Genomic DNA, 265,439 nt, shown 5'->3' with positions numbered 1-265,439 from the left:
CCCCGAGTCCGCCTGGCCTGGCCCTCGGTGCTGCTGCGCAGCACAGGCCGGGCATCCTACGGTGCGACCCCCTGGCCACGCTGCCGGGACCCCGGGGCTGACTCTGTCCCACCTCCCGGGGCCTGGCCCTCCTGCGCGTCTGTCGCGCCCTGTTCCAGTCTCGGCCGTGCACCAGCACGGGGGGGCAGGCTCGCCCAAGCCCCTAAATAACCCAGCGCCGAGTGCCTCCAAGCACCCAAATCCCTGCTCCGTGTTCGGGTCCCTGCGGCACGTGAGCTCCTGCCAGGCTGTCCGTGCAGGCCGGTGGTGGGCGCAGGGCACATCTGTTTCCTGGAGGTTTTGCAGGACAGGCCTGGTCTCGCCGGGCTGGGCCAGGAGGGAGCTTCGCTCGGACCGAGCCGCAGGGGCCGAGTTCAGCCGGCGTCCCCGGGGCTCGGCTCGTGCGCGGGGATCCCTGCCCCGTGCGGATGGCGCCGCACGTGCTGCTTCTGCCCCGCTCGACTGGCACGGCCCCGTCCCCGCTGCCCCTTCCCGGGCCGGCCCGGGGCCGGCGGCCGTGTGAGGGCGCGCGGCGCTGCGCGGCGGCTTGCTGTCAGCGCTGGCACGCACAAAGCGCGTCTCCTGCGCTGACGCAGCGCCTGCTTCCACCCGGGCAAAGGTCGGGGTGGCTTCGGGCGGCGCCGCCCTCCCGCCTGGGCACAGGGCAGGGGCCGGGGCCACGGGGCTTGCAGCACCCCCGGCCCAAGGGGAATGGCAGAGCCTGGCGTGGGGGACAAGAGCAGGCCACAGAGGGGAAGGGGACGTGGGGTTAATGGCGCGCCCGCGGGAAGGGGGGAGCCCAGCATGTGGGGGCGGGGGGGGCCGAGCGCACAGGGCAGACGAAGGCCTCCGGGAAAGGGGAGGATGAAGACCCTGCTATGGGGGGCGCCAGCCATGGCATGAAACGGGGGCTCCAGGCTCCCGGGCGGTGGGGATGGGCACGGGCCCCGGCGCCGACTACCCTTGGCCTTGGCGTCACGTGAGCCAGCGCCCGCGGGCCTGTGCCCTGCCTGGCCCTGGAGTCGCTGCCTGCCACCCTCACGCTGCGTCGGGCAGGGCCGGCTGCCCCAGGCGCCAGACTGCCTGCCTGGTGCTGCCCCGCACGGGGGGCCGCACAACCCCCGGACAGGCCGGACGAGGGGTCTCATTACACGCGCGTCCAGGCCTCTGCACCGCACCCAGGCCGCCGGCGGCCCCCCCGCAGCTGCTGGACACGCTGCCGGCGGTTGTCCCCACGGGGCTCGGCAGCCCGGGCGCAGCCTCTTGCGCTGGCAGCTAACCCCAGCGACTCTGGGGTCATCTCCAGGCAGGACTGTTCTGCAGGTGCTCGGGGCTGCGGGGTGGGGGGTCAGGAAGGCCGAGGCGGAGATGGGACTGGGACTAGCTTCCCAGATTGAGGACAATAAGAAGTCCTTTTTTAAATACGTTGGGGGTAAAAAGAAGGTCCCGGGTAATGTGGGGCCCTTGCAGGACGCATTGGGAAACGTGGTCGTCACACCAGACGGCAAAGCTAACATGTTTAATGATTTCTTTGCCTCTGTCTTCCTAAGTAGGGACCAACAGCCCCCTCCCTGCTGGGCCCCCCTCGGGCCCCGGGGGAGGCACACCCGGGCCACGGGTTAGCGAGGATTTAGTTAGGGAGCTTCTGGAGGGACTGGACGTATTCAAGTCAGCCGGCCCGGACGATCTCCACCCTAGAGTACTAAAGGAACTGGCCGAGGTCATTGCAAGTCCCCCGGCACGGCTTTACGAGCGCTCGTGGTGCTCTGGAGAGGTACCGGAGGACTGGAAGAGGGCCAACGTGGTCCCCATCTTCAAAAAAGGCAGGAAGGAGGACCTGGGAAACTATAGGCCGGTTAGTCTCACCTCGATCCTAGGCAAGTTGTTCGAAAAAATTATGCTGGCACATGTCCATGAGGGGCCAGCAGGGGACTGCATGCTTAGGGGCAACCAGCACGGGTTCATCAGTGGCAGGTCCTGTCAGACCAACCTGGTGACCTTCTACAATCAGATTACCACATCCTTAGATGCAGGGGGAGCAGTGGACATCGTCTTCCTGGACTTCCGGAAGGCATTCGACACCATCTCTCACCCCGTTCTCATTAAGAAACTGGGGGGCTGTGGTGTAGACACCCACACAGTCAAATGGGTCACCAACTGGTTGGAGGGCCGCACCCAGAGGGTGGTGGTGGATGGGTCCTTCTCAACTTGGAAGGACGTGGGCAGTGGGGTCCCCCAGGGCTCGGTCCTCGGGCCTGCACTGTTCAACATCTTCATCAGCGATTTGGACGAGGGGGTAAAAAGCATCTGTTCAAATTTGCTGATGACACTAAGATGTGGGGGGACGTGGGCACCCTGGAAGGATGCAACAGGCTACAATCAGACCTAGACAGGTTACAAGGGTGGGCGGACGAGAACAGGATGGGTTTCAACACGGACAAGTGCAAGGTGCTGCACCTGGGGAGGAAAAACCGGCACCATACCTACAGGTTGGGGAACTCCCCTCTTGTCAGCACGGAGGCGGGCAGGGATCTGGGGGTCATCATTGACTCCAAGATGAACACGGGCCGGCAGTGTGGGGACTCGGTCAGGAAGGCCAGCCGCACCTTGTCGTGCATCCACAGATGCATCTCGAGCAGGTCCAGGGAGGTGACCCTCCCCCTCTATGTGGCACTGGTCAGGCCGCAGCTGGAGCACTGCGTCCAGTTCTGGGCGCCGCACTTCAGGAGGGATGTGGCCAGCATGGAGAGGGTCCGGAGGAGGCCACTTGCATGATCAGGGGCAGCAGGGCAGGCCCTATGAGGAGAGGCGACGGGACCTGAACCTGTTCAGCCTCCACAAGAGAAGGCTGAGGGACCTAGTGGCCTGTTATAAACAGGGGATTGAAAAGCAGCCTCCAGCTCCCTGCCGGGGGGCTGCAAAGAGGACAGAGCTGGGCTGGTCTCAGTGGGGGCGGATGGCAGTGCAAGGAGCAATGGGCGCAGGCTGCAGCAAGGGAAGTTGAGGTTGGATATTAGGAAAAACTCTCTTGCTCTGAGGGCGGTGAAGCCCTGGGACAGGCTCCCCAGAGCGGTGGTGGTATCTCCATCCTGGGAGGTGTTTAAGCCCCGGATAGACAAAGCCCCGGCTGGGATGACGTAGCTGGGGCTGGTCCTGCTTGGAGCAGGGGCTTGGACCAGATGTGACCCCCCTAGGTCCCTTCCACCCTCGCTGTCTATGATCCTAAGGGCTCTGGACTCCTGCCCACACGGGCCAGGCCAGGTGGAGCTGGGCCGGGCCCTTCCAGACGCATGTCACAAGGAGCAGGCATGGCACCTGCGTGAAAGCCAAAGGTCCTCCCGCCCACAGGAGCCAGGGCCTCCACCCAGGGCTCACCCCCTCCTGCACCAGCCACAGGCTTTGGCCTCTCAGGCTGGGCCGACGTGCCCCACCAGGACGGAGGCACCGCATTGTCCAGCCCCGGCTGTGCCTAGCCAAAGCCATCGTGTGCGCTGCGCATGGTGCGGGTCAGCCGCAGGGGCAGCGGGGCAGGGAGCGCCAAGGACCGCATGTCCCGGTGCAGCTCGCGGGGCGTGGGCAGCTCTGTGCACAGCCTGCAGTGGGTGCGCGGCCCCCGGCAGTCGCATTAGCTGAAGCCCAGGTCCCTCCAGAGCTGAGCAGGGGTCCAAGGCCCTCGGCTCTGGCTGTGGGACGGCAACACCCGTCTGTCACTCCAGGCCTGCGCGCGGCTCACGCCAGGAGCGCCGAACGGCTCTCCCCTGCGCCCAGCCCGATGCCCGAGGTGCGGGGGCTGCGTGGGCAGGGGCTGTGCGTCTCCTGTGGGCGCTACTCAAGGGTGCACTGCAGCGGTGGGTCCTTGCTGCTTCCCCGCCAGCCCCCGCGGTTTCCCCGTGCTCCAGCACCCGGTGCCGGCGCTGCCGCAGGAGGAGCTCGCCCTGTGCCCCCCGGCTGCGCTCACCGCCGGGACAGTGCTGCGGGGTGCCCAGCCGGGTGAGGTGTCGCGCCTGCGGCAGCAGGGACCTCGATCCTCAGAGCACCGAGCAGCCCACACCCAGCGCCCGGCACAGCCGGGGCCACAACGTCCAGTGCAACGCACCCGGCCCCTGCCCACACCGGCTCGGCTCGGCTCTGGCCACCAGCGCTTGCGTGTCCCGTCCTCCCACGGAGCGGCGTGGCACGAGCTGCCCCTTCCCTGCGCCCTCCTGCCTGCCCGAGACAGGGGTCGCCTGTCTCACCCGGCCCCAACGCCTTCGCCGGCAGATGGGCACCGGGTGCAGCGGGGGGACGTGCTGTCCGGACAAGAGACGGCTGATGCAGGGATTGCAGAGGCGCACGCTGCAAAGGCTGGAGGCGGACGGGGCTCGCGTGTTCGGTGGCTGCAGGGGAAAGGGCAAGAAGTGGCAGCTAAATGGCAGTGAAGGAGGGTCTCACTGGCCCGAGGGGGTGCAGTACTGGCACAGACGCGGGGGCACGGCAGGGGCACTGCCTCAGCCGCCGCCACGTGCCCACGTAACTGCACCGAAGAGCAAGCGTGGCCCGAAGCCTGGAGCAAAGGCGTGGTGCAGAATCAGAGCCCAGCGCCCCCGGGAAGCCCCCGGCTGCAGGGTCCCCGCGGGTCTGAAGACGGGTGGTGCGGGGGCAGCGACGGCACTTGCTGCTCCCCTGCTGCCGAATTCCCAGCCCCGTGGGGAGACCCCAGGCCAGCTGGCAGAGGTGGCCCGGGGCTGGATCCTGTGGCGTGGGGGTGATGGAGACGGTGCGGCCCTGTCCTGGCTCACAGGTCTCATCCGGCCCATGCCATTCATTCAGCCCCGTCCGTGCCTTCCCGCTCCACTCTGCGTGTTCGTGGGGGGCGAGGCCCGGTGCCGAGAGCGGACACAAAGATGAGACCAGTTCTCAAAAACACAATGTTGAGGCATCCCGAGCGCCCGGCCCAGCGCCACCATGCAGGCAGACGGCACCGCAGGCACGGCACCAGGAGCGGGTTCGGGAGACGCTTGGCTCCGGGCTGGGAGCTCGGCTCGGAGGTGACTCAGGCGCAGGGAGCTGGCGCCTCCCATGTGCGCGGCCCCGTGGCTGCCACTCATGCAGCCAGAATGTCCTCCTCATCCCAGCTAATTACTGCCTTGGCGCAGGATTCCTCTCCGAAGGGCCTGGGCGTGTGTCGCGGCTTCCCAGAGGAAAGGCAAAGGAGGCGGGACAGGAATTGGGGGACCAAAACTGGCATGAGACTGTGTATAAATGGAGATGGGCACAGGGAGCATGAGGACCCAAATGTGGGAGCAGAGCGGAGAGGCCAAGGCGGCGCTCAGACCACCACATGCAGCTGGCACCAGCCCCAAACCAGACAGCACCGTCGAAGGTAGGTGTCCTCGGGGCTGCGCCGGGCTAGTGCAGCAGCAGGACCCAGCTCCGCCCCGCAGCCAGGCACAGTCCTGGGGCCGACCCCGTCTCCAGCGGCTTGGATCACGGATCCAGCATCCGCTCTGGTGTCGGTCAGCGACGCTGTGGGTCGCTCGCGGCCCCAGGAGCTGCTATGGGAAGGAGGGGATGATGAGGCCCACATCACCGCGGCTTGTGAAGTGGTTTAAGGACCAAGGAGGGGAGCGTGAGACACGGACCCCGGTGCCAGCGAGCAGTTTTGTCATCCCCGAGGGATTCCCGTCGTCTGCCCTGATGATGGCCAGCTCACCTCTCCAGGACCACGGTCCTGGGAGTGGTGGCTCTGGGTAACTCTCCAGCCAAAGGCGTGGGCCGATGGCCTTCTCTGGCCCGTTCAGCCCTCTGCAAAACGTGTTTCAAGCTCCTCCTGGCTTGCAGGGGCACAACAGGAAGCTGCCGGGGAGGTTTCAGGACGCCGTTCCAAATCACGCGCGGCGCGTGGGTGGAGGTGATGCTTCCCACCGGGCAGGTTCGCCGGGCTCTAGGCAGCAGGAACCGGCCCTACTGGGTATTTAAGTGTATCACACCTCACGCTCTGCGGCCCTCCGGCACCTCCAGCAGAGACAGGCAGGAGAAGACGCGAGCGCCAAACTTCAACTGCGGAGCGTCGGCAAGCCTCTGCAGCACCTCTGTCTGTCTCCGACTGGTTGCTTGGCTGCTTCCCAGCTGAGGGGCCTTCTGCCAGCTCCCAACTTCCTCGGGCATCGGAGTTAGGGATTACCAGCATCACAGAATCATAGTGTCATTGAAGTCGGGTCGGGATGGACCTTGTAGATCTTCAAGTCCGACCCCCCGCCTGGGCGGGAGAAAAGACTGGACTCAAATGACCCCAGCCAGGTAGGCATCAAGCCTCTTCTTAAAGCCCCCGAGGGTAGGAGCCAGCACCACTTCCCTTGGAAGTTGGTCCTAGATCCTAGCCGCCCTGACCGTGAAGTCGTTCTTGCGGATGTCTAATCTAAATGTACTCTCTAATAATTTGTGTCTGTTGTTCCTTGTCATGCCAGGGGGCGCGAGGGGAAACAGCGTCTCCCCCAAACCCTTCTGGTCCCCCCTAGTGAGTTTATAGACGGTCACCAGGTCCCCCCTCAGCCTTCTCTTGTGGAGGCTGAACAGGTTCAGGTCCCGTCGCCTCTCCTCGTCGGGCCTGCCCTGCTGCCCCCGACCATGCGAGTGGCCTCCTCTGGACCCTCTCCATGTTGGCCACATCCCTCCTGAAGTGTGGCGCCCAGAACGGGACGCAGTACTCCAGCCACGGCCTGACCAGTGCCGCGTGGAGGGGGAGGAGGATCACCTCCTTGGCCCTGCTTGAGATGCACCTGTGGATGCAGGACAAGGTCCGGTTAGCCCTGCCAACCGTGACCTCGCATCGTCGGCCCATGTTCACCTTGGAGTCAGTAATGACTCCAAGATCCCTTTCTGCCTCCGTGCTCTCGAGAAGGGAGTTTCCCAGCTTATAAGTGTGCTGCTGCTTACTACTGCCCAAGTGCAGCACCCTGCACTTGTCAGCGTTGAAACGCATCTTGTTTGTCAGCCCACCCCTGTAACCTATCCAGGTCTTGCTGCAGTCTTTCCCTCCCTACTAGCGTGCTCGCCTCACCCCACATTTTGGTGTCATCAGCGAATTTAAACAGGCTGCATTTCACCCCGTTGTCCAAATCACTGATGAAGAAACTGAACAGCGTGGGCCCAAGGATCAAGCCCTGGGGGACTCCGCTGCCCACTTCTCCCCAGGTCGAATATGACCCCTCCACCACCCCCCTCTGAGTGCGACCCTTGAGCCAATCTGCAATCCATCTGACTGTGGAGGCATCAATGTCAAAGTCGCCCAGTTTTTTAATGAGGATGGGGTGTCGCTTCTGTGCCTCCATCTTCGCTCTTGACCTCACACTTCTGACGACTCCAGCAGCCCGTTAGCGCACAACTCCAGGAGCACCCCTTGCGGAGGAGAGGTGGCTCTCGCGTCCCTCTGCCGTGAGTCTCTCCCGCTTGCTTTCCTACCCCCATTTCTGCAGCTCTTGTCACAAGTCTTTCAGGTGGTTTTACTTTTCTCTCGGGGAAACTTGCAGGGTCAGGGCCCCTCCACCATCCCAGCCAGGTGCCATCAGCCCCTCCTTGGGCCCCGGCGCTGCAGGACGGTGTCGAGCCGGATTAAAGTCCAGCCCGGAGTCAGAAGTGAGAGACAAGAGCTTGGTTGGGTTCCTAAGAGGAATAAAACATAAATGGGATTAATCAAACATGGATTTCGATTAAAAATCACGGCACACACGTATCCGCCGGCCCTCCCCAGGTAATGGTGGAAGGAGAGATGGGAAACAACTGAGACGCGGAAGCAGCGAGTCGCGGCGGAAAGGAAAGGCACGGGGCGGCATTCTTTCTCACTGACTCCAGGAGACTTTCCCTCTATTGTGTCTAAATCTCCTGGTTTTGGTGGTGCCCGGGGACAGCCAGTGTAACACACCCTGCCTGCCCGGCCCGTGCTCTTCGTGGTGCTGGTCCCAGCCCTCCGCTTCAGGGCAGACCCTGAAACCAGGCCTGGCCTGGGGGGAGAGGGCCCAGAAACTCGTCCGGGAAGGTCGTGCAGCCCCATCAGCCACGGGAGAGGTCCCCACTCTGCCCTGCACTTTCCAACCTCACGGCCGGCATCGCGAATCGAGTGGCCTGGAAAGACCTGCCCGAAGATCGGATTCGCAGGGCGAGTTGTCTCCCCTCGTGGCTCATCTTGGGGGTGTCACTTTACTGGAAAGGGACCGGCCTTCCTGAGCCCGCCAGGACACTCTGCATCTCAGACCGGTGTCCCCAGGGCCTCCGGGACGCAGCACTTTTTTGCTCTGAATTTCCAAACCTGGTTCCAGATCAGCAGGAACGCAGCCAGACGACAGACGCTGCCTCCACTTCCAGAGGCCTGTGGAGAGCCTGGCCCAGGGCCTGGACCCTTTACGCTTGCATCCGAGCATCATCTGCCCCCTGACATCTGTGGGTCTAGCCCAGGGGATGGGGAGCAGCAGTCACGTTGCTGCTTTTGCTGCTCAGGTGAATCAAAGGAGCAGGGCAAAAACTGCTAGTGATAATTGCAGGAAATTCCTTCTTATTAAATGGTAGGAATTAATTAGTGGCCCCTTTTTTTTTTCTTCTGGGAAGCTAAAGGGTTGTGTCAGCATCGCTGGGCTCTAATTGTTGGTTCCTCCTAAGGTTAAACACCCTCATTTAATGTAAATGGGGAGCGGGAATGAATAAGGATCTAGCTATGGTGCTGGTGTCCCAGGAAAGCTGTGATGATTCTGCGTGCGATCCCAAGTGGGATAATTGGCCCCTCTCTCTTGCCACGGGGCATGCAAGCTGCTCATGTGGACACATGGAGCAGGTTGAGTTTTACCTGCTTTTCCCTCTCGGTTTCCACGCTGGGTTTCTCTCCCCCAGACGTCCACAGCTGCATTGGCATGCAGACCTGAAGCATCGTTTCCCTCAAAACCTTGGCCTGGGGAAGCTGAGCGTCCAAGGGAGGAGTCTTCACTGCCCTGGTGCAGGTGCATTCAGGAGAGAGCGCCGTGCCTAGACAGGTGCTGGGTGCCTCCTTATCCTGCTGATCAGCAGTCCAGGGTCTCTCACCAGGACAGGCACGGGTGTTGTCTAGTAGCCCGGGGCTCTAGGAGCTCAATGGCCCTCTGTTTCCAAACTGCTTCATGCCTGTTGTTACATGCACACTTGTAATTTTTACCATGCTACGGGCCGTTTCATCAGAAGAAAGGTAGCGAGTCAAAAAGCAAGAGCGGGGCAGGCAGCAGGCCCCAGGCACCCACTCTGCGCTCACACAGAAGTAACTAAGTGGCTTGAACCGTGACAGAGGTTTCTGGCCAGCGCTGTGCCATTGGACCCAGTGCCTGACACGGCATAGCTGGGGTCATGGAAAGAAAGATCACATGCCACGAGGGACCTGGAGGCCCAGGAGGACCGTGCCAGAGGGACGGCTCTAGACTGGCCGATGTGGCCAAAGTGGCTATCCCCGGACTGCCCACGCACTGGGGATCCAAAACAAACACAGTCCAATGGGGCTTCTCTCGTGACGTGAATCCACGCGAGCACGGCGAAGCACGGACCTGGGCTCCAGCTTGTTTAGCAGCTGCTCGGTGCGACCTGTGCGAAGGAGATCCCCGCCGCAGCACGACTGGAAAAACATCTCCCTTCTGATGAGGACATGGGAAGAGGAGACAATGACGACAACTGGCCATTTATAGGTTATTTGCATAACTAAGCTGCCACTGTCGAGTACTGTATTTTTCTAAGCCCGTATGCACGAACACACCCAGACGGGCAGACTTGTCTTATCAGGCTGTCTCTGAGCATCGTCTCCTCGCTGCCCTTGACCAAGTTTCTTCTGGGACCAGACTTGCAGCTGCTTTACTCAACTTGAGCTGGGGAATGGTTTTAGCAAGATCAGGTGTGGACTCTCCACCCTTAGAGGTCTTTAAGCCCTGGCTAGACCAAGCCTTGGCTGGGAAGATGTGGTTGGGGCTGGTTCTGCCTTGAGCAGGGGGTTGCACTAGATGTGACCTCCTGAGGTCCCTTCCACCCTCATTTTCTATTCTTCTGTCTTCTTTCTGGTTTTGTGGTTAAATCTGAATTTGCTCAGCTATTGCAAGCATGGTTGCTCAGCTCTTTCCTCAGCAAAGCCCTGCCTTGTATGAGAGCAGTTTCCTTTATAATGTCCTGTGCTAAGAGCTCCCGTCACCACCTCCCAACCCAGGTCTTGACGCCGTGGCCCTTGTCGATAGTCACAGCAGCACAAGGACTAGTCCAGGCACTGGAAAAGGTCCTTGCAACCTTTGCTGGGGCTCGGTGCTCCCTCTGCCATTCCCTACAGTGAGATCAGCCTCGCAGGGGGCTGGGTGATGCTGGGCATTTGCGCAGGAAAGCTCAGTCCTTAGTGGAGGATCATGGCAAGGGCAAGTGGTGAGAAAGAGGGCAGCAAAGGTTTCCATCGTAGCCCGTGCCAGCAGCCCCGGCATGAGGCGCCCCACCAGAGACCAGCAGTGACCAGGGGCAGCCGGGGGACGGCACCTGTTGTCTGTCCCCAGGGCCGTGACTGCGGTCTGGACATCCCCAGTGTTTTGTATCCCCGTGAACGTGGAACTGAACAAGGACCCTTCTTGACATCAGCCCCGTCCCTCGGGCCCCGAGCTGGAACGCCTTGTGTCTGGTTTCCATCCCGTCTGCCATCCCGCCCAGCCCTGAGTCAGGGCACAGGGCAGAGGCTTGCCCAGGAGAGGTGCTTAGCTGGTAGCTGGTAGCTGGGTGCGTCTTGGTGTCCCGTGGTTTTGTTTTCCATGAGGACGGCTGTCCTTTCGTGCCTCATCCAGGCAGGACCGCAAGGGGAAGCACGATGTCTGGGTGCAAGGAAGAGAGCACTGAAGCCCAAAGCAGGCAGCCAAGTCACCAAGCTCGGGGTCTGCTGGTACTTCTGCTTCCCCTCCAGGGCATTCTCCAACGCCTCTCCCCGGGCTGGCTGCAGAACGTGTCACCGCTCCCGTACGACCGTCATCGCTTTTCATTTCCTCCTGAGACCCCAGCGAGGTCTTGCCTTAGCTCTTCCGTGTCGGCTTCAAATGGTTTGGCCTCCCCGTCATTCCTGAGTGTTTCCTCCTTGCTTGGTGGTTGTTCCTATTGCAAATAGCTCTCAGGTTTGTCTAGACCAGTGGGTCTTGACCTTTTTCCACCCAGGAAACCACTCACTCGACTCTGGGGAGCCCTTGGAATATGGCAGGTCATGGTTTTCCCTACAGGAAAATATTAACACAATGGAAAGGACTCGGAGGACGATGCTAGCAGTGCAGCAGACTGATTCTTCTGTGCATTAGCGCGTCATGGCAAAACCTGTGCTATTGCACGAATGCACAGTAGACTTAGTCTACTGCGCATTAGTGTCATGTAAAAGGCATGCGCTGCCGCTGCTGTGCAGTAGTGCTGGTTACTGCACATTTAGTTAGTATCTGTTATTACAGGTACTAAACCTAATGCATAGCCGCGGCAACACCAATGCATGTGTAGACATGCCCAGAACGACCAAAGCAGGGCAGAGGGCTTTTAACACCGCGGGCTGGTTTGAAGTCTCTGGGTGAACCCTGGTGAACCCTGTTTGCACACGTAAAGGTGCTAACACTGCCGGGCACCCCAGGGCACGCTGGCGGGGAATCACTGGTCTCCACCCTGAGTGCAGCTAGGAAACGCTCAGGCACCTTTGTGGGGAGGGGAACGTGGCTCCGGGTGGCCTCTGAGCAGACTCCTTTGCCGCCAGGACAAGCACTGGGGATCATTTTGGACCGTGTCTCTGGGCTTTTCTTCCGCAGGTGACGCAGACACCCTAGACAGGCTCCTGCTTTCTCTCGTTGCTTCTCCGGCCTCCTCCTGGTTAGAGGCGCCTTACGTTTCTCAAGCTGTTGCATTTGACGAGCTGTGACTTCTCTCCCTGTTGTTTCACCCACTCCGTGCGTGGCTGCTATCACTGGCAGATCTCCTGGGGCTGAGAGCGAGCTGCCCTGGCTTTTGTGTCTGTCTATCTCAGCACACCAGAAGTGATGGTTTTCAGCTGTGGACCTCGTTATCTTTTCTGCTGCCCAGTTGTTGTTGGTTTTGAGGGAGGGGGAGTTATTTTGTTTTATGGAAGTGCCTATACTGCGCCCAAGAACTGTCTCTTCCCCCAGGCTGCGAGGGCGGCGGAGCCCGAGAGCTCAGCTCAGCGCTGACTTCTGCCTCTGGCTTCCTGCTGCTCTGAGTCCAGCGGTCGCTGACCCCGGCATCTGGAGGCCGTTTCTGACAGGCACGTTTTGTCCTTGTTCTCCAAGCTGCATTTCCCCAGTTTCGTTCCCAGCAAACTAAGACCAGAGGATGATGCCGTATTGTCTCTCATACAACACGCCCCAAAATATGACTTGCATCATGTTTTTGAACGGTCTTATAAATGGTTTTTTTCCCCCAGAAAAAAATCTTCTTCCAAATGGCCAGTTGCACCTACTGGACTGCAGTGTGCTGGGCTCCCCAGGGTGGTCCAGGGTCCCCCATCTCATGTAGCCTCTGTGGTCCAGGATCCCTGGCCTGGGCAGCCCCCCGACCATCACCGATGCTGTTTCTCACCATCTATGTGATGCAGAATCAAAGGCAAAAGACTCCCAAATTGAACAAACTAGGATTAGGATCAGGATCCGGAGGCTGCACATAGAGCCGAGCCCCAGGTTTCTGGGTCCTGTGTGAACGCAGCGGAAGACAAGCGCCAGGCGGACGGCAGCACAGGGGAGCACAAGGGCCCCGGGCCTGACCAGCACGGCCGGCGGAGGTGCGGCGAGCCGATGGTGCTGCTCCTCGTGGTACCGCTGGGACATGCGCTCAGGGCACCTCCAGCAGCTTCCCAACCTGCTGCGCTTCGCCGCGCTTGGGCCATGGCTGCAGCACCCTCGCTAGCCCCTTCCCAACCACACTGTTGTCATGGTTTGACTTTGCAGCCAATTAACAGAACACGTGGCAATGCTTCGTCACGCCGGATTCATGTTGCCAGTCCCGCGGGCTGCGGTGAGAGTAACACCAAGTGCCGGGGCGTGCGACAGCCACCCCGTCTCCTCACACCGGTGCAGTGGGCTCTGGTCAGAACTGAGCCATTAACGCCCCGTTGTTCTTCCCCCCCAGGCCGGAGCTTATCTGGGAAAGCCGGCCAGCGCCCCCGCGGCCCCAGCCCCCATGGACTCCAGCAGCGAAGAAGCCGCCTACCTCAATCACCCAGAGGAGCCGCTCAGACCGGGATCTCTGTGCTCCAGGGGGGAGACCTATGCCGTTGACGTGGAAGATGGCAAAGGTACGTGGCTGGGAGGCCAGGCCTCCATTTAATTTGGGGACCAGGGATGTGGCATGACTGAGCCAACGGGCAGCTCAGTGGCAGGTGACATTCAGCATAGATCAGTGCGAAGTGATGCATGTGGGCAACCCCCCCAGCTGTCGCTGCATGATATCAGGCTCTGTAGGAGCTATTCCCGCATAGGAAAGAGCTGGGAGTTGATATACAAGATGGGTTAGCTTGCTTATTGAGTAGGTCATAAGTTTAAGTATGAGTAGTTCATAAGTTTATAAGTTCATAAGTTCAAATATATATGTAATACGGAACATAATTTTTAAGTAAGGAAACATAAGTGCTGATACAGAAGAAATCTCTTCCGGGGCCTAGACTGATTCAGCTGGAAAGAGGAAGGTGCCCTCATGATGACTTTGATCGCGAAAGATAAATATAACTAACAGAAAAACATGTTATATAACAATGAGTAACCTTATTGCACGTGCAGGTAACCATATATAGAGGAACATATAAATATGGAAGTTAAAAACCCCTTGGGGTAGCTCTCGGTCCTTAAGACGGGAGACTACCCTTCTGCAGAAGTAATAAATTTACTACTGGCACTCTTATGTCTCTTGACTTATATTATCACGGCTAGTGCCCACGACGCAAGACCAAGTTGTCCTTCAGTGTATGGGCAACTAACTCGATTTTGCTAACAGAGTCACTGCCGACCGTTCACTAAAAACATCAGCTCTGGCTCAGCTGCCATCCAGAAGGCAAGTGCAACATCAGTGGTTATTAGGAAGGGAATTGTGAACACAGCCCAAAGTATCACAGTGTCCTTTTATAAACCTACAGCCCCAAATACTGTGCCCAGGTCTCGTCCCCGCACCTCCAACAGGGGAGAGGAGACTAGAAACAGTCCAGAGAAGGGCAGCGAGGAGGATCAGCGCCATGGAGCAGGGCTAAAGAGGCCAGGCTAGTTCAGTTCAGAAAAGAGGTGCTTGCGAGAGGACAGGAGAAAGCTTTACAACTCACTAAATGGGGAAGAGACAGTCACCATGGTCTCACCACATACGAATGAGGGATCACAAAATGAAACTCCTAGATAGTCAGTTTAATATAAGGAAGTTCTCTGTCACCCAGCGGGTCGCTGAACCTGTCGGCACCAGATGTGGTGGAAGCTGAGAGTTTACAAAAGGTTTGGACAAGAGGAATTAGGAGCTATTGAGCGGGGGAGCGAGGGCCAGAGCCTCTGGGTCAGAGCTGCCCGGACCTGCGGTGCTGGAGGCTGCAGGGGGAGAGGAGCAAGGGAAACCCCGCTCAGACCCAGTCCCTCTCCCATCCAGCTCTGCTCTCTGCCCTCACGGGACACAGGGGACTGGGCAAGATGGACCAAGGGTCTGCCCAAGGAACGGCGGGTCTTACCTTCTCGTGAAAACCCCGGCGACTTTATATCCCTCGGGGGTCACCTGCAAGAGCAGAGCTGTTAGCAGCTGCTCTTCAACCTCCTGCGGCCGCTTGTTACCGTGATGCCCAGCGCACACTGTTCTGGGGCCAGGAAAGGTGAAGAGTCCAGTGTGGTCTGAGCCCCCGGCTGGATCCTCTTGCAGGCTGATGTCTGGTGTTTAACCAACAGCTACAAAAAACAGAGAGACAGACAAATGAACAGACAGACAGGCAGACAGATAGATAGATAGAGCACAAGTTTCATGGGCTTATCCCTATTCTCCCTGCGGTCTCTCTCTCTCTCTCTCCTTCTTTTGCATTCCAATTTCTGGACATCCTTTCACAGTGTCTGAGGACAAGAGCTTCAGCCCACAAAAGCTTGCACTATATCTATCTATCTACCTACCTACCTACTGAACCCCTAACATACAATAACATACAAGCCAGTGGGAATATCCAAGAGGAAATGTCAGAAATTGGCAAAGAGGTAAGCATTTAACTGCTGAAACAAGGTACAACTACTGAGAAAAAAAAAGCTGGCTTACAGAGCAAAGTGTAATTATTCTTTCTCCTCATGTTAATATATAAGTAGGAAAGCTTAAAATCCACCACAGGTATAGACAGATGTCTAAATGCCTTTTGAAAGCAAATGCCTCAGGACAACAGTCAATATTAAATGGGATAAATTTGGAACAAATCCCCAGATACCTCAAAAAGAGTTCAGCAACAACTTATCTACACAGTTATCCAGAAAAAGAGAGGGATCTGTGTAGGTTATGCACTCAAAACAAAGCTCGGACATCTGCCAGGGCAGGCCTGCCACTGGCCAGCAGAAGCAGGGGGTCAGTGATCAAGGGCCTGAGCCTCACGTGGCCAGTAACGTTAGACGTGACACGGCAAGGAGCAGTGGTTCACGCACTGTTTGGACCACCAGGCTCCAGTCAACCCCCAGAGCTTCGTCTTCAAGACGGAGGTGGACAGAGCCCGGTGCAGCGACAGACGTCCGGGCCGAGGGGAGAGGCTGGAGGAGCTCGGGGGATTGAGGCCGGAGCGGAGGAGATGGGGGTGGGGAGGCTTTGATCCCAGCACAAGAGGGGACCGAGGCGGGCTCTCCTCTGTGGGCTCGGGACAGGATTAGCAGTGGCCTCCGGCTGCAGCAGGGGGGACTGAGGCGGGAGAGGAGGGGAGCCCCGTCTCAGGGGCTTGAGCATGGGACAGGCCTAGAGAGGTGGGACCGTCTCCGTCCCCAGAGTTGGACGGACCCATGGCCGGTTTAGTCAGGGCTGGACCTGCCCTGAGCAGGGGCTGGGGCCCCTGCCAGCCCGACTCTGTAACGCCCTTCGGGCAGGCGGCAGGGCTGGGGGGACACAGGGCCCTGTGCTCACCACTGCTCCCCCCACAGCAGACGCCCTGACCGAGGACGACGTTTACTGCCGGTGCCTGTCCAAGACGCTGTGCTACACCTCCACGCCCGTCACCGTCGGCTTCTACGCGCCCTGCGGCCAGCGCCTGCAGTCCCTGCTGGACAAGATCACAGGTAGGCCGGGGGCCCGCCAGGCGCAGGGCCCGTCGGACCGGGCCCAGGGGCTCGCCCGCTCCTGGCCTGCCCAGGCTCAGCTGGGCGGGCACGGCCACGCACCCCTCCGCGCGCGCAGCCCCGGGGCTGGGAGGCCGGCAGCCGCTCCCTCCCTGCCTGCGCCCTAGCAGCTGAGCGCCAGGGTCACTCGGCCCCAAGTCCTACCCCTGCCCCGGGGGGTGCGGGCACGTCTCTCTGATGCCCAGCACAGCTCAGCCCACCGTGCCCAGGTCAGGCATTACCCAGCCCCCAACATGCCCCTTCTGGGGCTGCAATTCCTAGTTTTGGGGAAGAAGCAGGCAGTGCAGGGGGACTTTCAGGAAATGCAAACGAAACTGAAAGCATCACGATGCCCCTTTGCAAACCCTTGGTGCCCCAAATGCTGCACCAAGGGCTGGTCCCCGCACCTCTGCCAGGAGATGGAAAAACTGGAGAAGGTGCAGAGAGGGGCAGGGAGGAGGGTGAGCGCTGGGGGGCTTCCTTAGGAGGGGAGAGCAACGAGGCCAGGCCTGGTCAGTGCAGAGAAGAGACGCTTGAGGGGGGACAGGAGAAGGGTTTACAAAACACTAAATGGGAAGAGAAAGTGACAGGGTTTTATTCTGAACTCTCTCATGGGACAAGAGCGAGGGGCATGAAATGAAACCAATAGGTCGTTAGTTTAAAACTAAGAGAAGGAAGGGTGTTTCCCCTGAGCATGGGATAAAAGCAGGGAACTTGTGGGCACGAGATGTGGGGGAAGCCGCATGCCACCACATCCACCCAGGGCTGGGCCTGGGCTTGAAGCAAAGGGGCATCGGGTGCAGGGGAGCGCGGGGCACGGCCTCCGCACCAGCACGTGCTGGACCCTCAGTGGCTGCCGGGGAGAGAGGAGCAGGGGGAAAGCCCTGCTCAGGGCCGTCCCTCTGCTTTCCCGCGCCTGCGGGACCAGGAGACCGGGCACAACGCACCCAGGGTCTGCCCCAGTAAATGGCAGCTCTTACATCCCCTCGTCCCGCTCACGGCAAGGGCCAGGCGGGAGCCCAGGACCCCCCTGCACCCGGGCAGCAACCACCTTATTCTCTGCTTTTGTCCTCCCAGCCTCGCAAGGCAACAGTGGGGGCCATCTTCAAAAGGAAACTGCGGGGCCGGGGGTGCCTGGACTGTGGTGTGGCGATTAAAGTGGTGCTGGGCAATATGGCTCAAGCCCCCCGGGGGAAAGTGGGACCCAGGCAGGGTGCCCCCTTCCACAGGAAGTGCCCAACCACACAGCTCCTGGGGGTGGCACACGGGCCGTGGCCCAGCGCCTCCGGGCGTCGGTTGCTGGCACGTTACATCGGCGCGGCTTACACGCACGTCCGGGTGCCCCCACCTTGACGCTCAACAAGGCCAAGTGCAAAGTCCTGCGCTTAGGCGGAGCGATCCCCTGCGCCGGGGCAGGCGGGGGGGGATGGGCTGGGCTGCAGCTCTGCAGGAAAGGACCTGGGGGGACAGGGGACAGGAAGCTGAACAGGAGCCGGCAGCGTCCTGGGCTGCGCTGGTAGGAGCAGTGCCAGCACATGGAGGGCAGTGTTCAGCCCTGGGGAATCTGTCCAGTTTGGGGCCCAGTTTTGGCCCCCCACTATAGAAAGGATGCGCACAAATTGGTGAGTCCAGTGGAGGACAATGAAAATGGTTCAGGTGGTGAGACACGTGACTGTTGAGGACAGCATGTGTAGCCTGCAGAAGAGAAGAGTGAGCTGGGGTTTGAAAGCAGCCTTCACCTCCCTGCAGGGGGGCTGCAAAGGGGATGTCCCCAGTGGGGGCAAGTGACAGAACAAGGAGCAATGGGCTCAAGCTGCAGCAAGGGAAGTTGAGGTTAGAGAGCAGGAAAAGCTCTCTCATGAGGAGGGTGGTGAAGCACTGGGACAGGTGCCCCAGAGAGGATGTGGAGTCTCCATCTGCGTCTGAAGTTTTGGAGGTGTTTAAGACCCGTCTAGACAAAGCTCTGGCTGGGATTAATAGATCAGATTAATAGATTGTAAGGGGCTGGAAGGGAGCTTGGAAGAGCATCGGGTCCAGCCCCTGCACCAGGCAGGAAAGACAACTGGGGTCAGGTGACCCTGGCGAGGTGACCGTCCAGCCTCGTGAAGATTTCCAGGGTAGGCGACGACACCACCTCTGCAGGGAGCTTATTGCACAGCCTGGGCACCCAAGCTGTGAAGAAGTTTTTCCTAATGTTAAGCCTGAAATGGTCTTCCAGGAGTTTGTGACCATTGCTCCTGGTTTTCCCCAAGGGTGCCCAGGTGAACAGTTGTTCACCGAGCCCTTGATGTGCTCCCCCAGCGTAGCAGTGAGCTGCTACCAGGTCCCCTCTCAGACTTCTCTTCTTCAGGCTGAAGAGTCCCAGGATGGAGTTGGGGCCGGTCCTGCTTGGAGCAGGGGCTGGACTAGACGTGACCTCCTGACGTCCCTTCAGACCTCGTTGCCCGTGATTGTATGCATGTCCACAGGGTGCGCACACACAGTCCTGTTCCCACTTGTCCCGCATGTAGCGTGTGCTCAGTTCACACGCGCGGACCGATGCGGCCGTGCCGCAGGGCAGCGGAGTCGGGACCCGCAGAGGAAGGCCAAGAAGGCCGCTCCCGCGTCTTGGAAGCCACATTCAGGCTCCCAAAGGGAGGTCGACATCCACCCCCAGGCTGCAGGGCCAGGACACACCAGGCACTTTCCCCAAGCTGGACTGTACCCGAATACCCTGGCGGGGGGCACATGGGGCAGTCCCTGCAGGAGAGCCAGGGGGGTGCGTCCTACATCACTTCTGAAATTGGGCTGGGGCCCTTGAGGCATGGAGGGCTCTCACCCTCAGCAGTGAGTGTCTGCCATCAGTCCCCCTTCACCCGGTCCTGGCATGAAAGTGGCGGCTGGTCACGGCCCATCTTTCTCCTTCCTCCCCAGCCTGCATGAACGAGGAGAGCGCTCGGCGAGAGCAGGAGGAGCTGAGGAAATCCAACCAGAAGCCACGGTCGGCTCATGGCTGGGACCTGATCGTGCTCCTGTGGTACCTGATCTTCTACCGGCCCGTCATCACCGAGTACCACCTGCGGCGCAAGAACCTGCGCTCCATCTTCATACGCTTCAGCGCCTGGCAGTACGCCGGCAGTGACAAGCTGTGGGCAGGGCTGATCACCACCCTCTGCAGCAGCATCCGCAGCCATTTTGGCGCCCTGCCCTTGAGCTTCTACCAGGTGGTGGGGAGCAGGCCCCAGTTTGCCTCGGGCTTCAGCCAGAAGGAGTGGAACCTGAAGGGCCACACGTGCATGAAGCTGTGGGGCCTCCTCTTCTTCCTGGTGTCGGGGGTCAGCCTGTTCGCCGTGGCCGCCTTCATCCCGGGGATACGGGACAGCAACGTGCTGAAGTTGGTCGGCGGCTCCTTCGCCACGCTCTCCGGGTCCGGAGCCGTGCTGACCGCCTTCAACGTCATTAAAAACATGGTGGTCACCCAGACGCAGAGGATTGAGAGGCTGACGGACAGCCACAAGTTCAGCAGCCACCTGGGCTTCATGAGCAAGGTGAAGAGGGAAGTCGAGTCGCTCACCGGCTTCATGAACTTCATGGAGATCTTCGAGAGGCGGAGGCTGCGAATCGTGATGGAGATCACTTGCTTGGACACGTGCTGCCCGGAGAGGATCACCGGGGTCCTGAATGCCATGAACACCCTGCTCTCAGACACCAACGCGCCCTTCATCTTCATCCTGGTGGTGGACCCGAGCGTGATCGTGCCGTGCTTGGAGCAGACGTCCTCCATGAAGGGAATTGCGGACAACGGGTACCTCTTCCTGAACCGCACGGTGACCTTGCCATTCTCCATCCCGGTCATGGGCATCAAGTCCAAGCTGCAGTGCCTCCACAATGTCGTGCAGACGCGGGAAGACCTGATGTACCAAATCATCACGCGCAACATGGAGAGGGAAGTCAAGAAGGTGAGGTGGAGGGTGGAGATGGTGGACAGCGCCGAGCCCTCTGGCGAAATGGACCAGAGCCAGCTCGATGCGCAAGCCGTGAGGTACATCCACGAAGCCTTCCACTGCATGCACGATGACTCGGACTGCCTCCATCGCTACATCCCCAACAGCGTCACCCAGATGCGGCGGATTGTCAACACCATCCCTGTCACCCTGCGGCTCATGATGCACCACAGCATCACGCGGCACACCATCTCCGCCAGGTCCGTTGCCGCCTGGGTGGTCCTGGCCAACCAGTGGCCGTGCCGCTTGAGCTGGATGTTGCAGTGCATCGAGGACAAGGAGCAGCTCCAGCCCACAGAGGAGTTCAGGCATCAGTCCCTGTGGAGCGTCTTCACAGAGCACTGCGCCGAGCTGTACGCCATGCACAAGGACATCAAGAACATCCTGGACCTGGACGCGGACCCAGAGCTTTTCCAGAAGTTCCTCTCCAGCGATTTCCCCTTCACTGTGCAGCAGGCCGACACCTTCCTGAGGGACACCGTCAACCTGGACCACTCCATCAAGCACAAGCTGGCGCTCATCCGCGCGCTGAACACCCTGAACGTGGCCGTGAAGCAGCCAAGCTTAGCTCGATCCAGCTCTGTGTCCAGGGGCGTGCAGTGTTCTGCCACGCACCTGCAGCAGGCCCCGGATTCCAAGCAGGAACTGGATTCGAACCAGGCGGCTTAGGACGTGGGAAGATACGGAGAACTCGAGTGTCCCGGGACACTCCCGGCTGTGCCTCGTTGGCTGACGGCGGCGAACATCTATCTGCCTGGCGCCCGGGCCTCAGGGCCGTGGTGGCGCCCCCAGCCCCTGCGCGACAGCCGCACAGATCTTGCTTTTTAAAAGGGACCCGATCTGGCCTCTGCTTTCCTGCGGGCCCAGCTTGCTGGCCTGGCATTTTCCACAGCACCAAAGGCCTGGGGGGCCCGGCAGAGCTGCAGCTGGCTCTGAAGCCCGGTGCCCTGCTCGTGCGTAGCTTGACCCCGGTGCTCTAAGCGCTCGGGGCAGAGGACAGCAGCCCCCACGCTCGCTCCAGCTTGCGGAGCTGGGCGAGGGGCTGCTGCTGCACCCGCCTGCAAGCCCAGCAGCAATGTGGCGACGAGGGGCTAGGCTGGAAACAGGCGTGGCGCTGCCGCAGGGCCCCGCCGCCCGGCCGAGAGAGCTGGAGGCAGAGCTGGCCGAGCTCGGATTCCTAGCGCCGCACCCGGCCCTCCCCGGCTCTCCCGGCGGCCGCGAGGCCCGGCCCGGCCCGGCCCGGCCCGGAGGCGCAGCTCCCCCCGTCGCACCAGGCGCTCGGCCCCGGCCTTGCGGAGGGCGGAGCCGGCGCCGGATCCTCGCCCTCGGCCCGGCGAAGAGGGTGGCGGCTCGCCGGCCCCTCGCACCGCCGGGCCCTGCCGGCCTGGACGAGGCTGCCCCGTGGGCCCGCGCGTTGGCGGAGCGGCCGTGGCTCCCTGCGCGGGTCGTGCTGTAGCAGTCCCATGAAAGCACGGACTCGACGTCTCAGCGCCTGACCCGGCGGGGGGGCTGCGGTGTGCGAGGCCGTGCACTGCGGGCGTGCAGTGGGGGGCACTGCCCCGAGCCGGATCCCGCCCACGCCGCTCCCCGGGCCCGCGGGGGTTAATACCATCGAGTCCTGGAGCCGCGGCGGCCTAGAGCGGCCGGCAGAACTTCCGGTCCGCCCAGCCCGGGTCCGGCCGCTGCCGCCAGGCCCAGAGGCAGCGGTGAGTGGCGGCGGGGTGCGGGGCGGACTTCCCTCCCGTGCAATGCCGCCGGCCGCGCCCCGCCCGGGTCCCGCGGACAAGGCGGCAGGGAGGAGGCGGGACCGGCCCACCCCCCCCGCGCCTCCGCCTCTGCCCGGGGCCGGAGGCAGAGGCTGCCCCGGAGCAGCGCGGCTGACGGCGCCCCCGGCCTTGTTGTCCCTTCGCCGGCAGGTGCCGGGACCATGAGCGGGAGCGAGGAGGACGCGCCCCCGCCGGCGGGCTCCAAGGAGGCCGAGCCCGAGCCCGAGCCGCCCCCGGCCCGCCCCGGGAAGCCGGCGCCGGGCCGGGCCGAGGCGGGCAGCGCGTGCGGGGAGTGCGGGAAGGCGTTCGGGCGCAAGTCGCACCTGGCGCGGCACCAGCGCGCGCACCAGCGGCAGCGCCCGGCCGCCTGCGCGGACTGCGGCAAGCGCTTCGCCCGCAGCTCCACGCTGGCCGAGCACCGGCGCGTGCACACGGGCGAGAAGCCCTTCGCCTGCGCGGCCTGCGGCAAGCGCTTCGCCCAGAGCTCGCACCTGCTCACGCACCAGCGCATCCACACGGGCGAGAAGCCCTACGGCTGCGCCATCTGCGGCAAGCGCTTCCACCAGAACTCGCACCTGGTCACGCACCGCCGCACCCACACCGGCGAGAAGCCCTACCAGTGCCCCCAGTGCTGCGAGCGCTTCAGCCGCAGCTACACGCTGGCCCGGCACCAGCGCAGCCACACGGGCGAGCGCCCCTACGCCTGCCCGGACTGCGGCAAGGCCTTCGGCCTCAGCTCCACGCTGGCCAGCCACCGCCGCACCCACACCGGCGAGAAGCCCTACCGCTGCGCGCGCTGCGGCAAGAGCTTCACCCGCAGCTCCACGCTGGCGCAGCACCAGCGCACCCACGCCAGCGACAAGCTGTACACCTGCCCCTGCTGCAACAAGGTGGCCTGCGCCAGCCTCTTCTTCTGAGTGCAGCCGTTGCCAGCAGAGAGCAGCAGGAGGAAGGACCCCCTTCTGCTGGGAGAGCTGGTGTGCACTGGGGCTTTGCTGCCTGCCCCCACTTCCCCCGAGGCTCACGGGTCTGTCCGGGTGGAGGGGCCTGTGTGCTGCGCGCTGGGCGCGACCTGGCATAACCCACGTGGGAAGAGGACTTAGGAGCCGAGGGGCCGGGTTTGTGAAGGGCTGCGGGTGCTGAGCTTCTACTGCTGCCTGCCAGCACGAGCGAGATCCTAAATACTTTCAGTTGGCCACAGCCGAAGAGCAGCTTGGAGCCTGCAGCAGGCGCCCTGTATGGGCTGTGCTGCTCCGACGAGGGCCTGCAGGGCTGTGTTTGCTGTGGGCCCCTGGACCGCTGGGGCTGGGTTCCTCCGGTCCCGCAGGGCGTCTTCCCACCTGGGTGGCTGTAGCTGCAGCTCCGCCAGCACCAGTGTTGCTGCTGCAGGGCGCCTACAACAACACAGATGGAGCAGTGCACTGCTGCAGCTTCAGAGCCCAGGGCCCCACGCCTTGGAGCAGACCTGCCTGCGAAGGACTGAGCAGCTCCCACAGGAGGGGCTTCAGCTTGAGGCTTCCAGTGGTCACTGGGTTACATCAGAGGTGCTGAGCTGGGGTGTGGCACGGTGCATGCAGCCATCAGCGAGGGTCTGCGTGCCGGGAGTGTGACATCCTCTGTGCCCGCAGACGACAGACAGGCACCAGCTCAGCCGGGTGCTGGCCCTGGACAGACAGCAGCCAGGGAAACAGCACAGACCCTCCAGCCTTCCAGAGCAGCATGGCCACCGAGCTGGCGCTGCAGGGAGCAGCACAGCGACGAGCCGTGGGACCAGGTCTGCTGTGGGCTAGGACAGCCGGCCAAGGGGACCAGGTGTTGAGGAGCTCCCGAACTGCTGTAGCAGAATCCTGCCGAGGTTTTGCAGCGGGAGCTGGGAAAATGCCCTGCTAGAGCAGGAAGAGGTGCCTCCCACCTGCCCTCTGGGAAGGGGCAGCACATCCAGGAGGTGATGGGTGCCTAGGAGGACGGGCAAGGCTGGGGCCTCCATCCCTGATGAACAATAAATGAGTTAACATCTTGCTTGGTCGGTGATTAAGAAGGTACCCTCACCCCTCGTCAGCTCTTTGCAGCACGGTGGGGGCAGGGGTCATGGGCTCAGACACAGGGGCCGCCTTGTTGGTGTCTGGGCAGGGAGGGCATCATCGTCCTCCTTGAGGAACAGCAAACCCCATGTGGGCAGGCACTGGCTAAGCACCACAGTGCCTCAGTGCGGCAGGGGGACACCATGGCTGCTGGGCAGGGCAGACTGGCAGCTCCTGCAGTGCCATGGGCCTCTCCCCAGGCTGGACTGCCCCCATCCCCTCCTTTCTAGCTTTGCACCCACCTCTGCAGCTCTTGGGTTCCAGGAGGCAGCAGCAGCCTCCCCCAGTTCCTCTTGGTCTCAGCTCAGGAGCCCCCAGCCTCGTGCAGCTGTAGACTCGCATGGTGATGGCTGGAGACTGGGCCCCTCCGGGCTGTGGGTCAGCCCCAGCACAGATGCTCCCCTCAGGACTGTGCCCTGCAGCTGCTGGGCTCTGGGGGCTTCCTAGGAGCAGTGCTGGTGGCACCAGGGCATGGGGACCCCGCACTGGGCAGTGTTAGCCCAGCTGCACAGCTTCCCCATTGCACCAGAGAGACCAAGCAAGGCCCCATCATTACCATCCCTTCGCAGGGCCCAGAGCACATGGGCCAGCTCCAGCCCTAGACAGTCAGAGGATGGGGGAGACCCAGGTTCAGCTCTGCCCTCTACCTCCAGGTGTGGAACCTCCCTCCCAGGCTCCTAGGACAGCATCCAGACCCCCGCTGCCCTGGGGACACAGGCGTTAGCAGGGTCGGAGGTCTGGGATCATGGGCTTGCTCTGAGGGAAGCGTATAAAGCCCCTGGAGCAGGGAACGCTTCGCTGGTACGAGGCACCTGGGGCAGCAGGCCAGACAGTCCTGCCTGCTTCCCCCCAGCCCCTGATCCACGAAGGGCAGAGCAGAGCTGGAAGCATGGAGTGGAGACAGAGGCTAGAAACCCTTCAGGACCAGGCTGGCCTGAAGCCCAGGCCCCAGCACTGGAACAAAGCAGGGAAGAGTTTCCAAACTGGCTGGAAGAAGGTGGCTTCTGTGCAGAGCTCCCCGACTCCTGAGGGAGGGCTGGGCCCAACCTGGCCTGCCACAGCTCCCCTAGGCGCAGCCGCTCAGCTCGGCACGTGCACCAAGCTCCCCCGGGGCCGGCGGCAGAGGGAGACGCTGCCCAGAGCAGCTCCATGGATCTGGACGAGGCCCCTGCGCCAGGGCTGGGGCTGGTTCTAGCTGAGGGTACGGCTGGACACGGACCCTTGCGGAACATCCCCTTTGCCTTCCCCTGTCAGAGCCTGGGCATCCCCCCGCGCTGCTGTCCGCAGGACCCAGGGCTCACAGGGAGCAAGAGCAGGGCCGGGGGAAGTCAAGGGGTCCCAGCTGTGGAGGTAATGGAGCCAGGATCTGGCTCTGCCAACAGCCAGCTCCTGGGGCCTGGGGCTGCCACCCACCCGCACAGGAGATGAGGACAGAGGCTCCTCTGGGAAGTCCTCCCCAGGGCACAAAATGGCTGAGCTGGGGCAGCGCCAGCAGCCCATTTCCCCATTCACAACCTCAGCCTAACCAGGGGTCACCCCTGCTCATCCTCTGCACATGTGGACAGGGGCACCCACAAACTGCCATACATGTGCAGCCTCAAGGAAGGGAGGCAAGAAGCCTGCATCAGGCACCCCACAGGGACCCTCCGTGGATGGGGAAGAGGAAGTGGCCAGGGGCAGCTCAGACTAAATTAGGAAATCCTTTATTTCAAACCAAGAGTATTACAATAAGTCCATGAATGCGTAAAACACACGTACAAATCCTCTTGGGTTTGATAACAGAGCAGGTACTAGCCTGGACACGCCTTCCCAATCAACAGAAAAGGAATATATCAACTCATAATCCCCACGTGCCAGGAGACAGATGTCAACAGTCTGTTCAAGGCAGGTTACAATGGACACACATGGTCTGCCGGTACCTAAACCACCACCAGCGAGGCTCTGGGAGCATATCTGGGCAACCAGGCTTTGCCCCAGCGTAGGCAGGGGTAATGCGACTGCTCCCAGCTTGGCAGTGGGGCAGGATGAGGGTTATTCCCTACCAGCTCCTGGTCCCAGCTCCCCTCTCTGTCGTGCCACAGTTACTGACCTGCCACCCTCCACCCTGCGATCCCTGGTGCACTCCACCCTGGAGGACAGGTTATGGAAGTGCTGGTCCATAGTACAGTGCACCGTGGTGGCATGCAGGAAGACTGTATTCCCCTATTCTTCCTTAATGAAGAGGGTGGGGGTGGACACAAGACAGGCCCTAGCAAGCTCCTGGAGGTCTGTGCTGTCCTGGGTTAGTTTTCACCTGGGTTCTCACAGATTCAATGCAACGTGCCTTCCCCACTGAGACCCTGCAAAGATGGATGGAGCGTGGGACTCTCAAGAGTCCCAAGCTGAGGTGGCTGGTACCCCCGGGACCCCTGCAGAAAGCCCTCAGGCCCTACAGTGACTGGACCCCACATCCAGTGGTCTCACAGCTGGAGTTTGGAAGTGGAGCACCCCAAGAAAAAGGGGCTGATCTTCAGAGACCAGGCATGCTCCCGGCCCTTACTGCAGGCAAGGGCCATGATCTGACCAGGAAGGTAAGTGCCAGGTGGGGGGACTGATCCCTGGATGGAAGCCTCTTACAGCGACTCCCTGCAGGAAGAGGCCATGGGTTTCCCAAAGCCCTGCTTGGGTTCAAGCACTAGCCCAGGGACTGAAGAGGTGGTGCCAGACAAAGGCCAGGAACAGGCCCAGCAGCTGTCCCAGGGCCAGTGCTGCTGTTTCAGAGAGCCCGCAAGAGCTGAGATGCTGCTGTGATTTCAGGGTGGCCCCGAGATGACGTGGAAAACACGTCTCGCCCGTGCCCTCCAAGATGTTCTTGAGGTGACAGCAAGGAACATGCAGGCTGTTGCTAGTGCTGCCCCGGCACATCAAGCAGCATGGCTGGCAGCACCCAAGCTGCACCACGCACAGCCAAGCCCTTTTACAGCAGCTGCCTTCCACATGGCAATGAACCCAGAAGAGCGTTTAGCCCATCGTTCCATCTCAGCGCAGATGCTTAAGTCTCCCTGCCCCTGGCTGTGCGGCGATTCCCGTCTAGTCACCACAGAAGGATGTGACCATGTAGGGTCAAGGCTGGCAGCTGCCAGGAAGCAGAGAACTGCCTCCAGGACGTTCCCTAGACAAGAAAATGGATGACAAAGCAACACGAGGGAAGTTTGGATCCAGCTCCAAAGGTGTCCTACAAAAACAGACAAAGAGGCTGGTGTTATGTAGAAGTACAGATCAACTCCTATTACCCCTGAAGGGCAATGGCTGACGGCATGGCTTCATTCACAGACAGCCCAATCCTTGCTAGGTGACTGCTTCTCACTTGTGACCTGTATCGCATCTCCTGTGGGCAAGAGCATCTGCATCCAGCTGTCCAACGTCATTAACTGGGTCGGATGCTGGATGTTTTCAACTCAATGGACGCACCTGGTTTTCCACATGCAGGAAATGAGAGCCCCCAGCTGCTGGCTCCATACCGTCAGGTGCTCAGGCTGGTTTCAGAAATCCTGAGGAGTGTGGGTCTGAACTAGTCTGATGTCATGGCTGTGTCTTCGCTGTGCAGCTGTAGTAGTGTTCGTTCGAGGGCTGCGGCCTCCTCATTGGCAGGTTCAACTTGCCTCTGGGGTGGACATTTGACAGCAGCTGCCCTGCACCTGGGGACCTTGCCTTTCAGCCTCTCCTTTTCTTGGGACAGCAGCACAGACACTGGAAAGCCCAGCTCCATCTGCGAGGGCAGCACATACAGCATGCAGTCAAAGAGGTTTCTGCTGGAAGCGTTTGCCACAGTCCTTCTGAAGCAAGCTGGAGGCTGCCAGCACTGCCAGACCCTGGCTTCTCCCCCAGCAGGCACAGGTCAGGAGCAGCATAAGGAGGGGAGAGGGGCACAAATGTGTTCTAAGATGTTTAGGCCCTAGCCTGTCACCAAGAGCCTAGAGACTGGTCGAACAGCTGGTCCTTGTCAGCACCCCCAGTCGGGAAGTTCCGTGGGACCTGCGACATTCCCGCATCTCCCTTGTGCAAGTAATCCCTTGGTATGGACTTGCTTCTTGGAAGCAATGAGAAGGGTTTCCAAAGCCCCCGGGTGCTCTAGGAGCACTGTCCTGCTGCCAGGCACCAGGTGGGACGCTTCAGAAGTGCCCAAGTGACACAGTAGCAGGGGTCCTGTCCTCAGGTACTCTGATGCTCAGCCAGTTTGCTTTGCCGGGTTTTGTGCGTCAAAACGAGCAGCAGAAACCCAGGAAGGTTTTGAATAGGGCTCTTGTGGAAGCGGGGCTCAGACAGAGATTGTGCTATTGCACTCAAGCCCGCAGGCACCCCACCACGCTCCAAGTGCTCCTTGACACCTTTGCCTCCCCACAACAGCCAGAGACCTGCACAGGTACCACAAAAGGGCGTTGCTCCAGCTCTTGCAATAGCTCACGTCATCTTCTCCGCCACGGAGGCAGCAAACAACAGAGGCAGGTACCAAACAGATGGAGGAGTCTGCGATGAATGCAGCACTCATTTAATAGAAAAGTGTTAACAAAATACACAACAGAAAGGAATCATGATGAACGTTAGCAAACAAATCACCATCCTCCGTACGTAGTGTCAATGCAGCAAGCTCCCAATGTGATTCGGTTTCAGTGCATGAAGAGCTTGCGGTTCTGCCTCTCCAGCCTGGATTCCATGCAGTGAAGTGCCCTCACAGCTCCCTGATAGATTTATTGCACTTAAGAAAAAGAAGCTTAAGTTCTCCCCAGCAGCAGCCCTCGGCAGGCTACTCCTCCGGTCAGTTCACGTGTTAAATTACAGACTAGTACCGTTATCTCTGCCAGAGATCTCTTCACAGCAGGGTGCTGCCCCCAACAGAAACAGCGCTCCCCTGCTCTTAACTGGGGCAGGCTGCTGTTCCTCACGGATCCAAAACAAGGCAGGCAGGACCGATTCGATCCTGCTCAGGCCTCTTGCTAGCAAGTACAGCAGTGGTCCAATCCTGCATGACGCATGTCAGGCAGACTGTGTACGAACACGTCCTGCTACACAATAAAAAAAAATTACTGCATAATTATTTCCCTTCGGTGATTGTTCCTCTTGTATGTGCTGTGCTCTAGTGAAGCCCACTGCCTACCACCCGTGTCCCCTCAGAGCAGCTGGGCCCTCGCCGGCCCCTCTTCCTGGCAAGGGGAGCAGGAAGCACTCTCTGTTCATCTGGACCAAGACGCAACAAGGTGCTTCACATCCTGGCTTCCACCACAGCAGCGACTTCGGAGTGCCGGCCTGTCCAGCACCACATCCCATGGGACAGGACACGTTTCACACTCCCCCGTGCCAACATGTTTGTCCAGCAAGATCATGAGAGCCCTGGGACGTCTCGAGCCCCTCCCTGAGAAATTTAACCCCTTTTCCAAACAACCCAACTCCTTCCCTTGGCATGAAGAGTAAAGGAAAGGCACCTCTCTCAGTAAGTCTGCAACAAAACGGTCCGGCAGCCAGCCTACGGGATGGAGCACAGTCCAGCGGGCTTCAGCAGGAATTGAAACATATCCAAAAAGAAAGACTTTGGTCAAGGGGCAGGCGCGGTTCTCTGAAGTGAGGCTTTACAGAGTCAAAGGGATGGCTGACCAGCTAAGGGAAGTTACTTAGTCCCAAAAGTAACATTCTTGTTTATCTGTTACCTCAATTCTCCCCTGGAGCCTCCCCATGGCCAAGGGCATGCGGGTCAAAGCCCCACACAGAGGGAGGGCAGAAACTTGAATGAGGCAATCCCCGAATTCCTTTAGCGTGTCATGCTACAGCGGATCCAGCTGCTGCTCTGCCCTGGTGCCCCTGCTCCACAGTAGACTGCTGGGCGAGTCTTCAAAAAGGAGAGGACCGTGTCTTCTGGAGCACGTCCATCCCCATCCCCCTCCTGTTCACACTGACAGTTCTGTGCTATATGGCTTTGAAAAACCTTGCAGAAGGGCCCATTTACCTTTGTTTGAAGGTTTCACAGTCAGGAAGTTGAACTACTCTGCACCACAGTGACTCCTTTCCCACTGGTGATGCTCCTTGACGGTAACAACTCTGCCTATCGGTGTCACTGTCATCCAAAAATTCCAGCACAGGGGCAGGGAGCTTCCCGAAATGTAGGTCTGCAAGGGCATGCACACAGAGGAGCTGTGTCACTGTGGAGGTCTGCGCATGGCTTGCAAGGGAGAGGACTTTTGACGGTGTTTGATAGCAGAGCATTCCAGCCTAGGAGGAGTTCCAAAAAGGTGGTGGGTTGGACTAAGACAGCTGCTGTTGTCTACATTACATCCTGTTCAGTACTTTGCAAGCTCGTGATAAATACATATGGAAAGAGGGGCTTTAAAATAAATAACCATTATGGCTGCAAATGCAGCCCGTCTTGGACAGTCTGGTTAGCGATACCAGTTTCTCAACAGCTTGTCAGTGCCCTTCTTTTGGGGATGCTGTCGTGTGCAATGGTTCCCCTTTTGGGTTTCCATGTGAACCAGAGGACAGTTCTTGCAAGCCGTCCTTCTGAAACATGGGGCACTTTTAGTGTATGGAAAGCAAACCCAGGCCTGACCTACAAAGCACCGGGTTGCAAATCTCCCATCGGACCGAGGAAGCTATTCCTATCCGTTGCCCACTCGTGGGTCTCTCCCCTCTCAGGAACAGTGGTGATTCCAGAGGAACACAGACAGAAAAGCGCAGTGTCAGATAGTGTCAGAGAATGAAATCGTAGGTGCCACCGGCATCAAGTGCCACAGCTCACATTGGAGTCCAGCCAGGAAACTGCTCTTGGTCAGATTCTTATCTGCTCTCCTTCCCTTCCCAAATCACCCTGAAGGTCTCAGAGCCCTTCCTCACAGGAAAGATGGATCAAGAGTGCAGGAGAGTGTCTAGGGCAGGAAATATCACAATTGTTTGGAAAAAAATAACCTCTGTGCTGCAGAGCAAGGTTTTTCTTAATCACGTGGAGTGGGGAAGGAATAAAGCTACACAGGCATTTCCCAGGGCAATCTCAGCTCAATGCAGAACGACCCAGAGGATCTGCAAGAGAGGAGAAAACTGAGTCAGAATGAGAGCAATCCGGCATCACGTCCAGTAGCACCAACACTGCGTATTCCCCAGAACCGTGCCAACGGTCCCTGTGGACCGTGACCACAATGAAACAGTCAGCCCCAGAGGGAAGGGCCATGCCAACTCCCACAGTTACCAACCAGCTCACGCCCTGAGGCAAAAGGCTTCTTTTCCTTAGAGAATGTTCATCTTAACTGCACTCCACATCCAGGCATTGGACCAGCTACCGCTCTGCCCAAACCTTGCTCAGCTCACACAGGCTTCTTATCCCCCCTCAGTCACGTGCTTAACAGACAGCTGGCCAAGCAGACATTCCCCCCGCATCTGTCTGAGAACAGATGCACATGGACCTCTTGAGTATGGCTCCTCTTAGGAAACCTTCCTGAAGCAAAACCACAAGCAGCACCTAGATGCTATGTACCCTGCACTTGGTAACCTTTGTGCTTGGGTCTGAACACAGCAGCTGCTCAGTAACGTTGGCATCCAAAGCTCTGGAGAAAATGTCTACCCACTACTGAAGTACACTGCTCTGGTGAGTTCAGAGTGCAGCACATGCACGCGTCAGAGGCACCTAGGACACAGGGATCTCACGTGCTTCTGAGCACATGGGCACAAGCTTTAGACATGGAGCACGCTGTGCTTCAGAACAAAGCACTGCCACCGGCTTCACGTCCAGTCGCTCTGCACCCTCCCCCTCCCCACTGCCGAATCTGCCGCTGGCTTTCTTGCGTCCGGGGGCAAGGCCCCGCACAGTCGGATTTGCCTTGGGCTCCATACCCTGCTCGGACAGTCTTTGGGAAGGGGTTACTTTTATCTCGGCACATCTGAAAAGCCTCCCCACTTCCTCCAGGGGTCTGGACCCACTGCAGCCGTGCTGCCTGCTGATTTCAAAACCAAATGTTACGCGTGGAGTACTGATCTACGACCCACAGAACGGCTTGGGAAGAAGAGCTCTGCTGTTAGAAATGCCTCCAGACCCATACACATGTCTTACAGTGCATGTGCACGAGGGGGCAGTCTTGTCACATTATCACATATTGGTTTCTGTAGGGAAAATGCTTTGAGTGTGCACAAGGCTAGTGCCAGTCCAGTCCAGAGATGCTTGACACGGCACCAACCCAACACAGATACTGCAATGATCTTGGTGACCAGGAGTCTGTAGAGATCCTGGAGTGGGGAGGAGGAATCTCTTCACTTTGGTATGGCAACAACAGCTTGTGCAGACTCCAGCTTCCTTGCACCCTGCCCCAGGACTAAAAGCAAAGCCTCCTTACCTAAAGTGTCACAGTGGCTCCTGCCCGGTCTCCTGACTCGCTTCTAGGAGCAATTCCTCCAGCTCCTTCTCATTCTTGGAGCAGTTGAGTTCTGAAAACACACACAGGGAAAGTCAGTAACCAGTGGCCATAAGAACCATTTGCTGCAAGCTCTCCCCAGCTGTGCAAGGAAGAAAGCCTAGCAAGTTCCATGCCACACGCATTGAGACAGGGGCTCCCAGACTCAGTGTTCAAAGGTTACGTACAGTTACCGCCAATCACTACTGGAAATTTGGAAAGAGATTCTAGCCACCAGAGGATGGAGGATTTGAAGCCACCTTGCAGCCAGTCCTAGGGAGAAGAAACCCAGCCAGCGCCCATGTGAAGCTCCATCTAATGCATCTACTGAAGGTATTACAGGGTGCGTTTGCTTCAGCAGCATGGGACCCAACTTCCAGCCTGGTCTCCCTTACAACAAACCAGAGCTATCCATGGGCCAGCACTTGGAACAGGTACCATTCATCCAACAGGGCAGCAGAGCTCTTAGGCTCCCAGGTATTCGCACCAGCGTCTCCAGCATGGGGATTTCTACAGCCTGGATCTAGCTTGTTCCTTAGCCCTGGGTCAGGACGTCCGTTCGCAGCTGCTATCCCAAAGGACACCTTTTCCTCTGTGCACACGTGGCTCTCCCCCCACAACACCTCCTGAATCCAGCATCAGGGAAAGCTTCAACCCCAGGAAATCTGTACAGTGCTTCCAAAGGGACTTGGATCTGTGGGCCCAGCTCACTCCCAAGCCTCTCCTGCTTCTCCTCCAGGTTGGGCACGTTGCCTCTTCACCCAAGAATCAGACAGGTCAACTCCTGCCATGTGGCTGCTGGTGTGAGGAGGCCACATCATGCTCTTTGCCCAGGTCTTTAGCAGGGGTACCTGGAGGCTGGGACCTGGAGGGTGGAATGGGCTGGCCTGTTAGTCTCACATCATGTGGGCCATGAAAACAACTGAAATTCGATCCTTTCTGTACCTGGAGCCCCCAGCACCTTCTCTGGTCCGACGTGTGTGGGACGCAGCTGTCTTATGTCAAGTACTCAAGGTAAAGAACACACAGAAAGCCAACAGGGAGCTAAGCAACAAGACACTTGCAGGCAGCGAGGCCAGAGGGGCCAAGAGGCCATGTTTTTGTCACTGAAAAGGGTCACGTCACATCAGTTCATCTCAGACGGCCAACCTCCTTCCAGGGGACCTGCCTCATGCCTCTGCTAACTCGGGATGGGGAGTGCAGCCCACACTAGGACTCAACGAGGGGGTTAATACTCTTTAAAAACAAGGAAGAATTAGCAGCTTTTTAAGGGCAAAGAGACTTTTTGATTCCCTGGCTCAGCTCCTGCATAGCACCAGCCGGAGAAGGTCCCTTGGGCATCCAGCGCCACACTCCAGAGCCCACCAAGGCACAACAGTGACAAGGTGGCAGATCTGCATGCCAGTCACCAATGCGATGCTGTGGCAAGAAGGGCAAATGTCCTCCGGGGATGCACTGAGCAGCACGTCCTTCGCCAGACCTGAAGGTCACTCCTCCCTGTGGCTCTGTGCCAGGGACGCTGCAGTGGAGCACCGTGCCTAGCTGTGGGCACCGCACTGAGTAAACAAGCTACAAGGACTGTTTGCACAGCTTTCACCTGCTGAAAGGCCCAGAATTATTTCCTCAGGAGACAAACAGTTCCAAACATCTGTGGGTAACTCGCAAGCAGAAAAACTGACTTCCCCTCCCGCTATGCCGGTCATCCCAACAGGGAGCAGGAACAAGCCACATGAACATCAGCTGCCTGGTCACCTGATACGGAGCTGATAGTTTTACCAGTAAATGTTTGTCACTCCAACCATGCATCAAGTCCCCACAGATAAATGAATGCTTAAAACAATCTATCTGGTCAGCTACCCCACCCGTGGGACAGCCAGCTCAGCTGCCGAACAAACAAGCTCCCACTGTCTCCTCCAAAGCTGTCAGAAGGCAGGGCCGATGGGTACCTTGATCGACTAGCTAGATGAGATGCATATGGAGCACAAGCTCTCATGAACCCAAGTTCACTTCATCAGATGCTGCGAGAGGTCAGGCTAAAGGAACAATCACTGAAAACACGACGCTGCAGGTGACAGCAAGCGGCACCGTCTGTGAAGCTCACGCACCCTTACCCTGAAGCATACAAGCTACCAAGTTCAGCGTGTCTGCTCAGGACAGTGTTTCCATAACTGAGACAATGAGGTTTTTCACCAGAAGCATCTCATCTGACATGCATACAGTGAGTTTTGCTACTTCCCCTGGAGTCAGTATCTCCCATGCTGAACAAACCGTCTCCACCATCAGTGGAAGAGTCATCAGCAGACGAGTTATTACAGGAAAAAAAAAAGGAAAAAAAGCTTGAGCTCTCATCAGCTGGCTGCTCCCGGCCTTCTTAGCAATGCACTGGAAAAGGTGCATGTCCTTTTCGGTAGGTCAGAAATGGGGCGAGAGCACCATCTAGGAGATGCCCTTCCCTGGGCAGAGCTAACAAGCCCCTCCTGTTGCACAGCAAGGTGCGCACCGTAAAGCAAGCAGCAGCCGCATGGACGACCACACAGGACACTCAGCCACTGCTGCCCCAGGAGCGGCCAGCTCCACCCAGACCAGCATCAGGCTACTCCCATTGAGGTCTGGCCATATTAGCATGGGGGTAAGTGCTCTGGCCAGTCACTCTCACTGGTGACTTCCACACAGGATGTGGACGTGCTGTAGAGCTCCAAAAATAGTTCAGGGGCTGGGGCACAGGACTGATAAGGGAAGGCTGAGGGAACTGGGCTTACTGAGTCTGAAGAGAAGACTGAGAGGGGACTGGAGCCCTGGAGTCTGCCACTGCCCCCTAGGAGAGGCTTGTAACCCCGGCTGTTCCCCTGTCTTAGAGAACGAACTGCGAAAACAGGGGTCAGAGGGAACTCGCCTTTGCAGACCCCAGCTCAGCTCGCAGGACTGAAGAGCGCTCTTACCATGCTCCACGGCACAGCTCCCCATTTTTCCGTCGCCACCGGAGGATGCATCTGGTAGTGCATGAACAAACTCTGTCTTGAGCCCATTGGGAAGCAGGGTGTCCAGGACAGTGCTCTCGCACTGCCCAGGGGAGACCCGCTCTGAGCCAGCTCCAGAGCTTCCGCACAACACGGCATTTTCCAAGTTGGCTGCTAGCTTGGAAACTGTCCCATTTGCCTGCGAGTCCAAGAACTCAGTTTTTGCCAGCAGGATCTGGGCTATGGGCTTAGCAGGCTTCACCAGGTTCTCCTGGCTTGTAGTGTTCTCACCCAGCTTTTCTGGCAGACTTTCCACCCGTGTCACCACGAAGATCTTATGGCCTCGGCCTGGGCTGGAAACAGAAATCCTCCTCTCGTTCCCTTGAGACTGAGTGTGTGCTGGGGTCCCTGGGTTGCTCCCCACACCTTTGGGGTCACATGGCGTTTCTTCTGCAGTGTTTGAAGGGGGCACTCTGCCCCCTGAGCTAAGAGTTTCCTCAGTTTTCTCAGGAGAAAGTGGCGTTTGAGGTGAGTACGCTACGTAATCAGAACCCTTTGGGCTCTCTGGTTTACTAAGATCTTTAGTCACCAACCCAATCTCTACCTCCTCGTCTGTGTCAGAGTCCGAATACGTCACTCCATCTTTGTCGCTGTTTGCTGCCTCATCTGCATCCCCGTTCTCTTTGGACATCAACGTCTCCGCAACTTCTTCTCCCTCTTCCGGCGGGGGTGACGTGCTGTCAGACTGACAGTTGGGCACTAATCCCTCCTCGACAGGCTCAGTAACGGTAATCTCCGGCATAGAAGCAGATTGCTGCAATTTCTGTTCTTTCTCCTCTTTCTCTTTGGCCAGAATGAAGTTGCGCTTGCAGCCGTTCTGGATTTCAGCTAAGAGAGCCCTCTGGGTTTCAATAAAGCTCTTCACCTGTCAGGTAGAGAAAAACCACTGTTGAAACTGCAGCTGGTGGTAAAATGATGCATGCAGCAATATTCACACCTCTCCCCATGCAGGGCTTAGAATCCTTTGACCCCCTGGTTTGCTGCAAAATGTGCTCTAGTATCTATTTTTCTACCAATTTTATAGGCTTTCCAATTTGCAGAGAACAGCGAGAAACAGATACAGGTGAGAAAGTTCTGACTGCACTTGGACGGGTATCCAGGAAACTTCAGAGAGAGGGTCTACATCGGTTCTAAATCCTGTCTATTTGCTGCATGCAGTTGTAGATCGAGGGTCGGCAATCTACAGCTCACAGGCTGGATCCAAGCCCATGGAAGCCACTGGATCCAGCCTGCGGATGTAGGACTTTGACAGCAGTCACTTTCCCAATGGACCAGCTCTGGGAATCTTCTGGTGGGCATGAGGCACTGGGGATATTTTCACAAAGAACTGTTACAGGTATGGAGTTACTGTTTTGCTGCAGCACCTTTTCCAGCCTCCAGCAAAGGCAACAACAGCACCTGTTAAGAAGCACTGCCATGGGGAGCATCAGCCCAGAGGAAGCAATAATCTAAAGGTCAGTTAAGGGGACCTCATCAGGAGCCTAATGCTGGAGCGGATCTATGCCATACACTTCACCTTGCAGCCAGTTAGGCATGCAGCTTTCTTGGAAAGCAAAAACTACTGAGCTTGCAGGAAGCAAGACAAGAGCTCTTGCCCAAGCTCTCCCTCTGCATCACAAACCCTTGTGGCAGCTTAGGAGGAGAATCTCCTGGAGAGGTATGTGGGAAAGAAAGGATGGCAAGATCCTATCGCCAGCATCATGGCACAGTCTGCTGGAGGGCATGTCCATGTAGTATGAGGTGCCACAGGCTGCTCCCTTATGGTACAAGCTGAGTCAACAGCACCAGGAAGCGAGCCTGCATGCGGGAAACTGGAACAAGAATGCCTCAAGCAGTTAAGACGAGCTGCTGTCAGCACAGCAAGACTCCCATTAATGTGCCATGACACAGCAAGCTTGAAACTGGAAGGTTTCAAAAGCCACAGCCCCAAGGAATGGGCCAGAGGGCTGCTCTACCTTCTGCTGAGGCAGCCTGGCACAACCACCTCAGGCAGCACCTCTGCCCACCACCACTGGGCACAAGCTTGGGAAGCTCCTACTGGAGCACTGCAGTGCAAAGGGGGAGGACAGGGCAGGGCAACTTGTCTCAATTGTGCAGGGTCACTCACCGATTCTTTCTTTGGTTCCCTGTCCAAATCCAGCCTGAGCAGTGAGTGATTGACCTTGAGGGCCAAGGACAACGCCATCAGGCCTCCCGTTTTAATCTCATTCTCTCGCAGGTCTAGTCGAAGGAGCCGGGGACTCTCTGCGATGAATTCCGCTACTGCCACAGCACCTGCAGGGAACAAAAAGCCTCTGATCATCGAATCATAGAAATAGGGTCGGAAGGGACCTTGTAGATCTTCAAGTCCGACCCCCCGCCTGGGTGGGAGAAAAGACTGGACTCAAATGAGTCCAGCCAGGTAGTCATCAAGCCTCTTCTTAAAGATCCCCAGGGTAGGAGCCAGCACCACTTCCCTTGGAAGTTGGTTCCAGCTCCTAGCCGCCCTGTGAAGTAGTTCTTGCGGATGTCTAATCTAAATCTACTCTCTAATAATTTGTGTCCATTGTTCCTTGTCATGCCAGGGGGCATGAGGGGAAACAGTGCCTCCCCCAAACCCTTCTGGTCCCCCCTAGTGAGTTTGTAGACTGTCACCAGGTCCCCCCTCAACCTTCTCTTGTGAAGACTGAACAGGTTTAGGTCCCGCAGTCTTTCAATGTAGGGGCTGCCCTGTAGACCCCGGATCATGCGGGTGGCCCTCTGGACCCTTTCAATGTTGTCCACGTCCCTCCTGAAGTGGGGCGCACAGAACTGGACGCAGTCCTCCAGCTGTGGCCTGACCAGCGTCGCACAGAGGGGGAGGATCACCTCCCTGGCTCTACCTGAGATGCACCTGTGGATGCATGACAAGGTCCAGTTAGCCCTGCCAACCGTGACCTTGCATTGTTGGCCCATGTTCATGATGAGCCATGAAAGAAGAGAGCTCATAGCAAGCTCCCCCTGAACAATGGCAAAAACATGACTCTCTGTGTGTGGACCAAAGCGAAGGGCTCACAAGGTTGTCCAGGGAAGATCTGACACCAGGAGACTCTGCTCTATGCATATCAGCTCCGTTTGTCTTCAGTGTGACAAAGACACCTTGGACACCTTCTGCCCCCCACATAGCATTGTCTGCTCAGTGAGGGGATTTACTTTGCTCCCCGAGTATGTTCCAGTTCAGGTACTGCCCCTTTTGGCATCCATCACGCCGCCAGTGGATACCCCAGAGGGGTTTCTCCACTCCTTGCCCTAACACAAGCATGCTTTTATGCATTATTTTGTATGCGTTTATAAACACATTTTCTTAAATCAGAAATATCTGCATTTCAGATGTGGGCCAACATATTCCTAATATACATAAAACAGACATGGTGAAAGTGAGACATATAGAGAGAGAGACAATGTACAACTCACAAAGAACTTGCTCATTCTGTATACCTTTAGCCAAGTATTTGCAAATTTGCTGCTCCTCCTCCCCACCCCCACACCAGTTACCACATGCATGTTACAGTATGCAGGCGCTTAATAAGCAAGGAGATTGCAGATTCTTTGCAGTAGGGACCAGACCTTTGAGACCCCAACCCTAGACCCCAGCTCTGACCTGTCTGGGTAGGCCGATGGGATGATGCAGAGACCAGATTTCATCAAGGCTCTGCATAGGCATAAGGGTCCCTGTGGCTCCCGCCTGGCAGCAGGGTCCACATTGGGCATGAACATGCTTGCAGGCAGCCCCTGCAACAGGCTGTAACCAAAGCAAGCACCAGGGGAGGGGGAATGGGAAGCAGGAGCACAGCCAGCTATGGAAGGGGCTTGGGCTGTGTGCAGGGGCAGCACCTCTGGGGTTTTACATTCCTCACATTGCCAGACTGTTAAAACAAGAAATGAAAGAGAGAGAAGCTTGCAGGGCAGGGAGAGGGTCTGGGAGCACACAAGAGCCCAGGCTGACTAGTGGCGTCTGCTCTTTTCACGCTAGATGCAGTACCTCATGGTACTTCAGCCACTGAAATACCCTCTTGGAATATGGCCCCTCTCAACCAGTGGTGCTGACATACCACAGTCACCTCTCCTGTAGAAAGCCCAGGGATTACCAAGACATCCTGCAGGAGGAACCACAGCAAAGATTCCCTTGGACAGGCCAGGGTTGTGGGGTATAGAGGGGGCAGGAGAGACACCAAGTGCAAGGACTCCAAGTGGGAAAAGTCACAGCAATCCCAGATCAGCCGTTGTACAGGCAGGACGTCAGCCACTGACAATGAGCAAGGGGAGGTAGCTTCAGCTCTCCCACTGCAGATGGGGTGCTAAACATGGCTGTGGGCCACTCCAGCATGACCCTCCTCCCTGAAAACAAAGAGGCAGCAACAAATAGACTTTATTAACTACGGAAGAATTGGGCCGTTTGGCGAGGGAGAAGAAATGCTGTTCCTGGCTTAATCTTCACACCCTGCAGCCACAGGAGTGTTGCAGCAGGAATGCTGCTGCTGAGGCTGCAGCTGCCAGCAGCTTCACTGGATGTGTGGGATGCCATGAAGTTGGTGCAATGCAGAGGGGTTATTTGCTGGAACTAAGGGACAAATGAAAAACTTTCTTGTCATGGAGGAGGAGAAAAAGAATAGCCCATGGATTTCCCGTGTCAGCTGTCATTTCCTTCATGAAATACCCTGTGGGTTTTCCCAAATCTTAACTAAGAACAATGTTAAAATGTTCATACACAGCATAAGTATGGTAAAAGAGGACCTGTAAGTAAGGCTTCGCACCTCCAGTCCCACTTGCTGGGAGGTGTAGCCTAATCACTTGTCTTCTCCTCCTCTAAAATGGACATACTGGTGAAGATCCATGTCATGGACTCTCCTGTGAGGAATTGGTTTTAATATGTGTGCAGCACAGCTTCGAAACAACCTGCTAGATCAGTGTTAAGCACCTGAATTGAAGTCCTGGCTTGGTCTGTGGATAAAATGGTTTCAGAAGCAGCAATCACTTTAGCTGCAAGCAAGTGCCCTCTATAAAACGAACCCCCGTGCAGTTATAAAACCTGATGGGCTGAGAAAGCTGGGCCGAGGTCTCTTCCATAATCCGGCTGTCAGGGCAGTCACCACTGACATGCTTATCCAATTAGCACAGGGGAGCAAGATCACTGGTTGCCCAGAGTTTCATCGTTAGTAGGGTTGGAAGGGACCTGAGCAGATTATCAGGTTGAAAGGATTTCAGTGTAGAGGAGAGTTGGTAATGAAACACCACCACCTGCTGCAACAGCATTTGAGACCTGCAGATGGATAGCCCTAAAAGCAGCGTGCACTCAGTGTAACAAACACCTATTTTACCTTCGCACGTGAGTTTGGTGGATGCCAAACCCAGCCGGAGGACGGAGCGGTTCCCAATGAGTCCGTTCTTCAGATTGCGAACCCCTTCATTCCCAATAGGATTGTGACCGAGGTTCAGGGTCTCCAGGCTCTGCGTGTGGGGCTGCAGGCAAGACAGGAAGTGAAGCCAAACAGTATGTTATAGCAGCAGGAAGGCATGAGTGCGATACCTCTGCTGTGGAGCTGACTCTGGCAATCACAGCTACATCATGGAGATCGGGGGGGAGACCAATGTTGTGCTGAGCCTGGATCACCAGGTCTGATGGACACTAGCAGTTTAATCTCCCCTGCAGACTGAAGGGGGGCCCGGATCACTGACCTGGTGAAACCAACGTTGGGATGATCAAGTGTAAACGTGGCCCAGCTCCCAGCCCACTCCTTCAACCTGTCACACGCTGAATCACTACACTGCCAGCACCCCTCTGCTCCGTGTGAGCCCCCAGTCTGTCAGACCTTCTCCCTGCACAGTCTTGCCTGGAATAGCATATACTAAACTCCTGAGCAGCTCAGCCATGGCATAACTAGTGTGAGTGGCTGCCAGCCAGGCTGAGGCCAGAAGCCACAGCTTTCACCTTCCCAGCTTCAGGAAGTGGCTGCTAGCTTGTGGCTGGGGGCAAAAGCAAGCCTGCTCTGTAAGGAAGAGGCAGCGGGTCAGAGGGTGACAGGAGTAAGGGAAGGCAGCTGAAAGACAAGGATGAGCAAGGGAGAAAGTGAGAAACTGGAAGAAAATTCTAGTGAGTGAAAACTGGAGACTGGAAAACCCAGGAGTGAGAAGCCAGAGGCAGGAATCCAGACAGGGACTAGGGGGAGCAGAGCAGCAGCAGAGTCAGAGCAGGCAGCAAAAGGCATGCAGGAGGTAAAAGGGATCCTCTGCTTAGCAGACCCCAGCTCTCATCCCCGCCAGTTCTCATCCTTTTGCCAAAATGGGCTCTCTGCTCCACCTGGTGTCCCCGTCTGCCCATTGCTGAACTCCAGTTCCTTGATTTGGATACTGCAGAACCACCACCCAAGAGGTCTGGGTCCAGACACCAGGGAAAGCAAATGGGTCAGCTTATACCCACCTCCCTCCCACCCCAGCTCAGCTGCAGGCTGTTCTGCCAACAAGGCCATTCCAACACCATTAGTCCCACTCACCAGTGTCATCCCCAGATAAGCCATGCCAGTGTGGGTCAGCTGGTTATTCCACAAAACCAGCGTGATCAGACCGTTCCGCTGCTCCTTCAGCCCCTCACAGACGTATGCCAAACCTAGGGAACAAGCACCAATCAGCACTTGCAGACCAGTACCTCTGGAGTCACGGTGCCAGCAGCCTGATGCTGACAGACACCACAGGCTTGAACAGCACTTTTCTTGCCTCATCTAATCCAGTCTTTTGCTCAGGCTTCGATTGCTGCAGCAGGCAAGCAACACAAATGGAACTTCCCATGCTGCACAGCACCAAGGGGATATCACATTAACTGCTGCAGCAGGCAAGTGGTGCTCTCATTTGTTTCGGCGAGCAAAGTATCTGCAGGGGAAGATGCCCTTAACATCGTCACTGAATCAGGATTAAAATTTGCCTCTGTAAGAGCCAAATGCCCAGGCCTGAGCCATCCAAAGGATGGTTACATATTAAATGGCATGACTGTAAAGTAGCTTGGGCCAGGTCAGGGCAGAGCAAAATGTAAGCACAGGTATATTTCTGCTGGTGCTTTCTACATGTATGCAGGGATGTATTCATCAGGTCTGAAAAAGGAAGTTAGTTCAAGAAAAAGACTTGCCCCCCAAAATTCTTGCCTTTCACATAGCTGTTGTGGTTCAAGGATTCTCTCACTACCAGGAAAAACATGCACACACACGCACAAAACACGGGATAAAACAACATCTGCGTTAGTTACCCAAATGCTGTTTGCTATCTTGGAAAGGGTCGCAGGTCTCATTGAGAATAGCCAGATTCCAGTCAGGAAATTCAGAAAGCTATTTCAGCACCACTAAGTCACAGCTATTTCAAGTGCCCAGGGATGTGAAGAGGTAACTCAGCTGACCAAGAAGGGAACAAGTCCCCATATTACAGGCCTACACAGATGTTTTGCAACATCTTGGCTTTTGTATAATAGGGAAGTGACATTTCACCATCAGGCTAGCAGGTTCCTTAATGGGATCTAGGCAGCTCAAAAGCTCCCTTAAGCACTTGGAGAAGTTTACATGGCTCAGACGGCTACAATATCTTAAAAACACTTAAGCTGCTTTCAAAGACACTCTCATTTCAACTCTGAATTTGGAAGCATGCAGCTCCCATCTCCACTTTCCACTGGATGCCAGTGCTGGTGCTGCCTGCTACAGGTGAAGTACAGAAAAGGTTTTTCCACAAACCTGTCAAACCTGCCCTGTCTGAGGCCTCTTCTGCTGCTCAAAACCTCATACTAACTCCTGGCCTGTGGAAAGAGAAGACTGCACTTACTGAGATGTGATCTTGCCTAGCAGCTACAACTCTTTCTTTCTACTGACTAGTGCTGCTCAGGTCATAACACTGGGCATTACCTGCACTCCTGCATGTAGGATGTCTGAGGTCCCTTCCAACTGTAGGATTCTACCATAGTGAGCGCTGCCTTGACAGCAACTGCCTAAGGTTGCATCAGCCCTTGTCTTCCCCGGGCACATTTCACCTGGCTTCACTTCTCCATGGTTGTGCTCCGACTCAAGTGAGAGCTCAAACTAACTTTGTTTCATAGATTTCATAGACATCAGGGCTGGAAGGGACCTCAGGAGATCATCGAGTCCAGCCCCCTGCCCAAAGGGCAGGAAGTCAGCTGGGGTCATAGGATCCCAGCAAGATAAGCATCCAATTTACTCTTGAAGGTGTTCAATTAGGTGCTTGAACCACCTCCGCTGGCAGACTGTTCCAGACCTTGGGGGCTCGGACAGTAAAGAAATTCTTCCTTATGTCCAGCCTGAAACGGTCTTGCAGGAGTTTGTGACCGTTCGACCTCGTCATCCCTCGGGGTGCTCTGGTGAACAGACGTTCCCCCAGATCCTGGTGGTCACCCCTGATAAACTTATAGGTGGCCATCAGATCACTCCTGAGCCTGCGCTTTTCCAGGCTGAAGAGCCCCATGGCTCTCGGCCTGTTGTCATAAGATCTGTTTTCCTGACCTCTGATCATGCGCGTGGCTCTTCTCTGGACTCTCTCAAGCTTCTCCACATCTTTTTTGAATTGTGGAGCCCAAAACTGGACGCAGTACTCCAGCTGCGGCCTCACCAAGGCCGAGTACAAGGGGAGAATGACGTCCCGGGATTTGCTCGAGAAGCATCTATGGATGCAAGCCAGCGTTTTGGTCGCTTTATTAGCCGCAGCATCGCATTGGAGGCTCGTGTTCATCTTGTGGTCAATGATGACCCCCAAGTCTCTTTCTTCAGTAGTGCTATCCAACGTAGCACTGCCGAGCCTATAAGGGTGCTGCAGGTTTTTCCTCCCAAGGTGGAGAACCTTGCATTTTTCGGTGTTAAACACCATCAGGTTCTCGTCCGACCATTTGCTGAGCTTGCCCAGGTCAGCCTGGATCACCCGCCTATCTTCTGGCATGGATGCTTTGCCCCAAAGTTTGGTGTCATCGGTGAACTTGGCCAGTCCACTGCTGACTCCAGTGTCCACATCGTTAATGAAGATGTTGAACAGGATGGGTCCCAGGACAGAGCCTTGGGGGACCCCACTGGTTACAGGGCACCACGATGAGTGACTGCCATCAATCACAACCCTCTGGGTACAACCACGAAGCCAATTTCCCAGCCAGCGGATCGTGGTGGAGCCAAGGCCACAACTGGCCAGTTTGGCCAGGAGGTGATCATGGGATACCAGATCAAAAGCTTTTTTGAAGTCAAGATATATGACATCAATCTCTTCTCCCTTGTCCAGGTGATAGGTCACCTGGTCATAGAAGGAAATGAGATTGGTCAAACAAGACCTACCTGCAACAAACCCGTGCTGGCTATCCCTTAGGATGTTAGCCTGGGCCAGTCCCTCAAGGATGGCCTCCTTAATAAACTTTTCTAAGATCTTCCCCAGGATAGAAGTCAGGCTGATGGGCCTGTAGTTAGCCGGATCCACTCTCCTCCCCTTCTTGAAGATGGGCACCACATTGGCCTTCTTCCAGTCTTCGGGCACTACACCAGAGCGCCAGGAGTTTTCAAAGACCCGTGCCAGGGGCTGGGCTATGACGCTCGCCAGCTCCTTGAGTACCCTGGGGTGCAGGTTGTCAGGGCCAGCTGACTTGAAGGTATCCAGCTTCTCAAGGTGTTCCTTCACAAGGTCAGCATTCATGGAGGGTAGGGGATCCCCATCACCCGGATCTCCCCGTCCCATAGCAGGCATGGGCATCCCGTGTGACTGATGAAAGACCGACGCAAAGTACCTATTTAATAGGTTGGCTTTTTCCTGGGCGTCAGTTGCCAGTTGCCCCATCTGGTTTAGCAGGGGTCCAACATTGCCCTTGCTTTTCCTCCGGCTCCCCACATATCTGAAAAAGGACTTTTTGTTGTCCTTGATGCCTGAAGCTAGTTGGAGTTCAGTTGCAGCCTTGGCTTTCCTGGTTTGCTCCCTGCAGGACCGGACCAGCGCAGAATAATCTTCCTTGGAGGTGAGTCCCGTCCTCCATCCTTTGTAGGCTTTCCTTTTTAGCCGCAGGAGGTCTGCTAGGTCCCTGGAGAGCCAGGAGGGCTGCTGTGCCTTCTTGCTGCCTTTCCTCCGTGTTGGAATAGATTTAGCTTGTGCATTGAGGATCGCTTCCTTGAGAAGCAACCACTCTTCTTGAACTCCCATCTCCCTGGGGTCACGGTCCCTGAGGGCCTGACCGACTAGCCTCTTGAGCTTGTCAAAGTCGGCTTTTCTGAAGTCAAGGACTTCTGTGTTGCTGACTGACTTGCCAGCTTTACGGCGGATGGTGAAGGTGATCAGCTTGTGGTCGCTGTCACCCACCTTCCCATCGATCCCTAGGTCGCTGATTAGGTCGTCCCCCGTAGCCAGTACCAGGTCGAGCAGCGCTTTGCCTCTCGTTGGCCCATAGACTTCTTGAGTCAGGTAGAGGTCATCCATGCACGAGAGAAAGCTTTGCGACCGCTCGGATTTAGCTGAGTGATCTTCCCACGAGATGTCCGGGTAATTGAAGTCACCCATGACCACCAAGGTCCTGGAGCAAGCAGCCTCAGTCAGTTCCTGGGTGAACTCCTGGTCAAGCTCAGGACTTTGAGTGGGAGGTCTGTAGTAGACTCCCACCGTTGTGTCCCCTGTGCCGAATTCCCCACGAATTTTTACCCAGAGGGTCTCTAGCTGTCCATGCCGGTCGCCAACATCAGCTTGCAAGGACATGTAGCTTTCCATCACATAGAGAGCTACACCCCCGCCCCTTTTGTCAACACGATCCCTCCTGTACAGGGTATAGCCCTCTATACCCGTGGTCCAGTCATGGGTGGAGTGCCATCAGGTCTCCGTTATCCCGATGACATTGTATTTCTTTGCACTGAGCAGGAGGACGAGCTCGTCCTGCTTGTTGCCCAGGCTCCTGGCATTAGTGTACAGGCAGGCGAGTGTGCCCTTGGGGGCTCTTGCCTTGCCCACAGATTGTGCCAGGGCTGGGGCAGGGGTGGGCTCCCTTAAGTGCCTTGGCCCGCTGGCTTTGCAAGGGTCGCTCAGCGGGCCAGCAGTGGCAGTAGTCCCCCCATCCCCCAGCGGGCTTAGTTTAAAGCCCGGTGGAGCAGGTCAGCCAGCTTGGCTGAGAAGAGCCTCCTCCCCAGGGGAGAGAGGTGGAGGCCATCTCTTCCCAGCAGCTCGCTGCCTCTCTCTCTAAAGAGCGGGCTGTGGTCATGGAAGCCAAAGCCTTCCCGATGACACCAGCTCTGCAGTCTTTGGTTCACTGCGTGGATCCTCCTCTCCCTCCTCAGCCCATAGCCCGAGCCTGGGAGGATCGATGAAAACACCACTTGAGCTCCCAGACCCCTAAGCCCCGCTCCCAACTCCCTGTAGCGCCTCATGACCCGGCTGGGGGTGCTCCGAGCCGTGTCACTGGTGCCCACGTGAATAAGGAGCATGGGGTAGTGGTCCGTGGGCCGGAGGAGCTGCAGGATCCTCTCTGCAATGTCTCGGATGCGGGCCCCCGGGAAGCAGCAGACTTCCCGGGCTAAGGGGTCGGGGCGGCAGATTGCCCCCTCAGTGCCCCACAGGATGGAGTCTCCCACAACAAACACCTTCCTTACGCTTTGTCTTCGGGAGAGTGGGGGCAGTAGCTGCGGTCCAGCCTGGGCTGCCTGCGGGAGCCAGCAACTGAGCAGGCTCTGCTGGGGCTGCAAGAGTTGTGAACCTGTTGCTAAGCTCCGGCGGGGCAGGGGCCTTGGTGCGGCGAGCCTTGGGGCCCTTGACCCCCTTGGTCCATGCCCCTGACTGGGCAGAGCAGGAGGTCCCAGACTCCTCCTTTGTCCTGGAGGGAGACGGTGGTCTACCCTCCGGCTCCCGGGGAAGAAGCACCTGGCAGTAGGAGTCAATCTCCTGCTCACAGTCCCTGATGGCACATAGTCTCTGGACTGCAGCCTGGAGCTCCTCCAGCTGGCGTGCCAGAGACCCCAAAAGGGAGCAGACCCCGCATGGGGAGGTGGCCATGCTCCCAGGCCTCAGAAGCTGAAAAAGGGACAGACAGCCCCCGCAGCCAAGAGCCAGGGGCTCATCTGTGTGGAGCCCGGGACCATGGGCTCCGTCTGGGTGGCCGTCTCTGAGGTGCCCAATGGGGGGGGCCGCAGAGCCCGAGGGGACCCTCAGGGTGCGGCGCGTGCCCATCCGTGTCATGCCTCTGGTAGGCTGGCTACGGCTGGGGCTGGCTATGGCTGGGGGGTTCACAGGCAGGGTCTTGTGCCCTCCCACGCCCTCCCCTGGATGAACTCCGCGCTAACTCGAGCGCCTGTTTACACAGCCTGTTCGCGCGGCTCCGGTCGCATGGCTCTTTGTTAAAAGAGTTGAGGATTTAGACATTCCCTCTTTGGAGAGTGGGGTTAGAATGATGGCTGGGGAAAAACATTCAGACAGAGAGGAAGGAAGATTTAGTGTGCTTTTAAAGGACAGATATTTCAAGCCAGTTTGGAGCACGACATTGGAGCTGACAAGCTCTCACATCCTGCACGGAACTTCCGACGGAGCTCGTTCTCTGCAAAAAGTCTGAGAGGGGGAAGCAGAAAGACAAGGCTTCTGCACCTGAGTCCAGGATGTGGTTGTTCCGCAGGTCCAGTATCTGTATGTAGCAGTTAAACTTCAGCAGATTGCCAAGCTGAGCAGAATCCTGCAGACCATTCAGTTTGTTATCAGCCAGGTACAGCTCCCGAAGGTTCATGTTCATTTTCAGAGCCGTTGCTAAAAGATAAGAGAGGAGAAAAGAAAGCTTCAGCTAATGGAACTAAAGACCACATGGAGCAGGGGAGCTGTGCACGGAAACACGGAACGCCTGGGACAGCATGTAATGGGAGATGACAAGACTTGGAGCTTCATAAATTATTGCTGCAGGCCTGTTAGTTTCTATTGCTCCCAGCTGATAATTAATGCGTTCTGGATGGTGTGCAGGGCCATGCACTGCAGGTAAACAGTCCTAGAGCCCATTCTTAGCACCACACCATGTTCTGCAGTGTTTCTCCTGAAACACCAGGGTGTAATCAGGAGAACAATCAAGGCAGCACTGCGGACAGTGCGGGGAGGTAACCTCCAGGAAAGGAGCTCAAGCACTGGTTTGTAAATGCTTGAGGTTGGAAAGCAGCAGAGCTCCATGTCTGAAAGGCAGCCACTGATGCCAGAGCAGAGTAGAGCTGCAGCACACCAGCCCAGGCTCTGCTCAGGAGACACTGGACCTGGGACATACATCCCAGGATGCTTCTTGTAGCTTCCTGGAGGCAGGGAACCTGTACTCCACCCCTTATGCCCTCCCCCATTTCTGCACTTAGCAGGAGGGCTGTGCAGTCACACCCTTAACCAGGGCAATCCTGACACCACTAGAGATCCCCTGGCCAGCAGGGGTACTACAGGCAGGGAAAAGCTCAGTAGTTCACATCAAGATCACAGCTGTATGGCTATCCAGGGGCTATTTACCATGGGAGCTGCTGTCCAACCCATCAGATACACAAGAACACAGCTCTGATGCCAGCAGTTTTATGGGTAGTTACAGCAACTTACTACTGAGAGCAACTTACTACTGAGAGCCACCTCTTGACTTGCCCCCTCTGCGACTAACCCATGCTTGCTCTCAGTACAAAGTCTAGCTCCAGCCCATGACGGCTTGCTGCCCAAACAGCCACGGCTGCTCCAAGTGGCTTAATATTTTGTCAGGAGAGAGTCTGAGTACACCTCTGAATGCTCAGAACTGCAGGTATGTGGATGACTCCCATCCATCCCCTATCCTTTCCCTCCCCTCCTTCCACTGCTCACTTAAGCAAATCTGAAGAGAGCAGTGCTGTACCCCTTTCAACCAGGTCAGCATGCAGCACCATAAGACCTGCTAGTACGGTAAGTCTAAAACTTTTTCACAGATGTTTCAAGCCAGCTGGACAGTTGCAATGCTGCAGCCTGGCCTGTTTCACCCGGGAGAGCATAGCAATTGGATCCCTGCAGGGCAAACCTCCTCAGGGGGCCCTGCAAACTCTGCAACCTGACAGAGCTGTGCCCCCCACCCCTGAGGCTGCTAAGGATGGGAAAGACTCTACTGTACTTCCATGGAGGCAGAATTATGGCACCATGGCACACGGCACCCAGAGGCACAAGTGCAGCCTCCTAGAACATGTGGTCAGTCTAGGAGTAGGGCCGGGACCATGGCTCAAAACCTCTCTCTTCAGGCTATTCACCTAGTAACATGAGCGGGCGCCCAGACAGGCTGGCATTCTCCAAGTGCAACACAACCAGGCTGCTACTGATGCGTAGAGCACGAGCCACGAAGGGTGCCGAGTGATCCAGCAGAGGCGTGTTGCGAGCATCCAGGTACTGCAGGCAGTTAGTCTGGAAAAGGAAGGCAGAGGGGAGATGGTTGTTATTCAGCCACATCACAGAGCCACTGCATACCATCAAAGCAGACACATACTCCAAGAGAAAAATTCAACTGCAGATCAGCTTTGAAGACCCTTTGTCAACTTGCCTTGATCAACGAGCCTCAAGGTACGTCATAAACATTATTGAATGCTCACAGGAAAAGCAGCCAGGCATGCTGTTGTTTTAAAGCTGAGACCCTGGCATAGAGAAGACCAGGGACATTTCCCTCACGTTATTCATGTCTCATGGATCTTCTGGCCACAAGCTAAAATACATGGATAGGAACATTCCAAGGAGATGGGTCCAGACACTGCATCAGGAGCTGCCTAGGCAGGAAACAATGTGGGATGGGGATGGATTCTTCTCAGTTGCTTCCTGATACAAATGCATGGCAGTAGGGCAGGGGTGTCAAACTGATCTGGCCTTAGACAGTACATAACCCTTAGACAGTACCTGCGGCTCATGCCCTATCCATCAATACACTAATGCTCAGGGAATTTAAGAAATGCTGGGCCTGTGGTTTCTGGTGCAACCTTAATCCTGCTGTTGACCTGCGTGCATTCCACTGACCTTACACCGACACCATCACGCGCACAGGACCTCAGCCTCACTCCACAAAGGCTGGACGCACAGGGGGCAGAACTAAGGCAACAGTGAAGTCTGGCATCTCCCGATGTGAATGTTTGACTCTGCAACCTAATTAAAACTTCACAGGATTTTTAAAACTATATTAAGCTCAAAAACAAAAGTGTGAAAAGGGACAGATCTGTAAACAGTATTTCTGGCACAATTACCATGACACCTTTCACCAAGTCCTGATTTCACTTCAGTTGCATGGTAAAAAAAGTGACTGGGAAGAGGCAGCAGTGGCAGAACAACAATCTTTTGCAAAGTACCCTTCTATGAAAGCAGTCATCACATCAGAGCCCAAGTAATGGAGAGGACAGGTATCAGATACCAGTTAACCCTGTTTCCTGGAATTTGGATTTCCAAAGTCCTGATGTTTACCACAGGCACTCATTAGACCAAAACCACAGGCACAATGTGATTCTGCTGGGCTGTACCAGGAGAACTGTAGAAAGATTTGCCTCAATTCTACTTTCATCTTATTTTGCAAGCAGACTTCTACTTGCTCACGATACCATGTTACAGGAGTAGAAACAAGGTGGAGTCATAAATGTCAAAAGGAATTAGTGTCTGTAGAGTCCTCTGAAAGTGCAAAGCTCTAAGGTACCAAGTGCTGCTGTGATACTGTGGTGAGTGGGTAGTGAGATCCCTTGCACACCATAACAGAATGCTGCACAGAATATTCCTGCCGGTCTCCATTACTCAAAGAGCTGAAGGCTGTCGAGGAGCCCTGCTCCATGACAGAAACATGCATGTTATTTTGGTGAACACAAATACTTTGCTCAACGAGCATGGCACACATCATGCCTGTTACCTAACCTTGTACAGTACACCCAGGTAAGGTTAGCGTGGGATAGGCTTTTCACTACTCACTGCATCATCTTCACACAACAGCTCCATAAACATTGCTGTATATCAGTTACTCTGCTAAGAAAGATGTTTGGGTGGGGGGTGGGGAGCACTATTAATACTTCATGGGTTGTTTTGAACAAAGTCTTTGTCACCCGGCTTCAAGCTTTACAGGAATTTTAACGAGGAAAGATCACTTAGGGTGCACAGCTCCATAAACTTGAGAGCTCTGCTACACATTTCCTCCATGACTTTGAGGAAGCCATTTTAAATAGCTCGGCTAGAAAAACAAGGACACCCCTTCTTGGAGATTGCCTGTGTGCTAACAACTGACCAGAAAGGGAGGCACCCTGAGTTGGAATCAGGGTTAAGCTTTTGGGGTTAGAGTAGTTTTACCTGGGTTCAAAGGTTGCATCATGTGGTCACAATATTTTCCCTGAGGGCAGAGCTGGGGTTTTCCCAGACTAATCTCATTCAGTGCATCAGTGGACAGATATTAAAGGTATGCCCAGGTGACACAAAGGCTGCCGGAGCTGGCAGCTGGGCCAAGTCTTTCAAATCACAAGCCAGAGCCTTATTCATGATACAAATCTTCTGCCTTCCTCGCAACTCTGCAAATACCAGATGGGACTTCCCAGGAAAGCTCAACACCAGACCTGTAATGTTTTATGTGCATGCACTAGAAACTAGCAGGTCAACCAAGTTTCAATAGCACTGAAGTCTGGCACCACATTGACTTGTAGCTATGTGCATGGACCAGCAAATAATGATATGGTCTTGAGGGAGGTACTTCCCCACTTTACAGCCCATGTCAGCTGGTCCATTTTAACCATTCCGTTTGTCTGCTTCGATCCCACTGCAAGCGAGGCTGAACTGCTATAAAATGCAAGGCTGAATTAAATGGGGCGAATGACATAGACAAATTGATCTGGTTTATCTTCTGCTCATCACAGGATAGGCTAGAGAGATGAAGGAAAGAGCTGTTACACACCCAGATGGACAGCTGTAAGCCTCCTCTGCCTCTTCCAAAGTACCATAATGGTTTCCTCTCTTGACCCACTATGTTAGTCTCTAAGGACAATCTCCAAGCAATAAGTTAAAAAACAAATACTAAAAATACTCAAGAACTAACACCAACCTTTCTCATCATGTGTGCAGCTGCCTGCCAGCCTCGGGTGCCGATGTGTTTGTTAAACGAGATGTTGAGGTGCGTTGCTGACTCATAATACTCAATCATGTCAAACAACGCCGAGGCACCCTAGAAAACAAGAGGGAAGGGGGTGGAGAGAGAACAAGAAAAGTTCACATAGAGCTGGACTAGCACAGCAAAGCCAATACAGTAGCAAGGCCAGCAGACAAGTGCCAGCTTTTTATCTCCAGGAAGTGACCTGCCTAGAAATAGTTTCATAGTTGGTCAGGTCGGAAGGCACCTGAGCAGATCATTAAGTCCAACCCCCTGCCATGGCAGGAAAGAGTACTGGGGTCAAACAATCCCAGCAAGGTGTTCGTCTAGCCTCCTCTTAAAGACCCCCAGGGTAGGAGCCAGCACCACTTCTCTTGGAAGTCGGTTCCAGATCTTCGCCGCCCTGACCGTGAAGTCGTGCCTCCTGATGTCTAGTCTGAATCTCCCCTCTGCCAGCTTGTGACCGTTATTCCTGGTCACTCCTGGCGGTGCTCGGGGGAACGGGGACTCCCCCAGTGCCTGCTGGTCCCCCCTGACTAGTTTATAACAGGCCACGAGATCCCCCTCAGCCTTCTCCTGTGGGGGCTGAACAGGTTCAGGTCCCGCAGCCTGTCCTCATAGGGCCTGCCCTGCTGCCCCCGACCATGCGAGTGGCCTCCGCTGGACCCTCTCCATGCTGTCCACATCCCTCCTGAAGTGTGGCACCCAGAACTGGACGCAGTACTCCAGCTGCGGCCTGACCAGTGCCGCACAGAGGGAGAGGATCGCTTCCCTGGCCCTGCTCGAGATGCATCTGTGGATGTGTGACAAGGTGCAGTTGGCCTTCCTGTCTGCATCCCCACGCTGCCGGCCCATGTTTATTTTGGCATCAATAGTGATACCAAGATCCTTTTCTGCCTCTGCCCTGACAAGAAAGGAGTTCCCCAGCCTGTAGGTATGGTGCTGGTTCTTCTTCCCCAGATGCAGCACCTTGCACTTATCAGTGTTGATCCATTCAGTAAGCAGGCTTCATACTGACGGAGGCTTGGGAAGAGAATCTGCACCCCCCACCCCAAACGCACATAAGGGATTAATCCTGTGGTTAGGTCACTCTTCCCAGCTGTTCCTTTCTGAAAAGCAATGAGCAGCACTTGATTATTCCTCCAAAACCCTGGGGCACTTTTCTGCAGCTCCCCTGAAGCTCATGTGGATTATTCCAGCATGTTGGGGTCTGGGCCATCTGACACTGCTCCACTTCGTTTCCTTTTCCCCTCGGCCCCTGGGCAGGCTGCTCAGGGAAGCTCAAGACACTCTGACCCCTCAGCTGAGACTCAAATACAAGTCAGCAGCCTAGGTATGGACAAGAAGCCAGTGGAGCTCAATGCAAACATGAAATGACCCTGATGTACAGGCTCCGCAGTGGCTCTGGGTGGGATTGATGACAAAGCCAAATTTTCAGCGACTGCAGAGGGAAGAGGACCGAGCCCTGTGGATATTACATGGGACTGAAGAACAGAAGGGGCTGGGTCAGCTTCATCCAGAGAGATGGGGTTACTCCACCCAATTAATTAGAGGGATGTGGGGAAAAAGAGTGCTGTGTCCTGTTGAAAGTTACTCAAGTGACAGCGTCAGACGTGGAGCTCTTGTTTGTCCAGGGAACATGAACAGACCAGCAACAAATAGCACAGACATGCCATCTATCAGTCTTCTGCCGATGAGCCTGACCTCCAGAGGCAGCGCAGAGAGTTCCAACCCATCCACTTTGGAAACTCAGATGCAAGTGAACCGCTTAATGCGTTCTTCCGATTACAGATGAAACAAGTTCCTCAGTTTCATGGGGTACATATGGCACTCACTGTCACTACTTTCTCCTCCAAGAACTATGTGGGGACTCCAATAACGAGGTGTTATTCAGAAACTGGGCAGAGGTGTTTGGAATTAGAGCCTTGCTTAAACATGGGAGTTGCATCAGTTTCATTAAAAAGCTGATTTAAAATGGATTTAGTTAAAATTGTTACAAATCCTGCACTGATCTAACTGGATTACAGCAAGTGTAGCTACTTCAGCCAATTACCAGAATACAGTATCCTGGTATAAACCCACTGCAACACTGACAAATGAATAGCCCTCTCTGACATCCCACCTCCCAGAAGAAAAAACAGTGGCCAGGGTTCTCCTGCAGCTGTCTGCTGGCACAGATATATTGGCAATTCGTGTCAGAGCTATGAACCCCAACAGACAGAACCACGCCAGCAAATCCCCTGTAGTACTAACAGAGTTATGCCTGCAAAGCCACAGCTCAACCACGTAACTTGCTCACAGGGAGATCTTTGCTTGACTGGTACAAAACAGTTTCACTCAGTACAGCTGTTGTGTCCCCAGTAAGACAGCCTGACCAGCACAGAAAAACCCTCCCTCTATATCTGTGAAGGGCTGCAAGTATGGCCATAGCAAAGGGGGCAGAATGGCCTCAGCTGCAGTAGCCTGCAGTAGGATGTGGTTCTCTCTTTCACCTTGCCTCTTGACATCAGCTGCTGTTGCCTGGTTCCTTTCAGACTCAGTCCACAGCAGCTAAGAAGGGCAAGGAAAGACATACTTGGACGTCCATGTGCCGAAAGTTCTAGCCCACAAGAACACGTCTGAACCCTGACAAGTCAGCTACGGGCAAAGTCAACACCCTGTAGCAAGTTCTCACTTTACAAATGAGAAAGATTTCTAAGCCTCTGGACTTGCACTCAGAACTGAAGGTCAGATGGAGACCTTTTTCAAAATGGAACCCTTTTGAATCTGTAACCGGAGACATAAACTGCCTGCCCCAACAAACAAAAATTGAGTTCAATCACTCATCCATATCACACCAAGAGGCCAAAGGATCAACACCACCCACATATTTAAACTGGAAATGGAAAACATCTATGAGTTCATTTGGTCCATACTTAAGAAACAAGGCAGGAGGATTCCCTAGAGAGCTAGGTGGATTTTGCCTAGTTTCAGGATGATGAATACAAAGTTTCTAAGCATGTCATTTGGGAGCTCATGGCTTAACCAACCTCCATCAGAATGTCACCCAACATATAGCCTAAACTATATTAAGAAATCCACCATGGAGATAAAAGGCTGGTCACAGCTGAAGAAGGGATTCTAAGGAATCATTATGTACCAGCAAAAGCTTCTCAATGAGGTAAACATTGTTAATGACCCTCCTTTTGTCTTATGAGGAAATATACCAGAAACATAGTATGTCAACTAGCCTGAAAAACCAATCCGACCTGTCTACAGCATTCATATCATACACTGCAAGAAGTATTGGATGGTCATCTCATTTCTGTTCTTCCCATCCACAGGAAGTGTAATGGTACCAAGTGCAAGGTCATTTACACAAGCTAAAACCAAAAATTTCCTAGTCTTAACTGGGAACTAATCCATTTGAAAGAGAATAGTAGGAGAAAAACCTGGATATACCAGTTGATCACAGGTGAGTGTGAACTGCTAGCATGACACAGCCATGAAGAGAAAGACCAATGTAATCCTAGATTGCATCAGAAGTATTTTTAGTAGACAGGAAAGCATCACTGGTCCTAAGTATCTCAAGCATGAAGAAAAAAAAAACTCTAATAAAGATGATTTGCACTTCTAAAGACAATGAAATATTAACACTTACCCTTCCTTTAACTATAAGACTAAATTCTATCTTGGTAGCAGCTAACTTTGAAGATTTCTGGACATCTCCACTTTCCCATAGTCAGTCAGGCTTCACTGTGACCCGCAAGAAGAGCCACTTATAAAGTGAGAGGACCTACAATTAGTCCCCACCCCCTTAACTCCAAACATGACCCATGGTAACCTGGAAGCTTTGGGAGATTAGATACTAATGACTACAGAGAAGAGATGCAGAGGACTGACGTGGTAGTAAAGAATCAGCTCTGTTTTCAAGGGAACAAGGCTGAGATGGCAACTTGGCATCTGGGAGATTTCACTTGCCTCACTGTTTAAGAGGCAGGAGGTTGGCATGAACTTCAGGCACATCTGTACAGAAGAGTTGGGTGGAGTGATCACAGAGATAAGAAGCGGCCCAAAGCAGAAGTATACCGAAGTGGCCCAAAGCTGTACTCGATCTCCAATCTTTAAGAGCAAAATTACCAAATGGGTCAGTGGTGAAATAAGCTACTAAAAGCATAAGCCCAGGTCTTGACCTTAAAGGGTTACTGCAGCATGGTCCCACTGTACCAAAGCAGCTAAAGATGCATCCATCCTTCACTTACCCATTGGGACCTACAGGATAATTTTGCAGTGAGAGGCATCCCCTAATCACACCTAGATAACACGTCGATCATGAACAAAGAGCTTGTTCTGCAAGCTAACGCAGCACAAAAGTTCAGAATGAGAAATCTGAACTCAGCTTCCAGCCAGGAAAGAGCCTTCCGGACACCTTTGATCATCTGAAAAGAATGTTCATACCTATCCCTAATTCACAATGATTTGGGATCTTACTTTGAGCTCCACTTGAATCCTGGCCATCTGGACTCTGGAAGCATAGAGACAGCAAGAACAAGAAAATGTGTACGTGAGAACAAGAAAGGGGATAACACCAAGTGCAATATAATGTCAAGCGATGGTCTTAATTTGGATGTTCCCATCCAGCTGTTCACTAACCTGTGTGCACAAGAGCTCAGAACTGGACAACGCTGGACAACACAGAAAAAGCAGGCAGACTTCTCTCAGGCTTGGAGACAAAAGGCTATGATAAGTGAGGTAACGGGAACTGTAACTTACATCTTCATCCAAGTTTGTTTGCTCCAAATCAACAATTTTGAACTGGACCCGTTTGAAAATCTCTTCTAGCGCCTCGCAGGCTTTGTAGTCTAGTTTTTCTCCTGGAAAAAACAAACAAAAACAAAACCAAAGATTAGAAGAGCCAACAGTAAGCTTCTTGTAGACTGACATGTAACAGCACCAAAAATAATACAACTCTGAACTGTTGGGACACAGAAGGCAAGGAATGGTAGGAGAGACTAATCTTTCTCTTCCTTCATTTGGGATTAGCCAGCTGCTGTTTGTCCAGGTAAGACTTTAAAATAGTATTAAAAAGACTTTTTATTATAAACAAATGAAAAAACACACCTGGGACTAGAGAACTCTAAGGTGTTTTCCATTCCTCAACAGCATACGTTGCACGTACCAACCCCAAATTCTACAGATTACACAGATGTTGGGGAAAATGAACACAAGACGACTGCTTATGCTGGCTCATTAGCATAATGCAAAAACATTCATTTCTTGATTTTAGACCAAGTGCTGGTGACACCCCTGAGACATATTCAACAGTCAGTCAAAGGTATCAATGGAGGCCACACCATACAGACTGAACATGTAAATATTTCACAGAGATCATCCTCCACTAACAGGGACACAGAATTGACATGTTTGCCACTGCCAATGCCTAGGATCCTTTGGTCAGGTCATCATAAGCAAAGTAGCTCGGCAAAACCACATAATTTTATTAGTAATCCCATCATCTGATTCACTGCATTATGACCTGGCACACATGCAATGAGCAGCACAGCTCACATCCAAGTGTAGCAGCAAGGCCTCCCATTCATATTTTTAGTTTTGGATCCAATACAAACCAGGACGCGCAGCAGCGTAAGAGGAAGCCATCAACACCACAATTCACGCAATTTGAACAGGCAGAAAAAGCCAGAACTCCAATTACGGTTAAAAATGCACGTGGCCGAGTGCTTTAAAAATAGAAGTCTGAAGTCAGATTCCTAAAGCCATATTTAGATTCACAAAACCATGGCCTGATTACCGGAGTAGCTGAACATTTCCACACCACTGATATGCATATCAGAGTGGCGAGGAGTCTCATACACAAATCAGAGTCCCACTGTACCAGGTAAGGTACCACCCAAACTAAAGGGGGCTGACAAAAGATGACAAATGAATGTAGGCAGACCAGGGTACATTGTAAGACAGGCCACAATCTCAGGATAACAGCAGCCTGTTGTCTTTGCCTTCAAAAATCTGAACAGCAAGAATGGATTTGAAGGGAAGTGCATGAGCTCTGCAGAGGTGAACAGAAGCTCCTCCCTCCTGCGCAGAGGCAGCATGAGATACAACTCATGGGCATCTGCTTCTGCCCAGAACTGAGCTCTTTGACAGAGTGAGAAACAGCAGGCAGAGGGACCTTGAAATGCCTCAGAGAGGACAAGGAGCAGCTTATGTTTGAGTCTCACCTCTCTGAATGGAAACAGCGCTGAGCCTTCCAGAAGTCAAGTGAAAGGCACCTGCAAGATTTCAGTTTGACCAGAGGATCCAGGCCTGCTATGGATCTGAGCAACGAGCACGATAGTGGTGCTTGCATGCAGCAAATCAAGAAATTGAATAATGGAGGGGTGAGTAAGAGCCATGCTGTCCTTGAGCTGACAGCTAGACACATCTACAAACCACAGGGTCAGAAACAGGCCCAGAGTCCAATCTGGCTACACGCAGGCAGGTAAGTCTGCAAAATACCTGCACAGAGACAGGAACTGAATTGTGCTTGCAGGTTAGACTGTCCTTGTTGCAGTTACCAAATGAGGGGCTCTCTCTCCCGTGCTGATTGGTGAGGGGAAAAACCTCATCTTGTGTTCAAGTAAATACCGTAACTAAGGAGTCAAGAAGGGACTGGTTCTGGTTTGGGCAAGGACTATTTCAATGAAGTGCAAAGGCCAGACCCCAGGATGGAGCTGGCACAGAGAACACTAGACAGCAGTTGTAGACAGCACTTCTAGCAAGTATGGGGTAAAAAGGAGAAGGAAGCACTATTCAGGCGTTTTTGTTATTAGACAGAGGAGGCTAAAGCATGTGCATGCTATAAGGGTTGAGGAGAAAAGTAAAGAGGGGACTTGAGTGTTAGATCAGAAGAGAAGTGGAACAGAGTGACCTAGACAAGGGAAGGGTTGAAATGGAGCAGATAATTCCTCCTTTATACCCAAGAAGAAGAAAAATGCAAAAGAACATGGCTGGTTGAAAGGAGAAAGAAGCTCACATCATATTATGTCAGTCTTCTCCCAGAAGAAATCCTGCCAGATCCTGTGCAGGGAGAGACATTTCGGACTGGATTAAACAGCAGATAGAGCCACATACCAGAAAGATGGCAGAGAGGTAGTTCACCAGGTTAGCCTGAAGTCAGGCAGAATGTAGGACATGGGGGGGTGGGGACACACCTTGGAGACAAGCTGCTTTGGAGAGGCATGAACTTTTGGAGGCTATAGCCTACGGTGTCAGATGCTAAGATGGCAGAACTGAAAAGGGAGAACCACAGGTAGCAACGGAAATCAGTCTGGTCTTGGGACTTCTACCAAAGATGCTCTTCAGAGTGCAGGCAGGACCGGAAAAATTCAATGCTCGGGGAGGAGCCAGGGCTGTGAGATGGGAGAATAAACCCAGACAGAAGAGAAAGCAAAAGAAACATGGTGCAGGAGAGCAAAGTAGAGGAAAATCAACCACATCAAGGGGGGAGGGGGGAAGGGAGGGGAGAAGAGAGAAGCAGGGAGCAGACAAGAACCACTACCACCAGCAGACTGGAAGACACAGGAAGGCCAAGGGATACGTGTGGAACAAGAAACCAGGTTATAGTTGGGAGAGGAAGAAATTAAGGTCCCAGTAAGAAAGTCAGACAGCCTCATTTATACATTAGAAGATACTGGTTTAAACAAACACTGAGGGCTGAGTGGCAAAGCACTTATACGGGACATTAAAAAAGAAAAGAAGTCAAGACTACAATAGCTGCCTTGAGACCATTGCCTGGTAATTATACTTTATTCTCACAGCTTTTAAAATGACCGTATGGCCACACAGTTTTCAAACACTAATTTCCTATGCTCTTTGATGCAGGCATGGTCTATTCTAGAGCAGTGGTTTTCAACCTTCTTATCTGTAGACCCCCCAAAAAACTGAACTGTCAATGTGGGTGTTCACATACTTTTGACTGCTCACAGTCATCAACAGCCTGCAGACCCCCAGGGGTCCACGGACCACAGGTTGAAAGCCACAGTGCTAGAACACTGAGGATTCGGTGGAAAAGAAGCTCCACTTCAACCCGTATTAACAGAAGCTCAGGGCACTCTGGGGACACACTGAAAACTAATGTAGGAGTTTATAAAGCATGAATCATCTTCTACCTCCCACCCAGCCACATGCCTCGACTATCTAAACTCCAACCCTTGCTCCGGTTCCCAGTACCAAACGATATAGCCCCACCCCACAGCCAGGCAGGCTCTGCAGTGCTCGGCATTCTGGTGCATTTACAGAGCTCTCTCTAGTGATGACAAATTTCCTGGCAAGCTCTCTGGTGCATAAATCAGTATGCATTTCAGTTGTCTCTCCACCAGCCCTGTAAACACACATGGGAGGTTTTACCCCATTCAGCAAATGATTTGTGTTTCCAGTTCACAGAACTGCTGCCGTCAGTTGTTTAATGCAGTTTCTGAGGCTTCTGGCTTTACTGCCACTTCCTTATTTACATCTCCCTTGGGACCCATCCTCAAAACCACAGGCAGTGTCAACTAAAGGGTTCTGACTGTTTGCATAACCTGCAGCTGTGCAGACCAGCTGCCAACAAATCCTGGGAGCGGGGCAAGGGACAAGTCACATGGGGAGAGCTCTCCGTGACTTACACCTTCTGACCTAAAGGTAGCTCCGGCTCCCCCTGCTCTGCCTTGCCAGGCAGTCTGCTCCACTCTGATCAAAGACCCAGCAAGATCTTACTCACAACTTCGGTGTTTCTCCACCTGACTGCTTAGAGTGATGATTTTTCCATGTTGCATCTAATCAGTTCCAGTGTACCAGGAAACAGTCTGGGCTCGAGTCCGGCTGATCCTACTGATTTCAGTGACAAGCCTGAAAACTTTGGGGGTGGGAGAGGAACCAGGAAGACCCTAGCACTAGGTGAGCAGCAGTTTCGCTCCCTGCTGCGATAGTCTAGAACCAAAGGAATAGGTGATGTACAGCAGCAAACACCTCCAGCATGACAAATCTCCCCCAGCGCAGGCAATGCTAACACTGACAATGACTTATCTTCAGGATGGAAAGAAAGGAAAAGAAATAAAGACAGTGGGGAGCTGCGTGGCACAGAACTGTAGTGGAGGGCAAGGAAGGGGGTCAGGGAGCTTGTGAAGTAGGGCAAGAGACTATGTTAGAAGCCACAGAAGACTACAGAATCATAGATTCAATGAGTCGGAAGGAACCTAGACAGATCATCAAGTCCGACCCCCTGCCATGGGCAGGAAGGAGCACTGGGGGTGGCAGGGGTCATAAGACCCCAGCCAGGTGCCTGTCCAGTCTCCTCTTGAAGATCTCCAAGGAAGGTGAGAGCACCACCTCCCTGGGAAGCCTATTCCAGGCTCTGGCCATCCTTACCGTGAAGTCATTCTTCCTAATATCCAACCTAAACCTCTCCTCCCGCAGCTTGTGGCCATTGTTCCTGGTGACCCCAAGGGGGGCCCTGGGGAACAGACTTTCCCCAAGTCCCTGCTGCTGGCCCCTGATAAGGTTGTAGGCAGCCACAAGATCCCCCCTCAGTCTCCTCTTGCAGAGACTGAAGAGATTCAGGTCCCTCAGCCTCTCCTCATAGGGCTGGCCACGGAGACCCCCAACCATACGAGTGGCCTCCTCTGGACCCTCTCCAGGTTCTCCAAGTCCCTCCTGAAATGCGGCACCCAGAACTGGACACAGGACTCCAGCTGCGGCCTGACCAGCGCTGCGTAGAGGGGGAGCAAGACCTCTCTGGATCTGTTAGTGATGCCCCTGTTGATGCAGGACAGGGTGCGGTCGGCTTTGCCTATTGCTTCGTCGCACTGGCGACTCGACTTCATCCTGGAGTCAATCCTGACTCCAAGATCCCTCTCTGCCTCTGTGCTGCTGAGAGGGTCAGCTCCTAACCTATAACCATAATGCTGGTTTCCTCTCCTCAGGTGCAGTACCCTGCACTTGTCCTTGTTGAACCACATCCTGTTCAGATCGGCCCACTTCTCCAACCTATCCGGGTCTGCCTGGATGCGGTCCCTGCCTGCCGGTGTATTCACTTTACCCCCCAGCTTGGTGTCATCAGCAAACTTGAGCAGGATGCTCTCCACCCCCTCGTCCAGGTGGCTAATGAAGATGTTGAACAGCGCCGGCCCAAGGACCAAGCCCCGGGGGACTCCGCTGCCCACACCCCCCCAGGTCGACATTGACTCATCCACCACCACCCTCCGGGTGCGCCCTTGGAGCCAGTCTGCCACCCATGCGACTGCATTCGTCCATGCTGCAGCCCTGCAGCTTGCCCACCAGAATTGGGTGGGACACTGTGTCGAAGGCCTGCTGGAAGTCCAAGAAGACGGCATCGACTTCCTCCTTCCCATCTAAGCTCTTTGTTACCTGGTCACAGAAAGAGACCAGGTTGGTCAGGCAGGATCGGCCTGGCACGAACCCGTGCTGGTTACCCCTCAGCATCGCTTCCCCTGCAGGGATCTCACAAATGTGGCCCTTGATCATTTTTTCAAAGACTTTCCCCAGGACAGAAGTGAGGCTGACTGCCCTGTAGTTGCCAGGCTCTTCCTTCCTCCCCTTCTTGAAAATAGGGATGACATTGGCCCTTTTCCAGTCCTCAGGGACTTGGCCTGAGCACCAAGAGTCCTCGAACAGCTGTGCCAATGGCTCCGCAATGACACCAGCCAATTCTCTCAGCACCCGCAGGTGAAGGTCATCCGGGCCCGCCGACTTGGACACATCTAAGCCCTCCAGGTAATCCTTAACTAGAAGTTGGCTTGGCCCAGAGAAGCAGCAAGGTGTGCACCTCTCCAGCGGTATTTGTCACCTCAATGAGAAAAAGCCACAAAACATGTTCATTTAGCTAGGTTTCTCCCTAGGCAATGGTCTTGGATCCACTTGGCTTAAAGAGCTCAGGGATATGCCCTTCAATTTCTTCAGCCTAAATCTAGATGCATGGTTTCTGGCTGCATTGTATCAGTTATGGGCCCCATTCAAATGGCAGTCATGACTGTGCGCAGGAATTTTTAAACGAGCCTTAAGTGACTTAGGAAAACAAAAACATGGGATCTGATTCCCTGAGTCAGCAGATGCTTTGGAAACTACTTTTGACCTTGTGACATGCCATTCCCCAAGGCAGCTGCTCAGCTCCACAGCTGTCTGCTCACAGGTTGCAATGTTTCTTCCACTACCTAGACTTCTGCCAACGTGTCTTTGGTCTCACCCTTTGGTTCCAAGCGTCCAGCTTATGAACTTTTGTTCCCAATTGCACCTTATAAAGCTGTTGGGTAGATTTCCCTTGGGCACAAGGATAGTGAGGTCAGAGAGGGAGTGGGTGTTCTGTGAGCTTTTTTGGTCCTTTGTTTAATTATAAAGTTGAAATGAACAATTTTGTTATGCTCACAAGAGCTGCTGAAGAGAAACAAGACTCCTAACCCAGGACCCGCCATCTCCTGGCAAAAAAGCAAGAAAACCAAGAGCTTTGAGTTACTTTCATTTGAACAGTTTTATTGGGAACACACCTTTGTGTGCACACACACGAGTAAGGCTGTTATTCTGATAACCACACTAAAACCAAGAAGATCAATCCATCAACAGTGATCTTTGGACAATTAGATTTTTTCTCCTGACACTTTTGAATGGCAGATGTAAAAAGTGACCATAGAAACAGCATGATATCCATAAGAAAAATGCTAGTCTCAGCTTCTAGGAGCTGCATGTAGAACACAAGTGACAAGTGGGAAGAGCCTTCAAGAGCAGGTAGAGGTCAGGGCTGAATTAGCAGAAACAGACAATCACTACACAACTGCTGAATAATCAGCTCTTTACTCCTGATAGAGCTCCTGCCTTAGTAAATGGCTTCAGTATGTTCTTTCCTCACATAACTGCTTACTGAACTAAACTCCTGGAAAGAGGGCTGAGAACTGAGATAACAGGATTTGCTGCTACGTAATGGACAAGTTGTTCAGGTTAGTCACCTTCGCTGAATGTGAGCAGTATGAGGTGGGGTTGAATCAAGCTAGATGCAGAAGCACCCTGAGGGAACTTGAAGTCCAATGTTGACAGATGCAGATTATTGTATGACTTTTCCCTTTGCTAACAGCTCAGTAGACCACGAAGCACAGGAAAGGGACTGTACATTACCGCAGGAGCGGGAGCTCTGCCCAGCATGCCGCCAATCTGAGCGTACATGGAGTCATACAGGTGATGAGAAAGAGCCTTACCTTTGAGGTCCAAGCAGTCTATCCTGGGAGCCAGATCCTTAAGCTCCTGTTAAAAGAAACAGCATCAGGTTATACTCTGGAGTAAGTATGGTAACAGAGAAGCAGAAGGCCACAGCACTGTGCTAACACCCCTCCCAGGGATGTTAAGGGAGGTTAGGGGGGAGCAGAGCACATTTTTATGGCTGGGATTGGCCCAATGGAGCCACCATGTCAAAGACACTCATCTGGCAGAGTGGTCAGCCCCAGCAGGTATTGCAGGACAAGCACGGAAGGGTGGAAAGGGCAGGTCAGATCTGAGCCCCTCCCTCTACCTGCTATCTGTGAGGAGAGGAATTCTTTTCTCCTGCACCAGGGTCAAATCCCTGCCCTTAACCATGGGCAGCTTGAAGAAAACTTCCAAGAAGAAGGAGCCAGTCATAGAAGTAGCCAGGGTAGGTCCTGCCACAAGTGCATTCTAGCCCTGGCTATTCTCCTGTGTCTACTGGCAGCTCTGTGCAACCTCTTCCTCACTGGGGCTTTGCCCAACCTCACTGCACCCATCCTTACACTCCCATACCCATTTCTCTTGGGCCCAGCCCTCTCCTTGCCTATGCACTAATCCATTCCCAAACAAAGCCCCACTCAAAGCACTGAGAGAAAGAGCAGGAGTGGGGAAAGAGCTTTCACCACAACAGCAGCCCCTCAATCCCTTTTCACCTCACCCTTTGTCTGTTTGGTCCACTCATGCTGTAAATACTTGGGGGTGCGAGCAGAGGCACAGAGGGTACTGAGCAGTGTACCGAAACTGCAGTGCATAGACCCCCTTTCCTTAAAAACCCTAGAGTAGAGCCATACGGGACTAAGACAGAAGGCGGAGCAGAATTACTCTCTCCTTCAACTCTGATCACTGAAATCTGAAAGGGCAAAGGGCATGGGCCTGTGGCATCCCCTATTATGTTCTAAAGGCAGCGAGGCAGGTCTTTATAGATGGGCATATTCTCTCTGCATACCTCCAAGAATACGTGGCCAGTGAGGAAGAACTCCGGCTGCTTTGAAAAGGAGATGCAAGGGAAAGACGGATCAAGCCACAAAGCTTTTATCCAATTGCTCTGCTAACAGTGGATTTACACTCTTCTTTACGCAGGCAACAGTTATGGTAATGTGAACGGTTTTATTGCTCCAAAAATGTAGGGTCTGTATTTGACAGTGCTCAAATTAGTAAGGAGAATTATTCTGATGGATAATGATCAATGCAGATTGGAAAGTGGTTTCTTAGGTCACCCAAAGAAACTGTTGCAAATGGACATCAGTAAGATGGCTGCTTTGACTCTAGGCTTAAAAATACCAGGTGTAATTAAAGTGTAAAGACTTCTGAAGTTATTTCAAGAAGAACCTATAAGCACGAACCTTCAGCTCAGCATGCCTGGCCCACCGTACAAAGTGTAGTTCCACCTGGGTATCAGAATGCAGCATGCGAAGTAGATGCGTTTTAGAGAAAAACCCTAAACCAGAGTACATGCTGGGGCCCCTGGCAGACATTAATCGTGCAACAGGATTGGAGGAATTTTATCCCAGGTGCCAAAACCAATGCAGCCTACCACATCAGGACATGCGATTTTTGGGACCTGGGACAAGCTTGTTCAGACCCCATCATGTATCTGATGGGGCTCAAGGAACCCAGCACCAGGGAGCAGCTCCCTGACACCAGGTTCCCATGCATCCCTTCAAACTTGCCAGGCCCCAGGGAGCCCAGCATCAGAGAGAGGCTCCCAGGTGTCCTTTCAACTATTATGCTGCATGTTCAAATCAGAGTAGGATACAAGCCAGGCACAAAGACATTCCACATTCAGGGCAGACCATCTGTGGCTGGTTTGCCATTATTATCAGTTGATAAACTGGTTGAATGTGTGGCACGGTACAATTTATTGTGTTAATTGCACAATAAATATGATGTCTGCCCAGGGTCTAGAGCAAAGCTGCTCAACCCCCAGCCTGGGGGCCTGATTTGGCCCACAGAGCCATGTCATCCTGCCAGCAGGGCTCCCCGCAGTAGAAGGGGAGCAATAGCAGCATTAACTGCCACTCCCCTGCTGCCAACTTTCTGGACCCACAGGGAGCTCTGTAGGCTGGACAGCATGGCCCAGCACACTGGATCAGGCATGGGGCCCAATCCAGGTGCACAGGATCCAGGCATCATCCTTGCAGATCCAGCCCATGAACCACTCATTGGGGCCAAAAAGGTTCAGCACCACTGGTCTAGGGCACCTTGGAAAGAACAGTCTGTCTTTACAAAATGAAAGCCTGTGAAACAAGTCCCCTAAGCTCCCCCATATCCAGAAACACATGGGAGGTCCAAGTTGTCAGTCAATTGGCCAAGCAAACAAACAAAGAGAGAGTGAATTATTTTAAAGACAGCTGCACTTTTGCTGTTCAGAAAGACTGTTACCCTGTCAAGAGGGCAAGTCTCTTGGAAGGGTACCTTAAGAATCAGCTTTACCAAGAGACTGTGCAACCTCTGCACATCAACTCAGTAATTCATGAGCACAGAAAGTCTCAAATGAGTAATTGTTATTTTGTAAGCAGTCACATTCTCTCCTCTTCACACATGCCAGCGCAAGGAAGTTTCGAGAATAGAAAACTGATTTCAAAATACCTAAATATTTTGGTCTAGGACATAAATCTAACCTGGTCTTCTGTTTTGTGCAGTTTCCACAAGACAACGTAAGCCTAGCAGCCGCTTTTTGTGCAGTACTACTTAAGACCTTACATAAACTCCCCTCTGCACAAAACACTTCTGAGAACGCAAGCTGATGGGTTAGATCTGTTCTGCCCTGGAAAGGCTAGGACACTTCTGCAGCACTCCCCTGTGCAATCTCATTCCCTCAAGGGCAGCCTGTCATTTCCCTTGGCTCCCTGGCTTCTCACATCAGTTATTCAGTCAGGAATTCTCTCTGGGTATGGACTCTTCTCCTTATCCTTACAATGCCAAAAGTCTCAGAAGAAGTTTACCTGAATTTGCACTAGCCCAGCATTAAATGCAAACATCTAATCACTCTGCAGTTCACTCCCACAGTGATTGTACTGGACCATAATCAATTTTAGCATGAAAATGGTCTCCCTGAAGCCATGTTTGAAAACAACTCAAAAGAGGAACTTGCAGCAGAAAGTGACACAAAACTGTGCACGAGATGTTCAACACATCTTACTGACACTGAACACAAGGGGAGACTTGCTTGTGAGCACTGTGTAGGAAATAAAACACTACAAATGAAGAGGAAATATCCAGACTGTTAATATTTTATTAAATATGCACGACACTGTTCTCTGGGTATTATCACCTCACACCACTATTTCATCTGTTAGAAAACCTGCTCCTGTTGGCAGAAAGCAATGCTATTGTTTTGTTTTCTTTTTTCTCCCATTTGCCCGGCATGCAAAACACAGACGAGTTATTCCAGAAGTCTCAGCATAGCATATAAAGCAGATTTATATTTTTAGTTCTAGATGGACTGGAACTGACTTGTCTAATGTTTCTACATCACTTATAGAACCAGTAGCATTAAACTTGTGGGCTGCCCATGGAAAAAGATGCACTATACCTGTATCTGCTTCAGTAGTTTGGGTATCTGTTTGCAGTTTAATTTCTGACAGGCTTGTTTGTAGGCAGTGATAATTTCCTCAACAGTCACATTCTGAGCTGAAAAAAAATGTAAGGGGTAAAAATTCAGGCTACATTTACATTCGCCAAAAATTAATAAATAAATGTAATCAAACTCCTCTATAAGCTTCTACTATTTGACAGGCACATACATAGGCAATCTGAGCGTGAGGGTCACGTACAACAAACCAAATAGCGTCCTGCCTGGAGTCATCGCAAGTGGCAGCAATATGAAAATTGGACAGTTTGAGGCTGGCACAGGACAGGAATGTCACTTGCTATTTTACTGCCAAGTGTTTGATAATTGCATTAACTCCATACACCTGCCAAGTGCTGTCTCTGCACCATCTCGTTTGTTCATAAATCTGGTTTTCTATGAGGTTGTTTAAATATTTTAAATGATTAAAAAAAAAATAGAACAGAGTACAACCTAGTTCCTTCTAGCTCACACTGTCAGCAAAAGGTAGCTGGGTGGCAAAACTCTTGAAGGTAATAACAAGAAGAAAAAAAAAAGAAAAAAAGAAAGGAAATTCCTGAAGGCAGCTTAGTTAACAAAGATTTTTTAAATACTCCCAAGAGCAAAGCTAGCCTGATCCACTGGCAAGGACAATCCTCGTGGTCAGCTGCTGTGACCTGCAGAACAAAAGAACTTCGTGCAGTGGCCAAGGAACTTCGTGCAGTGACTGATGTACCTGGACAACAACCTGAACTGGAAGGAAAGCCCACCTTTGACCAAGACAGCCACCATTAAACAGAGGAAGCGAGAGAACCTGAGGCATCGGTAAGCAAGCTGCTCCCGTGGTCACTACCCCAGAGTTACATACCTTCATATGCTTTTCATTGTGAACGCAGCAGACTAGCTCCTCACCATCTCAAGTCTTCCACTTAAGGGGCCTTCTGCTATCAGAAATCTCTTTGAAGACAGCCTGGAAGTTGCCCCAACCTCTTCTTTGATAAGCTAAATCAGTGATTCTCAACCAGGGTGCCGCCAAACCAAGTTAAACCCAGAGACTTCTAATAGGAATTCATGGTGTTAAATGTTTTAGTCTTTGAGCTTTTTGCAATGAAATGCTGTATTATTTCTCTAGCCACAAAGAAGAGTTGACATTTTCTGAGGGATGCCTTGAGTCTAGAATGGCTGAGAACCACTCCTTAAGCTTGTTTTACAAGGCCACAAATCTCTCAGTTCTTTTCTGAACTCCCTTCAGGATTGCATCTCCTTTTTAAAGTGGGGACACCAGAGCCAGGCACAACAGCCTCTCACTACTGGCAGTGAGAAGGCATGTCATTGCTGTTGTCCTGCTCAGTATTTCACTATTAATAGATGCAGAAGCAATGCTGGCCCTTACTGAGATAGAATTCCCCATGTGCTGCTATCTACAGCCATCGAGAGTCATCTTCAGGGGGAACTGCTTTCTAGTGCCCATCTTATAAAGTACAGCAACCATCATCTTTGGTTTTGAGACCTAGCAGTGTGCCATGTTGAAATGTGCGTCTGAATGCACGCACCCTTACAAAAGGTGTCCTGTCAGAGATCTTCCCCCATTTTTACCATGCTCTATCAGCTGCACTTCAGCCATGTTTTTATCTTTCCTCATAGAGTGGTGATCAAAACATTGAACAGTGAAGCAAGATCATGCCAGACAAGCCTGGGGAACCCAATACCATTTTATCTATTTGTTGATTACCTCCATGTCAGTTATTCTGTCCCTCCATTTGCAATGCTACAGGTGGTTTACAATAAATTCATTGCGCTGCAAAGTCTCAACTGCCTGAGTAACTCACCTGCAAGAATAAGCAAATGCCACCTGCCATTTCTCTCTTAGAGAAAAATAGAGTTATTGGCCAGGTTTGTGTAGCAGAGTCATGGATTGCTTAGGCCATAATGAACTACTGGATGCACCCATTTAGTTCCCTTTGTAGTACAGGCCATTGAATTTTGCCCACATCTCTTCTATAACTGATCAGACAAAATCTGCAAGTGGACAATGAGAAGGTTAACGGTAAAGTTTCCAAGAAGAACATCATCTGCCTAGCCCAAAATGCTCTCGCCCCGGTCTCCAATAGTCAAAACAGCTCCCTCATATGTCCCGGGAATAGAACATCCCTAGAACTTGACAGAATTAATCTAATGATACCCAGTGGTGTGCACAAATCTTGCCGTCTCAGGTAACAACTTAATCACGGACAGCAGCAGCCAAACATGGAAATAAGGGACATCTTCCCGATGAAATGCTGCAGCAAGGCTCACCACAGTTTATGAACATAAATACTTACGGAATTACATAACTAGTAATGGCTGGTTAGGAGGATTCTTACTTGCCCTTATCTGCAAAGGATGCTTTTTAAGGGTCATTTCATGGGCAGGCAGCAATTATGGGCATATTATTAAACTGAAAGGGTAACCTAATAAGGCACCAAGAGCCGAGCAAAGCTATTTCACATACGTTCTCAAAACCCTGGGATTAAATGACAGCGTGGCTGAACACAGGCCCCAGCACGATTATTATAACGGACAAAAGATTCAGTTCTTAAAAACGCAGCAAATGTACGTCAGGTTTGGATGCACTAGGAGTTAGCAAACAAGAGCTTTGCATTAAAGAACAGTTATTTTGCATGGATCCAATTACAAGATATTAATCCACTGTGAATTACTAGGGCAAAAATGAACCTTGGCTATAAAAAGAGTAATTCCACCACCAATGCAATTATGAGAAAGCACCAGAAATCCCCAGTCACATCTGCCATGCGCATTCAAATACATTTCCCCAGAGCCCAAACAAGTCCTTTTAGAGCACTGTGATAACAGCAGTGCCATGGTACATTACACTTGTATCACTGCCCAAAACAAGCAGGGAGTTAAAGATATTCTGCAGCAGGAGAGCAAGACTAAAGCCTGAATGACAAACACATATCCAGAGAGCTCAGGATTCAGTTTCCCCCACAATGAGCTATTTATATTCCAAATTTCCATGACTTCGTGACTGAGCAAGAGTAGACTGCTACATGCACAGAGAGTACAGATGTTTGTAACAACGTCCAATCAGTGTTCACACAGGTTAAACCCATGTACTGTAAACATCACCCCTCTCCCCAGACTGCCGTTAGCACTGGTTTGGATTGCTCACTGCTGATGAAAGCCTCAGGCAGCTTGCTGGTTTTCATGTTACTTGTCTCCCAACCCTGAACAAGTCAAGGTGCCTTCACAGAGGACTGGCATTCTTGCACGCGATTCTGAGAGACATGCACACCCATACTTTCCAGACACATGTTAAAAACAAGTTATTTTATTCAAGCAGCGGAAAAAATCAGGTTTGGACTTCATTTTGGGTTAGATTTAAGTTGGTCAGAGTTCTTTGAAAGATCAGTTTCTAGTCTGAAGTAGTGCTTTCTTAGATGCGATGAAGGGCAAGGATTTTTGCGAATGAAGTCCTTTCCTGGACCTTCAGGCCAACTGCATGGTGGGATAGACCTAGACAAGCTACTGAATGCTAAACATTCTTCATAGGTCTGCAGAAAGAAGCAGGCGCAGCAATGAGTAATAACTCTGTGGAAGGCTGTGAAACTGGAGAACGGAAAAGTTCCCAGGGGTACCAGACAAGCAATTAACAGAAGGAAAGACAGCTTGACCAGTGGGAAATCACTCCAATGCTACCTTAAATAAGATGAAGGCGGCAAGGGTATCAAGCACTGGGTCTTGTGGTAGTTGGGGAACCGATCCCCCGTGAGGAATCTGGGTCCCAGGCTCAGTCCCCATTCTGCCAAGGCTTTTAGGGCAGGGGCGGGGGAGCAGCCTAGGGCTCCTTCCCACTCATCGAGACCCCAGCTTTTCAGGCTCTCACCTTCCCTTGTTCTCTGCAGCCTTGACTCCATGAATTGGCATCTAGTTTTGCTCCTCAGAGGGGCTTCACCTCCCGTTGGGGGTAGGGGGTGACTGAGGACAACCCAAAGTAGCGAGCAGCACAACAAGTCTCTTCAATGAAGTCATTTACTGGAACAAAGGCCACACTACCATAGGTTCTAGGTCCCTTTCAAAGGGGCTAGGCAGTTCCTCTGCCCCAATCTAGCCCATATAGCTCAAGCTCTGTTGAAGATCCTCAGCTGTTCCCTTTCCAGGCTGCCAAGCTCCCCCAAATTCCTCCACTTCAGTCCTCCAGGCTTTTTCCCCAGGACTTGACAGGCTACTTCCCCAGCCTGCTCTCCCATCGTCACGTTCTTCTCCTCTGGAGACTGCCTGGATACTGGGCATCTCACCTCTGTTGATATGTCAAAGCCATTCAAGACTGTTGGTGATAAAAATCTACCACCGCCCCCGCAGGCAGCCCTGCACTTACTCCTATGTTTTTTTGTGCACAGGCTAAGGAGGCAAACACTGTAATAACATGAACAGAGTTACCACAGAAATAGTGCAACAAAACCTGCAGTCTGTAACACTTCCAAAAAAATAAATAATAATAAAAAAAATAGACTTTAATAAACAAGTTAGGGTTCCTTTTGCCTTTTCCTTTCAAAGCCTTTAAGTTGAAGGGTTTACATGTTTTCCTGTGCAACCAGGCGTTTCCCCAGACTTCCTTTTTCTATAAACGAAAGCTGCGATTTCCATGTAATCACATGCTTGTGGAGCAGGGGCCTTAAGAAGAAAGGCTACTAAATATCATGACTCTCAATTATTTCCAGCTGGAATTAGCAACACCAGAATTTCCCAGACTGTTGGGGAACATGTCAACTTCCTGTGGTCTGTCTTACCCATCCACCGGAGCGCCCTGCTCCCAGAGCTGGGGTCTCTGAAGAGTCCTAAAGCAAAGGTGGGGGACTGCCACCAGTTTAAGAACAAGGAGAAGGACTTGGCAATAGGAGTCAGAGAGACTGCACAGAGTTGGGAGATAGAGGAGAAGAAGTTTGTTGGAATTACAAGCCTTCTTTGAGGCACAGGTGGAGTCATTTGGTGAACCGGGTTCATCTGTCCCACTACAACTGCCCGGGACTTCCCTCTCACACAGGTCTCTGCCTTTCCTACAACCTAGCAGGACAAGGGCAGGCTGGATACAGCTAGATTCCTGTATCACAGCTGAGGTCCTATCACTGTCCTGCAAAGTTCACCCACTCATGCCCACAAGTCCCGGGTCTCAAGAGCAGGAGCAGAACATGCATTTAGAGAGCTCTCCAAACCCGTTTTAAAGACTTCTCTACAGCTTAGTTACACTCGCTGCTGAGAAACTGCCTCTCATTTCATGACAGAATTTCTCTAATTAACTCTCCCTTCCCTCTGATAAAGTTTTGCTCCTCGAGCTCACCCCTGAATCATTTCTGCAGCCCTCCTCACAGCTCCCCGCATCCTTCCTGAGGTGCGGATCCCCGGACTGGATACAACGCTCCGCTTGTTATCTTCCATTGTATACATGGGTGAACCACAACCAGGGAGCCGAGGCACTCTGGGGTGCCACAAGATCTTTTGAAGGGTGCCTCGGGAAGCACCAGCAGATAAATGATGTGAAAGCAGATAAGGGCAGGTTCAGGCTCTCCATGCCTGGCTATTCTTCAGCTTCCACTGCCAGGCCCCTCTGCAAAGGCATAAGCACAGTAATACATTCACTGGTTTTTAAAATGGGGTGCTGCTCAATTCACACAAGCTATGGGGGCTGCCTTGAGTCTGACCAGGTATGCCTGGAGTCTAGGCATGTTGAGAATCACTGCAATACATCAACGACTGCACTAGCCACTTTTGCCACAGCACTGCACAGAGAGCTAAGAAGGGATTTACAGCCGATAACAAATCTTGGAGTCATTGCTTTCCAAGACCGCACCTTCCAGCCTGCGGGGATAAGCTGCACTCTTTCCAGACATGTTACCCGACAAATGCATTCTACTGGTTTGTGACTATGTAAGCATGCAATGCAGGTAGCCAGCAGTAACACTCTTCCTTTGCTATTTGCTCTCCCAAAGACATTAGAAGTTCCTAAATCACTGATTTAAAAAGATATATGTACTGAGGACTAAGAGCCAGTCCTTACAGGACTCCTCAGCAGCTACACTTGGAGAGCTTTCAAGATATCTGATTATTTGGGTAACTCCATACACTACAAGCATTTTAAATCAAAATGTCACATGGTACTAAAACTAATGGCTTGGAGAAACCCAAGTACCATAGTATCAGCACAGCTGTTTGTATCAAACAGACCAGTACCGCTATCAAAGAGGCGGCTGGACTTGTTTGACAACTTCCACCTTCCACCGTTCCATGTGGACTGGCATTGATTATACTTTTAGCCTTTCTGTGCTGATAAGAGTCCTGACTTAACGATTCCTTTATTTCACCTGGGACCCATGTCAGATTAGCCAGCCTACAGTGCTCCAAGTCATCCTGCTCTTGCATATGTTGCAATGTTGGCAGTCACCCAAGCTTTTGGAATTTTCCAGTTTTCCAAGATGTGTTAATTATTAGCATTTGTGGTTTGGATTGCTCCTCTGATAGTTTCTCTATGACTCTTGGGTAGAAGTGACCTAGGTCTGTTTCTTCAAAAAGGTTACAACAGATTCTGCCTTCCATCCTCCTTTGGTTACAGGTGGCAAATGTTCTATTTTGGCAATATCCTCACACGAAGGGAAGAGGAGGAATACAACCTCCAGCTTTGTTCCAAATGCCAAACAAAAACAGCTCCCAAATGTTTCCACTGATTCAACTCCCCTCCAGCAAATTCGCAACCATTGGAGATGCCAAGAGACAATGACTGAACTGTCCGTTTTGCAAGGTTGACACCCTCCCTAGCCAACTGCAAACTACCAGCAGTTTGTCCAGAAGGGGTAAAGCCCAGAAAGACTGAACAAAAGGATTATAATACTTCAAAAGTATTTCTTGCCTTGCAAGATGGAGGTAGTTGTTTGAGGAGACCAGATGAAGAGGGAGGTCTGAAGCAGTTAAGCCAGCTGAGGTAACATCAAGGTACTTGCACACAGCAGACTGCTTTACAATCCAGTTTTCGCAACATGTCTTGTCCCTGCTGTTGAACTAGATACTTCTATTTTAAGGACAGTCAGCTGCAAACTCCCAAGAAAAATAAATACAAGTACAAAATGCTAATGTCAACAGCATGTTGGTGGCTCACCACACTTAAAATATAGGAGAAAAAGTGTGTCAGGACAGCAGGGACGAGATTGGTATGCCATACTTTCTGGCTTCTGGAGGGCTAGGAGAAAACCCGCCAAGAATAAATAAAGTGAGAAGATTGTGTACTGTGAATAAGATGGGTGTGTGGAAGGTTTCAGTGGGATCTGAAATCAGAAGACGATACAATACGAAATGTAAAGGGATAAAATGAAGCAAGAAAAAGAGGGTGTCTTTTGCTGGCGTGAGCTGATCTACTGGCGCCAGCCAGCATGGGGCAGCTAGAATCTCCCTTGCTAGCCCAGTTGTAACGACTGATAAAGTACTTCTCATTCCAATTACTATGAAGGCACAGCCCTTAATAAGGATTGGATCAATGCTATCTATGTAATATAGAGATGGTATTGTTCCAGTATTTAAAACATTTGAGTAAAAGTAGCGGGGCAGATAACAAGCTTTTGTGACCCCAAGTTCACTTCATCAGAGGTTGTGAAAGAGCAGAGTACAAAGAGGAATTCGAATACAATAGGTAGGAAAGCGCCAGGGAGAGGGAGGGAGGGGAGGAAGGGGGCGGGGGAAATGCTGAGGGAGGTATGCAAGCAGAGAATGGAGGAATTGCAAAAGCCAACCCAGGTGTGAGATAAGAATCTGCAGTCCTGTTCAATCCACGCTCCGTACAGCCCACTTTGTGGCTATTTCTTGTTCTGCAATGTCCTGTTCAAACTAGTTTTTCAAAACTTTTCTGCTCAAGAAGAGCAATCCCAAGGTCAGCAATAGTCACCATGTGGAGCAGAACTGCAGCACGTGAATGCCCAATCTCCATCTGCAGATCACAGATGGGATGGAGGCAATCCCTCCCCATCTACTTTACTGGGAACCCCCTACAAACCTCACTTCTTGTACAGCCAAAAACCTGGCTCATACAAAGAGCAGCACTTCTGTACCAGTTGTAGAAGACTTGCTCCCAGTTCATCATCACTGCATCTTATTCCCTGTTGCCCATTTAACCTAAGTAGTTTCATATTTGATCCTTTTACCTCAAATTTTCAGACTATAGGATGTGCTTATACTGTTGCCTTCTGTGAATCTCCTAATGACACTGCAGCAGCCCTTTGTCTACCGAGGGGTGAAGCATAATCCAGGAGAGAACTAAGCAACTGCCTGCTACAAAACTGCTGGGATTTTAGCTTGTGTTTTCATTCCAGTTAACCAATGCTTTAAGAAATTAAAGACTATAGCACTGGGGTAGTGTTTCTTTTTCCTACAAAGCTAAGAGTTCATTCCAAGGCCAAGTCATTCATGTCTCTTCTGAGACCCAAATGTGCATCAAGGAGCTACTGAAGAAAATAAATGCATTTGTCTGAACAGCAAGTCTACTTGGGTTGGAGCTGTGGAAAACACTGCAAGAGTCTCTGAAGTACACGAGCAGCTTCTCTGTTATTTGAGGCAGAGCTACTTGGACAGAGCTCAGTCACCTGTTTAACCTTGGAGGGTTCACTCCTTCCCTTCCCTGCCAATGGCTACTCTCTAGATGTAAAACTGAAGGAGAGTTTATCTGCAGCAAAGCAGCCCAATGTCAATATTGACAAGTACATTTCCTGCTTGCATTCAGTCTTGTGGCTTAATGGCAAATATTTGCCACCATCATAACAATGATTCTACAGCTTTAAAGTTCTCAAAAACACTGGGAGCAAGGCACCGATTCAGTGACAAATAATCTCAGAAAGTCCTTACAGTTCTTCCAAGGGCTCCCAATTGCCATTAGTCAACTGTATGGTATTTGTGGCTCAGCAAGAACAGATTTCCCTTTTTCAAAGGTAAATTGAAACATAAGTGCACTGACACTACTCAACCTATGACCAGGACAGGGCTAGAAGTCTCTGTGCGAGGAAGGATGGAAAGCAAAAGATTCTTGAAACCAGCTGACAGAGGCATAGAATGAAACTAATCTAGACAAACTCACTCTGGAAGTCTAGTACTAGATATCACTAAGCATGATGCAATAATTACTGGACTAAAGCTTCCTAATGATCCCTTTTAATCTAGGAATGCCTTAAGTTATTAGCAAGATGCAATACAAACAAACTTACCGATTAGCATCAGTTAGCAGGAAAAGGCTCAGACCACTGAGCAAGTTGTTTTGCTTCTTGTTTTTAATATCAATATTAACATGTATAAAAAGGAGATGTCACATTTTAAGGTTTCTGAGGGTTTCTTTGTACCTTGGTGTAAACCAGAGTTAATTATGATTTTCTGCATCCAAGTCCCTTATAATTTAAGGCACCACACTCGGGGGTGGGGAGGGACATCCTTCCTGAAATGAAGAGCCCTTTTAGTCAACAAATTAAAAGCTCAAGTACAAATAGCAGGGAAGGAAAAACAAAACAAGCAAGTTGTCATTGCAAATATCTGTTAGGATTGGGGCGGGGCACTAAATAATAAGATGAAGCTACCAGGATTACTTCAGCAAGTCAAGTGGCATTTGATACGACAGTCAACACACACACACAACACACACACACACACACACACACACACACACACTGTTAATCCCTTTAAAAATGTTTTGCGCATTTGGGAAACCTGTTGTATCTTAGCATGTCCCTGGGTGCCAGGTCCATTGCCAGACACCACAAAGGCTTCTAGTGGCAGATTTCAAGTCCTACCTTGCAATGAACCTTAGCTCTAGCTCTCTAACATTAGCTTCCACACAATCTTGCCATGCCTCACTGCTAGAAGCAGGAGCCTTCTGTGAGCAGAAGAGTCTTCTGATCAAGATCCTCCCAGCCCAGGGGTGCTAGGAGCAACTTTTACCTTCCCATTAACAAGCAGCTGTTCTTCCGGAGATGCTTGTCAAAGCCCTAGACTCCACCAGCCCCTCAACCTCTTACCACTGTAGCACAAGAACAACTTTTGAAAAACAACTTTTCTATGGGAAGAAAAGAAGGGCACTAACTACTCATAAGCCAACTTAAAAAACAAGATTATCCTGCATTGCCATTTTTAGCTTATCTAGGTATCACCAAGCCCTCAATTGGTAATGAGATACTAAGGAGAAACACAGCACACCACCAAGCAGTTGGCTTCTCTTTGTAACCCTGGATGCGTCTACCTCCTCTCTCAAACTTCACAGGGCACATTGATTTCTGTTTCAAGGAAATGAACTGGCTCACAGGGACAAAGGAATCTGCCCACATCAACTAATTTGCAAGACCAAGGTCTACAGCAGTTTTCATTTCTCAGCCGCCTTCGGTTTTAAGTTATGTCAATACGCGGGAATTTAGAGTGCTGGAGAGAAAAACCCTGCTCCCCCCTCTTCCCCCCATTCAGTAACTCTAAACAGACTAAATCCAATCCCCATGTGTGGAGAGGCTTGAAAAGAATCAAGCGCATCATCACCTTTAACCTTTGATCTTCCTGTAACAAAAATCTGGCATAGACAGAACCAGAAAAGGAGCCAAGTACCTCACTCATATAAACCTTTCTTTAAGAGTTGCCTTTCTTTAAAAGGGAAACAAAAGATAATGGATGCAGTTGAATTAAAAGTCATATGGAGAGAGCAGGTGCCTGTGGTACTGCAAAGGAAAATAACTATGCAACACTGTCAGTGGAGCAAGACATTTAATTTTGGTCAGAACTAACAGAGCCAGCAGGCCAAACCCCAAGACATTCAGACACACAAAGATGCAGACGGGTACCTAGTCTGCCCAGGTGCTTTGGTAAAATCCCAGTAGATGCCCAATTCCATGAAGCCAAAGATAGCTGAAACTATAAGCCCATCTCATCTACTTATCACTTTAGGCAGGAAAGCATCTCTGAAGTCTGGCCCTAAGATCTTTCTAAATTCTTGCTAGCTCCCATATAGACTGCCCCTTCAGAGATCCTGGCATCCTGCCAATCCCCATTTCACAGCCCACGGTGCTTGCATTAGAAGCACACGCTTGATTACAGGCAGATTCAAGAGCCCACCTTGGCCCCTATTTGCCTCAGCTAGAGCTGATCAGGCTCCAGCCCAGGCAGGGCCAAGGTAAATTCGACTCCGAATGTGACTGACCTTCGCTGGACTAAAGACTGACTGCAGCAATCACTGCCAGTCTCCTGCTCCAGTGAAATTCAAGCATGCAGGCCAGACCTCGCTAAGCCCCAAGAAGAAAGTTGTCTTCACCATATTTCCTGCTGCTTTTAATGTATGAGAAGTTTCCAGTATTCAAACACGCTCTGGGAGCAAATGCAGCTGTCCCTGAAAGGACATGGCTGATCCTGTGACAAGCACATGGTGAAGGAGAGTTCCTTGCTGCCTGGGGAAGCTGCAGCTTGTTATACAGAAAGACGACAAACCACCCAGTCTGATTTGATGTCCAAAGACTCTGCATCAAGGAAAAGATGAAGAAATCTCAGGACAGGAAACTCTTTTTCTAGTTCTGTAGAGCAGTGGTTTGCAACCTTTTTCCATTTGTGGACCAAAAAAAAAGTTTGAATGGAGGTGCAGACCCCTTTGAACTGTAAGTGTGAGTGTTCACATACTTCTGATTGATCACAGAAGTCTTTTGTGGACCTCTTAGACATAGTCTGTGAACCCCTAGGGGCCTGCAGACCACAGGTTGAAAACCACTGGTTTAGAGTACTGCTCCCTGCCACGACCGATCCAGCAAATCCACCGGGTGACCACAACGGTTGAAATGATGGGAACACTAGAAAGCATGTTAGCAGGAAGTCTGCAATTCTGTTTTCCATGGGAAAGGGTAAATAAAAGCCAGATCAGGCAAGCATGTCACAAGCGGTCAGCAAGGAAAGATCAGGACTATGCTGCAGACTGCAAAAATCAAGCATTCAGAAGTAGGAAATGCCAGATCCGGGGTTGCCAGGGGAACTTTAGTTGTGCACCTGCAGGTGCCTCTCGTGTGCACCAAATGACGCAGGTGTTCTGTGGAAACAGTGTGCGATCAAGTAACTGTCCACCCTTGCAGTTCAGGTAGCTCATCCCCATGTGGTGAGGTTACGGAGGCACATTTCAGCTCCCCCCCCCCCGTCTCTTAATTCTTGAGGGCTTGAATCTACCATGTAAAAAGGTCTCTTTTTAAACTTTCTTTGAATGCAGTTTCTTAGGGTGTTGAAGGAACAAGAAGTTCAGCTGCATTATGTTCCACTGAAACAGCCGCTCTCCCTTTTCAGGATGTTGGAGGAGAGTTCATGATGGAGAACAACCATTGTCACTGCAGCACAACCCTCAACCACCTGAGCTCCAGGACTAGGCACCTCATCTGCCAAAAGGAGACAAGTGTCATCCCAGAAAGAGCTCATTCCTGGATCCGAGAACAAATGCGGGGGGGAAACTTACCCAGGAGGAGGAGATGGGGACGACTCCTGCCCCACATAGTATGCATTTGTGATGGAAACTGTGAAATGTAGCAATAACTGAGACACAGAAAACCCATCCTAGCTCTGCTGCCCATGTCATCCCATGGTACAGATAACCTGGAAGCTCCTGGTCCATTGCCTTTTTCAGCACTGGCATAAGCCTGACTTTAGAAGTCTTGCACGTGGTAGCAAGCAACCACAACCTTCCTAAGGAGCATAAGGAAAACAGCAACATTTGACAACTCAGAAAATCCCAGAAGGAAATTTTGTGGGGCTGAGGAAGTGCATTTTCCTAGCCTGAGGGATTCCAAGGGCCTGCTGCAAAACTGGAGCATCTCAAAAAATCATAACACAAAAGCTGTGCAGTGGACAGCACTGGGAAACTACAGCCGTCCTTGCACTTAAAAGTCCCTGTACACCTGTTGCAATGATAGTCAGGAGAGTTCTACCATGACACATCCTCTCTGGATCATAAAGTACATCCTGGAGTATTTTACTTTGTGTTGCAAACACTCAGTGGTTGGGAACATCTAGCAGAGGGAGATCAGCTTGCAGGAGCTGTACCTGGCCACTGGCCCAGAGAAGCTCAGCCACACAAAGCCTACTCTGAGGATCAACGCAAAAAATTTTGTTGAGTCTTAAACCTATGCAGTATTTCCTTTTAATTCTGGAAAGGTTCTTTTCTGGCAGGCTCGGTTAGGAAGGGTGTTTACAGAACTGGAAGAGCGTGTTTGGAAAGCCTTTAGAAAAAAAGATGCAAAGAAGAATGAAGTAGCTTGCATTTATTCAATGTGGCAGGCTCGCGTGTTTGCAACATACAAAAAAGATGGAGTTTTTCCCCAAATCCCTACTCCTACAAAGTCATTAGGCAAAGAAACCTCTCCCACACCTGGAATATCGTCACATGCAGTTTTGATCCTCCCCCTCTCCCACAACCACCACTTCAAAGGACACAGTAAAGTGGGAAAGGGGGGACTGAGAAGAGTGACAAGATAAGCAATGGCATACCCAGGAGAGACTAAATAAACTACTTTTCAGCTCAGAAAATGGGGAGAGATACTAGTGGTCTATAAAATCATGGATGGGATTGAGAAAGTAAAGAAGAATCCACTAGCTGCCATCTCTCACCTTGCTGAACAGAGGGGACATACAAGGACACACAAATGCAAACAAGCTCAGGCAAAAGGAAGTTTAAACAAACAAAGGAAGTTTTTCCACAGCCTGTAATTCACTCCTGAGACTCACCATCATAATGGCTGCAAACCAGGTCTTTCCCCAAACACCCTATCCTCCTCCAAAACCCTCCCTCCACACTTTGGAAAGTTGAGCAGAAGCAGGAGGATGGGCACCAGATAGTTACCACTGCGGGGGAGAAATGGCAGGTGTTACCTGCGTTTTACTTTATTGAGATGCGTTTTGGATTATTACTCTTTAACAAGGAAGAAATTCTCCAGCCCACGTACATGGCTTGGAAGCCTTGAGCGGCCCTGGTAGTCTTCTGGCCTTGAAATCTTGAGCCCTTTGGAGAACATCCAAACTCTGCCATTTGACAGCTGCTACAATCTAGCCTCGCTTCAGAGCCTCAGCCAGTCACCTGCATGGCTCTGGATGTGTTCTTCCCTGATGCTTCACAAGAGGGTGGAGGTGGGGGGTGAAGGGATATAAGGATTGCAGAGAGAAAGGAGACCTGAGGGGGTGGACTACTGCTCTGAAGCAGGACAGAGATGTCCTTGTCTGGCTGTCTCCGAGGAACCAGTCCGAGTGGAGGCTGGGAAGGAATTGCCCCCCCAGATTATCCTGGCAGCTGTTTTTGAGACTGGTCACTATCCTTGAGCAACACCAGGTATGCCTCACAACCCACATCTGGCCCACATCTGGGCACATCTTGCCTTTTCAGTCTCTTGATCATTTCAGCCCCTCCTGCATGCCACAGGCAGAGAACAATTTAGCCTCCCAAGGACCCAAATCCGAGATCATTAGGCCCAACAGAGCTGTGCCTTAGGGACACTAATCAGAGCAGCACAGGCCATTGGACTGGGGGATTTTGGGGTCCTTTCTGACCTTAAACTCTGTGGAACCTTACAGAGTCAGAGAATAACCAGGAATCAAAGCTGCAGAAAAGTGCTTGCACCAGGAGTTGTCTAAAAAAATGCAAAGCAGCCAGATGTTGAACATGCACATTTTGCTTCTCGTTTTGTTAAGGAAATTCGTAGCTTTCATTTACAAGTGCAAGTACAGCACAGACACGTCTCCAAGAAGTAATTCAGGTTTCCATAAAACCCAAGCTATAAAGTCAGAAGCCACAAACCACCCACCAATGTAGCAGAAGCAGCAAATCACACCCAGCCCATCACACACCCAGATGGAAGGGGAAGACACAATGTAGGAGCAGGTAGCCAGGAACAGGTCTCAGCCTGCCACAAGGAGCAAGCCATTCTGGGCACAGCATCTGCAAATTAATCCCAAGCTGCCAGATGGTTTCAACTTGGTTTTTATTTTAAAACACATATTTCTGGGTATCATTTTACAGGGAAACAGTCTGCCAACCAGGTCAATGGTTAAACATGAAACGGGAAAGCTACGTTTTGGAAGGCCATCCATTTTGTTTTCTGGAGGCTGTCAAACATATCAAATTCCAGGACTGCCTTAAACAATACTGAAGAGTTCCTTGCGCACTACACAAATTAAATGTATTCAGGAAAAAGTATTTTCAAATGCAGCCTGTACATGGAGCAAGCAACCTGTTATAATACTTCCCACACTCAGAGGAGCTAGGAGGAAGTCACTTATTCTGGACGGGGGTGCCCCACAAAGGACCACTGCTCAACAGCTTATTCCACTCAACTTTGAAGAGGCTTAAGCATAAAGGCACTGCCTTTCCACACAAGAGGAACAGCACTTCTCTAGGGAGGAAAAAGTTGCTTTATTCTCTGCAAAAACAAAAACAGGCAAGCCTATTAAAGACACTGGCTGGCAACTAACTGGTATCACTCCTTCTGTGCTAGTCCTGCTCCAGGCACTGCCTGGTGGTAGAAGGACAGATAAGGAGATGCAGAAGCCGACATGACTTTCTGGGATCAACAGTGAACTTTGGGCAAATACAACATTTGTCCCCACCCAAAAAGCCAGAAGCAGTGGCTCACATGGTCACAACTCCAGTTCTTTGCTTCCCTTTGGCCATCTTGCAAGACCAAATTTGTCTAGCAAATTGCACCAGCTCAAGGCAGAAATTCATTCTGAAAAAAGGAGAGAGAAAATACCTGATATCAAAGCAACAGGACAGGAAATGCCACAAAACCAGCTCTGCCAGCAAGGTGCTGGTGACTGGGGTGCACTCCAGAAGCAGTCAACCCTTCAAAGTCGTGTAACAAGGTGCACACAATACTGCAAGATAATCACCAGCAGCTCCACATCCTTCACTTGGGGACAGGAAAAAGGGGTTCAGAAAAGTGTGTCCCAAGACCAGCAGACTCCTGCCCGCATCAGAGCAGGTCACTGCATCATGTCTAAGTCTGCCCTGTCATGTCTTCAGATCCAGGCAGCATTCTTCACAACTGCTGCATGTGAGCAAGCCCAGCTACCAAACAGCAGGAAAGCCACAGCAATGCCAGCTCCAGCATGGACAGCACAGGGATCCTGGGCCAGCTTATCTACACCAAAGGTGCGCATTTTGCAAGTGCTGGTTTGGGAGATTCAATCAACTCCTGCCCCTCTGCCAGCTGCAAACCCATGGGCTCCCACGCCATTGCGTGAGGACATCTAAAAAAGTGTGTCCACACATGCAGCTGAGTCCTCAAAAAACATTCAGTCCAGATGAGCCGTGTGTCTCAGCATTACAAGCAACTGAAAGTAGAGTCTTATACAAAGGAAAAACCATTGAGTAATCTTAAATTAATTTGCATCACACCAAACATCTAGAAATGAGGGAGCTAGAAAGCTCCCAGACTTCTGAGAGATTTCCATGTGCTGCCTATGGAAGAATCTCCATCTCCAAGTTCTTAGACTACCTCATTAAATGCATCTTTGTTCCCAAGTCAACAGGGAGTAGACTTCAGCGCTATGTTTTTTTTAATAAAACAGAAGTGAAATACAGACTTCAGAGGCCAGAGTCAGTGGTAGAGACAACAGTGTTTAAACTAGACCTCCAGCTGCACAAGAGCAATCTTTCTAGGTCAAACCTGAATATGCCTGCTACAGAAAAAGTGGGTGGAAGAGAAGCTTTCCTGTAATTTGGCCTGACATCTATCCTAGGCAAATTAATGGAACAGTGATACCAAAGTCTATCAATAAACAATTAAAGGACAAAATAATTAATGCCAAGGTTTCATGGAAAATGATCTCTTTTGACAAGATTACATCTGGTTAGGAAAAGGTTACTGTGCTGACACAGTGCACTTGAGACAGAATCACATGACAGTGAGTAATGAATCTGTACGGTGAAAAAAAAAATCAATACCACAAAAAGGAAGATAAAGAGGGCTGATGAATCTCAGAGTGATATTTCTCCAGCAACAATTCCAGGACCAGTTTGTAGCTCAGCTCTGTTCATTTTTTTCTCCACCAATCTAACAGAAAAACCTCACTGATCAAGTCAATAGGTGACAAATTGACAGGGATCAGGCAACTAATATGCAATGATTCAGATCAAATCAAATAGTATGTATTGTAACACAGTCAAGTGCAAGGAAACACATCTAGGAAAAGGAGACAACATCCATGAAGAATGGGGGGCAATTGCTTGGTAAAAACCAACTGAAAAGGACTTTAAGAGCATTATAGATGACCAGCTGAACATGAACCCCCAGCACAATGTAGTCGCTACAACAATTAGTGCAGTCCTGTTTACACACCAAAATACTGAGCAGGAAAGAGGGTGATGACAGTATAGTTGCATACAGTACTGCAGTGCCTACTTCTGTTGTCCACGCTTCAGCAAGATGGTGAAGCAGTGGAGTTTCACAGAATGATCTGAGTCCTTACAATGAGAAACAAAAGGCACCCAGTCTATCAACTGATCAGAGAAGGTTAAGAGGCAACTCGATCGTGGTCTGTAAGTACCGCTGCAGTGAGAAACATGACATGGGGCTAAGGTAGAGTCACTCCCAAGTACAGCAAGGACTATTTGCTTAATGATTCTGTAGGACCCTCTTCAGAGTACGTGAGCATGAAGCACGAAACCTATATTAAAGAGTCTCTGGAGCTTGATGCACTGAGTATTATTGATGAAGTAGGCAGGCATACTGAGGCCGAGATGAACAAAATGGGTTAAACCTGGTATCTTTGGGAAGGGGTATTTATTTACTTGTTTATTTAGGAGCTCAGGTGCGACAGACTACAGCAGTAGTTCTCAACCTTTTTAGACTCATGGCACTCCTTGCTAGACTTAAGGCACCCCTCAGAAAATGCCAGCTCTTAGTTTTCACTCATTTTTCTGAGCGTAGAAAAGACACCAAAGCAATTCTTCTGTTGCATATAACTCAGAAAGACCACAGCAGATCAGAAAGGGACCCTATCACCATGCATTTTAAGGCAACTCTAGGCTGTTCCTGTGAATCATGTTTGTACACCCAGTGTTGACACTGTGTGGTGCCTTGTAGCAGCCTTAAAAGGATCTCAAGGCACCCTAGTATGCAGTGGCATCCTGGTTGAGCAACACTGGGCACAAAGTCACTGGTGAAGTCTTCCAGTTTGCATTACACTGGTGGTCCAGACAGATGTTCATACTGAGCCCAGATTAACCTTCATCAAGAAATAATGGCTCCACCATGCATTAGGAAATTAAAATAAAGTACAGAAACAGCCATATTACCAATGTAAAGAACAGAAACAAGGGGAAAAAAATAAAGAGCTAGCACCCCAGGGGAAACTCTTTGATTTTAAACCAGAAATCAGTTTTAAGGGTGTGTTCTCGTTTGGTTTACAGACCAGGCAAGTAAATAAAAAATTACTTTGCTCATTTTTCCTGGCACTGTAAGACTGATGTTACTCCACAGGGCAGAGTTGAAAGGTTCGAAGCAAAGTTTACAAGTGAAAAGTGTGTTTCCAACCAAAATAAAATTTAATTACTGCTTCATAATTGCATCTCCAGACCCCCTGAATGCCCTCCTCAGATATGACCTGGGAGGTTAGATAGGCATCTGGCTGCAGTCATCTGAACCCAGCACACTTTCCTGCCTATGCAGGGGGCCAGACTCAATGATCTATTGAAGTCCCTTTGACCCTGCCACCCCCAGTGCTCCTTCCTGCCCATGGCAGGGGGTCGGACTAGATGATCTGTCTAGGTCCCTTCCGACTCACTGATTCTACGAATCATCTGTGACCTGCCCCAACATCCATAAAAGAGCCAACTGTGACTTTAAAAGTGATCAGTTACAGAAGATAAAGATGCCACCCAGAGCTGGAGTCACACTGGAGATGCTTCTAGTGACATATGCACAAAAATCTGTTAAGTTAAAAACTTCAAAGCCCAGGGCCTGAGTCAGAAATACATCCTCAAGGCCATCTGTACCACCTTGACTCTGCTCCCTCTGGTACAACAGTATTTTCTAGCCTGCCCAATCACGTACTTGTTTGGCGCTCAATGAGGACACTGTTTAGGCATTAAAGCAGCTTTCAGTTTTTATCACCGTTAGCCACTGGTTGTGTGGCTGCTGCCTTGGTGTAATCTGGAGGAAAGTCTAGGCTGCAGGAGAACTGTCTGAAGGCAGAAAAAGATGTGCTAACTGAAGTGGCATCAGCTGTGGCCGAATGTGCCCAAGGACAGCGGATGTGCATTTCCAACACAGAAGCATGTCACCTGCTGTCGCTTCAGGACAACAGGTGCCAGGTCCTCCCAGGGCTTGAGGGACCATGAAGTAAACAGACATCTGCCACTAAACAGCAACACAAACAGATACAACTTGTCACAGCCACGGACATCTGTTTGCTTGGCCTTTGTGCCACCATAAAAATGTTTATGGCAGCACAGAGGCGAGGTCTGTGTCCACCCTTACTGGCAGAGGTATACACCCTATCATGCCCAACGGAGAGATGGCACTTGACAGTGCACTGTACTCTCCACCCCACCTCAAGCTGGGTGCCATACTGAGAATCACAAGTAGGGACCTCCGCAGGGGCACTGTGCTCAGGTTCCTACAGCTACTCCGTGGCAGAGACACAGAATCCAGTTCTTTGTGGGGTTCCGACGCACAGCCCAGGTTCCCCAACACCAGGGACCAACTGTGCCAGGCAGCCTTTGTCTGGGGAGACGACAAAGTAAAAGACAAGCCGATATAAGCAGGAAGGAATCTTATCGCACGGTCAGGCTGACAGGGACAGTCAGGGGTCTGGACTTCTTCCGTAGCTGGGGGGGTGTAGCCCTCTTTCTCGGATTACTCCAGGGTATTTTAGCAACCCTTGCAACAATAGAACATTGGCCACCATCGTCCCTTGGCTTTACCCATGACAGGTTGGGGGTGCTATGCCTTGTGGTTGTGCAACAGGGGCACCTGCATAGTTTTAATAATAGTTTAGAGAAATAGAGGATTTGCTTGGGATGGTTTGGATAGGGATGATTCTCCCTCAGGCAAGGGGCTGGACTAGACAACCTCTGCAGATCCCTTCCAGCCCTATTTTTGAGGCAGTGATATGTTTTCATATCATAAAACCCTCCTGGATAACACCTGATGGTGGGGCCACACTGCACAGACTAACCGGTCTACCCCTTCTTCTACATCTCATTCAACAACTGTCTCCCACCTGTGACCTCTTTCTTTCCACCTTTTTTCCCTTCCCCCCCCACAGTTAGTGTTCTCATTTCCTAAGATGTTAACTAAATGTCAGTAGCCTACACTCCCACAGAATTCAAATACACAAAAAAATACCTGAAGAATAGCAAGACAGGTACAGGCAATCTCACAACACCAGGAAAGGACTAGATTTAAAGCAGTGATTCTCAACCAAGGTGTCATGACATCCTGAGGTAACCCAGAGATTTCAAGCAGGAATCCTTATTGTTAAAAGCACTCTGACCTGTTGCAGTTTTCCAAGTATTTTGAAACAGAAAAATTGTTTTGTAATTTTTCCACAGTCAAAAAAATCAAGTGAAAATTAAGACCTGGCATTTCATAGAATCACAGAAAATGCAGGCTGGAAGGGACCTCCAGAGGTCACATCTAGTTCAACTGCCTGCTCCAAGCAGGACCAGCCCCAACTACATCATCCCAGCCAAGGCTTGGTCTACCCAGGTCTTAAAAACATCCAGAGATGGAGGATCCCACCACCTCTCTAGGTAGCCTGTTCCAGTGCTTCACTACCCTCCTCATGAGAAAGTTTTTCCTAATATCCAACCTCAACTTCCCTGGCTGCAACTTGAGCCCATTGCTCCTTATCCTGTCATGTGCCACCACAGAGAACAGGGTGGCACCCCTTTTCCAAGAGGCACTTTGATTCTAAAAAGGTTGAGAACCACTGATTGAAAGACCAAAAAAGCAGTTTCACATATCAGAATTGGAGGATCCAAAACAGAGTCAGGATGCTTATTCCGTATTTCCAAATTCCTACATCTCCAGGCATGTCAAAGCCCCCAAAGCAGGTAAACTTCCACAAGACTATGCACAAACAAACTGTTATGCACTTTGAAAGGGGAATCTGTGGCACTAGAACATAAGGTGTTTACTGTAATGATGGCATTATTTTGTTGAATTCAGCATGAAAATAAATGTTTGCATTTAAACTGACCTGAATCGTTAACTACCCTTCTGCTGCATCATAACATTGGACAAGACAGAGCTAGTTTAACTCAAAGTCTTCGTTTTGAACTATAAAGCACCAAATAATTTGTTCCTTAGCTACAAAGAAGGCCACCTCTACACATGCAATACAAACCAGATGTGATCAGCTAAGACAAATTAATTTTGGAAACAGAGGTGTGTGATCTGTCAAATTAGCACTGATCTTTATTTAGAGCAGAATACCAAGGAAATTATGAGCCCTGTGAAGCTGGGAATGAGCTAGCTTTCATCTCAGCTCTTCCAGCCAGGAGAATTACTGCACGGAAGTAAAATTAATAGGTTAGAACAAACAGCAGACAGAATGCAGGGAGTGGTTACCTGTAAATGATGCGGCACATCTACAGAAAAATGCATGCAAGAGTTCAGGTGCCAAATTAGTGATTACAACGATGAAGAACTTGCACCACATTCCACAGACATGGCATGAAACAAGCAATCCCTCCCAAGGACTGAAACACAAGAGTACACAAAAAGCAGTCATAAGACAGTAAAAGACGTGTTAGAGAACCTGGAAAAGACTGCCAGAGAGCAAGATATTGGAGGGGGTGGGAAAGGTTGACAGGAGACACCAGAGACCAAACCCTCTTGCTAACATGCTGCCTGCTAGAAAGGTCAGAAAAGATTAAGACCCAGTGGCCTGCTCTCACAAGGTACCTTCATTTGCTACTGTCATTTTCCTGCAGTAACCTAGAGGCACTTTGGCAGACACAACTTTTTGTACAAAACAGGTATTTTAATCAATTCCAATCATCTCTGTTCTCAAGGAGCTTATTTTAGACAAACTGGCATTTAAGAGAACATCTCCTGGGATAACCTTTAACCTTAGAGAACGTCTTAATAGCTGGGTTCAGAAAACAAGCCCAGCAGGTATTCTCAGGCAAAAAGAAAACAAAAAAGCCTGACAACTACTTGTTTCACTTCAAGAACACTTGACAGCTCTTTTAGCACAAGTCCATCTTCTCCCAACTTGGTTAAACCAGTACAACCCTCTCATATAAACACCTAAGGTGATAGCCTGGTATTCCCCAATAGTGCAGGGACAGTACAGAAGACACAGAGTAAATGCCTAAAACTACTCTTTTCAGTGGCCCTAGCCATATAGTTACAGAGCTTCCCTGTAAAGATCCCCAGCAGGAGGGAAAGAACTATTTTCCCCACTGTCTTGCTTAGAGAAGGTCATTATTGCCAGTGTAGTGGAAGAGTCTCATGGACAGTCCCTGTTTGGGCATCTACCTACCATTTTTCAGATGCATAAATTCACAGCTTGGGGTGGACACATTGGTGTTTATAAACAGAATAAAGTAAGGAAACAAAGGCTGGTTAACAGTCACACTGTTCTGGAAAGTACAAGTGTCTCTGATTATGCGCAAGAGGGATAGGGTCTGCCTGCATATCTACTAAATCAAACATCTCTCTGTTCTTGCTGATGTATCCAAGTTAAAACAAAAATGCTGTAATCCAACAAGCCACCCAGAAAGGGAAGTGTCATAGAGGCAGGGGAAATCTGCCCCATACAAACTCTGCACTATGCCTCAGATCAGAAGATCCTTTCACAGAATTCAGAATGTCATGAAAAGAATAAATTAAGAAAGTTTAAGTAAATTTGGTATCAAGTACTTATGGAGGGGGAAGGGAAGAAAATCAAAGACAGGAAAAGTCACTCTTGGAGGATAAGAATTTCTCAACATCGTTACTACTTAAAAACAGCTGCTCCTAGAAGACCAGGAGTGGAGGAAGCCGGAAAGACAAACATTAAAGATCCAGGAGATGTACAGATAAGCAAGTCACTCACTCAGCAATGAGCTAAAGCAACAAAAGATGACACGACACTTTTAAAACGGTAATGTAAGGGCGATGTAGCAAAGATGGTCCAGAGACAATGCCAGAGGCAAGGATCTCTTAGGTCAATTTCTTTTATTGGGTCAACTAGGTAGTTGGGATAGAATTAGACAAGCTTCTAAATACAAGACATTCTTCCTCAGGTCTGATCAGGAGCCAAATGCAGCATTAAACACTGCATTTACTTGTTTTTAACATAAGCCCCTGGCTCCCATTTAACAAGGGGAAAAAGCCCCTCTTCAAATCGAGTATGAGGGTGGTGGGGCAGGAGGCTGCCCTTACCCAGGGTTGGGGTCATAGATGCAGCTGCTGTCTCTCCCTCCCTCTGCACCCCCCCATCCTCTTGCCCCATTCCCCCCCCATCCTAACTTTAGCCTCTGCTCCCCTTACCCTTGTTCTGTGCCAGCAGGCTTCATCCACACCAGATCTACCTTTCAAATTAAATATTTCTCCCTACCCCAACATTTATCCCCTGGACATATTTCCAGCAGTATTCACACCCCTCAAGACTAAACAAACCCCTCTTCTCATAGGTAGCTTCATAAGGCCCAGTGGCCCACAGGACACAGCTCTCCTTGTCTATCGGCCCTTTTGTCTATTTCTTGCAGGTTCCCCACTTGCTCTCCACATCCTGTCTGAAAGGCGCATTTATCCAAGCAGAGCAGAGTGACAGCCCTTCCCTTCCAGGTTTTTTCTTTTAACTTGGGATGCAAATTCCTGAAAAAACTGATGCCATTGACTTAAAATAATTCAATGCCTTATTCACATTCAAATCTGCTAGCTCCTCAGTCCAGTCACCCTCCCTAGCCAATTCCTGCAGTTTCTGAAAGTTTGCTTTTCTGAACCCATGGCCCCTAGTTACAGACCTCTCTCTGTCCCTGCATCCATTTCAAATCAACTGAGTCACCTAATGAGAATCCAAAATCATTTTCTATAGCCAGATTTTCTATAAAATCCTCACCGTTTCCTAAAATTGCACTCTTGGCTCAGTGACCATTGGGTAAAGATGCCAGTCAGCTAGCTCATCCAAAATTACCTGGAAACACCACAGTGTTCAGTCATGTTACCAGGTGCCATGGGATCCTTTAGAACAAGCGTTAAAGCCACCAACTTGTCAAACATCATCCCACTTCTGCACAGTGGTCAGACTAGCCAGCTTGCATTTGCTAAGCCCAGCCCAACTTCAAGTTGAATCCTAATCAAAAAAGGGCTCTAGAGTTTCCCTCATGCTGTTCTTGTTTGCTCCCCACGCTTCCTCCCACTACTGAGAGAGGATTCACTGTCCTTCTAATGCTAAGTCCTATGATTTCTGACAGGAAATAGTTGGGACATTGGCCAATAAAGGCAGAGCCTCCCACACAGCAGTAACTCCAGAAGAACTGTCACTTTCATTACTCTCCAACGTCTGGAAGAGGCAGAGCTAAACCCTCCTAACAGGTAGCAAGGGTGGATCAAGATACACATCCCAGTTCAGACCTCCCTCGACTCTTCAGTTCAGTAAGGCTGTACAGGCAATGGGAAGAGATGAAAGGTGTAAGGAATGCACCTGTCAGCTGGATGCAGGAGTGGTGAGCAAATGCAAAGCCTCTATATTAACTCCTAACTCACTTCAGAGACTATAGCAGGGAAAGAGGCTCTGCACACTTATACATAATCACAGCAGGCTTGAGAGATACAAACCATCACATTCAGATCAGCAGGATTCCTTCCCTCCCTTGCATCCCAGCACTACAGGCCAGATCCAAGGAAGCACAGAGGCATAATACAGGTGCCTAAATCCAAACAAGCGACCCACCAAACCTCCGTCTAATCACTGATGCACCTATATTTTTGCCAGAAAGATTCTGCTACTGCATATACTCAGAAGTCCTGGCCTCTCAGCCAAGCAGATCGTTTCAGTACCTCTCTCATCTGCTTGGATTCACAAACTGTGTCCCCATGCCTAAGTCTCCGAAAGGATCAGACCCCCTAGGTATCCTCTGAACAGCTTAGCACCCACTGTGAGCACTGGTATTTAGGACATAGCACCCACTGTGAGCACTGGTATTTAGGACAAAACAAAGTGGCAGCAGAATCTCCTTTGCACGTAACAGCCTGAGGATTCGAGCAGTCCCCACGAAGTGGCAGCCCCTCGATAGAGACCCTCAACCCAACGGGAGGTCAAACTGCAGTGGAAAGCCTCTAACCTACAAGTTGCAGGGTACGCTGGGATGGGTCACGCTCCACCTCTCCTGACTGATGCTGCTCCGTGGTGCAGAATGGAATGCAGGATACCGAAAGCCAGCGGTGCAGCAAGGGGAGCATGATTCACCAGTAACAAGGGCACTACTCTGGGAGGAAGGAGTTCTGGGTTCCGGGCTGGCCCCTAAGACTCCTCACGCATTTCACCCTTGATTAAAGCATCCAACATTCCCTACTTGCTGTGCAGTCCTCGAGCCAGGCACCTAAGAGTCTGGTGCAGCAATACTCCGGATCGCTTTGTGAACCTGGCGCTCTGTGCCTGCAACACCCAGGGAGCTCATTTGCTCTGTTTCCAACCTGCCCCATGACTGCTAGGAGTTCAGCCAGCCAAAGACAACTTATCTGCCCTAAGTAGGTCTCTTGCACGATATGCTCTGACATAATTTTTAACTTAACTGTTAGTCCCTTCCTATCAGTACAGTGGCACCAGTGCAAGCATCATATCTTTAATCGCAGTGCTGCCCACCCAACCATGCCAGGACAAGAGCCGGGGAAATGAACAGCTGACCATTCCATATACATCCACCCCATGGCGCCGTTGTACTCTACCATAGTCTGTTTCCTGTTCACCGCTTTATTGAGCACAACAGAAATTAGCAGAAACAAAACCTTCATCTTAACATGACTCCCAGGAATGCAGTTATTATACAAAGTAAATTAAAAGGAACAGTCACTTAAAATGTACTGATTATTTTTGTTGTCAAAAAAATGTTAAGATCATTCCATTACTCCCCCCCCATTGCACTTCTTCATAATGATGCCTGCTGCTGCAGTAACTAAAAAAATTAAATATTTCATCTGTAAAATGTAAGCTTGTCACTCAAAAGGCAAGTTACCCATTTACATTTATGTAAATCCAGCAAGATTTATGAAATGCAAGAGATATCTTCAGGCCTGAAGTATCATTATCCCCTCCAAGAATCTGACCCAGTTTTCAAAAGCCAAGTAACACTTTTATTTACGGAAGAATAAGTTACAAGTCTTCAACATTTCGTCCATACCACGGCAGAAGAATACGAAGAACATCAATAAAATTACATATATGGTGAAAAAAAGTTTTAGGCCACTAGGAACCAATCCGACTCTTTGTTGTAAACACAACAGAGATTAGCAGAACTCAGTACTGTTAATACCACCCCTGTACGGGATGACCCGTCTCTGTCCCTCTCTCGTTAAATCTACATTTAGAAATGCTGACAGAATTTCTCTAAGCAGCACTCCTTGATGCACTTCCCTCACGGAGCATGCCCAGTAACAACAAGCACAGGACAACATACCTGAGCACATCAAAAACCAAGCAGTCCTATTTAGTTTGGGGAAATTAATTACAATTTCACAAGCACCAGGTTTATTAGCCAGAGGCTGTCAGTGTTCAACAACAGAGAAGGTAAAGAGTGTTTCAGAAAGACTTCTTTTTAAAAAGCAAAGCTAGGAAGAGAATGCAACTTCTTTGTAATTGGTTCAAAATGCCACCATTTCTAAGATGCAACACCCTGACCTTTTGCACCTCTGCTTCAAACAGCTTCCCTCAAAATCCATTCCCAGAACAAGGAGGTGAAGTTATCCTGGTCAGACAGTCTGACATTCCATTAACACCGAGCACATGCAGGAAGCAAACAGTAAGGGCACCGACTACACTGTGTACACCATCTAGTTGATAAAAATTATTTTAAAAAGTTAAAACCACGCAACACATTATTTGAAGGTAACATTAGCTTTACATGATTTCAAACTGCTTTACAGAACTGACTGTTCCGTTAGCAGTGACTGCTGGGTAAGCACACTGGCTTTTAATAACAGTAGCAGTTCTCTTTTTGTAGCACTGATGGGGTTCAATAATTATAAAGCTGGGAGGTCAATGAGGCGTTTGCTTTTCTGTAAATGAGCTAAGCAAAATAGAGAAAAACAGGACAAGAGAGAGAGACCAGCATGAGAGGTCTTAAGAACGGGGTTTTATTCTTACAAACCACCAGTTACAACAGAAGTTGTACAACTCTCCCCGGATGCAAGAATGCATCTTATAAAACATCCACCTCTGCTTAAAAGCTCAGCACACCACCAGCAAACACCAGCTCAGGGTTCACTTGGGACTGCTAAAGCCACACGACTGGGCACATCTGCACAAAGTCTGTGCGCAGCTCCACAAACCAACCCATCCGTTTTTCCACCAGCTAAAACAAGCCTCAAACTGCATCAGCCTGTGTAGGAATGAAGCACTTGCAACATTTTCTAGCAACCCGGGGAAATCTCCGGCTCTAACAAACAATTTGGGAAGTTTGTGCCCTGCTGTGCATTGAACCCAACAGCGGAGACAAGAGCAGCCTCCTATGGGGCTACAGCAGCCATGCACTTGAGCCGAGTTTGGCAGATTGGGACCGTACCGTGCCTCCAGGGGTCTTTGGGCTCCACAGCCCCCGACACAATGTCCTCGTCGCAAGGAAACGTCACCCGCTTCGCACCAGGCTTGAGTTTGCCATCCTCGGCGGGGGGAGAAGCCTGGGCCGGCTGGACCAGGTCCCCACCTGGGCTCTCCGCATCCAGAGAACAGTTCTGAGAGGGAAGAGATGTGGCTGGTCCTCACACAGGGGTGGAGGGGCTGGCACTGGAGCTCCCTCCTCACCCTTGGGGCACCCCCTGGCAGCAGCCACCTGAGGCAGGCCCTTCCCTGCACCCTGCAGGAACCCCTGAGCCTGTCCCAGAGCCCCCTGAGCCTCCAGGGGAACCCCAAAGCCTCCCTGACCCCATCCCAGAGCCCCACTGACCCCCCTCGGGGGAAACCCAGAGCCCCCGACCCCCTTGGGGAGCCCCAGAGCCTGTCACAGAGCCCCCCTGTCCCCGGGGCCCCGCACCGGCGCCTCGTCCTCCCCGGGCGGCAGTGGCAGCAGGTTGTCGCCGGGTCGCGCGGCCGCGGGCTCCTCGGGGCCCGTCGCGTCCCCCGGGGCCCGGTCCCCCTGCGCGGGGGGGCCCCGCGCGCCCTCCATGGCCGGCGCCGGCTGTGCGCGCTCAGGCGGGCCCGGGCGGCATGGCCGGGCCGGGGCCGGGGCCGGGTGTGGGACGGCACTCGGGGGTCGCGGCCCGTCCGCACCGGGCCCGGGAAGGCGCTGCAGCGAGTACGCCAGCGGCCTGCCCGTCCGCACCCGCACTTTCCACGCGGGCTCGCGCCGCCGCACGTCCCGCCGCACTACTGCCCGCGGCGCTCCGGGAGGACGGGCGTGGGTGGGAGGGAGGCCGGTAGGGGCGGGGCCCGTGCTCGGGGGCCGCGGGGAGTGGAGGCGGCCGGTGGCGAATCGGCGGCGACGGTTGCTCAGCCCTTGACGGCGGCAGTCGCCCGGCGCAGCAGCTGAGCGCTCCGGCACAGCACTTTCGCCGCGGAGGTGGGGGCTGCCTGCCGCCCTGCGGAGACGAAAGGAGCGGCTCCGCCACTTGACCGTACGGGGGCAGGCCCAAGGATGCCCCACAACAACGGGAACCCCCCCCAAAGAGGGGTGGGGGAGAAGGCACGAATTTGCTGCTGCGAACACGCGGCCTCACGCAAGCACACGTCACACACGCAGAAGCCGGGTGCCGGCGGGGCCCTTTAAGGAAGGGGGTGGGGTCTGTGCCTGGCGTTTTTCTGCGCATGCGTCGCGTGGCCTGGGGCGGCAGTTCCTGGTTGGGCGCCCACGTGGAGTCGCGGCTCCCGCGCGCGGTTCTTCGCCGGGGCCCGATCCCTTCCGGCTCCAAACAATGAACGTGCCCCTTTGTGTCCCTCGCCCCCGCGTGCTCCTCTCCGGGCGGAGCCGAAGGCACCAAAAGGTGCGCGTTGCTTAGTGTGACCCTCTGCATCCGGGTCGTTTTCATTTTGACTTCACACAAATCTAGCAGCCGAGATCAAAAAAAAAAAAAGGATCCGTGGGCCCAGTTTTGGTGACCATTGACGTGCGCTTGGGTTCACCAGGGTTCCCGCTGCGAGAGGCGCCCAAGCGGCAAAGCCTGCCCGGACCGGTCCCGCACCCCGCGGTGCAGGAGACCGCACAGCAGATGCGGCTCCAGAGGAAGGGACCAGGGGACGAATCGGGGTCGTAGACCATGTGGAGGGAAGGGGCCTCAGAGGTCACGTCTAGTCCAGCCCCTGCGCCAAGCAGGACCAGCTCCAGCTGCATGGTCCCAGACAAGGCTTCGTGGAGCCAGGCCTTAAACACCTCCAAGGATGGAGACTCCTCCGCCTCTCGAGTCCCAGTGAAGTGGGGCAGGAAGAGAAACTGGTCGCAGGACATGAAGGACAAGCCATGGTCTGGCTTGCTGCCGGCACTGCGATTACGGGAGGGAAGTGGCAGGAGCTGTGCAGTGCAGTAGGACAGTTAGGGGCAGCGTGAGAGAAAGTGCAGCCAGGGAAGTTGAGGATGGACATTAGGAAAAACTGTCACCAGGAGGGCGGTGAAGCAGTGGGACAGGCGCCCAGAGAGGTGGTGGAGTCTCCGTCCTTGGAGGTGTTTAAGATCTGGCTCAACAAAGCCTTGGCTGGGATGATGTAGTTGGGGCTGGTCCTGCTTGGAGCAGGGGTTGGACTAGATGTGACCTCCTGAGTCCCCCTCAACCTTCATTGTCTCTGCAGGAGGGGTTGTGCTGGAAAATTAAATAAAGCTTGCTGTCAGCTGACCAAGCTTGCTGTCAGCTGAGCACGGAGGGGAAAATATCTTGATGTCTTGTATGAAATGAGAGGTGTTGTCTCAGCCAAAGGCCTTGCTTTGAACTGAAAGATGGCCTGGATTGGCCTGGAACAGTACAGTTGCTAAAACTCCTCCCAAACTTGGAATCAGCTAAAGCTGCTCAAGCCAACAGGCCCAATACCCTTGAAGAAGACATTTCACTTGATGGTGTCTAAACGAACCGGACCGAGAGGGAGCAAACTAGGTGAATGCAGTAATGAGGGGAATCAATCACCCAGGAGGATCAGGAGTAACCCAAAGGAACCAAACGGGCAGAGCTAAAGGCTTTGCTCTGGGTGCGGAGCAAGGCTTTACTGGAACATGAGGTTTGACATGAGGGTAGGGGGTTACCGCTAGCTGTGGGGGCGTGTGGTGCAGCTCTGCGTGATCCGATCATGCTCTGACTCTTAAAAAGGTAAAATATATAAAATCCCTGGTTTGTGTAAGAGACTGGAATGAATGTATCCCTGCGTTAATCCCCCAAGCAGCAGTCGGACCAGCTGCCTGACCGCGATTAAAGCTATTTTGGTCACAAACTCTGCTCCTGCTCTGTGTTCCAGCTTCCTCAGTAAGGGGCTGTGCTGGCCACAGCAACAGGCTGAGCCAAAAATGGTCTCAGCTGGGCACTTTGGAAGTTGGGAAATGCAGAGACGAGTGCACCGCACATGAAACAATTGTCCGGCACCTGGCTGACTGGGTCCCATCGGGTATGAGCCATGAAGCTGCATCATAACACTGGAAAACACATTGGACCAGAACAAGGTGGGTTAACTTGATGTCCTGCGAAGCAGCACACCAAAAGCATGCATCTGGCGCACAGATCTGCCTTGACCTGGTGTGTTTTTGGTCTCGACCCACAAACACAGTCTGGAAACTGGAGAGCGGTTGCGTTATCGCGTCAACCGCAGCACCCATCCAGGGAGATGAATCCTGCTAAGAGCACTGCAAAAACCTCTGCCTGGCACCTGCGCCCTGCTAGCAAGCCAGCGAATCTGGTGCAGAAATTCCAGGCAGCTGGTCACAACCCCATAGTTTAGAGTGAATTAATTCAGTTTTGCACTGAAAACTGGGATTCATCCTGCTGGTTTTGATTAAAAATGATGGCATATCCTCCTCAAACTTACTGCACTTTGGGTAAAGAGAATGGATTAATAAAGAACTTAAATCAACAACAGATTTATATATAAGTTATAAGTAATTAAAAACTGGATACCTCAGGAAAGCTACCATGAGGTGGCTTTTTTCTCCCCTGAATAACCTTCATAATGGAATAATTCTGTTTTTTCAGCATTCCCAGTTAGTTCTACGACACACAAATCCACACACAGGTGCTGTTGAAGTGTTCAAGCCATCCTTGAGTTAAGCTGTAGCATTTACTGTGTCTTGCTGTGGCTTTGGACAGGGCTGGTTATGCTGCCTGCTATTGAGGTTCCCATTATAAGACCCTGATTTCAGTGATTTGTGTCTTTGTTGAACCGTAGCTGCTCAGGCTGTGATTTCCTGTGGAAAATTACAGCCTAAGTTAAAGCAGCTGTTTCTGAGAATGAACCTAGGGTGAAATAGGGTTTTTTGCCTGTTAAATAAAAAGCAGCGGTAATGGGGGTTTTGGAGAACTCCAGCACCTGCATTCCTGAGAGGAGGATCTTGAAAGCAGGGTGCACTTTGCCTCGGGGATGTGTTGTCTGCTGTCCCCGTCCAAACCTGCTCAGATTTGGCCGGGTTACGGGCCTGGAAGGATCGTAGCTGGCATGCGCTCAGTAGAGACTCGGTGGAATTCTCTTATGCTCAATGCATCCAAAATGCAGCTTTCCAGCTGCATAAGCAGCACGTCCAGCACCAAGGCCTGGCTTGTGATTTTATTACACGTGCAGCGTGCATGTGTAACACTCTACACAGCCATGGAGCATGTGCAGGAGTCTTGCACGTTGTTGGGTGTGCATGGGGCTGCATATGTGCAGACCTGAGCATGAGGACAGGCCTCTCAAGTGCTGCATTAACCTCTTGGCTGCTGGCACCAACACGGCAGGACTGGTAGCTGTGGCAAGAAGCCCAGCGGTCCAGATCTGCATTGCTAGCTCATTCTGAGTTGGACACCCCTGTCCTAGTGGTTTGGGCACGCACCCAGGAGCTGCAAGATGCAGGGTCTATATCAGCTCCTTGCTGCGTCTCTGACTTCAAGCACAGCCCTCGGACCGCCAGGCTCTTCTCCAGCCCACTTGAATCGGACCCACTTGGGGCCAGGAGGAAGCACACAAACGGAGTGGGGCATGGCTCAGGGAGAGACGGGCACATATTTGGGTTCTAGCTTAGACCCCTTTCCCCCCAAAGGGGCAGCCACTTCGGCACTGCTCTCCACTCATTTCATTCAGCGCAGGCAGGAGCCACAGAGGCCCACGAATGCTCCCTGCTGGCACCAGCCCGCGGCCGCAGAGGTGCTCCCAGAGATGTGCACGGCCCCACCTGCCTGGCGCCCGCTCCCGCGCTGCTTCCACGCTGGGTGCTGCTGGTGCAGCAAGGCTGGGGCAGGCGGTGTGGGGGCCTGTGCGCAGGGAGCCCCTTCTGCCTACAGCGGCTCCCTGCCCGCTCTAGTGGCACCCGCAGCCGTCCACCTCCATGTCCTCGTAGGTCTTCAGGACAAGACGTTGTGCTGGTCCGGGTAGAGCAGGGCCACAGGGCTGAGTGCGGTGGGGACGCAGCAGACCTGTGGCACGCTGGCGTTCACCGAGCTGAGCAGCGTCTGCACCGTGGCGTGGCTGGAGGAGGTCATGTGTGCAGCCAGGGGGAAGTGGCATGCCCTGTGGCAGTAGAAGGCATGGTAGCCGCTGGGAGCCACGATCCAGTTGTCCCACCCCATGTCCCTGAAGTCCACAAACGGGGTGCCTGTGGCACCGGGCCCGGCCTTTCTTGGTCTTTGGGCTCTTCCGCTTGCTCCTGCCTGCTCTCCCATCTCGGCCGGCGGCCTGACCTCTGCTCCGCTTGCCCCAGGCACTCAGGCTTGCTCCTCGGTCATGACTGTAGGGGACCAGCAAAGGCCGTTCTGGGGCCTCCCTGGGGGAGCGTCTTGCTCGGAGGTGCGGGTCCCACAGCGAGCTGCTGTTCCTGTGAACAGCCTCCAGCAGGAACCCGAGGTGGCACTTCCCCACTCGGACCGCAGCTGCGACGTCGAAGGACCAGCCGAGGTGGCAGAGCTGAGCCGCGATGCGGCACTCCAGCAGCCAGCGCTTGCCCCCAGCCACCTCGGAGGGGTCCAGCGCGTGACAGAGGTTGATGCGAGAGCCTCGGGCCCCCGTCTCCTGGCAGTAGAAACGCAGCTCCAGAGTCAGCAGCTCCTCGTCGTCGGGGAGGCCGGAGATGTTGAACAGGACGTAGGACCATCCTGCTGCTCCTCCATCCTCAGGGCCCCGCCGTTGCCCACCTGCACAAAGCACACAAGCAGCGTGGGCTGGAGGGGAGCTCGCAGCTGCACCCTGGGGCTGCATGCGTGACAGGGGAGGCCACATCCAGAGCGGGTGAGTCGCTCACGTGTGCCCCGGGAGAAACCCCTCAGCAGAAGCAGAGCAAGGGGGGAGCTGCTGCGGGCACCGGAGAGCCCACCCAGCCCCATGTGTCCAGGGAGCTTGCATCCCCTGAGCCCATTTCCTATCAGCAGTCGGGGCTGCAGCAGGTGAGCGTGGGGGGATCCCAGCGGGGCCGGCTTCCCTGGCTGCACGGCGCTGTCTCGACAGTGCAGCGTTGCCCCCCACTTAGCCCAATTTGCCAGCACCTGCTTGTGCTCTCCCCGCTCTCCCCTGGCTGCAGACTGGGCGAGCGCCTGTTGTAATCAGGGAATCGGGTTGGCAAGGACCCACCAGGTCACATCTGGTCCAGCCCCTGCTCAGGGCAGGATCAGCCCTGACTCAACCATCCCGGCCACCGGTCAGTGCAGCCTGGGCCCTGCTCCAGTGCTGGACCACCTCAGAGCCAGGACCTTCCTCCTCCTTTCCAGCCTGTTTCCTCTGCTGCAGCTTGAGGCCATTGCTCCTAGACCTGTCCCCTGCGGCCGTCTCCATCCCCTTTCCCATGGCCCTACAGGGATCTGAAGGCTGGGATCAAATCCCCCTTCCCTCTTCTCCCCTCCAGGCTCTTTCAGCCTTTCCTTGCAAGTCCTGCTTCCCAGACCCCCCAATCGCAAGCACTGCCATGCACTCAACTCTTTCCAGCCTGTCCAACTCCTTTGGGATGTGTGGGGCCCAGAACCAGATGCTTCCCCCCAGAGCTGAGCAGAGCAGGCCTCTCCCTGCACTCAGCAGACCCCGAAGGGCACTGGGAAGCCAAGCCAGGGCCTCACCCCCGTGCTGGAACGCGCGCACGGTGTCGGCCTTCCCCATGCGCCCCCCAGGAATGGGAGCCACCCACCACCCAGGGAGGGGGCTGCCCTTGAGCGGCGCTGGTGCAGGTCCAGCAGGTACTGGGGCACAGCCCGGGCGGGCCGCAGCTCAGGGCGGCCATCTGGTCCCAGGTGTCTCCCCCGAAATGCCTGCGGGTCCCAGGCAAGGGTGGGCAGTGGGACCATCTGGACAGCCGTGCTGGTGGCACCCAGAGAAGCCGTCTCGGGACCCGGGGTGCCCTCAGTCCCCAGCAGCACGGGGGGTGTCAGCAGAATCAGGAGGAGAAGCAGGCGAGCAGGCACCATCATGGAGCTGCAGGAGACAGAGATCAGCCTGGCTTGGGCGTGGGGGCGATGCGCTCCCTTTCCTGCCCCTGGATGCGGGCACCTCCTTGCAGTTCTCCCCGAGCCAGCTGCAGCAGCCGGGGCAGGAAGCAGCTGGTGAGACATTGAGCCCCTGCCAGGAGCTTCCCCTGACCCAGGCTGCTCTGCGCCACCCCGGGGGGCCTGGACACGCGCCGTGGTAGCGATGGGGTCGCCTGGCTTTGCAGCTACGTCACTGTCCCTGGCCTACAAGGATAAAGCAGGGCTGCTTTGCACTTGTTGGGCTGGCCAAAGACTGGGTGGGCGGTAGGAACAAAGCAGGGGAAACGCACACCAGGTTTCTCCTGGGACAGAGCCTTTTATCCTGGGATCCTACAAGCCCTTGTCCCACATGATGCATTGGTGCAGTGCCCAAGGTGATGCTATTTCTGAGGACAGCTGTGGTCAGTCTGACCCTGGTTGCAATGGCAGGAGCCCCAGGACTGAGACCAGGATGAGCTGGAGCCCCGGGTCACTGCATCCACTGCTGGTGCTGGGAATGGACACGGCCCTTCAGCGGCAGCCCTGGTCTCTGCTCCCTCTGCCACCAGCCCCAGGTGACTTGGATCTGCCGGGCAGCGCTCAGCCCCCAGCTGCAGCCCGGGCTCATCCCAGGTTCCCACCACCACAGGGGGCCTGAGGCCAGGACGGAGCCAGGAGCCTGCCCCACGCGGCAGCTTTGGCTCGTAGGATGCCCTGATGCAACAGGACCTACCTCCCCGGCTGCACAAGACTGACGGTGCTGGAGGGGAGGCCACGCAGGGACCCTGCCTCTGCCCGCAGCAGGGTCCCCAGAGGGGGCAGGACGTCACTGGAGGCGGAGGGGCCCTGTGCCACTGGCTGGGCGCAGAGCGAGCTCTGCCCCGGGCTTTCTCCAAGCTGCGGAGAGCAGTGGCCTGGGGACCAGGAGCTCCAGGGACCAGAGGGGAGGCAGGGGCGTGAAGGGGTGGGGGCAGGGACAGACTCCTAGGGGCAGCAGGGAGTCCAGGGGATGGGGCAGGGCAGAGGCCACAAGGCTGGGGGGGCAGGCGGGTGGGGTGCAGTGAGGGCTGCGCTGCCAGTCCCATGTCGTCCCCTGAGGAGCTGGGTGGCAAGGGCAGGTGCTTACCAGCAGCCTGGGGCCACAGGGCAGAGTCCCTGGCTTCCTCCAGTGATGCAGGGCAGAGCAGGCCCCTCCTTTGCAGGAGGGGGTCTCCGTCGCTGGGTGCCGGGGGCTGCCCCGAGGAGGCCCAGCCCTGCCACCCCGGCGCTGGGGACCCGCCTGCCTTGCGGCACCTCCCTGGGACACCAGCCGAAGCAGGATGTGAGGTCAGCAGACGCGTCCTGTGCCAGAACAAACAGCTCTTGCTCTGCCCCCTCTCCCCGCCGGGCTCCTGGTCACTGCCCAGGCAGCGGGGAGACCCCAAGTCCAGGGTCCTCTTCCAGGCACAGGGATCCCCCCCCCGCCCCCCGGCTGCGCTCAGGCAGCCCCATCTCTGTTCACCCCCCGGTGTAGGGTAAGAGTGGGCGCCGTCCCTTCTGCTGCCCCTTTCCAAAGAACCAGGCACTCCAGCTGCACCACCCTGAGCCCCAGACAAATTTGGGAGCAAAGCCCCTGGGAGATGGGGAGCAGCAAGGCAGGTCTTGGGGTCCAGGCTCCCATAATCCTCTGGGAAACACGGTCATGCTCCTTGGCATCTGCTGGGAAGGATGGACGTGGTCCCCGGGGAGGCATGGGGCCCTGCTGCAGCCACAGGCAGCCGGAGGCTTCGGGGCCGGACCCCCCCCCAACTATGGGGCCATTGGGCAGCAGGGCGGACATCCACAGGCCAGGCCAGCAGCCTGCCATGGGACTCGGTCTGCTGGCACTGCCACCGGCTATGGTGGTCAGCAAAGCCGTACAGTGCAGCACCGCACTCCTGGCCCAGCCCCACCAGGCACACGACTGTCCCACAGCCTCTCCGCTCTGCTCCCCACGTGCCAGGCCCCGCCGGGCTAGGGCCGCTCGCCTGCAGACAGCTGCACCACGGACCTCATCCCTGGGGATCGATGTTCTGCCTCTGGCCAGGGCAACTGCTGGGCAGGTGCCCAGGGCTGACTACCAGGCCCTGCCTGCCCTTGGCTCCAGCCCCGGAAGCAGCTGGAGAGAGCGGCTCTAAACAGCCCAGGCTGGGCCCTGCTCAGCTTATCTCAGCTGCACCCCAGGCCCGAAGTCTCCAGGAGGCTTGGCCGTCTGGCTTTGCCCCACAGCCCCTCTGGGCTGCCTGGGCAGCTGCCCTGGGCTTTCAAGCCCACCCAGAAGCCACTGCCCCTGAAGCAGTCCCTGGAGCAGGGACATCGAGGCAGGCAGCACAATGCCCTGGTGCCTGCAGTCCCTGGGCATTTCTGGGGCTGGGTCCCATCAACAGGAAGGGAGAGGAAGCTGGGGAAGAGGCTGCCAGCCTGTCTGGGGCTGCAGAGACCATGGCCCAGGGCTGTTTTCCTTGATAAGGAGCTGTCAGCATTGAGGCCCCTGCCGGCTCAGCCACTCCATCCAGCACTGGTCCCTGCCCCCACCGGGCACGGTGGAAAGTCCCCTCCGTGCTTATCTGGGATGGGCTTGTCAAGCCCGTTTTCCCTGCAGGACGGATCCTGCTGGAGCAGAGTTGGGAGAGCGGGGCTCTCTCTCAGGAAGCCGCCTGCAGGCAGCACACGCCCGTCCGGCCCCGCTCTGGCTGCGACCGACGTGAGCCAATCCTTCGAGGCCGGGAGCCCTGGCACCAAGCCTGCTTCTGCCCCATGCGGCCTGCAGCGAGGACACGCATGCTCAGAAGCAGCTCCCCCAGCCCAAGGGCAGGGCTGACCCTGGCTGGAAGCAGGGCCTTCGGCCAAGCCAGAGAGGGGCTGGCGCAGTCCACAGGGCAGACAGCTCACGGCAGGACCGAGCGCAGCGGCGAGCTGTAAACAGGGCTGGGAGGAAGCTGGTCGCCATCGCCGCTCTCGGGAATGTGCCGGCTTGCTCCCAACGCAGGCCTCCCCGCACGCTGGGCCAAGGCCAGCGTCTCCGAGGCACACTGGGCCGGCAGGTGGGACAGGCTGGGGGAGATGGAGTCGCTGGGTCACGGGCAGTAGGACTTCGCAGAGGACGTGGTGCATCGTCACGATTGCTCCATCAAGTTACAAAGAAAGCAGCTTTACTATAAGCTGGTAGCCAAGGGCTACGTTATGCATACTCTCCGAGCCGTGGGGCTGGAAGGGAGCTCCGGAGGTCACATCTAGTCCAACCCCTGCCTGAGGCAGGATCGGCCCCATCCAAACCAGCCCAGACAAACCATCATCTAAACTCTACATATGACCGTCAACCCCGACACAGCAGACATTGTCCTGGGAAGGCAGGGGAGCACGGCCGTCAACGCCCTGCTTCTATGAAGTGGTGTCAATACGCGCTGTGGGGACCCCAGGCCGAGGCCGAGGCCGTGCCCCGCAGCAAACCCCCGCAGTCCGAGCAGGGCGGAAATCCCTTCCTGCCCAGCGCACCAGTGGGCTAAGCCTGAGCGCAGGGGCAAGACCCTCCAGCCGGGACCCTGCGGGGTCGGTGGCAGCAGGAGCACTGGCGCAGCCCAGCCCCAGCCTGGGCTGCAGCAGCACCAGCGCCTCGGGGGACAGGGGGCTTAACACCCCTCCCCCCCGGCACCTGGGGCACAAGGATGGGGGGCAACCAGCACAGCCCAGCAGCCTGGGACACCCCGTGTGAGGGCGAAGGCATCGCTGTGCCCGACCTAGATCACATCAAGCCCGATCTGGTCGCACAGAGGGAGGGAGGGGGTGGAAAGCTGCAGTTTAGGCCGTTAAAGGCCCCCGTGGCCTGTGGGACGAGAGGCTGGTGGCCAGAGCGAGGGGCTCTCCCCGCTTCCTTCCCGGGGCAACGAGCCGGGCGCGGCGTCCGGGCGAAGGTCGGAACCCTGCGCGCGCGCGCCGCGCCGGCGCCCGGACCCGCTTCCCTGCCGGACCGGAACTCGGAAGTGGGAGCGGAAGTAGCGCCCAGGCGGGGCCACGTGGACAGGCCTAACTGTGCCGCCGCCCCGGTGCGGCCATGGCGGTGCCCGTGGGCGTGACCCGCCTGCCCCGGGGCCCAGACGGCGGCAGCCGCGGCTTCGACCCCAGCTCGGCGCGGTACCGGGCGCTGGGCCCCACGGCCCGGCCTGTGGCCGCGGGCGCGGAGCTGGAGCGGGAGCAGCGCGGCCGCGTGGCGCTGCGAGAGCGGTACCTGCGCAGCCTCCTGGCCATGGCCGGCCGCCCCGTCCGCTTCGCCCTGCACGAGCGCGTCGGCGTCTCCGCCCTGTTCGGCGCCGCCGACCGCGACATCCTCAACTTCCAGGTGTCGGAGCTGCAGACCCCGCTGGGCGTCCAGCGCGAGGCCCTGCTGCGCTGCGCCGACATCATCGCCTACAGCTTCGAGCTGCCCGCCCCGTCCAGCTGAGCCCGGCCCGGGCCAACAGCGGCGACGGCAGCCGCCGCCAGCTGGCAGGACTCCGGCCCGGCCCCAGCCTTTGGGGTTCAGTCACCGCCGAGGATGCGCTGGACCCCTGGACCTGCAGACGGCAGCTCGGTGACCGGCGGCTTTGCGGCAGGGGAGGGAGGGGGCAGCCGCCCCTGCCCCGGACACGCGTGGGAGGAGAGCAGTGCGCTGCCCCCTGCCCAGGCAAGACTGAGTCAATAAAATGGAAGTGCTCCTTCTGCCCTTGTGTGTGCCCCCTGTGCAGGTGGAGCAGCTGCCCGCCATCCCCAGGCAGCACATGAGCAGGTTACAGTGCTGGTGGGGGAGTGGGATTAACAAGTTGAGGTCATCTTGGACAGGTGTTGCCCTAGCAAGGCTGGCCCCTGTGCAGTCAGCTGTGGCTCACAGGCTGCTGGGGGCTTGTCCCACCTGGGGTCTCTCTTCCTCGGGGCAGGGGACATCAGTGAGTTCCCTGGTGCTGGCTCCCAGGAGCTGCTGCCCACTTGGTCTGCGAGGGCCTCAGGCCTGATCCTGATGCTGTGCCCTGCCCTGTGCACTCCGAGGGCAGGGCTGGCCCAGAGCTGCAGGCTCCTGCCCTTCTGCCCCCTTGGAACAAGGCAGGGCCCCCGGGGCTCCTCCAGTGTGGTTGAAGCAGTGCGTGATAACCATGTAGCTGTTGGGGCAGGGCCTGTCTCACCCCTGCTATTGCACCCAGTGAGTTGCTCTGTGTTCAGGGAGGCCTGGGCAGTGGGGGCCAGACCCCTCTAGCCCCAGCAGTCCTGCTCTCACCCTGCAACGCTTCAGCAGGAACAGGAGCTGGCAAACTGCTGCCTGCATCTTATTGGCTCCCTCGGTCCTCTCCTGCCCTTCCTCAGCCCCCCAACCCCATCCCTGACAGCTGCTGCCTCCTCCCCACTGCTGCATGGAGCTTCCTCCTCTGGCCCCAGCTCAGCCCCCGGTTGCCTTTGCTCATTATTAAACAGTCCCTTGCCATCCTCTTCACCCTACAGGCCACAGACTTATTCCCACAGCTCTTAGCCCCAAGTACGTAGTAGAAAGGATCAACTTCCTTACATCCCAGGTTGGTCCTTGCTTGTGTTTTATGGTTGCTTTCACATCTCCCATTAGCTGCCCCAGGACCACACCTCACTTCTGCCAGCAACAGGCACATTTTCTCTCTCTTCATCATTTCTGCCCCCTTTCCCAGAGAGGTACATGTTCCTCCTGGGCCTGGGTGACAGCACCCCTAGGGCCCCCTACCTCCCCAGGGCCCCCTAGTCATGCACCACTCCTCTGGGCCCCTGGAGAAACAAGCCAGACTCGCACCATGTTTCCACTTCCTCCCATTTATTCTGCACTTTGCAGCACAACCCAGGCCTCTCCCTCTTCTTGGCAGAGAGCATAGGAGAGCCAGGCTAGGGCCAAGGCCTGTGCTGCCCTTTCAGGTCACCCAGGACCACTGGTACTGTGCTGTGGGGGGGGGGGGGGGGAAGAGGGGAAGGGGCCAGGACCAGCACGTCTGGGGCCTAAGGAAGATCCAGAGTGGAGTGAACAGGCTCCGTCCCCTCAGCTGGAGCTCAGCGGGCACTAGGAGCAAGGCACCCAGTTATAGGCTACCATCCAGTCCAGGGGCCTGCACGGACCTTGACAGAGGCACAGGGCCAATAGGGCCAACGGCCTGAGGCTGAGAGCACAGACCAGGAAGCCTAGATTCTCACAGCAGCTCTATGTCCCAGGGCACAGCCAGGCCTGTGCAGAGGAAGGGGGTATGGGCTGGAGGGCAGCCAGGCTCACTGCCAGGAACAAGTGCAGGGCACAGCAAGGTGGAGGGAAGGCAGAACAGGCCTTGCCCCTCGGGTTGGGCAGCTCAGCTGGGGCACATAGCCCTTGGCTTTTCGGAGCTGCTTGCTTCTAGCCCCGTGGAACACCACAGGGTAGAAGCAAAGACCCTCTCGCCCACACCTGGAGGCCAAGGAGCTGCAGCTGCTGCCCATGCAGGCTCAGGCTGCTCACGGGACAGGAGGGTTCTGCTTCATTGAGGAATGGCATCTAGGAAGCAGGACGGTGACGCAGAGCTCCACCCAGCAGGACTGATGCTAGTGGCGGTAATGCGGACTGCGGGAACACGAGCGGGACCGGGACCGAGATCGAGACCGGGACCGCCTGTGGAGGAGGAAGAAGGGGAGGTTGGTGTAGTGGAAGACAGGTAAAAGCCAGGGGTCAGGCTGCGAGGAACATAGGAGCCCCAGGGGCCATGCACCCCCATGGGGCTCCCTGCGATGCATCCCATGGATGCAAAGCTCGCCTTGCCCCCCCTCTCCCCCCCGCTTTAGCAAGGAGCCAGGGGGGATGGGTGGTCTGGCCTATGCCACCAACTCCCAGCTCCAGAGTGGGGCAGAGCTCTGTGGGAGAAGATGCCTGGACCATTGCTGCATCCCAGGCCCAGCAAGGAGCAGCCCCTACCCCCCCAGGCCTGGTGCTGCCCAGGGGAAAGGAGGGGGGGCAAAAGACTGAACGTACCTCCTGGAGGAGCTGTATTCCCGACCTGCAAGGCAAAGGGCGTGGGTTACGAGGCAGAATGGGGGCCGGATGGGAGCCGACGAGGCAGCAGGCACTGCAGGGCAGCTGCATTGGAGGCTCAAAGGCGCCAGCCGGGCCCTTGAGGGTGGTGGCCAGGACTGTGTCTGGCCTGCAGAGCGGGAGCTGCACCTGGGCCAAGGTGGGCTAAGCAAAATACACCCCCCTTCTGGAGACCAGCACCCTCCCGGGAGCGCTGCAGCCAGGCAGGAGGGAACAGGCAGGGCCCAGGGGAGATGCCACAACATCCCTGCACGGCCCAGACCAGGGACAGGGACCAAGCCAAGTCCCCCCAGTACTCACTGTATCTTGGGGAGGGGGAGCGGCTCTGCCGGCTGTACTGCCTCTCCCATTCCTCCCGCTCCTTCTCCCGCCGCTCTCTCTCCCTGTGGGGAAACAATTAGCATCAGGTGGGCGCCTCTGCAGCCCCCACCCCACAAGGTCCCCAGGAAAGGAAGGGATGAGTTACTTCATCCGTATCTTCCGCGCCATGGCACGCAGCTCATCCTCTCGCTCCTGAAAAAAAGACCCATGCACCAGTCAGGCCCCAACCTTTGTCTGCCTACAGAGACAGCCCCTCCCCAGGGCACAGACCTCTTGCACTCCCTGCACTCTGGGTGCTGTCAGTCTGGAGACCCCCCCCCCCCCCCCCCTTCCCCAGAGCTCTGCAGCCTGGAGTCCGTGGCAGTCAGCTTCATCTGTGGCAAAATGGATCCGGATCAAACCTCCTGCCCAGGCAGGACACAGCCCACAGTGCGCAACAGCACTGTCAGAGGGTGCCAAGAAGGGGCAAGACAGTCCAAGCTGAGCACACGCTCCTGAGCTCCCCTTCCACACCCAACCCAGAGCAGCGAGCTAGTGACTGGGGAAACAGGCCCCACAGAGGCCAATGGCTCCCTGGGGGTGCTCCACAGCCTGAGCAGGCACTGGTCCGTACCTGCCTTTCATGCTCCTGCTGTAGCATCTTCTCCTGCGCTGCCTTCTTGTCAGCTTTAACTAGAGTGGGGAGAGAGCAAGAGCAGGGGTGAGGCAGGTGCAATGGGACAGATGAGGGAGGGGGTGAAGGGAGGACGATTACTCTGCTTACACTGCCTGTTAAGCGCCTTCTGCATACGGAGTTTCAGCTTCTCCTGGGGGGTCAGCTTGGGCTGCAAGGAAGCAAACGCGGAGGCCTTCAGGGCTGGGCTGGGCAGCACACACCAGACTCACCCGGCTGGGCAGTGCCCAGGATCCTCTTGGCAGCATCCCACACACCCAGCAGCCTCCTTGCTGTGGGGAACTTGCCCTTGCTCCCATGGGGGGGGGGCAGGGGGGATGGAGCCTGCCCTGCTGGAGTGCTCGCCCTGGCAGCTGCCATCAGCCCCCAGGAGGACAGGCCCAGCCCTCCATCTCCCTGAACCCTGGTGTCCAAGTCCTGGTCATTCCAGACACCATCCATCCGGGCTGGGAGTCAGCTCATGGGATGGGGCCAGCCCTGCCTACCGAGGGGGCCAGGTCATGAGCCCTGCTTCCTGCACTCAACCACAGCCGTGGGGCTGAGCGGGCACAGCCTGTGCACAGCTGGGGCTCAGGCGGTGGCCAAACTGGATGAAACAGGGCTCAGTCTGCACTCCCGGGGTCTCCCACCCGTGCATGCTGGCAAGCAGAGAAGGGCTGAGGGAGCCCAGGGAGGGGGCAAAAGAGACCCCAGCTGGCTGTGCTGGGCACTGTGCTCTGCTGCACCACTGCAGCTTCAGCCCCTCCTCGAGTGCTGCGGCTTGGCCTGCTCGGCTCGCCCAGCTACCAGTGAGGGGTGAAGTCTGCAAGGGGAGCAGAGCCTGGCACAGGCAGCACATGGCCAACAGCTGCTGTGTGGGGCAGCTCAGCCTCTGGCCCCAGCCCCGTGCCCACTCCACACTTCTTCCACCACTCAGACTCAGCATAGCCCAGCGGGGAGGCCAATCCAGATCCTCCCTCATGAAGGGCAGGGATTTGGCCCCTGGGAATGAAGGAGCAGAAGTGCGAAGACGCGAGGGTGGGAACTGATATTTCAGGGTGTGAAGGAGCCCAGCCCTTCAAGCAATGCTTCGAGCTGCTAGAGCATTTGGGAAGGCCCTCCGCCCCCACTGAACATTACCAAGCCTGGGCCATAAGCCTGACAAAGCCCAGCCTCCCCACCCATTAGAAAGGATGGCCCCAGGACCACGTAAGCGTAGCCTGTATCTGTGGCCGGCGGGGAGTCCCTGCCAGTCAGGGCTGAGCCATTTAGTAGTAAACAGCCCTCGTGCTCCAGGGGACCTGCCACCTGCCAGGGCCTTGAAATGCTCCGGCAGGAGCAGGGCACCCGGCAAGGCTGGGTTCAAGCCTGGCTGCTCTCTGCGATGGAGCCTAGCAGGCAGCTGAGCCCTGGCCCCATCTCACCCCCTTGGCAGCTCGGGGCAGCTCCTTGCTGCCCAAGGCAGGGCCTGGGAGAAGCAGTGCCCGGGGGCACTCAGGTCCACATTCCCCTTAACCCACGCCCCAGAGGCTGCAGGTCCCCGAGCAGGGCAGCTCCACCACCAGGGAGCAGCTGGTGGGTGGAGGCTGAGGTGTCAGACACAGACAGATAAAACGACTGAGCTGGTTTTCAGGCTAGGTAGACCCCTCCCAGCCACATGCAGCAGAGCCCTGCAGACAGTTCTGCGGGTGCCCCCGAAGGAAGCCCCCACCCCAGCGGCTGCTCAGAGCTGGGAGGAGGGGGGGGCCTATCTCCAGGCTCCTGCCTCCCCTCAGCAGTCACCCGACAGCCCAGCCTGGGACTGTCCCTGCCGGCCACCAGCACGGCCTGCTCCAAGCAGCCCCGCTACTGCCTGGGCTCAGCCCCCAGGTGCTGGAGCAGAGCCTGTGGCTCTGCGATTCTCTGGCCCGGGGCTGCCCGCTGGGCCACACCCTGCACCTCCTCGCTCCCCGCATCTGTTCGGCAGTGATGTGAGTTAAACAGGTGAGATTAAATTCTTACTGACTTTGGCAGCTCCTGTCTCTTTACCGGCAGCAGCGTCGGCCCTGGAGGGGAACAAGGACCTTGGTCAGCAGTCATGACATGGATCACAACCCCCCTTACCTGCCAGGGCCTTGCAGCCCCCCCACCACTTACTTTTTCAGCTTCTCCCCCACAGCTGGCGACGCTGCGGGCCGCAGCGGTTTTTCTCGTGGTGGAGACACCGACTTGCTGCGACTGCGCGAGTCACTGGGACTATGGCTGCTGCGGCTGCTGCTCCAGTGCCTGCCCATCCGGCTGCCCCGGCGATAGCGCTCCCCAGACCGGGAATGGCTCCTGCGGGCATGATGGGTTCAGCCTTACAGGATTCAGCTCCTGCCCCATGCCAGTGGGGACAGGCAGTGCCATCCAATCTGGGGTCCTCCCCAAACCCAGGGCAGTGCCATAGTTTTGCTTCCCTGCCTTGGTGGAGGGGCCCCTTGCTGCAACCTGCACCCCGTCACCCCACGGTGCTACCTGGACCGACGCCGGGAACTGTAGCGGCGTCCCCGGTCAGGGGAGTAGGACCGGGAGCGGCGGCGGCTGTCCCGCGAGCCCCCTCCAGAGTAACGCCGGCTGCGGCTGTGGCTGCGGCTGCGGGACCGCGAATAGCGCCGGCTGTGGGACCGGCCATAGCGGCTGGAGCGGTAGTGGCTCCCACGGCGTGAGCGGGAGCTGGAGCGCGAACTGGAGGAGGAGGTCGAGGATGGAGAGGATGAGGATGAGGATGAGCGCCTCCTGCAGGAGACAGAACACAGTGCGGGGTCAGCTCGGGCAGGTGGGTGACCTGGGGTCCTTCCTGCAGTGCACAGCAAGAGCCAGAGACTTGAACCAGCCTGGAAGGAGAAAGAAGTTAGCAAACATGTGGCACCAGTCACCCAGAGCCCTGTCCTGTCCACCTCCAGCTGGGAAGCGTACTCTGCGTCAGCCCTGCCTGCAGGCTCTTTGGGACTAGAAATCACGTCCGGCTGAACCGTGGCCCCAGGGATGCAGCACAGCTCCCCCCTACACCCACTCCCTGTGCTCAGAGCCATGAGGATTCAGGCTGCAGGGGCTTGGATTCTCTTGGGGAGCACGTGACACCACACCTCAGCCCCATGCGCTGCTCCATGCACCCCCGAGAGACCCCCCCACCCAGTTCACTCGCAAACCATATATGGAAGGCTGGAGACTGCCACTGCTCCCTGCCCTATTGGAAGGAAGCAGGCCTTGGGCCTCTGGCTGGCTAGGAGAGGATGTGGGTCTGGCTCCAGCCACATTCCCTCCAGTAAACTCCAACAGGGAAGCATCAAATTCAAGATCACAGCCCACACAAGGGAAGACCCAGGGAGAGCAAGTCTGGGTGGCCTCTCAGGGTCTGCGCTTTGCCTCCACCCAGCAAGTCAGGCCTGCAGGACCCCCACCAAGGACCAGAGCTGTCACCTCCCCATGCTGTGGCCCTGGGCCACAGGCATGCACAGGACGAGGGGCGCTGAAAAAGGACTCTTGGCCCCAGCTGTGCGGCAGCAGATGGGGCATCAGGTAGGGCGGCAAGGGCAGCCCCCAAGAGCTCCTGGCTCCTCCCTCAGGGCTGGGTGGAGAGGGGAAGGGCAGGGAGCGCAGGGCTGGAGGGAGGAGGGACAAGTGGAGGAGAGGATCCCTTTCCAGCTGCCAGATCTCATGTGGCATGAGAGCTCACCCTCCCAATGGGGCACAGCCCCTCTTTGCAGCTCCAGGACAGGCTGCTTCCCTGCTCCCCCACAATGTCCAATCTAGGACTGGGCCCAGCTTTCCAAGGGCCTCAGCTTCTTGCCTTGCTCAGGATCCTGGAGAGCCCCGCACTGGGCCCCCAGCACAGGCCTGGCCAGGCTGTGGCAGAGCAGACAGCAAGAGGGCAGCTGGAAAGGACTGAATGCCAAGAGCTCCCTGGGCCAGTGCCTGAGGGGGCAGGTGGTCTCGGCGATGGGCTGCGGCCCCGCTGGGTCTCGGTTAAGGTTGGGGGAAGCACACTGGGCGGGCGAGTTACCGACCGGGAGGAGGCGCTATGACCTGCCGCAGCGCCACCCGGCTGCGCTTGGCTGGCACGCTGTCTGCCGGGGGCGGCTGCCTTCCCGGGGGCACCACCGGCTTGCGCAGACGCCGCCTCCTCGTCGCTGCCCCCGAAGCTGGTGATGAATGTGATCTTTTCCTCCTGGCCCGGGGAGGGCGAGCGGGACCGGGAGCGGGACTCCGAGCTGGATTCCGAGGGTGACCTACAGGGAAAGGAAGGATCGAGGGTCTATTCGCTGTGGGGGTGGAACTCCAAGATGCCCCCGACTGACTGTATGTCGTGCAGATGCAGCTGCGCCCTGCCTAGGCTACATCCCAAAGGAACCCCAGTGGGGCCCCTTGGCACTGCCCTGCACCCTCCTGCCTGGGGAGCAGGAAATCACTCCTACCACCCGCCACCACTCACCGCTTGTAGGGGTCATAGGTGGGGCTGTCCCTCCGCGCATAGCTGCAAAGAGAAAGCACATCAGGGAACCTGTGGCACAGTGTCAGGCTGAAGGCCTCCCCTCAGAGGGAGGCTAAATGAGGGAGCATGTTCCTACCCTCCCTCTCCGTGGGAAAGTCCTCTCCCTTCGGCTTCCACATACACAGACCTGGACCCTCACAGCCCCTGCCTAAGTGCTGGCATCCCAGCCAAAGAATAAAGAGCAGAACTAAGAGAACAGCGAGGTACCAGGCTCCCAGACAAGACCAGAGGAAAAGGGGGAGCATCTCTGGGGCTCAGAGCAGACTCTACCCTGGGGGGACCCCTTTACCACACGCACTGGAAAAGATGCACGTGAGGGAGCGGGAGCTTCGAAAGCAAATGCGACACCTACCTATAAAACAGGCCCTGGCTCAGCTGAGCCCTTGGCCGCAGGATGCTTCCTGGGGCACAGAACACACCCCTGCCCAGGCCCCTGTGGCCAAGCTGCCCTGGCAGTCCACGTGACCAGAGCCAGTGGCATGAAGTAACCGTGTGCAGAACAAGGAGGCCCCTGGTTTGGGGCATGGAGGTGGCTGCCCCAGTGTTGCACAAGGGCTGCCCCAGGCAGTGCCAGGCCGTGGCTGCTCTCCAACAAGCCCAGGGCTGTTGCTAGGAGAGTGTTTCACCTTTACAGCCTCACCTGGGAGGGCTGATCTTCCTTCCCTTTAACCGCTTCTCTCGGAACTCCCTCCTCTGGCGGCGAGAACGACGGCCCTGGAAGGGAACAGCTCAGAGCTGAGCTGCCAGAAGGGAAAGGCTGCCAAGCCCTGTGCTCAGCCAGCAGGCAGAAGTCCATCTGCTCCAGCTCAGCACAGGCAAGCTGGGCGGGGGGGGGGGAGGCAGCCTGGCTACCCCAAACAGGTCTGCCCAAGCCCCCTTTCCACCGCACTGCTCACACTCCTGAGCAGGACCCCTCAGAGAGCTCTGGGACTCTGCAGACAACAGCATCTCTGGGCATGGGACATGCAGGGCTGGGGCTGTGGCCCACCCGAGACACCCCTAGCGCTCCCATACCGAGTACATAGCCTTCTCCTCCTCCAGGGCCTTGGCATGTTTGATGGCTTCTGCCTCCTCTTTGTCCTTGCGCAGCATCCTGCCAGGAATGGAGAGATGTTAAACAGGGCCAGTGACTGTAGAGTCTCCCCTGAGCGGTTCCGGCTGGGCTGGCTGATTCCTTGACCCAGGTCTGGAGACCAAATGCCTCCAACTCCCTGGCCCTGGACACTGTCTCCAGGCACCTGGCTTCTCAACAGGAGAATCCTGCTCTTGGTGGATCTCCCACCAGGGTCAAGCACTGGGTGCTGCCAGGACAAACAGTGCTCCAACCCAGCGCAGCCCCTACAGCAGCAGTGGGGTTTTGGCTGCATTCCAAATAGCTGGGGTAACACCAACCTCTCTATGCCAGGAAGGCCATGCTCCTTCCCCCCTCCCCCAAGAGATGGCACTTCCTATGTGAGGGGTACCTGCTAACCCAGCAAGACTGGCCAGTGGTACCATCCTCCCACCAACCCCAGCCTGTCCAGCCCTGAGCATCTGAACTCCCACAGGGCAGCAGTGACTTTACACCAGCCAGCACTGCTGGGGGCCAAGGAGAGGCCGACCGCCCTTCCCACTGGCCCTACCTGACGAAGTCCCCCTCAGCCATGCCATACGTGGTTGCCTGCTTGTTCAGGTCAGCCACCTGCTCTTGATTCAACTCGTCCACATCCACTTCCACATCTGCAAGCAGAGCATGGGGTCAGCACACGGTCACAGGCCCCACAAGAGGGCTGCCAGGCCATGCCATGCCAAGGGCAAAGGCATGTTGCCTGAAGGCTGCTGGCCATGCAGCAGGGGTTCGTCTCTGGCACTGAGCAGGTGACATGACACATAGGAGCCAGGAGCAGAGGTGAGCCCCCCTCCCTGAAACAGAGCAGCTTCAGCCACCAGGGCTGGGTGGAGCAACTGCAACAGGGCCCATGACTACTCCACTCCAGGGAAAGACAAGTCACAGGCAGAACTGAGACACTCCCCCGCCCACAAACTCCAATTAAAAGAGTAGGCCAGAGGCTCCCAGGGGCAGGCATACAAAGACAGTGTCCTGCAAGACAGCGCTCCCCCAGGCCTCCTCACATGCAACACAGGTGTCAGGAGCAACAGGAGCCAGGCCCAGCAGCTGGATGCCCACAGGCACAGAAGAAGCCTCCCCTGGCTAAATAGAACCCCAGGTAGGGCTGTTGAGCCGCACCAATGTCAGGGATGACCTCGTCTTCGTCTGTGTTGCTGTCCTCCTCCGAGTCCTCCTCATCCCCCCGCTTCTCCAGGGAGTTCTCTAGCTCAGCCACTGTGCTGTCCTCGTATGTGTAGCCAATAGAAGCCTTCTTCTCTGCCAGCCTGCAGAGACGCTGCCTGTTACCACGCGGAGCTGGGGCACAGCCAGCTGGTGCCGGGCACCCCCTTTTCTAGCTGCTCCATGCCTGCCATGATTGGGCGGCTGGAGGCCGGGGCTACCCCTGTCCTCCAAGAACTGGCAATGAACCCCTGTGCCACTCGCCACTGCCAAATCAGCAGAGAACTGTTCCAGAAGAACAGAGACGCCTCCTCCTCCCCCTCCAGCCTCAGCACAGCCCTGCTGATCCCAACCCATGTCCATGCTAGGACAGACCATCACAGCCACAGGGAAGCCCAGGGCTGGCCTGTCATGGAATTTTCCTCCCCTTCTCCACCCCTTGGTGTATCCCCATCCTGTGAGGCAGAGATTCCTTCCACTCATGCCCAACAAGGGCCTCCAAGAGCTGCCAGTGCTTGAGCAAGCACAGCTGTCACAGCCATAGGAGCATCCCAGGGCACAGAAAAACGGAGTCTTTAGGGAGGAAGCCAGGACAGGTCCAGCCTGGCCGGTGAGGGGATGGACCGCTCAGTGGTACTACTCCCTGGGGAAATTGCTTCTCCCTGAAGCAACAGATGTATTTCCAGTCTCAGAGCAGAAGCCTGACTGAGGTGGCCACACATGACCTGAGGGGCTCCCTTGGGGAACCCTCCGACAGAGCAGCCTGGCATCGTACCCAGGGCCTCCTCTGTCCCCAGCTCACACTCACTTCTTTTTCTCGTCTTCGTTGGGCTTCTGGAGTCCGCCGTAGAGTTCATCGATGTAGATCTGGTACAAGCACTGTTCCTCTGAGACTGAGGCACACACAGACAAGCACAGAAGTTACAGGCTGGCAGCCACGTGAAGGCCAGGGGAGGCCTGCAGGCTGCACCAGAGCTGGCCAGCAGGGAACAGGGGAGTCCTATAGAGGCAGCCCAGGGAGGTGCAGATGAACGCTGCTGTCCCCAGCTGGCACAGGAAACACACTCATCCCCTCAGCAGCCATCCAGCACAACCCTCCCTATCCCAGTCAAGGCCTGGAGCTGGGTGGGCCACAGAGACACTCACTCCTTCCCCATAGAGGGTCCAGGGCTCCGTCAGGAACCTCATCCCGCTGCTACCAGCTGCTGCTCTCCCTTGGGCTCAGAGACCTCCCTACCCTCCACTTACTGCCAGCGAAGTCGTTCTGCACCAGGCCACGGTAGCGTTCGTAGTTACATTTCCTCTCATCCGACTCCTGCTCGGGGGAGCTGGGGAGAGAACGCGCATGCTGGCACCAGGGGCCCCCAGCTGCACACAGGCTACTTCTGCAGCCACCAGCCCATACCCAGAGGGAGTCTGATGTCCCGGGCACTCTGGGACGCTGGAGCAGAAAGCAACCAAGGTGCTATCCATGGACATGACCATTCAGACACCTGTGGGCTGTCCCAGGCAGCTCTTACTCAATCCTACTGGGAACTCCAAGGCATGGGACCAGATCACCCTCAAGGGTCCTTCCAAATCACTGACTCCATGACTGTTTCCCAACAAGACCGAAGCTGTTGAAACCAACGCCTCACATACCCTGCCCCACCCCACCAGGCCTGAGGCATCACTGGGGCCCTGCAGGCTGGGCTGGACCTCTTCCAGATGCCAGGGAGCAGGCTCAGCTCCTGTTTGGCTCAAAAATCGCTCAACACTGTGACTGGGGGCCCTGGCTGGTGGAATTCCCTTATTAAAGCCTGTGGTGCTTGACCTCCAGCCCCTGGGCCAAATCCTGCCCCCAGGGCCGTGTTGCCCAGTGCACAGTGCTCCTTACAGATTTGGAGACTGAGGCAGGGAAGCAGTGGCAGCATTAACTGCTGCTCCTCTGTTGCCTAATTTCTGAAGCTTTGCAGGTGATGTTGGCAGTTCAGTGAGGCTGGCACCTGGGACCACTGCATAGAACAGCCCCCATGCCTCATCCAGCCTGGGCACAAGGGGACCAGAAGTTTAACCCCCACTGATTAAAGCAGTTCCTGGTCCCCTGTTGGTTTGGTACAGCTGGGAGAATGTCCATGGGAGGAAAAACAGTGCGCAAAGAGAAAGATGACTGGCCCCTTACCGAGCAAGCGCACCTTGCAGACTGACCCACAAGCCCAGCTCTGCCATGGGGTTGAGGGAAGTGTGGGGATGACAAGTGCACAGGGTGGGAGAAGAGGGGCAGCATGGAGCTGGCAAACCCACACCTGCAGGATTACGCTGCACTGCCCCGGATGCCCAACCCCTTGTGCCAGATTCAGAGCAGCTGCTCCAAGAGAAGGAAACCCCCTGAGCACAAGGGAGCCTCCTCTGTCCAGTCGGCTTCTGCAGACTTCGCACATGGGTGGCTCTAAGGGCTCCAGAGCCAGGGGAGCAGAGAACCTCAGTCCTCTCACCCCACAGGAGCACAACTCCCTGTGTGGCAAGGCACCGTGTCTGGGAACACCCCAAGATGCCTTTGGGGAGAATGTACCAGGGACTCCTGCCCAGTCCAAGTCAGGTTGGAGGAGGGGCAGGGGGGAAACCAGGGGACTGCAAAGATCTCTACCCAACTGCATACTGCAAACACAAGCACATGTGGGAGGGGGCAGCCAGGCCACCTAGGCCCCAAGCAAGTCTGCTGTAAGAACTCTTAGGAATTCTTCTTTCCCACAACACAGAGGTTGCCCTAAGGGAGCCAGCCCCGCACCACAGGGACACAAAGAACAGGGAACTCTGAAGCCTCATTGCCTCACGCAGGTGGTAACACAGCCGCTGGTCCCCACAGGCTGGGGGGAAGGGCAAGGAGGGGGCTTACATTGGGTTCAGCAGTGGGGGGGTGTACATGGGGATGTAATCCAGGTGAGCACGCACATCAAATCGGTCGATCATGTTGTTTGTGTCCCCCTGCCAAGGCATCCTGCAGGAAGAGAAAAAGAGTCAAGGTGGTTAGGACCTACAGCAGGCACAAGGGGCTAGGACACTACTTCTGCAGCTCCAGGGATACCAGCAGTGCTCCCAGTCCTTGGGCACCTGGGAGGAGGTTTCAGGAGCTGCCTGTGGGACACAGCACACAATGGAGCCCCACGTGCTCCTTGCCAGGGTCCACAGCTGAGCTCCTCCTGCCCAGAGCCTCGCCTTTCCTCCCCATACAACAAGCCACCAGAACACAAGGGCTCTCTCTCGTCACTGCCCAGCTGGAAGATGAGACGTGGACTGGTTTCGTAGGGCTGCAGGAGGAGAAGCCTGCAGCATGTGAGGTCCCCGCTCCTCACGCAGGGAATGGCCCAGATTTGATTCTATTTTTAAACTAAGCTGCGAGGAGGGAAAGTGTCCCCTATACCAGCAGGCCCCTGCACGCTGCTTCGAGCCACAAAACATCATGAAGGGAAAGGACCTAGAGCCAGGCAGCTGCACAAGGGAAGGCAGGGGGTGAGGGGAAGCTGCTGGACACGCTCTGCTTCTGGGGGGAAAAACCAGGCAGCACAGGCTCCGAGACAGCTCCACCCGGTGCGGGACCTGCCAGCGCTGTGCTGGCCATGGGGCAAAGCTACTCACATGTTGACAGGACTCTCCGCTGCCAAAGCAACCGCAGAATCCAAGTGCACCTTGCAGGCCCGGCCGTGAACTTGCAGGAACTGTGCTGGGTCCTTTTTCTGCAAGAGACACGCGGGTGTCACTCATCCTGCCCAGGGGGCGCCTCCAGGCGTGGGCCTGAAAAGCCTGGCAACGCTGCAGCTGGTCAGAGGATCTTGCCAGGTTGCCGCGGGCCCTCCTGCAGCACCCAGGGACCAGCCTGGCCACATCAGCACGGAGCTGCTCCAAACACCCAGGAACACATGCGGCACCGCGAGCACCCGCCTTTGGCTGAAGCAGGACACTTTGGCCCAGGGCTTCGCGCCAGAGGGAGGCAGCCCCAGACTAACCCCAAGATGCCTCCCCCCAGCCTGGTGCGTGCAGGGGACAGTGGGAGATGCTCACGATCTTCTCGTAGTACTCGCGCCGCCGCTCCGCACGCTTCTTGTAGTCCACCATCATCCCGCGCAGCTTGCGCTCGTGCTTCCGCGCCTCGTGCCACATCCTGCCAGTCCCGAGCTGCCGAAACACGCGGCCGCGGGCAATGAGTGCTCCGCCCGGGGACTCGGGGCCAGGCCGGGGCGATCTATGCGGGCAGCACCAGGGCCCCGCGGGCTGCAGGCAGCTCCGGGTGGGGGCGGGGGCGGTCACGGAGGGCCCCTAGGCCTCAGTGGAGGGCGTCGCCCCACCCCCGTAAGGGGCCGGACCCAAGCAGCGGGGCGGGGCCGGGGGGAGCCGGGGCAGGAAGCAGCGGCCCGACGCCCCCCGCCGGGCAGCAGCCCCGTACCCGCGGCGCCATTAATCACTCACCAGAAACCACCACGGTCAATGACCCGGAAGCGGAAGCGCGGGCACGCTGGCAAGGACCGAGGCGCGGCGCTGCCTCCCGATAGGCTGGAGCTTGTCACGCGGCGGCTGCCCGCTCAGCCAGTCCCCGGCCGCTCCAGGGGCGCCATAGCGGGGTCTGCGCGCCAGGAGGCGCCAAGCGAGGGCCACGGCCCGACTTGGGGGACCAGCCCGCCCCGCCCCTTCGTGGGGGAAGCGCCGTGACCGCCAAGGCGGCTTCCCGGGGGCAGGGGGCAGGGGGTGGCCCCTTCCTGGCCCGCCGGGGTCGTGTTCCTGGTGGGGAGATCTCGGCTTTCTGGGGAGACTCCTCTCCAGCTGGCTCCTGCAGCCGTGGGGCGAGCCTCGGGGGGCCCGGGCCCCCACGCAGGAGCCGGCCGAGCCCCGGGTGGGCCCAGCCGCCCACGGCTCTGGAGCTGACTTGGCTGTTGCGGCTCGGGACGCAAAGCACTGTCCTTAAACGCCAGCCCTGGCCCCGCTCCCGCTGGGGCGGACACGGGGCCCGAAGTGCAGGGCCCGCCCCCCCGCCCCCCCGTGCCTGCCGTGGCCCCCAGTCGGGGCTGCCTGGACCATTCAGCCGGCAACATGGACAAGCAGTTGCAGGAGTTTTATTCTTGCCCATCACAGCGCCCTGGGGCGGGAGGGAGAGGAGGGGTCTGCAGTGTCTTCCTCTTGCAGATCAGGAAACAAGGCACAAGGTGAAGTCCGACCGGGAGCAGGCTTTGGGGGTGGCCCCTCCTGGCACCTGGCTACTCTGGGCCTGCCGCAGGCTCCCTGCACGACCTATCCGGGACCAGCCCCTGCTGTGGGGGTGTTGCAGACGGCCTTTCGCCCGTAGAGAGGGGCTCCTGCACAGCCCCATAAATATAGTGCAAAGCATGAACCCGGTGGGAGCCGCCGGCCCCAGGTCCCGTGCCCCACTGCTGCACCCAGTCGGCGCTGCAGCCTGAGGCTGGGCTCCAACCAAAGGGCTGGGGCTGCCGGGACGGGGCCTTCACCCACCGCTGGCTGGGCGGGGGACGGCTGGGGTGTCACTCCCTCCCCTTCCCAGAGCTGAGCTCCCCTGCCCCACCGCAGCCCCCGCGGGGAGAACTTTCCCTTCCCTGCTCCGATGCCCAGACCATTCCCAGTCCATCCGCAGCCAGGCCAGAGCTGGGGCTCATCCACCCTCATGCGTCCCCCAGCTGCAGCTCCAGCTCCGCCCGCTCACAGGCCTCCTTGAACTGGCTGGGGAACATGTTGCTTCCCACAAGCCTGGCTGTGTCCCCTGCAGGGACCTCCCCGGGTACCAGAAATGGGGCCACGCTGCTGGCCAGGGGGCTGTACATGTCCGGCGGGAACTCGGGGTCCGGGCAGGCGGGCAAGTCTGTGACGGCGCAGGAGGGCAGGAGCACGTCCCGCAGGCTAGGGCAGCTGTAGTGGGGATAGTCCTGGGGCAGGCAGTACTCGAAGGCCTCGGGCATCGGCATGGGCTCCTCGGGGGCCAGGAGGGAGAACGCGTCCTCTGCAGCCAGAGCACAAAGACCCAGTCAGGCCGTGCCCCAGAGCAGAGCGGGACCGCGCAGCCGTGTCGCCGCAGAGGAGAGGGGTCCGGTGCCTGGCACAGCTGGCCAGGGGCTCCGGGCAGGCCCCACAGGGGCACCGCGTCCAATCCCAGACTGACCTGTGGCCTGGGGCGTGACGAAGTGGTCCATGTAGGCTGGCTTCTGCCTCCGCCTCTTGGCTTCGATCCCATGAGGGTCTAAAGGAGAGGGAAGAGGAAGCCTCAGAGCCCCTGGCCCCACGTGGGCAGGGAGCACCGCTCTGCAGAGGGAACCAGGTGGTGCAATGCCTCCACAGGGAGAGGAAAGCTGAGGGGACCCTGCTGGGTGCAGGGGAGGGTCCCAGCCTTCACCAGGCAGCCCAGAGCCCCAGTGGCACCCACCAGATCCAGACAGCTCCTCCAGCACGTCAGGCATCCCCCGCTTCCGCTTCACATTCACCCCATAGGCATCTGCGGAGAAGACGGAGCCGAGCAGGGTGTCAGCCAGACCCAGCCTGTCCCCCTGCCCACGTGCAGGAGGCTGCTACCTGCAGGGACTGCATGCTAACACCCTTGCACAGGGGCTCTGTGCCCCTCTCCCACTCTCAGGGCCGTGGCTGGGGTGCCGATCCCAGGCCGGGGGTTACCGTGGTCCTTGGGCAGGTAGGTGAAGGGGAAGGGCTCGCTGCAGACATTGTCAGTCAGGCGCTGCAGGAAGACAGCCACCTCCACAGGCTCAGGGATGTCCAGGTGCTGGTATGGGGGCGTCTTGAAGACGATGGCGACCTGACGGTGCACATCGGCCTGCGAGAAGTCAGCCTTGGCCTCCCAGGTATCCTTCTGGAAGATGACGGCGATGTCCTCTGCAGGGGGCGTGGGGTAAGAGGGCAACAGGGCCAGGCTGGGCAGGGGCACATAGAGCTCTGCGCCCCTCCCAGCAGATGTGGCTGGTCCGGCGCCCCCCAGGAACGGGTCCAGGCCCGGGCACCAGATACAGGCAGCTCAGACACCTCCTGTCTCTTCCCTGGTCCCAGCTGTAGCTGGGGCTCTGCAGTCCCCAACAACCTCACAGGCAGCTGGGGGACCCCCTTTTGCTCCCCAGACCCCACCACCCTCCTACCCCCAGCTCCAGGCCCCCTCAATTGATGGGCTCCCACCCCTCCTTTGTGCTGCAGCGGGAGCTGTCCCCTCCGCCAGGACCACCCACCCCCAGGCAGCGAGGCTGAGCTGTAGTCCCCCACTTACCTTTCTGGACCTTATCGCAGAGCAGGTACATCTCCTCCCCGCCCGCGCAGGGCCCGCACTCCTTGTTCATGCGGCAGATGCGCAGCTCGGATGTGTTGGTGGACTCTGTGTGCACCAACACAGGCTCAAGCAGAGGCAGCAGCCCGGCATGGGAGCCTGGCCTGAGGGAGCTGCCCCAGCTACACCAGGGCAGGTCTGTCCAAAGCCCGTGGCGAACCACGATCCCCCAGGTTGTGCTCCAGTGCGTGGGAGCACCTGTCTGCCATGAGCAGTGTGGGGGCCAGGACACACAGGAAAGCAGCTGCAAGCCAGGCGAGCAGATACTGCCTGCGCGTGGGACCCACACAACAAGCCGAGGCACCAGGCAGGCCACGGCCACAGCCCTCGGCCTGCCCAGCTGCCCTCCGGCCCCCACCCTGGCCACTTACTCTTGTCAAAGATGGGCTCAGAGAGCACAGGGCTGAGGTGCCGCGTCTGCCCGCTGGTGTCGCGATAGGAAGCCTGGAAGCAGATCCGCACCACATTCATGTCCACCTCCTGGTGATTCTTCAAGGAGCCAGCTATGGTGGGGAGATGCAGTGAGTGGGTTTGCTGAGTGAGGGCCCCCAGCCCAGGGTCTCCCCCCAACCTGGATGGCCCCACCGTGACTGCCCCTGCCCCCCTTCCAGCGGAGGGGAGGCCGTGGGGCCCTCCGGAGCCAGGGGACCTCCTCCCCTGCAAAGGAAAAAGCAATTCCGGACCAGGAGATTGAGACTGTCCAGCCCTGTGGTCCCAATCCGGACAGCTGCAAGCCCTGAGCTACGACCCAGCTGTGCCACCCACCCGCTCCACATCCTATCTCCAGAACCGGGTGCCCCAACACCCCCTGCAAATCCAGGGTGGGGCCAAGGCAGCAGAGGAGCTCTGGGATGCAGGGCAGGAAGGGGTCCTGGGCTGGGCTGCAGGTGCGTTCCCCATCCTCCACAGGTCACCCACCTTTGAAGGGGTCGATGCCCAGCTGCAGCTTCTTCTCGATGGCCCCCTCGATCTCCTTCTTCTTCACGCACTGGATGCCAAGATTGCTGAAGCTGCCAGGGCCAAGAGGGCATGGGCTGGAGGCTGGCTGAGCTCCGTCGTGCCGTTGAGATGCCCTCCTCCCCTGCCCTCAGCCCCGGAGGGGGCACCAGTGCATGGGGTGCTGCTACATGGCACCCAAGGGCCCATGCCAGCCCCAGCCCCGGCCCCTCTGGTCCAGCCACTGCTGAGCATGGTCCCCCTGGGGCTCCTCCTCGGAGCCCTCTGCCTCCTTCAGAGCTCTCCCAGGCCCGAGAGACATGGGGATGCCCAGTCCCCACCTTCTGCCTGGCCCCAGCTCCATGTCCTACAGCCATGGTAGGGCCACAGAGCCCCTTCACCTTCCCCACACGGCAGCCAGGTGAGAGGCCAGGTGGGAGGACACCCCCAGGCCCCCCGACCCTGTACCCATGGCTCTGCCCTGCCTGGACAGGCCTCTGCCTCCGCATGGGCCCCCTGGTTTGGTGTGTGCCCCTGGGCCGCAACCTAGGAGGGGCTGCTCTCCTCCCAGGGCCAGGACCGCGAACCGCCTCACTCTCCCACCCCAGCCCCTGGCAGCAGCAGCTCCTGGGAGGTGCTTGGCCCCAGCCAGCGGGACGGAGGCCAGGGGCACCGCAGCTCCGGCTCCTTCAGCAGACGGGCGCTGGGGTGCCAGGGGCTCCGATCTAGCCCAAGGGCAGGGAACAGCGAGGGAGAAGCCACAGCACTGGGGAATTGCTGTCAGGGCACGACTGTCCAAGGGCCCCAGATATTGAGCCTAGGCCCCCCACCCAGCACCAGGCCATGTGGAGGAGTCTTCGCATCCTAACCCCCAGGGCCGCGCGGCTGGTACCTGTGCTTGGGGTTGGTCTGGGGCTTGAGGGTGACCTCGCAGAGCCCATTGCTGCAGTCCTTGCCCACGAGGCCATGGGGGTGGATACGAAACGGCCAGTCCTTCCACACCAGACAGGCCGTCACCTTCACCTCTGGGATCTTCTGGCAGTTCAGCAGCTGGGGAGACACCAGAGGCTCACTGCAGGCGGTATGGGGTGGGGGTGTCTGGTACAGGGATAACAGGGAGAGAAACCAGGCCGACACCCTGGACAGGGGGCTCCCAGCCCCTCTCCCAGGGCAGGTCGGGTCCCCTGCAGCCAGGCCAGGCCAGGCCAAACAGCTCCAGCAGGGAGTCCAGTTCTCGTTGCACAAGAAAATGGAGCGCAGGGTCTGGAGGTGCCCCCACATTTGCCCCTGGCTGGGGGAGATGCGATGGTGCCTGGGTCCAGGGTCCTACCCCATCTTGGGGGGTGGGATGGGAGGAGGGGTAACCCAGGCATCCCTGTCTGGCTCTCCAGCAGGAGCTATTGGGCGGCAGGGGGTGAGAGCAGTGCCCTGCCCTCTCCTCACCTCGATGGCTGGCAGGGTCTTGCTGGCCTCGGTGCTGCTCTCGCCCAGGATGCTGCCGGCCGACCGGCCCTCACATTCATAGCGGAAGCGCATGCCCCGCTGCTTCGGCTGCTCTGTGATCACCAGCTTGGGCGGCTCCAGCATGTCCTCCAGCTGCTCCTTGGCCGTGGGCATGGACCAGTGATGTGGGGTGGGCACAGCGGTGGATGGGAGCGGCGTCCCCCGCGGCACCAGCCTCGGCGACAGCGTCAGGTTGCCCAGGCTCTGGGTGAGCTGGGGGTCCCGGGAGACAGGTGCCAGCAGGGGGGAGTCTCCAAAGGGCCCCAGAGCCCCTGGAAGCAAGCCGGACCCCAGAGGCTGTGGGTGGCGCGGCGATCCCGTGGGCACCATGGGGCTCGAGCCCCGGGGCACCAACTTGGCCGGGCCCTTGGGCACAGGCCTGGGCAGGAAGGACGGGGCGTCCGGCTGGAATCCATCCTCCTTCATCAGCTCCTCAATGATCTCTGTGGTGGGGGGGCACCATCAGGGCACAGCTGCAGAGGCTTGCCCGGGAGCAGCCAGGGGTTGGCACGAGTCACAGGTGGCATCGGGATATGGTGGCAGGAGCCCTCTGCCAGCCACAGCCATGCACAGGGCTGCCCACCCTGGCCTCTGAGCCCTGCCCTGCACGCACGGCCACAGTGCCCGCCTTCCTCCTGGCACGTGCCTGCTGCCAGGTACCAGGTGTGGGCAAAGCTGCCAGCCTGAGCTCCAGTGCCGCCCAGCGCCTGCAGCAGGGGAGCTGACCCAGGGACTCAGAGCCCCTGCCCCTCCCCACTCCTCCCCCTGCCAAGGCCGGGCACTATTCCCGCTGCACTGGGACCTCCAGCTGGCCTGGGCAGGGTGTGGGTGCTACAGACACCCCCGTGTGCAGGGTGCCAGGCACATGGGGAAGCCGAATCTCGGGGGGGGGGATCTTCCAGCACGGCTGCTGCAGCATGGGCATGCCCAGGGCACTGCTAGAGGTTGCCCTGGGCCCCACGCAACACTTCCCAGCAGGACGCTCCTGCCCTAGCGTAGACAAAGCCCTGTGGCAGCAGTCAGTAACCGCACGCCAGGGTCGCTGGCCCGAACTGCAGGTGAGGGCATACCCAGCCCAGGGGACCCAGGCTGAGCCGGACCAGGCTTCTGCTGCCAGGTGGATGTGGAAGGAGAAGGGGCAGAGGCTGGGCACAGCCTCGCTTCCCGGAGCGCCCAGCACAGGGTGCTGCCAGCACCTGCGGCAGCCAGAGAATGGCCTTTGCCCCGACACTTGGTGTCTGCCTAGGGCAGGGCTCCTCTGCCCCAGCCCAGCTCCCGCATCACGGTTCCAAGACGACAGGCCCGAAGGCAGAGGTGAAGCCGCACCGGGGGAGTCGCTCCTGCCCAGACCCCGGGCCCCTGCCGGGCCGGCAAGCTTCTCCGGTCTCCGTGGCCCTGCAGCAGCTGGCAGCACCTACGGGTCCCCTGGCCTGGGCTCTGGGAAGGCGGCGCGGGGGCTGGACCCCCCTGTCCCCATCACGCCAGCCAGCGGGTCCCAGCGGCTGCGACCGCCCCGGCAAGCCTGGGGCTGCACGTACCTGCTCCCGCCGCACCCCTGTGCCCAGAGGTCACTCACCTAAATCCTCTGCAGAAGAGAAAGGAGAGGCTGGCTCTAGTTCGGCGCAGGCGGCTGCTCTCCCTCCCCCTACCCAGGAGCCCAGCACCCGCCAGGACCCAGGGCTGGCACCAAGCTGCCCCCGCTCTGGGAGAGCTCCCGGCGGCGCAGGAAGCCCCCAGGATCCCTCCGCTGCGGGGGCCGGGGGGTGCCCCCGCCCCGGGCGCCGCCTGCCTCAGCCTCCCCTGCTGTGAAAGGGGGCCGCGCGGCGCGAAGCAGAGACCCCGGCCCGGCCCTCACCGTCCGCGTGCGACGCCTGCGCCATGGCCGGGCCGCGGTCCGGGGCGGCGGCTCCTGCGGAGACACGAGGCCCGTTAGCCCGCGCCAGCCCGCGCCCGCCGCCCAGCGGCCCCCGCGCCTCACCTGGCGGCAGAGGCCCCCGGTCCCGCCGCTGCTGCCGCCCACGGGGCTGCCGCATCGCTCCCGCGCCGCGCCGGGCCGGGCCGCGCCGCGCCGCGCCGGGCCGGGGCAGCGCGGAGGCGGCGGCGCTGGAAATCCCCGGCTCCGCCGCAGCTGCCATTGGCTGCGCCCCGCGCTGAGCTCATCGCCCGGCGGGGAAAGCCCCGCGCCCGGGGGGGCCGGAGGCTCCGGGCTGGAGCTCCTGAACGCCGGGGCCGGGGCGCGTACAGGCTGCGCCCTGGACCGACCCCAGGGCTGGAGGGCCTTGGGGCAGCTGCGCGGGTCCCTTGCCAGCGCAGCAAGACGGACCCAGTGCGGGAGACATCTCCCCAGGGCCGTGTCAGCAGCGCTGGGACCGCCTGGCAGCCCCCGCAGTGCCTGGGGCAGCAGACACCAGACGTGCGGCAGCAAGGGCAGCCTCACGCCCGCTGCAGCCCACGATACCCGTCCATCACGCGCAGGTGCTGGTGCAGGGGCAGGCCGTTCTCGCCTCGAGCTGGCACAGCGGAGAGCAGCGCTGGGCTGCCCCTGGCTCCGGTGCTGGGATCCCCTGCGGGGGTGAAGCCATTCTCAACCCCTGAGGCTCTGGGCTCTCAGTTCCCCTGTGCCTTGGGAAGAGGTGAGAACAGCACAGGACTAGAAGGCACAGCTGGTGCCTCAGCCCCAGGTGAAGCCAGAAGGGCCTGGGGATGAGGGCGGGTGGGCAGACGGGGAGCGGGTGCCACGAGGCAGTGCCCCAGCCTGAGTCAGCACGTGGAGTCCAGGGGACCTGGAAATATTGACTGGTAACCAGCCAAGGAGCCCCAGCCTCCACTTTCCCTGGCGTGGGAGAGGCGCACACAGGTTTTGCAGCAGAGAGCACGTGCCGCTCTCCAGGGAGGCTCAGAGAGGCTCTGAGAAGCATGGCCTGCCTCCTTCCCACCGGCAACCCGCTCTCCCCACCCAGCCCACGGAGTGGGGACCAACTTCCAGACTGGCTCGCCAGGCACAGGTGACCAGAAAATCAACTCCTAATGAGGAAGCTGGATCTGACACCCCCTTGGTGCAACCAGCTGCAGAGCCTTGCACCAGGCCCCTGCATCAGAGACCTTGTGTAATGCGCATGTCTGGAGGGCGGGCAAATGAATCCATTCCTTAATCTAATCCAAGTGCCAATTCAGTTCTGCATTTCACTGAGCAAAGCTCAGTAACTGTCTGCAAAGATCCATGGGCCACCCGACAGCCTTCCCCCCAGACCCATAGACCTGGGAGTCTAGATATTCCCCATATCCAGGTAGGCAAGTTACAGGCAAGTCCCGAGCCAGGAGGCCTGGGGATCGGATGCCCCCCGTCATGCTTGATCATAGCAGAAGGCCAAGAACCACTCAGTCAAATGACCTCAGACTGGCCTCCCCGTCCCATCTGGCAGCACCATTGTGCTGGGCTCCCAGAGCACGTACATGGCACAGCACAGCACTTTCCCCAGTCACTTCCTTGGGCAAAGGGGGCTGCATCTGACCTGCATCGGGACTAAGCGACCCCAGCCTGCCTCCCCGATGCAAGGCCGGGGAAGGCGGTAGCTGCAGGTAACTCAGAGGCATTTCTACTTGGGCAGAGCTGAGGGAATCAACCGACTTCATGGCCCATTATCCTCTCCTAATAGCTCTTTGTTCCACAGGTGTGAACCACTCTCTCCCTGTGAACAGTCCTGAGGTTTCACTATTCAAACTCTCCTTCCTTCTGCAGCACTGATGCCTGGTAGCCATTCCTGGAACTTCTCTCCCATGTTGCAGCCCTGCAGGCTGTTTTTAGTTCAAGCTGAAAATTTTAACTCAGAGGTAGTGTGATTAACCCCAGTCTAGAAATGACTGACAGTGAAGTACTGGAGATGATGTCAAGATGCTCAGGGAGACTAGATGTTGTTTTACAAATCTGGTAAGATTTAAACAAAACACCACTAATGTATAACTACCTATATATTAGTGGTGTTTCATTTAAATTATGGAAAAATTACGTTTGTTTTTGCTTTGATCTTAAACAGAATAATGCTGTGCTAGGTCCCTGGCACCTTAGTTAAGCATCTAGTTTTTCTTTAACTGGACACAAACGTGCGTCGCACCCCGTTTAAAATCCTACATCCACCCACACTGTGCACCAGAAAGCAACATGGCTCTTCTATGACGGCACCTGGTTTGGCAGGACAGCGAGCCGTGTGAGAGAAGGCCCTGTCTGAGTTGCTAGCCTGGCTGCAGAGCCTTGCAAGGCAGGGCAGTTTTCAGGAACATCTAAGTGGCTGCACCAAGAAAAAATGGTCTTCGAGCCACGAGCAAGCCTCGTCCTTAACCGCAGTGCTGCCCAGGCTGTGCGGGCTTGGCGCGGAACACGTGACACCAAAAATCTGGGTATTTCTGTAAACGTCAGCACTGAGCTCACTCTCCCTTTGTCCGCAGACCCTGGCACTACTTGGAGCTGGCCTCAGCCTGCCCAGGTGCGGAACGACCCGCGAGCTCGCCCAGGCCTGCCCTGCCCGGGACAGGGGCGCAGCCTCCCTGCGCTGGTGCTCGCAGGGGCTGGCAGCGCAGGCTGCGGACGCCACGGGCAGAGCCCGGCCCCTGATCCTATGTCGGGCTGGGTCGTGACACAGGCCCAGGACAGGGATGACGTCACGCGCCAGCCCCCGGGCGTCGCAACAGATCCTCCCACGCAGCGCAAGATGCGGCCTCGCAAGCCCCGCCCCTAAAACCCGCGACCGGAAATGACGTCCCCTTGCCCCGGAAGCGGGGCATCGCGCGGGCGGGGCATGGCGGGGGCAGTTCTCGCGAGAGCGGCTCGGGGCCTGGGTGCAGCAAGATGGCGGCGCCGGAGACGGAGGTGGCGGCAGGTCCCGGGTCCAGCCCGGAACAGGTAACGCCTCCCCTTCACCTCTGCCTCCCTCGGCCCGGCCCGGCCCGGCCTGGCCTGGCCCCGCCCCCGGATTACAGCGCGTCTCTTCCCTGTAGGTGACGAGTAACGGGACGGCCCCGGCCCCGGCCCCGGCTCCGGCTCCGCCGCAGCAGCCGCCGCCCGCGGCGCCCAACGCCTGGCAGGTCATCAAGGGCGTGCTCTTCCGGTGAGACTCGGCCCGGTCCTGCTCGGGCCCGCGCCCCGTGCCCCAGCCTATCCACTGCTCGGCGCTCGGCTCCCCGCCCTGTGCTGCCCTTCCCCATTCACTGCTCTGCGCCCTTGGCCCATCGACTCCTCCCCAGCCGCTTCTGCACTCCCCGCGGGCAAGCCCCTCTTCCACCTGGCACCCTCGGGACCTCGTCCGGCCAGAGCCGCAGGCACGTCCCTGGCACGGTTTAAGGCTGTCCTGGTACCTGCCCCTGCCCTGCCAGGCTGCAGCCGCTGTGCCCCCACTGCCCCTCGCCCATCTGTGTGCGTTCGCCCTGCCCGCGGCCCTTGTAAGCCACAGCACCTCTGGCTCGGTCTGCTCCTGGCCCAGCCACCATCTGCCTGCCTGGGAGGGAGTCTGTGGCCGCGAGGACCGTGGGGCCATTTTCTGTCCTCGCTCTGTTCACATTTCGGGGGAGTCTGGCCGGGCAGAATCCACTGGCTCCTCGCACTCCTGGGCCCGGTGGGCACTGTCCAGCTTGTCTGTGCTCGGTGCGCTCGTTACCAGCCTCGCCTCCCATCTTTGTTTTGTATCGTATTTGTCCACAGCCCTCACTGATGGGCCTTTAGTGCCCCCCTCCCCTTATTAAAGGGGCCTTCAGCCCTGGACATTGGCTCATGGTCTGGAATGGCCTAATCTTCTGCTCTGCCGTCTGTCCCATGCTCTTCACTGCTCTGCTCTTTGCCGTCTGCTTCCTGCCATGCTTGCTGCTTTGCTGTCTACTTCCCACCCCATCTCCCACTGTGCTGCCTGCCCCCTGTCTGCTGCATCTCCCCACATGAAGGCTGCCTGGGCTCCGTGGCACTGGCACTGTAGGTTTGCACCCCCATAACACAAGGAAAATCAGCAATTGGTTTCGGCAGCCTCAAAGAAGCGCACTTTCTGCAGGGAGCAAGTGACCTGCTCTCCTTCTAAGGAGCCGGTCACGTTTTCTCACAGCCTTAAGCAGCCGTGAAGAAGGTTCCAAAGTCTGTTGTGGAACAAAGTCCTCCAACCTTCCAGAGCCTCAGTGGGTAGAGCTGGTTGCAACCTGATTGGAGAAGGCTGGGGGCTGCTCCTTCCAGAGACTGCCCTGCCTCCAGCTGCAGGCAGCTGAGCCCAAATGTTCCTGTTGCAAAGAGATCATGAGCAGAGTTCCTGTCAAGTAGCAAGCGGAGAAAATCTGACTTAGCCAGGTCGTCCCCTGGAACAAATCTGTCTGAGAGAGCTCTACTGGGGTTGGAGCTGTAGTGGAGTCTGCCCGATTGCATCATGTGACACAGCAGTGTCAGATGGGATGTGTGTAGCAGTGCTGTCACAGATTGCTGTATGGTCTGCGGGTTGCAGACTGACTGTGAAGGGGGAAGTAGGAGGAGTTTGGGAGCACAGAGTGTAAAGGGAAAGAAATAAGTCCTGGAGGAATAGAAGCACTTGGGTCATGGAGGATCTCTTGTAGTTTGGGCTTGAGAATTCCCAGCCAAAGCAGAAGTCTCCTGAGTTAATGCAATTCCTGTTCAGGTCCTGAGGGGCAAATGCAAGTGTCCATTGGGCTTCTAAGCTGAGGTCAGTATCACAAGCCTGGAACTTAAGAGATGTTTCCAGGCTAAGCCCTTTTAAACTAGGCTTCAAGCAAAACGATATTTTTCTTTTTTTTTTAAGGACTGGGCTGAGTCCTCCCCTCTGGGCAGACTTCTGAATAAACCTCTTACTGCTGGACCAGCTCCCAGGCAGCCAGTTCCTTACACATGGATCTAGTTCCCTCTTTAGGTGCTCTATCGGTCACCGTGTGCTGGGCCTCATTGTGTTAGGCACCATAGTCTTTCTTGCTTCATATTTCCTAGGTCATTCAGAACAGAGTGAGCTTGAGAGGGCCAGAGCAGGGAAGGGGTGACACGTGGACCTCTTAGCTAGTAGCTGAAGACAAAAGAGCATTGTACAATCTCCACAAAGCCTAGGCAGAACTCTGCTGGCAGTGCCCCCCCTCCCTGGAGCATTCTGCCTTTGGCAGCCCAGCAGGTCCTTCCTTCCCCTCCAGGGGCAGGTTTGGACTCGGGGCTTGTTCTATGGATGAGGAGAGGATGTTTGGCTTTAGCCCAGACATTGGGTCCCTGGTAGAACCAGCTGAACTAGCATGGCCTGGGAGGATTCCCAGCTGTCGCAGGAGTTGAAGCCACCTCCAAAAGCTTTGTCTGTAGGGGTGTTGGTCACTGAGCCCTGTCAGCCTCGGCATCGCTCTAGCCCTCAAATGAGGAACTTCTTGAGCTCACTTGGTGACATGGGCTACGCTTGCCCCAGTCCTGCCTTTACCCTTGTGTACCTCATGAATGACTGATCATGACAGGGCCTCTTACATTCACGGTAGAAGAGCAGAGACCTGCCGCTTCTTTGATCTCCTCTGTGGGTCCTGAGGCAGCTTGAGCTTGGTAACACTTGCAAAAAGTCACCTTCAGTCTTCCAGAAGCACGTGAGTGGCCTCTGAGAACATGGCTAGGTATGCTCTAGTCCTCCCCTTGCTTTGTACTGCCTGGACAGGTTGGCAGCTTGTGGGAGAACCCAGTGGCTTGTCAAGGCATACCTGTTTCTGGCTGCTTCCCTCTGCATTGTGGCAATTGCCAGGGCCCTTGTGCCATGCCAGGACAATCCCTTGAGACCGTTTTGATCGCCAAGGTGGAGCAGACACTGCAGCTGCTGTTTTCTGCAGTGCACAAATCTTTCTTTGTGCTGTCTCGTCTAGCTCTTGAGCGTCACCTCTGTTCTTGGAGCCCCACAGCAGCGGTGTTGGAAGGAGTACAGGATAAGCAGGATTCTCAAGTTGAGATCACATCTTCGTTGGCCTGGCCTTGTCACTAGGTAGATGTTTGGGCCTGGAAGCTGGTTTAAGTGTCTGGTTTTGTGCCCAGAAGCTTGTGTAGCATCAGCCAACTCTGAAGTTGGTCCAGTTAAGGATATTGCCTCCCGTCATGGATCCGGCTGCCCATGCAGCTCTGTATCCAAGCCTTTTACCGGCCCAAGTCAGAATAAGCCACCTTCCCATCTGCCCTGCCGTCAAAGCCAAGTTCTTCCCTTTATGCTGGGGGTTCTTGCCTGCCTCCGGTGAACATTCCCCATCTTCCTGCCTGCAGGCCATCCAAAACAGCTCCCTTGGACAGGAGAGGGCTAGAGCATCTGAGCCCTTGGCCTGAGGAGAGCAAAGGGCCCGCCAAACTCATTCCCTCTGGAAAGAGTGGCACTGGGCTTGAGAAGTTTTTGTGTGGGCGAGAGGGCAAAAGAAAGGAGACCCACAGGAGAGCGAGGCTGGAAGGCAGATGAAAAGCCACTACTCAGTGGAAAGCATCTTGCCCAGGCAGTCACCTGTTGGGGCGGGGATGGATGGGTTGGGGACTGACTTGAGTTGTTCGGAAGAAGAGACCAGGCCTGGGACCTGTTATCTGCTGTCTGCAGCACTTCAGCATTTGCTCCATGTTGCTGGCCCGCTGGCGCTCGGTTCTGTACCAAGATGTTGGCCAGACAAGTTGCTTTGGTTGGCAAATGCTCTAGAAAGTTTCTGCCCGTGCATCTGCAAATGCTACAGCGTCGAGGCCCACAGCCAAGTGCCCCATCAGGAGCAAGCTCTGGCATGCCTGCCCATTGTTGAGCCTTGGAAGGATTAGAGCTGTGAATTTTCCATTCATTAATGCAAATGAGCTTGCAGAAGGGTCAATGGCAAGGACTTGGCACGGTACGCGGCCTGTAGCTCAGCTGTGTTGGTGGCGGAGCGGGCAAAGAGCAGCGTAACGTTGGCTTGGGAGGCACCAGTTCCCCTTGTGCATGTGAGCTTCAGGCTGCTATGGCTGGGTTGAAATAGAGAATTTTCTGGAAAGTTCTCACCCACAGCTGGCTGGGGTGTAGAGCAAATGCCCCTGTGAGGATCACCAGGACACCGTTGGCCTGAAGATCTCTCCCTGCATGCTGTGTGCTGTCTCGCAGCATGCGGTCGCTGAAGTGATTGAAGCAAGGTCAGAGACTGCTGTCCTGTGCATTGAGCTCCTCTCCCCCTTCAGGTGACAGCCCTTTGTCCGTTGCTCACCCAGAGCTGGAAATGCACAGTGCTGCAGTCACCTGGCTTGGGGGTAGGGGATGCTCCCTCCCATCCCTGATGGGGTTAGCCAATACCAAGTGCAGAATGGCAGAACTGGCAGCAGGTATTGGTGCCAGCTGGCGCTGGACCACGCATGCTGGATTTTGTCTGGGAAGAATCAAGAGCCTTTTCTGTCCCTGAACTGTAGGGAACAGGGAAACTGAATGCCCCACTCAGGTTTGGGGTGCCCCCTTTAAAGGGTCAGGTGCTGCCTGCACTCCGAACTGTGTGAAATGAGTGCGTTTGCAAGAGCCACGTGGAGCCCCTTCTGCTGTGACATGAGCGCAGTGGTACCATTTAGGCAGCTTTGGAAGAGCTGGCATTTGGGAAGGGAACCTTCCTTCCCATTCAGTAGCGAGCAGCACCACAGGCGGAGCCCCTACAGAAGGTGGCCTTTGGGGCATGATGATCCTATGGCTAGACACTTGAAAGCATCACAGTGCGGGGTGTGAAGACTGAGGCCACACAAACAGGCCCATGCGTACTTTATAGGCCACAGAACTTTCCTCCATGCTGAGCGTGAGAGCTTGGGCCCATCCTCCCAAGAGATATCTGATCTCAGGCTGAGGATGGGGGGAGAAGCAGGTCTGCTGCTTTTTTTTGTAGCATGATGGGAAGACTTAGTCACCCTTCCTATTAGGTATGGGTTAACTTCTAGGTTAGGATCTTCCTGGCTAAAGAAAAGCCAATAAAATGTTGGCATCATTAAAAAGGGAATTGAAAACCAAACAAAACATCATTGTGCCATTATACAGATCCATGGTTTGCCCACTTCTTGAGTACTGTGTGCAGGTTGAGTCCTTTACATGTCCAAAAGGATGTAGTAGGTTTGAGGGGTCCAGAGAAGGGCAACCAAAAAAATTGGGCAGGGAGCAGCTGTTGGACCAAGAGAGACCAAAAAGGCTCTCTCTGTTCAGTTTAGAAAGGAAAAGGGTGAGTGGGGGTGGAATAGAGGTCTATAAAATCATGAAGGGGACAGACCAAGTGAGCGGGGTGCCTTTGTCCACTGAGTCCCAGAACAGTAGAACCAAGGGGCTCCTGCTGAAATGAGAAGGTGATGGGTTTAAAACTACAAGAGAAAGGACTTCTATGCAGCACATGGTTAATATGTAGAACTCATGGCTTTGGGAGGGGGTGGAGGCAGAGAAGAGTTGGATTCAAAAAGGGATGGGATAAATTTAACGGGTGTTGAACAGAGATCTCCCCTGGCATCTCCAAGCCAAAAATGACAGGTGCCAAGGAGGGAATTGAGTAGGGGACAGATCACGCTGGAGATTCCCAGCTTAGTAATGGCCTGAGAGCTCATGGTGGCTAGAGGAATGGTGACCAGGGCATGTTGAAGGCAGCCCTCCAGAAAACAGATGCCCATGTCAAGACTCCAATGGGCCTGCAGTCTTGACCAAGCAGTTGCCAGCTTTGAGGTAAAGCAGCTTGCCCTTGAAGTGGAGAAGAGAGAGCAGAGGAAGGAAAAGGAGACAAGTCCTGGCCTGCGGCCTGTTCTCCCCCACTGAAAGACCTGCAACTTCTGTGGGTGGGTCTGTGGCTCAAGGATCAGACTCGTAAGACACCTCAAGACCCATCAATGAGCTGTGGCAGGGATTGGCCTCCAGTCAAGGGTGCTACCATTGTTGGCAATCCCTGATGGGGAGGAGACACTGGACTATGTGGCCCACTGTTCTGGCCCTCCTGTTCTTATGTTCTGGCTCCGGCTCTGCCCTGCACCAGCAGGCTCTCTGTGCTGTTCTAACCTGTGTGAGCCAAGCGGCAGGCTCTGTATCCTGCACTGATGTGATTATGGCACAGATATCAGCAACACGCTTGACTATAACACCCCCTGTGGCTTTTTCCAAGGGGGTATTATAGTCTTCCCTGTGGCACCTGTTGTGCCCTGTGACTGTGGCAGTAACATCAGTGTCATCGTCCTGCTCTTTTTGGTTGATGGGGGCTTGCTGCGTTAAGAACCCCTTCATAGTGGTGCTGAGAATCTGGCTGGCTGTCCCTGCCGTGTGCCCTTCCAGAACACAGAGGCTCAGCTGAGATCTTTGACAGCCTAGAGCAGGTTCTGTCACCCCTCACGTTTTGGGAGGGCATGAAGCAGTACTGAGGCACCTTAATCCTGTGACTGAAGTGGTGGCAGGCCATGCCGGGGCTTCCTGCTGGGGGTACCTTGCTATTCCCTGGCTACGGGGTCTGCTGAGTGTCTCTATGCCCCTGGTAAGAGTAAGGAAAAATCAGCTGTGGCTATGAGCACCAGCTAGGGGCAACAAGGGGGAGAGGGTTGCCAGGTGTCCCTATCCTTTGTCAGAGCCTCACTGGGGCTGAAGGGTTCTTCCTACCCACCTGGAGGACGCTCATGGAGGTGCCAGAGTTCCTATCCGTCTCTGGCCTCCTCCATACTCCGGTGCTGTGCCCGTGGCTGGCTCCAGGCATGCTTGCTTTTGTTTCCCGGCATAGGCCCTGATGGCCTGGCAGGAGTCCAGTAGGTGTGAACTGGTCTGTGTGGGCTGTAGCTCTTCCACACACAGGGTGGAAACCTGAGGAAGCCCAGGACTGAAAGCGAGAGGCCTGGGCGAGCCGGCCTGGGCTTCTTTGTCCTGGAGCCGCTGGCTGCGCAGGGAATACAGCGCTCTGAACAGGCCTCAGACTGCTTGGGTGGGGACTGTGCCTGGCTGAGGCTCCTGTGTTAACTCTGTCTCCTTCTACTCTTTTGTAGGATCTTTATCATTTGGGCCATCAGTAGCTGGTTCCGCCGTGGGCCGGCACCACAGGACCAGACAACCGCTGGGGGAGTGCCCCGGGCTCCCAGCCGCAACCTCTTCCCTAAGGACACTTTAATGGTAAGAGCTCAGGAGGTGTGCGTGGCTCTTTCTGAGCTATGATGCTCATCTCTGCTGCGAGTCAGGTACCTGCTGTGTGCCCAGGTGCCCCAGCACTCTGCCTCTGAAAGCTTGTTACCCAGGGGCCGGGGCACAGTGCTAGTACTCAGTCTTGAGGATGAGCCTATGCTGACCTGCCGAGACGCATTGGGCAAGTTGTGTTTGCCTTCTGTGCCCACAGTTTCCCTGGTGGTTGAACACGGTCCCCTCACCTCTGCACTTGGGCAGGACAATCTCTAGTCTGCTCTGTCCTTAGTCCCTCTGATGGGAGAGGCAGCGGGAGAACCCTGCTCATCCCTCAACTGCAGAATTCCCCCCTTCCCCTGGAACTTGTACCGTAGACTCCAGCTGTCATCTCTGTCCCCCTCCCCATGCTTGGAAAATCACCTTGCCAGCTGGAGCCAAGTCTGGCAGGGGCGGGTCCGTGCAGAGCTGGGCTGTGATGAGCCGTCTGGTAGCCCGGTGAATTCCAGAGGCAAAGGTGTGTGGGTGCATGCTGAACTCCTCCCTGTTCTGTGGCCCAGGGCCAATTCCCTTTGAGCTTTGGCCGGTGGTGCTGGGTAGGGAAGTGATTTTCTTTCTTCTTCTTAGTGGGCATCTCTTGCCTCCTGCTCCTCTCCTTTCCCTGTCCTGGCTTTTCCCTAGTGGCCTCTGTCCTTTGGACTGAGGGGTCTGATGGAGAGAACCTGGCAGTCACCTGCTCCCCTCTGTCCCAGCAAGATCAATGCCCTTGCCCTGCCTGGCTGCTGCCATGTTGTGCAGGATGCACTGGGTCCACTGCAGCTCCTGAGGGGAAGGTGGTTCTGGTGGGGAAGTGGCAGCAAGGGCCGATTGTACAATCTGCCCTTGCTGGGGTCCCGCTGAGCTGCCCGTGCAGAGGGAAGTGGGAAAGCGCCTTCCCCACTCACCGCACTCCTGTGGTTTGCGTGTGAGCTGCCTGAGAGTGCAACCAACCAGCCTAGGAGCTGCAGGATGCTTGTGGGTGCCAGGGCCCTGCCTGTCCAGCAGAAGCCCCAGAAGCTCTTGCCACATTTGTGATGTGGCCCCTGGACAAAAGCCCTCCCCTCCCTCCCCTCTTTTTAGGAAACTGAGGCATAAAGGAGCTGGCCATAGCCAGGAGCTGCATCCTGTACTTGCCTGTGTCCCCGTGTTCACCGCTTTCTGCAAAAGGACTGCGGTGTCTCAGCTCGCTGAGATGGAAAACCTGAATGGAGCGAGAGCTGCAGTAGCACTTGCTTCCTCTGCAGAGAGTCTGGGACATAGTGGAGTGGAGAGTCACTGCTGTTGTGCCTGTGGCAATTTGCAAGGTGGCATTCACCATTGGTGCTGCCTGGGCACTGCCTGCTCCCCTGTCTTGCTCTGCAGCTTTCCACGCAAGATGGAACCATCTGGTTTCCAGCCCAGGCTCCCTGCACTGTTCCATGGACTTGGGTGGCAGGGAGTCAGCACCAGACTGGGGGCTGGTGTGCAGTGTGGGAGTGGGGAGTGCTGCCCTGCAGGCTGCAGCACATGCAGCATCTGGCCCTTGGTGCCAGTAGGGGAGGGAAGTTGTCTTTGGTACCTCCCCCCATCCCCTGCCTCCTGGCTCGCAAGTAAGGGTGGTTGGAAGGCAAGGAGTCAGGCTGCCTGGCCAATCTCCAGGGGTGCCAAGGGTGAGCACCCATGGAGCTGTCTGCCTAGGGACGTATCCAGATGGGGCTTGGGCAGAGCTGCGGAACGGGGGCCCTGGCCCTGGGGTCCGGTTCTGTTGAGAGCTGCACTGCTTGGCTTGGTGCATGTGGGGAGTCACCGTGGTACAAGCCCCTAATGGCAGCAGTAGTGCAGGCCTCTGATCTCTCTAGACAGCCTGTGTCTGGGCAGACCTGTCTGGGACCAAAGGGCAGAGCTGAGGCCTTCTTCCCCAGCAGCAAGCATTTACCTGCTTTCCGTTCCCACAGCAAGGCAGTAGCAGGACTGGGCCAGCAGCACCACAGGTTCTCCCTTGGCTGCACTGTTTCTGTGGGATGAACTGAAGAGGGGCAAGGCAGGGTTGGCTTTGCCCTGAAGCCAGTGGGTCCGGCTCTATCTCTTGTGAGAGCAGGCCTAAGTGGGAAAGAGCTGCTTCCCAGAGCAGCATCCCCATACCCTTCCTTCCCAGCACTGAGCTGTCTGCCCTCCCCTCCCCCATAGGACCTCTACGTGTACATCTCCGAGCATGAGCACTTTACAGATTTCAATACCAGCTCTGCACTGTTCTGGGAGAAGCGGGATCTCGTCTACGGGGACTGGACCAGTGGTGAGAATGCGGACGGCTGCTACGAGCACTCAGCAGAGGTGGATGTTCCTGAGGTGTGTGCCTGCTGCCTCGGGCCACTGGGAGCCTGGGAATGGGGTCCTCCTCTCCCTTGAGCCCTGGGTTCATTGCTGTCTCCCTGCAGGGCTCTGGGATTTGGGTCTAGGGTGAGGCACTGCAGACTTCCCTTAGCCTCCCCCTCCCTGCAGCTAGCTCAGTTGTCCAGACGTGCTGCTGCCTGGTCCTTCCCCAGACAAAGGGCAGAGTTGATTGCATGGCCCAACCTGTGCCCAGCCCCATGGCATGGAAGCAGAGCTGCTGTGGTTGCCACGTGCTGTGCTACCCAGCTCTACCTCAGTGTGTGCGGGGGCGGCTCTGGCTCCGCATCGCTCCCTGTGCCGGCTCGTTCACGTTGGCCAGCATTCCATCTCATTCCCCTCAGCAAACTCTGGCTCCCTCCTGCCCCTTCTTGTCTCCTCTGGGTGTGCTTCTCCCTCCTTGCTCTTGGTTCTTTGCAGGTTACTGCTGCTACCTAGCAGGCACAGGGGTTAAATGGGATGACCTTCCCTCTGCCCCCTCCCCCAAGTGCAGCCCTGCCCTTGTGTCAGCACAGCCCATAGACCAGCAGCTCCCATGAGTCCTTGTGCTTAGTGTGAGGCCCTTGCTAAACCAGTCTGTTCAGCAGCTCCCTGCCTTCTCCAGACCCCTTGGAAAGCCCCATCACTCTGGGCAGGTGCCAGGGCTGTGCCTGGGGATTGCCGCGGCCTTTCTGGCTGGCTTTTCATTGCGTAAAAAATCATTGGCTTGGAACCATTGCAGGAGCCCCAGGCAACCGGTACAGCTGTGGACCCTGTTACTCCCAGGTTGGCCTCTCCTTTGCAATCCTTCCTGTTCAGAGCCTGGGCCTAGGCTACCAAAGCATCAGGCCCCAGGGGGTTACTCAAAATCAGTAGCTGAATAGTTTCAGACTCTTCATAGTCAGCTGGGACGTGGTCTTAGCTCTTCAGCTACCATCAGAGCTTGATGCTTTATTCTTAACTGTGTGGGGCCACAGGCTCCCTCCCTGCCCCCCCCCCCCAATTCCATAGTCAGATGCAGTCCCAGGTTGGGGAAGGCATTTATCCACTCAGAATGGATCCTGAGTGTTCATAAAGCAGTGGGTGCCTGCTTTTCGCATGTTGTACCCAGGGCTCATTTGAGGGCGTGTTGCGTGTGTGCAGCCCCCAGTGCTGTGCGGGTTGACCCTGGGGTGGGGCCAACCCCAGGTGCGCCCTGCCCTGCCCTGCCCTGCCCTGCTAGAAGCTGCTGGCCCTGGGTTTCTGGTACAGGGGCGATGTGCTGAGTGTCCCGCTGGCACGATTGCAGAGTGTGCAGCGGAATGGCTCCATCTACATCCACGTGTACTTCACCAAGAGCGGCTTCCACCCGGATCCCAGGCAGAAGAACCTGTACAGGCGGCTTGCCACCGTGCACACATCACGGAGTAAGGCGGCGTGGCGCGGGGCTTGAGCACAGCTGTGCAGGGGACTGGGTTCAGGGCAGGGATGGAGCTGCCCCTGGGCTCTGTCTGCAGGGCTGAGTTTTAAAGGGGTCACAGCCAAGTGGGGAGGAAGGGGGGTTTCCAGGAGGGTTAATCCCAGACCTGCTGCTCTGAGTAGCCAGGGCGTGGGTGGCTGCTGGCCCGGGCTGGCTGCCTCGGCTGCTTGTGCAGCTTGTAATGCAGGGGCAGCTCCCCGGTACCTCTGTGTTACTGCCTTTGTCTGCAAGTGTGGCCAAGTTGTGGGTGCCTCTGAGCCAAGGGTTCAGTGCTCCTTAGTGATCCCTGCTCCAAACAGATTGTTGGCTGTTGCAGCTGGAGCAGGGGGTTCAGTGCTTCAGCCTCTCTTCCCTCTTAACAATGAACTGAGTGGATCTCAGCACCTGGGGAAGTTCCAGCCTGTGGTGCCTGTGACGGAGGAGCAGCAGCAGCTTCCTCCCTGGGGAGCAGGTCTCAGTTGAGAGACACCACAATACAGAGCTCAAAACACAGCTGGCAGCAGCTCTGTTCTAGCCTGGTGTCTCCCAGGTCAGCGCCCCCTTACGCCCACGGGTGTCTTCCCTTCCAGTGATAAACAAGTACAAGCGACGGCGGTTCCAGAAGACCAAGAACCTGCTGACTGGAGAGACAGAAGCTGACCCGGAAATGATCAAGGTAAGCGGTGTCAGTGGGAGCCCATGCAGCCTGCCCTGGGGAGGGACATGGGTCTGCTCGCATTGCCACTGCCTCCACTCTGGTTGTGATCTTTAGGGGTTCAGAGGGGTAATGCTGCCCTGCAGTTTCTGCCGGTGTGTAAAGCATGTGGACAAGGACCTCTCAGAGGGGGTGTTGCAGGCTGGTGCCAGGCAGCATGAGACAATTGGCTGTTCCTACAGGAGTTCCCTGCCCTGTTGGAGGGTCCCATCCAGCTCAACTTGCCTTGGCTGGAGGCACCTCTAGGGAGTGACTGCTTGTATCTGAATCAAAGTCCCTGCATGTTCCATGTCTGTTCCTTCCCCTCCCTCATGTCCTGCGTGGCCCTGGGTGCCCTTGTTGTGGCATCCCACCTCCCTCAGGCCTGCTCTGCTGCTTCTCCCAGGGTGGGAGCTACCTTGTTTGATCCTGTGGCTTCCCAGCCATGAGGTGGCAGCTGTTCTGCATGCCTTGAGCTTGAGGAAGCTGGGCTGGAAGGGACCTCACAGGATCACGTTTCATCCAGCCTCCTGCTCAGGGCAGGATTGTTCCGGATTAAACCATCCCAACCGCATGCCTGTCCAACTTGTCCTCGAATGTGTCCGTTGCCTCTCTGGGCAGCCTATCCAAGTGCTGGACCTCCTCATAGTCAGAAAGTTCCTCTTCATCTCCAGCCTTAGTTTCCCCTGCTCTAGCTTGTGGCTGTTGCTCCTAGTCCTCTCCCCTGTGGCCACAAAGAAAAGCCCACGACCCTCCTCTCTGTCATCGCCCTTCAGGGCTTTGCTTGCTGCTAGAGTAGGAAGTCTCTGGTTGCTGAGTGGGGAACCGCGCTCTTGTTGCAGAGAGCTGAGGACTACGGCCCTGTGGAGGTGATCTCGCACTGGCACCCCAACCTCACGATCAACATTGTGGATGACCACACGCCGTGGGTGAAGGGCAGCGTGCCGCCTCCACTAGACCAGTGTAAGGAGTGGGCCACTTTGCCTTCCCTGCTCCCTCCTGCCACTTGGGGACCTGCTGGTCACCTGCCACCATGTTCCCCAATCCCTTTTGGGGCCCTGCTGGGTTGTGGCGGGGACATGGACATGGGAGGTGGGCATCCGCTGTATCCACTTCACTGGGCCCAGCTGTCACCTGAAGGACAGCAGGTCAAAGTCACCCCAGATGGTTGTCCCCACCCGGCAGCTTTTCGCGGGTCCCGTCCCATGGCCCTGCACCATGGCTGGACGCTGACAGCTGGTTTGAGGGGCGGCCCCATCTCACAGGTGCCAGGACCACACCTCCAGCCTGTGGTATAGGAGCAGGTGTTAGCATGGGGCTTGCGCGTGGCTCGGGTCCAAAGGCTTCCGGATGCGGTAGTGTAAGGCTGGGCCGCCATCACTGTCCTGTTCCAGGTCGACCTTGCGCAGAAACACAAGTGCCCCCGTCTGCCGGTCTCAGTGCCCCATCTGCCGGGCTCAGGCCAGTCTCCGCTCTCCCTTGTGGTTGCAGACGTGAAGTTCGATGCAGTCAGTGGCGACTACTACCCCATTCTCTACTTCAATGACTACTGGAACCTGCAGAAGGACTACTTCCCCATCAATGCATCGCTGCAGCGCCTGCCCTTCCGCCTCTCCTTCTGCCCTCTCTCTCTGTGGCGCTGGCAGCTCTACGCTGCCCAGAGCACCAAGTCCCCTTGGAACTTCCTGGGCGAGGACTTGTACGAGCAGTCAGACGAGGAGCAGGACTCCGTGAAGGTCAGGCACAGAGCTCGCCCCTGGCTTCCTGGGACAATGTGCCATGGCCTTCCCAGTACTGCGTGGGCACCTGCCCTCCAGCTGTACCCAGCGGCTGTGTCAGAAGTGCCATAGCACCAACGCTGCCCGGGGAAACTTGCCCATCCCCACCTTTCCCCTACACTTCTAAATGTCTCAGATGAGTCCTGCACAGGGAGGGGAGGGAAGGCCTGAGCAGATGTTATGAGCTGTACCAGTGTGAGGCCAGTGTCTCCTCTTGGTTTAGGGAGGTGCAGCAGGAGGCTTTGCAGCAGCCCAGGGTAAGTGCTGTTCCTTGTACTGATTGGGAAGCAAAGTGCAAGCTGCTGCCAGCTGCTGCCTCCCGGACAGTCAATCTAGGCACCTTCCCCTGTTGTCTGTGTCTCATCATCTTGCATGGCCTGGGTGGCTGTTTCTCTTGTTCTCCCCACACAGGCCACGCTTACCTCTCTGCTCTTCCCCAGGTCGCCCTCCTAGAGACCAACCCGTACCTGCTGGCCCTGACCATTGTCGTGTCCATTGTGCACAGCATATTTGAATTCCTCGCATTCAAGAATGGTGAGTGGAACTAAGCTGTGGGGTCCTGTGTCCCACGCCATCACTGAGTGCTGCGCCTGGGGCTGTCCTGGCCCTCACTGCCATTTAATGGCCTTGGGGGTCAAAACATGGCCTTGGGGGTCAGCCAGGTCTGACCGCTCACGTAGGTTCTTAAACAGAGTGCAGGACCTCCATCTAACCCAGGAGGTGCACAGCCCCACCGGGGGGACGCCTTGTTGGACCTAGTGCTGGCCACAGGTGATGATCTGGTGAGGGGGCTGTGGGTGCTCAACCACCTGGGCGACAGCGATCATCGCTTGCTGGGATTCACCATCCAGCGTAAGGTGGCAAAGGCATGCAGTAAGGCAGCGGCCCTAGATTTCAGGAGGGCAAACTTCAGTGAGCTAAGGAGGATAGTTGGGGATGCGCTGAGGTCCCAGAGGGGAGGGGAGCCGAGCCAGATGTCCAAGGAGAGTGGTCGCTCCTTAAGGAGGTGATCCTCCAAGCCCAAAGGAAGGTAATCCCAATGAGGATCAAAGGGAGCAGGAGAGCACACAAGCCTCCATGGCTCACCAAAAGCATCTGGGAATGTCGTCTTGCTAAAAAGGAGGCGTACACCCAATGGAAAGAAGGGGTCATCACCAGGGAGGACTATTCTGCAGTCGCTTGGGGATGTAGGGGGGCAGTTAGGAAGGCCGAGGCAGAGATGGAACTAGGACTAGCTTCCCAGATTAAGGACAATAAGAAGTCCTTTTTTAAATACATAGGGGACAAAAAGAAGGTCCCGGGTAATATGGGGCCCTTGCAGGACGCATTGGGAAATTTGGTCGTCACACCAGACAACAAAGCTAACATGTTTAACCATTTCTTTGCCTCTGTCTTCCTAAGTAGGGACCAGAACAGCCACCTCCCTGCTGGGCCCCCTTCGGGCCCCAGGGGAGGCACACCTGGGCCAAGGGTTAGCGAGGAATTAGTTAAGGAGCTTCTGGAGGGACTGGACGTATTCAAGTCAGCCGGTCCGGATGATCTCCACCCTAGAGTACTAAAGGAACTGGCTGAGATCATTGCAAGTCCCCTGGCACGGCTTTACAAGCACTTGTGGTGCTCTGGAGAGGTACCGGAGGACTGGAAGAGGGCCAACATGGTTCCCATCTTCAAAAAAGGGAGGAAGGAGGACCCAGAAAACTATAGGCTGGTTAGTCTTACCTCAATCCTAGGCAAGCTGTTTGAGAAAATTACCCTGGCACATGTCCATGAGGGGCCAGCAGGGGACTGCATGCTTAGGGGCAACCAGCACGGGTTCATCAGTGGCAGGTCCTGTCAGACCAACCTGGTGACCTTCTACAATCAGATTACCACATCCTTAGATGCAGGGGGAGCAGTGGACATCGTCTTCCTGGACTTCCGGAAGGCATTCGACACCATCTCTCACCCCGTTCTCATTAAGAAACTGGGGGACTGTGGTGTCGACGCCCACACAGTCAATTGGGTCGCCAACTGGCTGGAGGGCCGCACCCAGAGGGTGCTAGTGTATGCGTCCTTCTCAACCTGGAAGGACGTGGGCAGTGGGGTTCCCCAGGGCTCGGTCCTTGGGCCCGCATTGTTCAACAACTTCATCAGTGATTTGGATGAGGGGGTAAAAAGCACCCTGTTCAAATTTGCTGATGACGCTAAGTTGTGGGGGGATGTGGGCACACTAGAAAGAAGCATCAGGCTACAATCAGACCTAGACAGGTTACAAGGGTGGGTGGATGAGAATAGGATGGGATTCAACACAGACAAGTACAAGGTGGTGCACCTGGGGAGGAACAACCGGCACCATACCTACAGGTTAGGGAACTCCCCTCTTGTCAGCACGGAGGTGGAAAAGGATCTTGGAGTCATAATTGACTCCAAGATGAACATGGGCCGGCAGTGTGGGGACGCGGTCAGGAAGGCCAACCACACCTTGTCTTGCATCCACAGATGCATCTCGAGCAGGTCCAAAGAGGTGATCCTCCCCTCTATGCGGCACTGGTCAGGCCGCAGCTGGAGCACTGCGTCCAGGTCTGGGCGCCGCACTTCAGGAGGGATGTGGACAGCATGGAGAGGGTCCAGAGGAGGCCACTCGCATGATCGGGGGCAGCAGGGCAGGCCGTACGAGGAGAGGCGAGGGGACCTGAACCTGTTCAGCCTCCACAAGAGAAGGCTGAGGGGGGATCTCGTGGCCTGTTATAAACTAGTCAGGGGGGAGTCACTGTTCCCCTGAGCACCTCCAGGAGTGACCAGAAATAATGGTCACAAGCTGGCAGAGGGTAGGTTTAGGCTAGATATCAGGAAGTGCTACGTCACGGTCAGGGCGGCTAGGATCTGGAACCAACTTCCAAGAGAAGTGGTGCTGGCTCCTACCCCAGGGGTTTTTAAGAGGAGATTGGATGAACATCTTGCTGGGGAGTGCACAGGAGAGTGCACCTACCCATGCCTGGTTCTGATCTCTGCCTTTGCCTGGATGAGGTGCTCAGAGCCTGTGGGGCTGGCACAGGTGTTGAGGCCAGAGCTCATGACCTACAGGCCACCTGCCCAGCTCTCCAAGACTCCGGTCCTCCTCCCTTGTGTCCCCTCCATCTGCAGACGTGCCTGAGGAAGGGAACTACAGGTGTGGCTCAGGGGCTCACTGATTGCCAGCATTGCCTTAGCAAGCTCCCTGCCTCTTACAGGCCTGGGAATGCAGTCCCTGTAACCACATGGAAGTGCAGATGGGTCAAATATCCATAGCCTGAGTGAGCAAAGGGCTGAGTCAGCCCCTGTGGGCTGTAGGTGAGGGTCTCGGCAGGTGCTGTGTGTCCCTGATGGCTGGCAGAGCTGCTCTGCCTCGGGCAGCCTGGCTTCCTCCCCCTGCTGAGTACTGCACCTGCAGGCAAGGCAGCTCCTTGCTCTGTGCCTTGGAGCAGGCTGGAAGCAGGGCTGTGGCCCCCACAGGATCGGGACAGACTAAGCTGATCTCAAGGAGCTCTCTCCTTTGGTCTCAGACATCCAGTTCTGGAACAGCCGGCAGTCCCTGGAGGGGTTGTCCGTGCGGTCCGTGTTCTTTGGAGTGTTCCAGTCCCTCGTGGTTCTGCTCTACATCCTGGACAATGAGACCAACTTTGTGGTTCAAGTCAGCGTCTTCATAGGGCTCCTCATCGACCTCTGGAAGATCACCAAAGTCATGGATGTTCGGGTGAGGAGGGGGCTGGCCGCACCAGGCATCTGCAGTTCTCCATAAGTCAGGGGAGGGTCCTGTCTGCAGGTCTTTGAGGTGGGCAGAGCAGCCATGCTGCTCTAGCCTGGTTCCTGCCTTTCTGGGTGTGTGTGTTACCGGTCTCTTCCCTTCTCTGGGGTGCAGGATGGAGAGAAGGTAGGAGTTCCATGACCTGGAGTGAGAAGGTAGGGCCCTTGCTAATGTCTCCTGGCTGCTAATGTCTCCTCTGAGAGACTTGCTGCTTCCTGACATGTCTCTGGGTTGCAGCCAGGGGCTGTGGGTAGGAATCCTCCCTGCCCTGCTGCTGTCTCAGCTTTCTGCTTGAGGCCTGGCCTCTGGATGCAGTGCCGAGTCATGGCTGTTACCTCTGCTCCTGTGGGTGAGGGGTATTGCGACTGTCTGGGTGAAGATGAGCTGCCATTTGGTCTCAGATGTGGACATAGGCTTGTCCCTTTCCCCTATTCCTGAGGCTCTGCCTGGCCAAGCTCTGTGCAGTCGTGTCTGGACTCTGATCTCATCTGGGTCAGTCAGAGCTGTATCTGGACTCTGATCTGGTCTTGTGCATGTTTCCCAGCCTGAGGGGGTTGGGTCTCAACCCATCTCTGAGCCTTGTGGATCAGTTAGATCCAGCTACCTCGTCACACCCTCTACAGGCCCCCTCCTGGTCAGTGCAGACACAGCAGGTGAAAAGCAGAAGGCAGCGTTGGAGAGACCTGGCTGAGACCTCTGGGGCACGCAAGCGTGGCCTGTACTGGCAGCCTGGTGCTTCTTGCAGCCTCTGGCCTGGATGATGAGCAGAAAGCGGATAGCTGGGGTGTGTGTCCTGTCCTCCAGCCAGGCTGTCCTGGGACCCATCTCATGCTGCCCCCATACCTTGTGCTCCTTTCAAACAGCTGGATCGAGACAATAAAGTTGCAGGGGTCTTCCCACGCCTGACCTTCAAGGACAAGTCAACCTACATCGAATCATCCACCAAGGTCTACGATGATGTAAGTGGGCACCTGTTGAGGGGCCTGGCTGCATGTAGAGACTTCCCCAGGGTGGGGTAGCCGGGCTGGAGAGAGCTCTCTAGACTTGGGGACCTAGCCAGAGCCTGCATGGGGTCCCCTTGGCCCCAGAAGAGCATAGGGGCTGTGATTGCCTTCCCCTTGCCACTGCTCCTGGCCCACCAGCAGACTAGAGATGGGCCATGGGGCAGGACTTAGGTCCTGTAGCAAGTAGGCTGCATACACCAAGGGCTGTGAGATGGGGCTCCAGGCAGTGGTGTGCCTGCTTCTCTCCACTGCGCTGGTTCTTGGGTCTCTGGGCAGGGCATGTCCCTGCTCTCCTCTGTCCTTCCCCCTAGGCCTGGCTGCAGGTGGTGATGTAGGGAGTGTAGAGGCCTGGTTCTGGGTAGCTGCCGGCAGCCTGGCCCCCTGCTTCTGGCAGTCTCTGTAGAAACAGCCGAGCCCTGTGCTGCCTTTTGGGGTGGAAATGGGGGTGGCTCCACCAGCCAAAGAGCCTTGTCAATGGGGTACAGCCCCTGCCCTGCCTGTTCTGGAGCTTGGGCTCTCACTCACCCTGGGTAGCTGGGGAAAACAGAAGGGACAACACCAGGCTCCTGCCAGCCCCCATGTGGGACAGGTGCAGTGTCACTCTGGCTGGCTGGTGGGGGAGGAGGTGTGTCCAGCACACCAGGGCCTGAGGGACCAGGGTGCTGAATGCAGCCCCCCTTGTGCCAGGGAGGGTCCATGTGGTGGTGTGAGCCCCTGGAGCCTGTGCAGAACAGGGAGGACTAACCCCATGGTGCCCTTAGCCTTGCACAGGACCTTGCACTGCCCCTGCTGCTCACCGCCGCCCCTGTCTTGCCCCCAGATGGCATTCCGGTACCTCTCGTGGATCCTCTTCCCCCTGCTGGGTTGCTATGCTGTGTACAGCCTGCTGTACCTGGAGCACAAGGGCTGGTACTCGTGGGTGCTGAGCATGCTCTACGGCTTCCTCCTGACATTTGGTGAGTGGCAGCACTGTCGCCTCCACACCAGCTGCAGCTCCCTGCACCCCGGGAGCCTGCCAGCACCACGCAGGGTACCTGTCTGGTCAAGTTATCCCAGTCCAGAGCCTCTTCCCCTGAGATGGCCGCTCCCCAGTGCCTGGCGTTGCCTCCGAGGGCGGCCTCTTCCCGGCAGAGATGTGTTTGGGCCCGGTTACACCTCTGCTAGGGGTACATCCCTGCTGAGGCCGTGATCAGGGCAGGGTGAGGGTTAGGGTGAACGGTGCAGTGTCTCAGCCCTAGTCCGGGTGCTGTGTGTGGTGGGGCAGGGGACGCTGCCCGTACAGAGGGGGGCAGACAGTTCGGGGGAGCTGTGGGGCATAAGGCAGACCCTGTTGGTGGGTACCTGTGGATAGGACCAGGTCTTGGGACCCCCCCTGCCGGGATCTGAAGCAGACACCCACAATTGTCTTTGCTTCTTTGTGGCTGCCTAACCAAAGTGGGCATGTTGCCTATGACACAGCAGGACCTCCCAGGCCCTGGCCGTGGCCTGTGAGATGGGCAACAATGTTCCCAGGTTAGCAGGGCCAGGACTTGCCCCTGTCAGATGGGTGCGGTGCTCCCTGTGTAGCCACAGCCCCAACTCCCTCCCTGCTCCGTGTGGCTCCTGGCCCTCTGTCCTCTGTGCATGGCTGGGGAGTGGCTGTGACCCCCTGAGCTGCCTGAAGGCCTGCCCATCACTGCCTCCAGGCTCCCTGGCCTGTTTGCAGTGCCTACCCACCCCAGCTCGGGGACCCTGCAGTGTCTCTGTCTCCTGGTGGTTTGTCCCCATCTGACTGCTCAGACCAGCAGGGAGGGCTTCCCTGGGCTCAGGGAGAGCAGCTGTCTCCTGTTTGCCCCAGCTCCTGGGGGGGCTCCGTCTGGGCCCCTCTTCCCTGCCTCCTTGGAGGTTTCTTAGCTCTGAGCAAGCCTGTCTCCTCAGTGAGTTGGCACCCAATGCTCTCCCTGTGCCTGCTGCCAGATGTTGGCTGGGGGTTATGGCAGCTCTGGCCCAGGCACTCACCAGACCAGTGACAGGTCCAGTTTGGTAAGTGAATGTCTTTCCAGCACTGGCAAACCCCAGCTGTGAGTTGTAGTGTGCTGACTGGAACGACCTGGGCCAGCCATAGGCGATTGGTTGTTTTTCCAGTGCGTTAATGAAATGGCACCTGCATTTTCCCTCACATGTGCGGGTTGCCCTTACCCTCTGCACTGGTTGTGGGCAGCCCCTGACCTAACCCCCTCTCATCCCCAGGCTTCATCACGATGACGCCTCAGCTCTTCATCAACTACAAGCTGAAGTCCGTGGCCCACCTGCCCTGGCGGATGCTCACCTACAAAGCACTCAACACCTTCATCGATGACCTCTTTGCCTTTGTGATCAAAATGCCCATGATGTATAGGATAGGCTGCCTCCGAGATGGTAAGGGCCCCGCCTCAGCTCCCAAGCAGTGTGGGGGGGGGGGTGTTATGGCTGAGTCTCTGCCCCAGCACAAAGGGGTCATCGGCGGTGCTGTGCCCAGCAGTGCTGGAGAGGCCCAGACCTGTAGGGTAGCCCCCAGCTGGATGCTGGCACCTGTGGCACAGCCCTTCCTTCAGCTGGCTGTGACATCTCCCGGGAGCCCAGCAGTTGGGCCCCAGAGCTGGGCTGCGGGGCTCCCCCTGCTCCCGTGCTGGCCATGCCCAGCCAGGAGAGCTCTGCCTCCAGGTAGCCTCATGCCCACGTCCAGCCAGGACTGGCCGCCATCTCAGCAGCCCCCGCTCTCTCTGCTGTCTTCCCACAGATGTCGTCTTCTTCATTTACCTCTACCAGCGCTGGATCTACCGGGTGGATCTCTCGCGCGTCAACGAGTTTGGGATCAGCGGGGAGGAGCAGGTCTTGCAGACGCCACCAGCAGCTGCCCTGGCTGATGGGGCTGTCCCTGCGCTGCCTGCAGGGCCTGCCAGCAGCGCCCTGGATGCCCGGACGGAGGGGCCAGCCAACGGCACACTGGTAGTACCAGAGGAGGCAGGCGCAGGCTCCCCAGGGGAGAAAACGGCAGAAGACAAGAAGAAGGATTAACCTGCCTAACTTGATTTTTAAAAAGGCCCAAGTTGACCCTGTGGTGGGGACTGGACAGAGTGAAGGCGGCCGCAGCCTCCCTCAGCTCCAAAGCTTTTCTCTTGTCCCCAGTACGTGCTGGGGGAGGGGGCAGACGTCCCTGTGCTGTGCTGTGTCCGAGGGCGTGCCCCATGTCTGTATTTAACGTCAGCCCTATCCCGTAATCATTGTGAGCTCCATTCCATTGTGGCGGTGTGTAGGACGTTGTCAGGAGTTGCTCAGAGTCGTGTCTCTTCCATAACGAGAGCTGATCCCCTGCGAGGCCCCGTCTCCTCGTTACACTCTACTACGGACTCTTGATTTAATAAATTCATATGGGTGTTTAAGTTAAACTGCGCTCTCCTCCTTTGCCCAGCGGGTGGGCGTCCCCTCACTCACGCTGTGGCCCCTACTGACCCCTCTGACCTCCCCACAGGGCCCCTGCAGCTCCAGGTCTTGGGCTCTGGTGCCACTGGGGACCACTGCAGGGTGAGAACGTGGCTCTCCCTAGCTTGAGAGCCAGGACCTTCCTTTGTGTCTGCACCCCCGGAAGGCGTAGGGCCCTTCCTCCAGGGGCCCTGGGTTTGCCTGAGCTTCCTCCATCCCAGGGCTGGGGGGCATGGGCAGGACTACAGGAACACTGGTGTGACATCCCACTCCCCGGCCTCTGCTACGTGCTGTCCAGTGCACATCCTGGCCCTGACCTCGGGCACTGCGTCCCAGACTCTGGGTAAGCTGCTCCTGCCTCGTGTCCTTCCAACTGCCTCTAGCAGAGCCCTGTGGGCTGCCCTGATCCAGCTGGGTCCTGCAGCCGCTGGCTCCCACGCTGTAAGCAGGATCAGCCAAGCTCCAACACCCTGTGACTCATCCCAGCACCTCCCACAGCTTAGGCCAGGGGTGCATGGGGCTGCCTTTTCTGTGCCCTCTGCAGCTCTCTGCCCTCTAGGTGCTGGCAGGGTTAGAGGAGGCTGGGTCCTCGGTGGGGAGGTCTGTGCCCCCTGGCACCCTGGGGGGCTCAGGCCTGTTGTGGGTTGCTCCTGTACTCAGCTCCAGGGGGCTCAGACAGTAGGAAGCCAGCCTGGAGCTCATGCCCCTGCTCAGGGCTGAGCTCTGGGGGTGCTGCCGGCTGCTCCAGGCACCCAGTGGGGACAGCTGTCAGGACCCCCAAGCCCTGGGGGCTGGTGCCCGGGAGCTTGTGCTGTTCTTTCACTGGCTGCCTCTGTGTCCTCCCCAGGCCCAGCTCGTGCTTGGGCTGAGCCCCCTGGCATTACCCCAGGGCCTCCCTGCTCTGCAGGGCTAGACAAAGAGGCACTAAGGCATGGCCGTGCTGGTGAGCAGGCCGTGCCCTGAGGTCCTGGGGGCCCACTTCCTCTCGGGTGGTGTCTCCAAGGCTTTCTGCTGTCTGGATCAGACCCAAGCCAGCCCTGCGCTCACCCCACGGGGGTGTGGGGAGCTCCAGGCAGGGCCGCTGGGGTTGGGGGCTGGACAGGGCTGTGCTCAGTGCCAGGCAAGCGCCCCTTGGCTGGACGAGGGCACTGGTCACCGAGTGTGGGGCATTTACATGCTAGTGCATGTCCATGTGCACACGTGTGTTTACATGTGCATGCACATGCACCTGAGTGCTCACACGCAAGCGCGCACATTTATCCACGTGTGTGCGTGCACCTGCATGCAGAGGGCACCTTTACACACGTGCATGCGTGTATGCACTTGTCTGTGTGCGTGTTCGCATGCACCCCTGTGTGTGCCCGCGCACGCAGCCGTGCACGCACGTGTGCACACGCGTGTTCAAGCCCCGACGCGTGTGTGCCCACGTGTGCGCGCGGCGGCGGGCCGTGGGCGGGGTGGGTGCGGCTGCGCGCGCCCCGGCTCCCGGCCCCGCCCCCTCACGTGGCCGCGCGTTGTGTCCCCGCCCCCTCACGTGGCCGCGCACCCGCACGTGGCGTCGGGGCTGCCCCGCCCCCCCCGGCGGCGACCGCGCTGATTGGCCCGCGGCGCTGCCCGTCCGCGGGGGGTGGGGCCGCCCCGCTCTTTGTGCCCGTCCGCGGCGGGGGCAGGCTGCGGCGTCGGTAGGTTCCAGAGTGAACGGCTCGCGGGCCCGCGGGCCCGGGCAGGGCCGCCTTCCCCCCGCCGGAGCCCGAGCCCGGGGCCAGCAGCGCCGGGACGCGCGCGGGCGGCGGGAGCACGTGGCCGGGCAGGTGCCCGCCGGCGGCGGCTCCCCGGCCCGGCCGCTCCTCGTGCCCCCGCGCCGCCCCAGACAGCGATGCCCGCCGAGGAGCCGCCGCCAGCAGACGGGCCGGCCCGGCCGCGGGGTCGGGGCGCCCGGGCGGACGGGCCCGGCCCCGAGGGGCGCAGGGGGCTGCCCGAGAAGATGGGAGGCGGCGGCGACAGCGGGCGGAAGCCCCCGCGGGCCCCCCCGCCCGGCAGCGAGTCGGAGAAGGACTCGGGCTTCTCAGGTACGCGGGGCGGGGGCGCGGAGACCCCGGCTGTGCCCAGCAGAGCCCCCCGCCCTTGCCCTGAGCCCGGCGGGGGGGCCAGGGGCTGCTCCCAGCACGGGGCCACTGCAGACCCTCGCAGCCCTGCTCCTGTAGCCTCTCTGCTCTCCCGGCGTGGGCTGGGCCCTGCCAGCCTCCCCCTCGCTGCCATGCTGCCGGCCCACGCCCCTGGAGGAGAGCCTGGGGCGGGGGGCATCCTGTGCTCCCTGCAGCAGGTCCCAGGGCCGGCGTGTGGTGGCAGTGCGCAGCCCTGGGGGGGCAATGCCCAGGGATGTTTGTGCAGAGCAGAGTTGGGCTCGCCTGCCCGCCTGGTCCTGGGGCAGAGAGGCTCCGCTGGCGACGGGCCCTTGCACTGAGACAGCAGAGGGGCTGGTGGAGGGGGCCCTCTGCCCATAGTCCCCCAGCCCTGGAGTGGGTGCAGGGGCTGGGGCTGTGCCCTTCCCCAGGAAAGCTGCGGGGGGGGCTGCCCTGGTCATTCTGGGCACTCGGACCCAGAGCGGGGCTGGTCCCTGGTTCGTTGAGGCTGAGGGGTTGGTGAGACCAAGGTGAGCGCTGGCCGCTGTGCCTGAGGCTGTGAGCCCGGCTCCACTGGGGCCCCCGGGGCGGCACTGGGGAGGGGGCAGCCCAGGCTGGGCCTGTCCCCGGTGCCCGGCCGCACCCCTCACTGCCCCGCTCTGGTCCTGCAGATGCCAGCTCCGAGTACCTGAGCACGCTGGACCAGACCGACACGGAGGAGTCGGCTGCCCACTGCCTGCCCAAGCCTCCATGCCCGCGTGGGGCCCTGGGGCTCAGCCGCCCCTTCGCTAGCCTGGCCCCCATCTACGTCGTCAAGAACGTGATCCTCAAGCAGGTAGCCCCCTGCCTCGCGGCCCGGCACCTCCCTTGCTGCTCAGAGCCTGGGGCCCAGCTGCTCACTCTCCTCTCGCTCTTGCTTACAGCCGCTGGGAGGCTCGCCTGGCCCCCAGCTCCTGGCCTGGAGCCACCCCCTGCTGGATGCTGCGCAGAGCCAGGCCCGGCTCCTCTTCCTCCCCCAGTCCATGCCCGCAGCAGCCCTCAAGCCTCTGCGGCCCGGCCGGAAGCCACCAGCCAGGGACACCTACCTGCCCATCCTCAAAGCCTACCCCAAAATCGCCCCCCACCCAGGCCGTGGCCGGGAGAGCAAGACAGGGCCTGCGCTGGCACCCGCACCAGGGACCAGCAGCCCGAGCCAGAGCAAGACCAAGTGCTTCTGCCTGGAGGAGGCCTGGGTGCCACCCGCGCCTGACAGCAGCAGCCAGGAGCTGGCACCCTCAGCCGGCAACCCCCCAGCCCTGCCCCGGGACACGGTGACTTCCTCCACGGAGCCGGCGGGCAGCCTTGCTGCCGTGGACCCTGCCGAGAGGCGGATGCTGTCCCGTGCCTCCAAGAAACTGGGCCCAAGCCTGGGGAAGCAGCGGCGCTTCCACAACACGGTGGAGATCCTGCGTCGCTCAGGGCTCTTGGGCATCACGCTGCGGACCAAGGAGCTGCTGCGGCAGAACAGCAACACGCAGCGGGAGATCGCAGAGCTGCAGGAGCATGCACGCCTGCTGTGTCAGGCTGTGCAGGGCAACGACGCCCAGGCCTGGGCTCGGCTCCAGGATGCCATCAGCCTTTCGCCTGCCTACGGGGCCACGTGGGGCCAGGCGGCGCCCAGCTGCCCCGCTGCACGGGGGCCCGACTCCACGGCCGCTCCCACAGACTCACGCTGGGAGTGCCCGCCCAGCTCACCCCTGGGCCTGGCGCTGGCCCGGGACATGGTGCCTGCACCCCTGCCTTAACCTGTGGCCACACTCAGCAAATAAACCCGTTCCAACACCTGGTGTTCGTGGCTTCCCCCTGCAGGTGCCAGGCCTAACCCTGGAGGGGGGGGGGGGGGATATGAGGCTGTAGGGAGGGGGGCCCTGCTGCCAGGGTGGAGAGGGGGCAGGGAGCTGCTGCTGTGCCCTGGGGGGTGGGGGATGGACCTGGCCGCTGGCCTCACTAGGCCTCTAGCAGGTGGGGTAGGCCCAGGCCTCACTCTTCTGACCTGAGCAAGGGGCTGTTGCTGCACACGTGGGCGGGGCTTAGCTGCAGACGTCGCGCCACGTGGAGCCCTGCCGCAAGCCACGCCCCCTGCTGGGCTCCGGCTGTGCGCACCACCATGGAGACGGGGAGGACCGGCGGCTAGAGAGGCCTGGGAAGAGGGAGAACTGTGGTATCTCTAGCCTCTCACCATCACCGTGTTCTCGCGCCTGCGCAGAGCGGCCGCTGACGCGCCTGGCACCAGCGAATCCGGGGGCCGCCCCGTGCGCCGCAGACCGTAGTCGCGGCCTGAAGTGACTCCCCGCCGACGGGGCAGGCACGGTGAGCGAGAGAGGGTGACGCGCATGCGCGAGGGGCGGTGCTCCCACTTGCTGGGGCGGAGCCAATCGGTAGTGTGGGGGTGGGGCTCGCGCCCCCTGGTGGGACGGGGGGAAAGGCAAGGGTCATGGGGCAAACAGGAAGGACCTAGGTAAAGGTTATGGGGCAAGGGGCACAGGCCGTGGGGCCCTAGTGAGGTCATGGGGAAGGGTTGAGGGGCCCGGGCAAGGGTCGCAGGGCCGGGGGGTGGCTACCCCAGAAGCACCAGCTGCATTTGTGAGCTGCCCTGGGCTGGTACTAAGCAGTGGATCTTCCCGTCCCCAGGAGTAGAGCATGGAGCCGGGCCAGGCCCAGGGTGGCCGGAGGAAGTTTGTGGTACCAACGCCGGCGCAGGAGCCTGAGGCACCCCTGGTAGTGCTGGCCGGGCGAGGAGGGTCTGGGAGTCCTGGCTGGGGGCAGGCGCCAGGGCCTGGCCTGTGCTCACAGCTTTTGGGGCCTCCACCGCCCCGGGGTGTGCCTGTCTCCCGCCCCCGCCGGGGCAGATCCAGGGTTTCCCAAGGAGGGCGGGAGCGCTGCGGGGGCCAACGGGGATGAGCCTGCACACCACGGGGAAAGGAGGGGGCTCACCCACTTCAGGGACCTAGAGAAGTCCCCGGGGCTCGTGCTGTGCTTGGCCAGGCCCGCCGCACACGGTACCTCCTCTGCAGCCAGCTCCAGGCTGTGCTCCACCCTCCCCCCAACATGGTTGGCTCTCCCTGGGCCCTGTGCTCCCCTCATGTCTCTTCTCCCCCCAGGTGAGACCTTTCTTTAAGTCCTTTGCAGCAGCTCCATCCCCCACTGAGCCAGGGCCCCCCAGCCTGCCCAGGCCCTCGTCCTATGCAGACTATGTGGTGAAACAGGCGGCTACGGCCTCGGTCCCCAGGGCTGCCCCAGCCAGTGCCTTGGCATCCAAGCAAGGGGCTGCCCCAGAGCCACCCCCACCCGGCAAGGAGGCCAAGGCCCCCTCTCCCACTGCCACCCACAGCACGGAGGGGTCCGAGGGTGGACCTGGGCCTGGGGATGCGGCCCTGAGCCCCACGTTCAAGCCAGGAGTCAGAAGCAACAGCATCATTGTCAGACCCTGCCAGGTGACAGGGCAGGTGGGGGTGGGCAGGGTCCCCTCCCCCACTAGGCAGGGGTTCTCCTGCCCCTCCAAGCACGCCCACCATGGCTCTGATGCCTGCAGCCGTTCCCTCTGCAGCGGGGAAACCCTGTCCTGAAGTTTGTGCGCAATGTCCCCTGGGAGTTCGGCGACGTTGTCCCCGACTACGTGCTGGGCCCGAGCACGTGTGCGCTCTTCCTAAGGTGAGCCCGGGCTCTCGGCTCCATGCCCCCCTGCCAAGCACCGGCCGTGATTGGGCGCTGCCTGGGGCAGCCCCTTGGGCTGAGGGGCACCGCTCCAGTGCCAGCTGGGCAGAATGTCTCCAGCCCATGGGTAAGGCTGTGCCCACTGGAGCCCTGGTGCAGCCAGGCTGGCAGTGAATGGCTAGTTTGTTTTGGGGGAAGGGGTCAGGTCGGGGGGGCGGCCCGTTTGGGTAGGGATCAGGCTGGCACTGCAGCTGGCCTGTGCTGGCAGGGCAGGGGGAAGGCTGAGGTGGGTGCAGGGCTGGTTCTTTTGGGAGGGGGCAGGGAATTGGGCTGCCTAGAGGGACCTATGGCCTATGCTGACAGTGACCGGCTCCAGTGCTCTCTGTTCCACTCTCCTGGCCACAGCCTGCGGTACCACAACCTCAAACCGGACTACATCCACGAGCGGTTGCGGCGCCTGGGCCGGACCTTTGCCCTGCAAATCCTGCTGCTCCAAGTTGACGTGGTAAGGAACTGCAAGTGGCACCCCCCTCCTACTCCCCCCCCATGCTGCACCCCCAGGTCCTCCGTCCCCCAACATGCTGTCTCCTTGCTGTAGAAAGACCCGCATAAGGCCCTAAAGGAGCTAGCCAAGATCTGCATCCTGGCAGACTGCACCCTCGTTCTGGCCTGGAGGTAAGGGGCAAGTGTGGGGGCAGCCTGGGAATGTCCTGAGCTCCGAGCAGGAGGGGTTGGACAGGCAAGGTGTCACCACTGACAGTCACAGACACTTGTTGAGGAATCAGTCCTGCTGTGGTGGAGCCGGATCCCCAAGACTGGGGCTGCTGCACTCTGGGCTATGGGGACCTTGGGCCAGGCCCTGGCCAGGGGTCATTTGCCCTCCCTGAGCTCCCCCTGGTGCCCTCCCTCAGCCCTGAGGAGGCTGGGCGCTACCTGGAGACTTACAAGGCCTACGAGCAGAAGCCACCTGACTTGCTGATGGAGAAGATAGACCAGGACTTCCTCTCCCAGGTAAGGTAGTGGTGTGGCCTGGGCCTGGGGTCTGCAAGCTCCCCAGTGACGGTGCCCAGCTGACAGCTTTGTTCTGCTGCAGATGACGAACTGTCTCACCAGTGTCAAGTCGGTGAACAAGACAAACACACTGAGCCTCCTCTCTGCCTTTGGGGTGAGCTGGGGCCAGGTCTGCCAGGTGCAGGGGCCAGACCCGGGAGGGGGTCGTCTGTGGGGACCTGCCCCTTTCTGGCAACCCCGTTTGCCCCCAGTGCACATCCCTGGCAGAGCCAGGCCCCCCTGACTCTGCCTGCCCTTGCCTTCCAGTCCCTGGCCAGCATCACCCAGGCATCCCGGGAGGACCTGTCCCTGTGCCCGGGCGTTGGGCCTCAGAAGGTAGGAGCAAGCAAGGGTCCTTTCTGGGGCCCTCCTAGCACCTGCAGTCACCCGCTGGCAGACAGGCTGGCACTAGACACAGACCCTCTGGCTCAGCCTTCCCTGCCTGGCTGTCCCCTAGGCCAAGAGGCTCTTTGATGCCCTCCATGAGCCCTTCCTGAAGGTGCCCCGGCAGGCAGAGCCCTCCCTGCCCAGGGGTGTGGACAAGGAGTGACACCGGCCTGCTCCCGGACCAGGCTCCGAACGCTGCCTACAGGCCTGAAGTCAACCTGCTTGGCAATAAAGGTGGTTGGGCAGAGATGGACTGAGCCTGTCTGCTGGGGCATGGCAGGCAGAGGGCAGGGTGCTGCTGCCTAAGGTCAGCCCAGAGCCCTCCTTTCCCCAGGTTGTGCTAGGCACGAGACTGTGCCCCTTCCCTCCCAGCCAGGCCCTGTCAAGCTGGGCATGGGCTCCTGGTTCTCATCTCCCTCTCTGGGTACGGCTGGGTCGTCTGGAAGGACATATGGCTGTGGCTCAGGGCTCCCTTTCCAGGCCCCCACCCTCTGCCACCTCCTCACTGGGGCTGGGGGGGGACTCTGCCTGGGCATGGGCATAGAGCCACAAGCACCAGGCTCCTGCCCCTGCCTCATCCCTAGAGCTGCTCACAGCACCCAGCTTCCCTCCCGCCACTGCCATCACCCAGTGAAGGGGACCCTGCACCCCATGGAAACAAGTCCCACATGGACCCCTCCTGCCCTCCAAGGGCAGGTGAGCGAAGGACACGAGGCCTCCTGCCATGCACTGACTTTTATCACTAAAGGTCTGAGCAGAGCTGGGGCCCCCCCAGCACCAGGGTGGGGACTGCGGTGGCTATGATTGGGCTCTGCTCCAAGCAGCCATGGCTGGCGAGGCCTCCCCGGAGCATGGCAGGATGGGACAGCGCCGGAGACAGGCCCAGTTCTGGCTCGGGCAGGACGCCGTGCAGCTCTGGTTCCTAGGGGACGCCAGCATTCCTCTCCTGGAGGCGCCCATCTGCTGCAGCTGACCTGGTGCAGGGGCCACATTGCCTCATGGTGCCTCATCCTGCGGCACTTCATGTGCCCGCTTGTGCTTCCTCTTCTTCTTGTGGCTGAGGCTCGGCTCCTGCACAGGCTCCTGCTCCTGGGTGGGGGGTTTGGGGCTGGCACAGGCCCCTTTGCAGGGCCCCAGCTCCTCGGGGGTCTCCTGCATGTCCAGCAGCGCAAGGCTGCCTGCCAGCTCCTCTGCCACCTGCCGCCTCTTCTTCCTCTTCCTGGCCGGGCATGGCTCTGGCTCCACATATGCTTCTGCAGCCCTCACGGGGCCCTGTCCCTTTGGGCTGCCCCCGAAGGGCAGGAACCGCTGCTTCAGCCCGGCAGGGATCTGGGGGGCCGGCGGGGAAGGCACAGCCTGGGGGTGGGCCCCACTGCTGGGGTCCCTGAACTTCTCGTAGATGCTGAGGGTGCCGCAGAAGGGGGGAGCGCAGCAGAGATGGCCAGAGCAGGCCGAGGGCGCCAGCAGGCACATGCTGCCCGGCTCTCCCCGCGTGCCGCGGACACCGTAGAGCCGCCGGGACCCATCCAGCTTCCGCTTCAGCGTCTTCACCCCGGCCAGGACCACGGTGCAGCCGTCCAGGCTGCAGGAGGAAGGTGGCAGTGAGCCCCGGCGCTGGCCCCACCGGGCGCCTGGAGCCACCCTGACCTCCCCCAGCCCAGGGCAGCGCCCCCAGGGCTGCGAGAGGACCCTGCTCTCACCTGTCAGGGGTGAAGTCTGCCGGGGCGCGGATCAGCCACAGTTCCTTGGAAGGGGCTTGCAGCGCCTCCTGCGTGAGAGGGGCCTCGGGCACGCAGGGGCTGGCGGAGAAGTCGGCGGGGCACTGGAACCGGGGCAGGGCTGCGGGCAGAGCAGGCGGTCAGCGGCAGCCGGGAGCCCCCGCGCGCTGCGCGGACGCCACCCCTGCCCAGCACCAGCCTCTGAGGTGCGGAGGGATCTCCGGCTCAGCCCCCAGGATCAGAGCCCCCAGCCTGGGACAGGGTCTGGCCCTCGACCTGCCCCCCCGGGATCGGGACCCCCACAAACGGGGCGCCGCCCCCGCTCACCGCCCGCGCGCCCGAGCGACTTCATGGCGTGTCCCCACCGCACCCACGTGGCTGCGCGGCCTCCCCCGCCCGGCGCGACTCGTGGTAGGGTCCAGCTCTCTTCCGGGCTGCGCGCGCTGTCGCTCTTAAAGGGGACGCTCCGGCTTCTCTACCGACGGCAGTGTTTAAAGGGGCGGGCCTTCTCGGGCGTGGGAGGGGACTCCAAGAGTCCCATAAGAGTCGGCTGAGGAGCCCGCGGGGGGGCGCGGCTGGCCCGCCCGCCCGCCCCCACCCCCGGGCCAGGCCCCAGCCTGGGACTGGCCGCCCTCTGCGGCGCGCGGCTGTGGGCCCAGATCAGCGGCAGTGGCCCCTGGCGGGGGCTGCGGGCTTTTCCGGACCGGCCTGGCGAGCCCGGGGCCAGCTCCATGGCCCCGAGTGTCATCCGTGGCCTACCCCGCGTCTGCTCCCCCCGCCGCAGAGGGCCCCACTCAGGGGCTGGGCGGGACAACGAGGGAGGAGCTCCTGGGGCAAGGGCGCTCGGGGTGGGGTAGGGGGGGCCACGCGAGGCGCCCGGACGCGGGGTCCAGCCCCCGGCGAGGGGCCGGTGCCCGGGGGAGCGGACCCCGAGGCCCAGCGCCAGGCACGGCCCCGGCTCCGCTCCTGGTGCCGCCGAGGGCCGCTCCCAGGCCCGGGGCCCGGCGCGCGCACGTCCGGCAGGGCGCGGGCGCGAGCGCGCGCGGGGGGCGTGGCCGACTCCAGGCCCCGCCCCGTCCCACCTGCGGCTGCACCGACCTGCCCCTCGCCCGGCGCGGGCGGCCTCCCCGCTCCGCTCCCGGCGCCTTCCCGACGGCGCGGCGCCAGGTCAGTGCAGGTCGGGGCCGGGCCGGGGGCTCCGTCCTACCGGGGGGGTACCCGGGGTCCCCCGACTCCTCCCCTAACGTCCCCTCCGCCGGGGCTCGGGCTCGGGCTGTGCGTGGCGGCGGCAGCGGCCCCGACCCGGGCTCCGGCTGGGCCCTCACTCCCCCGTGCCCCCCTCCCTGCCAGGCCGTGCCAGGAATAGCCCGAGCCCAGACGAGGGCCGTGCTTCCAGGGCCGTAGAAGGTGCCGTTGCTGGCTGGGGGGCCGCTGACCCCTCCCGGGCCACAAGCGACAGCCCCGGACCCGTGGATTGTGTCAGCCCAGAGACTGCAGCAAATGCAGCATCGCCTGGCGTGAGAGTCCTGCTGGTATTCACTCTGGGCCCTAACGACGGTGCTTGGCTCTGTGCCTTCAGGCTGCCCGGCAGAGGGGTGTCAGCAGCTCGTAGCTGTGTGTGGAGGGCTGGGCAGGCCTGACGGGCTCCCAGCAGGCCCCCGTGGCAGGCGCACCCCCCGCCCCCAGGCCCACCCGTGGGAGGTCTCCATGGGCATGAGCCCGGGTGAGCATCCTGGGCCCAGCTGGCTCTCGCACAGCCGGGAGACCCCCATGGAGAGGGCCTGCAGCGCAGGGGCTCTGGGGCCATTGGCTTCGCCTCGCCCGACACTGCAGGGCCTTAGAGAGGTCCCCGGCATGGCGGGGGCCATGCCTGGGCGGTGGTGGAGCCCAGCCCTGCCCCACAGCTGTCCTACGAGAGCCGGCCCCCCCCACAGCCTGTGGGCTGGGTGGGTCCTGCCGCATTACCCAGCTCTCTGGAATTGGGCGTGGAGCGTCGGGAGAACAGGTTTCCTGGGTGGATGCCTGCAGCGTGAGTGTGCAGCATGCAGAGCTCAGGCCCCGCTCCTGCCCCAGCAGCACAGGGATCAGCCTGGAGCTGGCGTGGCCCTGCCCTGTGCCCACAACCCCTGCATGGGCCTGCCCCACAGCCTGGCACTCGGGGGTGTCAGCAGGGAGGAGCTGCATCACGTCCCCGCCGGTGCTGCCCCTCTATCCCACGGAGAGCGGGCGTGCAGGTGGCTCCCCCAGCTCTGTGTGTCATTTCCAGTCCCGGAGCTGCTCTGCGGAGAGGCTGGGGGCTGGTCTAGGGCTCCCCCTGAGCACAGCCTCCAGCTGGGGGATGAAGTTGTGCAGACAGCACCGGGGTCCTGAGTTGGGAGAGACCTGCGTACCCTGCTCTGGCCTCCATCCCAGCTCTGGGTGGGCAAGGGCCTGGAGCCAGGACTCCTGGGTTTCAGGGCAGGGGCTGGGATCCCACAGGCAGGATTTGGGGAGGGCCAGACAACAGGGTCCTGGGGTCTCTTCCAGCTGGGCCTGATGGGTCCCTGCCTCCCCTGGGCGATGGAGGCAGTCCCAGCGGGTGTGGGGGTGGACTGTGCTGGCCTGGTGCCTGTGTTGGGTTTCGCTCGGCCTCCCACGGGCAGGCGAAGCTGTCACCTGGCCAGGAGCACGGGCATGGCTGTGGCCCATGAGGGCAGGAGGCTGGGGGTGCAGCCCCCACATTACTCCGTGCAGCCGGGGGCCCTCCCCAGCTACTGGTGGGTGACGCAGGGCCAGGGAGGCATAACGTCCCTGAGGGCTGCCTGATGGACACTGGTACCAGTCCCACCTCTGGAGCATCCCTGAAAGCCCCTGCAGCAGGGACTCCACTGCCCCCCGACACCCAAATGCTGGGAAGGAAGTGCGGAAAGGGCTGTGTTTCAAACCCCGTCAGAGGGCTGTGGGGCACAGGGTCGGGTGCAATGGGACGGGCCATGCAGCAGGGTGCATGACTGCAGCACAGGGGTGTCTGCGCTGGCCCCAAGCTTCGGGGCCTGGGTGTCTGTGCATGGGGCAGGGCGGGGTGGCCCCGGTCATCCTCCAGAGGCATTGGCCGTGAGGTGGAGGTGGAGGCGGAGGCAGGCACAGGCAGGGAGACGGGTGTGATCTACCTGCACCAGACCGGGGTTGCTTCCCCAGCCCTGGGTGCCCCAGTCACCCCTGGCAAGTGGTTGGGCCTCGGGGCTGCTGCCTGAGTCTCCGTGCAGCTGTGGTCTCTGGCAGGCTCCGTGCCTGTGGGGAGGCCATGGCCTCACACTCGTAGCTCCCACATGGCCCCTGCCAGGCTCGCCCATGTAGCAGGACGAGGGTCAGGCAGCCCTGAGCTGCTGATGGCCCACGGGGCTTCTCCAGGCTTGGCACTGTGCTCTCATGGGCAGCAGGGTCGGGGTTGCAGTGCCAGTGAGCAAGGGCCTGTGCTGGGGTATCCCCACAGTGGGGATGGGGCTGAGCTGCGTGCAGTGCTAGGGCTGGCTCTCCCTGCAGTGTCCCATGGGAAAGCTCTTCTGCTCCTCCTCTGCTCCTGCATAACTCACGAGGGCCGAGGCTACAGGGCAGGACCGGTTCCCTCCTGCAACTGGCGATGCCTCCGGCACCTGGGTCCTGGCACCAAGGCAGTGGCCAGTTCTGGGGGTAGCACGATGCTCTGAGCCTGTGGCCCCAGCCCCTGTCACTGGCTCCATGATGCCCCGAGCCCACCACCCCAGCCCCCGCTGCTGGCTTCGTATCCCTCCCCAGCCCCATTCTGTGCCTGGGCCAAGCTCCAGGCAGTGGGTGGCTAGGGATGATCTGGTGCAGAGCCCTGGCTTAGCCCCACTGAGCCTGCAGCTTGGAGCTCCCAGCAGGGCCCAAGCCCCCCGGACCCGGCTGCTGGTCCTGAGCCCGTGGCCCAGACAAGCAGGGCTGGTCGTAGCAGGGCCCGGGCAGAGTGGCCTGCCCAGCTCTGGCTCTGCAGTTCCTTGCCTGTGCACACGCCCATATGCTGCCTGCCCTGAGCTGGGGCCATGATGCAGCCTGTGCGTGGTGCTGGGGCCAGGGTCACTCTGCCTGCCCTGGGCTGTGCCCCTACTGCCATGTGGCATCTGGGAGTGGCCAGGAGCCCATAGCTGTGCGCGCAGCTGCCTCGGGCAGAGGCGCGGAGGCCTTGTTGCCTGTAATTACTGTTGTCGTGCAACTACTGCACTGGGCAGAGCGGGGCGTGGTGGCCCAAGAGATTCTGGGGAGCCCAAGCTGGGTAACTGGGGGGTTCAGGGCTGGGCAACCCCTTCCCCTGCACTCCCCGAAGCCCTGCCCGAGCTGGGAGCACTGGTCTGGGCCTGCCCCAGGGCCAGGGCTGGCTGTGGGCATGTGGAGCCCGGCGCGTGGCTGAGGGAGGGAGGGAAGGTCAGTGGGCACATGTGGCCAGGTCCCTCCTGTGGCCGTGTTGCCCAAGAGCCTGAGTCAGTGGCTCCACCCGGGCAGGGCCGAGCCCAGCTGCACCCTGTTTATTAGGCAGAGAGCACATCGCCAAGTGCAGCACCCTTGGGCCAGGGCAGACTGACAGCTCACGGTGCTTATGGTGGTGCTGTCAGTCCCCAGGTCCCTGCACCCCTGTGGCTTGTGCCCAGCAGTGTGGAAGCCCCAGCGGCGTGCCCGCACCATGGCCAGTGACAACGTGCGCAGCGCCCGGGACCTACCAGCCCTCGGCTTCCAGTGTGAGTGGGGCTGGGGGCGGGTGGGGCTGTTATTGGGGTCCCCCAGGTGCCCTCTCCCCCCTCACTGCCCTGTGCTGCGGGGTGGCGGCACTGCCGGTGGAGCCTCCCTGCACAGGACAGAGCCCAGGTCCTGTTGCCTCCTCCCCCTGCAGCCCTCGGGGGACCCCAGGCACAGGTGGGGAGGGGCGTTCGGCAGTTCCATTGTAACAGGGGTCCCCGCCCCCATTCTGGGGCAACACGTGCCTGCCCCGTGCCCGCAAGGGACCACGTCTGAGCCCTGCAGGGGCAGCAGGGCTGAGAGACATTTGGGCTGGGCTGGGCTGGGCTGGGCATGGCACTCACGGTGCCGCCCTCCTGCCCAGCTCTAGCCATGAAGCACATCGACCTGAAGCAGATGGAGCTGGACTCGGCCGCAGCCAAGGTGGATGAGCTGTCCCGCCAGCTGCAGTCCCTGTGGCCGGACACCCCGGGGCAGGCCAAGGTACGGACCCTCCACACAGCCACCTGGTTTGCTCGCCTCGATGCCTCAGAAAGGCTGCCCACTGCCGGGCAGGGCACTCCCGTTTTTGTTTCCACTTCCTTTGATCACCCCGATGCTGCGTTTGCCTCTGCTGACAGCTGGGCACTGAGCTGGTGTCTTCACCCATGTGCCCGGTCTGCCTGAAGTGGCCACAGCTCGTGCGGAGCCTGTGGTCATGCAGGGATAGCCCAGGTGGGTTTTGCCCACGTGCATCCCTCCACACCAGGGGCTTCATTGCCCATTAGTTCAGACCCTGCTGCGGTTCCTCGCAGCCCAGTTGGTCTTTACCACGTGGCCTTCGCTGCTCTGGTCCTGCCTGGAGCAGGGGCCTGGGTTGGATGCAGCCCCCCAAGGTCCCCCCAGCCCCTTGCACTGCCCACAGGCCCCAGGCGGGTGCTGCAGGGGGCAACCCCTCCTCCCTGCTCATGCTAAGGCTGGGACTGGGGCACCCCCATGCCTGACCCCAGTGAGGGTGGGGGGCTGCAGGCTGGGTGCCCCCAGGATCCTACCCTGACACCCCCCCCCCGCATACACTGTCCCCAGACGGAGCAGCTCAGCACCAGCTCCCAGCGCCCACAGGACCCGCTGGGCAGGGCGGGGTCCCCATCACAGCCCTATGCCCGGAAGAGCACCTCGCTGGAGACCATTGATGCCTTTGCTGCTGGCTACAGCCCCCCAGGCGTGCTGGCTGCCAAGGGCCGCCCAGCCTCGCCCCGGACCTCTTTCTACCTGCCAGCCGAGCCGCCCGAGCGAGCCCAGTCGCCCCGGCCCAAGGTGCTGCCCGTGCCCTACGAGCCGCACACCCTGCCCAGCCCAGGGGGCTCTCCCCGGCTGCAGCGCCCCTACGAGTACCGGGCCTACTCCAGCTCCCCGGGCCGCGCTGGCTCCCCCCGCCCAGCCCCTGCCGACGCACAGATGTTCTTCCCAGACCGCACGCCACCCCCCCGGCTGGCCCTGCCACCCCCCTATGAGAGCCACAGCCTGTATCCCACCGTGGCTAGCGCCTTTGCTCCCTTCCGGGCACAAGGTAAAGGGCTGGGGGCTGGGGGCTGGGGGCTGGGCAGGCTGGGGCTGGGCCAAGGCGTCTGAGTGCCTCTGTCTCCGCAGATGACTTGGCCATCAGGCGAAGGCCCCAGAAGAGCTGGAATGAGTCTGACCTCGACGTGGCCTATGAGAAGAAGCCGTCGCGCTCGGGCAGCCATGACCGTAAGCGCCCAGGGATCGGGGGGGCGGGCTTGTTTCCACCCCTCCTGGAAGCTCCCCAGGGTGAGGGTCTGCTGTACACCTGAGGTGCCCCCGCCCTCTCACCCGTGTCTCCCTGCAGGAGGCGGTGACCTGGCTGCAGGCCCCAAGCCGGGAGTTGCAGGGCTGCAGCTGGCGCCCTGGAGGGAGTCCAGCCTGGATGGGGGCATGGGGCAGGGCAAGGTGGGTGCCGGACTGGGCAGGAAGGGGATGAGAAGTTGGGGCTGGACAAGGGTCGGGGTATGGGGCTGGGATCCCAGGGGGGCAGGCTGGGAGGGCCGCGGGGGCCAGGCCGAGCTGGGGGGTGCGGGGCTGGTGGGAGTGGGTGCTGACTTCACGTGGCCTTTGCCCCATCTGCAGGAGGGCCCCTTCGCCATGCACAGTGCCACACTGCCGCGTAACTACAAGGTGTCCCAACGCCGGGCCGACAGCTCCCTGCGCCGTCCACCCCCTGGCCACGCTGGTACCCTGCCCCGCAGCTGGCAGGTGGCCCAGCAGCCTGTGTCGCGCATTGCCATGCCTCCCCCCGGCCCGCAGGCTGGGCTCCCCCGGCGCCACAAGCCCCTGCCCCTCTCCATGATCTTCCGGCTGCAGAATGCCTTCTGGAAGTACGGGGCCACTGGCACCAAGGGGCTGTCGCCTGGCTCCCCGCCCTTCCCCCGCTCGCCCCTGAAGCAGCCCCAGCTCCAGCAGCCGCTCTCCCCACTGGTCCAGTCACCTCCGGCCCTGGCACCAGCAGGGGGTGAAGGTGAGTGCTGGGTCCCCAAGCAGTGGGCCGGATCCCCTGGGCAGGGCTGGCCCATGCTTCCCTGCTGGCTCCAGGGGTGGGGCAGGTGCACGTGCAGGCGCAGGCACTAAGACCCCGTCTCTAGCAGGGCAGGGGCTGCCGGCAGTCCCTGAAGCGCCAGGAGAGCCCGCGTGCACGGCTGCGGTGGGCAGTGAGGTGGAGCCAGAGCTGGAGACACTGCTGCAGGCTGGGGAGCCGGAGGAGGTGGCAGAGGTGCCACGGCCCCTGAGCCCCACGCGGCTGCAGCCCGTGCTGCCGCCTGAGGCCCAGACAGTGCCTGAGTTTGAGGAGGTGGCCCGGGTGCTGGCCGAGATGCCGCGGCCCCTCAAGCGGCGTGGCTCCATGGAGCAGAGCCCGGGCCCCGTGCTCCCGCCCACCCATAAGAAGCAATACCAGCAGATCATCAGCCGCCTCTTCCACCATCGCCCCCACCGTGAGGAGCCTGTGCCCAGCACCGTCGCGCCCCTGGAGCCCAGCACCGTGGTCCTGGCCACCCCCAGCCCCACGCTGACACAGCCAAGCCTGCCAGGGCCTGCATCCCTGCCCCTCCCAGCTGCTGCAGAGAGCCCCACGAGCCCGGTGAGTGCCGCCAAGGACGGGCTGTGCTGGGAGCCGCTGGAACTGCCCCTGCGCAGGCCTCCCCGCACAGCCTGAGCTCTGGGGCCAGGGTGGTGCCCTTTGACCCTGGGATCACCCCTCTGACTGCCTGGCCCCAGACCCCAATAGACCCCTGGGCCGTGCCCTCTGACCTCCTGCCCCGCAGGAGAAGCGCTCAGTGCTGCGCAAGCTCTCGTCTCCACGGCGCCGCTTGAAGCCACGCGTGCGCATGAATCCCCTGGTGCTGTTGCTGGATGCGGCGCTCACTGGTGAGCTGGGTGTGGTGCAGCAAGCCGTCAGCGAGGTGAGTCCTTGACCCCCAGCTCTCCTTTTGAGCCCGGGGGGGCAGAGGAAGCCCTGATCCAGCTGTGGGGGAGACCCAGGGGGCCGGGCTGGCACCCACTGCACTGTGCCCACAGCTGAACGATGCAAGCCAGCCCAACGATGAGGGCATCACAGCCCTGCACAACGCCATCTGTGGTGCCAACTATGACATCGTCGAGTTCCTCATCAACGCCGGCGCCAACGTCAACTCCCCGGACAGCCACGGGTGGTGAGCGCCTGTCCTGGGCCCCCACCCTATGGTGCAGCCCCCAGGTGTCCCCCCCAGCTGCACAGCCTGACCCACCCTGTGCCCAAAGTGTACCTACCCCCTCCCAGCCCCAGCATGGCCCCTCGCTGCTGCCCAAGCTGGGGACAGCTGGGCCAGGTCCCTGGCACTGCCCCCATGCCTGACCTCTGCCCCCAGGACGCCCCTGCACTGCGCTGCCTCCTGCAACGACACCGCTATCTGCATGGCACTGGTCAAGCACGGCGCTGCCATCTTTGCCACCACCTTCAGTGATGGCAGCATGGCCCTGGAGAAGTGCGACCCGTACCGCGAGGGCTACACCGAGTGCTTCAGCTACCTCGCCGGTGCGTGCAGTGCTGGGCGGGGGCGGGGGCCTGGCAATCGGGGCAGGGGCAGGGGCAGGGGCCCGTGCCCGTGCCCTGCAGCCGGCTGACGGATGCCCACCGCTGCAGAGGTGGAGCAGGGCATGGGGCTGTGCAACAGCGGTGTGGTCTACGCGCTCTGGGACTACAGCGCCGAGCTGGATGACGAGCTGTCCTTCCGCGAGGGCGAGGCAGTCACTGTGCTGCGGCAGGACAGCCCCGAGGAGCTCGACTGGTGGTGGGCCTCACTCTACGGCCACGAGGGCTACGTGCCCCGCAACTACTTCGGGGTGCGTCTGCCCATCCCCCCAGGGTGGCCCTGGGCTCACGCGGGCCTGCACTGGACATGGTGGGGACCTTGCAGTGGGGCGGGGGGAGCAGCTGCTGCTGCGGGGCAGGGGCCCAGGAGGAGTGGGAGCGGGGAGCCAGGGGCTGGGGAGCAGTGCTAGGGGGCACAGCAGGGTGCGGGGGGCAGGGGAGAGCGGCAGGTTGCTGTTGTGGGTGGGAGCTAGCCTTCAGGGGGGCAGAGCTGGGCCCCGGGGAGCCCAGGCTCAGCAGCGCTCCTCTCCCCACAGCTCTTCCCCAGGGTGCGGCCGCAGTGGAAAAAGGCCTGAGCCACCGGTGGGCCCAGCCCAGGACGCAGCGGGCACCGGGTCCAGCAGCTTCTGGCCGGCCGCGGCCCAGCTCCAGCCCCAGCCCCGGGCTGTGAACGAGAGGCGCCGGCAGAGTGCTGGCAGGCCGCGGAGGGGTCTCAGCTTTGCGGGGTGTTGCGAGCTTGGGGGCCCAGCCCTAGGGACCACACGGGAACGGGAGGGTGGGGCAGGGCAGCGGGAGCCCAGCCTAACGGAAGGGTCTCGGCCGTCCTCGTGCCTTTCTCTGCTGTATTAAAGAGCCGCGTGCTACCGGAGCCTGCCCGGGCTGGTTGTGTGCGCCGACGGGGCGGGACGGGGCGCGCGTGAGCCGGGCCGGCCCGGCCCCGAACGCCGCAGCGGCGATGTTTCCCGGCTCCGGTCCACGCGGGGCTGAGCCGGGCTCTGCCGGGGGCGGCCGCCGCTTTGGCCCCCAGCTCCGTCCAGCCGACGGGGCCCCGGCCCCTTAGCCCCGCCCCTCGCGGGCCTGCTCGGCGCTCGATTGCTCCGGCCCCCCCCGCCGGGCGCCCGCCCTCTCCGGCCAACCAAACTCGCGCCGCCCTACCCTGCTGCCCCGGCCCTGCCCCCGTCTCTCCCAGTGAGTGGCCGGCGCCTCTGGGCGGACCGAGGTGAGAACCGGCGAGGAGCCAATGGGGCGAGAGGGGGCGGGGCGCCGCCGGGCTGCGCGGGGCGCCGAGCCGGGAGCAACCATGAAGTTAGTGCGGCGGGCGCGGGGGCGCCGGGGGGCGGGGTCCTCGGGCTTGGTGGGCGCCCCTGAGCCCGGCCCGCCGCCCCCCGCAGGCTGAACGTGGAGGGGCTGCTGGTCCTGTTCCCCTACGACTACATCTATCCCGAGCAGTTTTCCTACATGCTGGAGCTGAAGCGCACGCTGGACGCCAAGGTGCGGGGCCGCTGCCTGCTCGGGGGCTCCTTGGTGCCGGGGCCGCGGGCGCTGCGGCCCTGCCCCCGCTGACCCTGTGCTCCCGCAGGGCCACGGCGTGCTGGAGATGCCCTCGGGCACCGGCAAGACCATCTCGCTCCTGTCGCTCATCCTGGCCTATCAGCGGGTGAGCGGGGCCGGACCGGGGGGCGGGGGATGGGGGATCCATTGGTCCCGGCCGCAGCCTGATCCCGCCCTCCGCAGGCACACCCGCTGGACGTGACCAAGCTGATCTACTGCTCACGGACGGTGCCCGAGATCGAGAAGGTGACGGCCGGGCTGGGGCTGGCGGCGGTGCGCAGGGGCATGGGGTGGTCCCGGGGGCGGGCTGCGCTCACTGTGCGGTGCCCGCGGCAGGTGATTGAGGAGCTGCGGAAGCTGCTGGATTTCTACGAGAAGCAGACAGGGGAGAAGCTGCCTTTCCTGGGCCTGGCGCTGAGCTCCAGGAAGAACCTGTGTGTCCACCCGGAGGTGATGCCACGAGGCGCTTGGTCTCGGCACGTGGCTGGCCGAGGGGTAGAGCCGGGGGCTGACCCCCCAGTCCCCATCCAGCCTCGGGTTCAGCGCTGAGCCCAGGTCCCTTTCCCGCACCCAGGTCATTCCCCCCTGTCCTTCAGTGGCAGCCCCAGGCGCGTGCAGGGAGCGGAGAATCGCACGCAGGCTGGGGCTGCACGACTTGGGGTAGTTGAGGCACCAGCAGAGTTGTGGGGGGGGGCAGGAGTGAGGGACACCGTGGGAGCTGGGGCACCCGGTGGCTATGGCGGGGCATAACGGGGCCTGCCGGCAGGTGAGCTTACTGCGCTTCGGGAAGGAAGTGGATGGCAAGTGCCTGAGCCTGACGGCGTCGTACGTGCGGGCACAGCATCAGCAGGACGCCACCACGCCCACCTGCCGCTTCTACGAGGTACGAGGCGCCCATGGTGAGCGGGCTGCGGGCCCACTCCCACACTTGTGCTGGGGGAGCTGCAGGATCGGGACCAGGCAGGGAGCTGCTGTGGGCCCTGGGCTGGAGGTGTAGTGGGGGAGCCCTGGGCTGGGTCAACAGGCTTCATTTTCCCCCAGGAGTTTGATACGCATGGGCGCCAGACACCGCTGCCCTACGGTGTCTACAACCTGGATGACCTCAAGGGCTACGGGCGGCAGAAGGGCTGGTGCCCCTACTTCCTTGCCCGCTACTCGGTACAGGAGGCCTCCTTCATCGCCATGTGGGGCAGAGTGGGAGGGAGGCAGGCTGGGGCCTGGGGTGGCAGCTGGTTCTTCCTGGCTGCTGGATCCAATCATGCCCCTCACGCAGGGCCTTCCTGGGGCTTGGAGGAGTGACCCTGAGCTGTCTGTTGCCACTCTCAGGATCAGGCCTATTTGTACCCAAGGTGGAGGCTCCTGGGCAGCCAGGCCCTGCCCTTGAAGGGAGGCCCTAGGTTGCCAGCCCAAGAGAGGGATTTTAGCTGACAATCTTTAAACTTTTTTTACTGCCAACCTGACTTTTACCAATGCACAACGCATGGATGTAGTTCTGCTGCATGGCTCTGCAGGCCCTTGACAAGGGCATGGTTCACCCATGGGGCTAGGCACCAACACTAGTAACAGGTTGGCCTGTCAGTAAAAGCACATGCAGATTAACAAGAGAGAAAGAAACTTTGGGATTGGCTGCCCCGTGCCTGCAGCCACGGTTATAGTGCTCCCCTCTCTGTTGGGTCCTTTGCTCCCTCTCACTCTTCTGCCCCCCACCCCAGCCCACATGGTGCTGCCCCAACAGTACCCCCATTGGCCCCTTCCCCCTCCGCCCCATAGCTGTTGACAGTTGGCAACGCAGGGGGGTACCAGGCTAGGCAGGGCCATGGGGCTGTGCTCTGGCCTGGTCTGCAGAGCCCTGGGAGCAGAGCTGGGCTGGCCTTCTCCATGTCTCCTCCCTGCAGAGCCTTGGGGGAGGGAGAGGAGAGGAGGGGAACCTTCCCTGGATATGTTAATCCTTGGTGCCCTGACACAGATCCTCCATGCCAACATCGTGGTGTACAGCTACCACTACCTGCTGGACCCCAAGATCGCTGACCTGGTCTCCAAGGAGCTGGCCAAGAAGTCTGTGGTCGTCTTTGATGAGGCTCATAACATCGGTATCTGGGGAGCAAGACTGGGCCAGCCCTGGCGGGGTTGGGGAGGGGAGGCTGCTTGCTAGATGGTGCCAGGTTGTTGCATGGTCATTGTGCACCCCCACCCCCACCCCCAGTTCCCAGACTCCCCTTTTCATCAACACCCAGGCAGAGGCTGAATCTCTGCTTCCTGCTCCAGAAACATGGCCTGAGACTCCAGGAGCTCCAAGCCAGCACTTAGCCCTTTGGGGCTTGCTGCCCTGCCCCAGGAGCCAGTGTTGGGCTGATATGGCTGCCCCCCCAACCAGTTTTTTCTTTACTGGCAGTCTGCGCTTTTTTTACTGACAGTGTCATTTTCTAACTGATATATTTCCTTGTCATCTTCTCTCCCCCCCCAATACACACATGGGGTTCTGTGGCAGCCTCTGGCCTAGTCGGGGGTCTCATTCCTCTTCTTCCCCAGCCCACCCACCTACATGCCTGCCTTCCCTACAGACAACGTTTGCATTGATTCCATGGGTGTGAACATCACGCGCCGCACGCTGGACCGGTGCCAAGCCAACATGACCACACTCCAGAGCACTATCCACAGGTGAGTGCCCCCTGGCCTCATGTCGCCCCCTCCCTTCCCAGCCCCTGGCCTGGCCAAGCCTCAGACTACCTCTGCTCCCCAGGATCAAGGAGACGGATGCACAGAAGCTGCGAGATGAGTACCGGCGCCTGGTGGAGGGGCTCAGGGAAGCCAGCATCGCCCGCGAGACTGACGTCTACCTGGCCAACCCTGTGCTGCCCGACGAGATTCTCCAGGGTGGGAGCTGCAGGGGTTGGGCTGAGGGGCCGGGAGGACACGGGCCCTGCACAGCCTGGCACAGCTGGAACTGACTGGGCATGGATCCGGCCTCACCCTGGGCTGGTTGAATCCTTGCCCTGGTTGTACAAGGAAAGGTGGTCACCCCCTGGGCCATGGGGAGGAGCTGCCAGAGGCCCGGCTCCCTCTCCCAGACTCACCCAGTGCTGCCCCCAGCAGAGGCGGTGCCTGGGACCATCCGGACAGCGGAGCACTTTGTGGGCTTCCTGCGGCGTCTCCTGGAGTACCTGAAGGCACGGCTGCGGGCACAGCATGTGGTGCAGGAGAGCCCCCCTGCTTTTCTCAAGGACATGCACGAAAAAGTCTGCATTGAGCGCAAGCCTCTCCGGTGAGATCCTAGCCCCTGGCCTATGGCCTCCCTGGCCCCCAGGGCCCTGCCTGGTGCTGGTGCAGCTTGGCCCTGCCTGTGTCCTGGAACAGGTCCCATGGCTGGGGGTGGGGGTCACCTGTCTCGGCTTCTCCCAGCCCAGCACCTGTGTAGAGGAGCATGTGCCAGCCCAGGGGTTCAACCGCAGCTCTGTCCCTGTGGGTAATGCAGGGGATCCCCGGGCCCTGTCCCCCTGCAGGTTCTGCGCGGAGCGGCTGCGCTCCCTGCTGCGCACCCTAGAGATCGTAGACATCGCCGACTTCTCGCCTCTCACGCTCATCACCAACTTCGCCACCCTTGTCAGCACCTACTCCAAGGGTACGAGCTCAGGTGCCTGCGCCCCCCCGCTATCCGGAGTCCGGGGTAGAGGTGAACGCTGAGCTGTCGTTCCCACCCACCAAATCACTGACACTGTTCTCAGGGCCTTGGTGGATTTTCTGCCTGGGGTGGTGCCCAGTGGCCCACAAGAGCCGTTCTGCCCCTGGAATGTGGACCCAGGAGCCAGCTAGCACCCCCACCAGCCTTGCACCTGTGACCCTGGGGGAGGAGCCACGTGTGCACCCCAGGCGGCCGATGACAGCTCTGAAGTCATAGGAGCTATAAATACAGCACAAATCCCCTAAGCCCAGCCCAGGGCCCCGATCCCATTAGCTCTAAGCGGCTTGGCCATGTGGTGAGGGCTGGTGCCTGCAGCCCAGGACCCCACGGGCAGCCTGGGCCTTATGTTCTCTTGCATGGCATCCACAGGGATTGGGGCCTGGCTTCCTGGCCCTGGCCCAGCCCTGGTCCACCCACCCACCCCATGCACCAGGGCCCTGTGGGGTGCAGGAGAATCTGCCCCGAAGTGCTCCTTGCTCCACCTGGGCTTATGCCCATATAGCTCAGCTCTTCTCTCCCTTCCCTCGTGCTGGCCATGTTGGGGTTCCCATCAGCCATGGAGCTGAGGGCTGCTGACCTGAGCCAACGAGCCCTTCCCTGGCAGCTGCTGGCCAAGGGGGGTGGGAGGCCATGAAGGAGCCCCAGGTGCGGGTGCCTTCATGGGCTGGCAGCTCAGGCCTGGGGGGAATGGGGCACAGGCCCCTGTCCCCTGCTGGCAGAGGGGGCTACAGCCCCTTGCCAGGCATCTGTGAGCCACAGAAATGCTCTTGGTGTGGCCAGGGCTGACGCCATCCCTGGGCTTCATCTCCCCTCCAGGCTTCACCATTCTTATTGAGCCCTTTGATGACCGGACACCTACCATCGCCAACCCTGTCTTGCACTTCAGGTGAGTGGGACCTGGGGTGCACAGGGGGCCCTGGCCTAGTGGTGCTCCCACCGCCACTGATATATGTCCTGTTCCCTCCAGCTGCATGGATGCCTCCATTGCCATCAAGCCCGTCTTTGAGCGCTTCCAGTCGGTCATCATCACCTCAGGGGTGAGTGGGAACCGTGGGCAGCTCCTGGGAGCAGAGCTCGCTGCTCAGCACCAGGGCCTGGGGCAGGCCTCTCTCCCCAAGGCAGGGGCAGGGCCTGGGAGGGGGTAGGCTGCAGGCCCCACCACTCAAGCCCAGCTGGCTTCCCTCAGACGCTGTCTCCACTGGACATCTACCCAAAGATCCTGGATTTCCGCCCTGTCACCATGGCCACCTTTACCATGACGCTGGCTAGGACCTGTCTCTGCCCCATGGTGAGTGCATGGGTGCTGCGGGTTGGAAGCTGGGCCATGGTTGCCCATTTGGGCCTTGCACTGGGGACCCACCCTGTGAACACCCTCCCTCCTGCCTATAGATCGTGGGGCGTGGCAACGACCAGGTGGCCATCAGCTCCAAGTTCGAGACCCGCGAGGACATCGGTAGGTTGGGGTGGGGCGGGCAAGACCTGCTGGGGGAGGAAGGAAGGTGCTCACTCCTGTCCCCTTAGCCTTCCTTGCCCTGCAGATTTGGGGTCTTGGGGCTGCGGGGCTGGCGTGGCCACCTGACAGGGTCCTGTTCCTGAGAACTTGTGGATGGGGCGCCCTGGGGATCCCTGCTGTAGGCCTACCCTGCCCTTGTTCATTACCTTTGGGGTTTCCAGAACTGGGGGGTTCAGTTCCTTGGCCACGGCCCTGATCCCACACATGCCTGCAGCCGTCATCCGCAACTATGGCAACCTGCTGCTGGAGCTATCAGCTATTGTGCCCGATGGCATTGTGGCCTTCTTCACTAGCTACCAATACATGGAGAACATCGTGGCCTCGTGGTACGAGCAGGTATGTGTGCATCGGCCAGGGGCTGCAGACCTTGAGCTCAGAAGCCCAGAGTCCAAGCTCAGTCCTCCCCATGGCCTCCCAGCAAGGGTGCCCTGTCCTGAGTGCCCTCACGGCTCCTGTGCCTCAACACCAGGCAGCACCAAGCCATGTCCCACTGTCCGCTTGGCTGTGTTTCTGGCACCCCCTGCCTGGGCTCACTTCTGAGTCTAAAGCCAACAGGTGACGGGTGGGATAGAGCTGTCCCTGCCCTGCTGCTGCCAGTGGCTCCTGCCAAGCCCCTCTCTGCCTCTTCCTCAACCCAGGGCATCCTAGAGAACATCCAGCGGAACAAGCTGATTTTCATTGAGACACAGGACGGGGCCGAGACCAGCATGGCACTGGAGAAGTACCAGGAGGTGGGTGTAGGGCCAGGGGTTCTTGTCCTGCCAGGCCAGCAGCCTGTGACCCCTCCCTCGTGCTGCTGAAGGGCCCGGGGGCTGCCCTGCAGCCATCTCTGGGGTGTGCTGGCGCATGGTTCCCTGAATGGCTGTGCCTTGGGCTGGCTCCACGTGGTGGGGCGGGGACCTTCTGGCTGTTGTGGGGGGCCCATGAGCTTGGCGTGATCCTATGTGTGTGCAGGCCTGCGAGAATGGGCGCGGGGCCATCCTGCTTTCTGTGGCCAGGGGCAAGGTGTCTGAGGGTATCGACTTCGGTGAGTCTCTGCGGAATATGGAGCACTCTCGGGCACCCGGATAGGGGGCACGCTGTCTGATGAGCCTGTGTTCAATGCAAGCTCGAAGAGGGGCAGTGGCAGTGTGCTGCATTTGGCAGCGTCCTTCAGCCCAGTCCTTGGCCCTCGGCCCTGCTCACGCCTTGGGGGCAGTGCCTGTCCCTAGACCTGCAGGGAGCAGCGGTATCCCCACCCCCACCCCCACCTCCGTGCCTGTGTAACCCCCACCATAGCTCTCCACTCCTAGCCTTTCCCAGCATGCACCAGGCTCAGGTTGGGGGACCAGTGTTAGGGGATAATCCTAGGGTGATGCTGACTGCCCACTCTGCTGGCAGTGCACCACTACGGCCGTGCCGTTGTCATGTTTGGGGTGCCCTACGTCTACACCCAGAGCCGCATCCTCAAGGTGAGCCCACTGGGTCTTGCCAACCTGCCCTGTCTGCTGGGGTATGGGGTGGGGGTGGCAGGCAGGCATGGCCATGGGGTGGGAGCAGCAGGGCCTGGGCATGGCCAGGACCCACCGGGCATGGGTCCATGCCCCCTCGTGCGGGGGGACCTCCCTTGTCCCCGTGCAATGTTCCCCGCACCCCGGCAGGCACGGCTGGAATACCTGCGGGACCAGTTCCAGATCCGGGAAAATGACTTTCTGACCTTCGATGCCATGCGGCACGCGGCCCAGTGTGTGGGCCGGGCCATCCGCGGCAAGACCGACTACGGCCTCATGGTCTTTGCCGACAAGGTACTATGGGTGGTGCATCTCGGGGAGGGGGGGGATGGATGGATGGACGTTCCCACCCTGCACAGCCTAGGGTCCAGAGGAGCCTAACGATGGCTCCCCTGGCACTCCCTGACTGCTTCGCCCCTGGCAGCGCTATGCCCGGGCTGACAAGCGGGGGAAGCTGCCACGCTGGATCCAGGAGCACATCACTGATGCCAACCTCAACCTAACAGTGGATGAGGCCGTGCAGGTGGCCAAGTACTTCCTGCGCCAGATGGCCCAGCCCTTTCATAAGGTTGGTCCTGCCCTCCCACCTGCTCCGGTCCCAGTGCCAGCCCCAGTCCCGCCTTTCACCCCCTCTCCCTGCCGCAGGAGGACCAGCTTGGCCTGTCCCTGCTGACACTGGAGCAGCTGCAGTCTGAGGAGACTCTGCGCCGTGTCGAGGAGATTGCGCATCAGGCCTGAGCCCTGCCAAGGCCCATGGGTGCCAGGTGCCCTGCAGGCAGGGCTGGTGCTTGGACTGGACTGGACGGGGGCAGTCTGGGCTGGCAATAAAGAGGTGGTTTGTACCTGGGCTGCTGCCTTGCTCTGTACCCTGCTGACGCCCTGCACACATAGACGCGAGACCAGCAGCCACCGATGCATTTATTGCGTGGCCGCGCTGGCCTTGCTAGGTGCTATAAATAGAATAAATACAGGACGGCTAGATGGACGGCTAGGCTGCAGCTGGTTAAGACAGCAGATGCTTTGTGCCCGGCTGGGGCAGGACCTTCCTGAGAGAGCGACTCTTGCTACAGTGGCTGGCATGGAGCAGCAGGGCCCGGTGCGGTTGGGGTGGCTGCAGCTGGGCCGGAGCCAGCGGGCCCAATGCAGATTCTGGATTCGGTTCCTTAGGTGGGTCCTAGCTGGCACTGGGCAGGGAGCTGCTGGGTGCAAGGGTTTGGGTGCTAGAGCTGAGCACCCGGCTCTCGGGCAGGCTGTGGCTGGTGGCCTGTAGGAAGGAGGGCATCAGGGCATGTTGTGGGGCACCAGTCTGTGCAAAGCTGGGGGGGCCAGCTAGGATGTGGGGGGTCACTCACCAGGAGGGACAGCACAGGGGCCGCTGGCCTCTCCCCAACATGCAGGACGCTCAGGGAGCTGGCACGTTTCAGCCTGGGGGAGAGCGGGACCGTGAGAGCAGTGCAAGGTGGCTATGGGGTCTCACCCCCCTCCCCCATAACAGACTGGGGCACAAACAAGTAGTGGGCAACTGTTGGTGAGGAGATTGGAGCACGGGGCCAGGGTTCGCCCAGGGCAGGGGCAGGCAGCGGGGCTGGAACTGAGGCTCACGCAGAGTTTGGGGGGGCAGGGCTCACCCAGGGTTGGGGGGGGCGCCCCGCGTGTTCTCGCCCCGGAGCCGGGAGACAAGCTTCTCGCTGCCGCGCCGGATGGACTCCCGCAGCTTGGAGAAGGAGCTGCTGCGCCGCAGGCTGCCGCCAGCCTGCAAGATACAGCTCAGCTGCTGGCCCCAGGGGGGCATTCAGCACCCCCGGCCCCCATCCCGGGCCCACACCTACCTGGCTGTGGGGCATGGTGCCACTCTGCGCTGCGGGGCCGCCACCTGGGGGGACGAGAGTGAGAGAGATCCTGGGGGGGGGGGGGGCCGCAGCCGAGCAAGGTGGTACCAGCCTAGCCCCGCAGGCTCACCATCCTGCACGGGCATCAGGTCCTGGTTGTGGCAGGTCAGGATCTCCTTGTACAGCTCCTCTGCCTCCCGGTACTTGCCCTGCTTCAGGTATGAGGAGGCCTGGGGCGGGGGCAAGACTGCCCCTTAATCCTCTGCGTGCCAGAGCAACCCCCTCCCCCCACCATTAACCCATCTGCACTGGTGCTACCCCCCCCCACCCCGCCCCAGCCCAGCCCAGTCACCAGGTTGTTCTTGGTCTTGGCCACGCTGGGGTCACGCGGGCCGAGTCGGGCCTGGTAGATGCGCAGGGCCCGGGCGTAGTACTGCTCCACTGCTGCGAACTTGCCCTGGTTCTGGCACAGCAGTGCCAGGTTGTTGAGCTGCTTGGCCACATCGGGGTGGTCGGTGCCCAGGACCTGCCGGGGGGAGAATCAGGCTCTGTCCTGCACAGCGCCGGGGGGGGGGAGGGGGGCACAGGTTGGCGGGCAGCACCTTCTCACGGATCTGCAGTGCCCGCTGGCACAGCGGCTCAGCCTCCTTGTACCGGCCGCGCTTGCCATACAGCACTGCCAGGTTGTTCAGCGTGGCGGCCACCTGCGGGGGAGAGGGGGCTCAGAGCCCAGCTCTATGCCCACCCCCCACCCCATCTGCTCAGCCCCATGCAGGGCGGGGGCAGGAGCCGGGGGGGGGGGTACTCCAGTCCCATGGGGAGCGGGCAGGGCCAAGGCACCTCCCCTTGGCACGCGCTGGTGCCCAGCCCTGACCCCTCTCCTTGGGGCTGGACTTGGGGCTGGGGGTCAGGCCCTGATGCCCCTCGCAGGGAACCCCTTCCCCTGCCCCGCTCACGGCCGGGTGCTCGGCGCCCAGGGTCTGCTCCCGGATGTCCAGCGCATCATTGAGCAGCTCCGTGGCCTCCTTGTACTTGTTCTGGTCCCTGGCAGACAGGCAGAGCTGTGTCCCAGGGCATGCTGGCTGGGGTCCCGCACGCCCAGGGGTGTCCAGTTGGGGGTCCCATATGCTAGCTGGGGGGGCCTCACCGGTAGACGAGGGCCAGGATGTTGAGCATGGTGGCCACATCAGGGTGGTTGTGGCCCGAGCTCTTCTCCAGGTCCTCCAGCGCCTGCTTGCAGAGAGGCACAGCCACCTCATAGCGACCCTGGGCTGCGTACTGGATCACCAGGTTGTGCAGCGTCCGCAGCCGTGCCGGAATCTCGTAACCACCTGGCTGGGCCGCGCTCCCCGCCACACCGTCTGGGGGGTGACAGGCATCAGCTGGAGGAAGTTGCTCCCCGCGCCCCCAGCCAATAGCCAAGGGTGGGGGTGGGGGTGGGGCTGGGGCTGGGGCAGGGTAGGTGGGGAGCCCTGCCCTGCCCCACCTCCCCCCAGCCCTGCCCCCACCCAGCTTGAGCCCCCGTGCCAGCCGCCCGCACGCACCCGGCCGCGTTTCCTCATCGCCTGTGAAGAGCCCGCTCAGCCCATCGTCCCGCTCCGGTGCCTCGTCCTTCTCCAGCTGGGGGCACAGTGGGGCCGTGAAGCAGCGGGGGCCTCCCCATGGACCTGCCCCAGCGGGCTGCCCTGTGCCCCTGAGCTCCGGCACCGGGACGGGGCGGCCAGGTCCCCACCTGCGTGGGGTTCGGGGCATGGGCGGGTCCCAGCGCTCTCACCAGCTCATCGCGGGCCTCGTACTGCTTGAGCTGGTTCAGGAACTCGAGGTGCCGCTTCTCCTCCTCCAGCTGGGCCACGGCCTCCTGGCTCTGCTGCAGGCGCTGCTGGGTGCCCGCCAGCTCCTCCCGCAGCCACTGGTTCTCCTGGCCCAGCCGCTTGGCCTGAGCCCGCAGCTTCTGCTTCTCCGCCTCCAGCGCCCCGACATGGGACGACAGCGCCAGCAGCAGCTGTGGGGACAGGGGTCAGTGGGGCCAGCCGTGCCCCTCCCCAGCTCTGACTCCCCTGAGCCCCCAGCTGGGGCTGGGGCACCACCAAGGCCCCCCAGCTCCTACCCCTGTGCCCTGGCAGCCCCACACCTGTGCCTCCCCAAGCCCCAGCTCGATGCCCTCCAGGGTCCTGCAGACGAGCTCGTGTTTCTCCTCCAGTAGCTCCAGGGCCCAGTCCCTGGCAGGCTCGGACTCCAGCTCCACCCCAGGTATGGCATCAGGGCCGCAGTGTAGGCTGCCCTGCAGCTGCAGCAGGATGGCACAGTTCTCGCTGCGCAGCGCTTCCAGCCCCTTCACCACCTGCCGCGTGCCGGCCACGATGTCGTCCGCTGTTGGCCGGCCCCCAGCATCCTCGCCCAGCCCTGCCACCACCGACATGGTGTCGCCTGCCTGCCCACCTGCTGAAGCAACACAGCCCTCAGCACCAGGCCGGGGTAGCAGGGCAGGGACACAGAGGCACTGGCAGGTCCCCGTGGATGGGCACGGGCAGGGCGTGGGAGCTCCAGGGCCCAGGCGGCACCAGACACAGCCCCAGCCAGAGGCACGGACGGGCCCCAGCCTGCCCTGCGCAGGGTGGAGCATGGGAACTGGTCCTGTCAGCTGGTGCCCAGGGAGCGCGTCTGCACTCGCCGGCCTGTGGCAGGAAGCCACCTTTGTTTCTCCCCAAAATCTCTGCTTGGTGACAATGTGGTTAGGATGGGCCCAGCACAGGAGACACACCTTTACCCTCTCTTTACATCCCTGAGGAGGGGGGGAACCTGCTCCCCCTGCCCACGTGACTGGCATCAGCCACCTGGGTGGGGGGCATCTACCTGGGGGGCTAGAGTCTGCCCGGCAACTAGGGACGTATTTCAAATTGGCTGGCCAACAGCCAACAGGAGCTGGCCTCCACTGGACCAGGTGAATGAGGTCACAGGGGCTATATAAGCTAGGACTGCCCAGGAGGAGGGGGCAGCAGCCCTGCGGGGGACTCAGAGGAGCGTGACCATCTGAAACCGCTCTCTCCCCCATAGCTCAGGAGCGAGGAACGGCCTGCCTCCAGAGGGGATCTCCACCAGCCTCGGGATGACGCTTGTGAGGAAGTGACTCGAGATCTGGGTAGATATCTAGCTGGCAGTAACTCAGATGTGTGATCAAAAGGCTCCTCAGCCACACTGTTTTGCTCAGTGGGATTTCTATGATATTGCTCTATCTTGTACCCCATTTTCACCCTACCCCTGCCTGTAATCAATACAGTTCTCCTTTGTGACTGGTATAGGAGAGTTACTGAGGGGTGGGTCTAAATTATGCCTAAGAGACCCCTTAGGTCTGCGGACTGAGGGAGAGTTTCCTTTTTGGCCCCCGACTTGGGGAAGTGCCCCAAGCGCCTGTACTGGGTCGAGCACCCGTAGGACTATTAGGCCTGTGTTTCCCCGAGGATGCAGGGCCGAGAGAGTCCCCTCTCGGGGTGCCCCAGGCTAGCGAGTGTGCTCCGGGAAGGGGTCGGCCGGACATGAGGCGCCCCGGGGAGGCGCTCGCAGCCTGGCAGGCGGATGGGCGCAGGGAGGTGGGCGGCTCAACGCAGGAGCGCCCCCTACTGGCCCATCACACATGGTGGTGACCGTGGGATACGACTACCCTGCTGTATTAGAGGCATAATTTGGGAAGAGGAATAGAGTCACTGAAATCCCTTGAGCAAACAATTTCTAATTCGGCACCGGGTTGACTGGATAGTGTAGATAGCCAGGATGGCAGATGAGTATGTCCAAATGACCATGCCCAAACTAAAAGAACTGGTGAAAGGGAGAGGCCTTCAAGTGAAGAAAGGGCTAAAGAAGAAAGAGCTGATTAAACTCCTGAGTGACAATGACTCAGCCACAGAGCCACCTTCACACACACCAACTCCTGAGCCTTCCCCAGAATCACATCCCCCCACGCCAACTCTGGAGCCCTCTGAGGGATCAGCCCCTACGGAGGAGCGCTGGAGGTGCCAGATGTGGCTAGAAGCTGAAGAGTGGCAGCGGGAACAAGAGAGCAAGTGCAAGGATGAGTTGGAGTTGAAAAGGATGGAGATGGAGGCCCAGCGTGAAGAGGATGACCACTGAGAGAGAGAGGGAGCACCAGCGCCAAGAGGCAGAGGCCAGGCGCAAGCACGACCTAGAAGTACTCCGTCTGCAGCCCAACGGGGGAGATGTGAGCCCTGTGTGAGCGCCTGGGGGACACCCCAAACCCAACTCCCCAGCCTTCTCTCGCTATTGAGTCGGAGACAGTCCTGACGTTTCCTCAGCATCTTCGAAAGGCAAGCCCGACGGCGGAAGGTGCCCGAGGGAGAGTTCATGATGCACACGGCTGCTCTGGTAGAAGGTGACATGGCGGTGGTCCTGAACAGCCTGCCCTTGGGTGCAGCTGATGACTATGATGCCTTTAAAAAGGCCGTGTCTTCAGGGTTCAAGTTAGGACTGGATTACTTCCATCTCATGGCACTGGACCAATTTTACTACTGCTGTCTGAGGGAGATTAAAACCCTAGTCAAGAATAGGGCCCCCAAAACCATCCATGAGGCCACTGAAATTGCAGATCAGCTGTTGCTAAATCGTAAGGGGCCAGACAAGAAGCCTCCCTACTCTGGGAAGGAACACAAAGGGGTCCAAAGAGCGGGGAAGGGAGGGCCAGGTCCAAAAGAGGAAAAGGGGCCATCCGAGACCGAGCGTAAGGAGGCCCTGAGTTGACCAAACCACCCAATTCGGAAAAGAGGGGGTGCTATAACTGCAGGGAGCCGGGCCACATCAAGCCCAACTGCCCAAAGCTAGGCAACAAACCCAAGCCTGTCAGACATGCAACAGCTGTAAGCAGTGAGGGGGAGACCCAAGCCTCTCCGAGGGGCGTGCCTGTTGCTACAGCATCACAAACCCAGGGGAGGTGATGGCCCCCCACAGGACCAAGATAACGGTCAATGGGAGAACCCTTATTGGGGAACTGGACACGGGGTCCAGCGTGACATTAATCAATGCCAGCCTTGTTTCACCTGCAGATATAATCCCAGGGAAGACCCTTACCATTCAAGGGCTGGGGTCTCCACCATCTGAGGTACAGGTAACCCGTCCACCCATCGAGTGGAGAGGCTGCGTGATGTGCATAGAAATGGGGGTGCTGGAAGGGGCTCCAGTCCCCATCCTGGTGGGACAGGATATCCTTGACCTAGAGCTCCTGCACCAGGAGGTGGACCAGGTCCTAGAGCTAGAGCCCTACCACATTAATGCGGTGACTTGTCTACAGAGCAGAAAGGCTAGAGGGGGAGGGTTAGAAACTCCCCAAGACACAGTCACACCATTGGCTGCAGTGGGAGAAGCCCCTGTGGAAGGTGATTGCACACCAGTCCCTGAGGGAACTAGCAATTCCAAGGGCAGGTTAAGTGACAGTCCCAGGGAGGAGTCTAGTCCGTCAGTGGCAGAGGGAGGCGAGACTCTCAGGGTGGAGTCCAAAGAAGTCTCTGAGGGGGAAGCTGCACTCCCTGCAGGAGCACCCAAACTGCCTGCTGACCAGGCGAGAGGAGTTCAAGCAGGAGGTTCTGGCGGACCCCAGCTTGGAGGACCTCCAGCAGATGGTTCAGGAGAAGAGACCGAGTTCACCCCAGAGAAGAGGGAACAGGTGGTCTGGGATAAAGGACTTCTCTATCGGTTGTGGGTACCAAAGAACCATGCCGAAACCTGGGAACCCCAACACCAGATGACAGTACCTCGTAAATACAGACAACGATTGCTTTCCATGGCTCATGATTTACCGTGTGCTGGTCACATGGGCAGGGACCAGACCCACCGGCGGCTGCAGGTGAACTTTTATTGGCCCAGAATTGCCCAGAATGTGACGGACTACTGCCGACCTTGCAAGACATGCCAGCAGACAGGCAAAAGTAAGGACAAGATCAAGGCCATTAAAGACTGGCTGCCTCCACAAACCAAGAAGCAAGTCAGAGCCTTCCTTGGCCTGGCTGGATATTACAGATGGTTTGTCTCAGGATTTGGAGCGATGGCAGCTCCCCTACGTGAGCTGACCAAGAAGGGCAGCCCTGATCCAGTGGTCCAGAAGCAGAGGCGCCAAGAAGCATTTGACACCCTAAAGGCTGGTCAAACCACTGATTTGACCATTTGACCTTAGTCAAACAACTGATCCTGAAGGCACCACTCCACGATAAACCCTTCTACATTGCCACAGATGCCTCCGACGCAGGACTAGGAGCTGTACTCTTACAAGAGCACCAAGAGACGCGGCCCCCCGTGGTGTACCTCAGCCGGAAGTTAATCCCTTGGGAGCAGAACCTGTCGTCTGTCGAGAAGGCGTGCTTGGCAATCGTCTGGGCACTGAACAAGCTGAGGCCCTATCTATGGGGGCAGCAGTTCACCGTCCTATCGGACCATGCCCCACTGCAGTGGTTGCAGACGACGCAAAACACCAATGTCAAGCTGCAGCGATGGGCCCGGCAGCTTCAGGAGTTCAACTTTGCCGTCGAACACATCAAGGGAAGCCAGAATGTGGTCGCAGATGCCCTGTCGCGAAAGGACTCTGGGTCGTGGGTCAGGTGGACTCAGACCCGCCTGAGAGAGCTCTGGCGGGGGAGTTCCTGAACGTGCTATCATGTTTTACATGTGTTGTTGTTAGGATCAGTATTATGTGTTGTGTAATTTCTCTTTAGGTGTGAAAGGCGACACTTCCAAACAAAGCACGCTTGTACCCATAGCTCTGTAAAGCTAGGGGTCTAAGCTTTTAAAGGAGGGGAGGGAGAAGTGTGGCAGGAAGCCACCTTTGTTTCTCCCCAAAATCTCTGTGCTGTGACAATGTGATGAGGATGGGCCCAGCAGAGGAGACACACCCTTACCCTCTCTCTTTAGGCAACCTGAGCTGGCTGCATTCCTGAGGGAGGGGGAAACCTGCTCCCTCTGCCTGTGTGACTGGCATCAGCCACCTGGGTGGGGGGCATCTACCTGGGGGGCTGGAGTCTGCCCGGCAACTAGGGACGTATTTCAAATTGGCTGGCCAACAGCCAACAGGAGCTGGCCTCCACTGGACCAGGTGAATGAGGTCACAGGGGCTATATAAGCTAGGACTGCCCAGGAGGAGGGGGCAGCAGCCCTGCGGGGGACTCAGAGGAGCGTGACCATCTGAAACCGCTCTCTCCCCCATAGCTCAGGAGCGAGGAACGGCCTGCCTCCAGAGGGGATCTCCACCAGCCTCGGGATGACGCTTGTGAGGAAGTGACTCGAGATCTGGGTAGATCTCTAGCTGGCAGTAACTCAGATGTGTGATCAAAAGGCTCCTCAGCCACACTGTTTTGCTCAGTGGGATTTCTATGATATTGCTCTATCTTGTACCCCATTTTCACCCTACCCCTGCCTGTAATCAATACAGTTCTCCTTTGTGACTGGTATAGGAGAGTTACTGAGGGGTGGGTCTAAATTATGCCTAAGAGACCCCTTAGGTCTGCGGACTGAGGGAGAGTTTCCTTTTTGGCCCCCGACTTGGGGAAGGGCCCCAAGCGCCTGTACTGGGTCGAGCACCCGTAGGACATTAGGCCTGTGTTTCCCCGAGGACACAGGGCCGAGACAGTCCCCTCTCAGGGTGGTGGCAGCACGTTGCCCCCAGGCTACCGTGTGCTCCGGGGAGGAGGTCGGCCGGATGCAAGGCGCCCCAGGGAGGCGCTCGGGGCGGGAAGGTGGTGGGCGCAGGGGGTGGGCGGCTCAACGCAGCAGTGCCCCCTGCTGGCCCGCCACACGGCCCACAGCACGCACGTGAGCACGCCACGCGTGCACGGCTGCAGGCGCGGAGCAAAGCGCCTGGGCCGGGGGCCCGAGGCACGGGGCCTGCGCAGGACCCAGCCAGGGCATCAGTGCACCCGCGCGCCTCCCCGCCGCAGCGCGGGGCCCACGACCCTGCCCGGCACCGCCGCACCGGCACGGACCTGCCCCGGGGCACAGCCCGAGCCTCGGCGCCCGCCCGGGACCAGCCACGACCCCCGCACGCACCTGCCGCGCCGCGCTACAGCATCCCCGCCGACCCGCTCACCTGCCGCCGGGGGCGGGCCCACAATGCACCGCGCCCCGCCCCCCGGGGCCGTCGTGGGCGGGGCACGCCTCGCCCGGCCCCGCCCCGGCCCTCCCGCGCCTGCATCGCCGTCGGCGGCGGCTCCTACGGCCGCCGGTGGCATCCCGGGGGCCCGATCCTGCCCCGCCCCCGGGTCTGCAGCCGCGGCCCGGGCCCTGCCCGGTGCCGCCGTTTCCCGCGGGCAGGCGCCTGGCAGCGGCCCCCGCCGGCCCGGGGAGGTGCCGCCGAGCCCCGCCGCGAGCCTGCGGGTATGCGGGCCGGCGGAAAACGCAGTCGGGCTCGCAGGAGAGCGAGCTCGTGTCTCTTCTCAGACCAGCTCCGCTTCTGCAGCAAAACCCGCTCCCGACCGGCGAGGGTCGGGGCACGAACCCGCCCGCGGGCCCGGGGCCGGGCGGGTGTGGAAGTCGCGCTTCGCCCCGTGCCACGGGGGAGCCGAGAGATGGAAAGCTCCTGGCGTGTGTTTGCTTGCACATATCTGTGTGGGTGCGTGTGTGTGTCTTCACAGGTGTGTGCCCCCACAAACACGCATACACGCGCACACGCAGCACTGCCTGCAGCCACCCCTAGGCCCTCCTGTGCCCCTGCAGGGAGCAGCCCCCCTCCCCAGGCCCTGCAGGGCCGGCAGCCCGAAAGCCCTTGCCGGACGCCCGGCTGCCCCCGCTGCGGGGCTCAGCCCCACTCCCGTGAGCCGGAGATGGCCCTGGGCTCCTCAGGGCCCTCGCCCCGCACGCGGCTGGGCTGGCTGTGGGCACAGGTGGCACAGCGGCTCCCGTGGGTCCAGCTGAGGAGAACGAGAACTGGGCCAGCGCTGACAGGCTATAATTACCGAGCACAGCGGTAATCACGGGCACCGGCTGGGGCTGCGGTAATTAGTGCTTGCTCCGTGCCTCCCGGGGCCTGCTCGGACCTTCAGGGTGGGAGAGCCAGTGGCGGGGAAGGGGGTCGGGGCAGCTGGGGGGAGACACCTCCTCCGAAGGGCCCAGGCCATGGCCCGACGCTGGAGCTGCTGTGGCCCAGCTGGGTGCAGGCAGGCACTGAGCGAGGGGTCGGGCGCCAGGATGGGCCCCTGGGCGCCAGGAGCCTGTCGGGGCCAGGCCGGCTGTGGGAAACCCGACCTGCCTGCCCAGCTGGCTCTAAAAATACCGTCTCCCCGCCCCGCCCCACCCCCCGCCGACCAGCCCAGCCTGCTGGGATTGAATTCTCATGATCCAGCGGATCGGCGCGGAGGTCATTGCACGGGGCACCCCTGCCAGGACTGCCTGGGGTGGGGGGTTCCCCTCAGCCCTGCGATGCCCCAGGGCCCAGCACAGCCGAGGGGCAGGGCGGAGGTATGTGGGCAGGTCACTCCACGCTCTTGCCATGTGCATATGCAGGCATGTGCCTGAAGAAATGCGGAGCCAACTTCCGCCATCGCGCTTGCCTCAGTTTCCCTGAGCAGACCGCATGGGAGGGGCACATGGTGAACACCCCCTGCCCTGGAAGTGGGGGGTGGGGGTGGTGACCCTCAATATGGGTCTCTTGAGGGCTGGTGTGGCAGGGGTGCAACATGGGTCGGGGTGCAGGCTGCTGTGACCTCCCCCACCCTCGCGTTTGGCAGGTGGGGAGTGGACAAAGGCCAAGAGCACCTGGGCCCTGGGGCATAGACTGACGGGGCCGCAGACCTTGGCCCACAATGCCCCCTCCCCCCGCCCCCGTGGTCCCTCTCGTTCCCCAGGGAGATCCTAGTTGGCTCCCGGTCAGGCGGGTCCTGCTATTTTGAGCCAGTGCCGGGCTGGTTTCGACTGCCGGACATGCTGCAGCCTATTCCTGGAGCTCAGCCCTTGCCCTGGGGCTGGAAGACCCCCAGACTAGCTTGCCCACAGCGGCCCCAAGCACTCCTGGAGGAGCATGGGCTAGCGCCTGCCAGGCTGCACTGTGGCTGCCCCAGGCTGGGGGGCTCTGACTTTCAGCAGGATGCCAGGTGTTCCCGTGCCCCCGCCAACATCCAGCAGGGTCTTGGCACCTCCGGGGGCCAGCAGGACCCAGCCCCAACCAGCTGGCTCCTGCCCTGCTGCTAATTTTGGCCCTGCCTGTGGCCACCTGCCTGTGCCGTGATATTTCCAGCCAAGCGCCTGCCCTTGTGATGCTCACGGCAAGGTGACCTCCAGGCAGGGGCGCCCAGCTGGGGACGCCTTGGGGCTGTGCCTGAGTCAGGGGCTGGCTGAGGTGGTGCCAGGTCCTGGCCAGGGGCAGGTGCCTGCTGTGTGCCCTTCCTGTGGGCACCTGGGACTGGGTGGGCAGGTGGCTGGGCTGGCAGTGCCCACATGCACCCTGCCTCACTCCAGCTCCCTGTTGGCTCTGGGGGCTGGAACAGGACTGGATCTTGCCCAGGGATCTGCTCGAGGGCCCCTGGGGCGGAGGGGGAGGCAGCAGGTGCAGGGACAGCAGCTGTGCAGAGGGGCGCAGGCCCTGCCTGTGAATGCTGGGCCGGGAGATTGGGTTTCAGCCCAGCCCTGCAGGCAGCTCTGGGGGGATCTCCCTGCTCAGGCAGGGGCTCCTGCCAGGCTGCACAGGCTGGGGGGGGGGTGCACATTTCCAGGGGCCTGCATGTAAGGCCTGGAGGGGCTGTGGCCCTGACATGCTGAGGACCTAAATCCTACTGCTCCCACCCCACCCAGGCACCCAGCTGTGTCCACAGGTGCCCCGTCTTGTGCACATCTGTAGGGCCCACGTGTGGAGTGCACAGGGGCTACATGCAGTGCGTGGCATGTCCCAGCACCCGGGAGAGTGAGAAGCCTTGGAGAAGAGCCACAGTATGTGCATGGGCGGGGGGGAGGGCGGTGCGGGCTGGCTGGGGCGATTGCTCAGAGGGGGGCACATGGGGGTCTTAGCAGTGCCCCTGGGACCAGCCCCTTCTGGGGAGCCCGCGGGGTCAGCTCAGCCCACCGCCCAGCCGTGGTGCCAGTGGCCGGAGCTCGGGTTACGCTGATGCGTCAAACTCTGGTGCTTGGCAGGGCCCCGAGCCTGCGCCCGTCCCACGCACCGGGCACTCTCCGGGCACGGCCTCAGCCCTGCACCCCCAGCAGAGAGCCCCTGCTGCCCCTGTCCTCTGCCTGCTCCAGTGCCCGCTGCGGCGGCGGCCCTTCACACTTCTCCCCCGAGCCCCACTCCCTGCCAGGGTCATTGTGCCTTTTGCACCCGGGAGGTGCCCAAGCCGCTGCTGCCCCAAGGGCACTGGGGATGTCCCGACACCAACCCGGGCCCAGCGCCCTGGCCGGGTCTCAGCACCCCACCAGGCTGATGCCCCCCACCAGACCCTGTGGGGTAGATGTGAGCTGGGCTCCAGGACTGCCCCCCCATAAATCATGGCGCCCTGCAGCTGCTGCCCCCTTCCTGCTCTGGGGTCGGACCCCTGGAAACGCGATCTCAGCTGCTCTGCTCTGGTGCCAGCGAGGGCCGGGACAGGCCGGGTTGCTTGGGTGGGGGCCAGGGCCCTGTGAGCCAGCACCGCATTGCTGCCTATATAAAGTGCTGGGCCGTCGGCCACGGGGCGAGAGGCGGGGGCTAGCTGGGGGCTGGGGGGGCGAGGGGGAGCAGCGTCACGTGCTCCCGTCCCAGCTAGGCCTCGCTCAGCGCCCCCAGGCTGGCACCGGCGGGCGGGGCTGGTGCCAGCACTGCCCCCCCCCGCACCCGGGCACGATCCCGGGGTTCCCATGGTGACTGTGGGGGCAGGTCGGGGCAGGGGCGCTGCCAACTGCGGTCAGCTTGGCCGCTGGGCAGGGCACAAGGGCCACCACCAAGCCCCGCTCACATGGGTCCAGGCAGCCCCGGGGCGGGGGCAAACCCTCCCCAGCCCCATCGCTGCCCCGCACGTCTCCCCTGACCCGAGGCAGCCCGGGGGGGGCGCGGGCCGGGCTGGGGCAGCGCAGCCCCCGCCCCCCCGCCGCCGGGTGCCCAATTGTGGCCGGGGCGCGCGCGGGCGCCAGCCAATGGGAGCGCGGCCCGCGGGATAAAGCGGTGCGGCGCGGGGCTGCCCCGGGTCACCTGCGCCGAGCCCGCGAGGATACCGCCGCGTCCCGTCCCGTCCCAGGTGCGGGGCGGGGGGCGGGTTGGGAGCTGGGTGCCGGGGGGCCGCAGCGCGGGGGACGGAGCCCCGTACCTAGGGCCGGGCGCGGGTCCCTCCCGGCACGGCCCCCGCCCCCGCCCCGGGATGCCGGGAGCGCGGCTCGGCCCCGCGGACGGGGCCTTTTGCGGGCAAAGCGCGGGTAGAAATAGCGCGGGCAGCTGCCGGGCGCGGCGCCGAGCCTGCCCCCCCGCGCCCGCCGTGCGCTCGAGCCCCGGGCGCCCCCGCCGGTGCCCCGCCCGGGCGCCGGGGCAGGAGCCCTGAGCGTTGGCGGCTGGAGGGCCCGGGCTGGCAGGGAGCGGAGCGGAGCAGCGCCCTGAGTACCGGTCCCCGCAGGCCGTGCCCGCCCGCCGCCGCCATGCCGTTCGGTAACACCCACAACAAGTTCAAGCTCAAGTACTCGGCCGAGGAGGAGTACCCCGACCTGACGAAGCACAACAACCACATGGCCAAGGCCCTGACCCTGGACATCTACAAGAAGCTGCGGGACAAGGAGACCCCCAGCGGCTTCACCCTCGACGACGTCATCCAGACCGGCGTCGACAACCCAGGTCCCCGGGCTGTGGGGGGCAGGGGGGCAAGGGCAGGGAGCTGGGGACCCCCCCAGCCTGGGGGTGACAAGGGCAAGTGCAGGGAGCTGGGACCAGGGACCCCCCCCCAACCTGGGGGTGATGGGGGCAAGGGCAGGGAGCTGGGGACCGCCACTAGCCTGGGGGTGACGGGGGCAAGGGCAGGGACTGGGGCTTCACTCCCCCACTCCCAGCCTGGGGGTGACAAGGGCAGGGAGCTGGGGACCCCCACTAGCCTGGGGGTGACAAGGGCAGGGAGCTGGGGACCCCCCCAGCCTGGGGGTGACAAGGGCAAGTGCAGGGAGCTGGGACCAGGGACCCCCCCCCAACCTGGGGGTGATGGGGGCAAGGGCAGGGAGCTGGGGACCGCCACTAGCCTGGGGGTGACGGGGGCAAGGGCAGGGACTGGGGCTTCACTCCCCCACTCCCAGCCTGGGGGTGACAAGGGCAGGGAGCTGGGGACCCCCCCAGCCTGGGGGTGGCAAGGGCAAGGGCAGGGAGCTGGGACCAGGGACCCCCCCCAACCTGGGGGTGATGGGGGCAAGGGCAGGGAGCTGGGGACCACCACTAGCCTGGGGGTGACGGGGGCAAGGGCAGGGACTGGGGCTTCACTCCCCCACTCCCAGCCTGGGGGTGACAAGGGCAGGGAGCTGGGGACCCCCACTAGCCTGGGGGTGACAAGGGCAGGGAGCTGGGGACCCCCCCAGCCTGGGGGTGGCAAGGGCAAGGGCAGGGAGCTGGGACCAGGGACCCCCCCCAACCTGGGGGTGATGGGGGCAAGGGCAGGGAGCTGGGGACCACCACTAGCCTGGGGGTGACGGGGGCAAGGGCAGGGACTGGGGCTTCACTCCCCCACTCCCAGCCTGGGGGTGACAAGGGCAGGGAGCTGGGGACCCCCACTAGCCTGGGGGTGACAAGGGCAGGGAGCTGGGGACCCCCCCAGCCTGGGGGTGGCAAGGGCAAGGGCAGGGAGCTGGGACCAGGGACCCCCCCCAACCTGGGGGTGATGGGGGCAAGGGCAGGGAGCTGGGGACCACCACTAGCCTGGGGGTGACGGGGGCAAGGGCAGGGACTGGGGCTTCACTCCCCCACTCCCAGCCTGGGGGTGACAAGGGCAGGGAGCTGGGGACCCCCACTAGCCTGGGGGTGACAAGGGCAGGGAGCTGGGGACCCCCCCAGCCTGGGGGTGACAAGGGCAGGGAGCTGGGACCAGGGACCCCCCCCAACCTGGGGGTGATGGGGGCAAGGGCAGGGAGCTGGGGACCCCCACTAGCCTGGGGGTGATGGGGGCAAGGGCAGGGAGTGGGGCTTCACTCCCCCACTCCCAGCCTGGTCTTACTCAGCGCCAAGCCCAGGACGCAGCTGCAGCGAGGCCTGTGGGATGCATTTGATGTGGTGTGACTCTGCCATGGGGCTGGGTGGCCTCAGTGTATGTGGACGGGGCAAGTGACCCCGACCCCGTTCCCCCACCCCCAGGGCACCCCTTCATCATGACCGTGGGCTGTGTGGCTGGGGATGAGGAGAGCTATGAAGTCTTCAAGGACCTGCTCGACCCCGTGATCCAGGACAGGCACGGCGGGTACAAGCCCACCGACAAGCACAAGACTGACCTCAACCATGAGAACCTCAAGGTGCCCGGCCGGGGCGGGGGCCGGCAGAGCTGGTGCCCCAGCCCGAGTGGGGAGGGCCCTGGCATGGCTTTTTTTGGGGGGGGGCACAAGGCAAGGGGCCCTAAGCTGCACTGACAGTTCCTCTGGCCTCCGCAGGGTGGGGATGACCTGGACCCCAACTACGTGGTGAGCAGCCGGGTGCGCACGGGCCGCAGCATCAGGGGCTACTCGCTGCCCCCCCACTGCAGCCGCGGGGAGCGCCGCGCCGTGGAGAAGCTCTCCCTCCACAGTGAGTGGGGGGTGTCACGGGGGAGCTCTCCATCAGCAGTGATTGGGGGGCAGGGCATGGGGCTGGTGGCCAGTCTCCATCCCCAGGAAGCTGGGAGCACCCCTGGACATGGGGCAGGGGCAGGGGCGTCTCCCTCAGTGCCTGGCAGGGTCAGGGTGCAGGGTGCCATAGGGTGCCCCTGACATGGTGTCTTACCCCAGCCCTGAACAGCTTGACCGGGGAGTTCAAGGGCAAGTACTACCCGCTGAAGGACATGACGGACCAGGAGCAACAGCAGCTCATCGACGACCACTTCCTCTTTGACAAGCCTGTGTCCCCCCTGCTGCTGGCCTCCGGCATGGCCCGCGACTGGCCCGATGCCCGCGGCATCTGGTGAGGCCCCTCGCAGGCTGGACGCTGGGGTCCCAGCCCCAGAGCTGGGGGCAAGTGGAGACTGCACCCTGGGCCCAGGGCTCCTGGGTTGTTTCTCTGCCCTTGGGAGTCTGTGGGCTGGAGCAGGAAGCCTGGGTCCTAGCCCCAAGGCTGAGGGAACCTGGCCAGGGTGCATGGGAGGGGACCGGTGCAGGGGTCCTGACAGCAGCCCCCCCTCCCCACCCCGCAGGCACAATGACAACAAGACCTTCCTGGTGTGGGTGAACGAGGAGGACCACCTGCGCGTCATCTCCATGCAGAAGGGTGGTAACATGAAGGACGTCTTCCGCCGCTTCTGTGTCGGGCTCCAGAAGGTGCGGGTCCAGATGTCTGGGCTTGTCCCCTGCCCAGGGAGCCCAGTGGGGGCTGGAGCAGGCGCCGGCCAGGGCCCCGGATGCCTGGGTTTTACTCCCACTCAGGGAGGCCAGTGTGGGCTGGCAAGGCGGGAGCAGGAGGGGCTGGGTCCTGGTGCTGACCCCCTCCCTGCCCCAGCAGATCGAGGAAGACTTCAAGAAGGCCGGGCACCCCTTCATGTGGAACGAACATCTGGGCTACGTGCTGACCTGTCCATCCAACTTGGGCACTGGCCTGCGTGGGGGCGTCCACGTCAAGCTGCCCCACCTCAGCAAGCACCCAAAGTTTGAGGAGATCCTCAAGCGCCTGCGCCTGCAGAAGCGCGGCACTGGTGGGCGCAGGGGTTGGGCACTGGTGGGCGGGGGGACAGAGCCGGGGGCTCAGCAGCTGTGGGGCCAGCATGACCAGGGGCTGCGGTGGCACTGACCCTTCCCCTCCCTCCCTCCCTCCCAGGTGGGGTGGACACAGAGGCGGTGGGCTCTGTGTATGACATCTCCAACGCAGACCGGCTGGGCTTCTCAGAGGTGGAGCAGGTGCAAATGGTGGTGGACGGTGTCAAGCTCATGGTGGAGATGGAGAAGAAGCTGGAGAAGAACCAGACCATTGACGACATGGTCCCAGCCCAGAAGTAGGCACCGTGCCCACCCTGGCACTGCCACTGCCCGCCCACGGGCCCAATAAAGCCATGATGGCCCCAGCACTGCCGCCTGCTGTCTGCACTTGGTGTGCCCCTCCCCAGCCCCAAGGTTTGGGGCACCAGGATGGGGGGGGTCCCTGCTACAGGCAGATGCCCCCCATACCTTTCATAACTTTGTCTTGGAAGGGACCTCAGTAGGTCATCGAGCCTGACCCCCCTGCCCTGGGCTAGAAAGATCACCCGGGTCAGATGACCCCAGCCAGGTGCTTGTCCAGTCTCCTCTCCAGGGTGGGGGAGCGTGCCCCCTCCCTTGACGCCTGTTCCAGAGCCTGGTCCCCCTGCCTGTGAAGAAGTTCTTCCTGATGTCTAATCGAAGACTCCAGGGCAGGGCCCAGGGCCCACAGGCTCGAGCTCCCCCAGGCAGAGGGCATGTGGCACGCAGGAGCTGTGGGGGCTGCTATAGTGCTCCCACCCCCACACCCAAGGTGACCTGTACCCCCGCCACTATATGACAACCTGAGCCCAGTGCTCCCAGGGTCTGTCAGCTGCCTCCATTTCCCCCCCAGTGTAGGGCTGGACCCCGCAGGGCTGGGGGGTGGGGGTCAGCCCAGGCCACATCACCTCACCCCTGCAGGAGCCCTGCCAGGCACCGCCCAGCCCGGGAGGCCTAGGAGCTGGACACCTAGGTTTCCCCGTGCTCCCTGCCCCCCCCCACCCCAAGCACAGCAAGGCAGGGACTCTCCTATGTTTATTGAGGGGGGGTACAGGCCGTCACGCCAGGGCCGCAATAACTTAAAAACGTCCCGGGGCTCAGAGCGGCGTGGGGAGGGGGGGGCTACAGGGACAGACTACACCTATGTACAGGGCCGCGCCGCCCAGGCAGACGGAGGAGGGGAGGGGATGCACTGGGTCCCCACGGACAGGGTGATTGGGGCCAGGGCATCCTCCCACCCCAGCTGAGACCCCGGTGCCCCTCCCTGGGGAAGGCAGGGCAAGGACTTCCACCCAGCCAGGTCCCCACCAAGCCCCCCAAGGCCCTGGCCAGAACACCCCAGCCTCCTACCCCCACCACCCCTGGAGGGCCAGCCCCCCGGGAGTGCAGCCCCTCCCCCAGCAGGGACTCGGCACCGGGGCCTGCTGGAGGCAGGGGGGGCCCTGCTAGCCCAGCGCAGCCCCAAGCAGGCCCATGGCACCAACTCAGCTCCCAGACCCCCTCCCCAGGCAGGACCCCCGCCCCAGCTTGCCTACCCCAAGCACCCCTCCACTGCACAGGGACCCCCAGCCCTGCCCCAGCCCCGGGTCGTCCCTGTGCCCCGACCATGAGGCCGTGGCCACCTGCCCCAGAAGCTGCCCTTCCAGCGCCCACCGAGGGAATGGCTCACTGCCTAGAGGCCCTAGGGCCTATGGAGGAAAGCTGGGCTGCCCCTCCAGCCCCCACGGCCCTGGGCCAGGAGGCAGGGTGTGGACTACGCCCAGCACAGGCCAGGGCCTAGCCTCGCGCCCAGGCCCAGGCGCTGGACCTGCTCTGGGGCTGCGGCCTGCAGAGGGGCCCTACGGTGGTCGGAGCCCGGCGCTGTGGGTGGGGAGGGTGGGCGGTGCTGGAGGCGCCTGGCGACGCGGTGACGTCCTAGCCCCATCCTGATGGGCCGGAGAGCCAGCGGCGCTGGGGATGTGCACAGGTCCCGGCTCTGGCACGGCGCTTCGAGGTGGGGACGATGGGAGTGCAGACCCTCGGCCTCTGCGGGCAGCTGGGCAAGGCGGGGGCGGCAGGCGTGGGGCAGGGCGCTGGTCACTGTCACACTCCTGGGACGTCGGAGCAGCCGGGGTTCTGCTTCCGCTTGATGCCCAGGTAGATGGCCACTGTGGGGGCACGGGCATCAGCATGGGGCCAGGGCCAAGCCCCCGCCCAGCTGTGCCTGGGTGTGGGGGCTGCCTGGTATGGCAGGGGGGTCTGTGGGAGACAGGCGAGGGGCCCTGGGGGAGTGAGGGGGTGGCAGGTGCTAAGAATGGGGGGGCAGTGGCATGTGTGGGAGGGTTAGAGACAGCCCAGAGGTGTACAGGGGGTGGAGGGGTAGCCTGGGGGGAGCCCATGTATCTGTGGGGGGTGGCAGAAACATGAAGGGGGCTGCAGGTGGCCCCAGGGGGCAGGGGCAGGCAGGTAGGGGCTGTGGGGAACTCTGGGGGCGGGGCAGAGACAGGTAACGGCTGCAGGGGACCCCGCGGGGGCACGTACCTTGTGAGCGCAGGTCTCCCGATTCCCTCAGGTTTGTCTGCGACCCTGTGGGGGGTGGCGGGGGGGCAGCGTCAGCACAGGGCCTGGTCAGCTCAGCTGAGCTCCCCCAGGCTCCCCCGGTAGGGCAGGGCAGGGCCCTGGGCTAGGTGCTACAGCCCTGTCCCAGCCCAGATGGCCGGGGGGGACATGGGGGGCTCAGCATTACCTGCAGAGACAGCCCCACTCCTGTCCCACGGTCGCGGGAGCAGGCATGGCCCCTGGGGCAGCCTCCCACTTCCCAGCTCCCGGCAGGCCAAGCTCAGCTGCCCACAGCACATGCCCCTGCGTGGCACGGCCTTCATCCCACCACATCCCCTAGACCCGAGCTGCGCAGTGCAGGACACCCCTTCTGCAACCCTGGGGGGCTGTGGAGGTGCAAGACCCAGAGGAAAGGGGCCGGGGGGCCACGGCACTCACTGATCTTGGCCCCTTGTGGCAGGGAGGTGCCCGAGACGCAGCGGTTGGAGTTCTGTCGCTTGGATGGGTCCAGCGTGACCCTGCGCGGGGGGCACACAGTGAGATGGCCAGAGCCAGACCCCACGGACCTGGTGCCCCCGCCCCCACTCAGCTTCTGCCCTCTCCCCACACTGCACCCCCGACTGGGAGACCCTGGGGCTGAAGCAGCGAGGATCCTACAGCGAGCTCCTGCCCCTGCAGCCCCCTGCCCCTCCCGCAGCGCCACAGCTGGGGGAAGCAGGACCACAGCTGCTGCCCCACCGCGTCCCAGGCACGCACCGGCGGGTGAGCTTGGAGGTGAGCTTGCTGAAGAGGTTGGAGGTGGCGCGGCTGCGGCTGTGGGGGGCAGGGGCGGCCTCATGGCTCAGCGTGGGTGACGTGGGTGGCCCATTTTGCACGGTGCCACGCCGGTCCCGCACCTGCCCCCCATGGAAGGTGCTGCGCACGCTGGAGCCCCGCGCCAGGCGCGCTCGCTCGGCTGACGAGGCTGCTGTGATGCTGTGGCTGGATGGCGAGGCCGGTGGCACCCGGGCACTCACGGAGCTGGAGAGGGTGAGGGCAGATCCTGCAGTGCTCCCCTGCCCCCCCCAGCCCGGGCAGTACAAGAGCCCAGGCCCGCAGGGATGAGAAGGGGTGAGAGGAGCTGCCAGCCCATGACAGCCACAGCAGGGCCCAGTGGCTCTGCGAAGCGCCAGGGGGGCAGGGGGGTCATCTCAGGCCAGGCCTGGTGCATCACAATGCTGCCTGCAGGCTGCAGCCCCATCGACTGAGTTGGGCATGGAAACTGGGCTGACAGCCAGCACCGGGGGCCGGGGGGCAAGCAGGCGAAATGAGATGCTCATTGCCCAAATGGCCCTTCCCCATCCTCTGTGGTGGCCTGGCTCTGTGATCCAGCCTCCCAGCCCAGAGGATGCCTGAGCCTGGTGTGGTCAGCCGCTGCCCCGTGGTACCTGTTCTCTTTGCCGTTCTGGAGCAGGGAGTGGCGGTCAGTGCCGGGGCGTTCGGTGCACACATACGTGTTTCTCCGTGTCATCACGCTCGATGGGATGTTGTTCTGCAAGGCACCGCACCTGTCTCCAGACCCCTGTACCCCACACCCTGGCACTGCACCGGGCCAAGCCAGGACCTTGGCCGACCCATACTGCGTCCCCATGCCCTGGAACTGCATCAAGGTGAGCCCAGTGTCCCGTACCCCCACTCTGGTGCCATGCCGGGCCGAACCAGGACTCCCCAAGCCTCCCCACACCTTGGCACTCCCCACCCACTCACTGTGGTGACAGCGCTGTCCTTGCGCCGGTCGGGGATCTCAGCCTTGTTGGGATTGTTGGCACTGCTCACCATGGGGCTGGAGGGGGGGATGCCGCGCCCGCTGCCCACCACGCTGCAGCTGGCCTTGCGTGGTGGCATGCGCTCCTCCTTCAGCTCTGCTTCGCCTGTGCTTGTGGGACTGCGCTTTGGGTGCGCTGGCACTGGCGATGGGCCACCTGCGGGGGGGGCACTTAACACCAGTGCCCAGCCCCACCCATGCCGCACCAGGTAGCCCCTGCGCCAGGGTGTCAGCCCGGCTCCACCCTGTCCAGCTCCCGCCCACCTGCAGGCACTCACAGAAGTCGCTGTGCCGTCGCTGGCGGTGGTAAGTGGAGGTGCTGCGCTGGCTCTTGCTGTGAGACGAGGCCTTACTGGAGCCATTGGAGACCTCGCTGGGTGCCCGCACCCTCGCCAGAGACAGGCTGCTGCCCGTGCGGGACTCGCCGCCCTCCACCTGTTGGTGCACAGGTACCGGTCACCCTGCCAGCCTGACCAGCTGCGTCCACCTCCAGCTGAGGCACCAGGCCTGAGCCCACAGCACCAGGTCCTGAAGCCTGACCCAGGGTGGGACAAACCCAGCGTGGCCCATGCCTGGGACAGAGCACGGTGCCCACGGTCCCCCGGCCCACGCAGACTCCAGCCCTCGCTCACCTCCGTCTTCCTGCCCAGCAGGAGGTAGGTGGCCGTGACCTCATTGTACTTCTGGCTGCTCAAGGACTCCTTGATCTCCTCGCGGGTATAACCCATGCCCACCATCACCTCTGGGAGACACGGCCTGTCACCACCAGTGACCTGCCCATGGGTCTGGACACAGCCCCCAATGCCAGCCCGGCCATGGGCAGAGTCCGAGAGTCACTCCCCATCACAGAGACCCCCTGTCCCCTGGGAACTGGGCACCTTGATACCCCTATGCCCACCCCCACCAAGAGACCCGCGGGCATGGTCCCGGCCATGGGCAGCTGGCACCAGTCAGAGCAGGGCAGGACACCCCATGGCCCCCGCCAGGCTCACCGATGCGCTTCGTGTCCCCAAAGTCCTCCTCTGGCTCCTTGTAGGGCTTCAGCTCGTCGCCCTCGTACCCGATGTTGATCCACTTGTCCTTCATGATTTGCTAAGAGCGGCAAGTGTGTTTGGGGTGCGACCCCTCAATGGGGCAGGCAGGGCACGTCCCCCAGCTCCAGGGCAGGCAAGGCACCCCCCGGGCAGGGCACAGCCCTCTGCGCCCCTGCAGGCAGAGCAAGGCCCCCAGCCCCTATCCCAAGCCAGCTGTTCCCAACGCCAGCGGCAGCAGCAAGGCTCCAGGGAGCGCAGGCCGGCAGGCGGAGCCACGTGGGGGTGCGGGGGGCTGCATGGCCTGTCTGGGCCCCAGACACCCAGTAATTATCCCCAGCGTTGATTACGCTAATTACAGTCATCGGGGAGATGGCGCCAGGCGGGGCCCCATGCAGCCGCCAGCCACTAACAAGAGCCCAGCTCTGGGGGGGCCGGCTGCCAGGGGGTGGGGGGAGGGTGCTACAGCCCCATGCTGGAGCAGGTGGGGGGCAGCCAGAGCCATGGGGTGGGGTGGGGGGTCTGGGTCACAGGGTCCACCAGAGCGGAGCTGAGGGGACAGCCTGGAGCCACATGGTCTTACCCTGTCCATGGCCACCGCACCCTTGGGGGCCCATCTGTGGCTGGCTCCGTGAAGCCCATCTGTGGCCAGTGCACCCCTGGGAGCCCGCTCATGGCCAGCTTGCCCCCCAGGGCCTGGCCGTGCCTCGCTCAGCCCTGGGGGCCCCGTTTGTGGAAGGCTTGCCCTGGGGGGCCTGTCCATGGCCCCTCTGCAGTCGCCTCACCTCTAGGGTGCAGCGCTTGGCCGGGTTCAGCACCAGGAAGCGTCGCAGGATGTTCTCGCAGTCTGTGGACATGTAGAAGGGCACCCGGTACTTGCCCCGCAGCACCCGCTCGCGCAGCTCCTGGGGGCGGGGGGAGGTCAGGCAAATGAACCCCCTCCCTCCGGCTCTGCCCCTGTGGCTGTGCCGGCCCTGGGGGTCACCCCCTCCCCTCCCACCCCCCGGCCCACCTTAAGGTTCTGGCCATCGAAAGGCAGGGAGCCCGAGACAAGGGTGTAGAGGATGACGCCAAGGCTCCAGATGTCGACCTCGGGGCCATCGTACTTCTTGCCCTGGAAGAGCTCAGGTGCGGCGTAGGGGGGGCTGCCGCAGAACGTGTCCAGCTTCGAGCCCAGCGTGAACTCGTTACTGAACCCAAAGTCAGCGATCTTTATGTTGGCATCCGCGTCCAGCAGCAGGTTCTCGGCCTGGGGGGCAGGAGCAGGGGCAGGATCAGGCCTGCCCAGGTGGGGGGCAGGATGGGCGAGGGGGCATTTGGACCCTGCTTCCCTAGGGAACCCCAGTGTCAGGCACGCCCAGGAGGGTCCGGGGGAGGGGGAGAAGGCATGAGGGCCAGCCTACCTGGGGGGCAGGGGGCCGGGGGCCGGGGCAGGGCCAGCGGGCTCAGTGCTGAGAGCCGGGGACAAGGAGCAGGGCTGTGCCTGGGTCTCACCTTCAGGTCCCGGTGGACGATGTTCTTCTGGTGGCAGTAGTGCACGGCCGAGACAATCTGCGAGGCAGCAGGGTGGGACGTGAGCTGGAGAGACCCTCCTGATGCCCCACAGCAGCCATGGGGCCAGCAGGCGATGCCCAAGCCATGGTTCCTGGGGTCCAGCCTGGGCCGGGGCAGCCTCACGATACCTTCCCACCACATGCGGGGGCTGGCACCCCACCCCCCCCAGCTGCCCGTGCTGGGGGTCCCATGCACCCCCCAGGCGGGCGCAGACCTGTCTGAACTTGGCCCGGGCCTCCTTCTCCTTCATCCGCCCGTGCGACACGAGGTAGTCGAAGACTTCACCTGAGGAGAGCAGCCATTACCGCAGGGGCCAGGCAGGCCATAACGGGGGCACGAGGGCAGCTACAGGGTCGAGATGGGGGGTCAGAGCCACGTGGGCCTTGCGGGGGGTCTCACCAGCACTAGCATACTCCATCACCAGGTAGAGCGTCTTCTCTGTCTCTATCACCTCAAACAGCTTCACTGCGGGGCACAGCAGTGGGTTAGCCCCCGCAGCCCCTTCCCGCCCTTGACACCCCAATCCCTGCCCTACCCTCCAGCCTCTTCCCCTGCCCCCCCAACCACATTCCCCCCAACCTTGCCCTGGTCCTCCCCACCCATGGGGGCCATGGCCCCCACTGCCCCAGTACTCAAGGCCCTGAGGGTGGGGGCTCCCACCCCGGGACATGGGGCAGCACCACACCTGCCCCCGCCACTCACCAATGTTGGGGTGGTTCAGGCCCTTCATGATCCGCACCTCCCGGAAGAGCTGTGGGGGAGATGGGGGCAGTCACCCACCAGCTGACTGCACTGCCTGGGTCCCTGGGCCGGTGGGGGTGGGGGCAGGACCCTGCCCACCCCCTCCACCCGGCCCTGCCTACTCCACTGCAGGCCCCAGGTCCCACTGTCTCCACCACCCACGGGGCCTCATCCTGGGAACCTAGAGCTAATTAGCAGCCCTTGGTCTCCATGTTCTCTGCAGCCGTTGTTACTGCTAATTAGAGATAGGGGGCAGCGGGGACAGGTGGGTCACAGGATGCAGAAGCAGCTGGCAGGGTGCCTGGGGCAGAGGCACAGGACAGGGGCCATGGCGGCACCGTGGGGTAGCTGGGGCGCCCCCCTACCGGGCACTGTGGGGCCCTAGGAGCTCCGCTGGGTCCTGGTGGCGGGGTCTGTGTCCCCGCTCTGGGGCCACCTGGGACCACCCCTCACCTTCTGCAGGCTTGTGGGGTTCAGCTGTGTCTTGTCGATGATTTTTATTGCAACCTGCAAGCCAAGAGGGTGCTGCTGAACACGGGCAAGGGGGGCAGCTGCCCTGTCCTGCAGCCCCATGCCCCCCGCCAGCCCATGCCCCTGCCAGGCCTCTGCCCCTCACCTCCCGGCCGGTGAGGATGTGCCGTGCCAGCTTGACCTTGGCAAAGTTGCCCTTGCCAATGGTCTTGAGCAGGCGGTAGTTGCCGATGTGTGGCTGCTCCTCGGGGCACGAGGCGATGGAGTTGCGGCAGCGGGCGCCCAGTGACCGGCTAGACCATGATGAGCCCTTCTCCGACCGGCTACTGCCCAGTGTGGAGAGCTGGTGGGGGGGAGGGTGTCAGCAGGACAGAGCCCCCACCCAGCACGGAGCCCTTGTGACCCCCAGCAGTTACCAGGACAGGACCCAGCCCGTGCCACCAGGACCTGCAGCAGCCTGGCGGCCCTAGGGCCCTCCCAGGTACCTGCGAGGGGCTGCTGGCCTGGAGTGCAGTCAGGACTGGACAGTGCCGTGAGGCTCCTTGGCAGCCCCAGGGCAAGCTCCTTTGGGCGCCAGTGCCTGCCCAGCTCCAGCCTGGGGGCACAGGGATCACTGGAGAAGCCAGAGCCAGGCTTCATGCTAGGGGGTACCGCAGCCACGGGCCCCTGCAGCAGGCCACACCCTCCCCTTCCAGAAACTGCACCAGCGAGCACCACGGGCCCCTGACCAGTGCCTGCCCCTGGCCCTGCGCCGGCCCGGCCTCCCTGCTCCCTGGCTAGAGCCTCCCAGGTCCCTGTGCCAGGAGGTGCCTTTGCTGTGGGTCCGGGTGCGCAGCCCAGTCCGGGGAGTGTGGAGAGGATGCAGGCCCAGTCTGCGTGTCCCATGGCTCCTAGCCCCCTGCCATCCTGTGCCCAGGCCCAGGCCCGGGCCCAGCCCAGGCAGGGCACAAGCCGGTCCCATGGAGCTCAAGACCGCTCCATACTGAGAGCGTGGGCAGTGCCTCAGGGCTCCATGAGGGCCGGTCCCTTGGCGCTCAGCCCCTCGGGCCACGATCACCCCTGCGGCAGTGCCGGCAGCCTCCCCCTATGGCCCGACTGAGGGGCACAGCAGCCATTTTGAGAGAGGGCAGCTCAGGCACAGCCCTGGCACGGTGCAGGCCCTGAAGGCCATGGCCACCGGGCACGTGTCAGCTCAGCTCGGCACCATGACCGGGGCACACAGGCCTGCTCTGGAGGGGAGCACGGGTGCAGGGCCACGTGGGCCAGCCTGTGTCTCGGAGCCATGCCCCCCATGGCCACGCCGAGCCCACCCTACTGCCCCCCTCCAGGCCTCCCACGAGCCCCTACCCCATGCAGGGCAGCAGCGTGTACGGGCTTTGCCGCTGGGACCCAGGCGTGTGGCCGGCAGGGCCCCGCTGGCAGGCGTGCTGGGTGAGGCTTCCTCCCGGGCTGGGTGGGGCTCGCGCCTCGCACAAGAGGCCAAAGACAGGCGGGCGAGACAGGCCAGGGCGGGTGCAGGCAGCTCCAGCATGCCCAGCCCATGAGGGAACCAGTCACCCAGAGCCGGACGAGACGGACTGCCAGGACACTTGGGTCCTGTCCCCAGCTCAGCCCCACAAGTCCTGGGAATGACCTTGAGGGTGATGCAGGGCCCCATGCCTCAGTTTCCCCCTGTGTCGGGGGGGCAGTTAACCCCGAGGCTGCTCGGTGCAGCAGGGCCAGAAGGAGCAAGGCCTTCTCTGCTCCTGCCAGCCCAAGGAGCCCCCACACTTCACCTCCCTGGGCAGGGCTGCCCCCGCTAAGGGCTGCCTGCTGCCAGTCTCTGCGCCTGGAGCTGCATGGGGAAGGGCAGCATCGATCTGCTCGGCCGCTCCATAGCAGCCCAGGTGCATTCTGGGAGCAGCCAGCTGAGGCCACGGAGCTGGGGCAAGGACATGGGGTGGACCGTCCGCGCCGCGCCCCCCCACCCCCCGCCGGCCCAGCGCTATACCAGGGCTGTGCAGTGCTGCCAGGGGAAAGCTTGGGCAGCCGGTGCCCCCCCATGGCTGTGAGTGTGCAGCGCCCCCCGCCCCCGCTTTGCCAGGGAACACCACCGCAGTTGCTAAGGAACCACCTTGCATTAGAAAGCCGCCCGGCCAGGGGCCAAGCCAAGCCGGAGATGCCGCCACGGGTGGCACGGGGGAACGGGGCCCCGCAGAGAGCAGCGTGGGGCCAGGCCGGGTACCGCATGGAGCTCAGGGCGGCAGGGACACTCTGTGTGCACAGCCTGCCTGGCTCCCCCTTTCCCCGTGTCAGTGTGTCTGCATGAGATGGAGACAGTGCAGGCACCTGCAGGGTGTGCAAATATGTGCGTGTGCACACATGCACACGTGCATGGGGCCTGGAGCTCAGTGCGTGTACACTTGGGGCCTGAAGCTCAGTGTGCATGGATGTGTGCATAACACACAGGGCCTGGAGCTCAGCATGTGTGGGTGTACATGGAGCTTAGATCTCAGCATACGTGTGTATGTGTGTGTACACATGGAGCCTGGAATTCAGTGTGCCTGCATGTGCACACGCAAGGCCTGGAGCTCAGCATGTGTACCTATGTGCATGCCTGTGTGTGTGCGTGTATGTCCACCGGCCCTAGAGCTCAGCATGCGTGTGTGTGAGAGCCTGGAGTTCAGCGTGCCTGCATGTGCACACGCAAGGCCTGGAGCTCTGCGTGCATGCGTGTGGAGCTCAGCATGTGTGTGTGTGTGTACATGGAGCCTTGAGCTCAGCATGCATGGGGCCTAGAGCTCCGTGTGCTTGTATGTACATGGGGCCTGGAGCTCAGCGTGCATGATGCATACGTGTGTGTGCGTGGATATGGGGCCTGGGACTCGGTGTGCCTGCATGGGAGCATGGGTGTACCTGCAGGGCCTGGAGCTCGCGTGCACGCTGTGACAGCCCGGGCCGGCACCTCCGCACACAGGGCCCGCCGCTCCCGCACTCAGCCTCGGTCCCCAGCGCCTCCCGGGGCCACGCGGCGCCCGCAGCCGGGGCGCGGGTGGGGGCAGGGCGGGCCGTGCGGTGCCTCCCCCCAGCACCGCAGCCCAAGCCGCCGCGCCCCCAGCCCCGTCATCCCCGGCCCGGCCCGGCCCGGCCCCGCGACGCCGCCGCACTCACCGCCTCCGCGTTGCGCTCGTTGCCGGGCGCCAGGGCCGTGCGCGAAGACATCGCGGCCCCGATCCGGGCGGCGGCGCCGGGCTGCGGGCGCGATGCGGGCTCAGGCGGCGGGCGGCATCCCCGGCCGCGGCCGCACAAAGAGGCACCGCCTCCTCCCGCCTCCCTCCCCTCCCCCTCGCCGGGCCGGGCCGGGCCGGTCGCGCCGCCCCGCGGGACCCGGGCGGGCGTCCTAGAGGGCCGCGCGCGGGGCCGGGTGGGGCCGGGGCCGGGGCCGGGGCAGCGGCGGGCACGGGGCGCCCATGGGCGGCGGCGGCGGCCGGGCAGGAACCGACGTCAGGGGCCGGGCCGGGCAGCTGCGGGCACCAGCGCCCCTTCCCCAGCCTCTTAAAGGCGCCGCCGCCGCCGCCGCGCGAGGCCCCCGGGTGCCGCCGGGCCGGGGCGGGGCGGGGCGGCGTGCACGGCTGTGGGGGTGGAGCCCTGCGCAGGGCGGCGGCGGACGGGAGGGGGGCTGCCCGGCTGGAGCGGGGCAGGTGGAGGTGTCGGGGGCGCTGCGGTGCCCAGCAGGGAAGAGGGCACGGGGGCACGGGGCGCTGCCGGCGGCCTCCGGGATGGGGCACGGAGCGCGGCAGAGGCTGGACGGGGCGGGTAGCGCAGGGCCGGGGGCGCTGCCCCGCCCGGAGGGGCCGGGGGGAGCCGGACGCTGCTCTCGGCTCAGCCCCCCGTGCTGCAGCCCCGCCCCGGGAGCAGCTCCGGCCTCCCCCCGCCCTGTCCCGGGCACCCGCAACCGGGGGGACTCAGCCCCGCGCTAGGGCACCTGCTGCTTGCCCCCGGGGAATGGCGGGGGGCGAGCAGGTGCGGGGTCGACGGGCCCCTCCCAGTAGCCGCCCCGGGCATGCGGGGTAAGGGGAGACCCGGGGGGTGCGGTGCTCGAGGGCTGCGGGACGGGGGACCTCACCCGCAAGCTGCGGGCGGGGCCGACCCCCGCCCCAGTGGCCAATCCGTGGCGGCGGCGGAGACCGGGCGCGGCCACGCGGCCCGTGATTGGCTGCGCGGCGGCATGGAGACAAGGGCCCGGCCCGGGGCGGGTCCGAGGCCGTGGCGCTCTCGCCATTGGCTGCCGTGGAGGCCAATCCGCAGCGACCGCCACTGGGCGGGGCGTGCTCGCCGCGTTAACCCTTGGCTGCCCGCGGCGTCGGGGCCGGGTGCGCGCACGGGGTACGCGTGGCGCGCACACATCACGCGTGCACACAGCAGCCCGGGCCTGCACACTCTGCACAGACGCGCGCGCCCGCAGCCCTGAACACGCGTGTGCGCCGGCGCGGGGCTGCCGGGTGCGAGCGCGACCGGCCCCGGCCCCGGCCCGGGCACACGGCCCGGCGCAGGGGCGTCCCCACGTTCCCGTCGGGCCCGGGGGAAGCCGGGCGCGAGGCGCCCCCCTGACGCCGCAGGCGGTGCGCCAGGCGCCTCCCGGCCCCGACGGGCCCGTGCCCGGGGCAAGACACCGCGGCTGCAGCCGGGCCGGGCCGGGGCTCCAGCAGCTGCCCCCCGGGAAGACCCCCTCCCCCACGAGCGGGCTCTGCCCCCTGTGCGGGGCCGGGGCCGGGGCCGGGGCCGGGGCGCTTCGAGCTCCAGCCCACAAGCGACAGATGAACCTGTCCCTGGCCCCGGTCCCGGTCCCGGTCCCGGCCCCGCCGAGCTGTTCCGGCGGCCGCGGCCCGGGCAGGCCCAGCTCCTGCGCCCGGGCTCTGGGCTGCGGCCCCCAGACGGGGCGGGGGGCCGGCGCCGTCAGTACTCTGCTGCTGCGGGGGTCTCCCCGGGCCCTCCCGGCACTGCCAGCCCCTGCCCCTGCCCTGCCTTTGGCCCCGCTGGCCCGGAACGCAGGGGTGGGGGCAGAGAGAGCGGTGCCCCCCCGCCATGACCTGCCGGCGTGGGAGGCTCCGGCCGGCGGGGAGGGGCTTCCTCCTCGGATATCCCCCTGGTCCCAGCTCCGCGGGGCGCAGAGCCGACGCGCGGGCCGACGGCGCGGGCATGGACTGACGCGTCCTGCGCAGCACGGTGAGGGGCGCCCCGCGGCGCGGCGCGAGGGGAGCCCCGGGGCACCGGCCCAGGCGTCCTGCCCTTGCTCTGCCCCAGCCGCCTCCCTACGCCCTGGCGAGAGACGCGGGCTCCCGCGCCCCGCTCCGACCCCTCGTTCCCCCTCGGGCAGCTCCGGGGATGCCGGGGCCGGGGGCTGCGGGCGGGAGAGCCCGAGGGGGCCAGGGGCTGACCCGCGCCGGGTCCGCCGCCTCCCATTACCCCCCGCACCGCGGGCCCTGTCCGGAAACCCCCTCCTCTGCACCCCCAGCCGGGACAACCCGGGAGTCGGGCTCCCACCACTGAACCCCACTCCCTTCCGCTGCCGGAAGAGGAGAGCGAGTCCGGATGGTCTCGCTTGAACCCCTGCCCCACCCCCCCTTCCATAGGGGCAGTTCGAGCTTGCACCCCCGCCGGGCTCCGCACGCGCCGATCCCGTCCGGAGCTTTGGGGAACCCCGTTGTCCCGGGCCCCGAGGAGCTCCTGCGCGGGTCCCCCCTCCCGCGCCCGGGGTAGGGGTAGGGGTGCGGGAGCAGGGCCTGCGGGCAGGACTTGGGTGGCACACACTGCGTACCCTTCCACAATCTTCCCGGAGCTTGGTCCCTCTGACGCTTCCTCAGTTTCCCAGCCGCCCGGACCCGGGCTCCCTGCTGCAACCCCCCCTCCCCCCAAGATGGTAATGTCTCCCCGATATGGGCCCTGGGGCTGGCGCAACACACTGAGGGCATCTGAGAGCCAGCAGGCCCCTTCCCCAGCAGGGGAGTGCGTGCACATGTGTGTGTATGCAGGTATGTTTATGCATGTCAGCACGTGAGTAAGGCTGTGTGGGTGCATGTAGGCATGTCTGTATGTGCCAGAGTGCATGCAAGTCTCCACGTGGGTGCATGTGTGTGGGCAGGGCGCAGCCATGTGCAGGCAGCCATGTGCCCGGTTCTCTGTTCATGCCTGTACACATCATGGATGTGTGGTGCAGAGGCTTGCATTCCTGGTGGTGCACTATTCATGGGTGCATGCACAAGATGCATGTACTTGTGTGCACACACTTCAGCACTCATGTGCATCATTCTTGGGCATATGTGTACATGTGCAGGTGTGTGCGCACAGTGTGTATGTGTATGTATACGTGTGCACGCATGCAGTGTGCACATGTGCACTTGCTGTGTATTTGTAGTGTGTGCAGTGTTCCTGCACGCAGCGTGCAGCATGTGCAATTGCACGTGTGTGTATGTGTGCTGTGTGTTTATCCATGCAGTGGACCTGTACGCAGAGTGCGGGGAGTGGGGGTGGGGGTGTAGCTCACCCCAGGGCTGTGTCCTCCTTGGTCCCCCATTCCCCCGCATGACACTGCCCCTGGGGCTTTGCTGGCCTGAGGGAGGCAATTGCACTCAAGACCACCGGGGGCGGGGGTTAGGGTTAGGAGCCTGTGGATTAGGAGCTTCTGGTCAGTGGGGTGGCCTTGCACACACACACACACAGACACTCACCCATACACATGTGTGCACACACACATATCCTGCAGACATGTCCATGTGTATGCAGACATGTATGCACATATACACAGGTATACACACATGCACATGAAAGCTTCACACACACACACACACATGCGTGCCCAGGCTGAGCAGCCTCCGTCCCCATGCCACCCATGTGCCTCGGGCTCGCACTAGTGTGAGGGGAAGTCTCAACTTCACCTTCTGGGGCTCTGTGGCCACCTGTGGGGAGCTGCCCCCTCACTCTGCTTTGGGCTGCAAACCATGGGAAGGGGGGAGTGGGCCTGAGACCTCATGGGCACACTTCCTCCCTCACTGGCACTCCTCCCTACTGCTTCTCGTCTCCCCTCCAGCGCAGCACAGGACTGCCAGACACCAGGGTTCCCTCCCTGCCTTGCTCAGGTGAGCAGCCACACCTCCCTCCGCCCCTCCCAAGCTGTGCCGGCAGCCCTGACTTGTGGCAGCTGGATCAGGCAGCACAGAGCTGCTCAGCCAGGGTGGGAGGACAGCACAGCCCTGACATGGCCCGAGCCAGCCCCCTCTCCGCCTGGGTACATGCACAGGTGCTCTGAGCACCAGGCCTGGGGGCACCAGGGACAGGCAGCTTGCACCAGTCTCTAGGGGCAGGGATGGGGCCTCCAGGCTCTCTCGGACCCTAACGCTGCCGCCCCATTCCCCTGCAGCTCCGGGCACGCAGTCATGCCAGTCCTGAAGAACCTCGCTAAGCTGAAGGTGCCTGTGGGAGGCGCTGAGGACCTGATCCTGCCCAGCACCAACCCCTTTGCACCTGGCTGCGAGGAGGAGGAGGCCATCACCAGGCTGCCCAACGGGGATGTCAGGGAACCGTGGTGCCGGCAGCGCCGGGCCACGCTGGAACGGCTGGTGGGACTCTCGCCCTTCCGCAAGAAGGGCCCCGAGCGCGGCTCCTTCCTGGGCCGCCTGCTGCTGGGGCCTGAGGCAGAGCCCAGCCCGCGGGTACCCGAGCGCCGGAAGCCACGGCGCCGCTCCGAGGACTTCACCTTGCTGCAGTGCCGCAAGCCCAGCCTTGGCGAGGCTGAGCGGGACAGCCCTGGTGACACCCTCCGGCGCATGGCCTTCCTCAAGCTCGGCCGTGGTGCCTGGCCCCGCCGCGCCTCGCTGGCCGACCAGCCCCGCCCGCCCAAGGCGCCCGAGCCAGGGCCCGTAGCCGAAGAGCTGGAGTCGGAGCCGGACTCCGAGCCGGTCGCCGAGGCCAAGGAGCCGCTGTCAGGTGAGCCAGGGACCGGGGTCTGGCCAGGTGTTGTTCCCTGACAGCGCTGTGGAGCCACAGGCCCTGAGGTAGCACCTAGCAGTCACAGGCAGGGCACCGGGGGCTCCTTCAGGGGATGCCAGTGGCTACCAGGACTTGGGGCCAGGAGTTGGGTCCTAGGACTCCAGGGCTATGACCCCAGGACAGCCCAGCTTTGACCCCGCTTCTTAGCACCCCAAAAAATAGCTGGGCCAGGTGGGCCTGAGCACCCTGGGGGCAGGGCAGGAGGCCACAGGTCCCAGATTGCAGCCTCCCCCCAGCCACCTGTGTCTGCCCAGAACTGCTTGCGCTTCTTGAGGCCTGCCAGTGCCCCTCACTCCTGACTTGAAGCCCTCAACCCCCTGCCCCCTCAGGCCTGCAATGCCCCTTACTCCTGGCCTGCAGGCCCCTGCCCCCCAGTCCCAGGGGGACCCAGGTAAGCCCTTGCCATGCCTCCCGTCCCTGCAGTGCTGGAGATCCTGGAGCTGATCCAGCGGCGGGACTTACTGGCGGCCGACACTCATATCCTGGAGCTGGAAGCAGAATGTGAGCGGGCGGAGGATGGTGGGCGCCAGGCCAAGGACGTGGAGCTGCTGTACGAGGCACTGCTGCGCCAGCTGTGGGCACTGCTGGCTGAGGCGCTGCAGGCACCGGGCCCCTATGTACCTCTGGCGCTGCTGGTGGGCGTCTTGGAGCAGGAGGAGATGGCTGACCAGCGCTGGCTGGTGTCGCGAGGGTCAGGGGGGCTGCGGCCACGGGCACTGCGGGAGCGCTGGGCCAAAGCGGTGGCACAGGCCGTGGGTGAGCGGCTGGGGCAATGCGCCAAGGATGCCCCTGAGGCCCTGCCTGCCCGGCTGGACCGGCTGGCGCAGTGTGCGGTGGGGGACCTGCGGGCCCTGCGCTGCTACCAGCTGGGCGTCTACCCCCCCGCCTACGGCGCCTTCGGCATCTACGCCCGCAGCTACCACCACGCCCTGGCCCAGCACCTGGCTGCCCTCGCCCGGCAGCCCCTCAGCATCGCTGACCTCTACGCGCTCCTTCAGTGGCACTGCAACACCTACCACCAGTGAGTGCCTGCCCAGGGCAGGATGGCAGGACATGGGATAGCATGGGGCAGCATGGGATAGCACAGGGCACCACAGCACAGCATGGTATGGTGCAGGGCAGGACATGGGATAGCACAGGACAGCTGGGCATCTCCAGCCCTGCTGCCCCTGCCCCTGCCCCTGCCCCTGCTGGGAGTCCCCAGCACCACAGGCCAAGGAGAGGAGGGGGAGTGGGGGCAGGGGTCTTGCCCAGGTTCAGGGCTTGGCTGGGAGTCCCTGGCTATGCGTGGGGTGGGAGCTGTGGCCAAACACCCCCCCCAGTGCATGTGTGCCCACAGGGTGGTGCTAGGCCAGCCGGACATTGCCCCCCTGCTCAGTGCTGAGGAGCTGGGGCCCCTCCTGCCCTTGGACACACAGCGCAGCCTGGAGGAGGCCTGTCTCTCTGCCGTGGAGGTACGGGGTCCTGGAGGGAGCAGGGATGTCACTACAGTAAAGGCGGGGCATAAGTGGTATAGAAGCCCTGAGATATGGGGGACTGTCCCAGGGGGCTTTTTGCGGGGGCAGGGGAGCCACAAGCCCTCTGCCCACCCCCTCATGTGGACCCCAGGCCAAGATCATGGCAGAGCTGGCACGGGAGCTGCAGGCGGATGAGGAGCAGTGGGGGCGCGAGCTGGGGAGCAAAGACGTCCGGGAGAGCCTGAGCAGCCGTGTGATTACGGTATGGGGATGTGTCCATGTTGCCCCCAGGTTGGATTCAGCCCTGCACCACCCCCCTGCTCCCCATGAGCCCCAGGCTGTGACTGCCCCACAAGCCCCAGCCCTCCCCAGTGGTCTGGGTCCCATTGCCCCCAGCCCACAGCCCCGGAACAGCTTTGGCTCTTGGGGCCCTAATCCCAGTCCTCACCCCCATCACTCTGGGTGCTGTGATTCCCGGTGCCACAGGGTCCAGATGGGTTGAGCCCCCCCAGGGCCTATCTGCCTGGCAGAGGCCCAGACCCCAGTGGCAGGGTCAAAGAGGGACCCCCTTCCCCAGCAGGTGCTGCAGACGCACGTGGATCGAGCTCCCCAGATCACACCCGAGTTTGGGGCACGGATGACGAGGGGCTGCCTGGCCAGTCTGGCCAGCTTCCTGCAGAGGTACGGGGTGGGGGTCCTTACGTGTCCCCAGGGGGTGGGGCGTGGGGGCTGGGCAGGAGGGAGATGCCTCACATGCTGGGCCAGGGCTGTGTCGCGGGGCTCCGGGGGGTGCAGGGAGCCTCCGGGGGGGGGGGATGCGTACAGGGAGCCCAAGGGGGTCCAAGCTGCCCTTCACCAGCACCTTGTCCCTGGTGCAGCTTCCAGAGGAAGGTGGAACGGTTCCACGCGGGGCAGGGTGAGGGCGGCCCCTCCCCGGATGCCTACCTGGACCGCACCATTGCCCTACTCAACTGCTGCCCCCCCTTCAGGTGAGCACAGACCCCCTGCCCCTGCCCCTGCCCTGGCTCAGCCCTGCTGGTGCTGATGGCCAGGAGCGCCCCGGGTCCCACAGGCCGGTCAGCTTCAGCACCTCCTTTAGGGCCTTTGTGGAGCAGCTGGGGCGCTGCCACCCGCCAGAGAGCGAAGACACCCGTGGCCAGGCCAGCGCCTGCTTGGACAGGGTGAGCCAGCTCTGCCAGCGGGCCCTGGCCCAGCGCCTCTTTGAGGACCTTAAGGTACCGGGGCTCCGGGGTGCTGGGGGGGGGGGGGAGGGCAGGGGCTCCCCGTGCTGACCCAGCCGCCCCTCAGCCCTACTTCAACAAGCTGATGAAGCGCAAGTGGCTGACAAGCTCGGAGGCCTTCGACACCATCATCGCTCTGTTCCGCGACTACGCCCAGCGGCTGCGCAGGATGCGGCCCGAGCCCTACCAGGTGGGTCTCATCTGCCCCCCCTCCAGCCCTGCTTCAGCTGGCGCCTTCTCCCAGCGCCCCCCACCCCCTGCTCGTGGCTCACGTGCCCTCCCCCCGCAATGCTGCACCAGGGACCTTGTGGGGGGGCGGGGGCAGGGAGCAGCCCCCCAGTTCCCACCTCCCAGCGTCACACAAGCCCCTGCCCCACCGCATGTGTGGGGCAAGGCCCAAGGGGGCTGTAAGGCCTCCAGCCCAGGGGCTGGAGCAGGGCAGGGCAGGGGCAGCCTGCTGACCCTCGCCCTCCCCAGGATCTGGTGGCCGAGCTGCACCGGCGGGTGCTGGTGGAGTACGTGCGGCCCCTGCTGCAGGTGCGCATCGTGTGCACCTCAGCCAAGATGCGTGCACGCCTGGCCGCCAAGCTGAGCGACGAGGCCCAGCAGCTGCAGGACCTCTTCAGCCGCCTGGTGAGTGTGGGCCGGGGGCTCCGGCCACTGCCCTGTGGGTGGGCACCGGGGCACCTGCCTCCTTGTGGGAATGACCCCTCCAGTGCCCCCTGCTCCCCCCAGGAGTCCACAGCATCGTGGCTGAACGCGGCTGTGCCCCACCTGGCCGACATCGTGGGGCTGGAGGACACGGCGTCTGTGCAGATGGAGGTTGGGCTGCTGGTGCGGGACTTCCCCGATGTGCGGTGAGTGTGGGGCGCGGCGGGGCGGGGTCTCCCTGGACTGTGGACCCGCAGGGGCCGAACACAGGGACGCAATTATCAGCTGCCTGCACCTCTGCTCCCTCCCAGCACGGGAAGGTCCCAGCCCCCACTGCCATGCGGGATCCTTGAGGGAGCGGGTCCTGGCCCAGGGGTCTCCCAAAGAGCCTGTTTCCCTAGGGGCAGCAGAGCCACAGACCCCGGCAGGGCCCCAGTGCTTGGGGGCTCCGGGTCATGTCAGCTGGGGCCAGGACCCCTGGCCTGGCGCATGTGTCCTGTGCCATCCCTTCTGGTCCAGGCCCGGCTCCTCCCAGCACGGCCTTCTCATCCCAGCCAGGCCTGGCACCCCAGGCCTCTGGTCGCTGCCCCACCATGGTGGTTGCGGGCAGGGCCCGTCAGTGCCGGACCCGCACCTGGCACGTGGTGGCCCTGGGAGCCGCCAGTCGGGGACAAACAAACAATAGATCGAAGGTGAAGTGGAAGCGGTGATTAGGGCCATTCCTGGACAGGCAGGGAGGGGCCCTGCCCTGCCCTGCCCTGCCCTGCCCGCAGCTCTGCCCTGGCGCAGGGGCAGGGGCCAGGAGCAGAGGCAGCTTCCAGGAGGGTCGTCCCAGGGTGGGGCAGGGCCAGCCTGGGATTAACTTGCCCCAGACCCGCACTCAGACTCCCTGGGGGCGCTGGGACCCATGATGCCCAGCTTGGATGCAAGCCCATTTGAGGCACCCCCTGCCCAGCCCCACAGTGACCACCCCAGGGGCTGGAGGTGGCACAAGTGGGGGAAGGGCTGTGGTGCCCAGTCCACCCCCCAGCGTCACATGTCCCAGCCCAGGAGAGACCCCTGGGTGGCTGTGCCACATGCCTGACCCAGATGCCACGTGCCCCGCACCTTCCCCTGCCCAGCACGTGGGTGCCCCATGCTCAGCCTCCCCCCTCACTTTGCTGGCCTGTGGCATGTGGCCCCTGCGCCCCCCAGCTTCTGCCCGCCAGGCGCTATAAATACCCAGCCCTGCGGGCGCCTGCGTCACCGGAGGAGCTGTGGCGTGCCGCGTCTCACACCCGCTCCCGGCCCCCTTCCTGCTGCCTCATCCGGCCTTGGAGAGCAGCAGGAAGCAGACCCGCACGGGCAGCCAGGGGCTGGGTAGGGGGCTTAGCTCCAGGCTCCGCCCCATGCTCAGGGGATTCCCCCCTGCCCTCCCCTCTGCTCCACCTTGCACGTGTATGTGCACGCACAGCTCGGGCTGTTCCCTCGCTGCCCCGCCAGGACAGGCCCCACGGTCGGGATGAGGCCCTGGGGACTGGGGAAATCCGCTCCTGTCCCACCGGGAAGAGAACCTGGAGCTGGGGGTGGTCTCTTCTGCTTGTGCCCTTGGCCCTGGGGATGCAGCCCGAGTGCTGTGGGGCCCAGCTGGCGCTGCCCTGCTCCAACTGGGCCCCAGGCAGCCCCCCTGCCCCCAGTCCCTTCCCGGCAGCAGGCGGGGAAAGGTCGGCCTGGCTCCGGGAAGCGCCCAAGGAAGGAAGCACTGCAACATGCCAGGCCAGCGTCCTCAATCTGCCCCAGCTCCAGGGGCCACCAAGGGGCCCGCAGGGCAGCCCTGGGGGTGCCGACACTGGGGGCCTGGCCTGGAGCATCATGGGCGCTGGCACAGGGTCTGAGGGGGCCTGATATGGCCCTGGCAAGGCAGCCACTGCCTGCAGGCTGGGTTGGGGGGCTGTCCCCCATGGGGCTTGGGGGCGCGGGCAGGGTCTCAGGGCCAGGGTCCCAGGTGCAGGGAGATGCCCTTGATGGGTCCCTTTCCTGCACAGGAGGAAGCACGTAGCGGCGCTGCTGGATGTGCGGGGCCTGCGGAGCCCGGCGTTGCGCCATGAGATCCTGGCCGTGCTGGAGGACGTAGAGAAGAGTGGGGCCACAGCACCCCCACCCCGCCGCCAGGCCTTCTTTGCCGAGATCCCGGCTGCCCGTGCCAGGCCCTGCCTGCGCCTTGCACCCACCCGCCTCGCTTGTCTGCCCAGCCTGCGCCGGCTGCGGCCCACTGCGCCCCACAGCCAGGCCTGAGCCGTGGGGCTGAGGCTGGGGCTCTGGCTGTGCCTGCTCCAGGCGACCCCCATGGCCCCCAAACCAGTCCCCAGAGCTAGGCGTGGGGGCATCGACAAGGCTCCCTGACCCAACCTCAGCCTCGCTGCTGGGGGGGGGGGGGCATACCTGGGGAGCAGCTTAGAGACCCCTGGTGTGGCTACTAAGCCTCTTGGAGGCGGGGGGTGGGGGTTGGGGGGGAGGAGGTTCTCCCCTATCCTGCACCCGTGTATGATAAGAAATAAATGCAGTAATTTAAAGCCGGCTCCTGGTGTCTTTTCTGGGCATAGCGTGGGTGGAGGGGGCACAGCCAATGCCCAGGAGGTGCCTAACCTGGTGGGGTCCTGCCTACAACCTTGCACGTACACATACACGTGGAGCCTCACACGCACACGCGCACATGGGTTCCAGCTGCGCACAAAGTACCCGCCTCTCCCACCTTGTCCTCAACCCCTTGGTGGGAGCTTGGTCCTGGGGGGGCCTGTCTTGGGATGGGGAAGGAAGGGGCTCAGAGGGTGCCTGGATCCTGACTCCTTGCCGGAAGAAGGCTCTGTGGGGCAAGTACCAGGCACAGCAAGGTCCAGATCCACTGCACTCAGCATCCTCAAGCCTGGCTCCCAGGCCTTCCTAATGCCCCTCACTTCCTAGTGCCCCTATGAGCCCATGTTGTGGGGCTGGGGCCCATACCCTCAGAGCCCCAGGACCCTCTGGCTTGGTTGGGGGCACTACATGAGGTCTGGGAGGGCAGGGGTGCTCCATAACCCTGCCTGCCCCTGACCAGGCCCTGCTTGTCCCCAGGTCCCCCTGGAGTCTGGCAGTCCGAGCCGCTGCAAAAACCTGCCGGTAACTGCCGGGGGGGGGACGACTGCTGGCTGTGCTCCGGCTATTATTCTGCTATCAACTGCGTTTACATGAGCAGGATGGATGGTCTCTGGCCCCCGCCCCGGGCGTCAATATTGCACCATGATGGATGTTCCTGCCTCTGGCCGGATCTCAATGACCTGGCAAGGGAGGGAGGGCAAGCGGGAGGGGAAGGAGGTGTCCAGCAGGCAGCACGTCTGAATGCAGCCCTGAGGCATGGGGGCAGGGAAATGGCAGTGGCAGGGAGTTCCTGCTGAAGCACCGGGGTCAGAGGGTAGGGTGTGTGGTGGGGGGTGTACTTGCTGGCAGGGAACAGGCAGGGGGTTGTGGGTTGGGAATGAGGGGCACTGGCTGGGCTGGTGGGGGCGGGGGGCTGCAGGTCGGGAGTGAGGGGCTCCAGGTGAGCTGTGGGTCAGGCCATCCTGGCACTGGGATGGGGTCGCGCACACCTGGGCCGTGTGGCCTGGGCTGCTGTCTGCAAGGCTGGACAAGGCTGTCCCCTCCTCCACACAGGGGATGCAGGACAGGGACACAGTCAGGACTGTATTGGGCACCCCCCTCTGCCCCCGTGCCCCCAGCACCACTCAGAGCCAGGCTGAGCCAGGACATGCTTGACCCCGTGGCTCTGGGGAGGAAAATGCAGCTGCTATAAATAGCCACCCTCGCACCCCACAGGACAGCTGGGGGCAGCAGGGCGGGGGGTCGGGAGGGGTTGCCCCAGGCTAGGATGGGGATGTGGAGCCTGGAGCTGCCCTGGGACCAGGCTTGATGGCGGCAGGACGGGGGGGCAGGGCCAGGCGCCCCCTTCCCAGGCCTTGGCAGGCGCTGGGGCCAGGGCAAGGGTCAGGGGATGTTTATCCTCTGGGAAGCGCCGGAAAAGCCGGGATCGGAGCTGCATTTCCTCCAAAACAACCCTCCAGTGCCTCTGCCAGCAGCAGGGGGGTGGGGGGGCGGGGCACGGTGGGCAGGAGACCACTGGCTGGGCCAGCCTGGCCCAGCCAGCAGGGGGCACTGCGGAGACCAGCGGCAGCTGCCCCCCAGCGCTACCAGTGCCCCTCACTCCTGACCTGCAGCACCCCGCCCCCCAGTGCCCCTGCATCCCCCTGCCCCCCGCCCTCCCTGCCAGATCTGCCCTCACTGGCACTGGTGCTCCTGAGCCACTGCACTCTCACTCCCCCCCAGCCCCACTGAACCCAGCTGACAGGCCTGTCGTGCCAGGTGCTGCACATGGACCCAGGGGGCCTTCTGCCAGGAGCTCCTGGCCCCATGGCCCAGGCCAGGCCCTGTCTCATGTCTGGGCCCACGGGGAAGGAGGCTCCTGGCTTGCTGACCTCAAGGGCTGGGGCCGGGCGGCTGTGGCGCCCTTGGAGCTATATTTACTCTGCCCCGCATGGCTGGGGCGGGCGCTGCGGCTGCCAGGGTGAATCAGCCCCGGCCGGGACTCCCGTGACGTCAAGCAGGATGAGGCAAACCTTCCTGCCCCGAGGAGCTGGGGGGAGAGGGGGGGCATGGGCAGGAAGCCCTCAAGGAAGCGTCTGGATGTGGGACCAGGAGCTGGGTGTGGTGGGACATGGGGCCTGGGAACCCAGGGCAGGCCCAGCCCCTCATTCCAGCCCTGCTGGTGTCCCTCACTCTGGACCCGCAGCCCCGCTCGCATTGCAGCAGGATCTGGCCCCAGCAGGGATCTGTGCTATGTGGCAAACTCCGCTGAGCCGCTGGCACTGGGGACATGATGGGAGAAGCGGGTACTAAGCATTCACTGCCCCTGATCTCCCCCCCAGCTTCCAGCATGGCTGGCACGGAGCCCCTTGGCTGCAGAGACAGGCACCCTGTGGGAGATTCAGACACCCCCTGCCCTGGGGCCCCAAAATGCTCCCCCGGCTCCGTTCAGGGCAGGTGCAGCTGCTCCGCACCTGAACTCCCCACTCTCCCTGGCTGTGACTGAGAGCACTGGGGTCCCACCCCCCGGGTCAAGCTGTCCTGCTTGGGGGGCAAGAGGGAGCATCCAGGGCTCAGGGGGGTGGGGGCGCTGGCTTCCAGACCTAGCCTGGGCAGTGGGGTGGGGGTAAGGCACCCAGCACCCTGGACAGGTGGGGCAGGCTGGGACCCCTCTCAAGCCACCCCAGTCTCCGCAGCCAGCACCACACTCTCCCCTCCAGGCTCAGCACAGACCAGGCCTGGCTGTGCCAAAGTGCCCTCGGTGGGTTTCCCAGGCAAAGAGAGCGGGGCACGGGGCCTGTTGCAGGGAGCTGATGGGGCCTGTGGTGGTATGGGGCCTGGAGCCAGGTGCACCTGGGGCCCCTCACACCAGTGCCAGGCCCTTCACACAGAGACGTGCACTTGTCCCCCCAGGGGGAATAAAGCCCCTGCACACCCACCCTGGGTTTGCCCTAGGGCACCCCCCCATCCTGTGCCGAGCAGCCCCACAAGGTGTAGTGGTGGCATTCGCTGGTGCCTGGCTGGGGTGGGGCAGGGCAGGGCAGGGCCTGGCCACCCCGGTACTGGTTTCCCCGGGGCCACCGGGCCCGACCCCTGGTGCTGTGTCAGGGCTGCTAATAGCTTTGCTCACAGGTGATGCCAGGTTTGTCTGGGCTGGTTTGCACAGGGCTGATCCTGCCTCAGGACCAGCCGTGCCGTCCAGAGCTCCCTTCCAGCCCTCCGGCTCAAGGGCCTCTCCTCTGGAGGCTGCTGCCTGTTCTGCAGTCAGGGCACGCGGCTGGCTCGGATCCAACTTGCAGTCCCCTGCCCCCCTCCAGCAGTGCTCCAGCCCAGCCAGGCCTCCCAAGGGCAGGGCTTTGCCTGCGTCCTCCTTGAACACAACCTGATGGATCTCAGCCCGTTTTTCCTGCCTATCCAGATCCTTTTGCTGTCTCCAGTGTGCCTGCATGACCACCCACCCCCAAGCCCAGGCCCCTGGGCTTTCTGCGTCTTTGCAACAGAGGAATCGCTCTTGGACTTTTTCCATCGTAAAGAACAAGTGCAAGTGCAGGGCTGGAATTAACCAGGGTGGCCTTGGGGATAATGAGGCTGAGGCCCGCAGCATTATTCCCTGGTGTTGGGAATGTGGGTTGTGTGCAACATGCTTATCTGGAGAGTGACCCTTAGGCCTGGAGCCCCGCAGGGGTGGGAAGACTGGGTGCACTGCTGCACTTGACCCCACTTGGACTCCTGCTTCATCCGCGCTTAAAACCAACAGCCGGGTTATGGCAGCAGCACTTCCATGGAGGCAGCAGGGAGGGAGTCATTTGACTCTGTGGCTCGTTATCATCTACCTGATCCTGTCTAAGTTTGTCATCCACAGGCGTTCAACTCCCTCCCTCCTTTTAAGTGGTCTGTAATGGTCCCACTGCTCCAGCTATCCTTGGGCCCGCCATGCTGCTGCTTGTCACTGCTCCTTGTCACATTGTGCCCATTTCATAGCCTGGCTGACTGCTTTTTCAAAGTAGCTAAAAACATGAGCTTGGGTGTGGAAACACCAACTCAGGGTGGAAGTCACCCCCACTGAAGCACTGGGGGGGTCCCATCTAGGTGCTCAGGAAGGCTGGGTTTTCTTTCATATGAAAGAGATGTATGTACACTTTTGTGATGCTGGGACAAACGAGACAACAGCTTTGGATTTGTTTGGCTTGTTTGCTGGGTTTTATATAAACCAGAGGATACAGCAAATGAAGCCACATTCCAATAAAGTTTTTTTCAAACTTAAACCAAATACAACAGCTCCTGGCCCCTACTTATTAATGGAGTGACTAGTTTCTTTTTAACTGGAGAAAAATCTGCTGCATTTTTTTTTGCAGGGCTACCCAGACCACCTGGACCCCACCTTTTCAAAATCCTAGACTCACCCATGGATCCCTGTCCTAGATGTTCAGCAAGATGAGCTGGAAAATGCCACTGAACAAAGGAAAAGCAGCACTGTATAAATAGCAAGAAGTGGCTCCAGAGCTAACAGGAAAAGGTCGAGCACTTGACGCAGCCGGCAACGGCAGGCTGGGGCTAGGAGAGGAAAAGGAAAGACGGGAGCCGGGATCTGCCAGCGGATAGTGTCTGGCCTGCAAGGCTGCCATCTCCTGGAGCCTGTGGGCACCTCAAGGATGCTTCTTAGTCAAGCTCAGCATTACCTGCCATATCTTTTTGTAAAGAACACACACCTGAATACAAGAAACCCCTTGCTTATGAAAGGCAGGAGGAAGTGGGACATAAAAAGGATTTTCCCAGTGTTATGGTTGCACAGAACAGGGCCAGACCCTCAGCTTCAGGTCACTCCATCTCCCTTTTCTGTTTAACTGAAGCTGAAACCCTAGCAGCTGCTAAAGACATTTCGCCAAGACCCCTGCCTTCCCCCCACACTGTCCACTGTCCTACAGGTCGGACTCTTTCCATGTTTGTTTTTGCTTCCCTTATTAATTATCCACAGTTTCCAGGCTCTGATCTCCTGTACTTTCTTGCACATCACATCCCAGTATAAACCCTCATTTTTGAAAAGCAAAAGAAAAGGGGTTTTTTTCCAGCAGTACAGCTGCAAACAGCAAAGCCAGGTTCTAAATGTCAGGTGGCTCCCCCACCCTTTCCTGCTTAAGGAAAGCTGAAACCCTGGCTGGTGCTGAAGGCTGGTCTCTGTGGGTGAACCTAGCCCTGTTGAAAAGAGCTAAATAAGCTCCAGGGCTATGAAGGAGGAGGAGGGAGACCAGTCAGAAACCTGGGGCTGAAAGGGAGCTCCACAGGTCACATCTAGTCCAACTCCTGCCTGAGGCAGGATCAGCTCTGGCCAAACCAGCCCAGACAAACCATCATCTAAACTCTACATATGACTATCAACCCTGATGCAGCACAGGCATGTCACCTGAACCTGCCACAGGGAAAGCAGGGGAACTGCAACAGCCAACATCCTGCTGCTATGAAGTATAACCTGGGCGGTACTCCAGGAGGTACCCCTCTCCAATTGAAGGGATCAGAGCAGGTGCACAAGCGCTGTGGGAGATGTGGGGACTCTCCTCCCCCTATAGAGCAGAGCTAGACCACCAATGGGGACTTAACCATATACCTTTTAATGAAAGAACAATACTGGGAACATAACCAGTATAAACCAGGGGGTATAGGGGACACTACAGTGCCCTGAGGGGGCAGGATTCAACAAAAGTTAGACACTTACAATCACAGACATATTCATCCAGTTGACAAAAGACAGGGTTAACCAAAGTGTAAAACACAAACAGCAGAACAAACAATACGGGTTGGAGGAGCCCTGACCGCCTGATGGAGGACTACCATGCTCTGGGGTGCGTGCTGAAGGAGATGGGCGCACAGGTGGTTTTCTCTTCTATCCTTCCAGTGAGTGGACGAGGCAGACGGCATGAAACGAACATCGCGGAGACCAACTGGCGGCTGCAGGAATGGTGCTTTGAGGTGGGCTTTAGCTTCCTCAACTACGACCGGCACATCACGACGAGAGACATGCTGGGGTGGGATGGGCTCCACCTTTCCCCTAAAGGTAAGCGTGTGTTCTCTTCTAGGTTGGCGGACCTCCTCCGGCGGGCTTTAAACTAGGCTTGTCAGGGGAAGGGGAAGATGAGGGTGGAGGATATATCAGACTGCCAGACCAAACAGCACCCACAACTACAGCCCAGCCCAGCCCGATGAGAGAAGCAATCAAACAGGTAAGAGAGAGGGGCCAGGGTAACGCTGGGACTAGGGGGTCAGCACACACACCTACAGGAGGCCTCAAATGCCTCTACACAAATGCTCGTAGTATGGGCAATAAGCAGGAGGAACTCACCCTCCTGCCGACTGACACCAGCCCGGACATAGTGGGGATCACGGAAACGGGGTGGGACGAAACGCATGATTGGGCGGTCAATGTCAAGGGCTGTAGGCTGTACAGGAGGGACAGGATAGGAAGGAGAGGTGGGGGCGTGGCGCTCTATATTAAGGAGGAATACACATCCTCGTTAATAAGCAAGGAGCCGGGGAGGGGCACTCTGAAGTGCTTTGGGTTAGAGTACAAGGCAGTCGAGGGGAAAGTGACTTAACGGTGGGGGTCTACTACAGACCTCCCAACCAGGGAGAAGAGCTTGACCAGGAATCCTTGGGTCAGCTCACAGAGGTGGTGAAGGCTAAGGATGTGGTAGTCATGGGGGACCTGAACTTCCCAGACATCTGCTGGGAAGAGCAGTCAGCCAGGTCTGAAAGCTCACATAGGTTCTTGGCCAGAGTGCAGGACCTCCATCTAACCCAGGAGTGCACAGCCCCACCGGGGGGACGCCTCGTTGGACCTGGTGCTGGCCACAGGTGACGACCTGGTAAGGGGGCTGTGGGGGCTCGACCCCCTGGGCGACAGCGATCATCGCCTGCTGGGAGTCACCATCCAGTGCAAGGTGGCAAAGGCCGGCAGTAAGACAGCGGCCCTGGATTTTAGGAGGGCAGACTTCAACGAGCTAAGGAGGATAGTTGGAGAAGCGCTGAGGTCCCGGGGGGGTGGGGAGCCAGGTGTCCAAGGAGAGTGGTCGCTCCTTAAGGAGACGATCCTCCAAGCCCAAAGGAAGGTAATCCCAACGAGGATCAAAGGGAGCAGGAGAGCACACAAGCCTCTGTGGCTCACCAAAAGAATCCGGGAAGGTCTCCTTGCTAAAAAGGAGGCTTACACCCAGTGGAAAGAAGGGGTCATCACCAGGGAGAGCTATTCTGTAGTTGCTCGGGGATGTAGGGGGGCAGTTAGGAAGGCCAAGGCAGAGATGGAACTGGGACTGGCTTCCCAGATCAAGGACAATAAGAAGTCTTTTTTTAAATACGTAGGGGGTAAAAAGAAGGTCCCGGGTAATGTGGGGCCCTTGCAGGATGATATGGGTAACGTGGTCGTCACACCAGACGGCAAAGCTAACATGTTTAACAATTTCTTTGCCTCCGTCTTCCTAAGTAGGGACCAAAACAGCCACCTACTTGCTGGGCCCCCCTCGGGCCCCACCCCTGGGCCACGGGTTAGCGAGGATTTAGTTAGGGAGCTTCTGGAGGGACTGGACGTATTCAAGTCAGCCGGCTCGGACGATCTCCACCCTAGAGTTCTAAAGGAACTGGCCAAGGTCATTGCAAGACCCCTGGCACGGCTTTACGAGCACTCGTGGTGCTCTGGTGAGGTACCGGAGGACTGGAAGAGCGCCAACGTGGTCCCCATCTTCAAAAAAGCAGGAAGGAAGACCCGGGAAACTATAGGCCGGTTAGTCTCACCTCGATCCTAGGCAAGCTGTTCGAAAAAATTATGCTGGCACACATCCAGGAGGGGCCAGCAGGGGACTGCATGCTTAGGGGCAACCAGCACGGGTTCATCAGTGGCAGGTCCTGTCAGACCAACCTGGTGGCCTTTTACGATCAGATTACCAGATCATTAGATGCAGGGGGAGCAGGGGACATCATCTTCCTGGACTTCCGGAAGGCTTTTGACACCGTCTCTCACCCCGTTCTCATTAAGAAACTGGGGGGCTGTGGTGTAGACACCCACACAGTCAAATGGGTCACCAACTGGTTGGAGGGCCGCACCCAGAGGGTGGTGGTGGATGGGTCCTTCTCAACTTGGAAGGACGTGGGCAGTGGGGTCCCCCAGGGCTCGGTCCTCGGGCCCGCACTGTTCAACATCTTCATCAGCGATTTGGACGAGGGGGTAAAAAGCACCCTGTTCAAATTTGCTGATGACACTAAGATGTGGGGGGACGTGGGCACCCTGGAAGGATGCAACAGGCTACAATCAGACCTAGACAGGTTACAAGGGTGGGCGGACGAGAACAGGATGGGTTTCAACACAGACAAGTGCAAGGTGATGCACCTCGGGAGGAACAACCGGCACCATACCTACAGGTTGGGGAACTCCCCTCTTGTCAGCACGGAGGCGGAAAGGGATCTGGGGGTCATCATTGACTCCAAGATGAACATGGGCCGGCAGTGTGGAGAGGCAGTCAGGAAGGCCAACTGCTCCTTGGCATGCATCCACAGATGCATCTCGAGCAGGTCCAAGGAGATGATCCTCCCCCTCTATGCAGCACTGGTCAGGCCGCAGCTGGAGCACTGCGTCCAGGTCTGGGCGCCGCACTTCAGAAGGAATGTCGACGGCATCGAGAGGGTCCGGAGGAGGCCACTCGTATGATCAGGGGACAGCAGGGCAGGCCCTATGAGGACAGGCTGCGGGACCTGAACCTGTTCAGCCTCCAAAAGAGAAGGCTGAGGGGGATCTTGTGGCCTGTTATAAACTAGTTGGAGGGGACCAGCAGGCATTGGGGAAGTCACTGTTTCCCCGAGCACCGCCAGGAGTGACCAGGAATAACGGTCACAAGCGGGCAGAGGGTAGGTTTAGGTTAGCTATCAGGAGGTGCTACTTCACAGTCAGGGCAGCTAGGGTCTGGAACCAGCTTCCAAGAGAAGTGGTGCTGGCCCCTACCCTGGGGGTGTTTAAGAGGAGGTTAGATGCACATCTTGCTGGGGTCATTTGACCCCAGTACTCTTTCCTGCCATGGCAGAGGGTCGGACTAGATGATCTGCTCAGGTCCCTTCTGACCCTACAAACTATGAAACTATGAAAAGGCACAAAATGCAAAATGTCAAATGACAAGGAATATAGGTCCTAGGTACCTGGAGGGGGAGAAAGGGGGAAAACAGAATGGTCCCTTTCTACTGCAAGAAGAACTTCTCCCCATTAGCTCACTCACCCCAAGTCACCCCACCTGGGACTTGAATTTGGATCTCCCACATGATAGGCAAAAACTCTACCACAATCACCAGTGCTGGTGCTGCTCCAGGCTGCAAGGGGTCTTGACCTTCCTGGAGCCCGGCCTCACAGCGAGCTGCCCAGCCTCTGCTTGGAGGAGCTGGACGCAGAGCTGGGAACCTCTCAGGTCGCTGCTCAGATCCTTGCTGGAGCAGGGGAGCCTCTCATGCCAGCTGCAGCCTCTCCCAGGGGATCCTGGAGCCCAGCAGGAGCCTCTGCTGCCAGCCACACGCTGCGCTGCTGAGGGTCCCACTGCTGCCTGCAGGTCCTGCTCCTTCAGGCTCTTCCGGGGCAACTGCTGCTGTCCCGCTGGCCCAGCTCTTGCCAGCTCTTCAAGACTCCTCCCTTGGGGTCTCTTGCTGGTCTCCAGTCCCTTTTATCCTTCTCCAGGTGACCCAAGGAGCCAATCAGGGGACATGGAGGGTGAGTCTCTGGGGCCTGATTGGTGACGGAATCCCAAGTCCTTCAATCATCTTTTGCCCTTTCAAAACCCCTGGGCCAGGTCACTGCCAGCCAGCCTGTCACAGATGTGTCGTCAATATACACTCCAGCGATCCTGGGTAGTGTCTATGCCCCTGCTACAGGAGAAGGCAGGCACCCCCCTCCCTCCAGTCCGGACCAGAGAGCAGATGTCGTTCCTGACTTTAAGTGCAGTGTCAGTCTGACCCTGTGCACAGGGGCAAAACCCCGAAGCCAGGACCCCCTGGATTTGAGTCCCAGCAGAAGCACTGGCACAGCTCAGCATGCCCAGGTCAAGGGCAGTGATTCCTCTATCCTGCACCAGGGAGGCCTCCCCTGCAGCCCTGGGTCCAGCTTCTATGAAATGTTGACAATACACATGTAAGAGACCCAGGCGGAGGCTGCGTCGCTGCTACAGAGGAAGGCAAACCCCCCAGTCCTCGCCAGTCTGAGCAGGGGGGAATCCCTTCCTGGCCTCAAACAGGGTGTTCATCTGACCCTGCAGCCAGGACCTGTGGGTTGGTGCCAGCAGGAGCATTGGCACAGCCTAGTCTACAGCTCCCCCGATCTGTCTGGGCACTGCTCCCCATCCCCAGCCTGGGCTGCAGCAGCACCCAGTGCCGGTGGGGGGGGGGGCGCAAAGCCCCATGACACATGGAGCAGAAAGTGGGGCAGGGGGGCAGGAGCCCCATGGTAGACCCTGGGTATGGCTGTGCCTAGGTCACCCCCGGGGCCGTCCAGCCCCGCCTAGACCCCTCCAGGGTGGGAGGCCACGGGTGCCCATCGTTAGCAGACTCGGGACGCGGCAGAGGCCTCGGGGATCACGTCCGGGCCCAGCCCCTGCCAAGCAGGCCAGGCCCCAGCCCAGGCTTTGTGTCGCGGGGCTTCAGCCCCTCAGAAGACGGAGATGCCACCGGCCCGTTCCTGGGCCTCGCCGCCCTCCTCGCAGACTGCATTCTACCATCAAGCCTCAACTTTCCCTGCTGCAGCCCCAGCCCATTGCTCCCGGTGCCCGCACGGAGAACAGGCCCCCGGCCGTGCGCGTCCTCTCCGCGGGGCGGGGCGCTGCACGGGGCCGGCCGCCAGGGGCGGGGCGGGGCGGGGCGGAGCCAGGGGCGGGGCGCCGGGCGCGGGCAGGCCCGCGGCGCCACGGGAGGCGGTGTCTGGGTCTTTAAGAGCCGGCCCCGCCGCCGGCGGCCGCTGACGGGCGGGCGGGCGGCGCCCAAGCGGGAGGCCGCCGGGGCACGGGCGGGGCCGCGCCCCCCCCATGGAGCCGGGCGCCCCCGCCCCCGCGGGGTCCCGCGCAGGTGAGAGCCAGGGACTGCTTGACATCACGGCAGTGCGGGCGCGGGCAGGTTGGGGGTGCCGAGGGCCCCTTGGCCCGGACACGGCCGGCCCGGGAGTCGGCTCGCTGGCCCCAGCGATGCTTCCCTGGCAGAGTTGGGGGAGAGACGCCCCGCGGTGCTCTGGAGAGGCTGGTCCGGGCGGCCCCAGCACAGCGGTGCCCGCACTCCGCCCCTGGCATTTCGGGCTTGTGGGCTGTGCCCAGCATGGCAGGGTGCTGGGTGGGCCCTGCCGCTTCGGCTCAGGTGGCGCCCTGCCTGTCTGCAGTGCCGCAGGACTGCTCCTGGGGCTGCCCACGCAGCTCCTCCGCCACTGTCTGGTGCTGGGCAGCCACTCCCCGGGGCTGGCTCTGGCTGCCCATCCGCAGCTTCCCCCGGTCTGCCTGGGCACTGCTTGCCCATTCATCCTCTGCAAGTAACAGGCGCTGCAGGCTTCCTGGGGCCCGGCCTTCCCTGGTGAGCAGCCGTGTGGAGGGGCTTCTGAAGGGGGAGGACTGAGGAGGCCAGGCCTGGTCAAGTGAGAAAGGAGAGGGGTTTACAAGGTGCTAACCTTCTCACCCAGGGCAGGATGAAAGGGGGATTTAGCCAGCTCCAGAAAGGGCCTGGGCTTCTTCTCAAAGGAAAGGGGCATCAGGAGCTATTGAGGGGGAGTGAGAGGCACAGCCTCTGAGCCAGAACATCCTGGACCTTCGGTGCTGGAGGCTGCAGGGGAAACCCTGCCCAGACCCACTCCCTTCCCCTTTCAGCCTCCCCTCCCTGTTGCGAGGACAGACCTGGAGTATGGCAGCTCATGCTCTGTGCTGCTGGGGAGCAGGCACGTCACCATCCTCTTGTCGTACAGGCCAGAGCGGGGTCCACGGGGCCGGGACGGAGAAGACGGCTGGGCCCAGAGGGTGGGCAGCCCCCGAAGGCGGAGCATGGCATCAGTGCCCCAAGTGCCAGAAGTGCTTCAAGCACGGCTCGTCCCTCCGCACCCACCGCTGCCTGCACACAGGGGAGAAGCCCCACGCGTGCCCGAACTGCGGGCGTTGCTTCCGCCATGGCTCGCACCTGACCACACACTGGCGCCTGCACACGGGCGAGAAGCCCCATGCCTGCCCGGACTGCGGGCGTCAGTTCTGCCACGGCTCGTCCCTGTCCACGCACCGGCGCCTGCACCGGGGGGAAGAAGCCCCACACGTGCCCAGACTGTGGCTGCTGCTTCCGGCAGAGCTCCCACCTCATCGCTCACCGGCGCCGGCACATGGGCGAACGCCCTTATAGCTGCCCTCACTGCGGGCGCTGCTTCGCCGGGCACTCGGCCTTCGCCACCCACCAGTGGATCCACACGGGCCAGAAGGCCCATGCCTGCCCAGACTGCGGGCGCCACTTCCGCCACAGCTCCTCGCTGGCCGCCACCGCCGCCTGCACACAGGCGAGAAGCCCCACGCCTGCCCAGACTGTGGGCGCTGCTTTCGCCAGGCCTCCCACCTCATTGCCCACCACCGCCTACACACTGCCCGTGGTCCCTTCCACTGTCCTGGCTGTGCGAAGGCTTTCCAGCATGGCACCCAGCTTCTGCGGCACTGCCGGAGGGTGAGCCAGCACCATGCTCCTGGACCCAGGCCCAACTCGGGCTAGAGGGGTGCAGCAGGGGTGCGGGTGGAACAGAGTTGCCCCTGCAGTGGTGCCAGGGTCACAGAGAAGCTGCCAGGGGCTGGTGCCCCTCCTGCCCCTACACATTGGCTCCCACACCACAGGACCCAAACCCACTGCCAGAGGAGTGCCCGGACTCCGTGAGGGGGTGGTTGCACCTGGGGAGGCAGAGGGGATGGGAATGTGGGACATTCTCCAGAGCTGTGGGCTACATGCCCTCCCTCAGCAAGCTCAGTCCCAGAGCCTGCTAGGTCACCCAACCCCCCCGCTGTGGTGTTGCTGGGCCCGGAGCCCTCCTGGCCCTGGTATGAGCTACCCACCAAGGGGCAGGGGCAGGGGCAGGTCACCCCATCGCTGCCTCCAGTAAGATTCATGCCCCTTCCCCCTCATGTTTGCCACCAGCCCCTTCTTGCCACCCTGGTCCCTGCCCCCCATGTGTGGACGCCCCATTTGGACACCCCACGTGTAGACATTGCAGAATGGGACCTGGTGTCATTGCAGGTGCCGATGATGTTTGCAGAGGTCGCCGTGGTGTTCACGACAGCTGAGTGGGCCCTGCTGGATGAGAGCCAGCGCGCGCTGTACAGGGAGACCACGCTGGAGACCTACCAGAACCTGGCCTCCCTGGGTAAGGGGCCAGCCCAGCCTCAGGGCAGGGATGAGAGTTGCTGGCCAGTCTGGGGTCTCTGGGCATGTCTCGGGTACTACCATCCTTAGGCAAGGCCAGTTCATGTCTAGAAAGTCTTGGGATCCCTGCACAGGGGTTGGGGCGGGGGACTCAATGGCTCGGCCCAGGGATCCAGTGCACAGTGCCCTGCATCAGGGCTGGATTCCCAGAGCGGTCAACATGGGATCAGGACAGGTGCTGTCTTTCTGGGCCCCCCAGGAGCAGCCATGGGGGACCCAGTCTGGCCTCCCCATCCTCTTCTCTCCCCTGAGCAGCCCATGGCTCCAGCCCCTGCTGAGCAGTGGGTGAAGTCCTGCTTCCTGCCATGCCACATCCTTGTGAGCGAGGGGTCCTGGCTCTCATTGCCCCCGGTGTCCCTGCAGCCCCCAGCAAGCTGAGGAGGGCAGAAGCAGGGGCTGGGGCTGCACTGGAGTGGGGTGGGGGGTGTCTGCAGGAATAACATAGGCCTCAGTGACTGACTCCATCACTCCTGGGGCTCTGCTGCGTCCCCTCCACACAGGGCCGGGGCAAGGGCAGGGCAGAGCTGGAGGGCCGTGGCCACCTGAGCTTTCCCTCCCCACCCTCTTGTATTTCCCTCTCTGCAGGGGTCCCTGTCCCCAAGCCCCATGTTGTCGCCTGCCTGGAGCATGGGGAAGAGCCTGTGTTGGTTGCTGCCCAGGGCCCTGGTCATGTGGAGGCCTCGGCAGGCACCTGCACAGGTGAGTGGCAGGCAGCACCAGGCCTTGGTGTGTCCTGCGAGGCATCTCAGGCCCTGCATGTCCTGGGCTGAGCTCTACTGCTGGAGTGGCAGCACACAGGTGGGGTGGGGGGCTGGGGCCAGGCTGTGTCCGCCCCAAAACATCTGCCTGAGGGGGCTGAACCTTGGCAGAGGCTCTGCCGGACCCCCAGTCACCTGGGCCCTGCCCTGTACACCCCCCCTCTGGGTGTTACAGGTGACCCCTGTCTCCCCATCCCAGGGACTGCCTCATGCCTGGATTCTTCAATACTCCCCACTGGTGATGGATGCCCCAGAAGGTGGGACATGGACCCCAAGGGCAGCCTGGGGGGGCGTTGGCCCTGCACCATCCCCAGTCATGTGCTAGCACAGACTGTTGCTGTGACTCCTAGTGCCATGCCAGAGTTGCCCCACAGCAGAGCTGCTGCCCCCAGCCCTGGAGCACCTGCCCCCCAGACCGGTGCCCTCTCCCCGCCTTCAGGCTGAGGGCAAGGGGCATGAGGGGCCAGTGCACCCCCAAACCTGTCAGCCTTCAGAGCTTAACAAGCAGCCTGTGCCTGTTGGGCTGGAGCTAGGCCTGGCCCAGACTCCAGCCCCGTCTGCCAGCCTGGGCCAGAGGTGCCTGGGGGAGCTGCTCTGGACCAAGCAACGTCTGTCACTGTCCAGCCCAAGCTCTGTCTCCTAGCGGCCAGGACAGTCTGGGGGGGCGGGGCTGGGCCCATGTGCACAGCCTAGGACAGGGGGGTGACAGGTTCTCTGGGCAGGAGACTTATGGGGCAGGGGAGGGGTCTCCAGGTGGGGAAGGCCTATGGACCCTACAGGGATGGCAGAGCCCAGTCAGGTAAGGGGGGTCAGGGGGAGTCTCCTTGACCATCACTGTCTTGCCCACATCCCCCTGCTGCACCCTGGGGACCCTTCCCACCCTGGAAGACAGGTGGGGCGGGGTGGGGGGGAGGCTGTGCCGCTGCCTACCCAGCACCAGCCCAAGCCGTGTAGAGCCAAGACCCATGGGTCTCTGGCTCCTGCCTCCCACCCAGGGCTTAGCCCCTGCCCCAATTTGTGACAGCCCCCTGCCCTGGTGCTTCCTCTGGGGTCTGAAAGCAGAGGGTGTGGGGGGGACCTGGAGGACCCCCCTCTCCCTCCCCCCGAGCCAGCCCACCAGGGAGGAGGGGGTCTGGCAGGGGCAGGAGATGCTAGAGCCTCACTGATCCTGGGAGCATGGGGGAAGCTGAATGAACGTGGGTGAGTTGGGGGCACAGATGGGGAAACTCTGGCACCGCGCTCACCCAGGCTGGGACGGAGCTAACCTGGGGCTTGGGCCAAGGCTCCTCTCACACTGGCTCCAGGCGGACGAGGGGGTTGGGGAAGAGCAGGGTCCAGACGGCCCTAATCTCCCTGCTTTAGTCAGTCTGGAAGGTGCAAGCCTCCCCCTGAGCCCCAGCCCCCAGATGGGGGAGGTCACAGGCTGGGCCACGGCTCCCCAGAGGGGGAGGGAGGTCTCACCCCATGTCTCCCTGCACTGACCCCCGCTACCAGTTTAACCCCGTGAGCACCAGGACACTGAGAGCAACCCCCCCGCCCCCAGCGCCCACGGACGTCAGAGGCGCAGAGTCCCTTCTGCCCTTGGACTAATCCCCCTCCCAGCCCGGCCTGGATTAGTGCCCGTAAGACCCGCTCTTCTCTGTCGGCCGCGGACACAACTCGCCTCTGCCCGCCCGCATCAGCCGCGGGGGGCCCCAGGGGCCCCCACCCCCAGGGCCCTGTCACAGGCTGCTCTTGCTCCGGGGACCCTATGGTTCCCCCCGGTGTCCCAACCCATCACCCCCAGGCCTGGCGCCTACAGGGGTACCCACGTCGCCCTGCCAGGGACCAGGACCCTCCCCGCTTCCTACCCCAGCTTCTTCCTCCTGCCCTGTCCCGGCCAGCGCCCGGCGGGGGGTGGAAGGGAAGAGGAAGCCAGGCGGAGGCAGCGGCGAACAAGACATTTATTGAGCCTCGCGTACAAGAGCTGGAAAAATAGATCCTCTGTTAATAAAAAGTGCAAGTTCAAAGCTGGTTTTTATTGGCCACTTTGCAGAGAAAAAATCAGCGCGGGATGCGGCGGCGGCGGCGGGCGGGGGGGAGCACAGGCCCGCCCCCCGACCCAGGACATGGTCACGCACAAATACAGCACAAGGGACATCGACATCATCATCATCATCATCATCATCATCAATACAAAACAGAACCAAAAAAAAAAAAAACCAACTTAAAAAAGGGAGGGGGATCAGACGCCCCAGCCCCGGGCGGGACACGCCGGACGGCGGCACAGAGAACACGCGTGGCTCACGCCTGGTCACGAGAGCACGGAGCGGCGCGGGGGTGCACACAAGCGGGGTCGGTGAGGCTGGGGGAGGGTAACATGGCTGGCCCCACATGGGGTGGGGGGCATGGGTGCCAGCAGGGATTGTGCAAAGTCTCAGTGCCACGGCAGCTGCGGGGCACGCGGGGGCCTCACCGCCACGGCAGGGCACCGGGGGGAGGCATCACTATGGCAGCAGGCTGCGGGGGGGGGGGGCTCAGCCCCATGAGGCCGGGAATGGGGACCCTGGCCTTGCTCACTCACAGCACGGGAGAGGCGGGGGCAGGACATGCTGGGTCAGGGGCTGGGCAGGTGGCGGGGGGCTGTTCACAGTATCGTGTCCCCCGCCAGTGCTGCAGCACAGCCCCGAGGGGAGGGGGCTCCAGGGGCGGGGGGCAGCAAGACGCACGCAGGCCCAGCCCCAGTCCAACGCCGCAGAACCGCTCCCCCCCCCCGGCCCAGCCCCCCAGCCCGCATCCTCCAGCCCACGGCAAACAGTGCCCCGAATACAATGTCAGTCAGGGAGGGGGCTCGGCGCCGGCGCGGGTCGGGGCTGGGGGGCAGTGCCTGGTGGTGCCCAGGCGGGCGGGGGGTAGTGCCCGTTGGTCCACGAGCGCCCGGGCAGGCACGGCATGGTGCCTTGGCAGCCCGGCCAGGCAGGGGGGCAGAGCCCACGGTCCGTGGCTGCCCAGATACGCAGGGGCAGGGCCCCGCAGGCCGCCTGTGCCCGGGAGGGAGCAGCCGGCAGCGCCCGCCAGGGCGGGGGGGGGGGGGCGGGGGCAGGGGCCGGGGCCGGGGCCAGCGCCCGCCCGCCCGGCCGGGGGGCCGCGTTTCACAACGCGAGGAGCGAGGGGGAATTCAAGGAGTCCGAGGACTGGTCGCTGCTGCTGTTCCGCTGGTGGCTGGCTCCACACGTGGCTCCCTCTGGGTAGGTGAACACAAACGAAGACGTATAGGACGGGTTAGCCGGGGCCAGGGCGCCAGGCAGCTCCCCGTGAGCAAAGCAACAGCTCGGGAAGGCTCCCTCGGGGCCGGGCGGGTACGGCAGGGGCGCCGGCCCGAACGGGTCCTCCTTAACGGGAGCGCCCAGGGAGCTCACCTCGGCGGCGGGGCCGGGGCCGGGCGGGGCGCTGAGCTCCGGCAGGTCCGCGAAGGGGATTTTGCAGCCCGGCTTGTGGGCCACCAGCACGAACTCCAAGCGCTCCTTCTCCTTCTGCAGCTCCGCGATCTCCGACTCCAGCTCCGCCTTCTCCTCCTCCAGCTGGTCCGTCTCCTGGGGGCAGAAACGCGGGTCAGAGGGGCCTGGCAGGGCGCAGCGCCCGCGCGGGAAGCTGAACGGGTCCCGGCCCTGGGGGACGGCCACTAGGCACCACGTGGCGGCCCTACCGCCCGGGGAGATGTCCCGGGCACAGAGGAGGTGGACGGCACGTGCCAGTGCTGCGGAGCGCCCCCGGGCACCACCTACATCCCTGTAACCCGTGGGACGCCCCCGGGCACCTCAGAACCAGGGTGCATCGCCAACCCCTCCCAGCGCCCGGGGCGCAGCAGGGGGGCCGTGTCACTCAGGCCACCTCCCAGCAGACTCTCTCCAGGGTGCGATGTCCACACGTCCCCCGTGCCCGGGCCGCGAGGTTTCTGGGGCACAGACGGTCGCGCGGGCCCCAGAAGAACCCCCCCATTCCTAAACCAGACGCCTCGTGCCCCCCGGACCGAGAGGCTCCGGAGGTGCCGCCCGCCCTCGAGTGCCCGCAGTCGCACTCACCGCCTGCAACCGGTCCGTCAGCTCCCGGCGCCGGTTCCGGCACTTGGCCGCCGCCAGCTTGTTTCTCTCGCGGCGCACGCGGCGCTTCTCCTCCTCCTCCGGTGTCAGCTGCAAGAGCCCAGGGGCCGGTCAGCTACAGGCGTCGGGGCACAGGCCTCCCCTCCCCGCCCGCATGCAGCCCCCCCAGCCCTGGAGACGTGCCAACGGGAACCCCCGGCCCATGCACCCCCCACTGCAGCAAGCCCCGGGCCGCAGGGCGGCAGCAGCTGGGAGGGCAGCGCAAGAGCTCGGGGCACCCCCACCCCTGCCCCGCGTGGCGGGCTGGGCTGCGGCATGCCGGGGCGTTGGGGACGTTAGGGGAAAGCCATGGAGTTAGTAACCTCGTTGCTGACGCCCCAGAGGAAGCCGGACAGAAGCAGAATGTCCCCAAAGTCCGCCCAGCTCACCGTTTCCTCTCGTGTCCGTCTGGGCCGAGCCCGGGAGGCGCGGGGCGGCGGTGGGGGCGCGGGGCCTCCGCTGTAGGCTCCGAGGCCCGGCGTGGAGTAGCTGGTCCCGGGTAGGTCATACGGGTCTACGGCAGGGGGCTGCGGAGGTGGCTGCGGGAGGGGCTGGCCCTGGGGCTGCGACTGGGCCATGGAGGAGATGAGCGTGGGCTGCACCAGCCACTGCAGATCCTGGCTTGTCGTGATGGCCGTGACCGTGGGCACGAAGGAGCCTGGCATCTCCCCGAGGCCGCTGCACTCCTGGAAGCAGGGACAAGGTCAGGGTACAGCTGAGGGACAGGGACCCAGCCAGGACCACCACCAGCTTCTGTGCAAGCAGAGCTGGGGCAATAGTGGACAGTCACGGCCCCCACGATCCCTCGTGCGGCGCTACTGGGGCAGGGAGACCGAGCGCCGGCCGCGACCCCCCCGGTAGCTGGGGCAGCTGCCTACCGACACATGGGGCCCAGCCCGTCCGGGTGAGTGCCAGCTCCGGGCCCCGAGCCAGAGGGGCAGTGGGGGCCAGACGGGCAGGCACGAGGCTTCTGGGGCACGGCGGGCAGGTACCACTGGCACCAGACCACCAGGCCAGCCGGGGCATCCCGGCCCCACCTCAGAGCCGCACTAGCCGGAAAGGGGCAGCTCGGAGCTGCGGGGGGCATCAGGGCAGGGCTTTCCCTGCCGCGGAGCCGCGAAGCCAAGGGGCCCCGACAGGCGCAGGGACTGCGTGGAGCGGCGGGCACCGAGTCCTGCTCCCCCCAGCCCCGGGGCCGGAGCGGGGCTAACGCTCGCGCAAGGGCCGCTGGGAGTCAGGACGCCTGGGTTCTGCCCCCAGCCCTGGACCGGGGGTAGTGGCGAGAGCTGCGAGCCCTGGGGATAGGACCGCGACGGCAGACCCGCAGCCTTGTTAGACCCGAGGCCGCTCGGAGGCGCCCGAGCCCTCAGTTTCCCGTCGGGGTTTGATTTCGGGAGACGCCGGCGAGGGGAGGGACCCCACTGGAAGGCTCGGGCCTTAGTGCGCGAGTCCTGCGGCGCTGCAGCAGCAGCGGGGTTGGTGGTGGGCAAGAAAATAATACCCTGATCACCACAATGGCTTGGTAATTGTCTCTGATATGTCCTCCATAGGAGGTCTATATTGAGCAGATTCTTTTTGGTATTGGGTGGTGGAACCGGAGCGTGCTCCATCCACTCCATGCATTGACCTGGTATTGCAGTACTTCCAGGACCGGTGCAAAAAAACAGGAAAAAAAAAAAAAAAGCCGCTCACGGCCGCCCCTGCCCGAGAACCGCCTCTCTGCGGGGCGCTGCAACCTGCCCCACAGGCGGAGCGAGAGGGGTGGGGGCTGCAGCCTGCCCCACGGGCGGCGCGGGCCAAGGGCGTAGCTGCTGCAGCCTGCCCCACGGGCGGGGAAGGGGGCGACGTGCAGCTGCCCGCGCGGGGGTCCCCGAGCTCGGTGATGGGGGCTGCTCCACGGGAAATCACGCAGCCCGCGCGGCCGGAGGGAGCGGGGCCTCGTCCTCCAATCACCGCGCGGGGGCGGGGCCGAGCGGCCCCCGCGTTCCAAAATAACCCGCGCGGATGGGGGGGGGGGGGGGGCGGAGGATTTCGAAGACGCGCCGTGCGTGCCCCACGTCATCACGGAGGGTTCCAGCGCGTCACGCGTTACGCACGACCCCGCCCCCCTCCGCGCTGCCGCGCTCCGACCCCCCCGCCCAGCTCGGCCAGGCGCGCGCGGCGCTGCGGGGGTCGTGCGGGCCGCCGGGGGGACCGCGCCCCCGCCCCGCCCCGCTCCGTTCACCCCGGGCCCACCTGCGAGGCGGCGGCGGCCGTGGGGCTGCCGAAGGAGTCCACCGAGGACAGGTACTGCGACTCGGCCGACGGCGACGAGCTGCAGCGGGACGCGGAGTCGTAGTCCCCGGGGAAGCCCTGATACATCTCCCGGGGCGCGGCGGGGAGCCGGGGGCCGCGCTGCGGGCGCCGGGAAGCCAAGGCGGGGGGCAGGTGGCGGCAGAGCCAGAGTCCGCGGGCGGCGGCGCCTCCGGGGCAGCGGGCGAGCGGCCCCGGCCCCGGCTGTAGGAGTCCCAGGCGTCCCGGGCCGGGCGTGCGGGCTAGCAGCGCTGCATCCCTCTGGGCGCGGGGGACAGCGGCGGGCCGGGGGCTGCTCCCGATCCCTCAAGTCTCCAGGGCCGCTCAGGGGCAGAGCGGGCGGCCGGTGCGTCCTCCAAGGGCTGCGGGGCAAAGTCCCGGCGGCGGCCGCGGGCCGAGGCGGCGCAGGCAGGGCGGCGGGGCCGGGCGCGGCGGGGGCGAGCAGACTCCCGGAACGCGACGCCAAGTGGCTCCGGCTGCGACGGGGACTCACAATCTTATGAATGAGCCACGCTCCGCCGCTGCCTATTTATCCCGGCGGGGCCCGCCCCCTCCTGACGTCACCAGAAGGAATCCGGGCAGAGTCCCCGAAACCGGGCTCCGGGGCCCTCCCGGGCCCCCCAACTCGGCCGGGTCCCGGGCACCGCCTCGCTGGGGCCCCCCCGGGGGGGCTGAGCCCCCTGCCCCGGGCCAAAGGGGCCAGCGGAGGGGGCAAGCGGAGGGGATCCCTAACCCCGCCCCACTGGAGTTCCTGTGACGCAATTAGCCATATATGGTCTTGTCTTTGCTTGTGTTTGTTTGGTATCCTAGCAATGACGTCAGAGGGAATCCCTCTAGCAGCCTAGGCTGCCGCAGCCGCCGCCGCCGCCGCTGCCGCTGCCCGGAGCTCGGGGCCGGGTTAAGAATAGCAGCGTTTAACTATGGCCCGGCTCGGCCCCCGCTGCGCCGGGCCCCGGGATGCCAGGGCCTCTCTCCGGCGCACACTTGCGGGGTGGCGGCTAGGGGCGCTGGGAGCCGGGACGCCTTACCTGGGGCTATAAGGGCTAGTGGTTAGAGGCGGAGGGGGGAGCTGCGAGCCAAGACGCCTCGGCTCTCTTCCCTGCCATTTGATGGGAGTAAGGATTAGTGGTCAGAGCAGGGAAAGGCGCTGCGATCCGGGACGCCCGGCGTCTGTCCTGACCTCGCCATGGGCTGTTTGGCCGAGGGACTCGGGACACCTGGGTTCCCCGCCCCCCAGCTCCACCCGGTGCTCACCCCACACCTAGCCACGGGGGGAGCCAGCCCCGGCCCCCTCCCCCGACAGCCTCCCGGGCAGCCACTCCCGGCCCGGCCCGGGGCTCAGCCCCGCAGCCCCATCAGCAGCCCCCCGGGGGCAGCCTGTTCCAGCCCAGCCCGGGGCTCCCCCCTCCTCCCTCAGCCGCAGCCTGGGCCTAGAGCCCCCTGGCTGGAGCCACCCTCCCTCATTCAAGCAGAGGGGAGCCAGGACTCCGGGGCTCTTGCGGTCACAGCCGGGGGTGGGGGCTGAGCCTGCTCCCTTTGGGGGCTGCGGGAGGGCGGGGGCACGGCGGGGAGCTGCAGTCCCCACCCTTGGGTGCCAGGCTGCGAGCACAGCCACCAGCGCAGCCTCGCCGGGGTCTCCGTCTGTCCGCCGCCCGCCACGGCAGCTGACCAGCCCGCGCTGTCTGGGGCTCTGGCCGCAGGCTTGGCCCTGGCCCTGGCCCTGGCCCGGCCCGTCTGTAACAGGATCCTCCCGGGCGGGATCCCCGGCTCCGGGGCAGGTTTCTAGGTCACTGGGTCCGCAGCCGCTGCCTCGGCCAGTTGCATCCCCGGGCTGGGCTGGAGCGGGGCTTCCCCGGCGCCTTCCCCACGGGGCAGCGAGGGAAGCCCCCTCGGCATCACCCCCTGCCCGCAGCGGCAGCTGCAGCAGCTGGGGGCGCTCCGGACGCCGGGTTCTCTCCCCAGAGCCCACCTGGGGCAGCCAGGGCTAGCGGGTGGAGCTGGGGGAGGCTCCGGGCAGGGCTCGCTGGAGGGCCGGGGGTGGGAAGTGGGGCGCAGGGGACAGGGCAGCTCCCCAGCCCAGGCGGGTGCGAGGGTCCTTTTCCACCCCCGCAGCCCGGCCCAGGCTCTCTCCGTCCCCCAGGCCCGGTTTCCCTTGGCTTAGGGTGCCGGCGCCCAGGCGGCAGAGCAGAGGTGCCGGGGGAGGGGGCTGGTGCAGGCCGGGTGTTTACATTCCCCGGGTACAGCTCATCCCCCCCCGGCCTGGCACCGCGGGGAGGTGCCCGCCTGGGGTGACAGTGCGGGCCGGGGGCGTGACGGGGCCGCCGTGACTCAGCCCTCGGCCCGGGGCAGCCGCGGGGGCAGCGCCCGGCCGGGCTGCGGCTCCCGTGTCTGGAGCTGCGGGGCTGGCGGGAGGGGGCAGGACCCAGGCGTTGTGGGCCGACCCCCACCGCGTGCACGAGACCCTGCTGCCCCCCAGAGCTGGGCGGGAACCCAGGCGTCCTGGCTCCCACCCACCTTGCTCTAACCATGACTCGCCGCTGCCCGCCAGGCGTCCCGCTCCATGATCCCGGCAGCAGGGGCGCCCGGCTGATGGGAGCGGGGACTAATGGTTAGAGCGGGGGAGCTCGGACGCCGGGTTCTCTGCACGGGCGAGACTGAGTCCCGCCTCACGGTGGCTGGGTCAGGCCGGCTGCGGCTGCGGCGGGAAGACCCGGGGGGGGGGGAATCCCCGTGGGTCTGAGACAGCACTGATGTCACCGCCCGCCGGGAACGGGGCGCTCGTGCCCGCCCGCTGACTCACCGGCCGCGCATGCCGCCGCCGGCCGCGGACCGGCAGCCGGGACGCCTGGGCTCTGTCTACAGGCACCTGATGGGACAAGGGCCTAGTGCTCAGAGCGCGGAGTAGGACGCCTGGCTTCTCTCCCCAGCCTGGGCTTGGTAGTGGGAACTAGTGGTTAGAGCTAGGAGCCGGGACGCCTGGGTCCCCTCCCCAGCCCTGGGGTGGGATTGGGGCTAGCGGTTAGAGCAGGGAGTCAGGGCGCCCGGATTCTCTCCCAGATGTGGAAGAGACTGGCGTCGGGTGAGTTACAGAAAGTGGGACTGGGCGCCCGCACGCCTGGTTCTTTCCTCAGCCCGAGTTTGGTAGTGGGGACTCCTGGTTAGAGCAGAGGCTTGGGAGCTGGGCTCTCTGTCCCCAGCCCTGGGGTTGCAGCGGGCTCCGGTGGTCAGAGCAGGGAGCTGTCTCCAGCCCTGGGGTGGGAGTGGGGGCTAATGGTTACAGCAGAGAGCTGGGGCGCGCGGGTTCTCTCCCAGACATGGAAGAGAGCTGGAGTCTGGTGAGTTATCGAAGGTGGAGAGAGGACCCCGGACGCCGGGATTCTTTGGCCAGCCCGAGCTTGGTAGTGAGGGCTAGTGGTTAGAGGAGGGACCTGGGAGCTGAGATGCCTGGGTTCTCTCTCCCCAGCCCTAGGGTTGCAGTGGGGTCCAGTGGTCAGAGCAGGGAGCTGAGAACCAAGACGCCTGTGGTCTGTCTCCAGCCCTGGGGTGGGGGTGGGGAGTAGCTGCCAGAGCAGGGGGCGGGGGCCAGGACACCGCAGTCAATCCCGCGCCTCTGCCCGGCGAGTTTGGTTTCGTGACTCTCCGCTTGGCCGCGGGAGGCGGCGTTGTGTGGCGATGAGGTCAGGGCCGGAGTCCCCCACGTCTGAGCACACGCGTGTTCCCTGGGTCTGCGCTCTCCGTGCCTCAATTTACCGCCGCGGGCGAGCTGCGGGGCGGGACTCATCCGGGGCAGGAGGACTTCTATCCCCGTTCGGTAGCACGGGGCGGGGCGCGGAGAGGCGCCAGGACAGCCAGCCCCAGGCGAGCAGACCGGGAGACGCACGGACAGACGGAGTCTGTCCCGGTGGGGGAGCGCGGGAGAAACGAGGGGAGCTCGGGATGGACAGACGGACGATCCCAGGTTGAAGGGGATCCGGGTAGGACGGACAGACCCGAGGGCGGCGGGATCGGGACAGGCGCGCGGGAAGAGAACCTGGGCAGAGGGACCCGCCACGCCCCCGTCTGTGTCCGGGGGTCTCCTCCCGCGGGTCCGTCCGTCTGTGCCGATCCCGCCGCCCTCGGTGCGGACTAGTGCTCAGAACAGGGAGCTGCGAGGCAGGACGCCTGGGCCCTCTCCGCAGCCATCCGCTGGGAGCGGGGGGTAGTGGTTAGAGCAGGACCCCGGGGTTCTCCCGCTGTTCAGCACAGGCGGCCGGACAGAGCCCAAGCGGGGCGAGATCGGGACAGACAGGCCCGGGTGGCGGGGGCCCGCACAGAGGGACGTGGTGGCGCGGGACGGCCAGACGGGCCCGGAGGGGGGATCGGGACCGCACGGGCGCCCCCCGCCCGACCCCGCGCCCGGCCCCAGCGCCACGTGCAGCCGCGGCCGGCCCAGAACAAACAACCCGCCCGTCGCCCTGGAAACGGCGTTCCATCCCCGCCGACGTCACCACGTCAGGCGTTCGTTTGTTTGCGTTGCTCAGCAACCGTGGTGCCTTGGCAACGGGGGCGGGGCCTGGCCGGTTCCACCCCCCTCCCAGCCAGGCGCTGCGGCGGCGCCAGCGGGGCGGGGCCTCGGCGCCCGGGGAGCTCGCGTCGCGCTCGCGCGGGGCGGGCGAGGGGTGCCGTGGGGCGGGCAGTGGGGTCTGCCGGTTAGAACAGGAGCCCGGACGTCTCAGTAAACTATTTAACAGCTGGTGGATCAGGCTTGATAGGGGTGCACAATAAAATAGTGAAACAAGCTGCAGAATATTCATCAATATTATGGGCTGCAGTGGCAGTGGAGGGTAGTGGTTAGAGCGGGCTGGCAGCCCGGACACCTGGGTTCTCTCCGGCCCCCGGGTGGCAGCAGTGAGCTCTGCTGGGGCCCGCCGGATCCTGGCCCTGGCCCAGGCCCCCCAACCCCTTCCTGCCCCCACACACCGCCTCCTGCATGGCTGTGACATGCCACACGCATGCTCTGAGCCACACATGTGCATGTGTGCTCTGCTGCCAGGCACACACGCTGTTTTGTGTACACATGCTCTGCACTGCACACAGGCATGTGCTCCTCTGAGCTGTGCACACACGTGTACTCTGCACTACACACGCACACATGCTTTTTGCACGGCACACACACACGGACATGCTCCTGGTGCATCATGCAGTCTCTAGGCCATTCACAAAGAAACAGCCTTTGCAACCGGGGCAGGAGCCCCCTGCTCCACGTGCAACCTCCCAGGGCTCCCCCAGGGCATCCCCACAGTGGGGGTGGGGAGACACCACCTGGGGCCTGGCCCCAACCCAAGCCCTTCAGTGAAACATCTCTACCTGGGGCCTGGGCACCAGGGATCTTCCACTGCAGGGGGTCAGGACCCCCCGCCCCCAGTTCTCCGAATTGGAGCTCCCTGCAGGGTGTGGGGGGGGAGCTGCTCCCGGGGGAGGGGGGGCTGGGGCAGCAGGGCAAGCTCTGAGCTGTCCCCCTCTGCACTGCCCCCCAGCGCCAGTCCATGGTCTGCTCCTTCCCAGGGGGATGGGGACACTGAGTGGGCACAGCAAGGGGTGCTGGGGCATCTCGTGGGCAGCAGCCCCCACTTGCCCTGTCTTCACCCCAGCAGGGAAGCATGTGGATGCATGTGCACATGTAACTGGCCTGCAAACAGCTTCCCCTGCCCCACTGACCCAGGCCCAAACTTTCCTCCCAGGTGAGTTCAATCTTTCCTGGTCCCCTGCACTCCCCCCCTCCCCCACCCATTGGGGCCTAACTCCATAGAGGAGCCCTGGCACAGCGGGGGCGATGGCAAGGAGGTGCGTGTGGGTGTTCGGTTTGGGTCACACATGCAGAACTCACGTGTCCGAGACACATAACATGTTCCTCCCCCCCCCCCCGCATCCGGGACACATACACATATGTACAGAGCCAAGGGACAGAGGGATCCCATGTCTGGGAAATGTGCATGCACACAAACCACCTGGGCATCTAGGACACACATACAGAACACACAGAACTCAGGTGTCTCACATGTGTGAGCACATGCACACACACACCCTGTGTGTGAAGGTCCTAGCATGTATGTGTCTGCATGTGTGTGTGTGGAGCACACTGACCCCAGCATGGGGGTGACATGAGCAGCTGTCACCTGGCTGGTGTGAGTGTGTGATTGTGTGGTGATTTGGAGAAGGTGGGGTGGTTGTTGTGTGTGCATGAGCAGATGCTCTGTTTGAACGTGTCTGGCAGGCAGGCGAGCAAGTGTGGCTGTGCCTGGCTGGGGTGGGCGGGGATTATGGGTCCCTGCAAGAGAGAAAGAGAGAGAGAGTGTCCTGGATGCCTGGGTTCTCCGTGGTGTTTGTGTGTGTGTGCTTGTACCAGATGCCTGGGTTCTGTGTGTGTGTGTGTGTGTGTGTGCATGCATGCGTGTGGACGTGTGAATGCATGTGTGTTTGTCTCAGATGCCTGGGTTGTGCGTGTGTGTGTGGTTTTCATGCTGACAGGTGTCTCTGTGCACAACTGTGGGCCTGAGCTTGGGGTGGGAGATGTGTGGTGGGTCTGTGTGTGCAGGGCTGGAAAGGCTGGCGGGGGTGTCACAGGTGTGTGTTGTGCTGGAGCATGCCTGTCCACGGAGCTGGAGGGCCAAAGGGAGCTGTGCAGGGCATGTGGAGTTGTGAGTCAGGCAGACACTGGGTGTGTGATACAGGGTTGTTGTGCCCTGTAAGGCGGGGGGGGGGGTGTCTGCTGTGGGGCTAAATGTGGGGAGGAACAGTGTGTACCAGCTACAGACCAGGTTGTGTGTGATGCATAGCTGTGTGTGTCCAGGGGACAGAGTTGTGTGTGTCTGTCTCTGTGTATGACAGTGCTCCATATATGCATGTGTGTGCACAGTTGTGTGTGGGTGGGGCAGGGCAGTGAGTACGTGTGTCTATGTGCATGGCAGGACTCTGGGTCTGTGTGCATGTGTGGTACGTACAGTTTGTGTGTATGTGTGTGCATGTGCGTGGCAGGCCTGTGTGTGTGCACATGTGTATGTGTGTAGAGCTCCCTCCCCAGCCCTGGCTTGGCCCCACTCCAGCCTTGGCCCTGGGCCCAGTAAACAGCTGCACTGGGCGGCACCACAAGTGCCGTGAGGTCGGGACCTGGCTGTCAAGGCCAGCAGGGTGGGGGCCCAGATCCAGTCCCTGGCTCCTGCCCTAGAAGTTGGGGGGTTACTGCTTCTGTGGGAACCCCCCCAGCACCACAGTGTCTCCAGGGGCCCCTCCCCCAGCTCCTCTCCCTCAGCAGGATCCCCCAGTTCAGTTCAGCTCCCCTCTAGAGCAGCACTTGGGGGTGGGGGCCTGTGTACACAGGCTGGGGCTCCACCCCAGAACCTGCTGCCTTCCAGCTCCAGAGTGTCCAGAGTGGGGGGTGAGTGTGTGGGGTGGGAGTGGGCCCCTGTGTGCCACTCCCCTCCTCGCTCCACCCCAGAAGTAGCTGCCTTCTAGCAGAGAGCGAGTGAGTGTGTGTGTGTGTGTGGCGGGGGTCCCCATACACCCAACCCCCTGCCTCTCCCGCCCCCCAGAAGCAGCTTCATCGCAGCCCTCGGCCCTGCCCCCCGCCTCCAGCTGGCTGCCCCCTGCCCCTCCCCCCGCACCTTAAGCAGCCGCTTGCCCGAGGCGGCGGCATCGCAGAGCCGGAGGCGGGTTCAGCACAGCCCCCCGCCCCGGCCGCGGAGACCCCGGGCGCCGTGAGCGCAGGGCCGCCGACGTCGGTGCCGGAAGCGGTGACTCCATCGCGCTCCATATCGGGCCGCGCTATTTCGGGCTTGGCTCGGAGCGGCTAAAAATAGCGGCCGCGGCTGGAAGCGTAGAGGGCGGGGGCACCGGGCTGGGCACAGGGCATGCACCACCGGGCATGTACCCCTCCCCCCCCGGGCACTGGGCATGCACCCCCGCACCGGGCATCAGGCATGCAGCACCGAGTATGTATCTTCCTGGGTACTGGGCATGCACCCCCCCACCCCCCTTCCTGGACGTCTACTCCCTGGGCATGCGCCTCCCTGGGCACCGGGCATCCACCCCCGGGCACTGAGCATGCACGCCCACCTCCCCCCCGCGCACCAATCATCCAGCCCCCTGAGCAGTGGTACTGGGCACGCAGCCATCCCTCCCGGGGCACCGGACATCCACCTCCCTGAGCATTGGACATGCACCCCGCCCCCTCCCCGGGCACAGGATCCCCCCCTGCACCCAGCACAGGGCTCTTGCAGGGACCCCCATCCGACATCTCTCTTCACCAGGGACCGGGGCACCGAGCATCTCCCGCTGGGCATGCAGGGAGCGCTGGGATCTCCTCCTCGCCGCCCCGCTGCACAGCTCGGACCCGGGGCTTCTCCCGCTGGGCACTAATCCCGGGCACCAGGCTGTCCTGCGGGCGTGCGGGGGCACTGGGACTCCCCTGCGCGGGGCGCTGGGCACCTGCCTCGCCGCCACCCCGCCCGCCAGCCGGCCATGTGGGGGGGCACGTGGCGGAGGGGAGGGGGGAACATGTGAAGAAGGACGGCCAGACGGGTAACAGGGTGCAACAGAGCTACGGGGCGGGGTGGGGGCACCTCTTGACATCCTCTGCACTGCCGGCCAGGCTCCAAGATGGGTTTTTGCCCTGTGCCCATCTCCAGAGATCCCAAAGCAGAGTCGCGCTGCCCCAGCTACCTACTCTGGCCCTGTGCGGGGGGGGAGGGGGATAGCCATAGGGGGAGCCCTAGCGCAGACCCTCCACCCCCGAAATGCAGGGCCATCCCAGCCCGGGATGCCACAACCCACAGAGAATGGCACAGGGAGATAACAGCTTGGGTGGGCCGAGAAGGCAGTCCCAGGCCCCACGCCTCAGCCAGTCCAGCGGGCAGGAGCGAGAACCCAGGGGTCCGGGGTCGTCACCTAGTGCCCCTCACAGAGGATCCTCCTAGGGCATGTGGCTTTATGAGGGTCCCTGGCCAGGCCACGGAGCTGCCTGTGCTGGCTGGGGAGCAAGTGTGAGGAGCTGCAGAGGGGAATGGGGGATCAGATGGTGGGGACCCCTTGTGTGGACACCACTGAGCCTGCGAGGGGGAAGCCAGGGGCCAGTGTCTGAGGCTAGGACACCCCAGCTGGCTGCAGGGGGGCATGGAGCCGGTGCTCCCACAGGCCGTGCCCGGCCGTGGGTCTCTGGGACTGGTGGTTTGCCTCCAGGGCAGGCCGGACCCCCTCCTTCCAGCCTCAGGAGCCAGGAGATCCCAGCCCTGCTGCCCTGACACATGACATCATGCGGCCTAGATGAGGTGGACATTTCCCAGCATCCTCTCGGGCAGTCTTTGCTCTGGGGGCTCCCAAGTGCCTGGGCCCTGGGACTCCTGGGCTCCGCCCCCCCGCCCAAGAGGCTGACCCCTGCATGGGGTGTGGGGGCACTCGGTCTCTGCGGGGGAGGCAGCGCTGGAGCAGGGGCCAAGCCCATGGCTGGTGGGGGGGACAGGGCGGGGCTGGCTTTGAGACCCCAGCTTGGTGCTTTTCAGCCTGGTGGGGTGGGGCTGGGGTCTCCAGGTGCACGGGGCCTGGATCGTCCCTGGGTGGGGTCACACCCTGGGTAGGACACCCTTAGCACACTCAGCCCCGGGGGCCTCAGCCAGGAGCCCCCCCGGTTTTGGCTGGTCCCGTCCTTAGGGCTGGCGGGGGCACAGTTCTGCACCTGCTGCCGGGAGCTCGGGCGGAGGGTCCTTTGGAGGACCCAGGAGTGCCCCAGAGCCAAGAAAATCACCCAGGCGTCCTGGCCGCCCCCAACCCTATCCCTCCTCTACAGGGGCTGGACCTAGGCGTCCTGCACCTCCCCCCACCTTAACACTGGAGCCGCCCGGGGTGAGGCGCCCCGGCCCTCGCCCCCCAGCTGTGGCACCCGGGCGCCCCGCACTGGAGAGCGGCCCGAGGCGGCCCGGCCTGGCCGGCCGGCCGGCCCCGCGGCGCTGACTCAGCCCTGCGCTCGGCGGCGTCAGCCCCGGCCTCGACCGCTATTTTTAGCCGCGCGGCGCTAAGAATAGCGCGGGGGCAGCTGTCTTGCGGGGCTGCCCGGCGTCAGCGCGGCCGGCCGGGACCCGCACCCGCACCCGCACCCGCGGCCGGGGTGGGGGGCTGCGCGGGCCGGGCCGGGACCCAGGTAGGGGCAGGGGCGAGCCCAGGGCCCTGGAGGGCAGGAGCGGGGCTAGGACCCTATAGATAGGGAGAAGAGGATGCTCGGGACCCCTACAGAGGTGGAGGCGGGCGGGGCCAGCACCCTACGGGGCAGGGAGCGGCAGGGCCGCGAGCCCTATAGAGGTGGGGGAAGGGCAGGGCCAGATCCCGGACAGGAGTGGTGGAGGGTGTGCCAGAGCCCGGACCCTACAGGGGAGGGGGAGAGGAGAAGCGGGGCCGGCACCTGGTAGGGTTGGGGTAGAAGCCGGGCCGGGGACCCCCTATAGCTGTGGGGGCGGGACAAAGTTGGGACCTCTATAGGGGAGGGGCGGGGGTGGCTGGAGGCTCTTGTCGATGCAGGGGTTGGCCAGGGATGGGTCCTACAAAGCTGGGGGGTATCATGGCGGGGCGGGGGGCAGCTCCCCCCCGCGTTAACGCCTTCGCTGCCGGCTCATCGCCGCTGCCAGCACAGCTCCTCTGCTGGAGACTCCCTGCGGGGGGCGACACCTCGGCTGGGGCTAGGCTTAGGGCTGAAGGGGCTCCGGGATTCCCGACTGAATCAGGCTCTTCCTCTCCGCAGGGGGACCCAGGGGTCCGGGCGCCCAGGCCTCCGCTCCCGCCTGATCGATGCAGCCCCAAGTCCCGGGCCTGGCTCCGATGGCATGGGCACGAGCCAGGGCAGGGGGGGCGGGGCACGTGCCGTGCAGCCCCGATAGGCGTCGGGCCCGGGGCCGGGGTCGGGCTGGGGCCCCCGCAGGTGCGGGAGGGGCGGTGGCCTGAAGTGCCCAGGGCCCCTCCTCCCGCCGCTGCCGGGATGGCTTTGATCTCCCGCATGAGACCCCTTGGTCCTGGCTCCCCGCGCCCCTGCGCCCCGCTGCCTCACTCGCCTCCCAAAGCCGGGGGGAGCACTGAGGCGCCTGACCCCCCCGCCCCCCACGGGAGTCCGCACGACCCGCACCCGCACCGCCGCCGAGCCGCCAAGGGAGCTGCGGCGCTGGGTGCGGAGGGGGCCGACGCGGGGCCGGGCTGGCCCCCGCCGCGAAGCGGGACCCGAGGCTTGGCCTGGCCGGGGGCGCCACCGTGCGGCCCCGCGCAGCGGCGCAGGGGCACCCCTCCCTCCCCCCGGGGCCTCTGCTCGGGGTGGGGCCCAGGCGAGCCAGGAGGGGCAGAGGTGGGGCCAGGGCGCCTTGGTCCTATCCCCTGTCCGGGAGGGGACTGGGCGGCGGGTGCGGGGTGGTAAGAGTCAGGGTGCCTGGGCTGCCTCACCTTGCTTGGGGTGAGGCTGGCTCATGGTGGGGTGGGGTGAGCGAGGGGATCCTCCTCTAGGGCAGCCATGGCTCTGGGGAATCTCCCACTCCCCAGCCCAGGATCAGGGCTCAGGCCTTGCTCTGACACCCCCTGCTTAGCATGGCCTGGCTGCCCCCTCCCATGTCAGGCAGGTGCCCGGGGCAGATGGAGAGGGGGCTGGGGAAGGTGGCGGGAGGCCAACTGTAGCCGACAGGCAGCCTCTGAGCACCAGGCTGGGGGGAGGGCACCTCACTCGAGCACTGAGGGGGTGGGGGAATGAGGATAGGATGCCTGGGTTTCGGGGATGGGGCAGGGAGCCCAGAGGCCTGGGTCCTTCCCTCCCACCTAGGGGAGAAGTGTGGGATGTATTCTGCCCCACCCCACCCTTTTCCATGGACAGGACTCTGGTTCTGTGACAAGAGTTTTTATTAAAGTGTAAACCCCACACAGCTGGGGTGGGCATGGGTAAGGGGGCGGCTCCTGCCCCAGCTTGTGCCCCGGCGCACCAAGCTGCCCCCACCCCCAGCCCATCTCTGGGTCAGCCCCATCCCCTCCCCTCAGCCTGGGCAGCGCCAAGCACCCCCCCCCATGGGCAACTTGTGCCCAGGGGGGCAGCAGAAGGGGTTCAGGTGGAGCGGGGCAGGGTGGATGCTCATTCTGCCTTTGCTTTGGCACTTGGGAGCTTGGCCTGAATCCTGGAGGGGGGGCAGAGACATGTCACATGCAGGGGCACTGCCCTGCCCCCCTGGGGCCCCCAACCCTGTTCCTGCCTTCCTGGGAGTCCCTACCCCCATCCCTGCTCCCACCAGGAGCTGCATTACCCATGACACCCCTCATTCCCCCTGCCAACTGGCGGGGCAGCCCCCATGCACTAGGGGTGCTGTTCTGGGTGGGGGGGGTGCTGGAAAGCCCCCACCCCCGGCACTCACTTGGCTCGCAGGTGACTGAGCTGGTTCCTCACCAAGCCCACGTACTGGTCGATCTGTGCCTGGAGGAGATGGATTGGTGGTGAGGCAGGTGGGGAGCCCCTGGAGACCCCTCCCCGCCTGAGATAGCAGGACACAGGGGTAGTAGCCTGTCTCCCCCAGGGACACTGGCATCTGCCCTCTGCTTCAAGGCTTTCTCCCCACCCCATGCCCCACCCTGCACACGCACACACGTGCACACACTCACCTGGTGATGCCGGTAGAGCACAGGGAAGGTAAATGCACTTATCACACCTGGGGGAGAACAGGACAATCAGACTGAGCCATGCCCCCCACGACCCTTGCCCTCCCTGCCTGGGCCACTCCCTACCCTGCCCTCATACAGCTCCCCCCCATTTGCACACAGCCCCAGCCAAGACCATGCCACCCCCTCCCCCAAGGTTCCCCTCATCCCTCTCCCACTGGGACCAGATGCCTCCCTGGCCCTGCCTCCAGTGCCCCCTCACCCATGAGCAGCAGTGTCAGCCCGTTGAACACAGCACCCACGTAGGTGAGGATGTAGAACAGGAAGGCGAACTGAGAGGGCAAAATGGGGGTCAGCACAGCTCCCCCTGCCCTGCCCCAGGGCCTGTGGTGGGGGTTGCCCAGGGCCTGGGTGGGGGCAGGATCAGGACCTGGCACAACAGCGTGGGGCAGGGGAACGGATGGGGCTGATACAAGGGTCTGGCATGGATTCAGCCCCAGAGGCGGGACTGGGGCTGCCTCTGCCCATGGGGTGGGTGCGAAGCCCAGGGCAAAGCAGCCTGAGCAGGCCCCTGCCCCCAGACACCAGTAAGCCAGCGGCAGATTTGGCAGCAGGAGGCAGGTGGCGGGTGGTTGGATGTGAAGCCAGCAACAGCGTGGAGTCACTGCGCTGTGCCCCATCTGGCTCTGCTCCGCCCCCCAAAGCCTCCCAATTCACACCCCTGCCCCCCGCCCCCTGCCGGGACAGCTCTGGTGTGAGGTCACAGGGGGCAGCCTGGGAGTATGTCCTGAGGGCAGCTGACCCTCCGAGAGGTCACCGAGGGTTATTGGGGGGGCGGGGGCGAGGGCACCTTGAGGGAGTCCACGAGGTCCTCAACGAGGAAGAGGTGGCGCAGGGTGCGGGTGCCGGCGGCCATGTGCTGCCCTATGCGCTCAGCCATATGCTCCAGCTGCTCTGGGGACAGCGACACATCTGTGTCCAGCAGGGGCCTGCAGCAGGGAAGGGGTGTCAGCAACAACCCAGGTTCTGCCTCTGCCCCCCACAGTGCCCCCTGCTGGGGAGCCTGGGGCTGGAGTCCAGGGCAGGGGCAGAACCGCGGGTGGTGAGTGGCTGGGGGTCCCCATGTAGTAGCCTGAAGGGGGTGGGGACTGCCAGAGACTCGCTGACGGTGGTGGGCGCAGGAGTCCCTGGAGGTGCTGGGGGTGAGGGGTCAGCGCCGGGGCCCCAGTACTCACTGGAAGGGGTTGGGGCGGTGGCCAGGCCGCAGGGCGCCCAGCAGCATGTGGTAGAGCCGCAGCGAGAGAGTGACGCCGAGGGTGCCCAGCGCAGCCCAGGCGCACACAGACACAGCACTGAAGTGGGCCAAGCAGAGCAGCGCCAGCACCAGCCCCGTCAGCACCAGCCCTGAGGCCCGCATGTCCCGCCACAGCACCAGCTCCAGCACTGTGGGGGGGAGGCAGGGTCAAGGCCAGGCACCCCCATGGCCCCTGGCACCTGCTTGGCCCCCCGGGCCCCCCCAGCACTAGGCTCATCCCCCACCTCCCCTCAGTGTCCAACAGCCCCCAAATGCCCCAGACCTTCACTGCCAGGCTCAGCCCCCTGCCACATCCTCCCCCGCCCCCAGGCTGCCCTGCTCAGCCCCCCGCACCAGCACAGGTATCTCCTCCAGGGTCCTTGCCCCACTCTAGGCAGGGCCCCAGCTCTGGGGCAGGTGCCAGGCAACTGGGCCTGGAAATGGCAGGGCTGGGCTGTGCACCAGTGCCCAGCCAGCTTTCCCCTATTCTTTCTGCACCCCACCACCCAAGCCTGGATGAAGGCGCTATCCCTTTAAGGGCCCCAGGGGTCCCCACCTCCCGGGGCGGGGGGGCAGCTAAGTTTAGCTGCGGGAGGGGGACAGCTCCTGCAGCTGTCAGCTCCCCTCCCCCACCCCTAATTGACAGGCCCAAGTGCCAGGCGGGGGAGGGGCAGGCACCTGGGGGGGGGGTCCAGGGCCCTCCATGCTGACCCAGGGCCCCTCATCCCCACCCCGACCCCCACCCCTACTCTTTGGCCCCCAGGCCCCTCCCCTTGGCCTGACCCACTGTAGGAGGGCCACAGCCCCCTCCCCCCACCTCCTCGCAGCCCTGTCATGCCAGCACCCCTCCACCACTTTAGGGCCCCAAGCCCCACAGGCTAGACCCTGTCCCACCTTTGCCGCCCATTGCGATGCAGCCTGTAGTGCCCAGGCCAGCTCCCAGCACCCGCTCCAGGCCCCTCAGCCCCTGTACAGAGCCTGGCCTGGGGGCCGGAGTGGGGGAGGGGCCCCAGGGCTATTTATAGCCAGCCAATCCTGGCCCTGCCTGGACCCCCCTGTGGGTGGGGGGCACAGAGCTGCAGGGTGAGCCCCGAGGGGCCAGGAGTCTAGAACCTGGGGTCTATCCTTATGGTCCCCCAACTGACTGACCACCATCACCCATGTCCCCCCACTTCCCTATCCCTTGGCTGGGGAGAGAAGCCAGGCATCTGGGACAGCCAGCAGCGGGGTGCTCTCCTCTGGCAGTGCCCCAGGGTGTTGTTGGGGGTGCCCTGCAGGAGGAACAGGAGGAGCAGGAACCCAGGAGTCCGGGCCAACACGCACCCCTGGTTCTGCCTGCTAGCCCTGCCCCTGCCCTGCTCATGTTGTGGCGCCAGCGCTCCCAGACAGTCGCATCTTGGGGCCAGGCACGGCCTCCGGCCATGGCATGGCAGGGGGGCAGGGAGTGCCTGTCCCCACGGGGCCATGATGGCAGGATGAGGGGCCTCTTTGGGCATTGTGCCAGGGCTCCTTTCCCTGCAGGCAGCCCTGGCTGGATCCTGGGGGGCGGGAAGCAGGGGCTGCCAGGCTGGGGGTATAATCAGCCCCATGACCCAGCTGGGGCCCAGGGTGTTGCAATTTTCTCCACAGCAGTGCCTTGCATGCAGCTGATCACAGGCCTTGATGCTGTGAACTTCCACACAACAGTGCCCTGTGGGGGTCCAATCAGGAACCTCAATGCTGTGAGCTTCCCCCAATACTGCCTTTCCAGGATCCTATCAGAGGCCTTGATACTATGCACTTCTCCACTGCAATATCATCCCTGCATCTGATCAGGGCCTCTAGGCTGGGAGCTTCCCCACAACAGTGCCCTGCCTCCCTAGCTGCAATGCCCCTGCCCTGCCCCAGCTGCTCCCTCTTCATTGGTGGCTCACCCATGTTGTAGGCTTCCAAGCGGTTCCCTGATTGGTCCAGCTCCTCTAGGCATTGCTCTGGAATTGGCTCCGTCTCCAAAAGTGCCTTCTCCTCCTGCGGGTCGTCCGCATCCCAGGAGCCCTGGAAGCCAGGGCCCTCAAGGGTGCCCGAGGAGGACAGGGTGCCCTCAGCCCAGCAGGGGGTGCCCTCGGCAGGGTGGAGGGCTAAGGCGGGGGTGAGCTGGAGGTCCCCCGGGGTCACCTCGAGAGCTGTCTCTGCCAGGGACAGAGCAGGGTAGCACCCCGGTGCTGCAAGCTTCCCCCTAACAGTGCCCTGCCTGGGACCCCAGCGCTGCATGCTTTTCCCCAGCAGTGCCCTGGCAGTTCCCAGCTTCGGCCCCCCCACCAGTGCAGTGACCTTCCCCAACAGTGCCCTGCCTAGGCCCCCAATGCTGTGAGCTTCCTCCAACAGTGCCATCCCTGGGAACCCAGTGCTATGAGCTTCCCACAACAGTGCCCTGTTCAGGGCTGGAGCCCCTGGGTCCCTACCTGAACCAGCTGCAGCCTCTGTGACCTGGGGGGCTCCAGGCTCCACAGTAATCTTCGTGGTGGGCACCAGCTGAGGCTGTGTGGGGGGGCTGTTACCCAGCTCCAGGGGTTCAGGGTCATTGGTGTAGTGCAGGGGAGCATCCCAGGCCAAGAAGGGGTCCAGCCCCAGGCCCTGCCCACGCTCCCCCTCAGGTGACTGGCACAGGCTGGGGATGTTCTCTAGGCTGTCACCAAGGGCTGGGGCTGGGGGCTCGGGCCGGGGGGGGCTGGGGCCTGGCCCTGCCCCTAGCCCCCCCCGTGGGCGTCGAGCCCCAGAGTCACGGCGGGTGCGGGCATCACGGGGGGGGCTGGCATCATGCCCGGGGGTGAAGGCAATGTAGGAAAAGGTCAGCTCCCGTGGCGTGGCCCAGCCCAGAGAGCCCGTATCTTCGTCCTCTGAGAACTCCCGTGCCGTCTGCAGCTCAGGGAAGTCTGACTCCGTGCCACCTGTGGAAATGGGGGGGCGGTCATGGGGTGCCCGGGCATCAGGAGTCAGTGCCACTGTCTGGAACTGGGGCACACCCCCAAGGAGGGATCCTCCCCACCAGAGTACCTCCCCAAACCCACGAGCCTGCAAGCAAGGCACCCAGGGCATCCCTCACCCAGGGCCCTCCAAGCAGGGCACCCCCTGCTCTACTGTCACCCCCCAGCAAGGACCCCCCCAACCAGGAACTGCCAAATGGGGACCTCCTGCCCAGGGCATCCCTCCAAGTAGGGCCCTCCAAGCAGGGCCCCCCCCTCCTCCAGTCCCCCCTCTGCAAGTACAAACTCAACACCCAGGGATCCTTCCCTCCCACCCCAATGTCTCCCCCTTCAAGCAAGACCCCCCCCCAAGCAGGGCCTCACCATCCGTGGAGTCGGGGGTGGTGGAGGCAGTGGAAGGTGACTCTTCTGCAAGAGATGGGGGCGGGTGGGGTCAGTGCCTTGCTGCCCCCTCTGCAACCAGCACCAATGACAGGGGACAGCGCCCCACCCTGAGCCCACTCCCCTACCTGCCTCTGCCCCCCCTCCTTCAGCCCCTCAGGTTGGGGCAGGGGGCCTAATCAGGGCACACAGGCTGGTGCAGGCCCACCCTGGGCACACGCCACCGCCCAGGCCTGCTATAAGGGGAGCCAGGACCTGGGCAGCAGGGACCTAGCTGGGACACATCCCCTCCCCCAGTGGTGCCCGGTTCCGGGAAGCAACCTCGCCTGGGCGCCAGAGCAGAGGCCTTAATGGAGGTGCTGGGCTGGTGCCAGGGCCCCATGGACCTGGTCCTGCTGCCCCCCCATGAGCCATGGGGGAAGCGACAATGGGCACTGCCATGGGGGCAGGGGGGTTATGGGCTGTGGGGCAGGGACAGCCCCCCTTGGGGGGGGGCGGGCGGACCCCAGGGCTGGCAGAGCAGGGCCCCAGGCAGCCTCTGTCCTGGGCCCAGGAGTGTGGGAGCCCCTGGCTGGGCTCCGGGGGGCCCAGCTGCGGGGGGAGTTGCACGAGTTTGCCAGGTCTCAGCCGCGTTTCTCCCCCGGGTCAGGGCTGGCTCGGGCTGGTGGGGGGAGGTGGGGGGGCTTACCGAGCATCCGAGGCCGATCCCCGATCCCCCATCTCCACTCCCAAGGCGCTGTCACCGGGCCCAGGGGTGCCCAGTTGCCGCTCCCGTCCCCCTGGGCCCGGATCCTTGCCCTCCCCTGGGGCCCAGATCCTTGTCTTCCCGGACCCGATCCTCATCCTTCCTCGGGCTCCGATCCTCTCCCTCCCCAGGCCCCGATCCTGGTCTCCCCGGACCCCGGTTCTTTCCCTCCCCAGGCCCCGATCCTGGTCTCCCCGGGCCCCGATCCTCTCCCTCCCCAGGCCCCGATCCTGGTCTCCCCGGACCCCGGTTCTCTCCCTCCCCAGGCCCCGATCCTGGTCTCCCCGGGGCCCCGATCCCCCCACCAGGCACCTACTGCAGTGCGCGAAGCCCAGGACCTGACCCATGGCCCCGGCCCGGCAGCGCCCGGCATGGGGCTCGGCCCGCGCTGCCCCCCGGCGCTCATGGCCCCGGCACCATGCTGCCCCGCGGCCCCGATCCCGGCCCGGCCCGGCCCCGATCCGGGGGGGCGGGGGGATGCGGCGGAGCAGGCGGCTGCCAAGGGCGGGTGCAGACAAAGGCGGGGGGGCCGCGGCCGGGGCCGGGCTGCAGCCGGCGGGAGACGCAGGGATAGGGATGGAGGAGGCGTGTGCAGGGGGCCGGGCGGAGCGCGGGGAGGGCGGGGATGGAGACAGGGAGGCGGCTCCAGGCTCGCAGGGGTTAAGGGCGGGGCGGCGGGTGGTTCCTATGTGGGGGGGCGGGGGCATTCAGCCCCGAGCCCCGCCCCTGCCCCTCGGGCAGCCCCCAGCATCAGGTGCAGGGTTAGCTCTATGGCAACAGGGCCGCGCCCGCCACCCCGTGCAGACAGCCCGAACCTCCCGGCGCGGGGTGGGGGGAGGGCGCGCTTAGGGGGCGGCTCCTCCAGCCAGGCTCAGCTCCCCCTCTAGAGGGGCCTGGACCTGCCTCAGCCAGGCCCCAGTGCCCCCACCCCGGATTGGGCCCAGGGGGAGCAGGAGGGGGAGAGGGAGAGAGGGAGAGTGTTGGGGGGGTGGGCAGGACCAGCGGTTGCTGACACCCGTGCTCCACTGCAGCTGCTTCTGGGGGGGCAGGGCCTCCTGGCATTTGGGAGCCCCCACAGCCCCCTGGGTCCAGCCCCAGCACTGGGACCCCCCACCTGCCCCAGAGACCCCCACCCCCCTTGGGTCCTGCTCCAGCCCCAGTCTCCACTCAGCCTCCCTCAACCCCCTTATCTGCCCCCGGGGACCAGATCCCGCCCTGCAAGGAACAGGAGCCCCAAGTCCAGCCCCCCGCCCCTCCCAGAACTGCTGCCCTGCTTGGAGGGCAGAGTGGGTGTTGCTATGGCCAGGCAACCTGCTCTGCCCAGGCCCCCACATGTGAGCTCTCTGCAGTGGGGCACGTGGGAGGGAGGCAGGTCCGGTCACCCCAGGCTGAGGCAAGAGCAGGGCAAGGCTGAGAAAAAGCACCTCCTGCCCCCACCCTCTGGGCATTAAGGCCAGGATCCTGCCAGGAGGGGGAGGGGAGTAAGGTTGGGGGGACCCCTGTGCCAACCTGATGCTCAGGGCAGGAACAGGGGGCCTGGGTCCTACCCAGCAGCACCTGGCCTGGGTGAGAGGGGCCTGCGGGGGCTGGGGGTTACTAGTGGTCCCTGCCCTCGAGTGGACGGGGCGGGGGGTGGAGGGGAGGCATGGCAGTTGGGTCTGGAAGGGGACAGGAGGGATCACGCTGCAACAGCTTACTGACTCCCAAGAGTTGGAGAAGAGGCAGCCAAGGCCAGCAGGGATGCCTTGAAGGTTGGAGGACTCCAGCAGTGTTGACATGACAGGAATGTGGGGGGTAGTTGGGGGCCACAGCAGGTGTCAGGGCTGCTCTGGGAGCCCCAGGCCTCCATCACAGCCAAGGGCAGTGAATTCCATGTGCCGGGGTGCCCAGCAGGGTGTTGTGGCGGTGCTGTTGTCCCTAGGGCCAGGGTTGGAGGGGGCAGGTGGTGCAGGTGGCTCAGGCCAAGCTTCCACAGGCACCAGGCACATGCCAGGCTGGGGGCACAGGGATGTCTCCTTCCTGGGGACAGCAAGTGTGTGGGGCAGTGGTGCTAGCCTGGGGCTGAGCCAGGCTCCGTCTCCTCACATCCCAGGGTCTCAGACCCCAGGAGAGGGGGACTGGCTGCACCCAGACCTGGCACCAGAGTATCCTGGCCATGGCTTACCTGTCGGCTCAGCCTGCTCTGGGGGGCACAAGGGGTGAGTGGGGTTTGGTGGGCAACTCTTGGGGTGAAGCCAGGGAGAGAATCTGACTCCGCTCCAGTCTCAAGGGGTCCAGCCTAGAGCCACCAGCCCAGCCGGGCTCCATGGGGAGTGGCTCCATGGCAGGTGGGCAGGGGACCACAGTGCTTGGGGGATGGCGGGGGCGGGGGGTGCTGGAAGCCCCAGATTACTGCCTCCAGTGCCGCAGCCGGAGCTCTTGGAGGAGCCTCAGGACGATGGGCAGGAGGCACGTCTTGTGCTGGGACCCGAGCCAGGGGGGACAGGGCCACCGGGTCGAGCTCAGGTCCCCCCACAGGGCCAGTGCCCCTCAATCCCAACCCGCAGCCCGGGATGGAGGATGCGGCGGGGGTGGGGGAGCTCGGCCCCTCGCTTCTCTCCTAGCTGGGGGTAGGTAGCGAAGGGGGGTTGGAGCCGGGGGTGCGGGCGGGCGCAGGTTAGGTTTGCGGGGCAGAGCGCGGGAGGCGGGGAGCCCGGACACCGCCCCAGATCGGTCGCCGTTCCCGGCTCCCCGCTCGCAGCTTTGGGGGGGCCACCCCCCCGAGCTGTTGCGGGCGGTACCGCCCTACCCCCAGCCCTCACGGGGCTCCGGGGCAGCTCGGCTTCCGCTTCGCCCGGCGCTTCCTCCTCCAGTTCCCCTTCTCCGGCCCAGGCTGGGGCGCCCCCCGCTTCTAACCCCCCAAAGCTGGGGAGAGAGAACCCGGGAGTCCGGGCCCCTGGCCCTCCCGCCCCTGCCCAGCCGCGCAGCCAGGTGTCCGGGTTGACCCCCACCCAATTGCCCTTTTAAGAGGGCGGTGGCGGCGCGCGGTGCATTGTGGGGGGCGGTCGGGGTGGCCCGCGGCGCCGGAGCCGGAGCCGGAGCCGGAGCCGGCGCATGGGGTGGCGTGGCCGGGACTGAGCTCCCCTCCGGCACCATGAGGTGGGTGCAGGGCGGCGCCCCCGCTCTGGGTGGGCTCCCCTTTGACGTCACGGCGATGACCTCACGCGCGGGGGCCCTGACATCACAATGCCACATCGCGCGCTCGCTGCCTCCCCCCAGTGCGGGGAAAGAGCCTGGGAGTCCCGGCCTCCCGCACTCCCTCGGGGGTTTGGGTGAGGGGGCAACTGGTGCCTTCCTGGCCCAGGCCCGCGGGGGGTGACAGGATCGGAGCTGCGGCCGTAGATCTCGCCCCCCGCAGCCAGGCAGCCCCGCCCCTGGGAGCTCTAGCCCGGAAGGGTCCGAGATCCCTTCTGGGGGGGAGGGATGCCCCCCTGCACTGCTCCCACCTCCGCCGCGGGAACCAGGCCCCTAGGAGACCCCGCTGGCTTCAGTGCCTCAGTTGCCCTTCCTGCCCCAGCCCTTTGGGAGGATGGGGGGGAGGTGCTCTGCCCCCCTCCCAGGTGACAAGTGAACCCTAGAGCAACCCCAATCCATGGGGAGATATTTTGCTCCCTCCCCCCGCCCCACACTAAGAGCTGCAGGGAGATTCCTGCCTTCTTGAAGGCGGGGGGCAGCGGGGGGCTCTGGCCTGGTGCCTGCCCTCCTCTCCCCCCTCCTTTGCTTGGGACAATGGGATTAGACTTCCGGCCTGGCCCTGGCCCTTCCTGGTCTGGCTGCCGGGCTCCTGCCCCTGCCCCCTGGGAAAGGGGGGCAATTAACATCTTGGCTACCCGAGCCATGGGCATTAATGGGTCCCTGTGGCATGGAGGGGCTCTCCTGGAGTCCCCAGTGCCCCTCACTCCAGACCTGCAACACACTGCCCCCTCTACCATTATGCTGGTGCCTGCTGTTACCTGCAGCCCCATTGCCCCTCACTCCTGACCCCCTGCTGGTGCCCCACACTCATGACCTGCAGCCCCCTGCCCCCCCACCCCCAGCTGGGCTGAGTTGCGGGGGGTGGGCAGGGGCAGGAAGGTGCCAGGGAGGAAGTGAGTCAGGAGGAAGCGGTGGGTGGGGGGAAGCTGCCTGGGATGGGGGTGGGGGGCAGCCTTGACCCTGGCCTGTCCTCCCCAGAAGCAGCTGCATTGCAGGGGGCTGGGATCCCCTTGCAAGGGGGTGGGGATGGGGGGCATGTCTTGTCCTGGGGTGTCTGCCCTTCCCCTATGGCTGGGACCAGGCAAACCTGCCCCATCCTGCAAACCTGCCCTTATTAGGAAGCAGTCACTACTCCCCTCCTCCACTCCCCCCAGGTGCTTCCTGCCTCTGCTCCTGCTCCTGCCCCTGCCCCCGGGGTGGGAGTGGGGCAGCAGGGGGTGGTGAAGATCCCTGGCATGGAGGGGGCAGGGACACACATCACCCCTCCCAAACAGGCAAAGAGCAGGGTCCCCGAGACAACCGGGGAAGGGCACAAGGGGGGTGCGCAGAGAATCCAGAAGTTTGGGCTGACCCCCCCCCCCCGCTTCCCATTGGGCAAGAGTCTGGGGCAATCACCAGGTTGGCCAATGCTGCTGGAGATAAGCGGGGGGATGACCTTCAACCTTTGCACCTGGGGAGGGGCAGGAAGGAGCGGAGGGGGTGGGGCTGCTCCAGGGGTACTGGAGGGGTGGTGGGGAGGCTGGGCTGGGCTGCGCTGCGGTGGGCAGGGCCAGGCCTGTTTGGATTGTGGGAGTAGCCGGCATTTCCGCCTTGCTCTGGGGAGGGTGGGGGGGGTGGCGGTGGCAAGCGCTGGGGCTGACGCACCCGGTGCCCCTCGCTCCTGATCTGCAGCCCCCTGCCAGTACCCCTCGTTCCCAACCCACAGCCTCTGTTCACCCTGCGGGGGGGGGGGGGCTGGCGGGCAGCTTGTTCCAGCCATGACTTGGTTCCTGTTTGGCCTCTGGGGAGGAAACCCCCCCCATAATAGCTGCTAGTGCCCTGTGGCCTGGGGGGAGGGATACCAGGGTTCCAGCCTTCCCTCCAGACTGGAACTTGGGGGCAGGGGTCTCTTCCCCCCAACCCCAAGCAGGAACCTCACCCTCCTGCAGACCTCTGGGAAAGGGACCTGTGTAGGGGAGCCAGCCGGGGGGGGGGGGGTCCTTCATGTGGGCAGCAGGGGTCTGCAGGGGCCCTCTGGGCAGCTGGGGGGGCAGTCCAGCTCCCAGCAAGTCCATATAGGGTTCAGCCCCAAGCTAGTTCAGTGGGGGAGGGACAGAACCCAGCGCCTGGGCTCCATCACTCGCAGGAAGGGAAGTGGCCACCAGGGTGCCTGGTCTGTCCTGGCTCCAGCAGAGCGGGTGTGGGGGTGGAGCCTGGGTTCTGTACTGCCTCCCTCCTCGGTGCCTCAGTTGCCCCATTTCATTGAGAGAGATGGGGTCCCTCTTGGGTTTGGGTGGGAGGGATCCTGGAGGGCGTCCCTTGAGTGGGTCACGCTCACCTCCTGTCACCCCATCCAGCGAGACGGTGCTGTGCTCGGCCCGGGCCACGGTGATGATCTATGATGATACCAACAAGAAATGGGTGACATCTGGGTCAGGGCCCAACACCTACAGCCATGTGCAGCTCCTGCACCGCCCTGCGGCCGGCGCCTTCCGTGTTGTGGCCCGCAAGATGCAGCCTGACCAGCAGGTACGGAAGGAGGAGCAGGGGACCCAGGAGTCTGGGCCCTGCACTATTCGGCCTGGGTGGTTGGGGGAATAAGAGCAGGTATTGACCTCCAGCTGAGAACCCTGGCATCTGGGCCCTGCAGCCTAGAGCTTCTTGGGGGCGGGTGTGGCAGAGCTGGGCAAATGTGGTCAGAGGCTTGCTGGGGGCAGCTGGGCACAGGGGTGGGGAATGGAAACTTCTGAGCCATGGGGTGCATTCACTCTGGACCCTACTGATGTGGGAACAGTGGCAGAGGCTGGAGACAGGGAGCTGGTCTGGGAGGGGAGCTCCCCTTCAGTGCTGGGAACCGAGGTGTCTAGCTCCCCCCAGGTGGTGATGAACTGTGCGCTGGCCCGGGGGCTGCGCTACAACCAGGCGACTGCCAGCTTCCACCAGTGGCGTGATGCCCGCCAGGTTTGGGGACTCAGCTTCTGCACTCGGGAGGATGCTGCCGCCTTCGCCACCGCCATGCAGGGCGCACTCGCTACCCTCGACACTGGTCAGCAGGAGGACCCGCAGTCCTGGGTTCCTTTGGGGAGAAGGGAGGAGTGGAGTTTGGGGCTCCTGGAGGTGGACAGCTCTGTGGGGGGCAGCTCTGGGGTTCTTGAAGAGATGGCTAGTCAACATGGGAGGCAGTGACTCCCCCCAACCCAGAGGGGCCCCAGGGCCAGGACTTCTGGGTTTCCAGCTGAGGGGCTGGGGGGAAGTGGGGGGTCAAGGATTGGTACTGGGGTGCTACCCGTGGGAGGGCTAGTGGGAGGCTGGGGCAGAGTAGAGGGCAGTGGTGGTGGTGATGGGGTGGGGGTGGGGTCCCAGCTGACACCCCCATGTCCCCAGGCGCCACACAGGCCTGGCCGGCCCCGAACGGCCCCAGCCCGGAGGAGATGGAGCCACAGAGAAGGTACCGGCCTCCCCACTGCCTCCCCTGCCCTCTGCTGTGGGGAACCTAGG

General features: G+C 60.4%; 21 protein-coding genes and 1 pseudogene across 42 annotated transcripts; 13 read left to right on the top strand and 9 right to left on the bottom strand.

Annotated features, from left to right (window-relative positions):
* Positions 1–5,301: 5,301 nt before the first annotated feature.
* On the top strand, positions 5,302–20,971 carry NKPD1 (NTPase KAP family P-loop domain containing 1). The gene is made up of 5 exons (XM_090051297.1): positions 5,302–5,401; positions 12,730–12,836; positions 13,153–13,318; positions 16,146–16,280; positions 19,233–20,971. Exons 1-5 carry the CDS (start codon positions 5,302–5,304, stop codon positions 20,969–20,971), a joined length of 2,247 nt encoding a protein of 748 aa, XP_089907423.1.
* A 900-nt stretch (positions 20,972–21,871) lies between these two features.
* Positions 21,872–23,121, top strand: LOC149860264 (uncharacterized). The gene is made up of 2 exons (XM_090056224.1): positions 21,872–22,008; positions 22,219–23,121. Exon 2 carries the CDS (start codon positions 22,230–22,232, stop codon positions 22,983–22,985), a length of 756 nt encoding a protein of 251 aa, XP_089912350.1. The 5' UTR covers positions 21,872–22,008; positions 22,219–22,229; the 3' UTR covers positions 22,986–23,121.
* A 2,714-nt stretch (positions 23,122–25,835) lies between these two features.
* PPP1R37 (protein phosphatase 1 regulatory subunit 37) lies at positions 25,836–96,921 on the bottom strand. The gene is made up of 14 exons (XM_090056082.1): positions 96,640–96,921; positions 96,172–96,340; positions 68,421–68,518; positions 64,843–64,888; positions 57,380–57,480; positions 52,583–52,702; positions 49,788–49,938; positions 48,157–48,312; positions 42,081–42,193; positions 40,908–41,049; positions 37,679–37,845; positions 35,494–36,436; positions 32,498–32,588; positions 25,836–31,193 (listed from the first exon to the last, which is right to left on the bottom strand). Exons 1-13 carry the CDS (start codon positions 96,769–96,771, stop codon positions 32,506–32,508), a joined length of 2,421 nt encoding a protein of 806 aa, XP_089912208.1. The 5' UTR covers positions 96,772–96,921; the 3' UTR covers positions 25,836–31,193; positions 32,498–32,505.
* A 2,727-nt stretch (positions 96,922–99,648) lies between these two features.
* On the bottom strand, positions 99,649–107,260 carry LOC149860262 (bone morphogenetic protein 4-like). The gene is made up of 5 exons (XM_090051296.1): positions 107,236–107,260; positions 107,040–107,166; positions 106,100–106,261; positions 104,316–104,587; positions 99,649–101,893 (listed from the first exon to the last, which is right to left on the bottom strand). Exons 1-5 carry the CDS (start codon positions 107,258–107,260, stop codon positions 101,064–101,066), a joined length of 1,416 nt encoding a protein of 471 aa, XP_089907422.1. The 3' UTR covers positions 99,649–101,063.
* GEMIN7 (gem nuclear organelle associated protein 7) lies at positions 107,168–107,902 on the top strand. The gene has a single exon (XM_090056252.1). It carries the CDS (start codon positions 107,259–107,261, stop codon positions 107,643–107,645), a length of 387 nt encoding a protein of 128 aa, XP_089912378.1. The 5' UTR covers positions 107,168–107,258; the 3' UTR covers positions 107,646–107,902.
* Positions 107,903–108,993: 1,091 nt separating this feature from the next.
* Positions 108,994–122,922, bottom strand: CLASRP (CLK4 associating serine/arginine rich protein). 4 transcript variants are annotated; one of them, XM_090056118.1, is made up of 21 exons: positions 122,442–122,922; positions 122,037–122,150; positions 121,614–121,711; positions 120,874–120,975; positions 119,247–119,326; positions 118,807–118,891; positions 117,957–118,102; positions 117,352–117,448; positions 116,744–116,822; positions 116,370–116,443; positions 115,670–115,711; positions 115,245–115,466; positions 113,713–113,973; positions 113,353–113,532; positions 113,222–113,261; positions 111,328–111,388; positions 111,178–111,236; positions 110,710–110,756; positions 110,544–110,626; positions 110,184–110,208; positions 108,994–109,826 (listed from the first exon to the last, which is right to left on the bottom strand). In XM_090056118.1, the coding sequence occupies exons 2-21, from the start codon at positions 122,133–122,135 to the stop codon at positions 109,760–109,762; spliced, it is 1,947 nt and encodes a 648-aa protein (XP_089912244.1). In that variant the 5' UTR covers positions 122,136–122,150; positions 122,442–122,922; the 3' UTR covers positions 108,994–109,759. The 4 variants fall into 4 exon arrangements, 1 of the variants encoding a protein (XP_089912244.1); XR_016443355.1 differs by lacking the exon at positions 122,442–122,922 and having other exon boundaries at positions 109,794–109,826; positions 111,182–111,236; positions 122,037–122,431; XR_016443356.1 differs by lacking the exons at positions 108,994–109,826; positions 110,184–110,208; positions 122,442–122,922 and having other exon boundaries at positions 110,593–110,626; positions 113,218–113,261; positions 122,037–122,431.
* Positions 122,923–123,066: 144 nt separating this feature from the next.
* On the bottom strand, positions 123,067–130,256 carry RELB (RELB proto-oncogene, NF-kB subunit). The gene is made up of 12 exons (XM_090056125.1): positions 129,716–130,256; positions 129,593–129,646; positions 129,314–129,322; positions 127,678–128,180; positions 127,127–127,284; positions 126,217–126,308; positions 125,670–125,801; positions 125,242–125,346; positions 124,644–124,859; positions 124,399–124,467; positions 124,138–124,215; positions 123,067–123,978 (listed from the first exon to the last, which is right to left on the bottom strand). The coding sequence occupies exons 1-12, from the start codon at positions 129,870–129,872 to the stop codon at positions 123,644–123,646; spliced, it is 1,908 nt and encodes a 635-aa protein (XP_089912251.1). The 5' UTR covers positions 129,873–130,256; the 3' UTR covers positions 123,067–123,643.
* A 2,242-nt stretch (positions 130,257–132,498) lies between these two features.
* CLPTM1 (CLPTM1 regulator of GABA type A receptor forward trafficking) lies at positions 132,499–154,286 on the top strand. Its single transcript, XM_090056116.1, has 14 exons — positions 132,499–132,634; positions 132,730–132,839; positions 139,691–139,814; positions 142,023–142,181; positions 143,491–143,608; positions 144,231–144,316; positions 145,177–145,297; positions 145,826–146,070; positions 146,553–146,646; positions 149,634–149,824; positions 150,739–150,834; positions 151,700–151,835; positions 153,109–153,276; positions 153,638–154,286. The coding sequence occupies exons 1-14, from the start codon at positions 132,581–132,583 to the stop codon at positions 153,913–153,915; spliced, it is 1,980 nt and encodes a 659-aa protein (XP_089912242.1). The 5' UTR covers positions 132,499–132,580; the 3' UTR covers positions 153,916–154,286.
* A 1,648-nt stretch (positions 154,287–155,934) lies between these two features.
* LOC149860257 (CLOCK-interacting pacemaker-like) lies at positions 155,935–158,267 on the top strand. Its single transcript, XM_090056222.1, has 3 exons — positions 155,935–156,389; positions 157,115–157,278; positions 157,367–158,267. The coding sequence occupies exons 1-3, from the start codon at positions 156,197–156,199 to the stop codon at positions 158,225–158,227; spliced, it is 1,218 nt and encodes a 405-aa protein (XP_089912348.1). The 5' UTR covers positions 155,935–156,196; the 3' UTR covers positions 158,228–158,267.
* A 288-nt stretch (positions 158,268–158,555) lies between these two features.
* Positions 158,556–161,820, top strand: ERCC1 (ERCC excision repair 1, endonuclease non-catalytic subunit). Of its 4 annotated transcripts, none has more exons than XM_090056211.1 (10): positions 158,556–158,792; positions 159,114–159,200; positions 159,602–159,916; positions 160,030–160,133; positions 160,542–160,641; positions 160,735–160,811; positions 161,048–161,147; positions 161,230–161,301; positions 161,454–161,522; positions 161,644–161,820. In XM_090056211.1, the coding sequence occupies exons 2-10, from the start codon at positions 159,123–159,125 to the stop codon at positions 161,734–161,736; spliced, it is 1,008 nt and encodes a 335-aa protein (XP_089912337.1). In that variant the 5' UTR covers positions 158,556–158,792; positions 159,114–159,122; the 3' UTR covers positions 161,737–161,820. The 4 variants fall into 4 exon arrangements, with proteins under 4 accessions (XP_089912337.1, XP_089912335.1, XP_089912336.1 ...); XM_090056209.1 differs by having other exon boundaries at positions 159,584–159,916; XM_090056210.1 differs by lacking the exon at positions 158,556–158,792 and adding an exon at positions 158,880–158,940 and having other exon boundaries at positions 159,584–159,916.
* Positions 161,821–162,274: 454 nt separating this feature from the next.
* Positions 162,275–163,771, bottom strand: POLR1G (RNA polymerase I subunit G). Its single transcript, XM_090056225.1, has 3 exons — positions 163,619–163,771; positions 163,274–163,412; positions 162,275–163,155 (listed from the first exon to the last, which is right to left on the bottom strand). The coding sequence occupies exons 1-3, from the start codon at positions 163,641–163,643 to the stop codon at positions 162,570–162,572; spliced, it is 750 nt and encodes a 249-aa protein (XP_089912351.1). The 5' UTR covers positions 163,644–163,771; the 3' UTR covers positions 162,275–162,569.
* Positions 163,772–164,324: 553 nt separating this feature from the next.
* Positions 164,325–173,245, top strand: PPP1R13L (protein phosphatase 1 regulatory subunit 13 like). Of its 5 annotated transcripts, none has more exons than XM_090056085.1 (14): positions 164,358–164,458; positions 164,642–164,808; positions 167,899–168,021; positions 168,384–168,502; positions 169,085–169,568; positions 169,649–169,747; positions 169,866–169,966; positions 170,144–170,531; positions 170,656–171,149; positions 171,334–171,471; positions 171,587–171,720; positions 171,916–172,082; positions 172,191–172,390; positions 172,676–173,245. In XM_090056085.1, exons 3-14 carry the CDS (start codon positions 167,967–167,969, stop codon positions 172,712–172,714), a joined length of 2,418 nt encoding a protein of 805 aa, XP_089912211.1. In that variant the 5' UTR covers positions 164,358–164,458; positions 164,642–164,808; positions 167,899–167,966; the 3' UTR covers positions 172,715–173,245. The 5 variants fall into 5 exon arrangements, with proteins under 5 accessions (XP_089912213.1, XP_089912209.1, XP_089912212.1 ...); XM_090056084.1 differs by having other exon boundaries at positions 164,642–164,823; XM_090056087.1 differs by lacking the exon at positions 164,642–164,808 and having other exon boundaries at positions 164,325–164,458; positions 170,659–171,149.
* Positions 173,246–173,386: 141 nt separating this feature from the next.
* On the top strand, positions 173,387–181,219 carry ERCC2 (ERCC excision repair 2, TFIIH core complex helicase subunit). Of its 2 annotated transcripts, none has more exons than XM_090056092.1 (23): positions 173,387–173,444; positions 173,531–173,630; positions 173,719–173,796; positions 173,874–173,936; positions 174,027–174,140; positions 174,457–174,573; positions 174,732–174,848; positions 175,657–175,780; positions 176,252–176,348; positions 176,431–176,564; positions 176,784–176,952; positions 177,191–177,309; positions 178,186–178,255; positions 178,337–178,406; positions 178,556–178,657; positions 178,759–178,822; positions 179,097–179,218; positions 179,521–179,613; positions 179,837–179,909; positions 180,263–180,333; positions 180,523–180,666; positions 180,797–180,940; positions 181,018–181,219. In XM_090056092.1, exons 1-23 carry the CDS (start codon positions 173,440–173,442, stop codon positions 181,108–181,110), a joined length of 2,283 nt encoding a protein of 760 aa, XP_089912218.1. In that variant the 5' UTR covers positions 173,387–173,439; the 3' UTR covers positions 181,111–181,219. The 2 variants fall into 2 exon arrangements, with proteins under 2 accessions (XP_089912218.1, XP_089912217.1); XM_090056091.1 differs by having other exon boundaries at positions 176,781–176,952.
* Positions 181,220–181,298: 79 nt separating this feature from the next.
* Positions 181,299–190,385, bottom strand: KLC3 (kinesin light chain 3). 3 transcript variants are annotated; one of them, XM_090056160.1, is made up of 13 exons: positions 190,279–190,385; positions 184,333–184,640; positions 183,976–184,203; positions 183,746–183,821; positions 183,349–183,562; positions 183,158–183,245; positions 182,804–182,905; positions 182,554–182,727; positions 182,332–182,431; positions 182,202–182,245; positions 182,001–182,125; positions 181,725–181,797; positions 181,299–181,636 (listed from the first exon to the last, which is right to left on the bottom strand). In XM_090056160.1, exons 2-13 carry the CDS (start codon positions 184,618–184,620, stop codon positions 181,547–181,549), a joined length of 1,602 nt encoding a protein of 533 aa, XP_089912286.1. In that variant the 5' UTR covers positions 184,621–184,640; positions 190,279–190,385; the 3' UTR covers positions 181,299–181,546. The 3 variants fall into 3 exon arrangements, with proteins under 3 accessions (XP_089912286.1, XP_089912285.1, XP_089912284.1); XM_090056159.1 differs by having other exon boundaries at positions 184,333–184,643; positions 190,239–190,294; XM_090056158.1 differs by having other exon boundaries at positions 190,239–190,288.
* A 3,843-nt stretch (positions 190,386–194,228) lies between these two features.
* CKM (creatine kinase, M-type) lies at positions 194,229–198,352 on the top strand. Its single transcript, XM_090056200.1, has 8 exons — positions 194,229–194,386; positions 194,756–194,970; positions 196,465–196,619; positions 196,755–196,887; positions 197,088–197,259; positions 197,489–197,612; positions 197,794–197,983; positions 198,106–198,352. The coding sequence occupies exons 2-8, from the start codon at positions 194,778–194,780 to the stop codon at positions 198,282–198,284; spliced, it is 1,146 nt and encodes a 381-aa protein (XP_089912326.1). The 5' UTR covers positions 194,229–194,386; positions 194,756–194,777; the 3' UTR covers positions 198,285–198,352.
* A 1,597-nt stretch (positions 198,353–199,949) lies between these two features.
* On the bottom strand, positions 199,950–210,053 carry MARK4 (microtubule affinity regulating kinase 4). 4 transcript variants are annotated; one of them, XM_090056115.1, is made up of 18 exons: positions 209,292–210,053; positions 206,287–206,484; positions 206,124–206,177; positions 205,632–205,680; positions 205,329–205,394; positions 205,144–205,214; positions 204,870–204,926; positions 204,388–204,624; positions 204,161–204,280; positions 203,337–203,436; positions 202,977–203,086; positions 202,623–202,779; positions 202,356–202,501; positions 201,968–202,071; positions 201,297–201,353; positions 200,979–201,058; positions 200,523–200,567; positions 199,950–200,149 (listed from the first exon to the last, which is right to left on the bottom strand). In XM_090056115.1, exons 1-18 carry the CDS (start codon positions 209,340–209,342, stop codon positions 200,085–200,087), a joined length of 1,767 nt encoding a protein of 588 aa, XP_089912241.1. In that variant the 5' UTR covers positions 209,343–210,053; the 3' UTR covers positions 199,950–200,084. The 4 variants fall into 4 exon arrangements, with proteins under 4 accessions (XP_089912241.1, XP_089912240.1, XP_089912239.1 ...); XM_090056114.1 differs by having other exon boundaries at positions 202,287–202,501; positions 209,292–210,048; XM_090056113.1 differs by having other exon boundaries at positions 201,297–201,560; positions 209,292–210,048.
* Positions 210,054–210,125: 72 nt separating this feature from the next.
* Positions 210,126–219,963, top strand: EXOC3L2 (exocyst complex component 3 like 2). Its single transcript, XM_090051281.1, has 15 exons — positions 210,126–210,143; positions 210,224–211,346; positions 211,985–212,152; positions 213,208–213,256; positions 213,538–214,103; positions 214,590–215,187; positions 215,506–215,620; positions 215,775–215,885; positions 216,201–216,304; positions 216,502–216,612; positions 216,723–216,858; positions 216,932–217,054; positions 217,342–217,497; positions 217,600–217,721; positions 219,540–219,963. The coding sequence occupies exons 1-15, from the start codon at positions 210,126–210,128 to the stop codon at positions 219,787–219,789; spliced, it is 3,750 nt and encodes a 1,249-aa protein (XP_089907407.1). The 3' UTR covers positions 219,790–219,963.
* Positions 219,964–231,005: 11,042 nt separating this feature from the next.
* LOC149860248 (zinc finger protein 19-like) lies at positions 231,006–236,664 on the top strand. 4 transcript variants are annotated; one of them, XM_090056238.1, is made up of 5 exons: positions 231,006–231,180; positions 232,058–232,791; positions 233,353–233,479; positions 234,124–234,237; positions 236,332–236,664. In XM_090056238.1, exons 3-5 carry the CDS (start codon positions 233,359–233,361, stop codon positions 236,652–236,654), a joined length of 558 nt encoding a protein of 185 aa, XP_089912364.1. In that variant the 5' UTR covers positions 231,006–231,180; positions 232,058–232,791; positions 233,353–233,358; the 3' UTR covers positions 236,655–236,664. The 4 variants fall into 4 exon arrangements, with proteins under 4 accessions (XP_089912364.1, XP_089912368.1, XP_089912367.1 ...); XM_090056242.1 differs by lacking the exon at positions 236,332–236,664 and adding an exon at positions 234,496–236,299; XM_090056241.1 differs by lacking the exon at positions 236,332–236,664 and adding an exon at positions 234,472–236,299.
* Positions 236,665–237,415: 751 nt separating this feature from the next.
* On the bottom strand, positions 237,416–242,170 carry FOSB (FosB proto-oncogene, AP-1 transcription factor subunit). The gene is made up of 4 exons (XM_090056216.1): positions 240,650–242,170; positions 238,804–239,100; positions 238,358–238,465; positions 237,416–237,868 (listed from the first exon to the last, which is right to left on the bottom strand). The coding sequence occupies exons 1-4, from the start codon at positions 240,773–240,775 to the stop codon at positions 237,428–237,430; spliced, it is 972 nt and encodes a 323-aa protein (XP_089912342.1). The 5' UTR covers positions 240,776–242,170; the 3' UTR covers positions 237,416–237,427.
* Positions 239,912–240,078, top strand: LOC149860247 (U2 spliceosomal RNA; annotated as a pseudogene).
* Positions 242,171–252,583: 10,413 nt separating the features above from the next.
* On the bottom strand, positions 252,584–259,345 carry RTN2 (reticulon 2). Of its 3 annotated transcripts, none has more exons than XM_090056143.1 (10): positions 259,045–259,345; positions 257,966–258,010; positions 257,081–257,566; positions 256,553–256,801; positions 254,581–254,788; positions 254,196–254,334; positions 253,608–253,677; positions 253,349–253,395; positions 253,105–253,163; positions 252,584–252,870 (listed from the first exon to the last, which is right to left on the bottom strand). In XM_090056143.1, the coding sequence occupies exons 1-10, from the start codon at positions 259,073–259,075 to the stop codon at positions 252,828–252,830; spliced, it is 1,377 nt and encodes a 458-aa protein (XP_089912269.1). In that variant the 5' UTR covers positions 259,076–259,345; the 3' UTR covers positions 252,584–252,827. The 3 variants fall into 3 exon arrangements, with proteins under 3 accessions (XP_089912269.1, XP_089912268.1, XP_089912270.1); XM_090056142.1 differs by having other exon boundaries at positions 256,553–256,807; positions 259,045–259,343; XM_090056144.1 differs by lacking the exon at positions 259,045–259,345 and adding an exon at positions 258,672–258,837 and having other exon boundaries at positions 256,553–256,807.
* Positions 259,346–261,706: 2,361 nt separating this feature from the next.
* On the top strand, positions 261,707–265,433 carry VASP (vasodilator stimulated phosphoprotein; the record flags this gene model as incomplete). The annotated part of the gene is made up of 4 exons (XM_090056250.1): positions 261,707–261,866; positions 264,299–264,470; positions 264,819–264,987; positions 265,326–265,433. Coding segments are annotated over exons 1-4 (454 nt in total), but the record flags the coding sequence as incomplete, so codon positions are not given.
* Between the last annotated feature and the right edge of the window lie 6 nt (positions 265,434–265,439).

Source organism: Crocodylus siamensis, chromosome 6, assembly GCF_052110815.1.
Source record: "Crocodylus siamensis isolate JL-2025a chromosome 6, ASM5211081v1, whole genome shotgun sequence".
Classification (NCBI taxonomy): domain Eukaryota; kingdom Metazoa; phylum Chordata; order Crocodylia; family Crocodylidae; genus Crocodylus; species Crocodylus siamensis.
The sequence above is the reverse complement of the archived record's forward strand: the minus strand, read 5'-3'. Positions and strand labels throughout refer to the sequence as shown.

Coding starts and splice junctions, on each gene's coding strand:
- LOC149860264 (XM_090056224.1), top strand. CDS start 22,230: ATGAGCGGGAGCGAGGAGGACGCGCCCCCGCCGGCGGGCTCCAAGGAG.
- CKM (XM_090056200.1), top strand. CDS start 194,778: ATGCCGTTCGGTAACACCCACAACAAGTTCAAGCTCAAGTACTCGGCC. Junction 194,971..196,464: donor GACCGGCGTCGACAACCCAG/GTCCCCGGGCTG, acceptor CCCCACCCCCAG/GGCACCCCTTCATCATGACC. Junction 196,620..196,754: donor TCAACCATGAGAACCTCAAG/GTGCCCGGCCGG, acceptor TGGCCTCCGCAG/GGTGGGGATGACCTGGACCC.
- PPP1R37 (XM_090056082.1), bottom strand. CDS start 96,771: ATGGAGGGCGCGCGGGGCCCCCCCGCGCAGGGGGACCGGGCCCCGGGG. Junction 57,481..64,842: donor AGACTGCTTGGACCTCAAAG/GTAAGGCTCTTT, acceptor TGTTTTTTCCAG/GAGAAAAACTAGACTACAAA. Junction 41,050..42,080: donor CTTATCTGGGGATGACACTG/GTGAGTGGGACT, acceptor TCTTGCCTGCAG/CCCCACACGCAGAGCCTGGA.
- CLASRP (XM_090056118.1), bottom strand. CDS start 122,135: ATGTGGCACGAGGCGCGGAAGCACGAGCGCAAGCTGCGCGGGATGATG. Junction 116,444..116,743: donor AGGAGAAGGCTATGTACTCG/GTATGGGAGCGC, acceptor GTTCCCTTCCAG/GGCCGTCGTTCTCGCCGCCA. Junction 113,974..115,244: donor GGTCATAGCGCCTCCTCCCG/GTCGGTAACTCG, acceptor TGTCTCCTGCAG/GAGGCGCTCATCCTCATCCT.
- ERCC1 (XM_090056209.1), top strand. CDS start 159,123: ATGGAGCCGGGCCAGGCCCAGGGTGGCCGGAGGAAGTTTGTGGTACCA. Junction 160,812..161,047: donor ACCCTCGTTCTGGCCTGGAG/GTAAGGGGCAAG, acceptor GCCCTCCCTCAG/CCCTGAGGAGGCTGGGCGCT. Junction 161,302..161,453: donor GCCTCCTCTCTGCCTTTGGG/GTGAGCTGGGGC, acceptor CTTGCCTTCCAG/TCCCTGGCCAGCATCACCCA.
- CLPTM1 (XM_090056116.1), top strand. CDS start 132,581: ATGGCGGCGCCGGAGACGGAGGTGGCGGCAGGTCCCGGGTCCAGCCCG. Junction 144,317..145,176: donor CTGACCCGGAAATGATCAAG/GTAAGCGGTGTC, acceptor CTCTTGTTGCAG/AGAGCTGAGGACTACGGCCC. Junction 145,298..145,825: donor GCCGCCTCCACTAGACCAGT/GTAAGGAGTGGG, acceptor TTGTGGTTGCAG/ACGTGAAGTTCGATGCAGTC.
- RTN2 (XM_090056142.1), bottom strand. CDS start 259,075: ATGGGTCAGGTCCTGGGCTTCGCGCACTGCA. Junction 253,678..254,195: donor ACCTCGTGGACTCCCTCAAG/GTGCCCTCGCCC, acceptor TTGCCCTCTCAG/TTCGCCTTCCTGTTCTACAT. Junction 253,396..253,607: donor GCTGACACTGCTGCTCATGG/GTGAGGGGGCAC, acceptor GTTCTCCCCCAG/GTGTGATAAGTGCATTTACC.
- NKPD1 (XM_090051297.1), top strand. CDS start 5,302: ATGAGGACCCAAATGTGGGAGCAGAGCGGAGAGGCCAAGGCGGCGCTC. Junction 5,402..12,729: donor ACCAGACAGCACCGTCGAAG/GTAGGTGTCCTC, acceptor GTGTGAACGCAG/CGGAAGACAAGCGCCAGGCG. Junction 12,837..13,152: donor CGATGGTGCTGCTCCTCGTG/GTACCGCTGGGA, acceptor CTTCCCCCCCAG/GCCGGAGCTTATCTGGGAAA.
- MARK4 (XM_090056112.1), bottom strand. CDS start 209,342: ATGTCTTCGCGCACGGCCCTGGCGCCCGGCAACGAGCGCAACGCGGAG. Junction 206,485..209,291: donor ACGAGCGCAACGCGGAGGCG/GTGAGTGCGGCG, acceptor CCCCCCCACCAG/CTCTCCACACTGGGCAGTAG. Junction 204,927..205,143: donor CCCGGGCCAAGTTCAGACAG/GTCTGCGCCCGC, acceptor GCTGCCTCGCAG/ATTGTCTCGGCCGTGCACTA.
- LOC149860257 (XM_090056222.1), top strand. CDS start 156,197: ATGCCCGCCGAGGAGCCGCCGCCAGCAGACGGGCCGGCCCGGCCGCGG. Junction 156,390..157,114: donor GAAGGACTCGGGCTTCTCAG/GTACGCGGGGCG, acceptor CTGGTCCTGCAG/ATGCCAGCTCCGAGTACCTG. Junction 157,279..157,366: donor AGAACGTGATCCTCAAGCAG/GTAGCCCCCTGC, acceptor TCTTGCTTACAG/CCGCTGGGAGGCTCGCCTGG.
- GEMIN7 (XM_090056252.1), top strand. CDS start 107,259: ATGGCGGTGCCCGTGGGCGTGACCCGCCTGCCCCGGGGCCCAGACGGC.
- PPP1R13L (XM_090056083.1), top strand. CDS start 167,967: ATGGCCAGTGACAACGTGCGCAGCGCCCGGGACCTACCAGCCCTCGGC. Junction 170,532..170,655: donor GGCACCAGCAGGGGGTGAAG/GTGAGTGCTGGG, acceptor CCCCGTCTCTAG/CAGGGCAGGGGCTGCCGGCA. Junction 172,083..172,190: donor GTGCTTCAGCTACCTCGCCG/GTGCGTGCAGTG, acceptor CCACCGCTGCAG/AGGTGGAGCAGGGCATGGGG.
- FOSB (XM_090056216.1), bottom strand. CDS start 240,775: ATGTATCAGGGCTTCCCCGGGGACTACGACTCCGCGTCCCGCTGCAGC. Junction 239,101..240,649: donor CGGCCGCCGCCGCCTCGCAG/GTGGGCCCGGGG, acceptor CCCTGCTTCCAG/GAGTGCAGCGGCCTCGGGGA. Junction 237,869..238,357: donor TGACGGACCGGTTGCAGGCG/GTGAGTGCGACT, acceptor TTCTGCCCCCAG/GAGACGGACCAGCTGGAGGA.
- LOC149860248 (XM_090056240.1), top strand. CDS start 233,359: ATGATGTTTGCAGAGGTCGCCGTGGTGTTCACGACAGCTGAGTGGGCC. Junction 233,480..234,123: donor CCAGAACCTGGCCTCCCTGG/GTAAGGGGCCAG, acceptor CCCTCTCTGCAG/GGGTCCCTGTCCCCAAGCCC. Junction 234,238..236,331: donor CTCGGCAGGCACCTGCACAG/GTGAGTGGCAGG, acceptor GCCACTTTGCAG/AGAAAAAATCAGCGCGGGAT.
- RELB (XM_090056125.1), bottom strand. CDS start 129,872: ATGGCAGCTGCGGCGGAGCCGGGGATTTCCAGCGCCGCCGCCTCCGCG. Junction 124,468..124,643: donor CTACCTGCCCAAGGACCACG/GTAACCCCCGGC, acceptor TCTTCTCCGCAG/ATGCCTATGGGGTGAATGTG. Junction 123,979..124,137: donor CGTCACGCCCCAGGCCACAG/GTCAGTCTGGGA, acceptor CTCTGGCTGCAG/AGGACGCGTTCTCCCTCCTG.
- LOC149860262 (XM_090051296.1), bottom strand. CDS start 107,260: ATGGCCGCACCGGGGCGGCGGCACA. Junction 107,167..107,235: donor CGCACCGGGGCGGCGGCACA/GTTAGGCCTGTC, acceptor CCGGTCCGGCAG/GGAAGCGGGTCCGGGCGCCG. Junction 104,588..106,099: donor CCGCTGCGCTCGGTCCTGCC/GTGAGCTGTCTG, acceptor CTGCCTGGGCAG/TGACCAGGAGCCCGGCGGGG.
- POLR1G (XM_090056225.1), bottom strand. CDS start 163,643: ATGAAGTCGCTCGGGCGCGCGGGCG. Junction 163,413..163,618: donor GTCGCTCGGGCGCGCGGGCG/GTGAGCGGGGGC, acceptor CTCTGCCCGCAG/CCCTGCCCCGGTTCCAGTGC. Junction 163,156..163,273: donor GCAGACTTCACCCCTGACAG/GTGAGAGCAGGG, acceptor TTCCTCCTGCAG/CCTGGACGGCTGCACCGTGG.
- EXOC3L2 (XM_090051281.1), top strand. Junction 211,347..211,984: donor GACGCGTCCTGCGCAGCACG/GTGAGGGGCGCC, acceptor ACGCTTCCTCAG/TTTCCCAGCCGCCCGGACCC. Junction 215,621..215,774: donor CCTGTCTCTCTGCCGTGGAG/GTACGGGGTCCT, acceptor TGTGGACCCCAG/GCCAAGATCATGGCAGAGCT.
- ERCC2 (XM_090056091.1), top strand. Junction 176,349..176,430: donor CTCCAGAGCACTATCCACAG/GTGAGTGCCCCC, acceptor TCTGCTCCCCAG/GATCAAGGAGACGGATGCAC. Junction 176,565..176,780: donor GCCCGACGAGATTCTCCAGG/GTGGGAGCTGCA, acceptor TGCTGCCCCCAG/CAGAGGCGGTGCCTGGGACC.
- KLC3 (XM_090056160.1), bottom strand. CDS start 184,620: ATGTCGGTGGTGGCAGGGCTGGGCGAGGATGCTGGGGGCCGGCCAACA. Junction 182,432..182,553: donor CCAAGACCAAGAACAACCTG/GTGACTGGGCTG, acceptor CCCCCGCCCCAG/GCCTCCTCATACCTGAAGCA. Junction 181,637..181,724: donor CCCCTGTGCTGTCCCTCCTG/GTGAGTGACCCC, acceptor TCCTTCCTACAG/GCCACCAGCCACAGCCTGCC.